The sequence below is a fragment of the Syngnathus scovelli genome, chromosome 1 (assembly GCF_024217435.2).
Source record: "Syngnathus scovelli strain Florida chromosome 1, RoL_Ssco_1.2, whole genome shotgun sequence".
Lineage (NCBI taxonomy): Eukaryota > Metazoa > Chordata > Actinopteri > Syngnathiformes > Syngnathidae > Syngnathus > Syngnathus scovelli.
In genome coordinates, this window is record NC_090847.1 from 21027663 (window position 1) to 21269930 (window position 242268).

At 41.3% G+C, this 242268-nt stretch overlaps 28 protein-coding genes, 2 long non-coding RNA genes and 3 other non-coding genes across 54 annotated transcripts in view; 14 read left to right on the forward strand and 19 right to left on the reverse strand.

Moving 5' to 3' along the window:
- LOC125978854 (LON peptidase N-terminal domain and RING finger protein 3) overlaps window positions 1–4343 on the reverse strand; it is a 9048-nt gene extending 4705 nt beyond the window's left edge. The window contains exons 1-4 of one of the 2 annotated variants that reach the window (XM_049736780.2): window positions 3597–4343; window positions 669–787; window positions 453–575; window positions 65–181 (exon numbers count right to left, since the gene is read on the reverse strand). In XM_049736780.2, coding sequence (XP_049592737.1) covers window positions 65–181; window positions 453–575; window positions 669–787; window positions 3597–4263 — 1026 coding nt within the window. In that variant the 5' untranslated portion in view covers window positions 4264–4343. Of the gene's footprint in view, window positions 1–64; window positions 182–434; window positions 576–668; window positions 788–3596 lie in introns of both variants that reach the window. The other variant, XM_049736705.2, reaches the window with a different exon arrangement.
- Window positions 4344–6245: 1902 nt separating this feature from the next.
- On the reverse strand, window positions 6246–8673 carry commd5 (COMM domain containing 5). The gene is made up of 7 exons (XM_049737033.1): window positions 8524–8673; window positions 8249–8409; window positions 8026–8054; window positions 7901–7951; window positions 7316–7411; window positions 7163–7238; window positions 6246–6830 (listed from the first exon to the last, which is right to left on the reverse strand). The coding sequence occupies exons 1-7, from the start codon at window positions 8642–8644 to the stop codon at window positions 6729–6731; spliced, it is 636 nt and encodes a 211-aa protein (XP_049592990.1). The 5' UTR covers window positions 8645–8673; the 3' UTR covers window positions 6246–6728.
- A 58-nt stretch (window positions 8674–8731) lies between these two features.
- Window positions 8732–13382, forward strand: fam199x (family with sequence similarity 199, X-linked). Its single transcript, XM_049736896.1, has 8 exons — window positions 8732–8854; window positions 9506–9712; window positions 10246–10465; window positions 10656–10814; window positions 10897–11058; window positions 11157–11340; window positions 11525–11628; window positions 11712–13382. The coding sequence occupies exons 2-8, from the start codon at window positions 9519–9521 to the stop codon at window positions 11883–11885; spliced, it is 1197 nt and encodes a 398-aa protein (XP_049592853.1). The 5' UTR covers window positions 8732–8854; window positions 9506–9518; the 3' UTR covers window positions 11886–13382.
- Window positions 13383–15041: 1659 nt separating this feature from the next.
- On the forward strand, window positions 15042–16067 carry smim19 (small integral membrane protein 19). Its single transcript, XM_049722261.2, has 3 exons — window positions 15042–15323; window positions 15441–15565; window positions 15652–16067. Exons 1-3 carry the CDS (start codon window positions 15190–15192, stop codon window positions 15714–15716), a joined length of 324 nt encoding a protein of 107 aa, XP_049578218.1. The 5' UTR covers window positions 15042–15189; the 3' UTR covers window positions 15717–16067.
- pld7 (phospholipase D family, member 7) lies at window positions 15928–21547 on the reverse strand. Of its 4 annotated transcripts, none has more exons than XM_049763211.1 (12): window positions 21404–21547; window positions 20902–20997; window positions 19458–20333; window positions 18856–19034; window positions 18232–18412; window positions 18035–18149; window positions 17849–17976; window positions 17558–17749; window positions 17316–17455; window positions 16904–17069; window positions 16725–16824; window positions 15928–16635 (listed from the first exon to the last, which is right to left on the reverse strand). In XM_049763211.1, exons 1-12 carry the CDS (start codon window positions 21533–21535, stop codon window positions 16433–16435), a joined length of 2508 nt encoding a protein of 835 aa, XP_049619168.1. In that variant the 5' UTR covers window positions 21536–21547; the 3' UTR covers window positions 15928–16432. The 4 variants fall into 4 exon arrangements, with proteins under 4 accessions (XP_049619168.1, XP_049618362.1, XP_049572736.1 ...); XM_049762405.1 differs by having other exon boundaries at window positions 19458–20345; XM_049716779.1 differs by lacking the exon at window positions 21404–21547 and adding an exon at window positions 21126–21275.
- A 236-nt stretch (window positions 21548–21783) lies between these two features.
- gpr137 (G protein-coupled receptor 137) lies at window positions 21784–25307 on the forward strand. The gene is made up of 8 exons (XM_049719396.1): window positions 21784–21862; window positions 22610–23061; window positions 23163–23212; window positions 23374–23608; window positions 23755–23904; window positions 24051–24185; window positions 24401–24519; window positions 24602–25307. The coding sequence occupies exons 2-8, from the start codon at window positions 22681–22683 to the stop codon at window positions 24696–24698; spliced, it is 1167 nt and encodes a 388-aa protein (XP_049575353.1). The 5' UTR covers window positions 21784–21862; window positions 22610–22680; the 3' UTR covers window positions 24699–25307.
- A 285-nt stretch (window positions 25308–25592) lies between these two features.
- Window positions 25593–31956, reverse strand: syvn1 (synovial apoptosis inhibitor 1, synoviolin). The gene is made up of 16 exons (XM_049717481.2): window positions 31770–31956; window positions 30774–30925; window positions 30594–30686; window positions 29991–30143; window positions 29424–29472; window positions 29146–29249; window positions 28926–29052; window positions 28747–28846; window positions 28068–28133; window positions 27827–27943; window positions 27544–27701; window positions 27198–27338; window positions 26969–27115; window positions 26655–26838; window positions 26418–26536; window positions 25593–26344 (listed from the first exon to the last, which is right to left on the reverse strand). The coding sequence occupies exons 2-16, from the start codon at window positions 30903–30905 to the stop codon at window positions 26163–26165; spliced, it is 1872 nt and encodes a 623-aa protein (XP_049573438.1). The 5' UTR covers window positions 30906–30925; window positions 31770–31956; the 3' UTR covers window positions 25593–26162.
- A 484-nt stretch (window positions 31957–32440) lies between these two features.
- Window positions 32441–40517, reverse strand: smad5 (SMAD family member 5). The gene is made up of 7 exons (XM_049718664.2): window positions 40368–40517; window positions 37539–38317; window positions 35940–36230; window positions 35280–35387; window positions 34475–34696; window positions 34140–34396; window positions 32441–33342 (listed from the first exon to the last, which is right to left on the reverse strand). The coding sequence occupies exons 2-7, from the start codon at window positions 37939–37941 to the stop codon at window positions 33199–33201; spliced, it is 1425 nt and encodes a 474-aa protein (XP_049574621.1). The 5' UTR covers window positions 37942–38317; window positions 40368–40517; the 3' UTR covers window positions 32441–33198.
- Window positions 40518–41331: 814 nt separating this feature from the next.
- Window positions 41332–49367, reverse strand: ap1ar (adaptor related protein complex 1 associated regulatory protein). Of its 2 annotated transcripts, XM_049720671.2 has the most exons (10): window positions 49105–49364; window positions 47500–47548; window positions 47394–47420; window positions 47192–47217; window positions 47008–47104; window positions 44700–44798; window positions 44183–44244; window positions 43782–43852; window positions 43545–43667; window positions 41332–42915 (listed from the first exon to the last, which is right to left on the reverse strand). In XM_049720671.2, the coding sequence occupies exons 1-10, from the start codon at window positions 49329–49331 to the stop codon at window positions 42644–42646; spliced, it is 1053 nt and encodes a 350-aa protein (XP_049576628.1). In that variant the 5' UTR covers window positions 49332–49364; the 3' UTR covers window positions 41332–42643. The 2 variants fall into 2 exon arrangements, with proteins under 2 accessions (XP_049576628.1, XP_049577410.1); XM_049721453.2 differs by lacking the exon at window positions 44700–44798 and having other exon boundaries at window positions 49105–49367.
- Window positions 49368–49907: 540 nt separating this feature from the next.
- On the reverse strand, window positions 49908–59693 carry LOC125983568 (cilia- and flagella-associated protein 100). Of its 4 annotated transcripts, none has more exons than XM_049744957.2 (16): window positions 59341–59693; window positions 53401–53507; window positions 53260–53331; window positions 53075–53184; window positions 52782–53004; window positions 52645–52709; window positions 52137–52300; window positions 51962–52042; window positions 51704–51879; window positions 51581–51638; window positions 51441–51480; window positions 51217–51371; window positions 50886–51015; window positions 50592–50794; window positions 50380–50473; window positions 49908–50129 (listed from the first exon to the last, which is right to left on the reverse strand). In XM_049744957.2, exons 2-16 carry the CDS (start codon window positions 53435–53437, stop codon window positions 50004–50006), a joined length of 1734 nt encoding a protein of 577 aa, XP_049600914.1. In that variant the 5' UTR covers window positions 53438–53507; window positions 59341–59693; the 3' UTR covers window positions 49908–50003. The 4 variants fall into 4 exon arrangements, with proteins under 4 accessions (XP_049600914.1, XP_049600906.1, XP_049600891.1 ...); XM_049744949.2 differs by lacking the exon at window positions 59341–59693 and adding an exon at window positions 54035–54103; XM_049744934.2 differs by lacking the exon at window positions 59341–59693 and adding an exon at window positions 53947–54081.
- A 2209-nt stretch (window positions 59694–61902) lies between these two features.
- gabra4 (gamma-aminobutyric acid type A receptor subunit alpha4) lies at window positions 61903–73550 on the forward strand. Of its 3 annotated transcripts, none has more exons than XM_049744984.1 (10): window positions 61903–62436; window positions 62527–62645; window positions 63323–63390; window positions 64315–64535; window positions 65465–65547; window positions 67443–67586; window positions 67837–67989; window positions 70353–70414; window positions 70517–70606; window positions 72207–73550. In XM_049744984.1, exons 1-10 carry the CDS (start codon window positions 62351–62353, stop codon window positions 72750–72752), a joined length of 1572 nt encoding a protein of 523 aa, XP_049600941.1. In that variant the 5' UTR covers window positions 61903–62350; the 3' UTR covers window positions 72753–73550. The 3 variants fall into 3 exon arrangements, with proteins under 3 accessions (XP_049600941.1, XP_049600932.1, XP_049600925.1); XM_049744975.1 differs by having other exon boundaries at window positions 61904–62178; window positions 62299–62436; window positions 70353–70606; XM_049744968.1 differs by having other exon boundaries at window positions 61904–62436; window positions 70353–70606.
- A 7607-nt stretch (window positions 73551–81157) lies between these two features.
- Window positions 81158–99454, forward strand: LOC125982994 (gamma-aminobutyric acid receptor subunit alpha-2). Of its 3 annotated transcripts, none has more exons than XM_049743825.2 (10): window positions 81158–81568; window positions 81953–82025; window positions 83156–83271; window positions 87337–87404; window positions 89289–89509; window positions 90641–90723; window positions 91029–91172; window positions 97063–97215; window positions 98283–98485; window positions 98633–99454. In XM_049743825.2, exons 2-10 carry the CDS (start codon window positions 81958–81960, stop codon window positions 98939–98941), a joined length of 1365 nt encoding a protein of 454 aa, XP_049599782.1. In that variant the 5' UTR covers window positions 81158–81568; window positions 81953–81957; the 3' UTR covers window positions 98942–99454. The 3 variants fall into 3 exon arrangements, with proteins under 3 accessions (XP_049599782.1, XP_049599776.1, XP_049599770.1); XM_049743819.2 differs by having other exon boundaries at window positions 81956–82025; XM_049743813.2 differs by lacking the exon at window positions 81158–81568 and having other exon boundaries at window positions 81852–82025.
- A 1699-nt stretch (window positions 99455–101153) lies between these two features.
- On the forward strand, window positions 101154–106444 carry guf1 (GTP binding elongation factor GUF1). Its single transcript, XM_049743812.1, is given in 18 exon segments — window positions 101154–101464; window positions 101546–101657; window positions 102086–102234; window positions 102468–102490; window positions 102492–102540; window positions 102622–102699; window positions 102970–103053; window positions 103131–103195; window positions 103276–103479; window positions 104168–104307; window positions 104468–104591; window positions 104749–104881; window positions 105012–105155; window positions 105269–105402; window positions 105590–105691; window positions 105845–105964; window positions 106067–106103; window positions 106189–106444. Coding segments are annotated over 18 exon segments (2022 nt in total). The 5' UTR covers window positions 101154–101275; the 3' UTR covers window positions 106324–106444.
- A 449-nt stretch (window positions 106445–106893) lies between these two features.
- pigg (phosphatidylinositol glycan anchor biosynthesis class G (EMM blood group)) lies at window positions 106894–128091 on the forward strand. 4 transcript variants are annotated; one of them, XM_049737845.2, is made up of 13 exons: window positions 106894–107311; window positions 107397–107602; window positions 110932–111138; window positions 111541–111729; window positions 112683–112821; window positions 113125–113337; window positions 114776–114993; window positions 115077–115361; window positions 115653–116038; window positions 116797–116988; window positions 122346–122655; window positions 123745–123908; window positions 126678–128091. In XM_049737845.2, exons 1-13 carry the CDS (start codon window positions 107161–107163, stop codon window positions 126898–126900), a joined length of 2883 nt encoding a protein of 960 aa, XP_049593802.1. In that variant the 5' UTR covers window positions 106894–107160; the 3' UTR covers window positions 126901–128091. The 4 variants fall into 4 exon arrangements, with proteins under 4 accessions (XP_049593802.1, XP_049593812.1, XP_049593821.1 ...); XM_049737855.2 differs by lacking the exon at window positions 115077–115361; XM_049737864.2 differs by lacking the exons at window positions 106894–107311; window positions 107397–107602 and adding an exon at window positions 107743–107952.
- Window positions 128092–133980: 5889 nt separating this feature from the next.
- LOC125979544 (transmembrane protein 271) lies at window positions 133981–135330 on the reverse strand. The gene has a single exon (XM_049737886.1). It carries the CDS (start codon window positions 134988–134990, stop codon window positions 134196–134198), a length of 795 nt encoding a protein of 264 aa, XP_049593843.1. The 5' UTR covers window positions 134991–135330; the 3' UTR covers window positions 133981–134195.
- A 3241-nt stretch (window positions 135331–138571) lies between these two features.
- On the reverse strand, window positions 138572–142178 carry fnta (farnesyltransferase, CAAX box, subunit alpha). The gene is made up of 9 exons (XM_049747900.1): window positions 141998–142178; window positions 141641–141726; window positions 141177–141291; window positions 140982–141086; window positions 140716–140842; window positions 140263–140411; window positions 140003–140065; window positions 139644–139833; window positions 138572–139575 (listed from the first exon to the last, which is right to left on the reverse strand). The coding sequence occupies exons 1-9, from the start codon at window positions 142117–142119 to the stop codon at window positions 139426–139428; spliced, it is 1107 nt and encodes a 368-aa protein (XP_049603857.1). The 5' UTR covers window positions 142120–142178; the 3' UTR covers window positions 138572–139425.
- A 533-nt stretch (window positions 142179–142711) lies between these two features.
- On the reverse strand, window positions 142712–146741 carry aup1 (AUP1 lipid droplet regulating VLDL assembly factor). The gene is made up of 12 exons (XM_049758137.1): window positions 146402–146741; window positions 145917–146054; window positions 145680–145830; window positions 145335–145522; window positions 145068–145140; window positions 144874–144947; window positions 144513–144579; window positions 144269–144371; window positions 144057–144188; window positions 143637–143776; window positions 143389–143477; window positions 142712–143059 (listed from the first exon to the last, which is right to left on the reverse strand). Exons 1-12 carry the CDS (start codon window positions 146440–146442, stop codon window positions 143014–143016), a joined length of 1242 nt encoding a protein of 413 aa, XP_049614094.1. The 5' UTR covers window positions 146443–146741; the 3' UTR covers window positions 142712–143013.
- A 413-nt stretch (window positions 146742–147154) lies between these two features.
- Window positions 147155–152035, forward strand: ctsf (cathepsin F). The gene is made up of 14 exons (XM_049758134.2): window positions 147155–147555; window positions 148206–148316; window positions 148543–148624; window positions 149178–149233; window positions 149373–149445; window positions 149823–149936; window positions 150043–150191; window positions 150318–150414; window positions 150490–150570; window positions 150653–150772; window positions 150946–151010; window positions 151089–151179; window positions 151421–151479; window positions 151588–152035. The coding sequence occupies exons 1-14, from the start codon at window positions 147316–147318 to the stop codon at window positions 151660–151662; spliced, it is 1413 nt and encodes a 470-aa protein (XP_049614091.1). The 5' UTR covers window positions 147155–147315; the 3' UTR covers window positions 151663–152035.
- A 285-nt stretch (window positions 152036–152320) lies between these two features.
- Window positions 152321–154054, forward strand: eif1ad (eukaryotic translation initiation factor 1A domain containing). The gene is made up of 5 exons (XM_049758140.2): window positions 152321–152501; window positions 152926–153037; window positions 153197–153305; window positions 153391–153499; window positions 153592–154054. Exons 2-5 carry the CDS (start codon window positions 152951–152953, stop codon window positions 153803–153805), a joined length of 519 nt encoding a protein of 172 aa, XP_049614097.1. The 5' UTR covers window positions 152321–152501; window positions 152926–152950; the 3' UTR covers window positions 153806–154054.
- si:dkey-160o24.3 (N-acetyllactosaminide beta-1,3-N-acetylglucosaminyltransferase 2) lies at window positions 153820–157494 on the reverse strand. Its single transcript, XM_049758136.2, has 2 exons — window positions 156769–157494; window positions 153820–156637 (listed from the first exon to the last, which is right to left on the reverse strand). The coding sequence occupies exon 2, from the start codon at window positions 156631–156633 to the stop codon at window positions 155278–155280; it is 1356 nt and encodes a 451-aa protein (XP_049614093.1). The 5' UTR covers window positions 156634–156637; window positions 156769–157494; the 3' UTR covers window positions 153820–155277.
- A 140-nt stretch (window positions 157495–157634) lies between these two features.
- On the reverse strand, window positions 157635–160177 carry fgl1 (fibrinogen-like 1). The gene is made up of 7 exons (XM_049758138.2): window positions 160030–160177; window positions 159733–159892; window positions 159497–159665; window positions 159313–159410; window positions 158591–158679; window positions 158284–158471; window positions 157635–158153 (listed from the first exon to the last, which is right to left on the reverse strand). The coding sequence occupies exons 1-7, from the start codon at window positions 160096–160098 to the stop codon at window positions 157961–157963; spliced, it is 966 nt and encodes a 321-aa protein (XP_049614095.1). The 5' UTR covers window positions 160099–160177; the 3' UTR covers window positions 157635–157960.
- Window positions 160178–160323: 146 nt separating this feature from the next.
- Window positions 160324–165448, reverse strand: LOC125990694 (cyclic nucleotide-gated cation channel). 4 transcript variants are annotated; one of them, XM_049758132.2, is made up of 16 exons: window positions 165166–165448; window positions 164787–164876; window positions 164497–164607; window positions 164235–164426; window positions 164054–164161; window positions 163832–163938; window positions 163219–163706; window positions 162854–163132; window positions 162678–162776; window positions 162201–162578; window positions 162031–162120; window positions 161494–161627; window positions 161014–161073; window positions 160754–160873; window positions 160548–160654; window positions 160324–160479 (listed from the first exon to the last, which is right to left on the reverse strand). In XM_049758132.2, exons 2-12 carry the CDS (start codon window positions 164873–164875, stop codon window positions 161598–161600), a joined length of 1971 nt encoding a protein of 656 aa, XP_049614089.1. In that variant the 5' UTR covers window position 164876; window positions 165166–165448; the 3' UTR covers window positions 160324–160479; window positions 160548–160654; window positions 160754–160873; window positions 161014–161073; window positions 161494–161597. The 4 variants fall into 4 exon arrangements, with proteins under 4 accessions (XP_049614089.1, XP_068508789.1, XP_068508788.1 ...); XM_068652688.1 differs by having other exon boundaries at window positions 160754–160870; window positions 161494–161559; window positions 165166–165445; XM_068652687.1 differs by having other exon boundaries at window positions 161494–161559; window positions 165166–165443.
- A 723-nt stretch (window positions 165449–166171) lies between these two features.
- LOC125990818 (uncharacterized) lies at window positions 166172–167665 on the reverse strand. The gene is made up of 2 exons (XR_011087950.1): window positions 166726–167665; window positions 166172–166614 (listed from the first exon to the last, which is right to left on the reverse strand). It is a non-coding gene; the product is annotated as an uncharacterized lncRNA (long non-coding RNA).
- Window positions 167666–167674: 9 nt separating this feature from the next.
- Window positions 167675–170178, reverse strand: LOC125990738 (wee1-like protein kinase). The gene is made up of 9 exons (XM_049758133.2): window positions 169773–170178; window positions 169404–169603; window positions 169277–169325; window positions 169032–169204; window positions 168662–168930; window positions 168516–168584; window positions 168214–168299; window positions 167952–168122; window positions 167675–167795 (listed from the first exon to the last, which is right to left on the reverse strand). Exons 1-9 carry the CDS (start codon window positions 170097–170099, stop codon window positions 167709–167711), a joined length of 1431 nt encoding a protein of 476 aa, XP_049614090.1. The 5' UTR covers window positions 170100–170178; the 3' UTR covers window positions 167675–167708.
- A 1846-nt stretch (window positions 170179–172024) lies between these two features.
- LOC125990867 (plastin-3) lies at window positions 172025–178291 on the reverse strand. 2 transcript variants are annotated; one of them, XM_049758179.1, is made up of 16 exons: window positions 178081–178291; window positions 177251–177319; window positions 176605–176756; window positions 176260–176389; window positions 176049–176181; window positions 175664–175745; window positions 175080–175245; window positions 174794–174933; window positions 174489–174584; window positions 174153–174339; window positions 173707–173785; window positions 173467–173581; window positions 173244–173377; window positions 172994–173117; window positions 172656–172780; window positions 172025–172548 (listed from the first exon to the last, which is right to left on the reverse strand). In XM_049758179.1, exons 1-16 carry the CDS (start codon window positions 178274–178276, stop codon window positions 172416–172418), a joined length of 2061 nt encoding a protein of 686 aa, XP_049614136.1. In that variant the 5' UTR covers window positions 178277–178291; the 3' UTR covers window positions 172025–172415. The 2 variants fall into 2 exon arrangements, with proteins under 2 accessions (XP_049614136.1, XP_049614145.1); XM_049758188.1 differs by having other exon boundaries at window positions 178088–178231.
- Window positions 178292–180955: 2664 nt separating this feature from the next.
- On the reverse strand, window positions 180956–187252 carry ptcd3 (pentatricopeptide repeat domain 3). Its single transcript, XM_049758203.1, has 23 exons — window positions 187110–187252; window positions 186755–186807; window positions 186592–186634; window positions 186168–186213; window positions 185832–185900; window positions 185560–185664; window positions 185317–185440; window positions 184853–184956; window positions 184516–184680; window positions 184265–184325; window positions 183951–184033; window positions 183716–183860; window positions 183581–183631; window positions 183168–183257; window positions 183025–183053; window positions 182746–182852; window positions 182529–182607; window positions 182354–182444; window positions 182121–182203; window positions 181881–182026; window positions 181752–181793; window positions 181354–181512; window positions 180956–181269 (listed from the first exon to the last, which is right to left on the reverse strand). Exons 1-23 carry the CDS (start codon window positions 187235–187237, stop codon window positions 181224–181226), a joined length of 2049 nt encoding a protein of 682 aa, XP_049614160.1. The 5' UTR covers window positions 187238–187252; the 3' UTR covers window positions 180956–181223.
- A 183-nt stretch (window positions 187253–187435) lies between these two features.
- Window positions 187436–200898, forward strand: polr1a (RNA polymerase I subunit A). Its single transcript, XM_049758148.1, has 37 exons — window positions 187436–187632; window positions 187914–188022; window positions 188440–188535; window positions 189287–189436; window positions 189673–189774; window positions 189940–190025; window positions 190301–190389; window positions 190557–190640; window positions 190731–190848; window positions 190924–191065; window positions 191141–191308; window positions 191591–191713; window positions 191820–192047; window positions 192153–192260; window positions 192354–192500; window positions 192749–192940; window positions 193281–193430; window positions 193532–193715; window positions 193799–193881; window positions 194328–194486; window positions 194841–194939; window positions 195058–195210; window positions 195285–195367; window positions 195454–195619; window positions 196562–196685; window positions 196782–196882; window positions 197147–197346; window positions 197492–197659; window positions 197756–197891; window positions 198026–198186; window positions 198266–198395; window positions 198479–198586; window positions 199017–199298; window positions 199477–199677; window positions 199845–199962; window positions 200041–200205; window positions 200479–200898. The coding sequence occupies exons 1-37, from the start codon at window positions 187556–187558 to the stop codon at window positions 200577–200579; spliced, it is 5091 nt and encodes a 1696-aa protein (XP_049614105.1). The 5' UTR covers window positions 187436–187555; the 3' UTR covers window positions 200580–200898.
- LOC125994098 (small nucleolar RNA SNORA5) lies at window positions 193999–194135 on the forward strand. Its single transcript, XR_007490495.1, has one exon. It is a non-coding gene; the product is annotated as a small nucleolar RNA SNORA5 (small nucleolar RNA).
- On the forward strand, window positions 194589–194727 carry LOC125994087 (small nucleolar RNA SNORA5). Its single transcript, XR_007490491.1, has one exon. It is a non-coding gene; the product is annotated as a small nucleolar RNA SNORA5 (small nucleolar RNA).
- LOC125994095 (small nucleolar RNA SNORA5) lies at window positions 195705–195840 on the forward strand. Its single transcript, XR_007490494.1, has one exon. It is a non-coding gene; the product is annotated as a small nucleolar RNA SNORA5 (small nucleolar RNA).
- bbs7 (Bardet-Biedl syndrome 7) lies at window positions 200873–205881 on the reverse strand. 2 transcript variants are annotated; one of them, XM_049758167.2, is made up of 19 exons: window positions 205385–205878; window positions 205223–205288; window positions 205064–205126; window positions 204821–204996; window positions 204466–204652; window positions 204317–204389; window positions 204128–204235; window positions 203916–204046; window positions 203752–203836; window positions 203428–203530; window positions 203164–203356; window positions 202776–202850; window positions 202618–202686; window positions 202328–202467; window positions 202080–202244; window positions 201781–201890; window positions 201585–201688; window positions 201264–201387; window positions 200873–201184 (listed from the first exon to the last, which is right to left on the reverse strand). In XM_049758167.2, exons 1-19 carry the CDS (start codon window positions 205418–205420, stop codon window positions 201051–201053), a joined length of 2142 nt encoding a protein of 713 aa, XP_049614124.1. In that variant the 5' UTR covers window positions 205421–205878; the 3' UTR covers window positions 200873–201050. The 2 variants fall into 2 exon arrangements, with proteins under 2 accessions (XP_049614124.1, XP_049614118.1); XM_049758161.2 differs by having other exon boundaries at window positions 204128–204389; window positions 205385–205881.
- On the forward strand, window positions 205841–206494 carry LOC125990883 (uncharacterized). Its single transcript, XR_007489132.2, has 2 exons — window positions 205841–206245; window positions 206325–206494. It is a non-coding gene; the product is annotated as an uncharacterized lncRNA (long non-coding RNA).
- An 11234-nt stretch (window positions 206495–217728) lies between these two features.
- Window positions 217729–221877, reverse strand: tmem33 (transmembrane protein 33). 2 transcript variants are annotated; one of them, XM_049746185.1, is made up of 8 exons: window positions 221731–221877; window positions 220787–220852; window positions 220311–220405; window positions 220055–220242; window positions 219627–219694; window positions 219273–219406; window positions 218655–218738; window positions 217729–218582 (listed from the first exon to the last, which is right to left on the reverse strand). In XM_049746185.1, exons 2-8 carry the CDS (start codon window positions 220829–220831, stop codon window positions 218453–218455), a joined length of 744 nt encoding a protein of 247 aa, XP_049602142.1. In that variant the 5' UTR covers window positions 220832–220852; window positions 221731–221877; the 3' UTR covers window positions 217729–218452. The 2 variants fall into 2 exon arrangements, with proteins under 2 accessions (XP_049602142.1, XP_049602150.1); XM_049746193.2 differs by lacking the exon at window positions 221731–221877 and adding an exon at window positions 221434–221683.
- Between the last annotated feature and the right edge of the window lie 20391 nt (window positions 221878–242268).

Sequence of the window (242268 nt, forward strand, 5' to 3'; positions counted from 1 at the left end):
CACCAGATTCATGCCAGTCAATAAACAGCAGCTCTCAAACTACACTTGCAAATTGTTCTCTTACCTGAGAGGCTCCGCTGATGCTATTCTTCACGCGCCCTCGAGAGGATAGCATCTTGGGGAAGTCTGAGATGTGTTCAGGCCCCTGATCCGTCACTGGAGCCAAGAGGTCACTAAGAAGCTGAGGGAGCAATGATCACAAAATAAGACTCAAGTATTCAGTTGTAGAGTGCTGAATAATTAGCGTGTCGGGTTAGTTGTGGTCGGGTGGTGACTTCCCGCGAGAAAAAAATTGCGACAAAATGTCTATTTTTGAGATTGTAGTTTACAAATGTGCTGTTTCAAATGACTGAAAGGAACACCTTTGATCTGAGCGTGGTCATAAAATAAATGAAATGAACGACTAACTCTTGTCTAAAACAAAGTGCGAATACCTTGTTAGCTTCGACTACCTTGTTAGCTTCATTCCTGGCCAGTCGACAGTCGGGCTCTATAGAAAGACACAGCAGGTACTCTCTCAGCGCTTCCTCAGTCCTCCCCAGTGACATCAGAGCCTGTGCCTTCCGAACATGTCCCTTGAAGTATAAGGAAGTCATGTAAGGATTTGATCAGGAATTAATTCATAAAAAAAAAAAAAAGATAAAAGCTTCTACTATTTGGTAGTATACCTTTGACCACAAAGGCATGAGTCTGCAAGCCATCTCAGCATCACTCAGAGCCTTTTCGTAGTGTTTAAGACTGGAGTGGATCTGGGAGCGGTTACTGAACAGTATGTGGTCCGTGGGAGCTGAGGAGTACAATAAACAAAAAAAAGTTTTAGTATTCAATAAAAATAAATGAAGTGATATGTTTTAATGGCTTGTCCTGCCTTGCCAAATGTGTGAAAATACAAAAGAATACAAAAATAATCAATTTTCTTAGGTTCAGAACTAAATTCTAATCATTATCAGCTGGACTATTAATTATTGATAAAGTATTCCGATTAGAAATCTGTGATAAAAGCATCTTAATGCATCTTTCGTCTGCCGGCGTTAAAACAAAAAAGCAAACAATTTCAAAATATAACTGCCGAATGTTTAAACTGGAGCTTAAATATGTAATATCAAATTGCATCTCCAAAAAAAGGGTGCTTTGGGGGTATTAGGTTATGTGAAAGAATGCCTATTTCGAATGGATTATGTTGCCGCATTACAAAACGCCTGCCTTACAAAACCATGCAGAACTTCAAGGTCACCCACATTCTGTTTCATAACTACTAAAACTTATGCAAATGTCACATTTTGCCTAAAGATGTGCACAGCCATGGGATACACGTAGCTAAATTTGAACGAAAAACATGAGAAAAGCAAGCGCAAAAAACAGCCTTTGTACAAAATGAAACAATTGTAAATTGTAAAGCACACACTAAGCAGCATTTCACACACAAATTTCCCCAAAACATGCACTGATTCTTTTCGCAAGACATCGAAGTGACTTGCCCGAGGGCTTGCCCCGACTTCACACACAACTGTTAAATGCTTCAGTACAAAATGGATTCCATGTGACCTTAATCTAGATCAAAAACACCTTCCATGCATTGTGATTGTAATGTAACGTTAAGGAGTGTTGGGGCTATTCAAAGCGAGAATTCTGTGAAATGTACTTTGATTTGTGTCATGGTCGTACATCTAGGACAGATTAAAGTCCAAAGTTATTGAAGTTGAGACGAGCATAATCATCGATTAGCCTGACAATTGACTTGTGATAAGTGAAGTATGAAATAGAAAGATGAACTATAGAAAGTGCTCTGTCTTTTCGATTGTAAAGAGGATCACCTCATTTCTAGCATTGAACTAGTATTTGTTGTCCTTTGAGAGACATTTGCCCTTGTACAGTATTTATATTTTTACTGAAAAGACCAGTCAGGAGGAATTCCATACAAATAACTGAGCCTTTAGACAACACAATCAACATGAGTGCAACAGAAAATGATCCTATCTCATTTATTTGGTCTGAAAATGATCTATTTAGCACAAAAATATATCTGTTCAGCTATTTATTAGGGATGTTCGAAACCACTTTTTTTTCCAGATTCATATCAGTATGCGTACTTGAGTACTTCCCAATACCCCGCTACCAAGTATCGATACCAGTATTGATACACAACATCTCAACACAATGATAGATAATTGTGGACAATGATCTTTCTGTCTTTCTGATGCACATGATGATCTAACAATGTGCCAGTGTAGCATCAACTACTGGCATGTAAGACTTTGTCAGATAGTTTCGTTTTAAGTATCGTGGCTGTTTTTTGGCAATCCTCACGAGTACAGCCCGGTACTGATATTTACTATCCACCCATCCCTATTCATGCCAGCGACATAGAGCGACAGGCAAAACAAGTCAATAATATTGCATTTGATGGTCAAAGGCACATAATCACAATTTTTGTTAGGTATAAACAACGGCAAATGCCGTTCCTCAAAGCCAGGTCAATGTCTTTACATTAATCTTGTGGTTGTATCAGTCAGTCTGGATGCCCGTTTTAGAAACTAACTTGGCCTACTGAGCATTCCTAGCGATGGCCTGCAATAATACCCTTGACCTACATTTGTGTCATTCTCCCATTACACAACGATCGAGCCCAGTGGGCGGTGACGCGCTTACGCAATGTTTGGCCCACTGGCCTAGCCAACCGTAAGCTTGTTATCCAACACGTGGAGAAATGGTCGTGTCTGGTCAACACGCGCGCACGCAAAATAGAGTGCTTTTTTACGCACAATGAAGTGTTGCAGCACACACATTAGGACAAGACATGCTTGGCATGTTGCAATGCATTTCTTTGCAATCTGTAAGTATGATCCCAGTCTGCAAGAAGTACATGTTTCATGTATTTATTTATCCCGTGTCTCGATAAGCACATTGCTTAAGAAGTGAAGTCCATTGTTTCATGAAACATGAAAAGTCGAAGGGATAAAGTTACCTATTTTTTTGCACTGTTATTGTAATCTGACTATGATTTACTAACTGTTTATGAAGCACTGGATGGATGTAGAGTTTGAAGTTGTCATAGTGAATATTTTACAGATGGCAACTGACTGTTTTGTTAGTGAGCACGAATTGAAGAAGAAAAAGAAACAGTATGTATAAGAAATCTAGGGTTGCAACCAAGGATTACTTTAATTGTCGATTATTTTGGCAATGAATCGTCAAAATGAAGAACAAACATTTCTAAATTTAAAAAAGCCTTTCTTTAAAAAAAAAAAAAAAAAACGACATTGTTTCGAAGTGACAGTGCAGAAAATGGCCAAACAAATTGATTAAGATTCAGTTACTGGTTTTGTAACATCGTTTGTGAACCCCGCCTACATGACATAAGCGTTTCCGAAAATGAAAGGATGATTTTGATCATCAATTCAGTGATTAATCTATTAACCTAGGAATAAATCCGACGTGGTTTATTATGATGTGTTGCTTGTGTTTGTTCAAAAATAAATGAGAAGTGGACCTTGAAAAAAATGATCACACATGAAATCACAATCGCGATTTGATCATTTGTGGAAATGGCTCTGCCCCAGTGCGCATAAGTTGGTTAAAACCCCCTCAAGACTTACATATCATGATAGCTTGGTTGTATTTCTCCAGAGCCGCTTCCACCTTCTTTCCCGAGTAGAGGCCGTTGCCTTCTCGCCTCAGCTGACCAGCACGGTACACCCTCGGGAACCATTTGGCCAGCAGGTTGCTGAGGACCACGTTGATCCTGTAGTTATGGACTGCAACTCGGGAGCTCAGCTTGCATTCCTTACAAACCACCTCCTTCTCGTTCTTGTCTCCCTTTTCCAGACACTTTTTACAGAAGCAGTGTCCGCACGCCAAAGTGACGGGCTCAAACAGCGAGCTCAGACATATCCGGCACGAGATGTCTTCGCAACCTGTGGCTCCAGCCTCCGCGTCCTCTCCCCGGTCACCCTCTTTGTCCAGCCTAGTGATGGAGGTCAGATAGTCGACAAGGTTGCCCAGGTGCGCGGGTCTTAGTTTGTCCATCTCCGCGGCTTGCCGGTAAGCCACGACAGCCTCGGTGAATTTCCCCCCGAAAGCGAGCGCGTCGGCCCGCCTCACGGTCAGATCCTGTCGGGTCTCTCCGTCCCTCAGAGCCGCAAGCTGGCACTCGTAAATATCCGCGGCCAGATCGAAGTTTTTCGCCCGGAAAGCTTCCGCGGCTAGCTGCAGCATGCTTTCGCTCTCTGTCCCCATGGCGACCAGCTTGTTGGAGGAGCTCATGTGCGTGGAGCATCCCCGCTCACGTAACGTGTGAATGTTCACGAACAAGCAGCGACGAGTGACTCCACGCACCACGCGTCTCATTCAACAGCGCAACAGAAGAGGGAGGGGCGCTTACGTAAAAGTTGTGTCACGTGATAGCAGTCAGACGCTCTCATTGGGCGAGCACGGGAGAAAAAATGGTTACAAAACAATTGACCATGTAACACTTTGGTAACGGGGAGTGACTGTGTGGTGCAGCAGCCGCTCTGACCTGCATTCTACACTCACTAGACGCATCGGGTCAAACATATAACAAGGTCCTCCAACAGCCCAAATGCATTTACATGTCTAATATATGGATTTATCTCTTTGCGTCACAAGCCTCGTAATATTTTACCCCAAAACAAAACAGTACTGGGATGACATTAGTCCAAAACGTAGCTCATTTCAATTGAGGTCAGTTGGAAGTCCATTTACTCAGTGAACCCATGAACTCAAGTTATTCTTATCAAGTTATTCATAGCTGGAGCATCGGGTTTTCAAGTAAACATTTTGCGGTTTTAAATGGATTAAACTAAACAAACCAAGCCAACGAATCTTCATTCGATGCAAATTAAATCAAGTGTTCATGCTAGGTTCTTTCAACCATCCATTCTTGAGTATAGTGCTCTTACTTTTGTTTAGTCTTGAAGTGGTCTGTTAAAATGTCCCATTTATAGATCAAATCCTTCAGAAAATCAGAAAAGGTGCTACAGCAGAGAGGAGGGCTTGCTTATTTTTTTTTTATAATTGATTAATCTGTTACTTAATAGATGAAACAGATTATTATTAGTAGTAGTAGTATTAATAATGAAGTTCAACTCCTAGATTCAAAACTGAACATTCTTTCAAATTGAAAAAGCTCAAATGTTTTGTTTTGGTTTGGTTTGGTTTAACACATTCATTTGAATCCAAGCCAATGCCAGTCCACAGCCTGGACTAAAAAACAATGACTTATCTGTGTCAGGAAAGGCAGCAACATGTTCCAATAACCTTGACTTATGAATTCAGTTTGTTCCATGATCTAGCTCATAACATAATTTTGTTTATCATCTAACCCAGTACTTCTCAATGATTTTCTGTTATGCGCCTTCCAGCAAGACGAAAACATTTCATGTCCTCCCAACTCTCCTCAGTGACCATAAATAGTATCATTTGTCTATGAAATGGTAATAAGTACACCTCTGCACATCCTAATTAACATGTTCCCTGGAGTCACACGCGCCCCTCCTAGCATCGCACCTCACCTCCCCACCATTTGAGAAGCACTACCAAACATGCATGATTTTGAAATGTGGAAATCTTTGCACTTACTGTACATGAGCAAAACAAGTATGACTTAGCATTCTGTCATTCCATGGACGGCGGATGTTTTTGGTAAGAAAGTCAGGTAGTAGTCACTAACATGAACTTTAGTCAGTCATTACGCAAGTAGTACTTGCATAACAAAAACATACATTTGTCTAAAATATTGTTTGTGCAATGCGGTCGACATCATTTGACCGATAGTTATAACTATTTACAATGAAAACATTTTGTAGTGCTATTTAATGTCACCTTAAAAGACTGCAACAAGATTGCGGTGAGGGGATTTTCATCCAAATGCTTGCGAATGCTTCCACCTTATCAGCATCACCTCGTGCCAGCTGGCATTTCCCCAACAAAGTTGTTTGGTAATCTGGAAGCTGTGCGTGATTATGTGTTAGATTGATCGGCGCCCATGTCCATCGTAACGGAGCGCACAATATAGGTCGGCTGGTCTAGCCTGTGAACTCAATCCCTTCCATAGACATTCAGGCAGACATAGACTTGCAGCAGACACAGTTAGACACGAGTACTTCTACAAATGAGGACACAAATGACTCAACTTATTCAAGAACATAGAAGCCAATGCTGAGGGGAGCTTTGATATTTTCAGCATTATGCACCTAATCAGCCCAGTGGTACAAAAGGTAACACGCTTTTCATTAAGAATTTATTTTAGTGCAGAAATGAAGGATAACACGAGACAAACGTTTAAATTGTAGCCTCGACAGAGGTCTTCCACAATAACATGATTTCACAATGTAATGTGTTACGTTGATCGACTGCAAATTATTAATAAAATTAATTTTGTTGTCATTCATCTTACAGTGAATGAAATATGGTTTAATGGGTAGTAATTTTTGTTAACATTTGGCATACAAAATAGTTTGTTGTTTTGAGTCATGATGAAGCAAAATCAGAAAGTCATGCTCCTGTTCAAACTTTGACTCGAGTTTTTGTTTCGGCTTTGGTTATGCAGACTGGGCCATAGGACACCGGTGTGCACCATCATCAATCAATCATGTAAAGGTTGGTTTTTTTTTTTTTCTCCAAAATTGCAAAGGTAAAGACCAAGTGACAAATAAAAAAAGGAGCATTTTTTTCTTATCACTATATTGTCATCGATTGTGGAACGTTTATCAGTCCTGAATCCTGAGGATGCTCTTCTTTTCCAGATCATTCATTTCTTTGAGGATCAGAGCCACATTGTAGCGCAGCTCCTGGAATTTAGCTGGTGGCACCTGCACGGGAAAACAATAACATGTCACGTGAGAAGTCACTTCCTGCTGCTGTTCTGTAATCTGGTTGAATAACACTTTCACAGCGGCAGTCGCCTCCCTCTGGCCTCCTACTCAATTCATTCATCAGCCACCAACCATCGTTGGAGTGCGGCGCCCCCTATTGGCCAAAGTATTTTCCTCACTAACAGAATGCTTGGTCAATTTAAATTGACGATTTGTCTCTCTAAAGCACACAAAGAAATGCCTAACACATTGTTTACTACAAAAGACCTTTTAGCACTGCATTACACTGCTAATGCCCAAATTCCAGCTCAAATTAACACTAATCGTACCTCAAATTGGTGAAAACTTCCATCCGACAGTTTTAGGTGCATCAGGACAGACGGCTGCAGTGCTCTGGCCAACGAGCTGTGTGCATATAAGTGTCAAATTTACTCACCAAAACCCAGAGCAAAAAAAAAAAATTATGCATTTTTTTAGTTTACCTTGTAGAAATGGCAACATCCACTCTCCATTTAAATTCTTCTATTGTAGGCAGATGGGGATCCCTCTGAGAAGTCGCAGCTTCGAGAGCTGCGCGGCTGCAGTTGATCAGATGCGTGGTACCATAAAAAAGGATAATGTTAGATTTATTACACTAACATGTCTGCAGTAAATCGAGGCTTAGGTTGTCACAGAGTTTTCTAATGTGAGAACGACCCACCACAACTGAAAACTGGAGGGGCCCCCCTTAGAGCCCAGACCACAAGGTTACGCATAATCTGTGGACAGAGGCACAATCAAGTCTAGGCATACCTCCCCGCCTTGTGTGGTGTCTCTCAAGGGTCTGCCCTTGGCCCAATTCTATTCATTTTGTACATGCTCCCTGTGAGTCATGTCATTAGCCAGCAAAGATTAGCTCTTCATTAGTAGGCTGATGACACAACGTTTTACAAAGAACCAAAATCTCTCAGCACTCACTCCAACCCCAGCAACATCACTAATATATTTTTTTTATTATTATTGGTAGGTGACAGGCACTACAATATCATATAGGAGAGGCACCAAAAGACTGAATTGTCAATACACACCGATTTCCGAAGACCACGCTGCAGAAATCTGTGATAAAGTCTTCTGATACCCTGGTGTCAAGAAAAAAAATCCATGAAAGCAGAATCAATGCATCAACATGAGGTTATCAATTATTGATACTTGCCTTAGTTCTCGAAGATCTTCTTTAAAGGCCTGCAAAGGAACAAGCATTTTAAGACAATTGCCTTAATGGTGCAATTCACCAATTTGATACACAATACTGCCGACCTCAAATCATCAATTAAAAGAGCAACTTACGGAAACAATATTAGAGTAACACTATTCATAGGTCACGCTATTAACATACAACATCATTGTGGATCTGTTTTTGAAGGTCAACGATTTACCTCCTGTTTAAGTAACGACTGCGGTATGCGAATCGCCTCCGATAACAATCTGTACATTCCAGCTACAATGTGACTGAGCTTATCCGGTGGAAAAGCACTGTTCTCTGCTATTGATTTCATTGTGTCTCTGCAGTCTTTTCCTTCCAAGGCATTCACCACAGCTGAAAATACAGAATGGACGTTTAAAACACATAATTTCACTGCATACCGAATAGAGATGTTAGGAAATTGGTAATACACTTCCTCCAATCGAATTACTACTAACCAGCACATACCCTTCAGTAATTTTCGAAACATCTCTTGCTCCACATCCTTTAGGTTTTTTGACATCGACTCAATTTCAGGTGGTATTCGGCCACCCAGAAAGCTGGTGTCCTTTACTTGTGTCAACGACATTCCTAAATGTTCTCTAAACTGTTATAGAAGTCAGGACAGTCATGTTTTGTTTTAGAGTTGGCGACAACTTCCGGTTTGCGTCACGTGATTTCGTTCTCGCTGTAGTAAATCCCGCGATGATTTCATTCTCGCGTGGACGGCTGAATTCGTTGGTGGGGAGGATTTGCAAATGGAGGTCGCGCAAAGAGCTTAGATTTTGAACAACAAAAGGTTGGTTCTTTTTCTCTCATTATTTACGCATATCGATGTATGTTGTATTGAATGTTTCTAAGGAGGCTTAATTTAGTAAAGTCACTTTAGTGTCTTTTGAATTTTTTTGTCAACGCCCCGTTGGCACTTAGCAATGTGATAAAAGCAAGCTAACCATCATGGCTAGCACTGCCGTACGACATTACGTTATGAGTTACTAATAAAAACAATAACTTGCCGATAATTATACTATCGAAAATATTTTGTCGTTCTATTACATTCCCTGCATTGCAGCAGTTTTGCCCTATGTTTTAATGGACGATAAAATGATGACGTCAAAACAACAAGTAATACATTTAAATTGTAAAAGCGGTCCTATAAAATGTTTAAAGCTACTTAGGGTAGGACAATTAATAGAAGAAAATGTTTACTTTTACCGTATTTTACTGTGATTTGGCCGAATGGGCCATTATGGTGTAGTTTTTCATGTGGTTGTATTGGTATAATCAAGATGGATGCATATTGGACCAAAACTTAATGCAACTTATTCACGTCTACTTTTATAGTATTTAATGACTATCAATTTTGTCTCAGGTACATTTAGACTCATTTATGCTTAATGCAACTCTTACTCTTAGTTGTAGTATTTAATGACTACTAATATTTTCTCAGGTACATTTACACCATGTCAGATTCTCTGTATGAGAAGTTTCTGGCCCCAGAGGAGTATGAGAAGTTTCTGGCCCCAGAAGAGCCTTTCCCCCTCCTCTCCCAAAGAGCCAACCTCAGCGATGTGGGGACCCTGGATGTGAGTGATTTCAGCTGTCAGCTTTCATCATGTCACAGGACAGACCCACTACGCCGCTTCCACGGCAACAGGCGAGTGCAATATTCTCAAAGAAACTTTGTGGAAATAGTTTGCCCCGAAGGAAGTAATTTTAACAATGAACAAAACAGTTTAATTCCTCTGTCTGCATGAATCAGTATGGCCCCCCGACTCCTCTCCCAACAAAGACACCAGCGCAAATCTTTTTAAACTATTTATTGGTTATCAATGGTTATCAAAATTGTCATGTTCTTTGTAAAATGTAGAGTGTAGAAAAATGTCAAATTTAGAATCGATTAAGTATGTTTTTTGTCGTATAAGAATGCCTTTGTTGTCACCGTAACAAGTAACACAAAATTGAAGGTACATTCTCTCGAGTACTGTATAAAAGTAAATCCCACAGCAATAAGAATAAAGGACGGGCATTGTGAATAAATTGCATTTTATATAAATGGATGACCCTCTGTATTCCCATTCGCAGCCTTATAAATGTGCATCTGCATTTTGTTCGTAGTGTACTTTCTTTTGCCAGTCCAGTTCCGAATACTTGACACCTGAATTGATGCCTGGACTTACTGCTCTCCAGGTGGAATCTCACTTCCTGCGGCACAAGCGTGGCCAGCTCGGAGTGCAGCGAGGAGCTCTTCTCATCGGTGTCTGTCGGCGACCAGGACGACTGCTACTCCCTTCTAGACGACCAAGAGCTGGCGTCCCTGGATCTATTTCCCGAGGGCAGTGTTTGCAGTGACGTCTCTTCCTCCATCAGCACCTACTGGGACTGGTCTGATAGCGAGTTTGATTGGCAGGTGGGCTAGTTTGTTCACCCCCACAAACCATTGGTGCTGATTTAGATTAGATTATAAAGACCAATCCACTCAACATGGAAAGTTATTACCACCATCTGCAGTGCCTTTTTATTTTTTAAATGTATAATTCAGTCATTCATTCATTGTTTCTCCTAAGAGGAAGTACTCACATTCTTGACCCGTCTTCCAGCTGCCGGGGAGTGACATCACTAGCAACAGCGATGTCTTGTCCGACATCATCCCGAGTATTCCCAATTCACCTTGCTTGGTTCCCAAGAGGAAGCCGAAGCCCCACCCACACCGGAACCTGGACGAGCTGCCATGGAGCGCCATGACCAATGATGAACAAGTAATGCCAATGAAAGCTGGCAGATAAATGAACGTATCGGGGCAACCGCAAGCAGCACGCTGACACCCGCTTTGTCTTTCAGGTAGAATACATCGAGTACCTGAGTCGTAAGGTCAGCACAGAGATGGGCCTGCGAGAGCAACTGGACATCATCAAGATCATCGACCCCTGTGCTCAAATCTCCCCCACGGACAGCGAGTTCATCATCGAGCTCAACTGTCTGACTGATGAGAAACTCAAGCAGGTGAGCCATCTCCATTAAAAAAAAAAAATCTCTACATTGCTATTAGGGCGTAGAGAATGAGCGAACGATTCTGAGGTGTACGCGTGTGCCGTCCCCAGGTACGTAACTACATCAGAGAGCATGGCCCAAGGCAGAGGGCCAGCAGCACTAGGGAGAGTTGGAAGAGGAGCAGCCACAGCAGCGCCAGCGCAGGCGGCGTCAGCGGCGCCAGCAGCAGTAATGCCAGCATGGTCAGCTCGACCAGCTCTTCCACCAATTCCACCGCCTCCAACTCTGTCGCAGGTACCAAAGCCATTGGGTCACGACTAACTGCAGTTTGTCTCGTGTTTCAGTTTGAGTTTTTAAAACCACTTCAATTTTTCAAAAAAAGAAACACTGGGCTTTGCATGGGAAGTGGAACACACACAACAAAAAACAATTCAGAGGTAGAGGTTCACAATTGGACAATCTCTGTCATGTCTTTCAGGGGGGACCGCTTCAGCATGCAGCGGAAGCAGCGCCACTAACATAAGCCGAGCCCACAGCGACGGCAATCTTTCTAGCGCTGCAGAGCGGATCAGAGACTCTAAAGTAAGACTGCTTTTTCTTTTAATATCCCCGGCCCCTAATGTATTTTGCGCAGCGTCTCAAGTAACCTCCCCGCCTCTCGTTAGAAACGTTCGAAGCAACGAAAGCTCCAGCAGAAGGCCCTGCGCAAGCGGCAACTAAAGGAGCAGCGTCAGGCCCGCAAGGAGCGCCTGAGCGGTCTGTTCCTCAACGAGGAGGTGCTGTCACTGCGGGTGACCGAGGAGGACAACCACGGTGATGACCTGGACATACTCATGTGACACCAGTGAAGGAATCAGTGCTGCCTCTAATGCCCGCTCTTGCCATCGCATGCTTAGTTCAGGCACCACCGTTTGATTTGCTGTTGTGGAGAGCTTCTAGTAGCTAACGTGATCACTTTGACACTTAAGCTTTGACTACTCCTTATTAAAGCACCCACAAAACATTTTGGATATTGGGCTTACCAAAGATTTATCAGGGTGAAACTAAAACCTTCACTTAACGTTACTGAGCAAAATTCACAGCAAGTGTTTGATCCACGTATTGACCGATAAATTGTTTGGAATTTTGCCGTTTAGCCCCTTGCTCCAGTACACCAAATTCTGCAGTGAGGATGTTCCGTATTACCATCTACGCCAACTACTGCCAAGCAGGACTTATTTGGTGTAATATATATTGGTTTGCTTTAAGTATCGGTAGCTAATATCGGTAGCTACGACAAGAACTTGTTTCCCTAAGAAAAAGTGCAGTTGGACAAATTGGATGCTCAAATAAAACTCACTGGTAAATATTAGTTATTTTAGGTTCAGTGTGAAGTTTCACCCCAACAGCTCAACATTACTACATTGTTGTGAGTAATGTACAACATATTTAATATTGACTACTGTGGTAGTCTTAAAGCTTGGACATTATAGAAGCAAACTTTAGCTGCGCTAAACTAGCTTGCTGCTAACTAGGACTTCAGGCAGAAGGACTGAAGCGGACCAAGGTGAACTGCGCTGTCCTTCTCGCTTGCGGTTCCATTACGCTGTCGAGGCTTTAGAGGGAGCACTGAAACACACTGCATGTTAAAGCCGGCACCTCCTCAATATGAGTCAGTAAACTTCAGCTTTGTTCCTTTTCCAACCCAGCCGTTAACCAAATGTACGTGTGCTGTATATAACTGCATAGTTTAGCGCCAGCGGTAAAGGTTTAATTAAATGTTTTCCACCTTTCTTTGTATGTATTTCTGCCACTATCGAAATGTATCAATATTTTAATAACATCTAAACTCGTTTTGTGTTTGTTTGGTTGGTTTAATCCTGTTTTTCCCCTGATAGCACTCAGAATGTAATTTAGCCATGCACAGATGAATGAAAGACTTGACAGTCCAGCTGGAAATCTTACGGTTGATCGTGGTTATGTACTGTACAGTGCCGCCATGGTTTCTGAATTTTAACATCAAACTAATAACACCTTTGAATGATGTTTGATGGCATTTTAAGTGACAACCGGTTTGTGCTCTCCATCTTTACTCTGATGCGTTGAACCACTCGAACCACAGCTTTGAAATTTGATGATGTACTCTAGCTGTGGCGCTCATTTCTCCGGTATTGTTTTTTAATTGCAGCAATTCTTTTCAAAGCAGTTCTATGTATTCTGATGTGTTAAGTAGTCAAATTCTATTTTGGGAAAAAAAAAGATAATTTTGAAAAATAAAAAGGAACAGTGCAATCAAATGAATTTCTGTAAATAATGTTTGCTGATTATAACATTAAAATGATTGAAAACGGAAAAAAGTCTCCATTTGTTTTAGCGAACTTTTTATTTGCTCACGAGACACAATGAGAATGTCTAGCAGTTTGCTTAGGGTACTCTGTAGCTGCAGTTAGTGTTGGTTGTGAGTGAACGAATCGTTTTAAAAGACCGAACCTTTTCAGTGAACGAATCACTTCCTAAACTGATTCGTTCCTTTTTCGGTTCATATGACTTCAACCAGTAGGTGTCGGTAATGCGCATTGAAGCTGGTGCCATCTCGCCGTAAAATAAAACGAAGAAGAAAATGACGCATTTTTCAATCAATTTCACATTAGATTGTTGGTTTGAAATTTATTTTTATTATTATTTTAATAAACATTTATGTTAAACCTTCTCTGGTGTTTTATTCCTTGTTTTAATTTTTTTGGGGCATGAAAACATAAAAATCTGACATTTGGCTTTATATGACAATATGTATATGTGTTTTACCTTGTGTAATATGTGTTGGTGTCCCCCAAAATAAAGAGCAAGTAGTCAGTTACACATTCTTGACACATACAAAAAATGCATAGTTAAGTACACCTGAAAAATTATGGTATACCTAATAGAGTGTCCGAGTGATGTCACAGATGAAACAGCCAATCAGAAAGTGGGGGTGAGGGCGGGTGTGGCACTTTTCACTGAAACCAGGGGTGTCGACCTCCAGTCCTCGAGGGGCCGCGTTCCAATATGTTTTCCAAGTTACCTCGTTAAGTGCAGGTGCGTGAAAACTTTTAGCTCCTTTTGAACGTGAAAGAAGCTAAAACTTTTCACGCACCTGCGCTTAACGAGGGTCACTTGGAAAACATGTTGGAACGCGGCCCCGAGGACTAGAGCTTGAGACCTGTGACCTTTGACCATGATATTTCCCTAATAAAGTGGCCTATTATTAGGTACACTTGAAAATGGCGGTGTACCTAATGGAGTGTCCGTGTGATTCCCTCGTTAAGTGCAGGTGCGTGAAAACTTTTAGCTCCTTTTGAACGTGAAAGAAGCTAAAAGTTTTCACGCACCTGCGCTTAATGAGGGTCACTTGGAAAACATGTTGGAATGCGGCCCCGAGGACTAGAGCTTGACACGTGACCTTTGACCATGATATTTCCCCAATAAAGTGGCCTGTTATTAGGTACACTTGAAAATGGCGGTGTACCTAATGGAGTGTCCGTGTGATTCCCTCGTTAAGTGCAGGTGCGTGAAAACTTTTAGCTCCTTTTGAACGTGAAAGAAGCTAAAACTTTTCACGCACCTGCGCTTAACGAGGGTCACTTGGAAAACATGTTGGAATGCGGCCCCGAGGACTAGAGCTTGACACGTGACCTGTGACCATGATATTTCCCTAATAAAGTGGCCTGTTATTAGGTACACCTGAAAATGGCGGTGTCAGTCACAGAATAAGATGTTTCTTACTGATGCAGCAAAGAACATAGTACATATAAACCTGCCCCAAACTGCAGGCCTGCGAGGTCCTAAAATCCACCACAGTATGGTACATATATTTGGTCAGTGGACATCTTTTTTGTTTATTTTTTTTAATCGCATTTATGATTTTATAATTAAATTGAGAAAACAAATTCGCTATTAATTTCGGTCTTTTTTTTTGTATTACGATCCGTTATTTTGAAAAATAAACCCACCAGAAACAGGAAGTGATTAGAAAAAAAACAGGAAGTAAATAGAAAACGTGACGTCATTGTGTTTACAATGGAAAGTGGCTCTTTCACCGTTTAGCGCAATAAAAGCAAGCTAGTTTAGCGATTGAATGTTTAACAGATATTTATAGTTTATCGTTTGAGCGCTTAGTGTGTTTGCATGGGGGCTCACGGCCTTTTGGGGAACGAGCCCGAGTCCATCGACTACTCTGTCCACGAAGCCTGGAACGAAGCCACCAACGTTTACCTGCTGGTTATTCTGGTTAGCTTTGGCCTGCTCATTTATGCCAGAAAGTGAGCACACTATTTTTACTTCTAAAATGAATCAATTGCACATGAAAACATTCAAGGTGTTCTTAACTTGACATTTGCTTTCGGTCGTGCTGCTAAATTATTTATTTGCTTATGTAGAAATAAGCGGAAGATCATGCGCATCTTCAACCTGCCTCCCAGCGTTGGTGGCAACCCAGAGCCAAACTTCTACGACAGCCTGCAGAAGGTCCGTTTGAGACAACAGCTGGAGATGTACTCTCTAGGTTGGTATCGAGTCTGCTACTTCGGTGGTTAGTTTTGCACTTTAGAAATAAAATGCTTTGCTAAAGTCCTCTGTTGTTTGTTCTAGCTCGGAAATATGATCAGCAACAGCATCAAGGCCAGACAGACAGTGTTCAGCTTTCCATGGAATGAGGGTTCTTCTGGACAAGAAAAGTAAAAATCCTTTCTTCAAGCCAATGATGCATTGAGACAACACAGCCAGATTGGACCTAAGGATCTAGACTGGAGAAATGTTGTCATGCTGGGAGTACATAAAAGTGAAGACTATGTGTTGCACACTGAATTAAGTTTAATGTCTAATTTTTAAAGACTCATTTAGAATGCATAATCTCCCGTGGAAGTGTTTCTCATTGTGATAAATGTACTTTATTCTGTGAAATATCCCAAAACATTTGTACATATCCACATCCCTCATTCTTTTAGTTAACAAAAATGTTCCATGATAAACGTTTGCATTCAAATATAATAAATTGAGAGCTCTAACATATGTTCTCATTTGGTTTTTAAGGCATTCTTAATCACTTAAGAGCTTGCTTTTTTTTGCTGCATTTTTTTTAAAATATTAAGTCTTAGTATTGCATACCCAGAATTTTGAAATTACCTGAGGAAATAACATGCAGAACATATACAAATTGCTCCAGGCAACAAAAAAAAAGGGGAGGGATCTGTACAGCTTGGTAGTTGAACAGCACTGAGCACAAAAACTGTGCAAAAACATGATTGGGAAACCAACCATAAAAAGGGCAATTATATACAGTGGTTTCTCACAGCAGTCCCTTAGCATGCTAAATGGGAAAAAGGAGGGATGAAGTTGGACAGGCAGCAAAAGAGAGATGCTCATCAATAATTTAGTGTGACATACGAGGGCAGACTCTGACGTCGGTGGCCGACAGTGTGCTGGAGTAATGAGACCTCCAGTCTCGGAGGAAGAGCTCCTCTGCTTGGCTCTGCAATGTCCGCTGGCCTTGTCTGACCTTGGAATCTGTCTGGTTCACCACCAAACCCACTCCGGCGGTCTCGGTAAAGTAGGTCTCGGACCAGTTGGATGTGCCTGTCCACACGTTAAAAAAAAACAAACAAACATGTAATTTCTAGAATTTGCAGGACCAGCTGCGTCACGAGTGGGAGTAACAGACTGACCGATATAGAGAACTCTGTCGGTGACCATAAACTTGGCGTGGTTGACTCGAGCAAAGGGGATCTTCATCTGGTCTACGGTCGTGGGCACTGTGAAAATTTTCTGCGTAGAAACAAAATCCTCAGTGTGACAAAATGTCCACCCGGTTAGCACCCAGCCTTCACTTCATTCAATGACGCACCACTTCAATGTCGCATTTCATGGGCGGCCTGTTGAGAACTAGCAACGACTGCAGGAAGGTGAACATGGCGGCAGGCGAGTGCTCCCAGCAGCTGACCAGGAGACGGAGTTTCATACCTCGCGCGCAAGCTGCTGCGCGTAGGGCCGAGTCGATGGCGGGCCAGAACCTGAGAGTGGACCACCATCAACACTTTTTCAAACCGTTACATTGCTGTAGTGTGTCCCACATCTGAAAGTTGTTGTTTTTTTGTACAGCACTACAACGTATTTCAATATGAAAGCAAAAAGTGTGTGTTGAAAGAGCATGTTGTGCATTTTGTTAAGTCTAAATGACACCTGACCAGGCAATTCAGTATCACGTGACCTTGTGATTCAATTTACAATTTAAAGGGACATTGATAGAAGTTGGTAACCTGATTGGCTCGGTGAACTCCGTAAGAGGAAGATAGTCCATGACAGAGATAAAAATAAATTCCTGAGCATCCTCGATGACGGACAAGATGGCGTGGAGATCGTCCTCGCGTCCTCGCGTTGAGATCTGTGGTGGGGAACTCTGCACAAGATACAAGACAAGCAGTGAGCAGGGCGTGCTCAAACGTTTGAGATGAATTAGATTGTGTTTTTATTATAATTCAAGAGTGATAGTGGAACTCACAGACAAGTAGACTTTGGCGGCGACTCCGTTCAAGTTGAGCTTCAGAGGATCCCGGGACCTGGACAGGGCGGTGAAGCGAGCTGGCCAATAGAGTGGCAGGGATCCATTGAGGCTCCAGTACATCTCCAAGATACGAGCGGCGTCTTGCGCCAGGCAGCTGCAGTCCTCTATGACAACACCGACCTCCTTCACCTGGGAGGCACCAAGATCCATATTGACCCGGGCCACACTAGTGGATCACGTTTACGTGACCCGACCCGCATGTGAGCCATTCACTCACGATCCATCCACCTGAGTCAAAGAACGCCAGTCCATGTTGGCACTACCCAAGTAGAAGTGCTTCTGATCAACCAGCAGCAGTTTGGTGTGCACGATACCTCCAGATATAGACTTCAGATCCACCTCCCTGATGTTGACACCTAGGCAAAAATTCTGTGTGAGGTCACGCATGTGGTTAGAAACAAGGTCATCATATACCTGCTGCAGCCAATTCACTCGTGTCCTGAGTGGAGGTCTGTGGGCCATTCACGGCTATACTGAGCTTCACATGTTTGGATGGAAGTTGCTTCAGCTGCTCAAAGACCTCCCTGCCCTGCAAACGTGCAGTAACAACGTCAGAGGTGAGGACGGGCGGGGGCAAGAGTCACGCGTGAGGCCCGCGCCACTCTTCTCGCCTGAATGTCCACGGAGCCGGCAAACTTGGAATCGTTGCTCCGCAGCGTCACGTAGAAAGCGGCGATGCTGACCGAGCTGTTGGCTTGGTCCAGCAGCTTGAGCCAGGTGGCCGCTGTGCTGTGCTGCGGCGACGGACTGGACGGGTACAAACCCACGGGAATGCTCTCCACCAAATGAGCCCTAAACAGGCAAAAATCATTTCATTCATTGAGACGCGGTACGGCCTCCCAAAGTGTTGCTCTTGAGTCCAACGCAAACATGGTGAAGCAGCATTTAGCTGCACATAAAGGGAATAAGATGCTAATAGCCCCAAGTGTAAATACTTCTAAATCCAGATTTAAAAACTGCTTTACCTCTGAATAAGTCTTTTAAAAAACTTTTTTTTCATATCTTGTTCTTGCGTTGTACGTTCTTTTAGCAATTTTAGCAAGCTACTTTTTTTTTTTTTAAACTCTCTTAAACAATTTTGTTTGTAAATGCCTTTAAATTTTGAACTTTTTATTATGTCAAGCACACTGAGCAGCCACCCAACTTGGGAAGTGGTGAACCCTTTTTGATTTCATGTCTTACTTCATTCTGTTGAAAGGAACGTGATGGGAAAGATGTCGCGACAAGTCGCTCACCTACAATCTCTGCTACACTCCTCCGTGATGGGGCCCACGCCCTCCAGCCAGTGCAGCTCCAGATGAGCAGCGAGTTGGCTGACCGACATGGGGAGGCCGAAGCGCCACGCGTGCATACCAAACAGCAGCAGAGTTGCCGACAGCAAGAAGTAGAGGGCCAAGCCTCCGCATCGGGATCCCTGCAAAAAGAGGAAGGCGTTTGAAATGCGACAACAGCTCAGCTCCGAGACTGACAACCATCTTCGGAATGCGTTTGCGTTCCGAAGCTATTTGGAAAGGGTGTGGGTAAACTCCTCTGGCTATACGTCACACTCAGGTCCATCACCATTCTAACAGGCATGTTTCCCACTTGGACTCATCTGTTTTGTTTTTTGCGGCCTGTCCTGCTCAACTGCTTAGTCAGGCAAAATGGTCAACTTGCATGCTTTTGACTGCCAAAACACTTAGAAACAGTTGATATCAGGTCAGCGTTCTTTTTACACATTACAACGTAAGACAACGTTAGTGGCATTTGATTAAATCGCTATATTGGGTGGGGGCGAGGAAATAGCCATTCGATTATGTTTAGAAGTGTTAAGTGGTGCCTAAACACGCCTACTCACTTTTGTTGACTTGGTTGCTGGACCTTTAGCAGGCTGCTTTGCTAGCACAGAAGAGGCCGATTTGGCGTCAATTGCAGCTTCGTCCTTTGCAACCTCCTCGCAAATGCTTGCTTGTGGTTCATTGCGGTCCTCTGTATTGACAGAATCATCTGAGGAGTGATCATCCGATGCCTGATCATTCTCACTATCTATGTCTGATGATCTTGGGTCATTTGACTCAGCTGCGTTTGGATCTTCGACCTCCCATGGTGGTTTTTCGTCCACAATAGCTTGTGTGTGGGGTATGCAGGTGGGCTCTTTGGGTATTGTTAGAGGAATATTGATCTTTTTCTCTAAATAAGGCTTCTGAGGAATTTCTTCCAGACATGCGTTATTGCTTTGGGCGGCCATGAGCGGAAGTCTGCTTGCAGCGCTGTCCATTTCCGTGCGTTGGCTCTCGTTTTCCCCTCGGATGGGATTCTCCTCTGCTCTGAGGGCAGGCCTGGGGCTGAGGATCAGACTGGGTGGTACTGCCTCACACAAGACGTAGTTTTGGGGGGCAGCCCCTGCGGCCATTTGTTCTATGCTGAACGGGGTGGTGCGAGCCTCCAAAATGACTTTAGGGGTGCGGACCAGTGGCTGGAGGTGGGGTTCAAGTATTTTGGTCTTGGATACGTCAACATTTGCAGGTTTGTCAGTAGGCTGAACCAGGTTTGGAGGAGGCTCTTTTTTTGAGACAGGCAGCTCTGCGCTCACAACAGCAGGCCGCTTATGGAAAGTTGGGATGCGGGAGGCAGGCTTGGCGCTTTTGCGGCTCATGTCGTCTCGCTCCTCAGGTTCTCTTCGCGTGGCCTTATCGCCGAGACGGTCCAGCACAACGCTGCAGCGCTTCATTTCCTGAAGATAAAACTGATAAGAGCATTTGACAGTGCAAGCGTTGCATTTTTTTGTAAACACATCATTCCCTTGCCCATGACTGCCCAACCGTCATTGTTGCAACATTTCCTTGCAGCAAGACGTTTTTCTGTCCCCGACTAAAATTTTGCACCAGTTTCCTAGGCTTGATGGCTCCAAGGCGTAATGCAATTTGCACTAATCGCGGCATGTTTCATGCAAATAATCCTGTCCTTGACAAATTATGCAGTGGAGGTGTTTGAACAAAGCCAGAAATCTGTCATATATGATCATTTTTAGCCATATTAAGTACACCTAATGACATACAAGAGTATATATAGTCTTCAGTTGAGCAGATCATTACAAAGTAATTTTAGAGCTGTGCATTTTAATACCTTGGCATGCACAGTATTGTGTTAATTTGTGTTGGAATCACATAAAATAAAAAGAAAAAACATCCTACTTTGTAATTGTAAGGTCACAAAACATGAAACGCTTCAAAGGGTATGAATACTTTTTTTAAGCCACTTAAGATACAAAGACGATAAACATGCATTTAGTGCACCGATACCGTGTCATCGTTTTCCTCCATGGATTCTTCATCATCAGTCTGCACTCTCTCCATCACCTCACCGTGCACAGTTTCAGAGTCCAAGTCCTCGAAGTCCTGGGACACAAAAACACAAGTCGGTATAGACAATCCACCTCTAAAAAATTAATGCGGCGTGGGTTAAGATACAAAGCGATGAGTCATCGGGGCTACGTAACAAACGTGCTCGGAATCAAACGATCTACCATGACGCAGGAGCTTGGCGAGTGTGAACGCACAACGTGTCGCAGTCAAACAATAAAAGCTTGTGACGATTAACGAATTCTACACGCCCAGAGTCGATGTAATGCGCTCGGTCCGCTGCTTGCGGATGCTTCTTATTTTGGTTTTCTTTCAAATTTCCGGCTGAGGCAGCTGGCGATGCTGCTACCGTCGCTGATTGTGAGGAACTACGTGGCTCGCTGCGAACTTTTCTTTGCTCGGTTGAGGAGGAGAAAGAGGCGGAAAAGTTGAGTAATATTACCGCGTCCGTGGGTCTCTGCGCCAGGCGGAAGGACCTCCTCATTGGCATTTTGGTTGTTTCTGCTGTTTCTTCTTGTTCGTCGTCCTCATAATTGCGATTCATTGATTTTCTGGGTCGCAAAACCATATGCATTTTTTGGGACGGTAGGGGGAAATATGAATTGTATACTCAATACAAGTGAAATACCGTCGAGCCAAATCGTTCACTAAATAGCACCCAGCGTCAATTTCCCCCTTAGGGTGTCCAAAAAATGAATATTAAATCTGTTTTTCAAACACCTTTCGAGGTAAGGTTAGTAAACAACAACTGAAAGTAACCGCGATTTCCTGCTATCGCTGATTGGTGGTTGTAATCCAAACTTGAGGTTACGCCTATCACAGGTGACGCACGGGACGTAACACGGAAGTAACGACGTGAACGTCGTCCGCTGAGGATACAGAAGCTTCCTGTGAAAATAAGGTCTGTAATTTGTCATCCTGCAGTCATTCTTTTACGCTATGCTCAACGACTAATGACGGAATGACAGTATGAAATGGATAAAACCTCGCGTTGTTACGCTTTAAAAAGGCAACGTCAACAATGGTTAGCTTAGCTTTTGAAAGTTAGCATTGAGTTGTTGACACAAACATCCGACCTTGTTGACACAGCGTTAATATTATTCAAAGTCGTTATTGTCTTAATGTACCTGTGCCTCTCCAGAATAATGATTCCGAAAACACGCACACACAAAATTCCAAATGTTAACCGGCTTAGTGGCAAGGGTCTGTTTACGACCCAACGTAGAAGGAAGTAAATTTATATGTCCAGACTCAATTTTATCAGGTGACTAAAATGATAACCTGTTTTTTTAAAACTACTTCAGCCTGAGACATACAAAAGCCAGATGAGGGCTTTAATTCTAATTAGGAATTAATGTTAATATTGTACATTAGAGTAGATTTTTTACATGAATGTGTCCAGTAGATAACGTTCCTATTCTGAGCATACAGCAACATTCCACACCTTTTGTTCTGTTTACTGCAAAAGTACTGATTTTATACGTGCATGTTGCATAAAAAGTGATTCATGTAAAGCATATGGTAAAAGTAAAATAAACAGTGCAGCCTTGGGACTATACTAGTAACCGTTGGAAGGATTTGTTGTACTCAATATTGCACAATTCAAATCAAAAATGAGTTAACTAAAAAGTCCCGTGTGTGCCGTCAGGTGTCCTATGTTAACTTCCAATTGAGAGAGAAGGATGGTCAGCATGGAGCTCTAGAAGTGTCAGGACCACCATGGAAGCGCCAGTCACAGCCTCCCCTCCCCCCAACTCCTCCAACCTGCCCGTCCCACTGCCCCTCCATCCCGCCCTGGCCCCTTCAGTCCAGCTCGGCTTCACCATCCTGTATACGGTGCTGTACGGCAGCCTCTTCCTGGCGGTGTACGCCGAGCTCTGGCTTCTCTACCTCTACAGACACAAACGATGGAGCTACCAGAGCATCTTTCTTTTCCTCTGCCTCCTGTGGGCGGCATTGCGCACCACCTTGTTCTCATTTTACTTTCAAAACGCGCTGGAGGCCAACCGCCTACCTGTAATGGTCTACTGGCTACTCTACTGCTTCCCCGTCTGCCTGCAGTTCTTCACTCTGAGCCTTATCAACTTGTATTTCACTCAGGTGAGACCGCGAGGAGTTCCTCATCGAAGATAAATGACAGGTTGAGGTGAGCTTTGCCACAGTTGCCGTGATGAACTTAATTCCCTTTTCTGCTTCCACAGGTTCTGCTCAAAGCGAGGGAGACTTACAACTCAGATGTAGAAAAACAGCTGTGAGTAATGTAGATTGTGCAAAAAAAATTATTCATCCTGGCAAGTGAACTGGAATTATTGGATTAAGTCAACAAATCACCCGAGTCCTACCTGGTCAACATTTTCCAATTCAGTCGGTGCTCTGGAATGAATATACAATCCGGAATCCATTTTGTTTCAGGTGCAGAGCCCGCTGCATGTACGGGGTGCTGAATGCTGTCTTCTTCTGCGTTAACGTGGGCTGCGCAGTTCTCGGAGGCCGCGGTGAAGACACAGGGGAGCGGACTTGGACTCTGGTCCTAGTCCGGGTGCTCGTCAACGACTTACTGTTCATCCTGAATGCGGTGCTGCTCGCTGCCCTGCTGCTGATGCTGACGCGACACTCGCGCTCCACGGGGCCCTACCTGACCAGCAAGGTCTGTCTGTAAAAACACAGAAAATTTTATTTTTGGAGCTTTGCTTGATCTGCTTTTTGTTCGCCACATTCTTTCCCAACACGAGTCAGGTCATTGCGTGCTGAAGAATCATACCCAAATTTGATTTATTATTCGACTCGTTGCAGGGTACCACAGTGTGTCGCACAGCAGCCCTGGGCGCCACAGTCATCTTGCTCTTTGCCAGCCGGGCTTGCTACAACTTGAGCGTCCTGGTTTTGTCTCAGCACTACCACGTCGAGTCTTTTGACTTTGACTGGTACAATGTCTCTGACCAGGTACTTGTCCAATTGTTTCAATGTCCATTTTTGTACACTGCCAAGACTTTGCGATGTTTGCTGCTTCTTCAGGGCTCGTTTATTAATTTGCTGCTCGTAAAACTCAAATGCTTCCACAAAGCCACTGTGCATTGTTTTGTTCCCAGGCTGACTTGCGCAATGAACTAGGCGACAGGGGCTACCTGGCCTTTGGTGCCATCCTCTTTATCTGGGAGCTGCTCCCAACCAGTCTGCTCATCCTCATCTTCAGAGTCCGCAGGCCTGCTCAGGAGGGCAATCAAGTAACTGAAAAATCCGAAAAGACAATTTTTTTATTAGATATACATATACATTGATGCCATTTCTAATAAGTTGTGTATTTTTTTAAGTATTTTTGGATTTCCACTGTTACATTCGAACTTGCATTCCAATTTGTATGACCACAAGGGGGTGCCACTGTATTGTACAAGTGTTTCTATTTTCTGGGAAGTCACAATGTGTTTTGTGACAACAGCAGGTCAGCAACCTGAACGGCAACAACAGGCCCCTACCTCGTCCTTATTTCTTGGATGACCCTCAGGGTAATGAGGAGGAAATAGCACCTCTGTGGACTTCCACCTACCAGCCTCACTCAAGGTTGGCCCCATTGACTCACTGCACCAGTGATGCTGTCACAACACGTGTTCATTTAATCCTTGACGTCTTTCCTGTTTGTCAGTTGGTACGGATCGGAGACCGCTCCTCTTCTGTTTGCCAGCAAACCCCCAGACCGAAGTCACCAGCATCATTCTTTGTACTCCACGCCCCAAAACTGATGCACAGACCAGGTCATCTCAAGAAAAAACAAAAGCCAGCTCGCCAGTCAGTAGATTCTCTGTCTGGTCTGTGTTCGTTTTTTTTGCACTGAAAACCTCAGGAACTGTCACCAATCAATAACTGCACCTTTTAGCGTTTTTACCAGCTACATCAAAACATTTTGTTGTTTCTTAAAGGGAACCAACTCCGAATGCCAAACATTGAGTCGGTACTCTGACAAGGTTGAACTTGAGTTTGGCTGCATTTTTTCACTTTAATAGAGGTCAATCAACTATTAAAGTGATTTAAGCATTGTAATAAGCTCTTAAATGTCCTTGAAAAGCTTCATTAGCATTCCTCTTTAAAAGAATGCAAGAGTGGGCTGACCAGTAATAACAGCTTTTCATCACTGCACTCTTTACTATCCCACTGGTTGTATATTATTTTAAAATATTTTCCAACTTAATTTTTCAATACTTTTCCTTTGTGATTAACCTTTATTTTTGATGAAACCTTTACTGGTAATTTATTGTATTAAGTTTGGCTGACAATTGTAGAAAGACATTTAATGTGGCTTTGACTCGATCACATTTACTGTGTAAAGAATTAAAATGTACTTGTACAGCCTGCATGTGTGAAGTTTGTCTAATCCACATTTGTTTCTTAAGAAAATATACTTCCAAACTTACAAAATAAGAAAATACCCATTCATATTGTTGACCGCAGCATCTCCTTTCAGTTTGAGGGCACTTAACTTATATTCACTCATAATTTCACCACCAAAGTTCTAAACAAAATTCTATAAGTTTAAACTAGCTCATTACACCACTTAAACTACCATTTGGGTAGTGGTGAAAAATCGAACTCCTTCAATCTCATTCATAAACTTCCAAGAATGAACTTTCAACATCGCCTGAAAGAAAATGTTGCCGTTTATTATCTATGTACAGATCACCCTAATAAAACTCTTTATACAATATGTACACATTCAAAGAAATGTGACAGAACCTGCACCAGTGGGAAGAAAAATAAAACTGCGCAGCGCAAGCTGATTTGTAAAGGGAAGAACATGTTTATCAACTTTCCTTTTTAGATCAGAAAAGTTCACTGTGCAGCGTAATAAGTGACAAGCTTTCTACTGAAGCCAGTTTGTTAAAGAAAAAAAGAATTAGGGTGCAGGCACTGAGCCCAATGATAGCCAAACTACCAAATACTAAACCAGTGTTTCACTCACTCAACACAAACACATTGCAAGTTGCTCTCAACTCTTGAAGTGCCTGCAGTCTTCTCATTCCACTATTGTGTTTAGTGAAACAGAAGGAGGGGGGAAAAAAACATGCTATCATTTAGGCGGAGTCAGGAGTGCAAAAGATCCTCTGGTTTAACCCCCGAAGGTTGAGTCCGACTCCAATTGGTGATGATGGTGAGAGGGGCTCAACAGATGAACCACGTAAAGAGCTCCTATTGGTCTGCAGCCATTGGCCTCAATCGTCTGCAGGCGCAAGTGGCGCCGTTACGAGCTTCCGAAGCCTTCGGCGCCTCAGCTCGGCGGCGTTCGGCTCGCCGTCCTCGTCCTCTGATCCTTCATCCTCTTGGTTTCTTCTCTCGCTATCCCAAGTGGCAGAAGTGGAGGCGGATTCGACCGTTTGGATTGGAACTTTGCTCACTTGGACACAAAAAAGTGTGATTAAATTATGATGGAAATTTGAAATTCACACACTTGAAGAGTAGTTACTAACTGCTGGGAGAGGAGATTTTCTCCTGACTCTGATCATCCGTGCTCGCGCCAGCAGCGGGGAAGGAAGCAGGGCCGCTTGTCCCGCTGGCTTCTCCTATGTTGCCGTCAGACCTCGGAGGACTGCGAAGGAAGAGAATATTCTTTAGCCGATATCAGCGCCACCGATTTCTACTGTCTAATTATCAAAGTTATAAAAGAGTAAGTACCCTTAAAAAGTGCGAGTAGGAAGTTTACTTACGTGAGCGTGGCGACGGTGCTGAGGTAATGGTGAATATTAAGCATGGCGGCGTCCAACAGGGTGTGAATGTTTTGGAGACACTGCAGCCTGGCCTCTAGGCCCCGTCGACCCTCGGCCTCCAGCTCCCTCAGCTCCTCCTCGGACAGCTGCGACAGAGACGGAGGAGGAGGCGGCATCGACGACACTGAAGAAGATGGGAGAGGTCCGTTTGCAATGAAAATCTAATCAGCCCTATTTTGAACTATTTCATTTTCCAAACAGTGTGGAGATCTATCAATACTGAAGCACTAAATGTGGAAATACAAACAGCTTACTGAAAGGAGGAGGTGGCGGTGGCATGGGCAGCCACGGTGCAGTCGGGAAGGGAGGAGGGGGAACGGAAAAGGGGAATCCCGGCACAGCGGAGCCCGGAGCGTCACCTGTGGCCTGGTCCGTGCCGGATGAGGTGGACGGGCCTGTGCCTGATGAAAAGCATGGATTCAAACTCGGCAAAACCACTTCACCTTGACCGTCGATTCGGCGGCTTGGCTTCACGTGACCTACCGGCTGCCTGCGCCGCTTCCGTGTTTCCCTGCAGCGCATCGCCAGCACCGGGAGCTGCCGGAGCTGGATGAGGCATTCCGGGAAATGGACCCCAGAAGGGGAAGAGGCCTGGTGGGAAGCCGGCCAACATGCCAGGGGCCACTAAAAAACGAAAGAACGGCAAATTAAACTGTGCCACTACTCCATGCCAAAAAAGAAATAAAATTACAGTTTGCGGACACGTATGACTTTGAGGTCCACGTTTTCTCTGATCAACTTGCTTTGGAAATATAATAGTGGATGGCAGTTTCATGAAACATTGGACAGCAGTGTTGCTGATGGAATTCGTCTTTCTCGGCACTCTCACCGTTAGCTGGCTGTGCAGCAGGAGCGTGCGCAGGGGCTGCTGCAGCAGGGGCCGCAGCCTGGGCAGGCGTAGGAGTCGGATTGTTATGCGATGCCCTCAGGACGTCCATACGACAAGTGGGGCAGGTCTGCTGTCTCTGGAACCAGGAACGCAAGCAACTGCGAGTGGAGAAGCTTTGGTTAGCAATCACGGCTTTGTTTGACTGTAAACAGGATTTCACAAAGACCTGACTAAATTACGATTCATCGTCGGCGCTTGTGAAACTGGAGGGGTTTTAACGTACCTGGAGTGGAAAATGTGATTACAAGGTAACTTCTTTGCTCCGGTGACCATTTCCTCACGACAGATGATACAAACGTTGTCAGAAGCCTGCAGATCTTCCGGTGTGGCGTCAGGGTACCTAACGACCAAACAAAATCAGAAATCGAATTTAGCTTTTATTTTGGCTTGGACTGACAAAATATTCTTTCATGCAGTATTAATATTGCAAATGATGCCAATGCGAAAATATTTGCACTACTCACAGTGTATTCATGTTGCGAATGGCTCTTCGAGACATTACAGCATCAGTTACCGCTTTCTTGAATTGCCTGAGAGGTGAAGGAGCAGACGTTTCAATGCAAAGAATAAAAAATCTGGTAAATAATACAAAGAGTCAAAGGTGGAAATAAACTTTAAAAAAAAATCTGGTATATAATAATAAATAAAAAGTCAGAGGTGGACATAAACCTTAGTCAAGCTATTATGTGTTTTGAATATTTTGGATTTAGCTGAATAAATGGACAACCCTTGGACAAAATATGTAAGTGACTAAGTAATTGAAGTCGTATTTGTCGATTTGGGCAGAGGATAAAGATATATGCCCGTTATATTGTTTGTCTACACATCAATTATTAGCCATTACCCTGTCACAGGCATTTTCCATTATATGTTAGCATTAAGCTAGTGGACATAAAGGCAAAGTTATGTGGTTGTTTTTAATACACACTGTACATTTCTCTTTATTTTCTGTTTAGTTACATCTTACTCATATCTTAAGGCACCATGTTTACTGTCAACTGAACAATATCAAGCAGAGAGAGTGAATTACGTATTATTGATTTAAAGCTATTATTTGTTTTCTTCTGCTACAAATAGATTGGAATTGCAAATGGGGGTAAAAAAACAACAACAGTACGTTCGAATAGCTGCAAGACTCCTTACCTCATAGCCAGATACATGGGCCGGATTGCAAATAGGGGGAAAGTGTGAACCTTCATCATAATGGTCATAAAGGCAATGTACAGGATAACTTTGATGAAACCTGAAACGGACAATCCCCCATTATTATTATTATCATCATTACAATAGACGCAAGTCAAGTATGAAAGAAGCAGAGTTACCAGTGAGGAGCTCTGTGTAGAGCATATACACAGCCTTGTTGTCCCAGGGATTCTCACTTTGCAAATCAACCGTGTGCAGGATGTACTTAATGAACATGGTCAGTAGCATGGTCAGCAGGATGGCGTACTGAAGTGCACAAGAGGAAACATTAAACAATTTAGCAAGCGCCATCATGCTGCAATCTAATTGACTGGTAGTTAATATTGGAAAATGACAAACCTCAAAGCCAAAGACAAGCTGCACAGAGGCACCTCGGGTGATGATGCTTTGACAGGCGTGGTAAACAAACAGGAAGTCCAAAGCTCCCAGCAGACCCATGAGAGCTGGAGAGCATAAAGAACGATAATCCCATTTCCAAGACATCCTCACAGCAGCAGAGGGACAGCGAAACGCATACAGCCTCCGGTACTTGCCAAAAAGTTTTCGTTTGGAAAGAGTGGAAATAAGACAAAGGCAAGAGGCAGAAATTGAAAAAGCAACTTAGCATTTGCACTTACATAAGACTCGAAAGTGGAAAAGACAGGATATGTTTGGACTTCGCTCCATCTGAGATTGAAAAGAGAGAAAATAAAAATATACCTAAATTATAAAACACTGGCAGTCTCACATTGCACAATAATGCATGTCATAGTATTTTACCAATAAATATTAAAAAAGTTCAATACCACTTTTTTCCCCAGACCGATATTAGTAAGAGTACTCAACTCTAGCACTGATAACTGTTGATACATAAAATTACCCCCAAATTATATAATAATTTGTGAAAAAAGACCTTTATATCCCCATGTAGCAATTTTCCTTAAAATTGCAGAAAATCAATGGCAATTTTCTGTTCTTCTAATTTTGAGTTTGTGATGAGAAAACAGCCACAATAGGGTGCTCTGAATAATACCTCAACATGAGTCATGGTGGATATTATCACTTGCATTGTTACAGAAAATGGAAATTAAGAAATTAAGCATTAAATATGCTTCCCAAAAATTGCAGCCTTTGTGACTTGAAAATTGCATTCCACTACACAGCGATTTGCCACAGAATGTTTTTCTTTCTCTGCCATCACTTACAAAGTCCACGCGATCCTCAGCCAACCAGTGAAAGCACTTGAGGAAGACCAGAAGTGTGAAGAGGGCGACAAAGCGTGGCGAAAAGTCATCCCTGAATACAGTGAAGGCCAGGCACGTCTCCGTCACCGCGTACCAGGAACGCTCAATGAGATGCTGTTGTCAGGGAGTGATAAAGAGAAGTCATGGTGGATATAAATAGTCTACACACCCCTGTGCAAATGCCAGGGTTTTCAAATGAGACCAAGATGACTTATTTCAAAACCTTTTTTTTCTAACCATTAACCTGTAGAGTGTCTGAACTTGATAAAAAAAAATTATTTAGTAATATTTGAGAAGGTAAGTAAAAATACAACTGACATAATGCGGTTGGAGTCACTTCACAACTGCCACCACTTCAAATGACCCTCAAATAAAATTCAGATGTTTATTTGCCCTCCAAAAAAACTTTTTTTTTTTCCAAATGAGTTCAACAAGTTATAGGTCAGATTATAAGTGGAAGCTTGGAAATGATTTACTATTTTTTTTTTCTTTAGTAAGCCATTTTATTTTTAATCATAGTTGTCCACAATATCTATTATACATCAACTTTTCCATGCAAACTACCTCCATTTCTGCAGCCCGTAGCTGTCCAAAAAACACTTTCCTCATGAACTTTCCCAAAAGAAACACCAACACAAACGCCTGAATGTACAACACCTACAAAAAAAAAAAAAAAGTCAGTGCTTAATGAATCTGAAAGTCACTCAAAACAACAAAAAATTAACTTGTGTTGTATTTTCTTACCGCCATGCTGGGGCTGCTCTTGGTGAGGTAGACGACAGTTGGGTAAAACTGGTGTTTGAGCAGATACGCGTGCGCCACCACAGCACCGGTCAACACCAGACTGGTGACGGTCACCAAGGTTGCTCGCACCATGTTGAACTCAACTACAGCTCCTGCAGCAAAAAGGGGAATAGTTACTTTTTTTTTTTATTATTTGAAATGTGTATCCAACACAAAGGAGCCACTCTTCTAACAGATAGAATTTTCAGATGTCTACCTTGTCATTTGTATTTATGGAAGCTTTCACTTTGAAGTCACTAGATTTCTAAAATTACCAGTATTTCATGCATAGTTTTCTTTGCTTCTGTCAAATTTGATGTAGATTGTAAAGTTTCATAGATTGGCAAATCCCTTGAGAAGTTATTCTGACCGGCCGAGGTGGCTCATTAATTTCCGTCGCTCCCAACGCTAATTTCATAATCTTTACCAGTTTACTTTTGAAAATGAAGATTGAAAATCGGATTCTACTTTATAAAAAAAAAAAAAAAAAAAAAAAAAAAAAAAACGACAACTAAAATCTAGACCCCAACTGACCTTGCCTGAAGACGTCAGCTACACTTGGTGCATTTCTGATGCTTTATGAAAGTCACAACTTTCTTGAGATTTGTCATATGATACTTGTAAAACTAGAATCATTTTTAAAAGAAAGTTATAAGACATAACGATGGTTTTAATCTATTACATTTGAGTGAAATCTGGGGTTACGATCTTTGCTCTTTCAACTTGACAAGCAACATTTTGGGTCCTCGGAAAAATGAGACAGTCAACAGTTGTAAAATAAGTAAAAAGGATACATGACGGCGAAGAATTAAATGTTCAGTTGCTAAGCAACGTTAATTTATCTCGACTACTCGCACACTAACCGCAGGTAGTTAATCAGATGGTTAGCTTATGTCAGCTAACATGAGCTAGCTTAGCCGGGCAGCATTACAACTGTCAGTCCTCTTCGGAACTCACCAAACCGATGTATGCAGAAGACTGGCTCCTTGTCTGCAAGAAGAGGAAATCCTCGTTTTAGAAGGTCTGCCCTTATCACTTCATTTCGGGAATTGAAATCAGCCTTTCAATTGTATTTCTGGGTCTCGCCCCTCTCGTTCAGGCTACGTGTTTATCTTTGGCTTGCTGTCTGGCAGCCACATCACATCCGGCTTTACGGTAATTCGACGCAACAATAAATTAACTAGCGCAATTGTACCCTAACATTTCGCCTATAAGAGTCTGTAAATAACTGAATTTTACTATTCAACACGTAGAAGACATGTTGGTGTTCTATTTATAAATCTTTAGGTTCTGGCTGTGTTCTGATCGCTGCACGTCAAAGACGTTTTATGAGTATTACGGCACAACTCAACGTGGACCAATAGGAAGTTGCCAGTCTGTCTTTTAAAGTTAACGCATTCCAAATAATTCGTGCATTTTTTTTTAAATCCCAAAATCAAATTTCCATTTGCCCCGTTCATATATCTAAAATAACTGTTTCATGTCTCTATAAAAATAAATTACAAGAATGTAGGGCTTCTTTTGCAAACAGTTTGCCAGATGAGTTGCATATTCTTTCCAGGTTTAATATTAGAAAAATGAATAGATCTAACATGTCACAAGTGTATAAGAAGTAACCAAAGACTTGGTAACCAAATAACCGGTTTATTTAATGAGCTAATGAAGTCATTCAACATAAAGTCTTGTAACCCACGGCAACATTTAATATATGCCTCCACATAATCTTAGTGCACAATATTAAGAGTGAATGTGGACAGTGCAGTCACTCCTAAAATGTCTATTATCAGAATTGATTTTATGCAACTATTTCTACTGCAACACATGTAACATTGACAAGATGTTATCTTATGGCATGATGAACTTGTCCATCTCCCACATCAAAAACTATCAGATTACAAAAGCAGTAGCTCAGTGTTCTTTCTACAATTACATACTAAAAGATTGAAGATTGCAATATCTGAGTCTTAAATTGCGATATCTATTTCTTGACATTGCGTCATTAAAAAAAAAAAAAATCCATAACGTTCTGAATTAATTGTCAATTGCGGCACAATTCAGAACTAAACATACAGAGAAATTTAAAAAAAAAAAAAATACTTGGACCAGATGCAAAAAGATCAAAATTGCATGTATCCAAAATGAAGAATGGGTCAAATGATGCGGGTATGGCAGTCCATGCCAACATTGCTAGTTGGGGATTCTTGTCTTTCTCCAGGTAACATGTCAACAACTGAATCTGGCTGCTGTCATTCCAGTCCAACATCTCTTCCCGAATAAGTGTAAACAGTTCAGTCGTTAAGACCAACTTAAATTAAAAATCACAAGGGGAGGAGTAAGAGTGAGGGGAGGGGAGGAGGGGGAAGAGTCTAATCCAAATGCTCTATTATTAGGACACAGAGGAGATTGGGTTTAGGGGAGAACCCATCTGAGTCAGGACCTTGTCCAGCCACTGCAGCGGCCCATGCAGGTGCACCTCGATCCAGCTGGGTGTACTGGTGACATCCTGTCTGTGGTACTCGGCTCCCCAGCCCTGGACAGATCACAGAAAAACAGACGAATTACAATCATACTATCAAGATATTTATTTACAAGCAGGGGAAATACTTGGTGTGCTTAATCACAATTCGGTAATCTCAGTTTGTGATCTTATTTCGATGGGTTTAGTTGCACTCATCAGCAATGAACTCTGAACCCAAACGAAGTGTAATTGCTGAAGCTACAAATGTTTATCATTTATTAAAAAAAAAAACATTCCACTGATGCAGCTGGGGTCAAAACGATGAGTCTTTTGAAAAACCTGAACTGTGTTCCTATATTATATCATTTATAGTCATTTATAGTCTGTTAAGACTACAATAACAGAAAATGTTGGATTCTTTTTAGAGAAGCGAGACACAATAAGTGTCCGTGAACTCACTAAATATATTTGCTAGGTCGCAAACGTGCTCTTTTGAAAGGGGCCATCCACAACACAACACAGCACACCAACATTGTGGTAACAATAACTGCAATTGGAAATTGTGATATTGTGTGAAAGGTTATCATATCATAGGAAAAGATTGCAGTCAAGGTTTCTAACAAATTTGGGGAATTTAAATAGCGACAGTCCGCCGTCCTCAGTTCCCAAGTACAACTGACAGCTCCAGACCATGACGCTGCCTCCTTACACATCAACCAGAAACCTTTACTTTTTATTAATGTTGCTCAATCCTATGACTGCCATCAAAGCAAATCATTCTTGGGAGGCTTAAAAACTGCAATCTGTAGTTCATGCCACTCAACATTCTATGAAGGTCATTATTACTCATAACGATGTGGCAATCCTACCTTTACAAAGCTCATCCGGATGGTGCACATTTTGGTAAGCTCATAAACTGCCTCAAAGCCGTGGTTGACGGACTGAGCCAGAAGTTGGGCAAACTCCTGGTTGTTGAAGATCTTCAGGCTGCAGCCACTCGGGATCTTGCAGACAGTGGTGGGATGGAAGCCGTGGTGATAGTTGCAGTTACGGCTCTGGACGAAAATGCTGTTGTCGCTGAGGCACTCGGCGTACACCTCGCCGCCAACGTAGTACAGGTGAACACCTGGTGCGAGACACAATTGATTGTTAGTGGTCATCAAAAGTGTTTGCCCCGTCACGTGTCGATCGCCGTTGGTCAAACCTTTGCCAATGTGCCGCCGGACGTTCTCAGTGGTGGAGTTGCGATTGACATTGGACAGCAGCCCGAGGCAGAAGCGGTTCTTGTTGTTTGCCGGATCAGTGAAGCCGTCCACTAGCACGCTGGTTGATGAAGCGTGGTAAGCCTCACCCACGCGGGTGTTGAGTTCATAGTAGACGATAGAGCACCAGTGGCTTGGCTCCTCGTACTCCACAGGCTGCACGTCTGAAACGAAACGGTAGAGTTACACGCACACCGCGGATATCTGCCCACTCTACAGACCTATCTTGCGAAATCCCCCTCGACATTACACAGGGCCTCCATATAGCTATGGCGCTATTAAACGATGACCATTGATCAAAGCTATTTTACTTGACCTTGCAACATAGAGAAGCGGACAAATCAAGAGTTTCAATGCCATTTTAGATAAAAACTGAACGTGCTTAAAAACAACAGCTTCACAATTTTGATACTTCTCTGAGTCCAGATCGATACTCAATATTTTGTTCCCCCTCTGTGTTACTGTCATGGTGGGTGCACTGCTTGTGCTTTTATTTCTTTATGAGCTTTAAACAATGACCTTGTGCACTCCACTTACTAGCTACTGATTTAGCATTACCTTGGTAATCCAGGTGCAGAATTTCTTGTGGTATAATTGTGTTAGGTTTGTATAGATTCTGGTTGACTTAGTATTAAATCCTACCCTGAATCAAATCAATGCAAATCACGTAACTCCTGAATGCACGTCATTAGGGTACTCCCATAGTGCATTCACAAGCCCGGCTGGCCAGGGTGCTGTTCTGCTTACCTCCTCTGGGCATATTCTGTGGCCCTAAACTGCTGCTTGTTTCCATGGACTGGCTCTCCTGGCCCAGCTGCTCATCAGGAGGCATGTATGCTGGAGGTGGGGTGTCAGCTGAGACAAGTGAGGAAGAGCCAAAGAGCGGTCAGTGAGGATGAGCCACTTGCTAACGGTAAATGTTGCGCGCACACACCAGATCTGAACCATCATCACACTATCAGTCCCACACAAAGGTGTCAGATTTCACAAGTCCCGGGACTGCCGAGCAGCCACATGCCAACTATTCCCGACAGAGATGCAATATGAGCCGTTTGAAACTGGGAGACAAACCATCCACTATCCTGAGAAAAATATACCAGTCAATGGGAAAGACTGCAAAATTTGGACACACTGTATATTATGCCCCCCCCCCCCCCCCCCCCCCCCCCCCCCCCCCCGTTTAAGAATTACGAAAATCTTGGTTTGGTTCACAAACTTCAGTCGCTTGTGAACGGTACATATGGGAAGGAAGAGACAAGGATAGATTGCGCTTTCAATTGGGATAAATACTTGGAGGGCAATCAAGACATTTGAAATATAATCCAAGTAGGGATAAAACACCAATAAGTGTTCTCCACAAAACATGTTGGATTGCTCGTGTATAGCATAATACATAAATACACTTACCTGGGAGCTGGAATGGACTGGAAGGCCCCGAGCTGGCAGGAGAGTTGGGATAAGTACCACTGCTGGCAGGGGATGGAGGATACGGAGAGTTGGGCGAGATGGGGAAAGAGCCTCCTCCTCCCCCACCACCAGTTCCGCCACCGCCCCCGCTGTGCGGCTGCTGGAAGGACTCGGGAATGGTGGCGTTCAGGGGCATGTGCAGCTCGTTGTGGGTCAGGTTGCGGAACTGGACGAGCAAGCTGTGCTGTGGGTTGAACTCGCTGTGGCGCGGTACCAAGACAGGGGGGAGCACTGGATGGCAGATTGAACATGGAAGAGTGAGAAAGTTGAGGGTAATGTGACAAGAGACTTCATTTGATGAATTCAAGAAATGAAAACATGAGCGACTTCATTTGATGAATTCAAGAAATCAAACCATGCGAGGAAATTCTTATCCACATCTTATTGGTTTTACAACGACAAAGCCTTAATCTTTATTTGCACACTCATTTATGCTTTATTGTTCAAGTTTTCCTAATTGTTGGTTTAAAAGAATAGGAAGGGAAACATGCCAAATCTTTTGACTTCTCTCTTTGATCACCCTCCAAAATTGCACACCAAGGCAAGTTTTACAATTTTGGATATGCAATACATAGCACTGCTGATTTTGTATCTTTGGGATTCAAAATGAAATTCTGCGATGTAACTGAGTTTTTATGTGGCGATGTCCTTATGACAAGTGCATCTGCTAGCATCTGCTTTATGTTGGGACCCAGTCTCGCCATGGAGGAGAATGGCAGTTTTGTTTCTTTAGGGCTACATTTTTTTTCCAGAGAATCTTGTGTTCATAATTAGCTAGCATAATGTGATTTCCCCCGGCCGTGTAAAAAACAACAAAAAAAAGAATTTTGTAATCTAATTTTCCTTTACAGAGTGGTGTGAACAATCATGGGACTTCCCATCTAAACAAGCAATGTCCCAATTATTATAAGTTTTCCATGTCTGCAGTTCTGAGGGTGAGAATGAGATCAGACACACAGCTATGATGTCATACGTTAACAGCTGTGGGCGCTAATTCGACGAAGATGTGGAAAGATAGACTCTGGAAAATGCTTGTGAAATATGAAATGCGGGTATTGCATTACTGATCTAACCGAGATGCCGTGACTTGTGTCTAGGGCCTGAGGTATTGATTAAAAAACAGAAAAGATGTTCGAGTGTCTAAGATGCTGTGTGTCATTCCAACGGGTGAACAAAGAAGTCCATGCGGCAATTTGTATTATTTCTAAATAAGAACTTCCATACAATGATATATTCCTGATCAATAGCCTGAGCATGATAATGCACTATGCACTTAGTCTGAAATGTTCATACGTTTCCAAACACTTTCTCATGCCACACCCTTGTGGAGTCTCCGAGGCACATCATCTAATAAGAGCTCGTCATATCGATTTTCCGTGCAACAGAGGGAGCGGCCGAGCGGGCCAGATCCCTTCTCGCTCTCTGTGCATTTGCACGTGGAGGGGAATGTGAATGTTTTCAAACATGCTTCACACATGGACACCATATATGAATCTTCAAAGCATTTCTACAATTTCGATGTGATGAAGGTTCGCTTACCGGGACTCTCCACTCGCTTGTAGTGGTACGGGTTGATGCACACCTCTTTCTGTTTGGAGCCAAAGGGATACTCGCACACCTCCAGGGGCTTGAGCTCATGATGGGACTGCAGGTCTGGCCAGCGCCACACCCGACAGTATATGACGTGCGGCAGACCTTTACGGTGCGAAACCTGCAGCCGGCCGTCCAGCGATCTGGGAATGGTAACGCATTTGCTGGGCTGTCCGGGGCAGCTCAGGGCTTTTTCTAGGTCCTCCATTGCCCCTTTCTTCTTCTTCAGCTTTTTCACAAGAGCTTCCACTGCCTTTTCGGCCCACTTCTCCTCCTCATCTCCTTGCTTCCAGCCGAGCAGGCGCTTGACCACTGGACTGGTTAAGGAAAAGAGACTGGACATGGAAGTCATAGTGGAAACGAGGGCAGGTCAACAGGGAGAAAGTCTGCAGGGTTGTTTTCAAGGCCCTCGCTGAGTGCTTCCACAAAGTTATTTGGAGGCTGAGATGGGGGAAGCGAGGAGGCTCTGGCCTTGTCTGACCAAGCACAGGAAGGAGGGGAGGGAGAGGAGTCAGCGAGCAGGACGCAGCTGCTGCTGCTCAGGAAGGGCCCTGCAGCAAGCTGTCCGGAGTCAGGTCACCGCCGCCGATGGAAGGAGGGAAGGGGTGCGGTCAGTCGGAGGGAAGAGCTCGACTGCTGTCCGACAGACGGGCTGAAGCAGCGCTTGGTGCTTTCAGTCAACATCCAGCTCCTTTTCACTTGCCACGCGCTTTTAATCCATCACGCGTCTGGAAAACACACCAGAAAACTTTATTGATAATTTCGAAAGTGGTTTGAGATGACATCATCGTTAGTATTTCTCTACACTCTACGCACACTTTTTGTTTGGTGGTAAATATGTGCCCTGGCACAAATACTGGGAACCGGCACTGCAACAACGCAAGCAATAATGTACAGTACATCTAAAATGCCACTGGGTGACAGTATCGACCTGTAGATGCCTTCCTATTTCCCGTCCAGCATCTTAAAATACTCAGGTATCGTACTTTATTAGAGTTTTATGATATGGGAGCTTACAAAGCTCTGTAGTTGTATAACAATGTTAAAATTAGGTCGGCATGAATTTTAGCGATCGGCAGCTCATGTGTACTATTTGTTTGCTAACTGTTTGTTCGGTAAAGCGATCGAAAAGTGGACCGACGGCTGTCTATACGCTTGACCTTTTGTGAAAGCATAGCATTATGTACCAACTAGCCATGGTAGGCTCATTTAATTAGCGTGTTCAACACATTTTTTTTTCCCCTCAGAACAATACCAATCCAAGAATTCACTCTTAACCAGTGCCAAGACTACGATATCTTAAGATGGGTCCGGAATTGGCATCGATACTTGGTATTGGTACTCACCCACCTGTATTAGTTGCAGTCACTAACCAGTACAGAAAGAGGGAAATTAATCATGCAATTACAACCGTTTCATAGTCCGCCAGCATCACACGTGGGTTTAATTCTATATTCAAGAGACTCTGTATGAGATGTTGATATGTAATGCGGTCCAAGAAACAACAACAAAAAAACAACGTGTAGCCTTCAGCTGCTGTCTGGGGGCTTGTGAAAAGCCATCCTGCTAGAAAAGGATGTAACCACCAAAAGCTGTTTCCTGCCTCAATCCCTCCCTTACAGCACACAGCTGTCCAGCGCTTACTTCCATGGTTCATTGTTCTACATTCACACACACAAATGTTGGAAAAGCGCCAATGGGGGGGGGGGGGGGGGTTATGTAGGCATACACATGACATTACTGGCCCATAAAGTTGATTTTTCCTGACACTCACCCTACTGTTGGAACATTCAGTCAATTGGACTCACGTCAACCCCATCGGTGATTCATAGCTGATTCATACATTGTAGGTGAGCTATGACGCTTTACATGTCGAAATAGGTACATTCTCAAACCTTCTAAAACATCCTGTGTGAGGATCGTTGATGTCTTAAACCCAACTACACGCAGTAATTTGCATCAACTTGACCAACCTTGTAGATAAAGCTCATCATCTGTTAACTGATGAAACTTCTTTGCACTCATGGCTCTTTGTGTCAACACGATCAGAGTACGACTCGTATCTCAATTTCAGAATTTTCTTAGAAAACCTGAGTAGCGTGCTCGTTTCAGCTTCATTAATTTATGCAAGTGTAAGTCAGAGCCTTGCAAAATTCAAGCCTGAAAAATGAATTCATTAGGAAACGATGGCCCGCATGCATTTGTGGCCTCGCTCAATTCTTCCATATTTAAAGATTTGGACAGAGACAATATGGAAGAACGATTTGGTAAGCACCCCCCACCCAGAGGAAGAGCGACTGGATTCAGAGAAACGCAACACGCCTCACGCAAATCCCAAACAGCTGTGATTAGATCGTCCCAAAAGTCAACGCAACGTGAAAAAAAAACTCGTTGGGATTTGCGTTTACACACACAACGATGACATAGTGGCAGAGAGCTATTTGCTAACTTAGCTCTGCTAACATTACAAAACTTGCCAAGAAACTGGTTAAAAACTCTAAATTCCTAATAACACCGTGTCCTTAAGCGATTGCATCGCGGTTTAAAGTGAACGGCAGCAAAGTACAAACGCATAGGAAGCCCCAGGCGAGTGAATCTTTCTTGTCTTCCTAGATTCCGTGAACTTTTTGAACTACACCAGCGGAGTTGAGCTAAGCTAACTGTTAGCCTAGCTAGTCCTCCCAGAGAAAGTGGTGAGCTCGGCGTACCGTGCAACTCCATTTAACTCTCCTTTAACATCATACCCTCAAGGAAGTTAAACCCACTTAGGTGTCATACCTTGACCGAGGTGCGTTTCATCTAGTTTGCAGAGCGCCCATGCGTGACGTCCAACTTTTAAAAGGAAGAATTTTCGGCTGTTCTCCGCCTCCTTATCCGTCTGTCTCGCGTGCCCTCCAGATTCTGAAAGCAAGTTGCTGAAGGAGAGAAGAGGTGGGGTACATATCCCTGCGCTGTGCTGACGAACTAGTCCCTGCATTGACATGACGTCGAAATCAATCAGCAACATATAATAAAAACTCACATAGATTTGATTATTTTAATTATATAAAAGGTGCATATTTTTTTTTCATTTAAAACGCACCAGTTTCCTGAAATCCACATTCTAAAATACATTGTATGAGAATATGCGATGAATTGTGCACTAGTTTAAACCATTCTGTCACGTTTGCGTAGTAAGGTGGAATATTATAAACTTTATAAATCCTAATGGAAAAAAAAAAATCCTGGATAGTTTGGAAGCGTCTCCAAGGTTTCCGCGTTTGAGGTCTGAATTCTTCCGCGGGTCGTGCTGCGGCTCTGGGACGCCTCGTAAGTTGCTGGCTCCACTCTGTCTGGGGCTCTGTGGTTTGTTGTATATTGTTGTCCTTTGTTCCAAGCGCCACTGGCGACCGTGCTGTTAATTGCATTTCAATTAATCAGACCAGTGGCCACTCTTCCTCACGCATGTGGGCCAGCAAAGCGCTTGTCTGGGGCAAGGACACAGCATTTGGAAGTTTGGGTACTCCTGAAATCCTCTACAATCATTTTACAGTTTATGTACATATTGCAGTGGCCATAACCGGCGACATATTAAATAATGGGACGCCTCAGTGGTCTTTATAATATTGCAATTATGCACAAATGAGTTTAATAAACAATGGTGGAATGGTGTTTTTACAGGAGCACGTACATTTTTGTTGTGTCACCCTTCAAAGTGGGTTCATCTGGGGTACTTAAAAGGATGAAGAATCAATCAGGCAACTGTATGTTGGTGTTTTATTTGCAGGTTTACATCCTATGTAAACAAAAAACTTTAATATGTCAATAAAACAAAGCTAGGCATTATGCAGCGAGCCCGTGCATTCTCAGACAGTTCAAAGAGACATTTCTCAGTGTTTGTCATTTTAGGCCCAGTTCGCAAATAACTTCCAGTGACTGTAACTTCAAAATAATTACAAAACATGTTAGTTTCCCTTTAAAAGGGAACAAACAGACATAAAACATGATGAATGTGGAATCTGCATGTCATCATATGTCTCTGCTACATTGTCCGGCAACAGAAGCAAAGAGAACGACTATACTTATAATTGCAAAAAAAACCACTGGTGTCATGCTGCAAAATACATGACTAGAAAACTGAAGGGATGGATGATGGACACATGATATGAAGAGCAGCATTTGATCATCAACACATCTCAGTTTGAGCCATGGTCTTTGGTCCTGTTCAGCCTGAAATATTGCTTTCAGTGTTTACAGTGTACGACAGCCACAGACCAAATTTACAATAAAAACAATCCCAACAAAAACAAAATCTACTTTTTCTGTAAGGAACATGAGATAATTTGTATTTCCTTTCTATTTAAATAGCAATCCTAGCCCAACATGTTCTAAACACAATTTAAAGCTATTCTAGACTAAACATACATGTTACATATTGTGCAGATTGTCAAAAACAGTTTAGTTATCAGCAACTCCTTCCTGTCATGCAATTGGTTACAAGATGGGAGAGTAAACCTGAAAAAGTGTGGGATTTTATGACTTGACATGTTTGTGTTCCTGTGTGTAGCAGCAAAGAGATTCATTTTGCAAAAATGTGATTTTTTTTTTTTTACACATCGTACTTGTACCAAGTGTCTTGTTTACTTTCAATTGTGTGCAGTATTTCCTTTTTCTTTCTTTTTTTCTGGAGTTCTAATCAGCTCTCAGGCATCACTTCAGTATAATGAGCAGCATATTATTTGTTTTGTATTGTTGTAATTGTTTTAAGGGTTTGCTCACATTTAATGTTGAGAACCTTTATGATACCGTCTAAGTAATACATGCTTAGTTGTAACGATCCTAGGAATAGTTTGGCAACAGATTGATTATGTGGGCAGTGTGAACTGGTCATAAGATCTTTCCTTAGACGGTAAATAATTGCAATTGTTTCGCGACGATACAAGAAATGATCAGCAATGAAGGCACTGAAAAAGGAAGTTAGAATTATATTTATTTCATGAGATGGGGCAGGGGGGTGGGGCTGGTGAGCTTGTGTGTATGTGAGAATGTGTTGAAGTCTCATTTTGTGCTGGACACTATCTGTCCTGGCCATCCAACCCAAGACTGTAGTCCGAAGCCTCCTCCGAGGGAGTGTCCATCACAGGATTGACAAAACCCTCAAATTCCGGGTCTGCATTGTCCTCCGGGTGGGTACTCACAAAATCATTCTCCCACTCCAGCGCGTTTGAGTCCTCAGAGGCGGAAGTTGGGCCGCTGTGCGCTTGCTTTCCGCCGGGTCGCAAGGCTGCGCGCAGGATGTCCTCTTCTGTCCGAGATCTCTCCCAGGCTGGAAGCGCTCGGTTGATTCCTGAGAGAAAGATGACTATTTACATTATTTTCACCTCTCTCTGCTATGAGTCACTGTGCCTTTGCCACATGGATGAATGCCTATTCTCTCAGTTTAGATTCTAAAATTTCACAAGTAGTAGAGGTGTCAAAATTAATCGACAACCAATCGATTATCAAATTTATCACCTCGTATTTTAACAATCGTTTAGCGCAATCGTTTTAACTAAAGGTATTTTTGGATTTCCCAATTTCAAAAGATAGATTTCTCTGATTCACAAAAGCAGAATGATTTATTTTTTGTGTTTAATCAAAATAAGACATTTGCAACTGCTTTTACTTTGGAAAAAAATGACATTCAATCCTTTGTGTGATATTGCTTAACTGTTGTTTACTTCTTTTGGATCGCAAAATAATATCAAATTAACTCAAATATTTGTAATACACTTTAGCACAAATAAAATTCTATGACAACTCGAATGCATGGAAGCCACAAGATACAACGTCAGAGTTAGAACAAGACAGGTAACACATTTATGTCCACGTATGTATTTTGCATGACTATCATAACCTTGCAACATGGTTTCAATGTATCATCTGGAAACAAGTCGGCCGAGCTTCCCAAACTAAACAATAGAATTGTACTCTCACCCTCCTCATCCTCCCACTCTAGGTCCAGTGAAGTGGCATCATCATTGGTGGAGCGTGTCTTGGTGGTGAAATCCCAGCTGCACTCTGTGTTAGGCGTCACCACATTTGTGTCGGAGGGAAGTCCTAAAACAGGGGAGATTATAAGCGTGTTTTTTTCTTATGTACGATTAAGGAAATCATAGTTCCTTGTTAGCGTGGATTTAGATTAGATAAGACTGGGAGGTTGAGTTCACTCACGATTGCTTCTGAAAGCCTCAGACTGGGCTTTGACATTCTGCAGGGAGGGGTCGAAACCATCCCCGGTTTGTCTGAAACAGGTCAGGATGACAATTATAAAAACAGTCCCTCACAGCTTTGGAATGAAAACACACAAAAGTGGGGTGCAGACACGAAAGGGTGATAAGTGTATTTTACCGGCTGAATAGGAATTCAACCGAATATTTGACAATCGTGAAGAAAAAAAAAAAAAAACTTTAAAGATATTTAAAGGCAACCTCTGGAAAAATGTTCTGAACTCTTTACATTTATTGTCAAATGGCAAAAATGAAAAAGGACGTCTCTCCAACGAAAAAGGTTTATAAAAACCGCTGACTCGGCTGCAATTTCATCCGGCTGTCCGACGAAGGGACATGACTCACTTTCTCGTCTGAGGATCGCTGCCGCACCCATCTGCTTTCCCCCTCGTCTTCTTGGCCAAGCGCTGCAGAACAAGTCAGATATATTCAAATATCGCAGATAGCATTCTGTCATTCATTCACTCGAGGCACTGTTGCAAGACTACACAAAAAAATGAAGTGTAAACAGAAGAGCAGTGGAATGAGGCATTATTGGTTTTCAGTAGTAGTGATCTTTCATTCACAACTTTACTCCAGTATTTTTTTACATCATAAAATGAGAAGAATTGAGATCTTCTGTACATGAACCAGAAGTTCAATTTTCCCATTTTGTGTCTGTAACGACATATTCTCAGAAATTATGTACTTCCCAAATGTGCAGCACGTACTCAAGGCCACCAGACAAATGAGGACTGGCACAATACAATCCTGACAAATATTCAGAAAGATGGAAAAGTAGCCACAGAGCTTGCATGCCGGTCAGTAAAGAAAAGTGGTCCAGTCAACTGGCAGAAGGGAGGAGCGCCCAATGTCGCCTCACCTCCTTCCCTTTTCGTTCACGTGCCAACCTGGCGGCCTCCCGCTGGGCAGCATTTCTAGCCTCCTCTTCTAGCCTCAAACTCTCCTCTTGTGCCTCTAACTGAGTGACATAACAAAATGAAGCAAAACATAAAGACAACAGAAAATTACCAAACAGAAAGAAAAAACAATGCGGCAAATGATAGGATACCGTATTTTCCGGACTATAAGTCGCTCCGGAGTATAAGTCGCACCAGCCATAAAATGCCCCAAAAAGTGAAAAAAAACATATATAAGTCGCTCCGGAGTATAAGTCGCATTTTGGGGGCAATTTATTCGACAAAATCCCACACCAAAAACAGTCATGAACGAGCAACAACAGGCTAAACGATAGCAACAACAGGCTAAACGATAGGTATGCTAACGTGACAAACACAAACAAAGAGCTGAGAACGGGCCTGACGTAACATATAGAGTGATTAAGGACAACTATTACATGAATAACATGTTTATAAAACCATCAGTGTCACTCCAATTCATTAAATAGCAACAACAGGCTAAACGATAGGTATGCTAACGTGACAAACTCAAAGAAAGAGCTGAGAACGGGCCTGACGTAACATATAGAGTGATTAAGGACAACTATTACATGAATAACATGTTTATAAAACCATCGGTGTCACTCCAATTCATTAAATAGCAACAACAGGCTAAACGATAGGTATGCTAACTTGACAAACACAAACAAAGAGCTGAGAACGGGCCTGACGTAACATATAGAGTGATTAAGGACAACTATTACATGAATAACATGTTTATAAAACCATCGGTGTCACTCCAATTCATTAAATCCATCGATCGATCTTTGTCAACAATGGGTGCGCACGGCTGAGGGCGCTTGCGCTTCAAAATATTCCACAGGCTCATATAACGATAGATAAACTATATTTTAAATAACTATAATACAAGCCAATAATATTATCAAACCATCCGTGCACTTTAATTCCATTAAATCCATCGATCAAATTCCTCGTCCTTTGTCAACATCGCCGAGCGTGCGCCCTGACGTCACCCTCGTCTTTATTCCACAGATCTACTATATAACTATATTGTAGCATTAACAAAGTACAAGGATAGACGTAGGTTTGGTAAACGGCTCTTTATTAAACAAAACAAACTTCCAAGCGTGTGGCGGCGTGGACTTCCAGACAGACCGGGCGTGCGTAATGGCCATGTCCGAGCCCCGCGCACCGTTCGCGGACAACCACTCGGCCGATCGTCGGCCCCCGACTCAGTAGAGACCGGGCGTGCGTAAAAGCCATAATAGTTTTTCAAACCTTCTATGTCACTCCAAATCCTTAATTCCTTCAAACTCTTTGCCCTCCGTGTCACTTAGAAATGATCACCGCTAATGATGCCGGTCGTCCTTGTGTGGGCACGTTTGTATGTAAACAACCGGCGCGCCGCGCTACTGACGTCACTTGAAATAGTAATCCATTGGTACATCACGGTTCTCCAAACTTTCTTTCTGCTGCTCGATTACTGTTTTCAGCTGCATATTTTACAACTTGAAGTTTGTAACCTGCAAAATATGAGTTTCTTTTTGGTGCCATTTTTCTTAAGCCCACCCAGTTGATGAGTCACGGCCAACGGTAAAATTTAGAGCGCCCTCATCCAGTTTCGTCTGAAAATATAATTTTTTTTGGTTGTTTTATCAAAGTCAAAGTCTGCTTTATCGTCGATATATTTTTTTTATATACTAAGACACACAAAGAGATTGAAATTACATTTCCTCTATCCCTCGGTGAGATAGTACACATATGCATACAAGCAACACAAAAAAAACCAAGAAGGCACTAACAATGAATAAATAAGAGTATTGAATAAATGATAAATAAACAAATAATAATAAATAATAATAATAAATATAAGAGGAGCAAAAATGGAGCAAGTGTACATACAGCAGACAGTGGACTTGGATATGGTGCTTTAAAGTGTTAATTGCTTTATTTGATGTTTTCTCTATTTTTTATGTTTTGAATATGTTCAAGATAAAGAAATAAAAGCATGTGAAGTGATCAACTATACTAAAAATAACATGGGAAGTGGTCAACTATACTTGTAAGTGATGTCTTAATGATCAAGTAAAAATTTGTGAAAAAAAACATATATAAGTCGCTCTTGAGTATAAGTCGCCCCCCCATCCAAACTATGAAAAAAACCGCGACTTATAGTCCGGAAATTACGGTAAGCAAAATTAGGTCTCAAACGAGAAACAATAATAAAGGAGGACCCACGGGAAATGAAGAGAATACGAGGAAGAATATTACCTCCGCTTGAAGCTTCTGGTCTATCAGGACCTGCTTTTTGGAGATGTCAGCATATCGATGCTCTCGAAGGTTTGTCAGTTCATCCTCACTGATGGGTCTGAATTAACAGCAAGAAAAAGAAGACAGACAATGCGTCAAGTTTAGATTTTGTGTTTGAAATGTGTAATTTCAACAAATATTCTACCTTGGGCAAGGCTGAGGGCTCTCCTCCTGCCAAAAAAAGACAAACATCATTTCATTGAGAATTCATCACTGCACTGCTGAACTATTTAGGCACATTTCTTGTATTCAAAAGTGAAAGTTTTAATAGTAGTGGGACCTCTGAATTTCAATGTGCTTTACATTGTACAAGCCTGCACAAAACCAAAGAGCACAATTGCACTTACCTCATCACTTTCCACAAGGTTTTCAAACTGCAAAATTAAAACAAATACAACAATTAGATCAAAATGTACAGTAAGGACAAGACGAGCCTCAAAGTGTAAATTGTACCTCGATTGTATAATGCTCCCCGGTGGTACTACTGCGAAAGTATTTGGACCTGTGAAAACACCAAGGTTATTAGCAATTAAAAATGTAATTCAAATGAGCTCAAGTTTGTCTTTGTATCTTTACTGAAGGCGTCGCCGACAACTGTGTCAGGTTCAGCAGATCAAAAAATGACAGAAATGGAGAAGTTACACATTGTTAGAATAATTAGTTTTCTAGAAGCGCTGGCCGGCCTGAACCGGAGGTCTCATACCTTCGCTCAAGGCCAACATATCTGCCAGGCTTTAGGGAGTTCTTATACTCCCTTCCTTGTCTTATCTGTGAGAGGCCCTCACTAGTTATGAACAGAACACCTTTGTTCTTTGTCTAGCTAAAGAGAAGTTCTTTCTCTATTATACCTTGTAGTTTCTATTTATGAATTGTTGTTGACCGGGACAGTTTTTAAGTTATCCCATATTTACTCAATGTTTGGTTGAGTAGACTTCATGCACGTTATCTCACATCTACTTAACGTTTGTTGGAGTGTATGCACGAGAGGTATCTGATGATTTACTCATCATTATTATTGTGTGAAACGTAGCAAGAAAGTCTAGAGCATTGTTTTACAGGGACACGGCATCCAGGTTTGGAGATCGCAGCCGAGAACGAGGCTGCCAACCACCTAAGAACAGACTCTGCATTCCTGGGGTCACGAATCGGCCAAGGCCATGCGGCCTCGCACCACACAACATTGTTAGCTAGTTAATCAGCGTTGCTACAGCCACAATCTCCCCTCCCTTTAGTGTAGCAACGCCTCTTGTAACCAGGGCAACCCAAAATAAAAAGAGGAGATAGCGGAAGAGGAGCTCAGAATTGGTGGAGGACTGTAACCGGGCCTTCTACGTAATTCTCCTCGCGAGCAAAAGGAATACTGGTTGTCTTCTCCTCTTTGTTTCCAGCGTGTGGATTAATGTCTGATGGTGTTTAGACCTGACACACATCACTTCAAGGCAGTGCGAGTTTTGAGCTGGGCTGCGATGAGAATTATTTACTCAAACCCTGTTACCTAAACATTGGGATTCATGACTCCTCAATTTAGCACATTGGATTGGTGTGTTGCGTCATGAGGTGCATTTGCTTTTCTAGTGCCCATCGTTGTTTACTACATTTCAATATGCATTGTCGGTACATGGAGGAGAAATTCCTGGCATCTCGGTGAAGTCAGTCTGCTTGTGACGTCACACAAAGAATACCGTTTGAAAAAACCTTGAGCAAAACGACGGGTAGAATTAACACTTGGCCTCTATTGAGTCATTCAATAACTACACCGATACAAATCCAACACATGCAAGTTATTCCATCGTAGTTATTCAATGTAATCTCAAGAGTAATGGCCACAGGGGTGGGGTTTTGTGCTCTGCTGGTACAGCCACAGCACAGGTTCATACCCCACTGACATGGGGGTCACTTTCAGAATATATGAATTTTAACAATTGAGTCTCAAAAGGCACACAAGAACATCACAAGTCATCCATTTTAAGCTAACCTTATTAGCAGGAAGCAAGTTCCCCATTTTCATGATGCTGTCAAGCTAGTTAGCTCACTTAGCCAAGCACACGTATTACTTACCCGCCCCCTCTTTGGATCCTATTAGCTTCTCTTCTGAAGAGTCCTACGCAAAAGGCCCAACAGTTACCCATGGCATTTTCAAATATTACAAGGATGTCGTTGCTTCGCGTGTACTTGGCACCAAGGCAGGATTTGCATCCCCTATGCGAGACGGCGAGATGAAGCCGCAGCACTTCCTCATCCTTCTTCTTCCTTGGCTTCCTCGGTGACAGCACCGCGAGTATCATTACCGCCCCCTACCGTCTTGTTCGGAGTAAGTGCTTGATTGTCACCTGTCACAATCCATACGCATGGATATGGAATTGTGGAGTTGCAGATCTCATCTGCGCATGCGTGAGTCAAGGCTTCAAACAAACGAGCAGTCATTGAAATTTTGTATGAAAAGAGTGCATAACTTAACTGAACAGTATAGTTTTAAATTCTTGACGACTCATTCACTTTGTGTCACGTTTAACTCCTCGAATTGAGTGTATATAATAACTGACTGTAATTTCTAAACACAAACATCCATATAGTACCTTAAATATCAGTTTTAGCAGTTCTAATAATTTTCAGGATTGTAGACCTGCCCTGCATTACTGACACTGAATAAACTTTCCCACAGATTTGCACTGCAAAAATAAAAACTAGTACAATACTATATTTATTTAATAATCAAAATGTTCATAATTTATTTCGCAATCAATCTAAAAGCTGGCCCAATTACCCATATCAATGTGGACAAACCTGAACACCCTGACTAAAACATAAATTCACACAAACATATACACCCACACACAAAATAATGAGATTTGACACAATAATGCCTTGAATACTCTGCAGCGAGATCAAACTGCATGTATTTTTAATCATGTATATTGCCATTCAAATCAGGCATCGCACGGTTTCATTTTCTGTCTTTAGTCAATATCTAAAGTTGCAAAGAAGTAGTCACTAAAGCCATCATCGGTAGGAGCACTTTCCACTTTTTTGACTTTGACCTTTCGAGCAGTGGGTAAGCATCTGGGCATTAGTTTGCGTCCACTCTGAAAGAGATAAGAATTTCAAATCTGACAGGTTGGAGTCCCAATGCCAATATAATTTAAATCAGAGCAGCCAGAATTTGTGATTCTACTGAAGATATTTTGTCCATATTGTGTTGCCATTCTAACATTCTCAACATTTACTATGTGTAATATTGAATAATTCCACTGGATGCATATGTTAAATATAAAGTACCAGAGAGAGAGAGAGAGAGAGAATGAAAACATTTTGGGAAAACTTGAAATGACTTACCGTTTTCTTGGCAACAGATAGGGATCTCTCCAAGTACCTCTTCATTCTTTCTATCTGTTTCTCTCTTTGCAATCTCATCTTTTCTTCACGTTGCCTCAAAAAATAATTTTTAACGTGTCATGCATTGCAGTCAGTACAATAACAGGTTGACGTAAATTTCTAAGGTAACATCTACCAATGTCAAGGCATGGCTACAGATCACAAAGACATACCTGGTCCTCCTCTCGCTGTCCTTGATCTTTTGCATGGTTTCCAAACTTTCCTTGGGGATGTCTTCGATGGAGTGCAGCAGTGAAGACATCTGCTTCTCGATGCTGGCCAGCTTCTCCAGGGTGCTATGGCTGTTCACCCTGTCATCCACACAGCACCTATACACCTCTGATACTTTCTCGCCGAGCGCCCTCATCATATCATCCTGCGATCGAGATGGCAGATCCATAAAATAAAATATGTTTTCTGTCCTTACATCTGTAAAATGTGGTGAAACCTGCTTTCCATTTCCTCACCTCATCTTGAGTGTTCAGCAAGACGTGGAGCTTCACCTTCATTTTCAACTTTGAAGCTTTTGTTTTCTCTTCCTCAATTCGCTTGTTCATGTCATCTATTTGCTGGGTCAGAAGTTCCTCCTCCTTTTCACTTAAAGGGGACAAAATATAGAAAATTGAGTTTTAAGGGGTCAAGTAAAGTAAGTCAAAGTCGAGTCAAGGGTAAATTAAGTCAAAAATCTTCTTTACACTTATATGATTACGCGGCCACACTCATTTAAACATAGCCAACAAACAGGAGAAATAATAAAACATTTTGTCATCATCATATTTATAAACATGCGCCAATTACGTCCGCTTGCTGATTTCCTCCATGGACTGTTTGAGCTCCTCCAATGTTTCCTCGGCTCTTGTAGAGTTCTTGATCAAGGACAAGTTCTGCTCAGTTAGCTCTGTCATCAGCTCAATAAGTTGCTTAGGATCAGTGAAGTACAACTCTGGGTCATCCTGCATGGATGCAACATTTAATAAGTCAGAAAAGAATACTAAGCTGCAATAGATTTCAACAAAACTGACCTCATACTCTGAAATATCTGGTTCAGACACTTTTGTGGCCCTAAAATGTGAAGACAAATATTTAGGACGGGTGTTTAAAAAAATCGCAAATATTTATTTCATGTAGTAATGGTGTGTAGAATGCTGTGTGTGGTGAACACCTGGCGCGCTCTGCAGATGACTGTCTGGGCCCGGCACCTTCAAGGTTGCTCTCCAGTTCTGTGTGTGCAATAATCCAAAAATCAGAACAGCAAAAAAAGAGTATCTTGTAAAGAACTTCTTACCTGGCTTGAAATCTGCGTCGTCTACGTCCTTGTTCTGTTCATCATCTGTGTTATTTCTAACTTTATTGAGAAGCTTTTCCCTCTGGGCTTCCTGCCACTCCAGAGGAGACAACTTGAAGAGAAGGTCCTTGTATCGTTTGTACTCTTTGAGGATTTCTTCATAATTTGCAACTTCACTAATATGAGAAGACTTGATTTAGATAAGCAATATATTCAGATTACCATAGTCACAGTGAGTTCTTTGCAGAAAAGGGGCACCTTCTTAGCATTGATATTTCAGAAGTCAACTTTTGGATCTCAGCAGTTTTCTCCTGTTTGGATTTCACCTCTTGTTCAAAACTGACAACAGAAACAAAATTAATTAATTAAAATGAATTTTCCTTTTATCCTGCATTTCCAGCTAACCCTATACTTTCCATGAGTAGATTTTTACATTGTTTGGGCCTCCAAAGACTTCTTCTCATTGTCCCTCATGAACACTGCAAAGCTCTGATTGTCCTTCTCAATGGTCTTCTCCAACTCCTTCAGCTCTCTCTCCTTTTTTGCGATGGCCTTGTCCATCTTACAAATCTCCGACTTCTTTGTCATTAGTGATACCTGAGGAAGAGGGGAGGTGGAGAGATGGTGGTTTCTTGGGTTAAAAAAATAGAAACGCTTCTGAAATGTATTGTACGTGTTGAAATAATTGGAAAGTGAAGCCTGACCGTGAACCTCATGTCTTTGCTTCAACAAAGCTTTGTCTAGCTTCAGAGAGTTCCTTTTAACTCCCAATCATACATACCTCCCTTCTTCTCTTATCTTCCTATATACGCCTGCGAGAGGCCCTCACTAGTTATGAGTAGAATGTCTTTCATCTTTTTTTAGTTCTTTTAGTTTTTTTAATTATAGTGAACCTCTTTCATATTCCTCTAGGTTATTAAAATCTGAGTGCAGTTGTTTACCTCCAACACTGCCTTCTGACGCTCCATGGCGATCATGTCATATTTAGATTCTCTCACGATGTTTTCTATGAATAAATAAGACACAATGAATTCAAATGTGAGTTGTGAAGATACGTTTCCGATCGCTTTCCACTTACTTTGTTTCAACAAAGCAATCTTCAGCCCACGTCTTGCGGTTGTTTGTGTTTGGAGTGTTGGCTTACTCTTGGCTTGCTTCATCATTTTTACTTTGTCTTTTTCCTTCTCTTCTTCTTCCTCCTCTTTCAGCTGCTTGAAAAGTGCTTTTCTCTGCTCTGCCATCATTTGAGTAGCATGATTTGTCTTCTTGTGAATTGGGAGGGACAGGAAGTAACGCATCTCCTGAGCAAGGAGAACAAGATATATAGCGACTAATCGAGTAGAAGATTTGCATACACAAACAGATACGCACCATTTGTCGATGATCTTTTTCAACTAAACTTTGTTGAAGAATGCTTTTCCCATCTAGTGAGTTTAATTGACTCTGAGGTGTCTCCCTCTTCATGCTTCTCCTCCTAACATCTACAGACATACAGTGAGGAAAATATGTTTTTTCAATATTTTCTTTTTGTATGTAAGCATGGCACACTGCTTTACCTGGTTTGCTGGATTTGACGTCGCCGTTCTGTTTTGATACAAGACTATCTGAGGAAATTGCCGGACATTCAGCTGTTGATAAAAAAAAAAAAAATGCAGTAACGAGCTTCTGTTCTTTATGCTGTTATATCCAATACTTACTGGAATGTGGCACCATGTCTAATGTGGTTTGATGCATGTAGCCAGTGATATGTTGAACTGACTATTGGTTGGCGGCCAGGCCAGGATGCCTCCAGCTCACCTGAGTTCTGATGAAGACAAGCAGTATAAAAAAAGGATAGTTTGCAAAAGTGTAGAAACTAAATTGCATCAATATTTGGTCACTTGCATATTCTGTAACAAAAAAAAAAAGTTAGCAATCGTGTTATTTTTTCCTATGCAGCTCCTACTAAATTTTTATTCGGAAAAAAATCTATACATAACAGAAAAAATATCATTATTATTATAATTATGAATGTATGAAATGAATGTTTTATAAATGTATTTTAGTTTTACTGATGTATGACAAGGCAAACAATAACTAATCGAGCGACACAATCACTGCCTATCATGCTCAGAAAGTTATCTTAGACGCATTTAGATTACGTTAACTAGTACTTTACGTTAGCATTACATCACACACGCAACGCTCACTCCGTTGAACACGATTGCGCAATATCGCTTCACAATAATTTTAAACCAACCTACTTCACTATGATGATATCCAAGAAATTGATTAAATTTAGCAACAAGACAAAATAACGATAAAATCATGAATAAAGAACAAGCAACGAACGCTTCGAGCCTCTTCTGTGTACTGTTGTCATGGTAACTGGCAGCCGGGATTTATTGCTGAAATACAATCCGCTCGTCTTCACGGGTTAACTACACTGTAGGTAATACTTATAATTTAATTCTGCAGTTATTCTTATCGGACAAAAAAGCATTTGAAATCAAAATCAACTAGATTAATTTTTGTGTGGCAATTAAATAAATTAACCGCTAGATGGCGTTAAGAAGTCATATGAACAGATTCAGCTGGCACAGACGAGAGGAAATACAATTATTTATTTTTATTGTGCAAACAACGCCGACTATTTTTTTTAATAATAATTAATTACATCTGTGAATTGTATTTTAAAAATACGTAATTTTGTTTAGACGAAATAAAAAATATTCCGGATGTGGTCTGGTAGAGTCCTCTGATTAGCAATGTGCATGAGTGGGTATACTTAGAACCGAAGAGCGTCCTGTTACTCCCCCGCATCCACACATGACCCTGCACATCTCAGCTGAATAAAAAAAAAAAAAAAGAAAAAAAAAAAAAAGAAAAGTAGCCCACACACTACACTCCCTTGTAGGAAATCCCAGGTTAAAATAGCGCAAACTCACGGGGGAGTGAGTTGGCCCTCAAAAGGTCACGTTGCGTAAGAAGACAAAAATTGAGACGCTCACATTTGAAGCAAGTCATCTTATATTGAGTTCTTTAAAAAAAAAAAAAATCAAGCATTAGTATTGACATCATTAAGCGGTATAGAAAATGGATGGGTGTAATGAGTAGACACAGCTCATTTTTTTAAATGATCAGTTCTTCCTTCCACTGCCTTTTAATGTACACGAGGTGGTGGTTTCTCTAAAAAACACCGCTTCAAAAGTTTTCCCGATTAACAATTCTATTGGCTGATTTTTTTGGCATAGAAACTAGACCCTAATCACGAGTTTTCTTGATTTTATTTTTTTCTCCCACTTTTAAAATAAGTGTGCTTCTCCCCTTGTTCAGCATTTGAGCATCAAATGTTGACTGGCATTCATTCCATGGCCTGATTGCATTGAGTGCTGTGTGAGGAGGAGGAGGAGGAGGAGGAGGAGGAGGAGGAGGAGGAGGAAGATGATGAAGAAGAAGATGAAGAAGAAGGGGTTGTCGTGCAGTAGACTTAGTTCTTACTTTTTGTTGTTGCAGAGAATATGTTCCAAAATATGTTCCAAACATCACCACCACCATGTTAGCATGTTTTATTTATTTATTTAAGGCCGCATAACTCTGTCAAGCATGCGAATAGTAATTAATCAGCATAATGCTCTGTAAAATGGTATCTGCCAAAGCTTTGAAATGTAATGAGTATGCACAATTGATTATAATTGGTAGCATATACGCATATGCCGTTTAATTGAATTAATTATTGCTCTGTGAATTGAGAATTGGAACACATTCTAAATATAGGGTGCTCACAAGTTAATCCCCAGTAACAATGAATAACAATTTAGTGGGTGCAAATTCAATTGTCAGTTTGACACTAAGCAAAGAAACAAATTGAATCCCATCAACGTTTTTATTGAAGTGTTTGAACAAAAAAGTCTAATCACTTTTATGTAACAACTGCCTATTAAGAGAGGAACAATAATAAGAAGTTTGTAGTTGTTGGCGGCAGCGAATTACAGGATGTAGCTGCAAAAAGAAAATGTTGTGGTAGTGATTCTTTTACAATGAACAGACAATATGAATGATCTGATCTTGTGTGACATCCATGTAATTGATTAAGTACTTTCATATCATCAGTAAAATTTTAATAAAGTGACAGATTGCTCTAAAACCAATTCCCGACAGGGGCAGAAACAAAACAAAAAAAAGATCACGTGAGAATGGGAAGTAGAAGAAATAGAGGTGACTCGTGTTGTGGTGTGGCACATTATCTTTGACATTATTTCTCAACATCATTTTTGAGGATGATCAGCCCCACATTTAAAAGTGGCCGTCAATCACAGTTAAACCACAGATTCCTCATCAGTTCCATATCACAACACACAATGAACGACTCCCTACTGCAAACCCAGAGCACTAAAGTAATGAGACGGAAAGATGGAAAAATACTAACAAGGCCCAAGAAGATAGAGCAGCAAACCAAGTCGTCATGAGTGTACCGAATGCAATAAAGTATACACAATGTATTTGTGTGCAATGACCAGAAACCACTTAAGTCGAGACGTATTTGCACAATGACAATGATTTTGCCTTGATATATCACCTCACTAGATTAGAAATAAAAGAACATTAGCGTTGTTGTTTTGACTGCACAATGATTGATTCATTTTCTCTGGACCCGATAAGACTGCCTCACTATGTTGTGCCATGCATTTGTGTACAATCCACTGAGATGTAAAAGTCTTATCAATCAGCCTCGGTGCTTTCTTTACTCATGTAGTAGTAGTATCGTGCTATATGTTAGCATTTGATCAATTATAAAATAAAATGGATCTGGATCTTACCCAGGTTGCTATCTTGCAATATGGTACCTATAAGGGAAGAAGTAAATTTAGTATCCATCTGCCTTGGTGTTTTTGATATTCAAGGTGCTATCATGCTATTGTATGTTAGCAATCAATCAATTCTAATGTAATTAACCTGTGAGCGTGTTAGCATTTTGTCAATTTGTATTATTTGCACTATTTCTTCAAAAACTGGTTACTGTCGCAATCAAAACTCACAATGATTTTTATTTGAAGTTTTCTATATTATTGACCCAAAAAGTCTTCCCAAAAACCTTTCCACTTATTTCTCCATTTGAAATGTGAACAATGTGCCTTTCAGTCCGTGGACATACTGCTGCATGTTATGAGGGTTCTGTCTGTGCCTGACGGCTTTCATCTGAACAATAATAATCCTCACATAATTGAAATTATTTTTAACAGACAGATGCTTGCTTGTCTCGATGGGAGAAAATGTTGGGCAAGTGAAAGAGAAATGTTTAACTGGAGAAATAAGGATGGAAAATATAAATAGCATTTCAATAGCATTTCATTATTATTATTATTATTATTATTATTATTATTATTATTATTATTATTATTATTATTATTTTACTATTTAGCTTGTTTAGGGTCTCGGGTGAGTTGGAATCTCTCTTTGGGCGAGGTGGGCTGCCATGAATTGGTTACTCGTCCGCGAGATTTATACAGTACTATGTGGATTCATGTTTTTATCAGTATACTTCAAAAATGTTTAATTGAAGAGTTGACTTCCCCACCTCAGCTATGTTAATTGCCATTGAGACTGCAAGAACGAGGGATCCACACATCTTACACTAAACCTCTAATGATGAAGGATAATGAGTTCTTTCACCTTGGCCTACAAATTTCCCTCATTTAAACCCACTAATCAGCCTAAATCCAGATCCATTAACTCTGAAAGCTTCTAGTTGTTTTGAAAACTCTTTGATTTTTGTTTATCAATATAAAAAGATAGTTTGATGCTGACAATGTGCCATTAAATCGGGGGACCTCTGAGGGTACGATCATCTAGGACAATTTACTGTCTTATGATTTCAAAATCCATATTACCATGGCAACCTATTTTCCTTGAAATAATGACATGTTTTGGAGGAAACTTTTTTTTACGTATCAAACAATTTCATCTGTTCAATTGAATACCTTTTTTGATTCACAAGCGTCTTGTGCTCAAAGTACACGATTTGAAAGAGGACTTTGACTGCCTCAAGATGTAAAAATAGATTAGCTTTTAATCAGATGACAATTGCAAGCAAGTCCTTCTTGCTTGAAGTGCTTCACCACTCAAGGGACCAAAAAAAAAAGGCGATTTGGGTTAGATTCTTTTCTGCTGCCGCTTTATTCCACTGAGAGTTGTCTCATTTTCTTTTGCAGCTATATGACAACTGCAAAAGCAGCCCATGCAACCTGGTGGTGCAACAGTGACTTAAGTCACTGAGAAAAATCCCACAATATTGTTTATTCAGCACTCATATGCTTGCATCGAAAATCAAAAATACTGGCGCATACATTTTTACATTCTGGTTCTGTTTGGCTTTAGTTGCCCATTAATAATAATTTGACTTTTTGTTGTCCATGCATTTTTCCATTTTACTTGCCAAACTGATCTTTAGATAAGAGAAATCATATGATGAAGCGATTACTGTATATAATAAGACATTTATTTCATTTTACCTTCACATTTGTGCTTTTGAGGCTTCCTGTAATGTGGAATGTGAAATAGAAACACCACTTGGAAATAAATTTAAGACGGGCAAACAACTAACTGGTTTAGTGGCTAATGCCCCAAGGTCATATTGACATTATTGTCATGACGTATCCAGATAGAGATCATATTAACCATCAGGGGTTGTGCACAAACAGGATCCCGAGAATATCGTGAAAATTTTCCAACACCATCCAACAATTTTAGATTAGCGTTTGACCTGACAATTGACGATTTTCTCACAGATACGGAAGGAAGTGCAGTCACGATTCATTAGCACCTTGAAAACACAAATGTCTTTGGGGAAAACATCTCTGCTCGTGAATAACATAATTGGGACAGCTCAAGAACTCGGGGATGGGAAGAAGCTCACACACAACCTAACAAAGCTGTCACTTGCACACACACGTGCACACAGAGCAAATTAATGAGGCACGGATGTAATAAAGAAAAGATGTTTTGTCTGCAGGAGGGAAATTCTTACCAAAAAAAGTTTCATTTCAAGAGATATTACAGTAATAAAATGACACACTAGTTCAAAAGTGAAGGGATTCCACATAAGAGCCCAGTAACAGTCTGGCCTATATGTCATTGTTGGAAATTTGGCCATTGGTCCTCTCTTGAGAAGTTCCGCTGAGAGATCAACACTATTTTAAGTCTGCCTATTTATACAGCACCGCCTCAATGGAGAGGTGAAACAAAGCGAGAACATCCCAGCAATCAGGCCAGGAAACTGAGAGCGTACATAGATCCAAATTAAATTTTCATGATGAGAAAACGTAAACTGATCCCAACATACATATATATTAAAAAATATATATGTATTAATATATATATTATGTATATTATAGATAACATATATTATTATATATATTATAATTTTTACAGGAATATTACTACAGAAACAATCGTTAGCCTGATTCTCTGAGTTAGATGCATGTTTTTTTTCTTTTTTTTTTATCCCCCCCTGCTTGGTGGACTCCTTTATGGTGAGTTAAAGCCTGCCCTCCAGGCAACTGCTGCTATATTGCTGCAAGCTACTCGGGCCTTGTTTTTTGTTTCTATTCACACATCTGCTAAGGTGAAAATGGCATTCAAAAGGAAACTTTCATCACCATGTTTCTGTCGCAACTGTCATGGCTCAGCAAAAGAGATCAGTGAAGTCTTGAGGCTGCATCTGCTGCTGCTGGAGGGGGTCTACGCTGGCCTGCTGTGGAGAAGAATGAGGAAGTTGAGCACAAGCAAAAGAGCAAAAACCAAGAGTCCTCATAATAAAGCATGAGTGCTTTTTGAGTAATAAATACACGTTAAAAGTGACGTAATTATAATTCATACATTTGATGGTGTGGATTTAACACCGTTTGATGGTGAGGAAATAGTTTCATCCGATGCATGCTTCTTCTTGCCTCTACTGCCGACCATGTTCCCTACGGGTTCTGCTGATAATTGTCACACGAATTAACATCGAAATGTGGGAATGCTTCTTTTATGTCTGAGTTGATGGGATAAAAACGCTACCGCCTACAACAGACGTGCTCTTCTTCAGGCAAAAATGATCTTCAATCACTTCAATCACCTTTTTGTTAAATTAAGAATTCATCACTGGAACAAAACGGAGTAAATTAAGTATGAAAAGATGCTGATTTTTGTAAAGTCTTAATTTCAAATCTAATTGATAAACAGTTACAGCAATACGTATGATTTCCTTAATCTTGATTTTCACCTTCCACTTATTTCTCTCAGTCCAGTGACGTCAAATTGCTAACCAAACGATCCTTTTAAATGAGGCCAAGTTCTAAACTTGGATGTCGGGACAGCAGCACTCCAGGGCTGTTGCACTTCAGGGCAATTGAGAGGACACATTTATTATATTGCAGAATGAAGCCATTCATATCTATTTCGATGACACCTTTGTCAACCGTTTGAATCCTTTTCATTTCTTTTGGAGCGACAAGAGCTTGACTTAGAAGGAAATTACTTCTGTCATGCAGGATAAGAGTCAAATGGGATTTACTGTTGTTTCCATAAACACATGGCCATTTTAACCAATTTTTAAAATGTGAAAGACCCAAGTTTAATATTATAGTGTTTTTTTCCTGCATCACGCAACAAATCGTATCCAACTTCGGCAGTTTAATTGTATGAAAGCAAGTCACAGGTCTCATTTAACTGTTTCCGCCACGTGCCGAGAGCTTCCGATGTGTTACACTGCAATTGCTGCCGAGTAGCAGTACTAGTAAGACTGTGTGGAAGAAAAGAAGGGGGGAAACACACACAAATACACACACAGACAAAAACTAGGTTATAGCAGTTGTTTCTGCAAAGCAGGAAGAGAGAATTTCAAGGAATCTATCTACCTACATAGTACCTAGTAGCTAACCAACACATTCATCTGTCTATCCATCCAAGCTCACAACACAAAAGACTTTCTTTATTGTATTCGTTTTGGACATTTAAAAACATCCTGCTCTTTCACGTTAATCCGAATGATTTTCCAATCAGTTGCAGTAACCAAACGTACAAAAATAAATAAAAGGAAAAAAAAAGAAGAAGAAATAAACAGACTTGGATGAAAGCCTGCTCCCACAAAGCACATGCGTATTACTCATCCCCCACAGTGCCGCCTTGTTCTCGTGTGTTGTGGGTGGACTGGGGTGGGTGGCTGTGCAGGGAATTGGGAAATGTGTGTTTTTTGCATGTAAGAAATCGACAAGATGCTTCCTCGACTTACCGTGATTGCGCAATTTTTTTTTGAGGCAAGTTATCACACATGTGAACTAAAAAGTATTTTTATTCTGCAGAATTTACCTTAGCTAGAGAACCACACACATGCACTACAGTATTTATCTGACACACACGCACACAAACACACACACACACACACACACACTGAATGTCTTGTACTTGTCCCAGGTGCAGTGAAATCTGTGAAGCAGCATGTGGCTTGTCCCACTTCCCCTACCTGTGTCCCTGCCTGTGTGTGTATTGCGACAAGACTGACCCATTTGAATCTCAAAAATGCAGTACAGATGAGTACAGTCCAAACTATGCAAGTCCACACCATTTGAAACATAATGGCGTTAAATGCCACTGAGTGGCAAAGCAAGGGGGAAGCACAAGAACAATCAGGGTCAGTCACCAAGCGGAGATGTGCTTCCATCATCTGTCAGACTTTAGGAAACCGCATTTAAAGAGAATGAAAAGAGACATGATTGATTGGCCATGAATGAAAACAACTGTGACCACTCCCACAGCAGCGCAGCCTTCCCTTTCGCAGATCAGCTCATCAAAATGATCAACAAAGGTTTTAAACCTCTCTGCACAGATTTACCTGTCACAAGATAATCTTCTTTAGGAAGCATATGCAGCATGGTGGATCATGACAAGCTGAGTCCAATCAAGTATTTCACTTATCTCTTTTTCCACTGGATCTTGAAATATTCCTGAAAGCCGTTGTCTGTTCAGTTAACCAGGGTCGCAACCGTGCTCACCACTTTTGCATGCCTGTATTTTCCAAACATCTTGAAATTACAGGAAATACTAACAGGAGATGTAGCTTCTTTCCCTAGATGCCCTTTACACCAGGGTAAAGTTGTGCAAAGAAACTCCGAGGGGAGGACGCCTTATGTGTAATATGCAAAGCAGCAGGGGAGGTCACAGCCACACTGTCAGGAAACACCAAATGCTGAGAGGACGAGGCCATACTGTCCTTATGTGAACCGCCTCTTTTCTTTACGAATGTCGGGATCATGCAAAGAATTGTTTTACGAAAGCATATTGGAGGGGGAAAAAAACCCAGCAAAGGCAAGCTGTAAGGATGGGAGGGTAAGACGCACGTAGAAGCAAAGGGAGTGAAGGAGAAGGCGGATTTGCTTCTTTCTGTGGATGCAAGTGCAAAGAAAATGAGCAGCAGCTAAAATCCAGGCTGGAGGGAGGTGTGACCGGGCTGGAAGGTGCGTGCGTGCGTGCGTATTTGGCGCGTCTGCAGCGGAGGAGAGACTGCATGCGGCCGGGAGAACTTGCTCCGTCTGTGCGCCGCTCCATCTGACCTCTCCTCCTTCTCCTCCCTGAAGAGGCACTTGGAAGTGAGGAGATGTGAAGAAGCTTGAAGTATGGCATGCGAAGATGCTTTCTGCCAATACAAAGGCGCTGGCGACGACGATGCACCCCGTTTTTATGACTCTCTTATACTTTTTCTCTTTGGCGACTTGGTGAGTCCCAAATTTGGGTTACTGAAACTTCCTCTTTTCCCCCCCTTTGTCTTTTTTTTAACCTCTAAATTCTTCGACCTTCTTGTCTAGTGTTAAGAACACCACAGGACAGACAAAGAAGGATGAAAGGATCTATCCGGGGAATTTTACGCGGATTTTAGACCGACTTCTAGACGGTTACGATAACAGACTGAGACCTGGATTCGGAGGTACGTGTTTTAAATTTGGTCATGATTTTATTCGAAGTAAAAAACGCCCTTTGGGCAAAAAATAACGAGCTGTTTAATTCTACGCAATAGCCTCTGAAGTCAATATTAACTTACTTTTAATGAAGCATAATGTGTGCATAAATAACCTTACATAACTCGTATCGATTAAATAAATGACGCAGTGATCATTTTGGAACTTTGTGACGACATTTTCCCCCTCCGTGGGTTAAGACGACCAACAAACGGGACATCACGGCCCACGCAATGTCATACGGTATATCATATACTTTTAAAATCGCACGCAGTGTGCTTATATAATCACATTATGGGACAAACGCTTAATGTACAGTTCAAGTGCTCAAAGTGCAGATTTGTTTCTCAAGCATGTCTGAAAGCAGTGTGCGTGTATTGCATTATTGCACATCCACATTGGAGCTTATCCTCGCCGCAAAGGCTTCAGTCAAGTCCACATTTTTTTTTTCACTAGAGGGCAAAAAATCAAACAGGATTATGTTTTAAACATCCATTAAGCAAGATGCGTCAGAGTGAAAGCCTTTTGACTTCATCCTGACAAATTGAAGAGGGTGTTTACACCAAACATTAAGTGTGACTAAGACTAATGGATTGTGACTTGAAGGGGCATTTAAAGTTGAATGCGTGATTTAATGTCTCATCAGGTCCCGTGACCGAGGTCAAGACAGACATTTATGTGACAAGTTTTGGTCCTGTCTCAGATGTTGAAATGGTATGCACTCCGTTTCTTACAAATTCAGATTCTACTGCTCAAAAAACGGTTCATCAAAGCCAATCGGATTTCTGGGATATCCTCACTCATTTAAGCCGGGTAGAAGTATATAAAAAATCCCGTTAACCAATTTTTAACATATGAGTGACGCGTAATAAAACAATACAATAATAGAAAGTGTGTGTTACAACAAGAACAACCTAAAAGATAGCAAATTCTCCAAGTACCACCACGATGACCAACATTAAAATACTGTACAGTAGCATAGGAGGTGTATGTTTTCATAAAAATATGAGTATTGCAAGTCACTGTAACATCATGCACAACTTACTGTGCTAAATATAGGAAAATTGTACTAAAAAGTGAAATACAACTGAGCTGTACCTGGCCAGTATTTTTTTTTTTTCATACCACTAGAGTGAGCCCAGGTACCAATAGATAATAAGATGTTTTTTTTCTAACTATGTAAATCCAGGCAAGTAGATTGGTGGCTTGATTCAAGTCTTTATTCCACCGTGAGATTTTGCCTGACTGTGCATCTTCCTACCAATCTGCACACTTGTACACTTAACCAGTTGAAACCAGTTAAGACCACTGAGTCACATATTGTCACATGGGTTATCGTTTCGGACAGATTAGACTTTCTGCAGTTGGCAGAAAATGGCTCCACAGTCTTAATCTTTCTGGCATCTATTAAATAGTTCAACCGAGCGTTAAAGATAAAAGAACCAGTAAAAGCTTGCTCAGAACCTTTCAATTGGTGCCGTGACTTGGATCAGATCCATTACTAGAGTATTTTGTTCATGGAGATTAGATGTTTTGGATTGAGGTTCCCTTTTTTGAGCAGTGTACAAATAGTTTCAGTCCACAAAGTAATTAAAAATGTAATCAGATGTTTGCTTTGTTTGTCCATTCTTACGTTAGGAATACACAATGGACGTGTTCTTTCGTCAGACGTGGGTGGACCGCAGGTTGATGTATGAGGGTCCGATTGAGATTTTAAGGCTGAATAACTTGATGGTGACCAAAGTTTGGACGCCAGACACGTTCTTCAGGAACGGCAAGAAGTCAGTGGCCCACAACATGACGGCGCCCAACAAATTGTTCCGGATCATGAAGAACGGGACCATTCTCTACACCATGAGGTCCTGGGAGATGAACTTTCATAATTCATTGCTTGCCAAACTAACTTCCTGCAAGAGCCATCCCTGATGTCCAAATAGTAGTGAGCTTTAAAACTTTAAATTTGTAGGGCTCTATTTTTGTAGATAATGGTGCCAAAGACAGCAGCTCCTTATCCAGGCTCTCTGCAAATATTTGACAATTTTGGCAGACTGGGCTCTCTAGCAATCTGAGCGGGCTGGTGCAGCAGAAGGAATGTCTTGAGGACGCATCTGGTGGAGTGACAATTTGGTGGCAGAAAGTCAATTTAGACCCAGACTACATCTAAGACTGGTGCATGGTGGAGGGCTGGTTTAATAGGACACATTTCCTTCCTAACTTTGCAAATGGGGCTGCGTCCATCTGAATTATCATATTAGAGTTTTAAAATGATCATCCCGCTGGGCGAGAACAGCAATTTGGGGGGTGGGGTTGTCATAATAATAATAATAATAATAATAATAATAATAATAATAATAATAATAATAATAATAATAATAATAATAATAATAATATTTTTATAACGCACCTTTCAAGGCACTCAAGTTCACGGATCAAACATAAAATAGCATAAAAAAATTTGAAAAAAAAAACATGATCAAGGTCCTCCCTAGTGTGCAACTAGGCCACCACATTTATAGGGATTGAAAGAAGCAGTTTTGGATGGTCATGATTGAATGCAGCTGTGATCACTCCCACAGTGGCGCAGCCCTACCTTTAACCCGCCTCCGCATAGTGTTACGTGAAATACTGACAAAAACAAAGCCCTGTATTGAGTTGGTGCTGCTCCTATGGTCGAGGTGTTCACTGTTTATTGATTCAATTTTTAACACTTTAAATATTGTAGCAAAATGGAAATGCTTCCTGTCAGTCTTTCACTTTGTTTCCCTTTCTTCTGTCTTATGGCCAACAGATTGACAATCAGTGCAGAATGTCCCATGAAGCTTGTGGACTTCCCTATGGACGGACATGCGTGCCCCCTCAAGTTTGGAAGCTGTAAGTTTTGTGTGAGTGTGTGCTGCTCAATCACATGACTGTTCCCATTTTGGCACTGAAATGGATTATTTGCTGCAAAGCACAAAATCACAGTCGACTAATACTGAATAATGACGTAGTGTATTTCATTGTTGCACTTAGCAGTGAACAATGAAAGCTCAACTCAGCACCATTGTTTGGGGGGGGGGTCTACCGGTCAGCAAAAATCTCAATTAAAGTGCTACTCAAATACAGCAGCTCATTCTTATCAGTCAGAAGCAGCCAGATAGAGATTTTATCTGCAAAAAAGAAACAAGGAATGGAAATCACATTTGCCTTTGTTCTTGGCCAATCTCCGTCAATTACACAGCGTGATGATGACATTGTAGAGGACAAATTCCCAGTTTTCGGTTATTGTCACCTCCCGTCCCCCTCCTCCTTCTCCTGATGCTCACCTCCAGTCATGAGGAAACGACCCTGGATGTGATTTGGCCTGAAGCAAAGGAAAGGTCAGAATTCCTTCCTGTGCCCCAGGATAGCAAAGACCTATGCATATATTTTCCATATATGCCAGCATGTGTGTGTGTGTGTGTGTGCTCATTTCCCCTTCTTTCTCCTCTGCCTTCATTCCCCCGCGCTCTTTTTTTTTTGCTTCTCCATCTGGACTTGTGTGCGCACTCCATGACACACCAGAGTCATTTCATTTTGGCAGCACAGTTAGTATCCTGCTGGTGTGGAGTCCCATAGGGAGTGGAAGGCAAAGACAGCTGTCATTTTGTTGTGCATTTTATTGAGTGGCCAAAGCACTCTGAAGGAAACATTGAGACATAAAATGCCATCTTGATATGGAATAAGTCAGCCACACAACAGGACTAATGGATTTTTTTTGCAGAGTTGTCAGCAGAGTTGGAAAAAGTATTCAAGTACAGATACTTGTGTAAAAAAAAGACTGGTAAAAGCTGGTGGCACTGATCCTATGCCTCTATTTAGGTCAAAGTAAAGAACAGACTAAGGAACAGAAAAAAAAATCTTGATAATAAGACATTAAACAAACAAACAAACAAACATAAATAAATAAAATCTGTTAGCTGTCTTCCAAATTTGTGTTTTCATAATACTGGAATAGATTAACAGAACTCAAAACATTATTTACGTAATCACACTACTTTATGTTAAAATTAAATGGAAAATTAAACAAATTAAGGTAAATAAAATGTTATGAAATATATTTTTCAGAGATTGATTGTAATCATGAAAATTAAAAAAAAAATCGTTGATTCTATAGCCACTTAAATTTGCATGTTGTCTTTTATTCCAATAGTGAAAAATATAAAGTATAAGTGTATATAAAGTATAAATAAGTGTTCTCATTTAAAGAACTTAAATTTTGAATTTATTTTAAAATTCCGACAATTATAAATCTCTATTTGAGATGTAAAAAAAAATGTCACAGCATTCAAAAATTATTTACATCAATTGAAAACTTTCAGGTCAGAGTGATCATTTGGAATGATTAATGAAGCCAATTCAATTTAGAACGATTTGAAATCTTTGTTTTTCTTCACATTAAGAAATTAGTTGTCATGAAGTATTAAATGAATCATTTGAATCAAAGCTAAAATACGAGGTGAGACAGATTACTTCAATTTTCACCTCATCCAATATTTCATTTTTTGTGTAGATCGATATTTACCACCAAAATTCTAACTGTAACCTTTGAAGTAGCCTTCGAAATGCATGCCCCAGCAGAATTTGCGATGAGTCAGTCCAAAAGTAAGCCTTAAGTATTAACCTTCAAGTTTCAAATGTGTTTAAACCCAAGCAAGGCAAGTCAGTACTTAAGTGCTGTCATTTTTCTCAGCCTGAGCATGAGTCACTCTTTACTCAGTCATGTCTTTTTTTTTTTCTGTGCACAGATGCCTATCCCAAAACAGAGATGATCTATACTTGGACCAAAGGGCCCGAGCACTCCGTGGAGGTCCCTCCCGAGTCGTCAAGCTTGGTTCAGTACGATCTCATCGGCCAGACGGTCTCCAGTGAAACCATTAAATCCATCACAGGTGAGATTCTCTCCATTTCCACCTTGTCGGACATTTGTCGTGCTCTCTTCGGCTCAAGGGATATTCGTCCCTTTTTACGTCAACGCCACATGCAAAATTAAACCAACATTTCATCAGCGTCAAGGTTGATCTTGATGTTTTTTGAATTTTCAGATGACAAAATAAAACATGAGCTGCCCAAAGCTTTCATGAGTGAAATCTATCAGACTGTTTTGCTCATCACGCTAATTCGTCTGTGTTGATCCCACAGGTGAATATGTGGTGATGACGGTCTTCTTCCACTTGAAACGGAAAATGGGCTACTTCATGATTCAGACGTATATCCCTTGCATAATGACAGTAATCCTCTCCCAAGTGTCCTTCTGGATAAATAAAGAGTCGGTCCCGGCGCGCACAGTTTTCGGTACGTGGACCTCACTCATTGTGTTCAACCTTTTGGCTGGCTGTTAATTTGCTTGGAGTGCCTCCTCTCTGTGTGTAATTACGGCGGGTTATCAAGAGCTGCTGTACTGATACACATTTGTCTTTGAAAGCTAAGATTAGACATGAACAAAAGTCCTTTGCTGCACCTTTTAAGTACAGTGGAGCCAACTACAATGAGAAGATGGGTACCTAAAAAAACAAAAGTGATTTCAACTTTTCTTTCATGCTTTAAACAGTTCAAGAAACACAAATAGAGAAAAACATGGTCCTTTGAGTTGTAATTTATATTTAAATGTGTTTGCTCTTGATCTTGGGTGTATGTACATTTAAGAATTTGACCAAAGACTATTTGGATTTGAAGAAGAGGATACAAATAAATCGGTGAGGGTACAGATTTGAAGTTACAGGGGAGCAAGAACTTCCCAGCCGACAAAAATACGACACTTTTGCTCCCATTTTCTAATGAGCTGAAGTTAAAGATTGAAGACATTTTCAGTGCATCAAAAGGCCAATTTCTGTCAAAAAAAAAATTAATAACAATGCTGCAATAATTAAACTTGCCATGCCACATGTCATGATCTGCATTTTAACTTTAAATTGGCTGCTCGGAAGTGGGCGCCCCTGAGATATCCTACTAGTGAAACATAAAAATAATAAAACGAAGGAAATTCTCCCAGAAGCTTTTGCGATGTGTCAAATATGCATTTGAGTAAATTCCAAGCTATTTCAGTGACCATTTTTTTCATGGAAGGCTACCAAATAATTTTGCTGATACGTCATTATCCTCAGCTTGCGCCCAGAAGCTACAAACCACCTAGCATTCTCATTTGGTTGCCTATGATTGACATGCAATTATATAGCGGTCACCTCCGGTTGCGAGTGGATGCATTTATGTTCAGGAAGGACTCTGTGGCACGCTAACGGTTCTGGTCTGTCAATGTAAAGGAGATTTTCCTCTAAATTCAATTATGGTTATTGGTTAAAGACACAGAGGACGAGTGGTGCACTGTTAGCATATAGAGCATCTTTCTATTTTTGTAGGAGCCGCGCATGACCTTGTATACACTCTGGTATATGCATTCATCTCGTCTAATTTTTTTCATGGCAGCGTGACAGCGACAATGTGACATTCCATCAGAATCATTACATTGTGTCCTTTAGCGCTGTCATGCACACCTTTTCACTTGAGTTGATCTGTGCCTATGGCTTAGAGTAAATTTGGGCAATAAATAATGTAAATTTGTAGTTTTCAACTGCTGTCGCTCTGGGAATTATATTTTCTTACTGTCATTAGGTCGCGACCCACTTCAAGAATTAAGAAAGAAAATATATTGTTGAATTTTTTTTTATAAATTTGAAACATACACGTTACAGTAGTATTTACAGTAAATACAATAATGGTGTAAAAAATGTGCTTGTAAAATATTTAATTGTCATGTTGGTAATACATAAATCCCCTTATATGTTTTTCTCATAACGATCCACCCACTTTTGGGTCTTGACCCACCTGCTTGAAATGCCCCCAAAAAATGACATTAAAAATACATTGAATTAATTCATTAAAAAAAACAACAGAACAAACACAAAAGACTTTTTTCACACTGCACAGACAGAGTTGCGAGTTTACTGTGCAATAAATATTCAGCTTAATGCTCAAGAAGAAGAAAACATATTTGCCATCTGTAGACACAAACAAACTATTATACTTTGCATTTCATTTACACTACCACAGTCAAAACATTTCTGATTGTATACAGGAATGCAGATAGAAAAAATGTTTTTGCATGGTGACATTTATGTTGCTCATTCGGAATTTTAACAAAGGTTTCCAAATAAACCAAACTGGGTTACTGCCGTACTGGGTCCGACTCCAAAAGGGACCAAGCCATTGCTGAGTTATTTAAACCCAGCATGTGAATAATTAATACATTAATAGTATATTTTTAGTGAGTGATACTAGCACACGATTGCACAATATAATGTTCCCTTGTAATTAATTACATAACACAAAGATAATATTTTTTTAATGGCTTGCCTTGTTATTCTTCTCTCTCACCCTAAATCAGTTTACGATTGATCCTCATGGGGATACGTGGCATAGAAAATAGTTTATTACTCATTTGTCAAAACACGTTCTTGAGCTTGAAACACTGCTCATAAATGTGTACAAGCACCTTTGATGCAGTTTCTATTTTAGACATACATTACTGTTGTGCTTGCTTTAATGTGTCAGCGAGGCTCGCTGAGTTCACTTCCTTTAATCCCAAAACGAAGTGAATTCAACATCCGACATCACTTTTTTTGTGTCATTTACTTACAAACTCTCTTTTTGAACCCCTGAAGGCATCACCACGGTGCTGACCATGACGACTCTCAGCATCAGCGCTCGCCACTCCCTCCCCAAGGTGTCGTACGCCACGGCCATGGATTGGTTTATTGCGGTCTGCTTCGCCTTCGTTTTCTCTGCCCTCATCGAGTTTGCTGCTGTCAACTACTTCAACGCGCAGCTCGAGCGGGCTAAAAAGAAACCGGCCAAATGCCCGCCTGTACCTCAAACCACGCCAGTCAAGGTCAAGGACACGGAGGAGGTGCTGCAGGTAAATGTCGTGTCCTTCAAATATAAGCATGGCTGATAATCTGAGTGCAGTTTGAGCACTCAGCACACCTCTCACAAAATGTGCTTAGCAGACATTTAACCGACCTGAAGTGGCCATGACAGAAAAAGAGAAGGATGAGATTTTTGCTCCAATAAATGATTAACCTGGTGTGAAAATGGATGGACGGACAGATGGAATGAGTGGATGGATGAATGGCTTCAAATTACTTTTAGAAATAGGGAAACAAACTCATTCTATGATTATGCCTCCCACAACGGCGCAGCCCTACCACACGCAGATCCACCGGTCTTCACTCGTCAATGTCAGGTCTTACTGTCTCTGTGCAGGCCTTGAGCCTCACAGGATTTTTGTCCATTACAAAAATAGAACTCTGTGTTCACATGCGTGTACTATTATAACGGTAGTGCTAAAAAACACTTTATGATATATAACCATACTTCCTTTTTCAGACATAGACCTAAAGTAACAGCACAATATTAAGTGATAGGTGTAAAATTTCCCTTATTTATTTTGGATTATTTTTTTCATTTTAGTAAATATTTGAATTCCATATTATTAAATGATGACTTTTTTTTCCCCACTGACATCTTTAAGTTGCCTCCTCCAGTCCAAATCCCACTATGGTGTAATCACGCCTGAATGCAGTCGGGTGACACCCGCACTTCGGTGGATTAAGTAGGTTGCCACGGCAACACAGCCTAGTTTCATCTGTATAGGTTTCCTAGAGACCCCGCTGCTGGCGGGTGGAAATGCTGTTTTACGCAAAAGCCGATCCTGTTGACCCTAGAAAAGATTGGACGTAAGGGTCACTGCGTGATGGGTCCACTTTGATAGCACCTGCCGTGATGACAAGCAAACACACACAACTCGGTTATCCACATTGGACATTGAATATTTTCAGTTTCAGAGGTTGGGTGGGGGTGGATTATTTCTGCAAATGCTTTAGTGCCAGGCAGCTTCACACTCTTGCCTGTTGGAAAACATCAACTCCCAAAGGATAAGCTTCTTTGACTCTCTACTGCATTACTACTGTGATGCAGTGCTACCTACTTTCTGTCTTAAGCTTGTGTGAAATGAGTGAAATCCTTGATACGTGACATCTGCATTGCCGTCCGATTCGCCATGAAGGCCATCTGTGTGAGGGCCTCTGTAATCAGATCAATATGACAAGGTTTACACTCCGCCAACACACTTTTGCGATATAGGAGGATGAATGCAAGGAAAAAAAATCAAACATAAACACGTAGACATGCACATTTCTGAATAATTGTGCTTACAGAGAGGATTTTTTTCATTTATTATTAATACTTTTGTCATATTCAAGTTATTTCTGTGACCACTGTGGGTGTTTCTTTTCCACAACTTGTCCATGTGCGTTGCATTATTACTTAGAATTAAACCGTTGTTTTTTTTCTTCAATTATCTCACTCCAAATATTTAAAAACAGAGGAAGAAAAAATGCAGGTTATTGCTAAGACTACTAAAATAAATACACCGTTCAACTCCTTGTTCCAAGTTGTGCAAAACTCGGTTTGTGCATGCCCTTCCAATGCAACTGACATCTTACTTGCTTTCACAGCAAAACCCAGACACCAACGGTAACCTGAGGAAGCGCATGAATTACATTTGCCACCAAGACTTGCGCAATCACCAGCGAGCCCAGTCCACGAGCAACATTTCAGGAGTGGGGCGAGCCCGACCGCCGAGACCTTTAAACAGCGGCGTCAACAGCAGCTCGCCCACCCTCTCCCGCTCCAGCCCCAAATCCGAGAGCGTGCTCAGCGTGGCTTCGTCGTCGGAAGTCAAACAGCTTGTGAAAAACACGCCCCTGGCAGCGTCATCCACGCCAGACGTGACGGTAGGGACGCCGTGCAAGACGCAAAACGCCGCCGCCGCTTCCTTGCAGCATCTGCTGGGGCCCAAACTGGAGCGCCTCCAGATGATGGGGAACAAAGCGGAGCTCAAACAAACTCCGTGCTCCCAGCCCAGCGCTGCCGGGATGGGCGGAACCAGCAAAATTGACAAGTATGCACGGATCCTCTTTCCAGTGTCCTTTGGAGCATTTAACATGGTTTACTGGGTGGTTTACTTATCCAAGGACACCATGGTGGCCAAAGGAGGCTAGACTCTGGCAACAAGCATGGAGCACCATTTTGGTTCACAGATGGGAAGCGAATAAGGAATAAAAGCTGCCAAAACCAGAACAGACGTACCTTCATATCCCGAGAGAACACACGTTTTTATTAACAGCGAGCATGGGAACAAATCAACCAAATTATGAAATATTTCATTCGCTGTAAGGATGAAAACTAGCCCACTGGACAATGCTTTTCTCCTCTTTTCATCTTGCTCAATGTGTATTTAAAGGTCTTCACTGCAGTCAAGATAACGCATGATATTTTTCTATCCTGCATCTGTGTGGATGTGTGCACCGCCATTCTAAAACTGTAAATAGGTTTATTTGTACGAACTGATTTGATTAATTAGTGTACTGACAATTGAATATTAAGACCTTAAGACCAAGTCTTTATAATGGAAGAAAGAGTTCAGGGTTTCTGGTTTCGTGACCAGCGTAAATTCGCGTGAATGCCGATTAGACCTAAAGTTGCTACATTTTTAAAGGGGCACGGGGTGTTAATAGAGCCTAGGATGTTAAGAGCGAGCATTAATCTAATATTAGACGGATGATCTCAATCTATAGTCAATCACTGGAAAACAAGAATTAGGAGATCTGGCAGACACAAACTTGTAAGGTCTCATTGTTAATTAATATTCCAATAAGCTTCTTTCCGAATAGCAATGGCAATTGACTGCGTAGTCAAGAATTGTGCAAGGGTTTAACTCACGTCACGTGATTTAACAGAACAGACAAACAGCTTGTGGCTAGTCCGTCACTGCAACAATAAAGTTTTTAGCTGAGTGACTGTTTTGTATTAATTTGGAAATTCTATCATTCATACATCTAAATGCAATGGTGCCTTGAGATACAAGCTTAACTTGTTCAGATCATATCTTAAATCATCTTTTCCCATTGACGTTAATGTAAATGTCATTAATTTGCTCTAGCCTCCTAAAAAACATGTTTTTAAACAAGAAAAAATATACATATATATATATATATATAATTACAGAATGTAAGGAATGAAACCGTTTTTACCACAATTTTTGCTTCAGGTTAGCGGACATTTTGCTGCTCCTTCTGCTGTGCGCGCTTTGACCACCTGAGGGCTGTAGTATAGAAATACTTTTTATAATCAGCAGTAGAAAAAAAAAGGTAGCTTGCTAAGATGGACCCACTTGCCAGCTGTCCCGGTGCACTTCATTTCATCCATGCAGTATATTTTCTGCTCAAACTCTGGAGTGAGTTTACTTTGAGCATTCACCTGCAGACACACACGTCACACATAGATGCAGTGTGTGTGTGTGTGTGTGTGTGTGTGTGTGTGTGTGTGTGTGTGTGTGTGTGTGTGTGTGTGTGTGTGTGTGTGTGTGTGTGTGTGTGTGTGTGTGTGTGGTGGGCGCCTTGTCTCTTCATCCATGTAGTTGCCATCGTTGGCTCTTGTTGATCTGTTAGTCTAACACGAGGGATGATGCTGTCGCGCCAGTGAGAGACACGCGGGCTGATAGACAGATCAAGATGCCCGCTGCCACTCATCTCTCCCGCACGCAGTCATGTGCGAAATTGATTTTGCCGTTATTGCCCCGCTGTCGCTCTCTCCCTCGCTCACTCTCTGTCTGTATTCCGCGAGCAGGCGGACGTAGAATAGAGCTCAACGGAAAAACAGAGACCAGGCGTGTCCTAATGAGGAGCTTGTCAACAACAGATTGATGTTTGCTGTTTATGTGCTCTAAATAAGTGTGCACATGATTGATGGAGCTGCCAAAGCTGCATTGTGCCGATTTTTTTTCTGTTTCCTATTTTTCTTTCTATCAGGCCTGTCGCTCCCGATGCCAGAAAGATGCCGACTCCTCTTACTTTTAATGCCTCCAAAGCTGCTACCGAGAAGCTTTGAGGTTTTATTTATCATAATGTCAGCTTCCCATCATTTTTTTTTTAGTTCACTGTTGCTGTAGTTCTTTTTTGTGCTCTTCATTCGGTAAAATGAGACATTTGTGGGGTGAATTAGAAAGTAAATCGTTTTTGGCCTAACACTCATCAGGGGATTTTTCTAATAAGCTGATGCGATAATAAATTTGGTGTCCATAACCAATTAGCAGTTTTAAAATTGGATCGAGCTAATTTGTTTAAACAATTCACTGTGACGTCAACTCCCTCTATTTGTGGAAGATTGGATCGTCCACGAATGTCCAAAATTTGCGTGAAATTGAGACCCACTAAAATGCACTTGGCAAAACATTTAACACTGAAAATTCTCCCCAAAACACTGATTCAATACATGGAAAATAGGTTTGGTTTCCTCCTACATTTCAAAAACATGCATGGTAGGCCAATTGAACACTCCAAATTGCCCGTAGGTGAGGTTGTGAGTGTGGATGGTCGTTTGTGCCCTGTGATTGCGAAACCTGTTGCTCATTGCAGTTGTGTCAATAAAGATGTGCTGGTAGGATGAATAAATGCACAGCAGCACAACTGTTGTGACTGCCTGGTTTCCATATAAGAAAAGTCAGTGGGAGGGGAGACAAATATAGATTGGATGATTTATTTGCTGGATAAACATACCAGGGTTGAGAGTAGGATGACACACTTACAGATGAACTTTTTAGTAGTTTTCCAGACCCATGCAAGCTGGTGCAACGTGATGCATTTTTGAAAGTCTGTTTGTGTTGTTGTGGGAGTGACAACATCTGACTGGATGATGTATAAAGTTGGCTACGAAGATGAAATATTGGCCAATTAGAGGCGGCCTTCGACCCCAATCATACGTGTGCTGTTGAGAGATAATGGAGTGACTATTTATTTTGATGGATTCGAATATAATCAAGCCCAAAAATGTCCAATGTCTTTCCCCATTCCATCATATCGGAAAGAGAACACCATGTTGTGTGCGTGCATGTGTGTGTTTGCGTGTGTGTCACGGAAACATAACCTTCACAGTCCAACAGAGCGACTGGTGGTGACATTAACTCGAAAAATCAGCATGCCATGAACTCCTGCTAGCTTTACCATCTGCCTCCTGTCAGGCATTTAATCATCACGTGCTGTGAAGCATTACATGTCCACTTCCCATCACTTCATCAGTTCTTGACACAATCAAACAGATCCTGATTTTTTTTCCTCAATAATCACAAGGTACAATTATCGCACTGGAACATAAGGGTATTCATTGTCCAGTTGCTTTTAGTTATAGGCTACAAACTGTAGGCACACATATAAACTGTAATAGTCCGTTTACTTCACTGATGTGGATTTGCATAATGAGATGCTCATGCACCTGTTTTAAGATTTATACAGTTGTACTTTTTTCCTTTTTTTTTTTCTTGAAAAGAAAGCAGAAAGAAGAGAAGAGAACCAACCTCAGAGCTCACTGCTCACAAATTTGACTTTTCTCTGCCATCTGGTGGCTGTTTGTAGCAGAGGAATCTCAGCACCATTAATTAAATAAATAAATAAATAAATAAATAAATAAATAAATAAATAAATAAATAAATAATCTGCATGGCCAATTAGAATTACCTACATTTGTAAAATGTACATTGATAACTTGCCTAATGTCTTAAAATGATGCTAGTATTATTATCAACAATAATGAGATAACCATTCGTACCGTTTTTATTTACTATTTTCACCTCTTATTTATTCTAATATATATTTCAATAATAATTGTTTCCTCCTTCACGCCTTGAAAATTCAGTTGTTTTCTTTTGCAGCAATATTGATGAAATTGTGTTAGGCAACAACATGACATGCTTCTGTAATCAATCACAGCAGATTGTGAATGATTATGTACCACCATTATGTACATCCAATCAATGCAGTACTGTGGCCGTGAGTGAGTGAGTGAGTGAGTGAGTGAGTGAGTGAGTGAGTGAGTGAGTGAGTGAGTGAGTGAGTGAGTGAGTGAGTGAGTGAGTGAGTGAGTGAGTGAGTGAGTGAGTGAGTGAGTGAGTCATAGACACAGAGAGTGAGACCGTGATTGTAATGTCACTGTTTCAAAGATACAACTCAATTTACCCACAGGCAGCACATCGGAAATTTGTGTTATTTCCTCCGTAACGTGCTTCCATTTCCTTAGTAACGACTCCCTTCAGTTATGACGTGATCTTGCTATGACGCTTCCCAGCATGACAACAGCGAGCTGTGGAAGATGAAAATGTGGGATCCCACGGTTTAGCTCCGCAGTTAATTTTAGCCATGGATAAAAATATAGCGGTTGTTCAAACTTATTGTCAACAGACGGCAATTGCGACATGACTACCGAAAACACAGATGAAGGGTGCTCTGTGTAGTTTCCCTGGTAACCTGAGGCAAGCGAGTGAGTGAGTGCAACAAACTGCCACATTACCAGCTTCACTAAGGTCAAGGAACAGACCTTTTTGTTCTCATCAGCAGTACGTGGTTGTGATTCATTTATTGCGTTATATAAGATGCATGCAGCTATGTAGACATAAGCAGAATATTTTCTGATGATGACATTCCATGGCAGAATATGAACTTTGCATGAACTTGTGTTTACGTGTGTTGCTCCAGGCTAAAAAATGAGCGGCTACTGCTCTACACAAGTTGTTTAGACTTTTAAAAACTAACTGAGGTTGGGATCTGCATTTGATCATGTCGACTCATTTGGAATTTGGTAACCAATCAGGTTTTCAGTCACTCGTGTGTTTTCGCTTGTATTCAGTTCCTTGGTTTCTGTCGGTTCATTGTTGTCGCAAGTCACGTTTCTCCGGTCATGTCATGGTGAGTCTATTCCCGTTTTTGTGCGTGACTTTGAATTGGCACCTCCACTTTGGTCGGTATATTTTGTCAAGAGAAGCAAGGCAAGGTCTGTACTAAAAAATAAATTGGAAAAACAAAAAGGAAACAAGGCACATGGAATATCCACCAAAATACTTAATCAACAAAGTGCCTCAAAAACAAGAAACAGATACAAAAACAGCTGGACATTGGTTGACATGAGGAACATGGCTGATGAGATGAGTTGCTGACAAAACCAAGAAATAAACATGGGACACAAGAAAATAAGACATAACATGAAACAAAAACAATCTGTTTGAAAAAAAAGTCCACAAGCTCGGCTCATGACAGCTGATGTATGTAGTTTTCTTTAGTCCATTAAAAGGCACAGTAGTCGACGTCCTGCTTGAAAATAATCATTTGCACTCAACAACATATAGATTTGAGCTTTTATGGAAATGTTTCCCTCTATCAAAAAACTAAACAATCTGTGCCACTAGGTGGCTGTAATTACCTTTACTATCACATCTGCTATGTGTTACAATATAATTTATAAGGATGTCACATACCACCTGCATATGGCACCTGTAAAGCTGAAATTTAAATGAAAAGTTGTTCTGTCTCATGGCCCATAGGAGAAAAATATAAAATGCAAATCAACAATGCATTTGATTTGTAACAATAAGAATAGTTCGGTTTGAGAGTAACGATGGATGACAGGTTCTTAATCACGTTGTAACTCTGACTGCATAATGACTTGACACAGTTCTTTTCAGGGTGGCATCACTTTAGGATGGCCCATTGTTGGGCTTCTCGTTTTTCCAGCCTCACGCAGCATCAATCTTCCTCCATTCATCGCTTGTTGCCGAGGAAACAGGTCAGAGAATTGCACAGCATTTCCGGCTTTGCTAGACATGCATATGACAGCAACAGACACTAGCCTCACGCGACCATGTCCCCAAAATGTCACCGTGCTTTGTTGCAACCTGGTCAAATCAAAGATGACATTGCAGATATCGTGTTTAGCATCAGGCTTGGTGTACATTCATCCAATCATTTTATGAACCGCTTTTCCTCATGAGGGATCCCAGCAGTCTTTGGGCGGTAGGCAGGGAACACCCTGAACTGGTCGCTAGCCAATCGCAGGGCACACATAGACAAACAAACATTCACGCTCACAATAACACCTACGGACAATTTAGAGTGCTCAATCGACCTACCATGCATGTTTTTGGAATGTGGGAGGAAACTGGAGCACCGAGAGAAATCCAACGCAGGCACGGGGAGAACATGCAAACACCACACAGGTAGGTCTGAACTCTGAGGTGGACGTGCTAACCAATGTGCCACCACTGTGCTGCCCTAGCTGCATTTAGTCTTTGTTACAAACTTGAAAACAAGCAATTTTTTGGACTGAATCGATTTTTAATTTTTTTTTTACATGGATGCATATTTTACGAAGTTTAAATCGATTTAAATTTTTTTTGTGATGATTACATGGATATATGTGGATAAAAAACATATAAATATATGGTTTATATCTGCATATATCTATATACAATATACCTATTACATTACAACAAGCTGTAGAAGAACAGAACTGAAAAGAAAAATCATGCATTACACATCTATTAAGAATCGATGCCACTGTGCAAGTCGACCGTAAAAACAGCAGTAGGGCAAGATGTGTGGAGGATGATCCGTCAGCACATTCCCTGGCTTAAGAGGCAGCAAAGCAGCCCACAACAAGCACTCAGTCACGCACAGATCAAAACAGACTGATGGACCTCGGGGGTCAGACCATTATCAAACACAATTGCCGCCTCCCATGCACTTCACTTCAGACGGCGCACTCTTGTTCCATTGATCTGTGCTCTAATCTATACCTCTGACAGGTGATCAATGAGTGGGTCATCTCAATAAACGTGACCCCTGGGCTTGTTATCAAGTCCAACGGTGAAGGTGGGGCGAAGAGGAGCTTGGCCAAAAGAAACAAAAGCCTTTTATTTTCCTTCAAGCGATGCTATATTTTTCACACAAAACATGTTTTTGACTTCATGGATTGCGTTACATTCTATTACAGTGCATCATTTATTGCAAGGCATTGCATCACTCTTACTCATGTCATGAATGTGTCCCAGTTGGCACAATGACTGACAATGAATATGGATAAAGTTAGTGCAGGAATTTCAGCACTCGGTTGGGGCCATTAGGGCTTTCTCTGTTGGTCAAAACACTATCAGAAGCTCTGAACCAACTTTTGTTCCGAGAATTTGTCGTATTTTACACCTAGCATGCAGTCTATTGTCTTTGGATTGTAACATATCTCTCGGCTGCATTGTTTCCAGGAGGACTGGACTGGCCCGACTCTTGAACCCTGGCCACGTAGCTCTGCCACTTTGGTTTGCTGTCTATATTGTCAATGCCCCCTCTAAATTGTGGTTTGATCTCTTGGGATAAAATGGTAGAAAATAATTTAATGGCGTTGTATTAGCCCCAAAAAACGTCATCTGCCCTGTATGCCAAATGGCCAGTCCAGCCCTGTTTTTTCAGGACATATCTAATCTATGCAGTGTCTTAAAAATCAGTTGTGATAGCAATAATTTAGTCTTTTAGCAATGGGACTGTTTATTTAGCCAATCAGATATGAAACATCACCATCATTTTTGCATCCTCTGATTGGTTAATTAGAGTAAGCCAAGTCAGTTATTAGTATGATGATGCTGAGTATTACAAGTATGCCTGAACTGCTTGTAACAGAGGCTGGTCTATTAGCCCACAATATTCTCCAATAGTTTGTACAAAGCAAGATGACCAAAGGGGGCGATGCATGTGCACCAGCTTTGTGGGTTTTGACTCTGTGTCTATTGATCCAATCAAAAATATTGTGTTTCAGCAGAGAGGGCCAACATATTACAAACCATTATAACACGGTGCCCCTAGACACCGTTGCAAACTACATCCATCATAGTAAACAATGAAAATAAATATAGTCAGCACAGTGTAGTCACTGGCACGCCTGAGAACTTGGGAACTTCTAAATATAATGCTTGCTCCTATATTCCAAAAGTGAGCAATTTTGGTTAAATGAAGACTAATGGGGCAAAAGTAGCCAACATTGGGTGAAATAAATAAATAAATAAATAAATAAATAAATAAATAAATAAATAAATAAATAAATAAATTTCTGTTGACTGCAATAACCAAGCTTGATCAAATCTCTGTAAAGGCAAATTTAGAATCTCATGGTGCGCCTAATATTATGATCTCTTTGCGTATACGCTTTAATGTCAGTATCACCAAAACACCAAAGAAGTTGTTTTGTCTTATATTCTGTGCACACGCATACTGACTGTCCTCTGCTGGACAAAGACAGTAACTCACCGTATAACAACAGTTTTCTCTCCATGTTTTTTTCCCCCCACTATGGTTGATTTTCTGGTTCAGCAACCGTAAGCAGTCCAAACGTCACCGCATTTCCGCTCAAACTAAAGCCAGAAAATCCCATTTGGAAACATTGCTTTCCTCCAAGCAAAGTTCAGAAAAAGACCAAATTTGCATAATCAATATGTTATCATATTGACTGCAGGCAGCTGGGGCGGAAACTACATCAATTAACATGCGCGCATTCCAATAAAGGCTCTTGGAGCTGGAACTACCTCTAGGACCCAGTAAGTGTCCTCCTTAGCCTTTTGGAGTGTGTGTATGCGTGTGGTGGGGGGGCTCAATGTGCTTCTTGCTAATCACGAATCACATCGAGACCACAAGATGAAAATGCACAAGACCCTTTGAAAGCAAGAGCTTCTCACTGCTTGCTTTGATTTATTTTTATTTTATTTTATTTTAGTCGCTTCCATTTTTTTTTTGTACCCAACGCATTTCTATCATCTAATTGCTTCATTTAAGCCACGATGGAAGCCGGTGCATTCCAGCTGACTGGGATTGAGATGTGATTCTCGTGACACATTTCCATCCATTCATCGCTTCCATCCATTCAAAGCTGTGAATTGGCTTTAACTTTTTCCTTTTTTTTTTTTTTCCACCGTCGACGATTGCAGCTGCCGTGGGTACTTTGTGCACTTGAGGTGAGCGCGCTTTGACACAAAAGAATCACGTACAACCATTGTCACGGCAAAGGCGCGGGGGAAAGGGTGATGCTTTCTTTTTCTGCTCTGTTTCCATCACGGGTATTCTATTTGAAAATTGATCATCATTGTTATCTATTTGGTGGCACCGCATAAAATCGTGGAGCTGGTATTTTGTGGCAATAGCAGTGCGTGGGTGCGTGGGACGTGTCACTGAATACCAATTACCGCCAATCACCCCCCCCCCCCCCCCCCGCCCGGATCGTCTCTTTATTTTTCCCACTCGTGGGGTTTTATTATTTCCTCGATGCAATGCTGTGATGTTATGTTTTCTATTCACTGGTTGTCGTTGCGGTGGGCGTCCTCCTTGTGTCGGTGTTGAAGCAGCAATGTGGAGCGGCAAGAGCGCGCCTCTGCTCCTCTCCTGCCTGCCGCTCATGGCTTTGTGGATAACCAGGTGAGTCTTTCTTTCTTTCTTTTCTTCATTTTTTTAAGCTTTTGTGAAAGGGAGACACCTAGAAGATGTCTGAGGGACCTTCTGCCTTTCAGTAATCCTTAGACGCACATATTGCGCACCAAGGAGACAATTTACGCCAGGGGTCACCAACTATATTTGTCAGAGGGCCATAATTTCACCGGACAGCATGGATATTGAATGATGTTTATTGCTTTATCCATTTCTGTCGGAAATTTAGCCTCAGTCTCAATTGTTTTCATCTGCTTTAGTGTGATATTTTCTCTTTGAAATCAAAATTATGAAATTCAGTCGTGAATTGGACAGTTCGGAGGGTTCAGCCCGCGGGCCACCATTTGATAATAACTGGTTTACGCCTTCTGTGCTCTCAGTCTGGCTATAACCTGGAGGCATGGTGCTGATAAAACAGATGGGTTGGATTATTGACTTGTTGGAAATGAACAATTCATCATAGCTTACATTATTTGTATTACATTATTTTCATGTTGCATTTATTGTGTGGATGCTGGACGTGTTCACAGTTTCCTCACAATTCCACATTCACTCCAAAATATCTCCATTCATTCCCAGTGGCACGTTCAATATCATTCGATATGATTTCATATCATTCCACACTTTTCATATTGCAAGTTCTTCACCAATATCATTCCACATCATTGAGTATCTTTTAACATCATTATATATATACATATATGTATATGTTGACATTTTCATTCAGCATTCTCACAATATATAATAGATTTGAGGGAAAAATAGTCAAATAAATTATTTAGATATTCAAATAAATGTTCCATATTCTTTTCTGTCCTTATGAGAGAAATATTACTGACCCGAGGCTGCTTTTTCCTGAGCTGACAAAGTTGTTGATTATGTTCAGCTATAATGTACTAAAGTACCTTTGGTGACTTCATTCACAATGACTGAATGAAATTTGTATTAGACGGCTAATAAATGTTTTCTGCCTTGTAATGAGAAAGGAACAAGCACATTTTGTTTCCTGAATCAACTCTTTGGGGGGGGGGGATTGGGAGTTGCAGCTACTCTTCAAAACCAATCATGTTCATGAAAGCTCCTCTAGCGTGTCATGTTGTTGTCATGTGTCTGTTGACCAGATCGGTAAAGGCAGACACCACTTCTGATGCCTTCAAAACCAACATCACCCTATTCACACGCATCCTTGACAGCCTGCTCGATGGCTATGATAACCGTCTTCGCCCTGGTCTAGGAGGTAAGAAAATAGTACATTTGATTTCAATTTGCTACCTTTGCCAATATTCCATTGCATATTTCCCTTTACTAAATATTCACAAAGCTAGTGAACGGCTTCATTTGAACACACTTGGTTTAACATTAGCATTTGTTGCACAGATAACCTTTGACGTTAACCCCTCCCGCCCATAGTGAGTTAAACACACAGTAACATAACATTGAGATTATATAACACATTGTTTCCTAGAAAAAAAGACCCATTTGACGATCAAACGTAGAAAAAAAGTTTTTTTTAACTGTATAATGAGTCTTTTTATGTACAAGTACGCATCTTACTAAATTATGTATTTTTAGAGGAGCAGTTTGAGCAAAATGGTGCATTTTAAATGGAATGATTCTTCTAGTCATATTTTCAAAAAGGCAACATTTATGACACCAAATATTTCCCCCGTGGTGACGGCTTAAAATGTAATTTTGCAGAGGAAGCAAACGGCTGTAAATTTGAATAAATGAGGAAAAACGGTACTTCCCGGGCGTGCCTCTCCGTCCTCGCCTCTTCCATCACCTTGTATGATTGGCGTCTCATTTCCGACTGGCCCCTCACCCCAAAGCCGAGGACCTCCCTCAGGATTTAGGTCCATTTGAAATTCAAATTCCTGAGGCCATCAACCCGGAGAAGCCATATGGGGAGCAGATCTTCGTTGGTCTGGCAGTGTTGTGCACTGCTGCTCCTCAGTCACAAGTGCTGTTAGTGTGTTTTTTTTTTTTTTAAATTGTAAATATATATAGTAGTGCCCCAAATGTTGATGCACCATTTTACGTACAAAATAACCGTACGTGTGTATCTGTGAATATCTACATGTGATATATGTTTCTATCTCATCTGTGGGTTGACAATTACGCTTCACGAAACAACGTATATGAGTCAAACCGTTCCACACTTGGACTTAATCATAAAGGTAGAAGAGCGAAATCTAGGGCAGAGGTTTTCAAGACCAACTCATGTTTGCCCCTTGAGGCAACTGGGAAGTTTCAAGGGAGAGGAAATTTTTTTTCCTGTTTCATAAGTCAAGTGTGAGTGTAACTGCACACATGGCTCTTCATTTCACTCCAAGCCAATAAAGTATCAACACATCAGGTTGAAAGCAAAAACTGTTGTTAAAGTGCAAATCATAAAAATATTTCCCACTTGTCTGTTGCGTTCAAATGTGCATGACACCTTTGAGACGTAGCGTCTGGTTCCTGTGGCTGCAGAACGCATGAAATAACACTGCACATTATTTGCGATGAGACTGTGAGCTGAACTCGGTTTATAGTCACGCTGTTTTGTTCTCTGTGAGCCCAAATCAAACCTACACAAAAAAAGTTCACAGTGCAAAATATGGTAAAGAAATTAGTACTGACGTCCTAAATGGGCCTTTTAAGTGGTGTCTTTGCTGCACGCCCACATTACATGTCTCTTCCAGGAATGGGAAGTATCTTCATGCAATTTAATGCTAATATGACTTGACCTTGTCTTCCATGCTTAACCATCCTGCGGGTATGGGCTTTACATTTCCATGAAACCCCCCACACTGACTACTATAGATAATCATATGAGTCCACAGGAGTGAATGTTTAAATTATATTTATTCAGTATCAGCCATAGAAGCGGCTAGCAAACAGAATTGTCTTAGAACTTTGTTATTGGAAAACTAACAAAAGCAGCATTCAGTCTATCTGTCTTGAAGTGAGCAAAGGGCAAATCAAAGGGAAGACAAAAATTGTGTGCCCCCAGTAACCCGCCTCTGGTGCTGATAATCCTAAATCATAAAAATATTCCAAATCAATATGAGACTTACGCTTGTCACTGAGGTGCTATGCAGTTCGCCCACATAAGGTGTGAATTACAATTGAATTTCACACAGCTATTCTTAATCTTGTGACCTGTATAAATAAGCAATGTGGAAATTGTGAAAGGTGTTACTTTCTGCATTTTATTTGGATGAATACAAATAATGTGTAAGATGGATTCTCCGACATTTGGAAAGCGCCAGGACTGAGGCGCGTTTCATCCGACCAATTAAACACGGTTCAGCAAACCAGTCTGTAACAAGGGACGAGGATTTTACGGCAAGCGTGTTTGGCTTTCCTCGCCAAAGAAATGAACTTTAGGTATTGTCCTCGTGTTCATATAAATAACCTCACTGTCATCCTCAGGCATTAAATGCACTCTGGGTAAAACATTTCACTCCAGGGAGCCTGTGCTGTCCCAAGTTTGCTGCAACAAGAAGGCACTGTTGGTTTTGTGTCGTCTCTCTACGTGTTTGTTGTGCACAGAAATGTAGACTTCAATTCAACAAAATACGCAAGGATGATGTCTTTTCATCCAGAAGGACCAAAGGGAGCATAATAGCAGCTCCACTGCACAACCCCCTCAATCTAGTCAGCTTCTCTCTACCTCACTTCAACTAGCCTAATTTATAACAATGGCTCGATGAAGAACAATCGATTATGCAGTATTTTATTTTAAATACGATCAAATTCATTGAGTCTGGAGGCTTGGTGTGATCTAATTTCCGATGGTTATTTTCAAAGCTGAAAATTCTGTGCTTTGAACTGCAACAAATTTTGAAACAAGCGATACAAACCAAAGGTGTGCTCCCTTTACAGTCTCTGTCATGATCATTAAACTAAATCATTGTTTTCCTCAGTGATATATTTTATACAGTTCCATCCTAAAATTTACTTAGTTCTCCAATTACCGCCATCATGACCTACAGAAGAAAATGACTACAAAGGTTTCATTCCTTTGAAATATACTGTATTTAATATGATCACTGACATTATGCATGATTGGAACATTAACACTTTGCTTAATTCAAAGATATTGCATAAAAAGCTACGTAAAAATGGTTCCTAAATAAAAAGTCAGTTGGGATTAGCTTCAGGTCATCCACTACCCTAAAGAGGGCAAGTTGTGTGTGTGTGTGTATGGGGGGGGGAGTAATTGATGAAACTTCACATTCAGTCTGAAATACAGACCATCAAAAAAAATAAAAAATAAATCAGCGGACAACCTTTTGATGCCTATGATATTTCCTAAGTAACACTAATGGAGGGCCCATGTGGTGGGTCCTCAAAATATGACATCTTTTATATGAACTCGATTCATAACACAGAAGTCTACATACATAAATGTAACTTGCATTTTGTCAAAGTAAACTCGATGCACTTGATGGCCTGCTGTTCCTTTTGATTCGCATACTTTTTAAATGAGAAAGCCAGCCCGTAATATTTCTTAATGGAGCAATGGGGGTGAGTGCCAGCCTTACAATGCATCGGAGCACTTTAGCTTGGACTAATGATGTCTTTAGATTATGAGTGTTTGGGTAAAAGGGAAAGGAAAGCTTTTTAAATTGACCGAGCCCGTGAGCTCCAGCTTCAGTAATTATTGAAAGAGACAGCGTGTGGAAGTCGCAAATGGACTTGATGTTGCAGAACTGATGCAGGAGAGCAACATTGGGAGGTTGATGTCCAGGGGTTAATATAGCCACCTTCTGTTATGCTGAATGTCACTTTCAGATTCCATCAACAAAACATAAGACAAAGAAAATGATGTTCAAGCATTACAGAAATAATCGGGGGGAAAAAAATCTGTTGATTGAATCTGTTGATTCCCGCCCCCCCAACTATGAGCAACTATGATGTCATTTTCAGTCGACAGCAAGTGGCAAAATGGCCGCCCCCGGAAATGAAGAAAATGAGTGGATTCTGATGAGTAATTCATATACCACAAATGCAATATTAATTAGACTACCATTAAGACTATTGGGGCCGTGTAGAACATATTATTGTAAATATTTTTTTTACTTGACCCTTTGAATGGTTTATCAGAGAGAGGAGACGGAAAAGAAATTTGGCAGATTTACAATTTCCATACGAGTAGAATTAAGCATGTTTACATTTTGGGGATGCTCTTGTGTTGTATCTTTAAAAGTTCTGGGTTAAAAATAACATTTGTTTAAAAGAAAATTGCTCAGTGTAGTTTAAATTGTGCTTCTTTGCTGCTTTATTGAACATCAAACTATGCTGTGCCTTCCAGACAGGGTCACTGAGGTGAAGACGGACATCTTCGTCACCAGTTTTGGACCTGTTTCAGACACAGACATGGTGAGGGCAGATATACGTATTTTTTAATATTTAATCCTCCTTGTTTAAGCCTCCTTTAATACATCATTATTTTGGCGGTGCACACACCATTCGCTACAGAACTAAAGCGGGACTTGTGTTCCTCTCTAAGCACGACGTCTATTCATGTGACAGTAATCATCTTATGAATTATTGAAACTCCTCTTGTTATTCCCCCCAGTCCTTTGTTTATCCGGGGTTTCCCCGCTTATCATTCTGAGACATGCGACCCACTCCACCTCATATCGTATATGTCCCCTGCCTTTGTTGAGGACCCATTTTCCAAGTGATTGATCCGTTGATTGAACGGCAAAAATGCGGCTGTTCAGTTCTCTCCTCTCTGAATGAAATGGAAATGAGAACTCACTCTCGCGCGCACACAAACAGGCAAAGTCGTGACTAGCAGGTCTCACATAAGGAATCAATCATGTTGAGGAGAAATGATAAAAATCCTCTTAATAAAAATAAACATAACATTTTGATTACCACCAACATCTGACTGGCTTAATCTGTCCATGAATTTAGGAATTGTTTTTCCATTACAAAAAAAACAACAACAATTGTCTGGACACTCATTATTAATTCATTCAACTTCCTGTTTTTTTAAAATTAGATTTTTTGTCTATTTGTGCCCTGTGATTGGCTGGTGACCAGTTCAGGGTGTCCCCCGCCTACCGCCCGCACACTGCTGCACACCCGCGATTCTCGTGAGGATAAAGCGGTTCAAATAATGGATGGATGGATGGATAATAGTCTCAAAATGAGTTTGATGTTAAGGACAATAGTGTTTGGCGCCAACGTGATGCATGAGGCTTTCAAAAACCAAAAGGCACTGTTTAATTTAAAAAGGGTGATTAATCTTGCGAAAGATTTGTTTCCAGCCTAAATGATTGAGTCATTTTTCTTCTGTTGCTGCCCCTCACAACAATTACACTTTTTATTACACTCTTACCTGACCTATACTGAGCCATTAGGAGAAGCACGTTGCTTCACACACACAAAAAAAGGACTCAAATATTTGTGTTTTGTATTTATAGTGACACAATGATGATCTTGATCACACGGGGGGGGGGGGGGGGGGGTCTCTATTTGTGTCGACAGCGCATCTGCGCCTGATTTGCGTGTCAGCACAAGACTTATACTCACTCAATTTGACAGACCTGTTTCCGCCAAGTCTGATGGATACTCGTGTTAATTGTACTTTCTGCCATCTAGCGAAAAAAAATCTGCCTGTCTCTACAGGTCACTGGCATTGACTGATGAGCACATTTTTGGGGAGTGAAAATTGATCATTTTCTCTAATGTGCTGTGGTACATTGGTTGGAAATTACTGTACATTGACCTGGACCACCATCATGATCATTTCAAATCCTGGGATTCAATATTTCCATATGTATGTTTCATTGGAGGATTTCACCAATCTGGTGTGACTTTCAGTAAAAAAAAAAAAAAAAAACTCAATAGGGGTTTGTCGTTTTTTTCCACTGGCTATGTGTGAATCAGGTAAACACACACTTTAACACACAATTCATCGTGCAGGGCTTTCTGCGCTGGTATGTGTGGCTTCTTTTGACAACAGAGAATTATGGGTCAAGGGGTTCTTCCCTGCCTCAAAGCCATCTTGGGAAAAACGCCCAGGCTGGGAGTTGTGAGGAACACAAGCGCAGGCTTCACCTCTCAAATACCGTCGAATCGGAAAAGTCACCCGGTTCTCAGGTTTAATGTGTCAGGTGGAGAGCGATAAGAAACGACAGCAGAGTGCAATGTGTTTTAGTTCACATTTTTCAACCAAGCTCGGGAGTCTGTTGTGTTCGCTATACACACAAACAGTAACAGTTGGACTGATGACATTTTCTCTTCCCTCAGGAATACACCATCGATGTTTTCTTCAGGCAAGCCTGGAAGGATGAGAGATTAAAATTTCATGGACCAATGAATATATTGCCTCTCAACAACCTGATGGCGAGTAAAATCTGGACCCCCGACACTTTCTTCCACAATGGGAAGAAGTCTGTGGCTCATAACATGACCATGCCCAATAAATTGCTGAGGATCAAAGATGACGGGACGTTGTTGTACACAATGAGGTAATTTACGTCAAACAAACTCATCTGACTGCGATACAGTTTGAATCAATATGCTGTGATTAATCATCTTAGGAAAGATTTGCTCTCACCGTGGTGGGAGTTTTATGTTGTAGTCAATAATTCTAAAAGCCCTTTTTTTTTTTTCGACGCGTAGACTGCATTTGAATACAGATTGAGTTCAGCAGATTTTCACGAGGACGCGGAAACATTTTAAAGGACACAGTTTTAGTCAAGCATATACTGTTTTGCCACAGTCATTCTAGTTTTTTTTTTTTTTTTTTTTTTTTTTGCATATGCCCATCTCAGATCTTTCCCTAGACTGTATTGCGGGATTTTGTAGTGATTATTTTTCCACATGGACTGTTATTGGAGAAAAGGCAGAATGTCCAAAGTTTGGAATAATTTGACTCCCAATAAAAAATGCTCAAGTGCAATTTGAATGCTGCAAAATTACAACCGGTTTAGGTTATACAACTCCTTGTTGTTGACATTGTTAGCTAATTTAATTCAGCCTATTGGTAGTTAGTACAAAATTGGAATTCCTTACCTCGTGGTCCAGGGTAACTTTATTTAACAAAGGTAACAAAGTAATATATACAAGCAGATATTCAAACGCGCACTTCACTCAACACAAAGGGCCGTATGTTTATGCCCAGTGCAAGACCAGCACAAAGTTTAACTGTGCACGTGGGTGGAAATTTCTTTTTGTGGTATTTTGTAGACTGGCAATTCAAAGGGTCATTTGCGCCATTGTGAGAGTGAACACAGTTGACTTACTTTTTGTCCATTAAAAGCAGGTCACTCATTTCAAAATCAGTTTTGACATTACGGAAGAAGAAATAGACTCACTGGAGTCCATTTAGAAAATCAAAGCACGCAAAGTATGTTCATCAGGAACTGCAAGCAGATCTCTACTTGCGGATAGTGTAAAGTTGGCCAGGGTCATAGATCACCACTGTGAAGCAGGTACTTGAATACTTAGCTCGTTTGTGTCTGTAAGGCCCAGAATGTTTGTGAGCTATAATAATGCTGATAATATTTGTCATTCAATGAATTAATTTCTTCAATGGGTTTGAAAGGTGATATTTCGAATGCATTTTTCAAGTGTATTTTTCTGTGAATCTAATGCAGGTTAACCGTGCATGCAGAGTGCCCGATGCATCTGGAGGATTTCCCAATGGACTTTCACTCCTGTCCGCTTAAATTTGGCAGCTGTGAGTAATGCTAATAATAATTTTGGTGTTGTTGCTGAGTTTTTGCTGTCTTCCGTCCTTCTTAAGGTATTTTTGTTGTCCACAGTTATATGGAACTAAGCAGCCATTGCAAATTGATCACTGATAACCATGGCAAAGAATAATAGCTATGAAATTCCTGACACATAACACATACAATTTCATGAAATGATAATGAATATATTGAAGGAGCACGACAAAGATTGAAGGTTTTATTGTGCTTTGCTTATTTTGGTTCAATTGTATGCATCCTTTCAAACAGAGGTGTGTGTTGTGTTTTTCTTTAGACGCCTACACAATCTCGGAAGTGACTTACGCTTGGACTCTAAATGCCTCTGATTCCGTAGTAGTGGAAGGAGAAAGCTCGCGTCTGAATCAGTATGACTTACTTGGACAAACGGCGGGCCAGGAAACTATTAAATCAAGTACAGGTAAGCTCAAACTCAGACGAGGCAGTTTACTGTTTGGACTTCTTCATTTCACACTATTCTTCACGTTCGAGTAAATAGTCCTTCACCACTGTGGTTAAACATCAATGTGGGCGCTTATTTATTGGGTCTTCATTCGCCTGAACTGCAAGGGCCGCAGGAACAAAACATCATACCCCACCTCCAAACAGTTTCATTGGGAATAACAAACTGTGGCTTTGTGCTTGTCTTGTTGAACTCTATGTTGCCTTTGGCAGGTATAGCTTGTGACCAAAGTCTTTTGCCGTTACTGTTTGTACTTGGAAAAAAGTAAGATCGATATTTTTTATTAAATTGATTGGAATTCAATCATTCGACGAACGCAAACTTGTCATACAAGACCTGTATGGTGTCAATAAACCCAATTTAACTCACTTTACAATAGCCAGTAGTTTTGCATCTAATGAACATTTCCTTAAAAAAATAGTTGCTTCCACCTGTTTAATACCAGTCTTAATTCAAATTTACCGTCAAACTAACCTTCAAATACATTTCAATCAAACGATCAAACGGCCCTTCCTAGCTTAATGCTATAATGGAAAATACCACTGACTTGCTAACAGTTAGCATCTGTAGTAGTTGTAGTTCTTTAAGCAAAACCTATTTGAACACAGACAATTGAACAACCCAAATTATATAGCAATACTAACAGGCATATATTCTTTATCCTCTATGAAAAATTACTGAGTAGAAGTAGTAGCAGAAGTAAATTTACATTTGTGTCTACATTTTGTGTCGTCATTTGCTCAGTACCACCTACTGGTATGCTCAAATACTTTACATTATAATCATTTTTATTAAGTATTTTGCGTGTGTGTGTGTGTGTGTGTGTGTGGGGGGGGGGTTAATGGCATTTCTAACCATTTCAGTAGAAAAGATGATTTCAGATATTATACAAACATGGTCTTAGAAAGAAATGAACTCATATCCGGAGGCACCACTGTAGCATTAATTTGCATTTAGCGAGGACCGGAAACCCAAAAGCAGCATGACAGGTGTGCTACAGCTCCTACAAGCCTTTCCACTTTAACAAAGCTCCCCATGGAGAATGAAAATGGGCAGACTATTTACTGTGTCTTTCTGCGCGTGTTTGGTGTGCTCAAGGGAGTTGGAGGAAATAAATAAATGCTATAGCCATAAAAACAGATGAATGATGTTGCTGCAGCTCTGGACAAAAACATAGGAAATATATTTGCCTGTTGCAATAGAAAGGGATGCTCGCGGAACCGTAAATGATGGCTGCTGTGCCTATCAATGATTTTATTGTCCAATTCTAGCTGCGAAAATTCCTAATGAGAGGTAAAACAACTTGGCGTGCACATAAACTGAGGTTTGAATCAAGCGACATTGACAGAAAGTTAATATTGTGGTTCAATTGTGGTACTATCAAACAAGCTGCATGTGTAGATGCCTGAATTGCACATGAATGACTCCACAGTGATAAAATGTTTGAACCATAGCCTACTGGAAAAAAAAAGAAGAGAAAACTCAATTGATTTAAATTAATTTCATTTCTGTACGTGATCAATTTATTCTCAGCTGTTTGTTTTCGTAAAGAAGGCTCTGGAACAGATGAGAGATCTGAAAAGTGTGTGTGACTCTCAAGACAGCATTGATCTAATTTTAGCAGTATTATTTGGTTGCGCAAACAGCATGACACCAAGGGAGAGTCATCAGTGCTGGGAGATCACTGCTGCTTTCATCTTTTCAACCAGTTGTCAGCCTGCAAATGTGAATCAAGGCTCAGATGTGTGTGTCTCATTCATTTATTTGGAGTTTCTCCTCATAGGCTTTGTCTTGCGTCACTGTCTGCGGAGTAGGCTTCTCAGTTTTTATTCATGGAAATGATCTTGATGTTCAAGGAAGGGTTGGTGAATGCGTTTATCACATGCAATGATAATAACTGCAGATTTATCATTAAACACACAACTAGACACTGTAGTTAGTACCTGTAAAATATGACTAATTTGATTAGCAACAGTGGATTCTTACGTTCAATTTATTTCAACTGTAGTTGGAGCTAAGATTTTGGCTCACAACACAAAATATTCAAGCAATGGCACATAACACTCAAGGTACTTGTTTTGAGAAAAGTCTATGCATTCATTTTGCAAATGAATTGCTGCTCTGCATTAACTTATAAAGGTGCAATGATTCATTGATAACTAATCAATTGTCAAATTAATTCCATAACTATTTTTGATCAAGTGATTTATAGACCATAATTTGTTTAAATTTGTCCAACTCTTCCAAATTTCAGGCCATCAATTGTAAATGTTCTTCAATTAATGTAGTGCCTCATAAAACCAAACCTACGTTATGTGTTTTGAATCTAAAATAAACTTTTACAAACATCAACATTTAATTTGGAAAACAATAATCAACATTTTTTGCCTGTTTTCTGATTGAACCAATGATCGAATTATATTTGTCACAATTGGAATGGTCTCCTACTGTAGTTTTGAATTTAGGGAGGAAAATGGAAAACTTTTTCTTTTTTTTAATAAAAGTCAGATTAATTGTTGAAAAAAAATCTTACAAATAGGTTGTTGATTATGACAAAGAAAAGAATGCCATCTGGTCGTCCAGTCTTTTCGACTTACTGTCCGCACAGGTCACGGAATGACTACAAGTTGTTTTCACGATTTGAAATTAAATCCTGTCCGTCTCCTCCCTTTCTTAACGGTTTCAATTCTTATTCCCCCAGTGACTTCCTTTCAGTATCAAGGGAATTCCAGCATCCATTTCGCTCTCCACGACTCTCCTTTCATGAACTAAACGCTTCTATCAAGGATAAGTGGTGTATGATGTCTTCATAGGAGGAAAATGCCCGACTGCGAGTGTTTCTTTGGTTGAACTAGTCGCTCCACATTATCTGATTGGCTGACTTTAAATGAATCATTCATTAGTGGTGTGTCAGGGCTTAATGTAGCGTATTTGCAAAGTAGGTCATTTGGTACGAGCAAATGTGCTCTCGGGCGTCACTGGGATGGACATCTTGCACAAACATGTGAACACAGCCTCACACGTTTGCAAAATTTGTACAATTTCACAACTCATTCATGTTCTACTTGTTACTTTAAAGCACTTGTATGTTGTACACTTGGGTGCAGCTGCATGCTTTACATACACAACACACGTCTGAAGCGAGCTGGAAGGAATCTTGTCATTTAATCCGCACTGTTTTGTGCAGCTAACAGGGACCTTGGCATTTCAGGGTGTGAATAATAGAAAGAAGGATGTGAGTTGTGTAAGTTTCTTGGTCTTATTGATGTTTATTCATGATTTTCTGACACTTGAAAAGAGAAGAGCAAATGAATATAAATATTACAATTTAAGGGGGGAAAAAATAATAATTTCGTAAACTGCAGACATGTTAAATTGAATTACCGTATTTTCTGCACTATAAGGCGCACCTAAAAACCTCAAATTTTCTCAAAAGCCGGCAGTGCGCCTTATAATCAGGTGCGCCTTGTATGGACCAATGCTGAGCCAGTACAGCAGGCGTGTCCAAAGTCCGGCCAGCGGACCAAATGTATATATCTTATATATGGACAAAGTTTTAAAATAGGCCATTCATTGAAGGTGCGCCTTATAATCCGGTGCGCCTTATATATGGACAAAGTTTTAAAATGGGCCATTCATTGAAGGTGCGCCTTATAATCCGGTGCGGAAAATACGGTACTACTAAATGGGAAAATAAATTCTAAGAAGAGCATATTTCTGTTTGTTTGTGCCCAATAATAAACTTTGGGTTGGAGAAGTTTTCCAGACCCGCTGAGATATCCCCCAGGCAAAATAAATCCTAGCTCCGCCAGTGACCAGTTACTTACAACAAGAAGGCAGTAACTAATTCATTTACTGCCAATGATGGCTATAGGTGTCAAAGATCAATTTTCAACTGGGCTGTCAGTGAATGAGTTAATTGGCTTTGGACGCCACAAATATCAGAGATCACAGTCCTGCTCGAACCTCTAATGATTCTGAGCTGGTCTAAATGATTCCACGAAGACTCGGTGTGAGAATAACTGTCGATTATTTCACTTGTCTGTTAGTAACATTCTGGCAGACATAAATGAAAAATTCCAAGACAACTGAGACTAAATAGCTTGTGAAGATGAAAGCCATGCTCTCTTTGTTAATGGTTGTGGCAATTGTCGATAATAAAGGCTTGTCCAAATGAAATTGCTTTTATGGAGTTATATTACGTGCAAGGAGAGAGCACAGACACGCTTTGACTAACAATAGCGAAACACTTCCCCCACGAACGGGGAAACCGTGTTTTCTCCTGGTGGGAGTGGTTGGTGTGGATGATCTAGGGCAGTGTTTTCCAACCTTTAGTGGGCCAAGGCACATATATTCTATCCAAACAATCTCACGGCACCAAACAAAACAAATTTATAGTATTTCAAGTGAACCAATCAGTGGTTTAGACCTTGGAAGGCAGAACGAGGGCACAGATTCAGGTTAGCACTTGTGGTCATAGCACAACCACCAAACATTTGCTCAGATGACAGAGGCTGTCATTGCTGTGAGAAGCTTGTTGCCAAAAGTGTTGCCAGGGGAGTTAGCAATTGTGTATGTGGGTTTATACCGCGTTGATGCGAAGGTACCCACATTCCTTCTGAGGCTCGGTTGCCATGGTAACACTCATTGCAAATGGAAATGGCGTAGGGCTCAAGATGGATCTTTGGGGAAAAGCTCTGGTTGTTTTAGTTTAGGTTACTTGTTCTTTCCGTCGCTTCGTTTCTCAAGATTGGCTTTCTGGTGTAACCCATGGGGAATGACTGCAAATCTGTGGCATCAAGGTAAAGAATGAGGTCAGGGAAGCTGTTCTGTTGACAAGTGGTCTTTTTCTGTCAGATGAGTCACAGTGGCACCAAAGATGGTATTTGTGTATCTCTAAAAAAACAGATGGGCAAAAAGGGGCCGTTCTCCTACTTGGGTCAATTTGACCAAACCTTCAGGGTTTGTATGTCCAAAATGACTCACTTATTTTGAGAGAATTGGGTCGAATTGACCCAAATAGTGGATCAGGTCACTCACCGCATCCGAATTTGTTTTTTTTTTTGACCCAACTGTTCACAAGGACATCATTCGGCACCGTGAAGGCCATCGTGAGAAAATCCACTTAAAGCAAAAAACATCTTTAACATGAACCGTAATAGTGTGCTCAGAATGGGCGGTGCGCACCTCTGTGTCCTGTATTAATGAGATGTGAACACGAGATGGTGTCTCCAACATTTGTGAGATCCTCTAATTATTGTATTCCCTCTCAACAAGCGATCACAGGCTTCTCCTGAAAAAATCCAACACATCCTCTTGATTCTTTCCACACACACACACACACATGCCTGATTGCCCCCCCGATCCAGTACACAGGCATTGATGCCGGCATGCAAATTAAATCACACAAGATAGTATGTAGCTCCATGGGATACTGCAAGTGCACTCAACATCTAGTTGTAGTAATAATAAAAAGACATAACAATAAAAATCTTTAGGAATTAACTGCTGGAATTGACACCAGCTCCCCATTCCCACCTCTTTCTTCTCGTCTCATGTAACCAGGCCATCATTTCCGATGGCAATAAATGAGCTATGTTTCTCTTTTCTGTTGCCATGGGTAACACATCTCCTTCTCATGTCTAATCGTGGCTTCGCTTTGAGATAGAGCCTCGATGCACAAGGCCTGCCTCACACTTTGCACTTGCACAGTGATTCTCGATATGTTTTGCATATATAGAATATATATACAAACCATTTATTATTCGTCATATTATTGAGACATTTTTCCTATTCCCATCCGAGTTGCAAATTGCAATGTTTTAAATTGACCTCCTCTTTTGCTCAGGTGAATACACCGTGATGACCGCTCATTTCCATTTGAAGAGGAAGATTGGCTATTTTGTCATCCAGACCTACCTCCCATGCATCATGACCGTCATCCTCTCCCAAGTGTCTTTTTGGCTGAATAGAGAATCAGTGCCGGCAAGAACTGTATTTGGTAAGTGTGTGCATCACTTTTTGACTATATTCTTCTAATGCTCATTCTTTTATCGTTATCGGATCATCATTTCAGCAGGTTATTACAATACATCTGTGATCTTAATTTTGGAAAACTATTTGTAAGCGCAAGGCTGAAGGAAAATGTTTGGAAGCAACGGAGAATGGGGACTTGAAAAGAGGAGATGTGCTTTAAATGCTTGGCTGCTTTTTCTATATAGCTGAACTTGTTTGTAATCCAAGTGGAAGTAATAAGAGTGACCGAAGACTGGTTGACTCAGGGAAGAAACCACATGGGAAATAAGGATCTCCTTTCAGATAACAAATTGGCCTCCCGGGTCAATGAGAAGTGAATATTCATGATTATCTGGGCTTTTGTGCTTAGTCTGTTGACCAGAAAGAAAAGTAGAAGCTGACTTGTTTTTTAATAGTTCGTAACAGCAGGCAGATCAATGCAAATATGAGAAATGTTGGCATTAATTGATACAAGTGTAATGATTGATGTTTCAATTTCTCGAGCTCATCAAACATAGACAAATGCTTCTTTGAACTCATTGTAATAATCAAGTGGATTGCAGATAAAAGCATGGATGAGATTCTTCTGCTTGGATCATGAAACCCTTTAGCCTGAATATGTTTTTCAGCTAGCTATTTTGCTGCAACTGCTGAAAGTTAGGTCCAAGTCGATCAGCATCCCAAGATGCTTTTTAGAAAACAGTGACGCCAAGTGTTTACTAACAACAACCCTCTTTTCTGTATTGCCGAAAACAATTCTCAGGTTTGTCTTGGTTCAGCTGAAGGAATTTTTGTTTCATCCACTTGTTAATTTGCTTTAGTGACGCAACATGGTAATTGAACTGCTGTCATTTGGAGACTCTAATAAATATTATAGGTGGGTGTTATCTGCATAGTGATAGTTGCCGTTGTGAAACATTTGACCCAGACTGAACAAAAGGGGTCCAAGAACTGACCCTTGAGAGACCCTCTAGACCTGTGCACTCCATATAATACCAAATCTGACTATAGTTTTGTCAGGGTTGTAACTTAACTTTGTCTTTGTGTTTTCAGGGGTAACCACGGTGCTCACGATGACAACGCTGAGTATAAGTGCTCGCAACTCCCTTCCCAAGGTTGCATACGCCACCGCCATGGACTGGTTCATCGCTGTTTGCTATGCTTTTGTCTTCTCTGCTTTGATTGAGTTTGCCACAGTCAATTACTTCACCAAGCGTGGCTGGGCCTGGGATGGAAAGAGTGTTGTGACCGACAAGGTGATGAGACGAAAAAAGTTTTGACAATGATGTCTCCATGTTCATGCTATCGCGACACCCCGCACTGATTCATTCACGATTCAAGAATTGAAATATTGGCGCGCTTATTTCCGACACATTTCAATTGGTTCTTTTTTCTCTCAACAGAAAAAAGAGAGGACATCTGTGATCAAGAAGAACAACGCCTATGCTGTAGCAGTGGCTAATTATGCACCTAACATTACCAAGGATTCAAGCACGCTTCCAACCATTGCTAAAGGAGGTGCTTTAGAATCCAACAAGGTCAGAGGAGATGGCAAGATCCCCGACAGCAAGAAGACTTTCAATAGCGTTAGCAAAATTGACAGGATGTCAAGGATTTTGTTTCCCGTTCTCTTTGGTTCCTTCAACCTGGTTTACTGGGCCACCTACTTAAACCGAGAACCCGTCATCAAGGACATGGTGCCCTCCACTTAGACGCCAGCTTCAATAAGTTTTGGTCAGGAGGCCTCAGAACCAAATACCTCCAGCAACTGTGTGTACGTACTTTTGCAGAGTGATGTCCTGGATTGCAGTGTGATCCTCTAGCTCCGCCTATTTTCTACACTGTCTGCAGCACTTTTGACAACTCTTGTCTTTTGTAAATGTCTGTCTATTTATATTCCCTTTTCATTGTGTGATGACTTCTATTAGAATGTGTATCTCCTGTTTCCAGTTTATGTATGTGACCACTGTACATACAATATCAATGTGAACACGAACATATATGATGGTTTAAAGTCACTTCTAAATTCGGATGTAATCAACACCATTTTCTTGATATTTTCTTATGTCATTTTTTTTTTCCGAGTGAAAGAGATTTTCTGATTATGTTTTTGTTACGTTTGACTGTCTTCTGTTTTCAAAAGTGGCCTGACTTGTTTTGTCCAAGCCAATGCAAAAACACAGTTGTATAGTGTTGTTTCAGAATAAATGTTTTATTACCCGTGACCATCAGCATGGAGCTCTAATCAATATTTAAAAACGATAATAATGTTTTAAAAAAGCATACAAGTAAACATATTCATTGTGTTCCTGGCTAAAATTTACACATTTTATAATAATGACTGACAAAAATGTAAAGTTTAAAAATTACAATTTATACAAAGCTGAGATATGTGTTCACGAAACAAGCCTTAAGATGCATTTCCATATATGACCACTAAGAGAAGTAATGGTGCAAGGAAATCAGACAGAACAGAATTTACAGCTGTCACATGTAGCCTATAAGAAATAAAAGGATGTGGGGTGGACATTTTTTGATAGAAAGTCAACAAGGTTACCTTAACCAGACTATCACCAGTTAACTTTTATTTTTTAGACAGTTTTTCAATCAAGCGTTTGATTTTTTTGGGGAAATACAATTTCACAATGGTTGTGTAGCAAGGTGAGAAACAAAACCAAAACAGTTCATTTGTAATATTCTTGTTGTCGTATATAGTATAAAACTTTTATTATGTGTTTACTTACATTGAGTTTTATTTATATTTTAATTCCTGCATTAGTTTGAAAGTAAAAAAAAAAAAATTCTGATGAATTTTAAAAAAAAATGACAGTCTTTCTAGTGTTGTAATGTGAGAGGATATGGCAGTGCTATTGTGGTTTGTGTTACATTTTTTTCTGACACTCAGAGAGGATAGAATGTTTTGTGAAGAGAAATACCTTCCGCCCCTCATCAGTAGCCAGATATTGTGCTTTCCCTTTTTTTACCCACTCAACAACAGTCTATTTTTTATTGGATTTTTGGATCAAATGTTGCATGGCATAACACTCTGGCTTGCTTTCTTATCCCTCTCAACATTCCTTCGTTTCAGACTTATTGTTTGCCGTCCTATTGAAATTCTTATACATTTTAGATAAGAATGATTGTTTACAAGGTCGTTGCGCCCAGTTTTTAATAAAACATATCACCGTAAAATGATATATTTACTTGTTATTTTTGGATTTTTAGCAAGAGACTTTGGAGGCAATACTAATGTTGGTTGATGTTTTGATGTTGAAAAAAAAAGGTCCTATACAACATTTACTGAGCAAAGGCACATATTTCACATTTCAAAATATGACTGAAAGTAGATACACAGGTTCATTGCATTTACAATTAAAAATCATTGAAAGGCAAATATAGATGAACAAGGATTCTATTGTGAAGATAAATAAGTGGCCATTGATTAGTCATTACATCAAAATGCAACAATAAATCTTAGTCAAAACACATTACACACACATTGAAATCTGTCAAAGTATTCGTAAAAGAAAAAAGCTATGATAGATGAACATTGAAATGTCTCAAAGTATAAGTAAAAAAAAAAAAAAAGAGCTATGCCAAATGAACGATTGTTACCATAGCAACTGGCGTCGGTTTTTATTCATCGGCAGGCTGTGGACGGGATTTCCGGATGTTCGACAAGAACGTGCTTATTATAAAATAAAATGTTCAACATTTTTTGGGGGTTTAATTAAAATAAATTTGTTGGGCTGTATTATTTGCATTTAGCATGCTGTAGATAGGATATCGTGTTTTTCTACGTATAGTGCAAACAACAAAGGTAGATGCATCTATAAACTACATTTCCCAGAATCCTTTGCGACAACCAAAAATGTCAGCGCCCTTGACTTTCGTGATCGGCACTGTTTTAGGACTATGCGCATATAAAATCTCGGGATTTCTACAATACTAACCTCTGTCCATTAATGCTAAGCAATGAGGCGGTATTAGCATTAATTGCATTGTTTTATTCTACCCTGTCAGTCGTGTATAGTTAAATTTCACGCATGTTAATCATGCTTCTGTCGTCCACGCTACCGTTTCGATGTGTTTTACTGTTGAAAATGTGCAGAGGGAAAATGCCAAACCATAGTATGAGTTATTCGGTGCTAAGACATTGCTGGCTGAAGAAACTATCCATTCCTTCTAAAAATTTGACGCTGCAGCTTTCTAACCTCTGCACTCAATATGACAAAGTAAGACTAGTTGTGAAAGTAAACATAAACCTTTTCTATTTAGAAGCATTGACCAAATTTTTGTTTTATTATGTTGTGTAGGAAGTCATTGACCTATCCAAGTTTCCTGTGGATAGAATCAGGAATTTTTGCATCATTGCACATATCGACCATGGAAAGAGCACACTGGCTGACAGACTATTGGAAATGACAGGTATGTTTGTAAAAACAGCTGGATAATGTACCAACAATCAATAGATTTGATTTATTGTATATTTTTTGTATATATATTAAATTTGAAATGTGTAAACTTTTTTTTTTGCTATGATGAAAACAAACTCATCTAATTACATTCTTCTACTCTTAGGAATACCTTTGTAAATAAGATTTCAGTTTGATGCAGACAACTAAACCATTTACACACATGCACACAAAAAAAAATCCTATTTAAAAAGACACTGCAGTACCTTGTTATAAGTCCCAATCAAACAATATAAATAACCTATTTTTATCTCGGGTACTAGAGCTCTTTATGTAGTTTAGCTGGACCTAGAAATGTCCAATGAGTTTCCATAAATCATTCATCTCGGTTTGACCTAAAATGATTTGAGGTGAGTTGTAAATAATGGCTGTCATTACCAGGGGCCATAGCAAAAACAGACAAAAACAAACAAGTGCTGGATAAACTCCAGGTGGAGCGAGAGAGGGGCATAACCGTGAAGGCCCAAACTGCCTCTTTGTTTTACACACATCATGGCAAGCAGTACCTCCTAAACCTCATCGACACGCCAGTAAGTGGGCTATTATTTGACTACTGTTTTGTTATAATTCCTTGGAAAAAAAAAAGAAAAATCTTTCAAGCTGTTAGCCATTGTAACACTATTATTAAATGTCCAATTTTAGGAGTTTATTTTTTCTAGTTGCTGATGAGACAAATTCACCCACTTTTTAGTATATTTACTATTTACTAGTTTTTATGTATTTATTTTGCTAGTGATGAGTAATTTCACATGCATCTCCACAGGGTCACGTTGACTTCAGCTATGAAGTCCATATCGGCCTGTCAGGGCGTCCTCCTGATTGTCGACGCCAATCAGGTTACAAGAGCCGGCCGGCCGCGGTGTGGTTGTTTCTGAAAATGCTGATGCATTCTATTGACGATGTATGTGGTGTTCAAGGGCATTCAAGCGCAGACAGTGGCCAACTTCTACCTGGCTTTTGAAGCTCAGCTCTCAATCATCCCTGTTATTAACAAGGTAATTAAGTTGTTTTTTTTATTTGAGTGGAACATCCTTCAAGTCCCAATTCAGTCAAAGTGCATTGCATTTGTGCCTGACTGAGATTTATATTTTTAGAGTGTTTTGTCACATTTCAAATGTTCAAGTAGTTTTTGGCATGTGTGAGTAATCCAGAGTGCCTGGAGAAAGCCCAGTTATTTTCATTATTTAATGATTTTTACATGATGATGATATTTACACCATATTTTATACATGCTATGATATGCTATGCTAACTACTATCTTTCAGATTGATTTGAAAAACGCGGATCCAGAGAGAGTGGAGTCACAGATTGAAAAAGTGTTTGATATTCCTCGTGAGGACTGCATCCGGGTAGGTTGAGGAATGCTTTTCAGCTTCATCATGAATGAAAATGTTTTTTTTTTTTTAATGAATTCCTCTTGTTTCAGATTTCAGCTAAACTGGGTACAAATGTTGAAGAGGTTCTCCAAGCGGTTGTAGAGAGAATTCCACCGTAAGAATAATCTGTCGTTCAAGACATGAGTCAAAGTTGACACATACTCACTGAATATTTTTCCCCCCATGTTCTCTCAGGCCTTCGGCAATTGTTCATGACCCATTCAAAGCTCTTGTCTTTGATTCAAATTTTGACCACTACAGAGGAGTCGTGGCTAACATCGCTGTGTTTGCGGGTCACGTCAAAAAAGGGGACAAGATCGTGTCAGCGCATCTTGGCAAAGCCTACGAGGTCAACGAGCTCGGACTTCTTCGCCCAGAGGAGCACCCAACTCAGAAACTGTAAGATGCATTCTGACTTGACTCATGACACTTTTTTTTTTCCTCCAGGATCATACTAATCAAAGAAATGTGACCAGCAAATAGTGTGATGTGCTTTTGAATTGTCATACCGAGAAGTAATCCAACACAGACAGTGTATTATAGAGATCTCAGAATGGGTTGTAGGATATCCAAAAAGGGAAAGGTTACCTAATCTTCATAACATTATTTACTTTTTTCTGTTATTCTTCACCCCTGAATAACAAACGCCCATATGGAATGTTTTTTTAAATCAAATTGAACATATAACTATATAATCCAGATTTAATGTTTGTGATAATGAAAACGAGGTTATGTTTAGGGCTATTGAATATTTTTAGAATTGATCATTCTATCAATTAATTGGATACAGTTTTATTTCCATTAAAGTATATATAAACATTTGTAAACTTTTTTTCCCCAATTACTGTTTATGAACCAATTACTTTTGTTTATTTGGTATTGTTTACGGATTAAAAAATCAGCTAAACAACATCACACTAAAAGGATTGATGGTCGTTGATTTACAAAATAAAAGCAGATGTCTGCAAAGGTCTTATTTTGATTAAACACAAAAGATAAATCAGTGTGTTTCATGAAAGACTAGATAAATCAGAGAATTGTTACTTTTGAGAGCTTTGTTTGAAGATTGGGGTCGTTTGTGTCTCAGATTTGCCGGACAGGTAGGCTACCTCGTAGCCGGGATGAAGGAGGTAAAAGAGGCGCAGATTGGGGACACCCTCTACCACCAGGGCCAGCCCGTAGAAGCTCTACCCGGTTTTAAGCCAGCCAAAGCAATGGTGTTTGCTGGTAAGAAATATCCTCATGTGGTATTGTCACCAATTGTACTAAGAAAACCCCCCAAAACAATCCAAGTTATATATAACAATTAAGAAAACGGGTTGTGATGTTTAACCAACACCAACAAAACCAGCTGTCTGAATGTAGCTGTGGATCACTTTTTCTCTAGGTATGTATCCAGTGGACCAATCAGAATACCCGGGCCTTCGTAGCGCCATCGACAGACTGACATTAAACGACTCCAGTGTCACAGTGCAGAGAGACAGCAGTATGGCCCTGGGAGCTGGTTGGAGGTCAGTACCAAACTGGTCATGCAATCCCTAACTAAAGAGTTGGTCACTGCACTGAATTCTGTATCATGTCAATTCAGACATGTCTTAGTGTTAATGGGTGAATAATTCAGTGTCTCGTATAATGAATGTTATGTATAACACTAGTGGGAATCCGCAGGCTGGGCTTCCTGGGACTTCTTCATATGGAGGTGTTTAATCAGAGGCTGGAGCAGGAATACAATGCTTCTGTCATCATAACAGCGCCAACGGTGCCTTATATGGCCGTGCTGTCGTCACCTAAACTCATCAAGGTAAGACTTGGTTCCAGATCGAATTTCCAACCCTTACTTTTAAATTGTACTTCTTGGGTATGATGGAATCAAAAGAAACTGGAACTGAAGATAATGAGCTGTTCAACTCGCACGTGTAAACTTGTTACAGGAACATGGCAAGGAAGAGATCACAGTGGTGAACCCAGCTCAGTTTCCAGATAGATCGGTCGTGTCGGAGTATTTGGAACCAATGGTGCTGGGGACCATTTTAGCACCTGACACATACACTGGCAAGATTATGACTCTATGCTTGGTAAGATTTCTTTCTGTCCTACTTTAGATGTCTTCTGCTTATTAGACATGTGACTGAATATTGTTTCTGCCCTTTCTAATGAAAAAAAAATGGTGTTGTTTGTACTCATGTAGAATCGCAGAGGCATCCAGAATAATATGGTGTACGTCGATGACCATCGCGTGATGATGAAGTATCTTTTCCCTTTAAATGAAATTGTTGTGGATTTCTACGATCTCCTCAAGTCTCTGTCTTCTGGATATGCCAGGTAAAATAATGCAAGTTTGCCAAACTTACTTTGCCTTCTAGTATGTGGTTAAAGGATGGGCATTGTAATCGCTGAATTAATTAAACAATCATTAAAGAAAAACATATCAGTGTGCACTTGATTGTTGATTGTGTTATTATAATCTCCACGTTATTGAACACATTATTTTGATTTTTGTCCTTCATAGCTTTGATTATGAAAATGCAGGCTACCAGGTGGCTGACCTGATCAAGATGGACATTCTATTGAATGGGCGCCCAGTGGAAGAGCTCACTGTAATTGTGCACAGGTAGGTTTTTTACAGAAGAGCTTAGCTCTGTGAGTCACACCTCAAGTTGCATCTCATTACATAAAAATATTTTAAAATATATATATTTATGTGTATATAAAATAAAATTATATATATATATATATATATATTTTTTTTCTTTTTTCTTTCCAGAGCACGTGCATACAGCACAGGAAAAGCCATATGTGAGCGACTCAAGGATTCCATACCAAGGCAAATGTTTGAAATTGCTGTACAAGCAGCTATTGGAAGTAAAATTATTGCAAGAGAGACGTAAGTGAAAGGCTTTTTATTTACTATACACCATGAATCATTGAAAATATAAGCGAAAAAATGCCTTTAGAAAATTAACATCTCAATGTGTGGCTTTTTTAGAATAAAGGCGTACAGAAAAAATGTCATCGCAAAATGTGTAAGTATTATTTGATTTTTCTATTCATGCTGTGTCATTTGTGATGATGTTTGCACTAATTAAATGATTAATTCTTTGTTGCAAGTATGGTGGGGACATAACACGCAAGATGAAGCTCCTGAAGAAACAAGCAGAAGGCAAAAAGAAGATGAGGCGTATTGGCAATGTGGAAGTACCCAAAGATGTTTTTATCAATGTTCTGAAGAGGACAGACAAATAGAGTTACTGTAAATATACTGTACTATATATATTATATGAAAGATTGTAGTATATATCCATAGAGGTAGTATGTTATTGAAATACTGCATTGTTCACTTCAAAATAAAATAGTACTGAAATAATTGTGTTAAATTTGGCTTTCTACGCAAAGTTGAATAAAATAAGCTTAAGCATAAGAACATTTCACAGTTTGGATACTGTCTACAAAAAAGGTCATTCATTTACATAAACAACAGAGATGTACAAAATATAAGATTAGATTAGTTATCTAATACTTCTCATATTATTTCTCACGTCACTGCACATATAAAAGCAACCTGATAGAAATAATTGAAATGTTTAATGTTATCCCTCACCCACCAAAATTAAAAAAAAATATCACGTCATCTCCTTCTCTTGTTTCCACTTTATTAAATGTCCAGATGAAGCACATAGGGAACGTTTGCAACTTGCATTATTTTTAAAATTGTGCCCTGTAATGGATACCGTTTCTTACCCATATTTAAATATTTGCATTTAATTCTGCGCATATTTTCTCTGTTTTGGAGGTAATCACTTATTTGACCATATGCGCTTCCCGTAGTTCAACAAAAAACGCGGAAGTATTATGAATGGCAACATCGAGATGTGTTGTTATTGTTTGTGGTCTAATTGCTCGGTAAATACTGCTTCTATTCTTACGGTCTACTATGCAATGTAGTACTCATCAACTGCAATTAAATGTGTAGCTGTAATGTTATGTAAAAAGTATGCGGTGACGCGTTATGGTGGTTGCTAGCTAACTCACCGAGGGAACTTATTTCAACTACCCAAAGTGTCCCATTATCAAGTACAAAAAATGAAAGTCCGTTCGTCTACATTTGCCTCATTAATTTTAATATTGGAAGTTTTGGGGGTTGCACTTTTCCTAAGGGGATTTTTCCCTGTGCCTGTCAAGTCTTCTCTGTCGTCTAAGAGCAGGCAAAACCTGCCTGCGGAGCCGCTGTCAGGTAAGATCAGCCGGGCTTGTTCTCACTCAATCACTCACCATCAAAAAACTGCAGCCACCCATTAAGTATGTCTTTTAAATTTCAGTGGGCTCGCCCAATTCGTCTCACATCCCTCAGCCCTTATTCAAAAGGGTTGTCATCATGTTAGTCGATGCACTGCGGGAGGACTTTGTATTTGGAGCCAATGGTCGCACGTACATGCCCTACACGAGACACCTGGTGGAAAGAGGCTCGACACTTAGCTATGTGGCTAAAGCTAGAATTCCAACTGTCACCATGCCCAGAATCAAAGTAAGTGAGAAAATTGTCTGGTAATTTATCCTATTCATGTGCCCCCACAGGCTGTACAGAAATGAGAAATGTTTTTTTGTCCTGCCCGTGCATGCAGCTTGTGATGACAGTGAGGTAGGCCCTAGTCAGTCAAGAGAGGATGTGCCTGTGGTCAGCCACACTTGAGAAAGACTGCAGGAGGAAGGAGAGACAGAATGCAGACAGAACAGAGGCAGGAGGCCACACAGAGGGTGAAGTTGACATGAGAATGAAATACACAAAGCCAAATCAGCCTGTCCCTAAGGTTGTGGTGAGTGATTGACCTTCCACACAAAGAACAGTCTCATCATTGTAGGACTAGTGATGATCAGGTAGGAACTTTTATTAACAAATGATAATTGTTTTTCAATGAACTCAAATAAGAAGCCAATTTTTGGTTCTTTAGCTCCACTTTCAAGGAACGTTTTTGATTTCCATCCCTAGTAGAAAGCTTTAACTTCACTCTACCTCCATTTTTAAACAGCAAAATTGTCCATGTACCACGTATAATATACTGCAAAGGCAAAAAGATGGTGAGTTTTCATATTTAGATGGTGAGTCAATATGGGAACAGAGCCAGCAAGGCTTGTTTTTGCTATGTGTGACAGTTGGTGGGCAGGCTGGGAAAGCCTGTATTGCTGCATTGGAGGTATTTTCGTGGAATGCTATGAAAATGGGGAATCAAAACAAAACAAGCTGTCGGGTAAAGCGGAACAGTAGTTGAGCGTCCTGATTTTCATGTCATGTAATTTTTCATGTTTAATGCCGAACTTATTGGTCATTAGAAGTCCTTGATCAACTGCCCCAGCAGTGTTTTAAGTGGTCAAGTTTAGAAAAGTACAAAATACTGGCAACTGGGAACAAACTATGAAATTAATTATGTCTTATTGTGCAACATTAGAGGCATATTGAGCCCCTAAGAATGTTGTTGAGTCCAAATTTTGACCAAAGTGACGTTCAGTTTGTTAAGATTCAGGGTTGTTCTGTTAAGGGGGTCACGAAGGCTCTAGAGGAGGGATGAGCTGGGAGGGATTGAGGTGGCCTTTAGGAGTGAGACAGATGTTCCGCCATAATCCGTGAATTACACATTTACTGATGGCAAGAGCACAAGGCAAGGCATCACTACTGTTGGAGAAGTGCGCTAAATGTCATTTTGGGGGTCTGGCAGCAGGAAGTCATTTATTTATGAGATGTTCAGATGTCAATCGTGCTGCTTTGTCTTGCTCTTGGATGCCAATGGACCTTTCTTTATGCACTGGAACACAGGCAGAATAAAATCCCCAAACTATTGCTACATACTTAGAAAATAATCATTAGCATCAGGATGTCGTATTTTTATTTATTTTGTCTTTGGGGTTCTTTTTTTTTTTTTTTTTTAGTTGAGTACAGCATTTAAACCGAATTTGTTCCCAACCAGTAGGTGGCAGAACACACCTACTATTAGCATATCCTACGTTTGACTCATACCAATAACTCATCACAGCGCCGTGACACTACCATTAATTTGACCTTTGTTTGTATTTCTGCAAACATGTTTGTTATTTCTAGAAGGTTACATCATTTCTTGACATGAAGCTGGCAAGGAATTGACATTTCCCCCCCCTCCATTCAGTCATTCACATACGTCCAGCTGAGTCTCACTGTCTCTGACCGGCACAGCTGTCAGTGCATATTTCCGATGCACTCAATTTTGACAGTAAATTCAGCTAATGAGTGAAAATTCAGCAGCAATGACAGCAACTCTGCGGGGGGATGTCTAAAAGTTGAGTATATGCCCCAGGAGTTAGGTGTATGGATGTAGAGGACTACTTTCAGGTGACCCAAATGATCTAATGGAAAAAAAAAATCTGGTGTAAGAGCTGCAAATGGTAATATTAATATATATATATATTTTTAAACATTGATTAAAGATTATTTATTCACAACTTTATGCACTTTATGCACATGACCACGGCAATGATATTCTCATGTTGGTATTGCCTTTGAGTAGTCAGCAGACATCAAAATGTTGATGTTTGGCTCCTGTGCGACTCCCCTACGCCCAACACACACACACACACACACACACACACACACACACACACACACACACACACACACACACACACACACACACACACACACACCACCGCTCTGTGCCAGCAGTCGAGCGTGTGCCCCACTGATATTGTATTTGACATTCAAGCAGTGACACATGGTGAGCAGAGACATACTGTAGGACTGTTGATGATCTGACCAGTCCAGTTCTTTCAGCCAGCATCACAATGTATTTGGCAGCTGGATCTTAAAATATAGTTTTTGTTTTGAGCTGACATTTTGTTTTTTTTTTAGCTCATCCTACATTTGGTCTTGTAGTTTGATTTTTTTTTTTTCTTCAAATTTGACAACAGCCTTTATTTTATTTGTTCTGAGTCTTTGAATAGTCTTTGAACCTCACTGAGATTGCATTTGAAGAAATGGAGGGGGAGTTATCCATCTCTTCCAAAGAGATCGCGTCGGCACTGGCAGCGGAAAGATTGTTGCAATGACAAGCTGTAGTAAATAACCGAGCCAGGAGATAAGCAAAAGCAACATCTCTGCTTCAGTTTATTTGCAGCAATTAACTGTCATGTCAATTTGTTTATCAGGTTGTCACTGTTTAGAGGAAGATAAAACCTTCATCTAAAGCTAGAGCTGATGTTTTTTGTCCAAGAGTTAAACAGTCACAAGACTTCCTGAACTGTGCAAGCGGTGTTTTAAATCCATCCATTCATTTTTCGGACACCTTATCTTCACCAGGCTCGTGGGTGAGCTGGATCCTTTTGCATTTTTGATACTTGGTACATAACATGATGTTGGGTAATGAAAACATGACTGCTGAGATATTTGGAAGGGGGGGCAAGCTGAATGTGCTTTTTAAAAGCAGTGACCTGACAAGGTTCGCCCATAAGACAATAAAACCTCCATATTGCAGCTTGGATTTTTTAACACCTCTGAGAATTGCCAAATGAGCTACAGGCAAGTCATAGGGTCCATCGTATAGCAGAGTTCCTTCAAACTCTCTAACTTTAGGCCTTTATACTGCCCCCATGATAGTTTATTGGTCACTTTTTATCTTTTTATCTCTTCATTTGTGGCAAAAAAAAAAGAAGAATGTTTGGTATTGTGGGAATCAATGTGTGATGCAAAATAAATGATGCATCTTTTCTCCACCATTAATATGAATTTCCAATTAATGGTATTTAGTTTCATTAACATGATGTAATTGTATGTTTCTACTACATCGTGAAATGCTTTTTTTTTTTTGTTGACAACAACATGTGCCTCTCCAGGCTCTTACCACTGGCAGTATTCCGGGTTTTATTGATGTGGTGATGAATCTAAATTCCCCATCCTTACTGGAAGACAATCTTATTTGGCAAGCCAAAACAGCGGGGAAAAAAATGATCTTCTATGGAGATGAGACATGGGTGCGCCTCTTCCCCAAACACTTCATGGAGTACGATGGCACAACGTCCTTTGTGTCTGACTACATTGAGGTAAGATCGTCATTTATGATGAGTACTTAGATGACTGCAAAATGAGCCATTGGGACTTCATTGTAATTTTCTCAAGCTTACGCTGTGCTAATTTGCTGAAGTGAAATGTCAGAGCAGAGCAAAATATATTGACATATGTGTAATCTGTAACATATGCAAATGGTGCTAATCTAATCAGCGCTCATTTTCGCAGATTTACAGTCAAAGAAAAGAGGGAAAATGACTAAAAATGGAAGATGCCTGTCATTTTGTAACTTGAAAATTAATATAGGCCAGACTGTTTTATTTCATTTAAACACCATGAACTATTTTTATATTACAGAGGACATACACATAGACTTTTTTAAAAACTATTTATTTATAGCATTCCCTTTTTGAGTCTTTTTATCTGGTATCATGCAGGTTGACAACAATGTGACCCGCCATTTGGATAGCACGCTCAAGAGAGACGACTGGGACATTCTGATCCTCCACTACCTTGGACTTGACCACATTGGTCATATCAGTGGACCCCACAGTTCGATGATTCAGCCCAAACTTTTGGAGATGGACGATATTCTTAAGAAGATCCACGCTGCCCTCATTTCAAAGGTACACGTGAGAATTGAAGTTCGCGATCATAAAACTAAGCAAGCTCTATGACCAAATTAGAGATCAAGTAATGAATCGCTACAATTAATGACATTTTACGTTAAACGTAAAAGAGGTTGTGATGACTGCACTGCAGCGTCCGCCCTTTCTCTCAAAATCTGTATTGTCTTTTGTGAGTGGAAACACACACTCACACACACTTAAATTAATTGTGTAAATGTGTTTGAACCCCCGACACAAAATACCAAGCACCTCATAAAACTGCTGGCATTGTTATGGCCACCATAAATCGCTGAATGTGATTATTGTTTCTCTGGAAGTTGGGGATGTTAGAATCTTTAAATAGAGGTCTTTCTAAAGAAGTAAAAGAAAAATGCTGGAATTGTTTTAGTGGGAACAATTTGTCAGTATTGTGGACTCAACATACGTGTCAAATTATTTTGCAGTTTGATTGTCATGGTAAAATAGCAAATTTACCTTTTTTGCCATCAAGAATGAAGTATTTTTACAATATTTTGGTTGAACACTCTGAAGGCATTGGAACTTTTAGAATCCACTGTAAATCAATTATTCATCACACGACTGTGTCAATAATTTGGGGGATAGCTTCTCAAGGGCACCTCGACAGGGCACGAAGCAAACTTCCCTCTCCCTGCAACCGTAGTATTGTATTGCATAATTTTCTGTGTGACTTCATCCGATGATTTACCAATCCAAAAACATGAAGTGGTATATAATCCTAGTTTTGTTTCTCCCGGTGATTCTCATGTTCATCCTACTGCTCGCCAAATTAATATTTATATTTCCCAGCCCTCTAGCTCCATGGCCACAAGTGCACATGAGCAAATTAATTCTTTATGTAGTGTAATAAATGTAACACATGATTTCTGTCAACATGTTTGTTTTAATGTTGTGGCTGTGTCCATGCAATTCTGTGCTTTTCGTGATTGTAGGAGGTAGAGGGATCATTGCCCTATCTGCTTGTTCTGTGTGCGGACCACGGGATGTCAGAAACCGGTAGCCACGGAGGCTCCTCGGAACCAGAAGTCAATACGCCCCTGGTGCTCATAAGCCCCGCTTTCAAGAGGAAAGGTAAACACATTTGTCTTGGTTTTTCTTCAAAGTGCTGATCATGATTTTCCTCGAACAGCCTTCACGAATTGTGTTGCAAAACAAGTTTTGTCATAAGCACACAGTTGATATTTTGAGGAGGAACAAAGGTTGAATTGTTCAGAAAGAAGATGTCTTAATGCTATTAATCTCTGATTAGAAAACAAACATACTTGAAGATAAAGGCTGGTACAGTCAAATTCATTTTTCTTGATCGTAATCACTTTTTTGGCTCTGTTGCTGAATAAATAGATATGTTTGTCTTTTTTTTTTTGCCTTTGTCAGTGGAAATGGAGAAGCCTGATGAAATTGAGCAGGTGGATCTGACTCCAACCTTGGCCCTGGCCCTGGGCCTGCCCATATCTCAAAACAGCGTGGGCCGTGTCATTGCGAGTGTTTTGGAGGAAAGCTCACTTCGTGACCAGCTGCGCTTTCTGCATCTCAATGGCCACCAGCTGAGCTGCCTGCTCAAAGACAGCATTCCAGACTATGAGAAAGGTAAATGAAAAATCCAGTGGTTTAATTCGGATGGGCAACACACACACTTTTACTTTAACTTATTTTACATTCATTATAGTGACATATATTTATTGCTTGCTAGAAGTCCCTTGATTTGAAAAAATGCTCTGAAACAAAATTATGAATAAGTACTTATTTAAATAACCCTGAGAATTATAATGTCGTCATCTGCCTGCCCTCTTGTGCCGAGCCCTTACAAAACATGGCCATAATATAGCGCCTCAGTGCTTTTTTTTTTTCGTCAATTATCTAATTTTGTTGTGCTGTGGACCCCTGTGTGTGACAAAGTAAACACAGTGTACATGTGTCCCTATAGGTCACCTTAACCTGTTAAACTAGCCAGAATACAAGACCCATTTAGATGTTACAGCGTCACATCATTTATATTATTTGTATTCTTCTCTTGTGTGCACAAAAGGGGAACTGAGTAGGAGAGCGTAAAACAAAAGTAGACATGATGTTCTTCAAGGACAAATCAGTCAATCAACTTGTACCACTCGCCACAGATGTAAGGATGTGACAGGATGGTTGCGGCAGGCGAACTATGATGGCAACCTGGTAACCATATCTGACGATTGCTACCAGAATATAAAAAAAGAGGAGAAACATTTTGCTGTCTTACCCTTTCTGTTTGGAGTTTGCACGTTGTACTTATTAGACAGACAGGCAGAGACAGACTGACATTTTTACTTCCTATTTTTGTCTAAGGTTTCCATGGCGATCAGATGAGATGGAAATTATTTCAGTAGAGCTACTTGTTGATGTGTTGATTCATTTTTTATTTTTTTCCTCTTCCCCACACAGATAATATTGAATCGCGAGTTGTCCCTGCACCTGAGATGTTTATTAAGTAGCTTGTTAGGGTCAGCATGGACTGACTGGGGTGAAAAACAACTTTAAATAAGTAAAGGTGAACTGGGTGTTGTTGTTTTTTTCCCAATGAAAGCGGAAAAAAAAACAATGTTTTCATTTGTCCAGATAGCCCATTAGATGAATTATTAAGAGTAGCAAAGTAAAAAGTAATAACAATATGTTCAGCTTTCTTGTTTTGTTTTTCTTGCACCTCTATTCAAAGCCGTCTTTGAAGGGCCATCAACTCTTTTGCTCTACTTTCTGATGAAACATGAGGCGGGCCCATCGATATTGTATGATTCATGCCTGTGGCTTAAGGATCTCATATTTCTAGCATCCCCTCTGTCTCTGTCAAAGTCACCATCTATGTATAACCAGCTTTGCTGCTGTCTTTCACTGTTAAATATTTTTAGGAGGACATGAGTACTCATGAATGTATCAATCAACTTCCATAATGTTGTTCTTCATCATCCAACTAACCCTAACCCTAACCCTGATTTTTGGTTTACATCATTGGATGTTGTAATGAATAGTATAAAACAGCTTTGGCTTTTTCCTGATCCAGAAGCAGGATTTGAACAGTACCGTGTGGCAGAGAAGGCACACGGGAGCTGGGTGAAGCGCTACCTGGAGGGAAACGTGTCCGAGGTCTTGACCAACATGGGCAAGAAAGTCCTGAAGCAGTACTTGGAGGCGCTGTCCGCCATGAGCTCAGCCCTCAGCAAACAGCTGGGCAAGTACGACTTGTACTCCATGATTGCTGGAATGGTCTTTGTATTCCAGGTAAACCCCAAGAAATAATATACTAATAATAATAATAAACTAATATAAGCTTCTTTTTTTTCTTTGACTTTGTTCCCTCCAAGCTGCTGTTGCTCTTACTACTGGCAATGCCTGAAGCCCTGAGCAACTCAGCAGCTGTGGACCTTCCAGTCATGTCGGCCCTGCTCTCTTTACCTTTTTACCTCTTGTGCCTGCTGCTTGCGTCAGTGCATGTTCTGGTGTGTACATCTGCCGAGAGCTCCTGCTACTTCTGCAGCCTCTCCTGGGCTCTCGTGTTTGCCGCTATCGCCTTCACTTCAGCCATGTCTTGTTTGCTGCTCGCTATGATGACGAGACGATCCCCCCTGGGACTTAAGTTACACGGAAAGGTGAGTTGCGCATTTCAGATGTGTGGGTGGTATCGTTATTTTGAAGGCTATAACTTTAAGTCTCTTCTTTCAATTGGTCTGATAAATCTTCCATTGCTGCATCTCTCTTCTCATTATGGTATATCTTTAAAGGTCACGTCTCAATTCCTTTCTGCGAACTTGCAAAGATACTGATACAGCAAAAAAGTCTAATGAAAATCCAGCGGAAAAAACTTTACAGTGGTGCATATCAAATACTGATATGTGGACTTGATGGTTTGGTTTACCTATCACACATCTTCCTTTTTACAGTCCCCGTTGAAGATCAGTAGCACTGAGTGGTCCCTGTCAGAGTTGGACGTTTTGCTGCTAGCGGGCACAGCCGGTCACACTCTTAGTCTGGCGGCCAGCAGCTTCGTAGAGGAGGAGCATCAGACCTGGTACTTCCTGCTCAGCACCCTCTGCCTTGTAGTCTTCCAGGACGTGTGTCGCAAGTACTTCAGAGAGAAGAGGGGACCGGGAGGTGAAGAAGAAGTCCTTCCTTACAAAGACAACCCAAAGGAAGAGCTCTACTCTGAGAAGTGGCTAGCTTTAGCCACGCCCCCTTTTGTTCTGCTCTGCTGTCGACTGCTGCGCTCCCTCAACCAGACAGGTGTGCAATGGGCTCACCTTCCTGATCTAGGCCATTGGCTGAACAGGTGGGACTGACCAATATTGAAATGTGATATGCAATATGACTCTCTGGGTCTTAAAAAAAAAAAAAAACAAAGAAAAATATTAACAATAATGTTGTATGCAGCTCCATAGAACTTATTGTATAGGGCATCATTTAGTCATTTATGTGTTTGTACTTATCGATCTCCCTTATCAAAACATACGAAAATCTTGGATTCCTGTTAGTAAAAAAACTCTTGTTTCGCAGTATCTTTTAGTCAACCACCGATGAATATTCATTCAAGAGCTCAGTGCATTGTGACTGCTTCTTTAACATGCATGTCAGTGTAGAATGAAGATATGGAGTCTGACCTTTTCCCCATCTGTCCTTTCTCTTAATTGCACTGCTTGTTGCTCAGATAATGAGACGTACGCCTTCATTTTGACTCGCACTGCTTAAGGCCTCTGCTGTCCCAACTACAAAACAAGGCTTCTTTTTTTATGCCTTATTTCTAGATTTCAAAGTAGACTGTTATTTAAACCTCCTTAAATGAAGTGACGCATTCATGATGAGTTTACTCTTAGAAATAACGTGGGCCATTTCATCCTTCAAGCTCAATAGTTTATTCATCATTCAACCTTGAAGACAAAATAGAATATTGTAACTTAATTAAATTAAATCAAATTGGGAGTTTTATTTCTTTCTATGTAGTGGCTGTGTTTTTTGTATGTTTTTGAAAAGAAAAAGAATCATAATTTGGAAATAGCAAAATTCCATGTTTTTATCTTTTTGTCTTCCTAGCTCCGAACACAAACTGGTCCTGTCCCTGCTATCTGCTCTCTGTTTGGTTTTCATCTACTTCCTGATTCAAAGACGATGCTCGTTGGTGTCTAAGGTTGCCCTTGCACTTGGACTTTTGGGGGTCTACAGTTACCGGTCAGCTGTCGGCAATGTCTTGTTTCCTTGGCAACACTCCGGTCGGAACATGTCCAAGTAAGTTTTTATGACCCATTTAACCATGACCATTGCTTATGACTGTGGAAAAAAAAATATTGCCATTCTTTGTCCGTGAAAGGATTTCAGTCCACGCTGTCACACTCGAGTGTACACACTCCATGTTTTCTGATTTTATGTTTCTTAATGCTATCATAAAATCCAATTTAAATTATGCTCTTTTCATGTGAAAAAAAATGTTGCACAAGTTTTTTTTTTTTTTTTTACTGTGATGAAAGTCAAATTAATCGTCACTAGTCATTATTGGCTCAAATCTACCAAATTTTAAAATTGTCATATAATTTAAATTTTACATTTTTCTCCAGATGTTGCTGCATTTTCTTGTTACCATTCCCCTTTTTAGAGTAACTTGAACAACATGAATGGATGGGTGAATAGATAGCTGGACGGATGGAAGGAATAGACGGATGGATGGATTTCCTTTTTTTTTTTTTTTTTTACCCCCAATAATGAGTGCAGTTCCTCTGTGTAGTCAACAAAGGCTGGCTCTAGCTATTACCATGCAGTCGCCTGACCTCTCATAACCTTTCTTGTCCTCCTTGGCAGCCTTTTCTACTTGCTCACCTAATTAAATGCACAACCTGTCATTCCCATCCATATAAGGATCACCTGAATAAGGAGGCCGAGACCCTTTTAACAAACTGTATGATTGACATGTTGACAGCTGATGCGTCCTCTAGCTTTTTTTTGTTAGACCTCAACCGGCATTAGTAGCTTTTCTCAGTATTGTACATTTTATTTGTTTTCCTATGTTCAATCTCCTACACTTGTGGTCATCTGTTTCAGCAAATATTTCTTTTAAAAAGCAGCTGCCTGTAAAGTCATCAGTGTAGTTAGTGCAATATTAACCTCCTTTTTAATATTTATCCATTTAACAAGGTTTCATGTAAAATATCCAGGTCAATTCCTTACAAAGTTAGCATTTCCCACCTAAGCATTGCTTGTAAAAAAATTAAAATTTACTTGGTTTTGAATGATCGGTCCATAGAAGTAATTTACCAGCAGATTTCATTATAAATGTGATCAAGATACAAGATTATGGAATAGATTTCTGTTAGACCAGTGGTCCTTGTGTAGCCTACAACTTCTGTAAATGGGTAGTGTTCAAATTTAGATCAATGTTTGAAAGGTCAAAATTGTCTAATTTTAAAATTGGCCAATAATCAATCGGTCCAGCCCTACTCGAAATGTATCTTTGATACATTTGCATTATGATGTTTATTGCTAAACAAAAAACAAAAAAAGAACAGGAAAATCAATTATAAAAGAAAAGATAAAAAAAAAAAAAAATCTCCAACGTGAAGTATCTCACCATCAAAGCAGCGGTTTGCGGATCATCGCTATCTGTTCCATTTGAGCTTCAAAAACTGAAACCTTTTCAGTGTTTGCTTTTCATCTCTGTACTGTACGTGTGTTTGTACTTCACACCTGCACAGCACATGAACCCATTTCATCTTGTACAAGACTGTTGCGCTTGTTTCCAGTTCAGATGTATTCATGCATACAGATCACGCTTAAAAATGGAAATATATTCAAACCCATCTTGAGACACCTGTGAACCTCGTACATCCATAGAAACACACACTCACACTTGCTGACCCGCCTCGGCTCTGTCATTGTACTTTTCCGGTAATATTTCTATTTATTATCCACTCGAATAATTCTTTAATGACGCCCTGAATTCTGGTATTACAGCAGCACACAGTATATTGCTTGAAGAATAATAAAAATAAATGCATTGAATTTAAATGACAGACTAAAAGAAAAATGCCAAGACTTTGCGATACATATGATGAGTCGATTGATATCGGTAGAGAAGAAACTATAGTGACGAGTTGTGGCCCACACTGCTGTTGTGCAACGTGATGGCAGTGGGCACAAAGGAGCGCCTGAAGCGCACAGTTCTGCTCCTGTGTGGAATGATGCGCTGACTAAACGAGCTTCCCATCTGTCACAGCTCATCGTGAGAGGAGTTGGCCAATATGGCTCTGATTTTGTCCTTCATCCTCACCATCTTTTTACCCTTGATCAATAAAATATGCTCTCCCACATAACCAAACAAGACCAAATAAATCTATTTTCTGTCCAAGATATCCATTGTATAATCCTGTGTAAACCGTCTTGAACTTTTATCTGTCAGAAGTAATATTCCACATTCAGCCAACACTTATTAAACTTGAGACTAATTTTGCAGGATCGTGACATGTTTTGCAAGATAACTTCATGAATAGGGCAGTTGTCAGGTGTGCCGCTGCGATCCAAAAGAAAATCTGAAAAGATTTGCTAAATTTCCAAACACTAAAAACTACATATTACATGGCACAAGAAGCAAGATGTGCCTGTTTTGGCACTTAGCTAGCGCCTACAAAATAAAGCCTGAAAAAACAAATGAGCCAGTCAAAATTCAAATATAGGAGAAAAAAGCAAAAAATACAAAAGAAACGATTTTTGTGGAATTCGATGAGTGCAAAAAAAAAAAAAAAAAAAGTTTTGACCTTTGGGGGGGAAAAAGTCTCAAAATATTGTCAGTCAATTCTTTTTTTCTTTTTTATAATGGATTGCAAATGCTGTGAATGCACTGTTTTCCTTCAGCCGTGAATTGGATGTCGGGCTGATTTACTGAACGTGCTAGTTTCATGCAGGAGATTTATGAAGAGGGCATTTAAAACATGAGGGGATTGGGCACAGTCTTAGCTTTCTTAACCACACCAGGGCTTGTTTCCAAGGTAACGTAAAATTCCGACAGCCTCTCTGCTCCCTTACCTTAAGATACTTTTCTCAGTCCTGTGTTGCTCCTATTAACACCATACAAAGTCAGATTGATTCCCCTTGTCGTGACGAGGTATCTTTATTAACCATTTAAATATCTGACATTTGAAATGTTCCGGGTTAAGAATCCGCTTTTCAATCAGTGCTCAAACCTCCTCATAGTGATTTCATCTTGAGTTTGATATGTGTTGTGGTGTATTCTCCCCGTGAGATGTTAGAACTTCCCCACTTTCTAAATGGCACGAGAGCACACTAAAATTGTGACGGATGTGGTCAGGGCAACATACAAGGGAAAAGGAAAAGATTGATATCCCCCTGGGAAATCATAATTTTCCAAGCAAGCCCTGCATGTGACAACCATAGTGAGAAAACTGCAGATTATATAAGAGATCCATCAATCATGCAACGTGATTTGGGATGTGTGTTTTAAGACTCTTTGAACACACTGATCAAATGTTTTCGCCACGATAAATCTTTAAAATCTTGTTCCCCTTGCTCATGCTTTCTTGCAAAGTCCTAAAAACTAACCAGCGATTTGTACACTGTTCACAAAGAAAATTAGGGGCTAACATTTAAATAACACAAACAAGATACAGTACAACCAAGATGCAAAATAATTATTTGATTTGATCTATAGGGCCATTTTGCTAGCAGCAAATGATGGCTCGAATTGAGTGCTAGCATGCAACACGGTCACATTAGCCATACTAATCGAAAAATACTATGAGCCATAACAAGTTCAAAATACTATTTCCTCACATTGTCTCAAAGAAATCAGCTTCAAAATGAATCATGGGAAAAGACAATGGCATTCAAGGTTCTTTCTCCTAATCATCTTCTTGCGGCTTCTCTCATTGCCTTTAACGGGAATGCTGTGACCACCGGAAACAATTATTTTGATAGACCAGCCTGGATACCTCTGAGATGAAAAGTAGTGCCTATTCTCCTTATTGCCTCGCGACCCCTAGCTTGTCAACAAATGCGCATTTACTGCTGGTAAAGATTTTTCACCACAGTGCCTTGAAAATAAATTACACTTCATAAGTGTAGAGACTGCAATTTGTGGACCGCCATTTCAGGGCATACCTTGCCTCACTTCCAAAGTCAGCCGGAATAGGCTTCAGTACGTATATAGAAATTGGATGGATGGAACAGAGTAATCAAGAGATGAGTCAGGTGAATTTTTGCTATTGATATTTCGATACTTGTCATTATTATATTAAGATGGCTACTTGCAAAATCACAACTTTTGCTCTCCATTAATTAGTGATAAGTGCAATATCTGCCATATTGTTGCGAGAGTTATGAATAATGAAGAGAGACGTGTATGAAGTGTATTGCTCTACCCCTTTTCTCTGTACCAGGTTCCATAAAACACAGATTAATAATACATTTCCATTGCTTGCTCAGCTCCTTTAGGGTCTGCCATTATGCTTTAGTACTTTGCAGGTTTAATGGCACCCTGTTGGAAATGAAACGTTGCTTATAGTTACAAAGCCTTTGAATGGAAGCAGACATTTGAAAATAACCGGCTTGCTTGTTCTTTTTCTACATACTCTTTATAGAATTGTTATGTTAATTATTTTTTTAACCACAAGTGAAGTGTGTCTTGCCAATCGCTGAGATTTTTCTCATTTATTTTACACAGGATTTAAGCTTTCAACATAGATGACAAATCTTTAATTTAGACAAATTACATTTTCAGTATTGGGTTTAATGATAGAGGGCAAGCTAAGGGATTAGCTTCCTCTCCAACTGCAACAAAACAATTTTACTTTCAATATTACTGTGTAAGGATTGATAAAAATGCATATTATATAAATATTGAACTTTTTAATTGGAATACATGATCTTGAGAAGTGTTATACATGCAAACAAGTTCGATAAAGTGTGTTAACAAAGTTATATTACTAGAACAAATGAATATTGCAAAGGTATAAGAACTGGAAAAAAAAACATATCCGTTGAAACTTTTTTTTAATGCAGGGGGAATAAATGAAATCCCCCCAATGAGTGCAGTACAGTGATAGACGGTCTGATTCCTTCAGGCGGTTTATTCTGTCTTCCAGTCTCGTACATTAAATTATTGATATTACCTTGGCTGTGTGTACTGACCGAGAGGATGGAGCAGAAACACAATGTAGTCTGAATAATAAGTGACTGTAATGTGATACATTGTAAAATAGTGATGAAAATTCACTTTTACATCATAAGCATTTTATAACCGTCAATGTTATATTACGATGCAGCAACTAGCAAGCACAATTGTGTCATCCACCATTCAGACATATTTGAGATGTAGTGAGAAGTTCAGCAGGTTAATCTTCATGTGCTACAGGAGTATAATATCGTTCAAGTATAACAAACTCGATCATTGGTCCATGTATAAGGCGCACCTGATTATAAGGCGCACTGTTGGCTTTTGAGAAAATTTGAGGTTTTTAGGCGCACCTTATAGTGCGGAAAATACGGTATGTACTTGAATGCTGAAGTCAGCCTGGATTACCCAGAATTCAATTGGGTGCATGCCTTTTATCAGTAACCCTGTCTGTCACTGTCTTTTCCAGGGGCATCGTGGAAGCACGCTTCGTATACGTGTTTGTTTTGGGTATCCTCTTCACTGGTACTAAGGACCTGCTGCGGTCCCAGATCATCACAGCTGATGCCAAACTGAAGAACAGAGGGCTATGGGAGATTTACAGTGGCCTGGTCTTGTTGATTTCACTGTTGTTTCGTCCCCACAACCTGCCGGTGTTGTGCTCCTGTCTGCTCGTCCAAACACTTATGGCCCAGTTCATCTGGAAGAAGCTCCACTATGATGCAGCCCAGACCACCATCATGCACTACTGGTTTGGTCAGGCCTTCTTTTACTTCCAGGTAAGTAATGAGAAACTTATCACCGATGCAAAGTTTCTTTCGGGGTCGTTCCATCTTAACTTGTTCAGATTTATCCGTCCATGTTAACTGCCGACCTTTGAAATTGGCAAACCGCTAACTGATATTGTAATTTTTTGACCAAAAGGGTGATGCACAGTTTCTGACAAATATTGGCCCCAGGTGAGTTTTAACTCACGGTCAGAACTCGTTTTTGTGTTTAAGGGGCATTCAAGGCTCGCACCGTAACATATGTCAAATTTGTCCAGTTGGCCTTCACGCTGGTAGAAGTGAATGATGATATCTCCTCTGCCTTGAGCTGTGCCAGTTCCATTGCCATCCATTCTATCTTTGCTAAACACTCTCCTTAAAAAAAATAAAAATAAAAACTACAGTCTTTACAATAGTTACATATATAAGGACCCCATTTCACTTCACGTTTTTAATTTTGAGGAAAGCCTTAGTTTTAGAGGTTTATTTCCAAAGGTTATGTCTAATGCAAAATCCAATCTGGACATTACCAAAACAACACCAAACCTTGGCAATGAACCTAGAGCAGTATGAGCCAGTTTGTACAAATGTTGAGTAGAGATCTATGGGGATGAATTCCGCTGCAACTGAGCAACAGTCTGTAGGAAAATATGAATCACCGCAGTGATGTGAAAAGTGGCCAAACTTGATTCTTGTACAGCAGTGACTCATAATGAAATCTCAAGTCACGATTTTTTTGGGTGCTTGTAACAAACACAATTCAGCCTGAAGTATTTTTCTCGGGGCCATGAAGAGTGTCATGAGTGGAGCCTGTTGCGAAAAGAATAGTTTACGACATGAGTCTTCATTTCTTACTAATAATGTCATCACACAGAAACCTTTTTTTTTTTTTGGGCAAGATCACGGAGGCTTCTTCTCATGTAAACAAGTACAAAGTTGATTGGTTTTTGACTCATTTGACGTTGATGGCTCATGAATGAAAAATGGACTAACTTAAACCTTCAAATTCTCAGACATGGATTTTTATTTTTATTTGTTTTGTTTTTTATTTGGCAAATGTTGCTTTGAATGCTTAAATAAAACACTCTCATGCACTTGCAGGGTAATTCCAACAGCATTTCAACTGTGGACATCTCAGTCTGGTTTGTCGGTTTAGACAACTACATAGAAGCTCCTGCCATCTTCTTAACAGCGCTCAGTACATATGCTGGGCCACTGCTTTGGGCTTGCCACCTTGTCTGTTACCTCAGTTCAGAGAGAAACAGGTGAGTGCTTTCTTACTCTATAAACTGTCCAGCAGCTCTGTTGGGATTGTGTTGTGTAGGATCATAAAAAAAGTATCTGGTGGTGCTTTCTGTCCAAAACCTAACAAGCTCTGCGATGTAGTACATGTTGTGTGTTATTTTATATTTCTTGCACCTAAGGGAGAACCTGGATGGTGATTTAATCAGAAGTCAATAGATGGTTTCATTTCATCAGACCTTTTTATTGGAATCTGATTGTTTGCACTCGACCATCAATCAGCTTTTGGGTGCACTGACCAATTGGAGAATGCCAAACACTGTAGTTGTTGACAATCTTGAATTAGTTGTTTAACATTGTACAGCATTTGGATGATCGTCTGAATTCATTCCATCCTCCCATCGGGTGAAATCTATTCGCAAAAAAATTACGTTGAAAATTATGGAGGGATTGAAAGAAATGGGATTACAGAAACTTTTTTTTTTTTTATCAGGCAGTATGTTATACGGTCGACATGGCAAAAGAATTGCTACATTTTGGTCTCGAGGGAAACCAGTTGAGGGCGGTGTATTGGGACATACTTTCAGAACATTTATTTGTTCTGGAATAGTGATTCTCAGCGTGGTTTGTGTGCAGCTAGTAGTCTGCGGTCTCCCTCTAGTGGAATGCAAAATAATAATGTTAAAGCTGTGCATGTTACAATGTATAAAATTTCTTTAAATCCAGTCGACTACATCTGTTAAGTACAATTCAGTTGTACTTACTATTTTAGTACAGTACATCTTCAATCTGTAAAAGTTTTTTTTTTAAATTTAATTGTACATTTGAACTGAAGTATTAGTTAAGTAAAATATTTCATTTTCCTCCAAATGCAGTCATGTTCACACTGCATAACACTACAGTGGCTTTTACTATTATTAAATATACTTTTAAAGAAAAGAAATGCTGCCTCATTTCTAATGAACACATAGGTCCACTATGCTACTGTATTTTAACATTGGCCATTATTGTGGATCTTGGAGAGCTAAATATTTTATTCTGAGCAAAAAGCTTAAGAACCACTGCCCTAAAATATGTTCACTGCTATTTAAAATGAATGAATACAAATTCTCACTTTTGTTAGGTTATCTGTAATGCTCTGAAAACGGTCGCCATGATGGCATGACCCTGACCACGTATCTGTTGCCAGAAACCAAAATGTCAAATCATGCCGGGATTAAAGTAATTTGCGTACCCTTGCTTTTCCTAATTAATTTGGGGAAGCACAAGAGAATCTCACAAGGCATGATTAAATAATTTCAAACACAGCGCTCACACATTGATCTGTTTCACTGGGTGTCTGTACCAACCAGGCAAGCCGAGCCTAAATTACATTTAGTCTAACAGCACAATTGATTTGCCAAGCGGCTGTGTAAAAGCGTCCTCGCCACACGCTTCGTGGCTCTCCCTCGCTAGTCGTTAGGATGTTGTTTGGTCGGCCCATCGCTTTCATGTTGGGGCCTCTAATGAATGCTGCGCCCGCTGCCCGTTTCACGCTGCTGCTCGCAACTACATACGACTTTCAATGTAGCTCGTTAACTGTTCTCAATACAGGACATAATCCATCCTTGTTAGATTGTCAAGACAGATAAATGTCCAGATTTCTTTCTACAGAAAATCACATCACTTCGTCAACTGTGGCGCGTTAGTAAAAATGATCAGTGCAAAAAACAAAAATCGACCCTCTCTGGCATCATCTTGTTCTTCTAATATGATTTTTAAGAAATCATGCCTGTGGGGAAAAAAAAAAATCACTGCTCAGGTCCTATTGCGAAATACTCAATACTCTGCTATCATGCGCAGCTTGTAGCTTGCATGGGTAAACACTATGTGTTCTTTTAAGTCACGAATAATCACCTCCTTGGCGGTGAATAAACCACATTTCTAGAACTTACTAACATTATCACGAAAGGGGAAAATGGAGACGCCGTGCTAAGCTATCGTGAAACATGGGAATATAAGTACTTGAGTGAGACACTTCACAAAAGTCTGGAACTGCTTTAGCTTCACATAGAGGACAAGCCTTGAAAATAAAAAACTCTTGAATGCTTTGAATTTATGCGAGTGAACGAGATCAGAAATCCTCATGGCAGTTAGCATAGATATAACCAAAACACATTCTTACTGGTATTTTGTTTAAATGTCTCCTTCCAAACTGGACTCCTTCCCGCGTCTCCTACTCCATCTGCATTTCTTCTCTCCCCCTCTTTGGAATGTGCTCGAAGTTCCCTCCTCCTCACCTGGGACTTTTGCCTGGTCAAATCTGCTCGTTTACACACCACTGCACGTTTTCTCAAGCAAGAAGGTTGATTAATCATCTTTATTGTCACCCTTTTCTCTATTTTCTTCCTTCTGCCTTGCAGGTTGATAAACCTTCTGGCTCCAAGATCTTTTTTTGTGAAAATATAGTTTGCTGTTGGGAACTAAGAAGTCACAAAATTGGTCAAACAAAATTATAGGCCAAATGTAACAATTTGGTTCTATTTGTGGGCTGCAACACAACACAATTTAAAACAGTGTTTGAATTTCCCCTTGAGGGATCATGATGAGAGTAATAAATTCAGTTAAAAATTCAAGTCTGTCCTTGGAACATAGCTTAACACTAACCTTGGGCAATGGGCCACATGCTGTGTCACCAAATATTTGGAGACAAATGGTACATTTCCAGAACAGTAACTTTTGGTTATGTTGCCATTTTCTTCTTGTTGACTTCAGTGTTCACTTTTGTCTGATGATGCATTTCCCTTCCGCAGGAGTCCTGCCGCAATGGGCCACGGTTGTTACTGCTTGGCTCTGCTCAGGTCGGTGCCCGCGGCAGCCTACATTGTTCTGGTGACTGTCCTGCGCTACCATCTCTTCATATGGAGCGTCTTCTCTCCTAAATTACTGTACGAGGCCATGCACCTGCTTCTCACAGCCGGCGTCTGTCTCATCTTCAACACGGTGGAACAAAGCCACACCTCTGCCGCAGCTTAAAACAGCTTCTTGCCAAGTAAGAGAGTTTGCTCTGACTTTTGAAGGGAAGAGAATTGAAAGTCCAATTAAGTGAAAATGGTTTTTGAGGATTGTAAGATCTCAGGGACTCCCGAAAAGAGGGCTGCTTAACTATACAGGGCAGCATTTGATGGTTTGCTCTGTCAGACCCAAAGGAAACGCAATAGAAATTTGCCCAGTGATCACTAAATTCAGATTTACTGTGAAAATGATTCGATTGCTTTTGTAGTTTGCATCATATTAAAATGGGATGTTTATATCATGTCATGTTCAGAGTGAGTGAGCGAGATAGACAGATTAATACAGGACAGCAAAAGAAAACAATACTGATGACAAAGTTCTAGAATCCTGACAAATTAAAGTTTCAAACGCATGAAAATATGACCTTGAATCATAATCGTAATCATTCCGCCAAAATGACCAGGGAGCTTCTGTTATCAAACCTGTCAGTTCGATTCATTATTTTGGTTTGTTTTCGTAAGAGCACCAAGGGTCACAAACATTAGGTTGAAATTTGGAAACATGGGACCATGATACCTGATTCTACTCACTGACAAAATGGGGTGAACGATTTGGTTGGCTAAAGCGACCAAAGTGCTACTTGACACCTCTGGGGACAAAGATGTGCTGCCTCCAAACTTGTCACTCAGATAGATGAATTTGGCCGCCTTGCAAGACTTTCCAACCTGAGGCCAAGATTACCGACATCTCCCAAGTCACCACTTGCGCTAGAAAAAAAATCCTACACATGGAGCCAGGGCTGCTTGTAAATTCACTTTTTCTTCTCCCCCTCTGAAAATCGAATTTTGCTGATCTGGAAAAGTGAGAGGGAATTATTTAAAAATGTATGTATATTATTGTCATATTGGTTATAGTTTTTGTTGTGATATTTTTACACTGAGTAATAATTATATTTGTACGACCATACAGCTCTTGTTTTGGTCTTGTGGCTTGTTAATGTATTTTGGAGTAACTATGCAACCTTCTGTGTTTGTGTCTGTTAACGCCATTGATCCTATTTTAATTTGAATTATTTATATATCTTGTCATTTCTGTAAAGTTCCGAATCAAATGTGTAATGAAAAGTGGCAGGTGATTATGGATTTTTTTTATTTTTTAAGCATTGTTGCATTATGTATGTTCTTGATCTTAGAATAAATGACCTTCCACATATTAAGGTTATGTTGAGCTTTAACATAATTTACTTCCATCTTCCTTTTCAGTGATTAGCCTAGGAAATAATTTTTACTGCAGTTCAAAATAGCTCACAACCATTCTTCCAGACTAATCAACTATTTTAAGCAGGAGGCTGACAAACTGATTTTTAAGAATCGATTTTTAAAACGTGCTGGGATTTTTAAAATGTGAGGGGACCCAACGCATGGCAATCAAAATCAGGAGAACTAACTAGAACAAAAAAAGTCCCAAAAAAATCTACGGTAGTTGTATTGCGTATTTTATGAGTAAGGCTGAGGCAATAAGTGTAGTTACTGAACACTGTTAAGAATTCATATTTGTAAATATTGTCATCATTGATCTTGTGGGTCATAGTTCTTATAACTGATTTCAGCTACACAAATGATCAATATGTGCACTGCCAGTAACACGACACCAGTATTCCTTGTTGTCGTTCTCCTTGAATTTTTTCTGCCTTGTCCAAATCTGCTTCCCAGTTGCTGTATTTTAATTTCCTTAAATACATGCCCCTGCATGCTCTTGCTCAAACTAACACCAAATGTTTTTTTATTTCTGGTGGATGCGATTTGTCATCATGAAGCAAAAATATAAAACTGAACTTAATTCATACATCTGATTAAAATGTAATATAATCTGAGCAAGAATAGAGGAAATGTTATTCGACTAGGAAATGAATGGAACATCTTATACTGTATATCACAATATTTATGACATTCACATTGTCATGTTTCTATCATACTCAGATGTCAAAACTGTTTTAGGAAAACAAAATGGAATACCTCTTTGACCCAGGCTGTCTGCGGATCTGTTGGCCTGCCAAAAGATAATCAAGTTTAATGACCTCACAAAGACCGGAATAATCACTCAGCCTCTCGGAGGAGCTTCCGAGGTGGCACCTTTGCTTCTAACAGATGCTCAAACCCTCAACTTCTTTATTGCCACAAGGTGAAATCAAACCTGCTAAATAATCACTGCATATGAACCAAGCCGCTTTAACATTGTAAACGGGCGGTGCCACAAACACCATTTCCATAAAAATAATCATGCTTTCATACAAGCAATGCTGCATGAAAACCGTTCTGTCACACAGCAGTGTTTCCCAATCTTTATTGGATTTACACAGGAAAGGTGCCACCAAAAAAAAGTATTGAATACTGAAATATTGATGATCTTGTCTCAAGTCACTCAATCATAAATTTACTTGATGTGAAATGTAGACTAGTTGTCTGAAAGTGAAGTTGTGCGTTTGAGTTGGAGTTTTCTTGTGAGAACGACCTTACCTCAGCCGCACTCTGATGCTCCAGGAGTTGTCTGCTAAATGGTGGATGGCGGCAAGCCAAAGAGGTTATTACAAGTTTCCAGCTGGCTCCGCTGCACACGCTGCTGCTGATGAACGCCCAATTCACTGGTGGGCCTGCAGACTGTGCCAGTGCTTCCTTCTCTTCTCCCTCCCCGTACTGCATCTCTGGCTCACTCTTCATTCCAAGAAAGTAGTGATCGTTTGTTTCCAAACTTGATGCTTGCATACATTTACTAGAATATGATAATTTACAATGTGACGATGACTCCAGATTGTTTTCTAGACAGGCTCAGAAAAAGTTTTTTTACCTTGATCAGTTTCAAGTTGTAATTACACTGTTGACACCTAGATGGCAGTCTTTGCGTACTGTTTATCTCCATGAGAGAAGAAGAACATAGATTATGCTATCAGACATGATTAATTTTATAGAGACTCTTTCAACATGCAGATTGTCAACTAACCAGGATGTTAACGTTTCTCAGAAATCTCGGTTTCATGTCAACAACATGTTGCCGTCACTGTTCTAGAGCTCCGCTTTGTTTAAACTGCTTTTTGGCCTCTTTCCAAAGGCATTTATTATGGCCTAAAACTTGTTTGTACCCTTAATTTTGTATTACTTATTTGTACTTTGTACCTTGTGATTCAACTGTGAAGCCTTTCGGGTACATCACAAAAAGAGAACAAACATGGGCACCTGTTGTAGCCTTTGTTTCTGACAGTGTACTCTATCCCAGACATATGGTTTAAATCCTCCGCAGGTAAACAGGGCAACACTCATCAATAATCTGGAGGCTGCAAGGCCAGCCTTATATGCCCATAGGACAGATGGACTCACAGCAATAGAAGTGATATACGATTGTGTGTGTCGGGTATACCACAAACGCACACATAAACAAACTCTCATTACCTTGTAGCAAAGGTAAGAAAGGACATGAAAAGTGAAAACATGCCAGTTTGCCCTGTCGGATTGTGCTGGGAAAATGGAAATAACAAAAGACACCAGAGATGTTTAGCATTTACATAGTGAAAATGATATTTGTTGAATGAATGTGTCTGTGTCCTTCTTGTACAAAAAATAACATATTATCGAATCACTGCCCAAATAATGTTGGAAGAACCACAAATGATTTGCTTTACTGCTGTATTTTCATCGCCTTGTATTGTGTAATTATGGTGTCTGAAGCTGACACGATTTAATCTTGTTTTTATATTTTGGTCTAATTCTTGTTTCTATTGGCTGTGATTCCACTATTGACCACTAGATGGCACCACACTAGTTTGAGACAATGTAAATTTGAAAAAAAGAATGAAACAGGACGTAATTCAGTACAGTCTAATTTTCATTGAAAATAATTTTAAAGAGTTTGTTGAAAATTATCAAATGTCATTTGTTGCAATCCTGCTTTTTACATCTAGAAAAAGTACTACTGGAAATTCATTGGGCATTATCATTGTCAAATATGGCAAAATGTTGCCCAGATATCAACGTTTGTGTGCAACACATAGCCTTACGCCAAAATGTTTTTGAAACCAACAGTGTTGCTCTTTTGCGATACGGTAAACAGCTCCTCACTCAAAGGAACTTCTAAATCCAAAACGTCAGCATCTCTGCCAATAAATGCTCGCTAATAAAAATTTGCAGGTTGAAGCAACAAAACCCATTTTGGTCAGCAAGGGCTCATTGTTTGGCTTTTAAAAACCACTGAAGCTTTCTTCATGTTGCAGCAGGATGGAACACAGACAAATGGATGCATGTCTGATAAAAGGCTTTTAGGGATATTGATTTTGTTTCCGCAAGTATAGACAGCAGTTTTTCCCCCCCCTGCTAGACACTCAAAATATGTTTCTACGTTCTCTCCTAAGATCCATTACAAGTGCGATGCAAAAAAAAAAAAAAAGATGTTGCCCTCGAGATATGTTCACTCAATTTTGAGCGTACCTGTTTTTGTCAGCACTTCTCAGGATCACGCAGAGCAAATTTCTCCTCAGTAATAATCATTAAATTAAATTTACATATACCTCTGAAAGAGAACCTGATGCCTGAGCAGTGCTAGCCCATTCCAGCGTTCAGTGACAACGTGATAACACACACGCTGATTTACAAGGTGTCTCTGGGATCGCCAGGGACTTTTGATGTCACTTCCTCAGCCCTCTTTGCAACATCTCAACATTCATCATTCTTCCAAATTTCTGCAGCGCCATCACTTGTGCAGATCTGCGCTCCTCAGACGCCTCTGAGTGAGGACGTTGAGAGTTGCAAATCAGCGATTTGCTACCTTTTGTGACCACAGCGAGAAGCTCATTACACTAATGCAGCTACACAATCCAACTAAAGATCCCTCAGGCGGAGAATAGCCTCTTGGGCCCAAAGAACACTGATTTTATGATAATACACTGCGAGTGTGTGTGTGCACGCACGTGTGTAAACCTTTACAACGAAATTAGCAACAAAATCTCAGCATTTACTCAGCTAAGTAATGACAAATTCGCTTTATCAATTTGTGCCCAGAGGGTGTGCACCTTCGCTCAACTCGTACTTTAATTCTGTGATTCAACTTTGTGAAAACGAATTTGACTTTACAATAAAGTATGCTCACTCTCGGAGCTGTAAATAATAAAGCGGTTGATCGAGCACACTCAATATTCTCGTCCGGGCTCGAAGGCCTCCAATGAAATCACATTGGCACTGGCTGGCAGTTAATCTATAGAGCACAGTTGTCATAATTACGCACTGGAAATTCAAATAAATGAATGCAGTATACTGTGTTTTGGCAGCCCAATTGGATCACATGAATATTTTAACGCAAATAGACAGGCCGTTGTGTTGAAGCTAAAGCGAAACAGCGGTAAACATTGTTGCAGTCGCTGATAAATCCTAGAAAGTAGAAGAACAGGACTTTGCTTGTACATCAAGTAGTTACACAATTTAAAAGATGGAGCTAGTCATGATACTTTTTGTGGTCGGGATTGGAAGTGAATTTGTTTTTAAAGCCTATTTTGAAAATCGGTATTTTCCTTATTCGTGGCATGGAAAAAAAAATGACAATCAAAATGCCTGAAGAAAACTAAGCCTAAATAAAATCGGGAGCGAATCCATTGCATGTAAATGAAAAACCTTAAAAAAAAATTATTTGGATCAACTGATGGCAAGTGATCACAGCCTAGCTGTCACGTCTCGTCCCCAACTGCTTTCTGTTTGTGTGCTTGCCCCTCCCCTCCTGTGTGCCCATCATCAGTGTGATTATTCCCACCTGCCTCTCGTTACCTGTCGTGTATATAAGTCCTGTCTGCCCCTCCTCACTCCCGGGCGGGTCATTGGTTGTGGTTGTTCGGTGTTGGCGTTATGTTGTGTGTTCATGTCATGATGTCTTTTTGGTTCTTGTTCCTGTCATTGGTAATGTCACCCTGTCGTTTTGTTTCACGTCTTTTTGGTCAGTCTCGTTGTTAGGTTTTGTTAAGTCATGTCAGTTGCCGAGTCTGTTAGTTTGCCTTTTTTGAGTTCACCAATAAACCCTGGTCCAAGCTGCACTTGGTCGTCCTGCTCCATACTCCACCGTGACACTAGCAACTTTTTATAGATTATTTCTAAATCATAGATTTCACTTTTTGCACGTAGTCAAAATGGTGAGAGGATTACTGTGTATCATTTTGCCATCGTTATGAATTCCATCTTTTCCGTCCGTCTCTTTGACTTTTTCTTCCGGGTAGCTTCCGAGACAGCAAGGATCAACCCATTGAAAATCTTTTGAGATTTCTTTACGCAACTCTCCCATCATCAATAATGGATTAATATCCACAAAAAGTGAACACAGGCATCCCAAGTGGAAAGTTCTTGCTGACAGCTGCTCATTTGTGAGTACTTTGTTTCGAAAGGGCCTAAACTCACTGTTTTTTCAACCTTATCAGCGTCTTCCGCCATGTTTCCCCTGGTTTATCTCCCCAAGGAACCTTTCACCATCTGATGAGTTGTAAGGCAATTCCTGAGGTGGAGCTCGATTTTCTTCTTTAATATTGAGATAGAGATTTTTCTTTCATTTATCTGTCAGACAGATTGCCGTATAGTGAGCATAAAAGGATGAGCGTTATAACTTGGAGACAACTAAATACTTTTTTAATACTTGTCAGAGCAACAAAACAATCTGAGGCCTTTTGAAAGCATAGCTCTTTTAGACTGGTTTATAAGAAGTCTACATACCCCTGTTCAAATCACTTCTTTCTTTCTTTCTTAAACAATAGATAAATTCAGATGTTCTAGTAGACTTCTCCTGATTTTTCTGTTGTAATGCTATCGGGTAATTGAAAATGTTCAGAATTCCAATTTGACAAAGGCCTCAGTTCCAGCTGATGAATAACATCATAATTGATTTTTGTGTATAAAATTAGCAAAAAATATACATATATTTTGATTTTGTAAAGGAGTACTTTTTCCATTATTTAAAGTTGTCCATCCCTACTACATTCCTGCAGAACAAAAAAAGCAGCTGATTTGGCCACAGTGCTGCATGTTAAAAACTCAAATTAAAAATGTCAATAATGTGTTTTGGGAAAGTTCAGTGTGCACGATATGAGGTTAAATATACTTTTTATTCACGAATATAAATCTGAACAGCAAATATTCCAACACAAACTGAAGTGCAAGCTGCTGGCCTTAATGTGCCTGCATTGCCTTATTTTAGCCTGTTGCTCGTCAATAGTGTGACGGCGATGTTAATGCAAAGTGTAGCAGACAACTGGAAGAAAATGTCCCCTCCGGTGGTTGTTCCACAGCGGCTCGGCTCGGCTATGTGTTGCGTGCCTCTGCGGGGAAGATGTCCTCATAAGCCGGCGGCATTTCACTGGGCAGCGGGTAGGAGAAGGGGAAGCTGTGGTTGAGCTCCGGGTCTGCAGGAGAGTATCCCGGCAGCTCGATGGAAGGGTGCCCTCCGCGCTGGGCTTCCACGCCGCCGCTCTCGTCCAACACGCTCAAAACGGCTAAATTGATATAAGACACAGGCTGAAAGTCCGCTGAGGAGCAGTCCCGCTCCTCGCTGAAGATGATGGGCCCGGAGCTGTGCCTCTGAACTTGCCTGTTCCTGGAGAACTGAGCCGCTTTGTACCTTTGGATGAGCACCAGGTTGGCGAGACCCAGGAGGCACTCGAGCGTGCTGAGCACCGAGGAGATGACCAAACTTCTCTGGTACTCCCTCAGCTCCTCGCAGGCGCGGCTCACCTGGCCCGAATGGACACAGTAGTGGGAATACTTCCTCTCTACCAGGGAAGCGGTGTCCCCGTCCACCACGGCTCCGGAGAAGGCTGTGAGGACCCCCAGAAGGAAGATCACAACCCCGAGGAGGACCAAATTCCGGCCGCGCGGCTTCCCCGTGCAACAGAGCAGCGCGGTGCCCAGGAGGACCTGGCCGCTGCCGAGGAGCAGCCCGGAGTAAAAGGCTCCGGCCGGAGCGCCGAGGTGGAAGTGTTCCCTGACGCTGGAGCCCAGCGAGACGCATCTTAATCCGAGCACAAGTTCGCAGAGGGCGCACGCGAAGAGGAGGGTGCTGGACAGGACGGCGCAGAGTCCTTTCCCACTCAACTTCATTATATTCCACCTCTGCTGCCGCTCTCAATCCCTCTCCGCTGGCAGCCGTCCTCATCCTCCGTCTGGTCCGGGAGCACCCCGGTCGCCGTCGGCCATCGTCAGCCGGTCCTTCTCATCGGCCGGTTCGGCGGCGGCGGCGGTTCGCGCCGCTGTGGCGACTCTCTGCATTCCCGACGCTTTTACGGGAACGGTTGAAATGTTAATTCATGCCAGGAAGGCATGGCCCGCTTTGCACTTACCGCCCCGTCGATAATCCATTCGCGAGCATTGATCAACGCTTATCCCCGCAAAGTTCGGACCCTTTGCTTCCTCATCAAAGAGTGGGCTGGCTGCGGGGGTGCGCCGTGTGTGCGCGCGTGCGAGCGCGTGCGTGCGTGTGTGTCAATTTTCTAAACCCTATGCCACAGGTGCTGTGGACTCCCAAGTTATTTGCATAATGTTTAAAATGTCTCTATTGTGAAGTCTGCTTTGTGCGGATGTAAATAAAAGACAAAGATTGCAGGCGCCTTTGAGACCCCTTTGTTTTATTTTCAAAATGTATTACGTCTTTTCATAATTCACATATTTGAAGTGTTATTTTTTGCATCTATAACAGTTGGTCAGCAGTAAGCCCCTATGTCTGATGAATATTTAGTCAAGGTTTTTATTATGAATGATAACACTGGTCAAAATCACATTTGAATGTACTTTGATGTTAATTTTAAAAAGTGTCTTCACTTTGTTCTAGCACATCAGGTTTTTGAAACAGTTTAATTTTTTGGTTTGTTAAGTTGCACCTATAAAAACTTACGGATTTTATCATGCACTGATGTCTCGGGGGAAAAAAATCCACCTGTTGCCTAACCTACCCCTTATTTCATTAATATCACTGAGTATAATATTATATTACATATACAATTCAAAATATTTGGCAGTTCCTCGACTGACATATGAATGAGCCAGTTTACAAGTTTTTAAAGATACAAGCTCTCATGAACTCAACTCAGTTCACGAAAGCAGAGCGTGGCATACTGGACATATCTTCAAAAAGAGGCTTCAATATGTTTTATGGTACTGCTGCTTTCCTGGAGACAAAGACTATAAGACATGAATTGTGATTTGTCAATTGTTTCTGCACTTGCACATCATACAACCATAATGCTGGAAGTCTGATGGATTCTCTGAGCTCAAAAGTGCTGTCCGTGGTGCTGGAATGCAATGCCTGAATCAAAACTTGGCCAGCTCGACTTCTTTCCATCCAAATGATCCATCATTGGCTGTATTAAAACCATTTGTGTGTGTAGGAGAAAGCATTCCTCTGTGGAACAGATATAAGTGAGGAGGATTCTCGTGTTATTACGAGGTCGATTATTGGCAGGAGGAGTTCTACTTAGTCCAGATCAATGCAGAAAGATGTGTGCATAAATCATCACATTGCTGCGAGAAAGAGATGATGATGCAGCCTCAATATGTATGTCAGTACAAAAACAGTGGCTGGGCTCTCCACTGGACCTAACAGATGAAAGTATAAAAAAAAATCAATACAGCCTATCCCACTTAGAGACTGGGAACTCCCTGTCTAGACAGACTGCACACCTGCTAATGTCTTAAAGGAGACACTATGAAAAAGTGAATCTATAAATGCTTCCAAATTAAACAACAGTATGAGGGCCTTCTCGCCCATCAAGAGATACATTTAACATTTCTTTGCTATCTGGCCTAGTTGTGATCAAACAATGTGTACCTCCACTCCACTAATATAAACATACAGTAACAGGTAGTAAGTAACTTCCTTAGTTGAATTGGCTAGCAGTAGCTTGACCTAAGTGCTTACTTGTAGTTGTGAATAAAAGCTCTTCAAATAAACTTGGAACTGACAAGGCTTTGAAAATAGCTTCAGTAAAAGAACAGTCACCGGCGGCCTGGAGCAACGACTTAAATTCTGTGAAAATGGAAGTATTCAATCATGTGATAAATTGGACCAGCGTGGCATACCGTACCTCTTCTATACTATGTCAGTATGAGGCCCGTTCATACTCGAAAGACGGATGATTGTCAGGCGCGGTTCACTAAGCAGCAACAGGCCATGGCGAAGAAAGTCACATGAGCAGGCCTCACCGCCGTGAATCCGTTGGATGAACTCAAATCTTCCTTTGAAAGTCATTCGAAGCTCATCAAGATGCTCACACAGTCGCCTGGTTAGGGTTAGCCGAACCCAGTCCATGCCGAGTTGTGGTAACCACAAGTCAACATCAATACCCGCTAATACATCTTACCAGTTGGCCCTCATGAGTGTCAAAAGGTAAAAAGAAATAAAGTAAAATAGAGGTCGACATTCTTTTCCTTATTCAAGGAGACTTGAATGAAAAAGATTTCAGGCTTGAGCAGTGTTGGGTCACTTGACATCACTATCGTTTCATTCAATTATGCTGAGAAATATTGAAGCCAATTATAAGTCAACTGCAAGGCACTGACAGACCGGTCTGAGGAAGCAGACGATGCAGAAACAAGATTAATATCCAAAGTGCATTTCTCCCCATCCAGTGCCATCACTGCAATTGTTCAGCTACGCCTTTAAGAGGATGAATAGATGTCATTGCTTAATGGTTTTAAAGTTTCCACTGTGCATTTCAGGGGAACTCTATACGTAGACAATGATGATGGTGGTAATTTGACAGTTAGGCCAATGATCATCAGAGTTTTGGAGCGTCTCATTAGTAACATGAGAGCAGATATGCAAGTGATGATTCAGTGCAGGAGTTGAAAACCCCGTCAATTTAATCAGAAGGAACACCAGACAAGAATCGGAGATCAAGTTCATTATAATCATAAGTAACCATTATGACTTTATTGGGGAGAATTTACTACACACTCACATTACATACTCTCAGACAATGGAAGGAAATGAGCGAGGACAGCACAACTGTGACCATTTGTGGAGGGCTTTCATGCTTTGCTCAGGAGTACCATGTAGCTAGGTAAAAAGTCGACACAAGAAAATCAAAGCTTAGTTTAAAACTCTAACCCTAGTTTGAAACATTAACCCTAATTTGAAACCCTAGTTGTAAATCCAAACCCTAGGGTGAAACCCTAACCTGAGTTTTAAACCCAAGGTTGAAACCCTAGCCAAAGGTTTAAGGCACTTTCCACTTTCAGTTAAGCTTTGACCATGATTTTCCCCTAATGAAGTGGCCTGTGATTAGGTACACCTAAAAATGGCGGTGTACCTAATAGAGTGTCCAAGTGACGTCACAGATCAAACAGCCAATCAGGAGGTGGGGGTGAGGGCGGGTGTGGCACTTTTCACCAAGCTTTTTCCCTAATGAAGTGGCCTGTGATTAGGTACACCTCATGGACACTTCAATAGGTACACTACACGAGGTAAAAAAAAAAAGAATAAGAAAGTGTAGCGAACGATTCTTTTGAACAAATCTTTTGAGTGAATCAATTCTAAAGATTCAGTTTACTTAAAAGAACTGGAATGCACATCAGTATTGTTGGCCCCCTTGAGGTATCATAGCTTCCCCCCACTCCCCTGGGGAAAAAAAATAATACGTACAGAATATCTTCTATTTTGATACATTCATCTCACAAACAAAAGGTAAAGTCTCACTTCGGTTTATTTTGTACAGCGTTTCAATTATACAGCAAGCCTTTAACATTCAACCAGCAGAGAGCGCTGTCAGCACTCACGTTGATGCTTCATGTCCCCACATAAAGATGAAGTTGATCCGGCTGCTTTATTTGACACCAAATACTTTTAAGTGAACAGTTACTCCCTGGTTTGTCGTACAAAAGCGATTTTTCACAGGTCAGCACACCATCTGGTAATTCTATGTAAATGCTGACGATGTGTACACATGAGCCAAGAAGCAAGGAGTGCTGTTGTAGCAAGCACCCAGTCTGCTGTATTCAGTTCAAAACCAGAGGGGGAGCCCACGTTGAAATGAAGCAAACAGCTGGATGAAGTCAAGTCAATCGATTTACGCTCTCCCAGCGTTTGGGGCATGTTGCTGAGTACTAATGTGTTTGTGAGGGCTACTTTTGCCGCAGGAGCACGACTCCGAGGAGCAAGCAGAACAAATAGTGTTCAGATATAGCTGCCTTACCTTCTTTTTACTGAACCAGCAAAGAATGGAAAGAAGTGAGACATTGGATTTAAGTGACATGTCACTTGAATGGAATTTAATTTGTTTTAAAAAAAAGTGCACCAACAACAACCAAATGAAAAAAAGAACTACATGAATGAAGCTTGACTGTGCAGATTTGAACGGATTAGAATTTTGAAGGAAGGACTTTACACATATCTGTTTTGTATCTCATCCATAGTTCTCATTCCTTTCCCTCCTTGACCAACTGTAACACTTGTTGGGGGGGGGGGGAAGCGGCAATACACACAACAAGTACAGTACAAAGTACAGTGAAAATGAATGGGAGTGGAGTGGGACTTGGGCATCTAGTGCATCTCCTGCTGGTCAGCCGCCAGGGACGGAAGTTCAGCGTCAACTTGCTCACTCGATCCGTATTTGTTCTTTAAAGACCGTCCCAAAAACAGCCAATACTCCTTGCGGATGGTGTCCTTCTCCTCGGCTAAAAGTTCACAAATCTTGGAAGAGAAAAACAAATACACAGGTCTCAGACTGCAAAGTAACAGTAGACAGTCAAATGACTTACTTCCAGAGCGCTTTTTAAAGTGTCCACTCGGTCTTCCTCCGATTGTCCTTTCTGACTGCCGTTCTCCAAAGCATCCTCGTAACAATCAAAGAGAAATGCGAGAAGGTAAGATGAAGAACGCGTCTCCTTTAGCACCAGGACTTTCTCAAGCAGCCCGGGCTGAGATGATAAACCTCTGTCTTGAAGCATCCTGAAGGAGAAACAAAAACCACTAATTTATGTATCCACCTCCTTAAGACACACTCAGACAAATTGTGAATCAATCATATGGAGTCAAATCTTGATTCACAAAGCAGTCCTGAGTTTTTTTTTATTTTTTATATACTATATGTATGAACTTTTGTTGGCAAATGCCTTACCCTTTCAAATAGTTCCACGCACTTTCATTGTGGGGGGCCTTTTTGATCTGGGTCAGACAGTATCTTACATGAAAATACAAATAAAAGAAACATTAAGTCAGTTAGGAAGCAATCGTTTCCGAAACATAACACAAGACTTGAGATTTATCCCTTTTGTTTTTCATGGTTTTCTGTTTTCTGTCATACACATGCAATGACTGTTGACAGTTTCTGAGAAAGATGTGATCTGAAGAAGCTTTCTGCAAAAGTGCCACACTTACTCAATCTCTCTCTCGAGAATGACTTGATCTGAGAACCCTGTCGTGTGTGTGATGACAAAATGCCTCTGGTTCCAAGCAGAATTATTCCTCACATCTTCATCCAAGAGATTTTCCACAAACTCCAGCTCGTTGTCCCACAGTTTATACTCCTGAAAGTTTGATGAGGGGTAGAAATAAATAAATAAAACTAAAACGTTAGAGCACAGAGTACGTTGGTACATTTCGACTTTTCCAAATGTGCGTGATAATCTGTATCCCTTCATCTGACAGCTTTCCATAACAAAAAGTGAGACATAGACAAATATTGGATAAAAACTTATCCCAACATTAACTCATACACAACTGTCACCATTTAAAATGTCTCTGATTGACCCCAAATAAAGTTCAGCTGTTCTTTCAGTGTAGGGTTTTGTTTTGTCATCAGATTTTCAGAACACAAGTAGCACAACTAACCTGGATGACCCACTGTCTGTGCTGCCAGGCATGGTAGTTCTTTGCATCTTGGCTGAGGATGTCTGCAATGAACTCCAGCTCCTCTGAGGGATCATTCAACCACTCGACCACTATACGTCTGTGATGCCTGGAAATGAGAACAACTTGCTTGCGGTCCATAAAAATACAACAAAACTGCACAATCTGAATTAAAAACGGATTAAATTATTTAGCACAAATGTTCCGTTAAAGCATTAATTGATCTGCCACTTCTTACATACACTCACCAAACTTGATAGTTTTTAGGTTGATCTTCAATGATGGCTGTAATGTACCTCATTTCCTCCCTCAGGTCCTTTGACAACGCTTGTAATAGTACCCGCCTGTAGTGCCTGCACGTTTCCACACAACGATCACAGTGTGCTATTTAAAAATGGAGGCTACGGTAATTACAAAAAAATTAATTCAAACTGTGATCTCACCACACTGTGTAATTTGCAGCGTTCAGCTCAATCGCATCTGCTGTCAAGGCAAAAGCTCGTTCACTCTTTTCGTCATTCTTCAGCAGGGCACGGAAATAGTCAAAAACATCTGAGACTGTTGAAAAACACAAACAGCTTGAAATATTAGATTCATTAATAGACAAAGTGGTGCGGGGTGATATCTTGGAATCGTTTTCCATTCAATAAATAAAGGTTATTTAGAAATTAATTTTTTGATTTGTGGGGGTTTTCTGCCAGATATTAAAACTGCCAATTGGCTTCATTAGCGTTAACATTTAAGTGAGACAAAATATACTTGCTAACAGACAAGCAAAGAGGAAACATGCTTTTTAACTGTACTGTAAATCTTTGGGAACTTGACAGAGCCATGTTGCAGACAGCATTTTAAAAAAGTGTCCGTCTATGTCAGCCACCAAAAAAGCCAAATATTTGACCAAACTTACACTTTTCGGAATAAGCAATCTTGACAACAGGGTTTGGTCCATCATCTTGAGGAACAGGTTCCAAGTCAGCCCATTCTTTCCTGTCTCTGAAACACACAACACGAACTTTGGCAGTTGACACATTTAAAATTAATAAGAAAAATCATGTTTAAGATTAGACTTAAACACGATTACAGCAGTCAAAAAGTAAAAACACTTGTAAATAATGCACTTAAAGCCGTTCAGTGACTTGTGTACTAAATAAATGCAAAATACAAATTGCTGCTTGACCCCCAAATATTTCCATCCACATTCAGAAGTGGACGCTGCATTTGGTTGAACTACATGAGGAGGTACGTTTGTGTAACGAAATAATACCTGTAAAAAGTATATCGATGATTATCAAAGTCATCGTCAACGTGGTCTCCCGCCTCTACATTAAACTCGTTATCATCCTTAAATGTCACAGAATCGTTGGAATAATCCTCAACCCCCGACATTGCTAACTTGTTAGCTTGTCAATCACAATGCTTGGGGAAGGACCAGCTACTACGCAATTTCCGGGTTGAGTTAAGTTGCATTTACGGCCAATCGGAAATTTTGCTACAATGGAAAAACTGTTTTAATTCAACTTTCTCACGTTGCAGTTGTCTATGCATGAATTTAACACTCCACTGAAAGTAATTTCCTTTACAACGTTAAGCCATTAATTTATACATACGGAATATGAACACCCCACTATGCTGCTCTATCTCAATATGAAACATGTTATGTTAAAGTATTGGATCGATTTAATTATTTGTATACAGTAATTAAAAACGCTGGCAATGTAATTTTGTCTTGGTACAAAATTAATTTTGCTATTAACACTTATGTCAGGTTGAGATGGTCCACATTTAAGACAAAAATAATAGAAACTATAATTAACAATGCTGTATACGTATATAATCTTATTTTATAGTAAACATTTGCGGAGTACAAAATATTGAAACTTAAAATATCACATTCAATTGCCTCACTTTCAGATGATCTGCATTGGACCATCCAGATAGTTCGGTTGCTGGTTCGTGATATAAATAATTCCACCAAAGGCAAGGTCAAACTGAACTTTATTTGTAGTTGATGACTCTGCACATTATAAAAATAAATAGATGATTCACAGTCAGTGGATCATAATACAAAGTGTTATCAAAATGATGCATCAGCAAGAATGAAGAATTGAACACATGCATTATTCACCTTTCCACCAACTTAAACTGTATTTGGTGAGAACATTCCTTGAACTGTCTAGCAAGTCTGTTTTCCCAACACCGCCACCAGTTGATTGAATATAAAAATCATCTTTTGCACTAGACAGACTGATTATTTTTTTCTTGTTGACCTCACCAAAGTGTTCAGTGACTGTCTTCTTGATCCGATCCATGTTTTTCAATATAACGTCTGGAAAGAAAATGGGGAAGGGGGAGGGTTACATACCTTAATATGGGTTAACACGGTTACTAGCATACTTATATTCAGCTTCTTCAAGTGACATAATAATGTAGAGGTTCTGCTGGAGGTAATTATTAGTGCATGTATTTTTCAATTAGTGCTACTTTATAGTTACAAATTTGTCCTCTGATAAACAGCTAGATCCTGCTTAAACCAAGATTTAGGAACTAATCCGTATCATTTTGTAATGAAAATGGCAGCCTCTTTCTCTTTTGTGCTAATAGCAGATGGTGTAATATGTTTATGACACAACAGTAATGAGGACAAGAAATTCAAACCTTCTTGCAAAATTGTACAGCGCTTCTTTCCGCTCTTGAAGGGACAAATGCCTGTCAACAGGTGATTTCCCAAAAGATTTTGCAGCAGGCTGTGGAGAAGACAAAAAGAAATTAAAATTGCATCAAGATCAATTGATTTAAAAAAATATGTATGTATTTATTTATGACAACTCAGGTATTTTTTTATTGAAATTCCCAACACAAACTGTTTTGGAAATGTCCACATTTAAAAGAAAATTCAAAATTACCTTTAAGGTCTGAGCACAAGTGGAAGGAAAAGTGTTGTTCGCTGAAGCCTCAAATGGCGACTCCTCCGAATCTTCCGCTGAAGATCCCTCCTTATATTCCAACAGGTTTGTTATGGTGACGTTAACACAATTGGTTTTGGCTGCAAGATCACCAAAAGACAACTTTCAGATTCGGGTGAGGAAACACAGGTCATACTTAACATTTCATCTTCACGGGTCAACTTGACTGCCACGGTCCCTGTTAACTGGCCACTTTATTGATTGCTTAGCACTTTCTAAACGTCACAATTAAAGTCAACTCCTCGTTTGGCGTATGATGTTGAAGCAGCTCAATGCAATTACTTTTCAAACAAGATTACATTTTGCTGAGGACAGCACAAGTTGGATGTTGGGAGTAAGAGTGTGCTGACTGCATCATACCCAAGTCCTTTGTGATGACACTCAGGGGGACGTGGGGGAGCACATCCTTCACCTGCTGGCCCATTTGAGCTATCCGAGGCTCATCAGTTCCCTGCGCCGTGAAACCGAGGCCGATCGAGCCAGGTCGTAAGCCTAACGGGAGAAATACATCCATCAAAGTACGACCGCGGCGCGGTGAAGTTTGTTGGCATCCCGTTGATTTATTCGCTTACTCGTAGACGTTTGTGGGAGGGCGTGTCGTTTCCTTTTGATGTGCTCAGCTTTGTCGGCTTTAGTGATCTTGGTTGTGACCAAGCCAAGTTCGCAGGCGAGTAGCTGCAAGGACAAAATCACGCAGTAATCGCAGTTTAATTGGAACGGAAGTGAGCACTTACAAACGGTAGGTAGCCAGCCAAAGCACAGCAAAAACATGACAATGCAGATTAGCAAATTGCTACTCAAGTGGCTTTATTTTACCTCCTGGACTTTGTTGGCAAACTCCTGTGAGGACTCACCATCCTCTCGTGAAACTGATGGCAACCAACTGTCGGCAGAAGGGGAAAAGTTAGGATATTTGGACAACTATTAAGCACACACACAAACAAAAAGTCTCATCTGATTGGAATTAAATAGAGGTGGTACGTGAGACTTTTTTCTCTTTGGAAGCTTCGAATTAACCGCTTGAGCAATTTACGGAAAACAAAGTTGCTTTGGTGCCAGATGAGTTGTGACTTTTCTATCATGACAAGATATTGTACTGAGTACTGTAGTACATACTGTACATATGTTGACAGTTTAACCAAGATGAAAGAGATAATGATACAAAGATATTTAGTACCTTACATGATACACTGTAACTGGAGAAAAAAATGTCCATAACAGCTCTGTCAACCAACTGCTCTCTGGTGTGCTCTGCAGACAAAAATAGACAAATATAAATCAATACTTATAAAATAGTTTTGCAATAGCTTCCTAACAAACAATGGAAATCTAATTGCTAGCTCAAATAACAGCTTAAGTCAATTATATTACCAAAGCAATCAGAGGTCTTGCAACCCTCAAGGCCACAGGCTGAATGGAGTCTGTCAGAGAGAAGGGCCAAGAACTGAGAAAGAAGAATACAGATAGATTGGTTAGAACGTGCACAAATAAACATGATCAAAAATAATTATGAACAAATTTGTCTTAATGGGAACAGGCAAGCTCACATGTTGGAGATATTTTATTATATCTTTTCATGGGAAAATACAGGGGAAATCAGATCTGAAGACACAGGGGCTTTCAAGTGGGTGCACTGACCTGAACTTTAGCAGGCCGGCGCGTCCATTCGTGGTGTCCTCTTCAGGGAGAAGCAGCAATGGTGAGGCACCTTCGGTGGAGCAGTACCTCTGAAGCGACTCGCCTATTGCTCCCCTGCCAAGCGCAGAGTGCACTTCCATGAAGCCTCTGGCCCAACATACGAAACCTGTGGAGCCCTCAAACTGGGGCTGATGAGAACACAGATTGCTCAGTTAACACATTCGTCCGTTCAGTATTCATACAGTACATTTACAGCAGTGAGCATCAAAGGATGGGCTTTGATTGACTCAATTTCAGCCAAAAATGCAAATCAATTGCACAAAACTTGTTCCACGTTGGACTCACAGTGCAGCAAGGGGTCAGGAGGTTGATTATGTTGTGATCGAACTCTGTCACGTGATTGCATATGTAAAGTTTGGTATTTTTGTCTCTGGATCGAGGATTTTGCTGCCTCACGTGCATTCCCAAGACTGAACACATAATCCTCACAATAAATCTGTTACGACAGAAAGAGAAAAAATAAGTATTTGCATGAACAGTGTGAGTGGTGAAAACGTTTACATTCGGTGTACATTAACATACCGTCTTAGAAAACTTTCAGGTAGTGCACAGCTGACCAAGAATACATGGACACCAATAAAAATCCTTAATAACATCAAACAAATGCCAACTGGAAAGTAAATCACCAACAGCAGGAAGACCAGCGTGTCTTTGGGTAACCTGTGCAAATCAAATGGGAATAATGAGGCAGATAACATAGAAAATTATAGCAAATGTTCAAAAAAGATCATTTTGGAAATTCTTGGAATCGATTTAATTTATTGGTATGCGTGCAGAACGAAATTAGTTGACCTGTCACTTCAACCAGCTTTTACTTTTGACACGTAGCAATAATGTCTCGCACATGTGTTTAACAAGTTGTATAAGAACCATTTGGATCGAACATTGAAATGAGGTGTTGTTTATAGATTTGCAGTCTATATCGCTGCAAAGGTAATTTAATTACCAATACTCTGGCCAATTGCGAATATGTGGCAGCTAGCGTTACATAACCTCCAATGACTTACCGGCAAAAGTCGATCATATCCTCAATAACCGGAGTCTCCATGTCTGTCCCGTCAAATCTTAACGCAAGAGGACACTGTTATAAAAGCAACAACCAAATGCTTCTACCTAAAAATAAATCGCTCATCACGTTTAGAGTAACAACCGTGTCATTCTAGGGACACGCAGCCAGCAGACCTCTGTTTGTTTATTTATTTAATTATTGTTTACTCGAGGATATGACGAAATTTGAATTGAAACCTTTTTACAAAACCACAAGTGCAAGTTTACGAGTTAGCTGAAAATTCGGTTCTGTTAGCAAGGCTGAGTATTCGTTCCGATAACCTTAGCTGGATCACTTCCGGGGCAGATTCATCAAAGTAAAACGAACAAAACAGGGAAAGAGAAAGGAAAAAACGATAATAAAATTATGTTACGATCGTTGATAACATACTATAATAGTAGATCATCAGCAAAATCATAAAATATTGCAACAGTTTGTTCCGGATGGTTCACATGTCTTACATAGTGAAAATACATCAGCTATTTCAGAAGGTAGTTTAGTGCGGTACAGAACCTTTCAAAATAAAAGAACCTTCCACACTTATGTAATCCTCATGTGGGCATGTACTATACTTTATCACACGTACTGTAAATTAATTTCTGTTAAAGGTAATTTTACTAGTTGAGTAATTACTGGTTACTTTACGTTACAAAACGAGTATGCATTAAAAATTGTCAGCAACAGAAGTTTTTGAACGCACCTTCTGATACCATTGGCTCCTCCCACAGGGCCGTTCCAGGATTTGTTTGGCAACAACAGCTTCTCTTGCGCACACAAAAAAAAATAAAAATCGTTTGTTTTGGCAGGAAGACAACTTGCCAGCATTTTAACTGAACGATCTGCACACTCGGCCTCATTTTTCATTAGAACGACATGGCGTTCGGGTGTCAGGCCTTTGTCTGTGTGGCCTTGGCCGCCGTATTCGGCGCCACGCTCGGGCTTGGTAAGGACATGGACCGGCCTCTATTGAGTCCTCCGGGTTCCCCGATCCAAGTGACGGAGAGCGACCCGGATTTGAAGAAGGTGCTGCGATTCGCTCAGGAGCGCTACAACTTGGGCTCCAACGCGATGCACCTCCGCAAAGTCAGCCGACTCATCTCTGCAACCAAACAGGTCGGAATAGGATGATATAAAATGTAATAGTTTAATGTTTTGATATTGTTCAAATATAAGTACCTGTTGTCAATATCTGTTTCTTGCTATTTAAAAGTGCGTCAGGCTTGTAGTCGGCTTAATTTAAAGTCATTTGATGCACAGTCGTGTCTTTTTAAAATGACAGTACAAATAGAAAGCATTGGTTTGCACGCGCTAACTTGATGGAATCGCATGAAGAAAATATTTATTTATAAAATTAATTCTAACGCCATCGGATTATTGACATCTCAATCGTTTCTTGTTTACCTAACATTGCGCGTGTTGACAGTTTCCAAATGATTGCCTTTTGTCACGCTGGGATTGTGACAGATCAATTTCATCAATAGAAAGAAACCTCCAGCTGCAAGGGCAGCAATTCAACAAGAATATTACACGCCAAAGCGTGAAAGAAATTTGGGCCAACCTGAAACAAAGGAAAATGTACACGAGATTAAAATATACATTTTTTGAGAATAAATTTGCATTTTGGGGGGGATAAATATAGTCAGTTTTTGAGAAAAAAACCAAAAATATTAATCTACTTTCATACCAATCAGGACAATGTATAAATAACTGAATGATAGATGTTTTTTTAAAATCATAATATACATATTTTTTATATTTTCCAGCTGGTCAAGGGTATACGCTACACTATAACAGTGGAGATGAGTAACACTCAATGCAAGAAATCCACCATGCTCCGAACATGTGACTTCTATCCCGAGTTACAACAGCTCAAGGTAGGCAGGCTGTCTTTTTTTGTTCCAATTCAGCTGTGTTGTTTCTTGTCATGTGACCTCGATACTACAGACATGCACACTCAGTTCTTTTATTATCAGTCGTTGATTGTTTTCACAGTTCCACGAGGTGAAAATAGCTCAATGTAAATGTAGACATTGCACCAGTCAGAATCAATTTAAAAGGATTCTTGTTAAACTTGTTTTTTGTTGTTGTTTTTCCTGTTAGACTGAGGTTTGTGTGTTTGAAATCTGGGACATACCCTGGCAGAAAAAGTCGAATTTGCTGAAACAGAAATGTCAACCAAAGGGTAAGCAGATGTCCCAAAATGAAGTATGACTTTCTATAACCCATGGTTACATAATGTCAGCGTTTACAAAGCCCCTGTCATACACTTATGCCAAGGCCGTATAGAGTTGAGCTTTACCCCGGCAAGGCACGTCAGTGGGGTGTTTATACCTACATTTTGTTTTATTCCTGATTATTTAGAAACAGATCTCTGGTTTTTGAAACGCTAAACCTATTTTGAAAACCTACTGTGAAACCCAAACCCTAATTTAAAACCCTAACCCTATTTAAATCCCTACTTTGAAACACTAACCCTAGTTTGAAACCCATATTTTGAAACAAATAAAAAGTCAAATAAAAAAAGCCTAACTATACATGGTGATTTTGATGCCAATTTTCAAAATAAAAGCCTGACTATACATGGTCATTTTAAATGCTTTCATATCAGTCTTTCCACAGCTGGCTCAACGTGATGGTAACACATTATCTCAGTTTTACAATACTAAGTTCTATACATGATAGTCATAGTAATTTATTCCAATTTAGAATAAATATTCCAATTTCTTTCTCACCAGCTATACCAGATGAAACAACCACAGTTGAGGACGCTTCACCTGACCAGCCTCTGGAGGTAAAAAAAGAAAAAGAAAAAAAAAGTCATGCAAACATTAAATGTCTGTGTGGTTGAGTAAATATATTTCCAATCAAGTTGAACCTCCGGATAAGATTTGCCTTGTTAAGCGTGTGTTAACCTTTTTTTTTTTTACCAGGAATCTGTGGAGTTGCTGGGACTTTTCAAAGACTTCATGATTAAATACAATAAAGTCTATAACACCCAAGAGGGTGAGTATGTATACAGTACACTGCACATTCCACAAATTCAGATGAATATCAGGAATGTGGTGGCGAGAACAAAAACACCCAGGCCTCTGCGTAAAATGCTGCTTTGAATATGTCTTTCCCGAATGTTTATAAATTGTCATGAGAGCTGCTAGTGGACATGACAATGCAGACAATCAACAAACACAATTGAATTGAAACATTTTTCTATACAGTATCTTGTGATGTTTTGTTTTTTTAATTTATACTGCACAAGCAAAACAAAAATGTAAACTTCATTTCCTCTACTTATTAGCTTTTCATGTTACTAATTCAGTTTTATGCACTACACAACTTGTGGTTATCATATTTGTATTTTTTATTTTATTTTTACTCTGCAGAGGCTGAGCGCCGCTTGCAGATCTTTCATGAAAATGTTAAGACCGCGGCAAAAATCCAGGCTATAGATAAAGGATCTGCAGAGTACGGCATCACCAAGTTCAGTGACCTAACTGGTGCGTAACCCACCACACTGTTTCCAAACACAAAATAATCTTTGGTTTTGTTTTTCAATCTACAGTTGCTTTCAAAAGATAGTCATCAGTTTCTCTTTGCTTGCAGAGGAAGAATTTCGCTCGATTTACCTGAACCCGCTGCTGAGCCAGTGGACTCTTCAGCGACCAATGAAATTGGCCCCCTCTGCTCGAAGCCCCGCCCCTGCCAGCTGGGATTGGAGGGATCACGGTGCTGTTAGTCCTGTTAAGAACCAGGTACCACCTCAGTAGAAAGAGTTACACTAAATAGCATGTCAAATAAAATATCCACAATATAACTATCAAAAGTCACATTCCCTGCTTTCTCTTGATGTGCTTTTATTCTCTGTTTGTGTCTTGTAGGGTATGTGTGGATCTTGCTGGGCATTTTCAGTCATAGGTAACATCGAAGGGCAATGGTTTCTGAAAAACGGAACTCTGGAGAAATTGTCGGAACAAGGTAATGTTCAGCCACGGAAATGTGTTTAGTTTTGCATGAGTTGATGTGTGTGTTTCTTTTACTTGTGGATTTTAGAGCTGGTTGACTGTGACGGGCTGGACCAGGCGTGCAGCGGCGGCTTGCCATCGAATGCTTATGAAGCCATTGAGAATCTCGGTAAATGCCATTGTTCCGAGCGGTACTTAAAAAACCTTTAAGCTTTGTGCTGATTGTGGTCCCCGTGCATTGCGTGCCCAAGGCGGTCTGGAGTTGGAGAGTGACTATTCCTACACTGGCCATAAGCAGAAGTGCAACTTTACCAGCAGGAAGGTGGCCGCCTACATCAACAGCTCTGTGGAGCTGTCCAAAGATGAGAATGGTGAGAGCACAAAGATGACAAAAAAAATTTGAAGTGACATTTTAATGTGAAGATGTAACACACAAAGCCAATTTGCTGTAGAAACAAAGGTTTCGCCCTGACCATGTAAAGGCAGCATTACAGTTGTTACTATGTGTGTTGGATTCATTTCAGTTTGGGTTTTTTTCTCTCAGAAATTGCAGCTTGGTTGGCTGAGAATGGCCCCGTCTCTGTAGCTCTGAATGCTTTTGCAATGCAGGTAAAATAAAACATCAGCGTTTACTTCACTGAGAAGTGATTAGGATGTCTAATTCCTTTTATTTTACTTTTTGTGCAGTTTTACAGGAAGGGTGTGTCTCACCCGTTTAAGATCTTCTGTAACCCTTGGATGATTGACCATGCAGTACTTCTGGTGGGCTATGGAGACCGTAAGTTAGTTTTGATGAATTTCTTGAATTCTATTATTGGTCATTAGGAGTTTAGTGGTTCAAATAACAGACTACGTACGACTTTAGCAGGGTGATAGAAAGTAGTCTCAGAGTTTATTAGGGAATCATCAACATAAAGAATAATAATGTACAAATTATAGACATGTTAAGTTTGAATGTTTTGTGTTAAAATAGCAATATAAAATAGACCTTTCCTGATCATTATGTTGTGTCTTTTCAGGTAAGGGAATTCCATTCTGGGCCATCAAAAACAGCTGGGGAGAAGATTATGGAGAGGAGGTAATAAATCCAAGGCAAAGGTTTTTCAGTCTTTGTGGGTGCCAAAATGACAACTGAGCACATTAAAACATTATCTGTTGTTTGATGATGCTTTTCTCTCTCACACAGGGTTACTACTACCTATACAGGGGCTCCAGTGCATGTGGCATCAACAGGATGGCTTCATCTGCTGTTATCAGCTAAAAAAAAAAAAAAAAAAGTTGCACTTTCTTGCTTTCATCTGCATACAGACAATACCATAATGTGCACAACATTCCCACACCCGCACGACCTCCTATAATGTTACTGTTAAACCAAGCTAGTCATCCTTAAAATGCATGCCAGCGCTACTACTAAATTTAAAATGATTGATTGAAGTTGGAAATTATTTTACAGTAGATTTTATGTTGATTTTATGTCGAGCATTGGTTTTGAATCATTTTGTCATAGTTAGGCCACTGTGCTGTGAATTTTAATCTCCATTTTGTTAACATTGGCACACTAAACTTTAACTTTGAACTGGGTGGTTTGCTTTATTTGTTGGAAGCTGTGAGAAATAAATGAAAGTGGATTTAAACTGAAAGGCTCCACCTTTTTTAAGCTCTCTCTTTACTTGCATAAACAAGTTGTTAATGTAGTGTCACCTGCAGAGGTTGACATAAGTTAGGAGGCTATTTTGACAAAAGAGTATCAATGACACGCATTTGTTTTCCAATGCAGGGAGTGAAAGTAAAATGTAGACCAAAAATTATTCATTTATTTAAAATAAATAAATAAATAAAAGTGATTGCTGTCTAAACTCCCAGGCGGTGGGTGGCAGTAATGCACTTGATCATCATATCAAAGAAGAAGAAGAAGAATATGCCACCAACGAAGAAGAAAGTCCCGAACCTTGTTCCGGAAGTGAGATAGAGCAGTAACAATAACGCGTGGTTCAGTTTGACTGTCGATAAATCAGAATTTAGATTATTTTAAAGTTATTTTAGGATCCTGGCAAGATTTACAGACACATTCGCAACTGTAAAGACTGACTTTATTCCAAGGTACTTTTTTAACTTTATCGCTAACTCGGCCAATCTTCGCGATGATGCAAACGTCAGCATGATGATTACTGGCATTTTAATTTAATTTATCGAGACTACTCTTTCAGCGACCTTATAATTTCTACATCTCGAAATGTTTACTTAGTTTTGCGAGGCATAATGTGATCTCTGTAGCCATTCCAATATGGGTTTAATTACATTAAAATATGTCATTACTGAGTTTGTTGTTGTCTTGTTTCAATTTCCGTCATTTCTTTTGTGGTCCATAGTATTGAGCAATGTGAAAATGATTTAAAAGGAGCATTGATGTTTTTATTTATTCGCAATGGGCAAGAAAAGCGAGAAATGTTTTTGAAATTTACTTAAGGTCTCACTGCTTCATTATTGTTTCTTACCATTTATGAAATGTTTTATTGATCCTTAGCTGGCTTGAAAAGTGAACACTGATCATGTCACAGGCCACAAAACGCAAGCACGTCGTCAAGGAAGTTCTTGGAGACTTTGTCGTGCCAACGGAGAACCAGCAGATTGTGAAGGTTGTGTCAGAATGATTTATGTTGTTGATAACAACATGAGTTAATTTCTGCTCTGACAAAGCAGAGAAGTAGTGACTAGTTTTCTGAGAATAAATATTTTCTTTTTGTGTTGCTTTTGCTCATTTTCTCTCTTTATTACCCCCGGGGACACTCTTGTAGGTGACTGGTAGCCGTGGTAACAACCTCCATGAAGCTGTCACAGCTCAGGGCGAGATGTTCTTGGTGAGCATGCCCACAAAATTCCGCAAGAATATTTGGATCAAGAGAGGTGAGTTGGCAGACTTGTGGTGTTTGTGACCCATTCCAAATGGTAAACAAAGCGCAATCATTTATATTTGTTTCTTCACATCAAGGTGACTATGTGATCGTGGATCCGATTGAAGAGGGGGAGAAGGTGAAGGCGGAAATCAGCACCATTCTGTACAAAGATCACATCATGTACCTGCAAGAAAATCATCTGTGGTGTGTAGCAAGTCAACTGAGACACACACACTCACCGGTGTTTCTTTACCTCAGCATTGCTTAGTGTTCTTGTGCTGTTTGTCTTTGTCCAGGCCCGTAGGCTTCGTGATCGAAAACAAGGTCATCGAACAGAAAGACAAAGTAAATAACAAAGAGCGGAAAGACCAAGAGGAATCCAGCAATAGCAACTCTGATGACAATGAGGATGATTTGTTTGTCAACACCAACCGCTGTACTTACCAGTACAGTGAGAGTGAAGATGATGAGGACAGTGATGCTCAAGAAGATGATGACACAAAGCGATAGCGGGAGCATGAGACTCATGTTGGGACAATTCCATTTTTTTTTGTCATCCTTCAACCTATTCCTTCGCATTGCAGCTGCTGGACACTTTAACAGCTGACCTTATTCTAGCATGTAATCAGCGGTGCAGGGGCACCCACTTTTGTATCTCGTGAAAGTAAAAAAAAAAAAAATAATCACATTTTTTTTCAAATGACAATTTCAATTTGATTGTATATTGTTTGTATGCTCATAAACTATACCTTGACATTACGTTGTATCAATTTAATTTCAAATTCTATCTTACAATATCTAGTTTGCAGCAGAATATATACCAAATAATTAATTGTGAAGCATTTTGTTAAACCTATGGAAAGTATTTGTATTATTTGCTATCGACTTACCTCGTGGAAGCAAGGATGAACTTTTATCAGCATTGAAACTTCTGAAGGGACAGATGGGACTCAAACCCATTGTCAGGTTTGCAAAGAGCAATTTCTCACAGGTACGGTTTGTGTAAAATATTTGTGTTGTCTGAGTAATTTTAATGTAGGAAAACCTATGTCACATTTCGTCCCCGGTTGTTTTATTATGTGCATATTGTCATAGTTTCTGTCAGCGTCTGTGTGCTCGCCCCTCCCTTCCTGTGTCTACTCTCAATCTACGGACTAATCACAGTCACCTGCCTCTCGTTACCTGTCGCGTATATAAAGCCTGTCTGCGGGGTCACATCCTTTCTTGTTTCTTGATTGTTTCTTGTCTCATGTTCTGTTGTCGCTAGTTTCTTGTGTCTTCTTGTCACCTCCCTCTTGTTGCCTGTCGCGTATATAAATCCTGTCTGCGGGGTCACACACTTTCTTGTTTCGTGATTGTTTCTTGTCTCATGTTTTGTTGTCGCTAGTTTCTTGTGTCTTCTTGTCCCACGTCTCGGTTAGTTCGATTTTTGTTTGCTGTTAGTCAGTCCCGTTGACTTTGCCGGTTCTGTTGGCTTGTTCCCTTTATCCTCCCTTCCAACTACCTGTTCCCTTCAACAAACCCTGGTCCAAGCTGCATTTGGTCGCTCTGCTCCATTCCGATCCGTGACAACCTATGGACTAGCCTGCTAGCTAGCATTAGCTCAACATGGCGCTATCCATTTTCCCATCGAAAGTGTGTCGATACTCCGAGCTAGAGAAAAATTATTCAGTCACTATATCTGAATTCTATTTTTTAGAAATGTAACAGTTGAAATGTAAATTCTAGCCAAGCAATTTACTTCACCTTCTTTTTGACTTACACCTCAATTAATATAACGGCATTTGAGACATCTAAATTTTCGATTCAAGACCCATTTACCAAAGAATACCTTAGTCAAGGGTTTGTTGAGCAGGTCTTGTGGCACCAAGAGAGCTAATTACCACCCGGACATACATGGCATTGTAGAAATGTCAGATGTTAACCGATTCAAATACAACTGTAGTGGAAGCAATTTATTTGTAGAACATCAGCACTTTTTGTTAGTTTATTCTTGTGTTTTTCCTCTTGTTAGAAACCCTCAGTGACACAAACCGACACTGATTCTTTGACTTAGACAATTTGTCCCACAGTTCAATTAGCTGCTTCGGGCTTCGTTTATGGACTAATAAGATTGTGTGATACGCACACGGCTCCTTGTCTTCATTGTATGGGAAGTCAAATGTGAGGAAGCCCGAGTGGTGGATGGGATGTGCGTTAAGCCGTGCCATGCACATGCCAACAAATACGTCGATAGGGAAGAGGTGAACTCTTCCAGAGATGTTGTGAAGACGTTTGGCCAGCTGGCCTGAGTACACCACGCCTCCACCACCTGCGTAGGTGGGATAGAGTCCCTTGTAGAAGCTGTCCGGCACAAAGTACTTGGACTGGTGAACTCGATTAGGAAAAGCCGCGCTGATGACATCACCGACCATGAATTCATTCATGATGTGTTCTGCGTTTGGCTTCTCTAGCTGGTTGTGGAGGTAGGTGATCATGTTCACCGTGTTGACAAAAACGTCGTCGTCACCTTTGAATACGAAGCGTGTCTTACTGCACTGGCGGGAGAACCAGTTCCAGAAGAGCACGTCCTTCAGGGTGAGGTTGAAAAAAGTGTCGTTGAAGTCCCACTGTAGAATATCGCCATATTGTTCGCCCTCTTCCTGTAGCAACTCGGATATGTCCCATTCAGAGTCTCTGGGGTATTCTTTGCCTAGCAGGAACACCCGGCGGATATATCCCCCAACTTTCTGTCTTGGCCTGCCGTCCATTCCACGCGTGGCCACCCAGCCCGCTTGGCCCCAGGTCTGTCGGATAGCCTGGCGGTTCTCAAAGTTCAGCGCGGTGGATTTAATGGCGAGGAGGAGCAGCGGTGGTTCCTTCTCATCAACTGCTCCTGCGCCACAGGTCATGTCAGCGGGCTGGATGAGGACCGGGTAACTTCTCCGTTTCATGTGGCTCACAAAATCTTGCATCTGCAGAGGTAGCTGCTCCATTTTCCTCCTCACGGGATCCAAGTCAGTCACCTCCGAGAAGCTTCGACTCATAAGGGAAACATAAAAGGCATGACTCCTAAACCTCATGTAGGCATTTTGGGGATTCAGAATTGGATTGAATTGGCGATCAAGGGTCAACTGAAGTTGGTTCCAAAAAGCCTCTTCGTGGAGCTTCCAGAAAGTTTTTGGCATGGACGCAAAGTTTTTATTTTTAAAACTTCCCGAGGCCACAAAATGAATACTTCTGGTGGTCTTATTCATGTTTGAACACACCATGATGCCGAGGAATAGGAAGAGCACGAGCAGGAAGATGCATGGGCTGCATACGCAGATCAACGCTCGACGATAGTGGCACCGTGCCATTTAACTGCAAAGCCACACATGATAGCTTAGTTTCAATAATGGACCCTTGGCAGTAGTGCTGAGTTGGCATTTGAGATGTACGCATGTTTTTTTTTTTAAATGGGTAAATTCAAAATTCAATTTTTTTCTGCTTACCTGATTTGGCCCAAGACTTATTCTGTTCTTCTGACAAGCAAATAGAATTAATTTCCCATGCTACAATGATGACTCCAATTGTTCCTCACACACTTAAATATGATTTCAATAATTTGGTCTGTTGACCAATGACATCCTTCTAATCTCAGAGGAGAGATAAACTGCAACTGCTTCTTCAGAGGAGCCGATTTAACGGCTGCTGGTATGTGCATAAGAAGTCCGCCCACTTGTTGCCTCATCAGGTACAACTGAAGGGAAGACGCTCATAAAACAATTCACACAATGGTGAAGGGGAACCACTGAAATTAAACCACTGCACACATCCATTGTATCTGACGATGGGAAAACTGATCTTATCTGTAAAGACTGTTTTTCCAGCTCCAATCCTTCCCCACACCCAAAATTTTAAGCTGACTAAAATTTGCATTAACATTGGTCACATTCTTCTTAAACACCCCCACCGGAAAGTTCCCCCACCCTGAAGAACCAGTCTAGCACCTGATTGAATGTTGCAAATCTTTCTGTGAAAGTCTCCTGAAGACATGAATGCATATTGTTGGTTAAATCACTTCCTAGCCCCCGTCAGGTTTGACCGGAATTGTGATTTCAACGCCGGTGATGCTTTTATGGTACATTTGGAATTGAGTCAGAGAGGAGCCCTGATGAAGTAGAATTGGTAGCAGGCCAAGATTTTGCCTCTAGGGGGGGCTTGAGTGATACAAAGGAGGGTGGGGAAATCATTTATAAATATATTTTAGAAAATCAAATCAAATGCAAGAGTGTCTTAACTGGGCTTACACAGATTCCTGACGGGCCTGTAGCACACCCTAGCCATCCCCAGTTGATACATTAAAACAATTCAAATATTATTTTTTAGTTTGTTGCTTTATGTAAATTGCTACAAAGTCAAAGAAATATGCATTTTTAAGCTAAGAGCCGCCGTTCAGTGGATTCTTTGTTGCTGAAATTTTGAGATCCAAGCATGTGGACTCGTCACTTCGTAAAAAGCAGCAATTCAGCAGATAGTGAGCAATTCTCGAAAAAGAAGCTTCATGCATAAATTCTTTATCCTCTGCAAAAGGCAACTAATATGTCTGCAATTTATCAACGAGTTGTGAGCGCCTAGATTGAACAGATGAATGGCCGTTGCATTAAACTCATTAAACATTTCAAGGCACCATCCAAGTTGAACTTAAGGATCACCACGGACAACATTAGGGTCATCCAAAGGGTCCATTTTGAAGTTGTCAGGTCGTAGTTTCATGATGCTGCGTTTCAGGGAATACCACCATCCTCTCCAGGTGTACCAAACCACACCATCATCTGTCAGTCCACTATAGTACCCATCGGGGTAGTACCTGCCATTGAGATGGGCAGAGTGGCACCTAGGGAGAAACCGAATCAAATGAAAAGGGCAAAGCATCAGGATGCAGGTATTTGAAAGCAACAAGGTACCAAAAATGTCCATTTCAGACAGCTTCAAAGTGTTCACTTGCAACCTGAAAGATGGCCTACTTGTTGAACCACCAGCCTCCTTTATCTTCCCGTGCACAACTGCCTTGATAGTTGTCGTTGTCCTTGTCATAGGTGCTGAACTGGACCCCCTGGTGAGCGGCCCAGTCTGACACACCGACCTGGTAGTTACCAGACAGAGCGTCTCCAGCCGTGCCCGTGTAGGCGCCGAAGGTGAGTCTGTAGTGATCCTGCAAAGATAAATGGAAGATGTGGTCAAGAGGAAATTAATTTGAAATCAGTGCAACACAATGAGTGATGGGGAAAGTATGAGATAGAAGATTTGAATAATCGTGCTATATGATAAAACCTTTTCATCCGCAACATTGAAGTTTCTGTAGTCGGCATAGCGCTGGTTGCCCTCAAAGTCTTCCAGATGAATTCTCAGTGTGTAGTTGCCTAAAACAAAAAGAAAAACTTCCATTGGACAAATTATTGACCAATTTGAGTTAAAAATAGCTTGTTCTCTTCAAACCATACTACGTATAGAGATGCAATATATAGCTCATTCAAATGAGCTCTTTTTGAGAAAATGAAATAATTTAAAAATACAAATAAAATCTCTGAGAAATTACTTATAAACCACTCCTCTCACTCAAGCTGTCTGAGTTCTGCTTTTGTTACCGTGACAACAATTTCCAGCACTTGTTCTCAAGCAACTCAGATTGTGAAGAGAAAATTGAATGACGAACAAATAAAATATTATTGGTATTTCACTTACGGGAGCAGCCCTTCCACATTGTTACCTATGTTAATTGTTAGTTTGAATATTCAAACACATGAGATGCTGTGCCAAATAAAATTGCCTTGCCTTGCAACACAATGCTATTTTTCTTCAACAAAGAATGGGCTTATGGAATTTGAATTCATTTCAGCAAAGGAACGTTGATATAACGTAACTAAATGGTAGCGTCGGGATCTTTTGCTAGCGTTCACAACTAAAATGCAAAAAAAAAAAACAATCCTAACAAATGTATTTATAGCACTTGGTGAAAAATGAATGTACAAAAGCTACGATCAACAAATACTGACCTTGTGCAGTGATAGAATGCAAGTTGTCATTCCCAAGCCAAAACTCATCAAGGTCTGCAATCATGTTTCCAAAGCCATCCTTGTATTCCACCCAGGATCTGGACGGACAGACAGACGTTTCGACCTTCCTCGCTATTCCGTCTGATTTATATTCATTTCATTACTGAGGCTACAACAGAAGCACCTGTTAAAATTTTCTGCTCCGTCGATCCTTTTTTGTATCACAGTCCAACCACCTCCTTCACTCATGTCACAGAAGACTCTGACCGAAGCATTGGAGCCATGCGGTCGGATATTGTAGTAACCGCTGGCTTTAGAGCCAGCGCTGTAGATGTTGGAGCAGTCTTCCAACTCTGTGAAATCAAATAAAATGAAAATAAACTCGCAGGAAAAGGGTGGCTGACCTTTTCACATCCTGACCTCCGTGCTTGGTTTGGTTGACCCTGGTATTTGCTTCATCGTCAGCTTGGTTAAACAGCCGTAGCCTGCGTAGGAGGAGATCTTGTTCTTGAAGCTGTCTTTTCAGATGATTCTCCTGTTCTTGCAGCCTCTTCAGTTCCTTGTCACATTGGTCTGATGCCTGCACGGGCGTACAAGAACAGCCAAAATCAGTCACTGGTAATTACGCACGTTCGCCATACAGTCAATAAAAGAATAATTCATAGAATTTGGGAAAGCTGCTTTTCGGGCTACAGCTTTATATGCGGTGAGACTTACGCAGAAAGAATGAAAACAAATTATGAAGACGCTTAGACGGATGCCAATCAGATGCAGTTGTGCAGCCATCCTCTTCTGAGTCAGTTCGAAATTAATCCCAAGTGAACAAACCTCTCTTTGGATTCAGTGTTTTTTTCTTTTTATAGCTCTTCCCGACATAACAACACCAGGGCCAAGACATTGACGAAATGCCTGATTAGCTGCAGTGATAAAACTTTCAAAGTATGTAGGAAATATTAAAAACAGATGGACACACATATTGTTATGGGTAACTGAGTAGATTTGAACGAAAGAAATGTTCCACATTTTTATTTGCTGATTTTTTGTTGCATTTTGGCGAGGATGGGGGGGGGGTCAAGAACAGCATAGTAGTGGAGCTGTCGAATCTTATTCAGTTCCTCTGCTGACAGCGTGTGTCTTTTCTCCTTGCCAATGTTCTGTCAGTTTTGCCTACCACAAAAGAAGAGCACATTATTCTGCGTGCATTGTTCAGAGTGAACCACTTGAAGTAGAATTACCTGTGCTATGCATGGATTGATTGCTTCCTTTCCGAGCTCTTGGGGTCATCCGGTTGTACGTCATCAGACTTTTTATAGTAATATTGTTGATCAGGGGGGCCAAACCTCTAAATTCAAACAGGTATAAAGTTAGTCGTCTAAAGTTTAGACTATTCAAACGAGCTGATTTTGAGAGAGAGAGAGAGAAAACATCTGGCTGAAAGCACCATGTCAGGCCACATCAAGCTGATGAAAAGAATAACGGGAAGTCCAACGGTGAAAACGTAGACGGCCCAGAGCCAGGGCCGCTCATCCGTGGCCAAAAGAAGATCTTCGATGAGGCTCTGCTGCAATAAATGTAACAATTCAAGCTGATTTGATTCCACTCTTGGGGCTCTAGTTTTGGAGACAGCTCAAAGAATGCTGAGCTCCTCAGCTCTTCTGGTGAGCAAGATTAAAATTATAATTATTTTGAAGCAGGTTTTACCGGTTCTGCTGCAGACACTGGCACCACACTGGCTGCTATCAACGCAATGCAAAGTGCCATCTGTGAAGAAGCACACTCAGCGCAAACATACGCCACAACACTTGACACTTACAGAAACATTTAAACAATTACGCTTGGGAAATTCTTGAGCTGTTGATTAGGGTTCCTCAGAATTAATTATGTCTGATAAGAACTCATTAAGCATTGTTTATAATCGTGTCTACATAAGCACACAAAGTGTGAGCATAAAAAGAGACGAAAAGTGTACAGTGCACACGCGCACGTGAAAAATAAATAATCAGCGTGCGATAAAGAGTCAATAAAAGAGTTTGATTTTCTGTTTTACTCTTGATCGGTCATTGCACTGCAAAAAGGAGGTTTAGGTTGTAGCTCTTAGAAGATTGACATAAATTGATGAAAAGAGTCACAATTGCCCGTTTAAAGAAGAAAAAACACAAGTAAGAATAGATAGACAATTACCTTTTTCCCACAAATACAGTGTTCTCACTCTTTTCACAGGACACTCCCACAGTCACTTCCTGGAGTCTTGCAGAAAAGTTATGTTGAACTTTGGTCGTTAATAGTCATTGGCTGACACAGTTGCAGAGCATGCACTTTCCATATCCCGAAAAAGAAATTTGATGTGGTTTTATGATCTTTACTTTAACATTTGCATCAATGACACTGCGAGTTCATCATGTATGTACATATTTAAAATAATTGCAGAAATATTTATTTAATTAATATCAAACTATTAAAATTGAAATTTATTGTACTGTAATGTCGATACCATCAGGGTTACAAGGAAAAAAAAAGACAAAAAATAAATAAATAAATAAATATATATATATATATATATATATATATATATATATATATATATATATAAAAAATATGATAGTCAGTGCGTCGTAGGAGGACTTAAAGCCGAATATTTATTTGGCTTCGCACCCCGCCGCCACCAGATACGCTGTCGTTGCCATCTGTGTCTGACAGAAAACCGCTGCCTGTGGTTACCGTGGTGATGTTGTGCTCGAGGGCTGTCATTCGCTGCTTCATTCGAAGCTGAGCGGAGTTGAACTCACTCTGCAGACGCGCCAAATTTGTCTGGAAATTAGACCATGAGAGAAACCAACACGCATTATAAAAGGCAGTGGTGCCTTGCAACTGGTAAGGTGTCAACTGACCTGCAGTCGATCCACACTGGTTTCCAACCTCTCCACTTTCTCCTCCAGTTCCTCCCCAGCAGACACATTAACTTCTTCCAGGAGCCCCTCCTTCCGCAAGATATCCCGACCCCTCTGTTCCAGTTGAGCCCTGGCGTCAGGGAACTCCTGCAGCGCGTCCATCAGGTCTTGTTTGGAAAGGCAGAAAAGGTCCGAGTATCCCAGACTGCGGATATTAGCCGTGCGGCGGTTTCCCATCTTGCTGCCACTGATGTTCAGGACGCTGATCTCTCCGAAGCAGCTACCGGCTGTGAGGACAGCTAACTGCGTGGCTCCATCCTCCCCCACCACGGCAAGGCGGCCATCTTTAATGATATACATCTCCTTGCCCACATCTCCCTTGGAAAAAGAATCAACAATACAATTTTAATCAATCTTAAATTTTGCAGTGTACTTCATGTGTGTTCTGTTGAAGCTGGCTCTCTATTTCAAACGGACCTTTCTGCAGATATAGTCTCCTGGACTGAAAACCTGTGGTTGAAGTTTGAGCACCAGCTCCACCAAAAGGCCTGCCTCGCAGTCCTGGAAAATACGCACCTAGATATGCACAATCACAAATATTTCCTTGTTGCAGGAGGAGCTGGAATGTGCACACTCTACAACAAGATCAATACCTTCTTCAGTGTGTCCAGGTGAACATTGATTGCAATCTCTGCTCTTAATTTACTGGGTAAGCTCCTCAGAACTTCCTGTTCATCGATGGTCTTCTTATTGGTCCAGAGGTAGTCAAACCACCTAATGACGCGTTGTTCTAACACCTTGTTGACATGCCTGAAGTGCATGTAATGCTTCAGAGAATCCACACGAGCCTGAAATCCTGCTCTCGTAGCATTCATATTTGAGATCATGGCTCCAACATTTCCCACAATGGACGCAAAAATCAGAACGCCGACCTGGAACAACAACAAAAAACTGCTCAGTTAGCAACTGTGGGACATCAACGGCTGTGTTAGATGAACAAATTTACTGAATGACCTACCAGAAAGTCAAATATTAGGAAGAGATACTCCTCATCTCTCACAGGAGGCGGAGTCTCTCCAATGGTAGTCAGCGTCAAAGTGGACCAGTACAGGCAGTATATGTAACTTCGGGCCAGGGAGGCATACTCTGGATCCGAGGCATTGGGATAAACCCAGGAGTCGGAACCCAGTCCCAGGACTTTGGAGAAACTGTAGTAGCCGCAGGCATTCCAGTGGATGATCACCAGGATGTAGACAACAAGTTTACAGATGCGGAAGGAATTTGGGTAGCCCGTTCTTGTTTCCGTACGTTCAAAGAACTCAAAGAGCCGCGGCAGGCGCAGCAGACGATTGAATCGGAGGAGAGGCGTGTGACTGACTCCAAAAGTCAAATATAACAGATCAGTTGGAAGGATGGAGCAGATGTCCAGCTTGCATTGTAAAGTTCGAATATAGGTTTCCCTCAAACGGTGGCCATCTTTCACCATCAGGCCCTGCTCCAGGAAACCTTGGGAAATACGCGTAAATGGAAAGCAATATCAAATAAGTTACTAAAATTGTTCCACAGTACAGTCTGGGATGTCATCACACGTGGCTCATCAATCTTGAATTTTCCGAGCAAATGCTAAGTACCCGTGTGGAGACGAACGGCGATGTCCAGGATGTAGACTCCGTCGCAGATGTAGTCCATGACCAGCCACACCAAAATATTTCTCGTCTGCAGCTCGTCAAAACAGGCCCTACAAAACCACATGCAACGGGTAACAATGAGTGACGAATCGAAGACCTGTGATTGAAGAAGAATCTGAGATATTTGATCTTAAGCAATTAGAGGAAAAACAAACTCTTTCCAACCTGACAACTAACAAGGTCCAGTTATAAAAAACAGCAGGACCAATCACCATCAGCCAGTGGTAATACGCATCATCCGATGGCGAAAGGATAACATTGTTACATTTCCTCCTAAAATAGAGAATACGGTAATAAAGAGTGAAGCAACTTTTATTTCATTCTCTGAAATTGTTCTTTTCCTTACTTTCTTTTTGAGCATCTCATTTCACCATCTGTATCCGAGCCATTGTGGCTGTGACTAAATCGGCTGGGTGGGGCATGTATGTCCAAGTGGGCGGGGCCTCGGAAACGCTCCAAAAAAGAGTCAGGCCGCTGTGTCTCCTCAGCTACGCTCTTCTGTGCCCATTCTCTCAGAGTCATCACCATGTTCACTATCCTAAAAAAATCAAAAACATAAAATAACTCGGCGACACCAAAACCGCTCATCTTATCAATCAATCTCATACCTGGTGAGAGCACCTCGGCCATGATGGGAATTCTGTGAATTGGCATCTCTCCTGTCAATGGCCGCCATTCTTTGTAGTTCTGAGGAAGTGTCATCGCACATCGACTGCCCTCTACAAAACACAAATGCGATGATAAATCAGCCGGGCTACTAAGCAGTAAAGATGAAACAACAATCATTAGCGAAAGATTTTCAGTATCCTAATATCAAATTGTCTGGATTCTCCTGTCTCCAATTTTGAACCTTAGTTTTATATAATTGTCAAGAGGCCAAAGGAGTGTGTGTGTGTACCTGCTAAGTGGGCTGTCGGCATGGTCACTCTCCTCCTCTTCCCATGTTTTCACAGACAACCTTTGAGAATCGTGCACTGGATGTGGCATACTGCACACAAATGCTCATTGTTACGTTGAGTCAAGAGACATTATTTAACATTCAGCTTGTATGTAAGCGATGACGTCATACTGTACACATATTATGGCAAGAAAGATGAAATATTGTGAGATTGAAGGACATTCACGTCAGTAAACATTAAAAAACACATCCATTGGCAGAACCATAATACTCAGTCATTTAGTAGCATGCATCACCATGGAAACCAAATGTCATGCCAATAAGATGGAAAATTGTTTCACATTATTAAAGAAAGATGAAAGAAAGATGTTCAACACACCTGGTAAATTTCCTGACGTGATGTTCAGCTCATGAAGAAATCTTCGTGTATGTGGATTCAGGCCGTACCAATTGTGAAGACTAATATTGTGAGGACTGAACACATCTCCTACATGATCACATGACACGCAAGCGTTGACAAAAGAATACTTTAAAATGCAAATTGTGTGTATGTGCATGTGTTGCTTTTTACTCATCTGAATTCAAGAGCGTCGTTTGAAGTGGCCTCACAACCACAAGTGTCTCCTGATTACAAAGATGTGGGACTCAGCACACAGAGACCTAGCCTTTGGTTTCAAGTCCTTATCTATTTTTTCATACTAAAACAAGGAAGGATCGTGATTATTTATGATATGAAATCATGCACAGATAAATGACGTGAGGGAAATGCGCATTACAACAAACTTAAGAATGTGTTGATTCTATTTTGACGTGTGGGTTAGATGTTGCTTCACGAAGATTGTGAAGGTTAATGTTACTAATTGTAAATAGGGAGAGCCCAGACACCCTGTGGACGTTATTCATTTTGGTCTCTTATTTCTGGGATATTATATTAACTATATTTCAACCCACAGCTTGTGACCAAAGATGAAGGTAGAAACATCCTGTAAATTAAGAGCTTTGCCTTTCGACTCAGCTCCTTCACCACGACACCACCGATTAGTCTATCCTTGCAACCCTCGTGAGAATGTCAAAGGTTTCTAAAATCCTCCAATAGAGTTTTTAGGACCGGGGTCGGCATTTGAATTATCACAGTAATTTTGACCCGGTCATTGCCGTCTCTGAATTTTTGCCCGAATGAGCAGTCGTTGGATATTTTTAGTTCTCCCTGGGTAGAAGACAAAATGAAAGGTTCAAAGAGAACGCTGAGAAATGATGACCTTATACTGTTTTAGTCATTTGAAAGTGTTTTTTGACCAGATTTTTCTGATATCACACAAAACTATTCTTTTTGTAGGTGCGTTGTACGTAAGCTATTTCAATCACTGAGCAATTTGAAACTGTCATTTTTAGGAAACACCATTTTATACTTCAAGGAGGCAACATATTGAAGGTCCTAATAATAATTCGAACAAAGTAACAAGACAGGACACTTCAACGACTTCAACTGTGCATACAACAAAATTAATGCCAATTAGGCTAGTACACAAAGTTACAACAGCTTCGAGGTCGGCTTTTTGTTTTAGCCGCTCAGGCGTTCGTAGAAAAAGAGGACACCGCTACTGTGAAGTTCTTGCGGTCGTCCCTCGATGAGTGACACTTGGCAGTTGTCTGCTTTGATGGTGCCGTGCGGCAACAGAAGGTAGGTCCAAAGGTGACCCGCGTAAGTGCCGTGACCCCTGTGAGCCAAGACGGATGTCAGCGTGTATGTCAGCTTCTGGTGGGGCTCCACATGTATGTCTATCTCTTCGCTGGAGCCAACGTGCGCACTTGCGTCTCCTCGTGGGAGCTGAACAGTCAGGATGTCAGGAAATGTCCAGAAATATTCAGTCTTTGTCACGTGCGTGCATGCAGCACACACTTGCTCACAAACGATAGCATGGCGAAACAGAGAGGAAACACTTTCTTTTGTGGCGGGTCCTGGCAGGACAAAGAGGTTGCCCAGGTCCAAGGTTTTGGATGTTGTTTTTTTGCAGTGTTGGCACGTCCTGACCGCCTTTACGGAAATAGTGGTCCGAAGACCACATTGTTGGAACCAAAACAACAAGGGCTGCACGAGATCCAGTGAGTCGTTCTGCCATAACAAAACAAGCTCCTGGCAAAGTCCAAACATTTCCTTGTCAGTGAATGTCCGTCCAGGATCTCGGAGAGCGCTGCAGAATACCTCAGCCAACTTTGTCATGGATGACACTTCAGCCAAAAGGCGGCAGCGTTTGGGTCCAAAATCCTTTTGCACCGCTTTCAGATGGAGCACCGCTTGTAGAGTTGCACTGATCCAGGTGCTGTGGAATGTGTTGGGAAACCTGCAGACGCTCCTGCATGGACTCTGGAGGTCATAGCTGGGCGTTAGGTCACGTGACTTGGATGAACCACAATCCATCGAACCGGCGCCACGCCCTCTTCTTTTAACCCCACGTCCACGTAGAACCCAGGACAGCAGGACTGACAACAATTGGTAGACCAGGCTAAAACCCAGTGAGACAACTAGCATCAATCTATTCAAAAGCATAATTTACCAGTTGAATTTACTTACGCTAAACAAGTACAAAATGTTCCATTCACATGTATGCCAAATACTGTTGACTCTTATTTGTCACGGACGTGGCCACACCTTCCCAAAAGCAAAACCTTCAAAGATATCTGAGGCCTTGATGTCTTAATGTCACATGATGATAGTCACATAAAAGTTGAAGATACTGCATATCCTATTTGTTTGTATGTGTACTCTTTGTATGAGAAATGTTAAAAATACTTCATGGCAAACTTACAGTAGAGAAAAAAACAGGATTTGTGGTAATGAGGTGGTGACTTTTTGAGGCAAATGTGTAAGAATCTGAAAATGTGACTCATACTTTACACAAGAGTTTTATTGGTATTTTTTCTTTACAATCTGTGTGTTGTCTGGATTGCTGAATTTCTGATGATGTCATGGGTCGAAGGCCGTCTTGTTGGGTCAGGGTGTATCATCATCTGAAAAGCAAAATAGGTACAGGATATATTAATGAAAATGTTTTTCAATTTCATGATGCATTTTTTGACCGATCCTTTTATCCATGTTAGTGGTTTCAAATGTACGTAATTGTCAACATGTACATTAGATGGCAGTATAAAACACTTTGCAGTCACCTCCAGAAGACTGAAAAACTCTGGCTCAAGCACACATGGCATGGTGGGAAGATCACCCTGTCGGATTTTGTGCCACTTGTGCCCGTTGGAGGGCAGAGCCTCCGCCCCCGAGGCGCTAACAACAGTAAGAGCAAGGGCAAAAATGTCGGCCTTTGTCAAGTTACTGTAGTCCTACAAAAGTAACAAAGGGATGAGGTTAGAATGTGTGAATTTCTCAAATGTACAATTTTTTCTCCCCATTTTCCCTCTATTGATGACAAACCTCTTGTAGAACTTCATTGGCCAGATATCTGCTGTCACCTTCTTCCACTTGAGGATTGTTTACCTGGGTCACATGACCAAGATCACCTGGAAGAAGGCACATATTTAATATCCAATGTCAATCGAGTGAAGGGGGGGGGGGGGGGGGGGGGGGGGGGGGGGTTGGCTTCATTAACAACAGAGGTATTTATTTTTATGCTGTGCACACCATTCGTAACCTGGAAACGTAAACCAAGGACACCCAACATAATGACGTAAGAGTTAAACGAGCAACAGAACAGAAGGAAAAAAAAAAGGTCATACCGATTTTGTAGGTTGGCTTGTCATCCTCATCACAGCTGCATCCGGGCTTCTTGGCTATAAAGATGTTGCCTTGGAATCCAAAACAAGACTCGGTCAGTTTTCCCATTTGCACTGCATCTATTTGTAGCACAACCACTAAAACTCACTCGGTTTGATGTCCATGTGCACCAGCGACATTGAGTGGATGCACTCCAGGCCTCGCGCAACTTGTAGCAGTAGATCTTTGAGGTCCGCTTCCGACATGGAGGCTAACCGCTTCGAGTTGCGTTCAATGGCGTCAGCTAGCGTGCCGCCGTCGCAGTACTCGTTCTGAATGAGCAAGTGGTCGTCCTCGACCCAAGACGAGTAGTAACGCACCACGTTGGGATACTGGGCCAGTACGGCGTGGGCAAACACTTCCCGCATGACGCAATGTCTGTATGGGAAGAACAAAGACATTTCAATGTTTTCACTATGTATGAAAACCCTTGACTTTTCACAATATCCATTTTTTGCCATATGAAACGCTCCACTTACTTATCTACCGATCCCATAAGTGGTGTCTTTGACCGCTTGATAGCGTAGATGCAGCCATCCAGCCTTTTCACACATTTGAAAACCGCGCCGAATTGTCCGCTTCCAATCGTCTCCAGCTCGAGGAACTCTGAGGTATACCGGGACGTCACATCGTTTCTTAGCGCAGTTAACCTCTAAAAGTAGCAAACATGGGGGTTACCACAGTTTCCCGTGACTTATACATCACTTCCAGAGAAAATGTTTACCTTAGAGTCTCCTTTAGCATTACTTGCATTCTTGTCTTCTCCATGAGACCTGGACAACAAAAACAGTCAGTGGAGAAAGCATGTGAACATGGGCACTGATCTCCAATGATCAGAAAAATGTACATACATGTGTGCTCTCTTGAACTGGTTCTTCTGCGGTGGAGGAGACTGGATGAGGAGCGAGAGGGGACTGAAAGGATTTGAGTTGACCTGAGGTCTGATGCTGCTGCCCTCTGTACTGGACCTTGCGGAACGTTTCCCATTCTTGAATAGAGATCGCTTGCAGGGAAAGGTGATGCTGGAGTTCTTTGCTGGGGATAACACACTCTGCGCAAACATACAAAGTGATACTCATCAATACAGGTAATTTTTCAACGGTCACTTTTGAAGCTCCGATTTAAAATTCGACCGTTAAATAACAGACGCAACACGCTAAGAAAAATAACAACGGTACAATAGTTGGAATACTCAGAGAACGTTATCGTCTAATACAAACCGTTGCATCAAGCGGCGTGTCCAAAAGTCTTCGTCTCCTGACGTTTTTGCACCGAGTGTTCGTAGATGTGGTTTGCGGTGAGGTTCGTTCCGGTGAGTCCTCGTAGAATCGTGAAGGCTTTTTGGTAGGCGTGGAGCATGTGGCCAAGACAACAGTGCTGGGTGATCCGCAGCTTTTCAGGCCCCACAGCGTGACTTCGTCACCCCCGCATGAACGAATCCTCACGGGGCTACTGTGGAATTTTAGCCGCTTGACAGCGGTGCTTCGTCGCTCGCGCATTGGAACGCTCTTTTCGATGTCCCCACTCGGCTTCGGTGTCGTCTCCATGGCTTCGTTTGTCTTCTCCCGTACGCTTTCAAAGCACCGCCAGGCAGTTGGTTACGTCATGGGATGGAGCCAATCAGCGGTTCGTTGTGCTACTTCATCGTTTGGTTGGTTGGCAGCTGGCAACCATAAAAGTGCCGCTGTCGCCATCTACCGAGATTTTGTAGTATAACCATCCTCGCATCATTTGATTGGTTCGAAATGTATAGAAATGGTACGAATAGAATTCTGGAGAGTACTTTTCTTTATGTTTGATAAATATATGGAAATCCGTTTTTAAATTACTAAATAAATAATACTGTATTCTGTTCTTTGAAATGCAACATAATGTAGGTGGAATGTCTATACTCTAAGCCAGGGGTCTCAAATTCATGGCCCGCGTGCCAATTGCGGCCCTCGGGACAATATTTTGCGGCCCCCTGCGTGACATCTAAGCTGTGTGTTAGTGCGGCCCGCGAATTTCTTTTCGCAAATGCATCTGGCCGTTTTATTTTTTTTGACACGTATGGGCTCCCGTAGCTCAGGCTCGTGACAACTGGGCCAATTAGGCTAATTGGCGAATTAGCACTTTGACATGTTTGAATGAGCGAGTGGAGGGAAATATCTTGTCACTGTCACCTAGTGCTGTACATTGTTTGTCAGCCCCCGTCATGTCTGTTTCAAAACCTGCCGTGAAGAGAAAAGTTGCGGATGAGCACAGGCAATTTCAGGAGAAGTGGGAGGCGGAATATTTTTTTGTTGAGCACAGGAACGTCGCAACCTGTCTAATATGCATGGGTAAAGTTGCTGTTAACAAAGACGTCAGACGTCATTACTCAACTAAACATGCTGAGGAGTATGCAAAATACCTGGGAGATGAGCGAGAGGATCGGGTCGCCAAACTTAAATAATCTCTACTGAGGCAACAAGTTTTTTTCAAAAAAAAAAAAAACAAGCAAAGAGAACGAAGCGGCTGTGAAAGCTAGCTATGTTGTGAGTAAAATGATAGCAAAAGCTGGAAATGGATTCAGGCACAGCATTCAGTGGTGAGAAGTATGCTGATACCATTGGGAAGCTACAAGAAGAATTTGATCACAGGTTTGCAGACTTCAAGACACACAGAGCCACTTTTAACATTTTTTGCTGACCCCTTCTCCTTTGATGTTGAGGATGCCCCCCCTGTTCTGCAGATGGAGCTAATTGACCTGCAGTGCAATACTGAACTCAAAGCCAAGTTCAGGGAAGTGAGTGGAAGAACAGTGGAGCTTGGACAATTTTTGAGAGAACTGCCCCCCAGCTTCCCTGAGCTTTCCAGGATGTTCAAGCGGACCATGTGCCTTTTTGGCAGCACCTATCTGTGTGAAAAGCTCTTCTCCACAATGAACTGTTCCTGTTCTTCATGTTCTGCATGTTCTGACTGTTAATTTGTTCAAATTGAGAAGATTGGATTAGGACCTGTTTTATGGATTACTTTTGTGGATTACGATTTGTTGCAGCCCAGCCTCACCCAGACTCTACCTCCAGCGGCCCCCAGGTAAATTGAGTTTGAGACCCCTGCTCTAAGCAAAAACATACATCATGCATTTCTGCGGGGGCCACGTTTTCCTGAGATAATGTTCAGCATCATTTTTTTTTTTTAACACGCTCTAAATATTCAGGTAGGCAGGATATTGTCGTCTATCAATATGGGCAACAAATAATGCTTCAGTTTGAAGTTTTGCTTTCAATAAAATAGGCTGCATTAATAGTCCATACCACCACTAATGATAATAATAATCATGACCATCATCATCATCATCCCTCACATGATGCAGAGCAGTATTGAACTTTCTTTGAAACAGTTCTTCTCTGTTAAAATCTAATTAACCACTGGAATAATAGTGCGAAATACCATAAATGCAGCTTCGTTAAATTATGGTAAATGAATCACAGATTGTGAAAGATGAAAGGACTGTTTTACATTGTTTTATTAAAACACGGTATATGCTGGTTAAAATAACAACTTGCATACAGTCTTAAAATGAGTCCCCATGTAAAATAGTACAGAATGTATGTAAAAAAAAAAAAAACAAGGCTTTTGATTTCTGGATTTCTATTTTTTAACCGGCTTCGCCCTATTCACAGTGAGGTTGCAGAATTCCCCAGCATGCACCGGACAAAGCTGTAGGCTGATATACCGCAGATTTGAGATCCCAAAAACAACTCAGCCACTATGTTGCCCCCCAAATAAAAAATTATATATGAAGAAACACCAAGCTGCTAAATTGACCCCTTGTACCCATTTGGCTACCCGAGGACCAGTGTGGCAGTCCAACCAGCAAAATGAATATCAACATCCCTTTATACCCTTTTCATGCCTCTTCCCATCAGGCAGGCGAAGATGGTCATCACCATTTTGGGATTGACCTCTACCAAGTCCTCCGGCAGGGCGTACACTTTAGCGCCAATCTTTCTTGCCATAGAAATAGCATACCTAGTGCAGAATAAAGTCATGATTACAGCCATAAGATGTATCAGGAATGGATGGTACAATATGTATGATTTTATAAAATGATCAGTCAGAGAACAAGTGGGTCTTACTTGGCATTCTTGAGTTTGTCCTCATCTGTGAGATTTTCTTTTAGAACCAGCTCAAAGTTCACACTCCCCGGTTGGATGGCATCGATTAGGTCCAAAACTGGAAGGCTAGTATTGAGTGACCTGTCCTGGACAGCAAAACAGATCAAATTTTTACCATATGAGCCTCACCCTTTGTTGGGACACAACTGTGAGATTTAAAGATTAAAACATACAAAGTGAGCTTTAAAAATATCACCATAACACCATTCAACATGTTTTTTTTTTTTTTCAACTAGCCCAAGAACCAATTTCAGAACATATTGACAAACCAGGCTCACCCTTACAAATATTGTTATTACCTTGAAGCTTTTGATAGAGGACGTCTTGTCAGCTTCAGACAAAGTTTTGTTCACCCATGTGATTATTAAATCCTCTCCAGCCACATCTCCATCCCCGAGGTCTTCGAGCAGATTAAACGTGTACCTAGATTAGGATCAAAAATCATATTTATCAGACAATAAAAGACGTGGGTCCTGTTTGGAATCTGATTTATTGAGTCCAGTACATTCAGTCCTGCTCTCATGGGGGATATTATGAACAATAAATCACCTTCTCATCAGCTGCCACACTAGCGCAAGGGTGAGAGTGGAATTTCCATCATGGAGATCCTGTCCTGCGATTCCCACTAGCGAGAAACCAGCTCCTTTCTTTCCCAGATGCACAGCGTAGTTACAGTTTTCGATCTGCCACAGAGATACACACACAAATGCATTTCTCCCCCAAATTTTGGGAACCAGTTACCAATGTGTAAGGCGGCACACTTTAAATTGACCTTTTTCAAATGGCCTGACCCGGCCTTGAATGGAGGCTTGTTGACTCTGTTCCAGTCCACTGGAACCTTACATTTTTCATATAGTTGGAGAATAACCAAGGCATCGTGCAGATCACTGCATGAAACCACATCCACACTAAAGTTAGGTGTCCGAGTATCAATACAGCAACAGGGAGACAGAGCGACTGCTCCAACATGTGGCTTTTGACAGGAAGTCACTGGATGAGTGGAGAAACTGACCCATAGATGTGGTGAACATATGGGGTGACCCCTTGGGAATTCATCCAGTTCCTGAATGTCCTCTCCTCTCTGGTCTCACCTTGGAGGTAGAAGAAGAGGAGAGACAAACATTTCAGGGTTAGATGTATGTACTACATGATACTTATATAAGACATTCTAAGTAGACAAATGTTCAAACTGCAATTCATATCCCTACTGTTGTTAAGGGACCAAAAACAAATTATATTCATGATATATCTTTATTAAATTGGCCAATTATTAGATTATCAAAATTGTATTCTGCCAAACATTGGAATTGGCTGAAAATGAATCCATATCTGTCTGGCCCTAGTTTTGTGCTCCTTTATTTCCTATTTGGGAATTTAATATTCTTTACATCGGAAATTTAAACATGCCTGACTTTGAGACAGTAGACTGCGAAGCAATGTTAACTGAATGAGCCTTACTCTCAAGATTCCAGTCTTGGTTCTCTGGTTTCGTCAGAGCCGGGTGTTTGTTGAAGAGCGTGGCCACAAAGGCCATGTTGAGCCTGGAGTTTCCGGACACGACATCGGTAGCTGTCACAAACTGTCGACAGCCAAGAAGGTCGGCTTGCTGCAACATAAGCTCTGCTCTCTTTGTGAGATCTTTCTCCTGAGGACACACGTAGATAGAGATAGAGACAATGAGCTCTACAACCCTATACAGATGAATATTTTATAGCATATGTTTTTCAGTGACCTGATACTGTAGTCCGTAAGAAAAAATTATATGTACATATAGGTTTTGCTTTGGTATCTTACATAAAGTCCAGTCATATCAATTTCAACTCGCTCAACGTCCTCTTTGCTGCCATCTGGCGCGATCTGCTCCAGTAGGTGGAAATACGCCTTGGAGTCCTACGTACACAGTAAGAGAGAAAAGTTCAATTAAAGCCCTGAAAGCCCCCAAAAGACCATGAAATTCTACTGCATGACTCATGTTGTCAAAATTAAAAACTATGGCTTGTGTGCCTCCCATGAGTTTCCTTGAATGCAATCATGGAATTCATGCACAATCACAAAACAAGTGCAGTACAAAATCTTGCATTACAGTCATGTTAGCGAACCTTAATATCCCCTGAAAAGTTTGACAGGGTCATGCCAACATTCTTCAGGTGGAAATTGGCCCAGCGTAGCAACAACTCCTCTGGGCTGAGTTTCATCAACTCCTCCAAAGTCTCCCCCTCTAGCAGCAGTGCCGCAATGGCTGCACATAAGAAGCAGGACAATGATGAAATCAACATTTTTATCTCCTAGTATTACTATTATAAACGGGCTGTAGGTTTTGTGATGTTTACAATTCCCCATCCACCACCAATCTTACCGTGTAAAAGTACGTTATTGTGTCCGTACCTTCATTACGGCTCAGCTCGATATCTGCAAAGAGTCCGATCTTTATAATTTGCCAGAGGAGCCCGAGGGCCAGATGAGGTTTTCCCTCTTTCAGATCTTGAGCCCCAATGTTGACAACTTGGCAGCCGATTGCCGAGGCTGAGTTCAGAGCCAAATTGAGATTCTCCTATTTTTGACAAACACAATTAAAGGCAAACAATTCCCAAGAGTGAGAATATATTTTGGATTTCTCAAGGAAAATGTTATTATCAGTGTCATGCTTTTGCAGCACATCATCATACATGTTTTTAGGAACACAGTATATAATTCCATGTACATATCACGGTACTTCTTGTAACCGTTAGTGTAGGAAAATTCACACGAGCTAGCTGCTATAAAGCTATTTATGTATGAAACAAATCATGTAAAATGATTACGTTAGTTACGTAAGTTATCAATACATGGATTGCATGGCTACACCTGCTCTGCAGTCTGCTTTGTCAATTTCATGATACATTTGTAAGAGAAAAAAAAAAGGTTACTGACGCAATGCTAATTGTGCATTAATGCTATGCTAAACAACAGAATACAAACAGGCACCCCACCTGCGTAGTGAATGCAGTGAGTTTCTTTGTATTGATGGTTCGCTCATCAATGGTCTCGGGAACAGATTGGTTGATGAGTTTGCTGCGCAAACAAATCAGAGGTTCGGTAGGATAAACTACATTGTTTGAGTTAAGTCAATAAAACAATGCTAAGCTAGTACATATTGAAATAAAAAAAACATCCGTAGATGTATAGTATAGACCTGAGGGAACTATAGCTGGCAGGGTAGATGAAAATATATCCAAGCATTCATTTATTAGTAGCATTAAAAAAAATCCAAAGTGAATTTACTTCTTGTGTCAAACCAAAGACCATGAAATATTAATGTGATTACTGATCCTATATTGCATAAACATGCTGCTAGGCAGTCCATTAGAAATGTACCAAAGGAGGATGCCATCAGCCAGCGCTTTGAATAGAGCTCCGGTGTTTGGGTTGATGGGCAGCACGTGTTGGCAGTCGAGATCCTTCTCCAAAGTAGAGTTGATGTAATTTGCAAAGGCATAGCGCTCTTGTTCTGGAGGACATGACTAGTTTGTAAACTTTAAACGTTTACTTAGAAATTCTGGTATGAACATGAAGAAGAATTTCTTACCAGAAATTGAATGTTGTGTTCCTTCACTTGAAATTTCACTGGTGCCCCCAATGGCAACAATGCCTTCTTTCCTGTTGAGAGCATTTCTGAACCCTTGGGCAATGCGGTCGTTCTTTAATTCCTTGAATAGCTGAAGGAGTCCACAAAAACACACCATTTTAAAATCTAAACTTGATTCTTTTCTTTATATTATATGAGCGATTTTAAAGCAGCATTGCTCAACTACAATTATTGGAATACTGTAGTTGGAAGGCAGCTTTACCATATATGTAAAAATATTTGACAAGAGTTAGTTAGTTAGTTGGTTAGTTGGTTAGTTAGTTGGTTAGTTTGTGTGTTACCTACAGAGGTGAATTCTTCAAGGTTGATGTGGCCGTCTTTGTCTCGGTCAAGTTTTTGGATGATCTCCCGGAGCTGGAAGCCAGGTACAGAAAACCCAACCTCACGAAAGAGATTACCAAGTTCCTTGATGCAGATGTATCCATTGCTGTCCACGTCTATAGGCATTGGATGTGGTAGAAAGTGAGAAGAGAAAGCATAAGTGAAAAAACACTTTTGTTCTTGACAATTTCTTTTAGGATGGGGGTGATATCTGTCTCTTTATTTTTCAAAATGTGTTTTTCTTTAGGTTCAGGGTTTCAATCTTAAATTGGGGCTTTGTCGGTGATACTGCATCCTCTCCTGGACAGCAATCTATTTCATCAATATTCCATAACATATACTGTGTCACAACAAAATGATGTCATATGAGATCTTGTTTGCAACTGACAATATGACATGACAATAATAACACGTAGTGAAAGCCAAATTGAGCAAATTGGCTATTTCAGAAGTGTGTGTCAAACTGGTAGCCCTTTGCCTTAATCAGTACCCAGGAAGTAGCTCTCGGTTTAAGAAAGGTTGGTGACCCCTGCTGTGGGTATTTGTTATTATTTCACCTAAAACTCAATCTGACTGTGAAAACAACACACAATATCAATGTTTTACTCACCTACTTTCTGGAAGGCCTCTCTAATCTCCTCCATTTCCTCGGCATTTATCTCCTGCGACATTGTGACGCCTGACAGAGGCCATAGGAGAACAAGAAGAGGCTACATTTAGGTATTGTGGCTGGGATGTAATTACGACGTGTCTTTTGAAGAGAGTAATGTAAAATAGTTTAAATCGCCATAATATTCTATCCCACAGCCACTTGTCCTTACTTCCACCAGATGGCACTGCTTCAGAAGGAACACGTTTTCCGTTTTTCCCCCCTCTGAATTCTATTATTTTTTTTCCTTCTTAAATGCGGTATATTGTATGTCTAAAGTATATCAATGTCATAAAATAAAATTACTTTAATATTTTTAGTAAGCTTGACCCCCCCTCTCCCTCAGTTGCTGAAACGTCATAAAATCATATTGGCACAATAACCACAATCATCTCAGGTATCACATTCTTATATTGTCCATTACACAATGCGTGTAGGGTAACTTCAATTTCATCCGCATTCTCACGGTCACACACGTTGACAATGACGAGGGAGTTTGTTAAGGTATTATTCATTGAAAAAATACCCTTACATTACACTCTACCCTAGACTACTACAGGTTCAACTCTTAGGATTTATTTCTTCTAATTTACACCATACGACTATTAGAATGACAATACATACAATAATGCCAAGAAGACGATATGTATAAAATGGATGAATTGAATAGCAAGCAAATGTACAGTATAATGATACTACTGCACTGCTTTTGCATCTTTCTAGACTGGAGTGTAATATGACAGGTGTAACGTTATATGGGAAGCATGGATGAGTGGAAGAGAAAGATTCACCTCTTACCTGAAGTCCGACAAGTGACTGAGTAAAATTAAATCCCCCTGGGAGAGAAGTCCTTGCTGTGTCAGCTTGAGGAAGCGACCGGTTTTCTTCAGCCGACACCGCCCGGCGGCGAGAAAAGTAGCTCCACCCATCCGTGCTATCTTTTCTTTTAAATCGAACCTCGCACTCCCTCCTCCTTGTTTCTCCCATCAGCAGCAGTCAGACGAGTGACCTCCTAAGAAAAGCATCATTTTCATTATGCGTTTGGAAGAAAAGTTTCCATTCAAAATCAGAGGCGTAAAATTTTGCCAAATAATTCATTTGCAGTGGTGGAAAGAAACGGAGTCAATCAGAAAATGAATTTTTTTTTTTTTTTTAAACTCCCAACATTTGTTAACAGACGCTGCATGTCTTTTAGTAACTAAACTATTTTATTGAATACGGTTTGTCAGAATTAACCATAGATACTTTTGTAAATCTGGAAAGAAGAGCCTCAGTCAAGTTTGAAATAAAATATGGCTTCTTGTGCAAGAATGCTGAGTGCATCATAGCTCAAGTATGTCTACATCAAATTTGAAATGACACACAGTTTGAAAGTCCTGTTCTTACAATGTTACATTGGGAAAATCTGCTTTGATTGTAACATGGGCTCCAAAGGTTTCACTGCTGCTTCTACCAGTCTCTACATGCATGAATTCCACATCCCTACTCCACTCATACCTTTGCAAGTGAGCCCTCTCCTTTTCCCGAGTCTATCCCCTCCCATCCCACCTCCCAGTGATGTGCTGAATCTTGTCGGAGTAAATTCCTCTCGTGTAGCCGATTCCCACCAAACACTTTTGAGAAGGCCTTATTTTGTCAACTTTATTTTAGTACGTTGTTGAGTTTCAGTCCATAGTTGAAAACTTGTTTCTTGCACAAACATGTTCACTTATGTCGTTTTTAAAATATCCCAGTGCTCAGAAAGTTAGCACTATAGCGAATCAACAAAAAACATTAATTAAGCCCCTTTCATAGTTCAAACTCTATATCTGTCTATGATAGCATTCAAATTCTATCTAGATGCTATTATTTTAATAAAAGAAAACATTTAATTGTGGCATAGTTCTGTCTGATGAAAATAAAATCAAAGTATTACGATATGTGTTCGGTCATTCAAGCAGCACTACAGCAGTTATTAGCATGTCATTATTGCCATAGTCATGAAAAAACACAAATTCAACAAAAAGCACACTTGTTTCAATTCAAATTTTGTAGATTTTGTGGATGACCGAGAATCTACATAAAGAAAAACATTTTTAGCAAGTTTTCTTGTATTTTATTGATATGAAGCCAGTATGTTAGAAATGGTTTAGGTAATTAGGGTAATCGGCACCGTCTCACCTCAGACAGAAAAGGAATGGATTGCATTCAAGGACAAAGGCTGTTTCATTTCATCCGCCTGTCTTCTTACACTGATGTGCCTGTAAATCTGCTTTCACATGACCTTTCTCCAGAGTGCAAACGTTACGCTCCAGAGCAGCACTTGTTCCCGTTACATTAACTTTACTGATAGGATTTTTCTTAAGGCGGCAGAGTTGCTTGGTGCCAGTTTTTACATTTCTTGTTGCATGGCATGGTAATTCTCTTATTTACAGATATAACTTAAATTGCCTAACCCAGCCCGACACTGAGGTTCTCCACCAAAGAGGAAGAATGGTTGCTGGCAAGAAACCGTGCAAGGCCAAATTACCTCAAGAAATGGTGTGTTGCAAGATAAACATGAAGCAGATATTCACAGTCATGCCAATAATGCCAATCTCAAAACACATCATTTTTTAAAGCACATTTATTCATTTTGGGTCCTCCCATCCCTGCTCTTGCAAGAAAACAAAAACACACATTAGGTCTTCTTTGACATAACATTGATCACATTTGTTTTTTTCTATTCGATGCAAAAAAAAAAACCTACTATCAAATTTCTCACGGCCTTCTCTCTTTGTGTGTTTCCTCAAACTCCCCTTTGTCCTCCTCCAGTTTTGGGAAGTGACTATTAGGGTTAATAGCAAATCTTGTTCCCTTTTTTACTCTTCAATGCCGCCAACACAAAGAGTTTATCAACACGTGGGAGAGGTATTAAAAGCGCAGGAGGATGTGCTATCACATCCTGTGTTTGTATGGCCCTCCAAATGCCGAACACTGCAGTCATGGTGCACAAGGCAGTAGAGAACAAATACATGCTGGTCAAACGAGCCACTTTTGCAAGCTTGCAAACACAGTCATATGATTTCCTGTCTTACTTCACTGCCTGTATGTGCCAAAAATGTGTCGTTTGACACACTGTAGAGTGCAATACCACACCCATCTAAAAAGTGCCAGTTCCCCCTCGGTGTAGTGCATGCCCTTATTTGGTTGTGCTGTCAGCTCGGCTTGTTATTGGTGGAGGAAATGAGGCGCTCAGCTTTGAGATGCACGTACCTGCAAGAAACCGCAAACACACGCCCCAAGCCGAACTGCTGACAATTTAGCGCGCTGATGGACAAATGGACACGTTATGTCCTCGTGCTCTTTTAGTGCATGAAATTTATAAGAAAATAAGGATTTCAGAATTTAGACACCAACATTTTGTTTTTTCATACAGTGTGTACGTATGTTGTTCATCGAGTGGGGAGGCTAAAAAAATTAAAAAAGTCATCCGACTCTGGAATTACTCTAGTTTGTCACCTCACTACTTGATTTCAAGGCGTCAGAAAACAAACAAACACACCAACATGTATTCCGACATTCTGCAGGAAATAGCTAACCTCAAATTTCAGGAAGTTGGTCTTATCGTCAGGAGAAAATTCGGCTTGTGTAAATGCTGTTGTCAAATTGCAAATGTAAAGCGTAGAGACATCATAGCTCATGCAATTGGAGGACTATTTTTGTGATAATTTATTTTAATTTTACTTTACAGCATCAACATCATAAAGTAATCATTTGTGGAGAAACAGCGGCCTCTGGTGGACATAACACAATTTAAACACATTTCTGTCCACAAATGGGGCACAGATTGTCTACATATGCCCCATATATTTTTTTGACATAGATCCACACGTGGGTACACTTTTGTTTAAAACTCTCACCGGAAATTCGACAGTAATTGTCAGTTTTTCGTTATGAATGCTGACTCCTTTCTTCAGTCTGTGGGCTCCGCGACATTCTCCAGCTCCGACACCACATCTCTGGATGTGAAAAAGAAAAAAAAAATCATTTTCGAAAAGAAACTCCTACAATGTGTTCAGATGTTGTTTGGCACCCTTCCACACCTTTGGTCCTCGCTCAGATCAAACTCAGCTAGCACCAGCTTGGCCAGTTTCGGTGTCACCTGCAGACAGAAGGCGGCCGACAGCTGAACGAGCTCCACGGCTCTTTGGGCAGAGCCCTCGCTCCGGCACACGGACAGGAAGAGCTCCAGCAGTTTATCGCTGAGGGATTACATTAGAATATATCAAAATTTTTAGAACACCAATGGTACATAACCTTTTATCTGAGAGGTCAGGAAAAGGCCCATTCGTACTTAATTTTGATGTTCACTGATCATCTGCCTACTTTGTTATTGCACTTGTTTTTTACCCGAGCCAGACTTTAGTTATTTTGTTTTTTGGCCACAATGAAGAAATGCAGTTGAATGCAAGAGGTTTTTATTTGCCACTAAGTCACTTACGATGGAACTCTGTTCTTTTCTTTGAAAAGCTGTAGCATCTTCCTGCAGAGAATAGAAAAATTAAACGTGTTTAAAAAGGGATTATTACTAGTATAATACATAAGATAAATATAAATACGGGTCTCTCACCAAGCCTCTTGGATCTTGTTGGCCCGCAGCAGCAGGGAAGTAACATGTGAGAGGGCGGTGTTGCTCCACTCCAGATTGGCCCTACTTCTGCTGCCATCAAATGCGCTTTTTATATCCAGCGCACATACAGCAAATGACTCTTGGACCTTAAACACAATGCGCAAAATTGAGATTATTTACAAATTTTAATAGTTGTCATGTTTAATGGAAAAAATCTTCATGAATATGATCTTGACTGACCTCAGGACTGTGTTTCTCTCTGGCCATCAAGGTGAGCAGCTCTTCAATCAATTCTAGTTTATCGTGACCCATAGACCGGATATCTAGAAAGACAGAACATCCAATCTGATCACATACATACAGTTAGTTTTAATCATAATCCACAATTTAAAGTTTCTGTTTGTAATCGATGTTTCCCAGGCCAGACACATTCAGTGACCGACGTGATGTAACTTATATAATCTTTTAGCAACCTTTCCATATAGTAGGCAGCATGTCCAAGCGACTGTCTGTGTCCAGAGCCTGCAGGAGTTCTCTCAGTCCCTGTGGGTTTAGGTAGTACAACTAGAATGATAAAAACATAAAAGGCAAAAATTGTCAGTGCCACATGAACACATTCCAGGCCAACAGATATTGAGATGCACTCACCGATGGAACGAGCTCTTTATACCATTTCAGCACCACATCAATGTGCTCCATCATGCACAAAAGGTTGAAGAAGCGACCACTGAAGAAGAAAGAGGTGATGTGCACCAAATAATTTTTGCTGGATAAACAGCTGTGCTAGGAATACAATTTCTGTGCACGCAAAAGTTGATCCAGTATCACAAGTAGCTTACTATCGAATGCTGTATACATATCTTACTAGTAAATATTCCGTTGGAATGAATCCCCCAGAAGCCTCCAGTTTTCCCCCACCTCCACCAGACTTTGGATTTTATAACCCAGCTCCAGTTCTTTATAATCCATACACTGCAATGATACATGTGGGGAAAATAACACATACAAAAAAAATAGCAATTCTATAAAGGGTCATTTAAACAGAATTGACGAACAGATTTGCAATTCACACAAACATAAACTCTAAGTGACAAAAACTCATGCTCAAGAAATGTGTAAAAAAAAAAAAAAAAAAGGGACTTACAATTCTCATGGCACTAGAGAAAAATAGAACTGGTGAGAAAAAGACAGAAAAAAAATGACTTTTTAATTAATCAAGTCTCCACGATGCAAATTAGATCTATACAACACAAAACAGTTGTGTCGGATAACTTTTAGATTACTAACCATCCCCAGGGTCCTGGCAGGTGAAGCTTTTCCCTGCCAACTCTGACATCACTTCCTGTAACATGTCGGTGTTGCCCTGGCCAGATGATGCTGAACGACAACGCATTGTCATATGACTTACACATTTTCAAGTGGGCACAAGAGAGATAGATGGAGAAAGGTCTCCAACTGATTTGGAACATTTCAAGCACTAATTCATTTTTGATCTGCTAAACACCACTTAACAACCTCGTATCATAATTTATTCTAAGAGAGAAACCTTTCAAAACAACAGCAAGATCTGGAGTCATTTTCATTACGGAGTTCTTGAGCTGGACTGATTTGACCAACTCCTAGCCAAACATCTAGGATGTTTTAAATTTTGGAAGAAAAAAAAAAAAGGCATTTGACTGTAATATAATCCTTGTGCTCACCTGCTTTGTAAAATATAGCCAAGACATGGTCAAAGGTGGCCAGACTGGGCGCTACACAAACAAACAAATACAAATTACATTACATTACAAGCTAGAGAAAGGCTAAGTAAAAAAGCAGTGTTTATTTTTAATTACCTATCCGCAGAGCCCTCATCTCACTCAGAGTCTGCAGTGCCAACGATCTGGCCAAAGAGCCACAGCGTCTCAAGACTCTGAGAACACTGTTAAAGGTCAGCAAGTTGGGCTGGACTTTCTGTTGACTCATCTGCTTTAAAATTTCCTACAAGCAAACAAAAGCAAGGTGAGAAAGAGTCGCACGACAATGAAGATGGACACAACGAGATGTAATATTGTCTGTCTGAAGCCTTACAGTGACGAGGTTCCATCTGTCGATGTAATTTTCTCTGACTTCTGGAACGGCCAAGATCAGGGCGTTGAAAATGTGGACGTCGGCTGAAAAGAGAGCCTAATGTTGGCGGCTTCTCGGATTTGTTTAACTACAGTAAGCATCGTATTCCTTAAGTGGAAATGTGTTAACAGGTTCTTAATAATATTTATCTCTTTGGGACAAGCTTTCTCTAGACTGAAACCTACAACCAAATCAACATTCTTCTTCCATGTTGGCTTCCTGAAGTAATTTTTTTTTGGCCATTCTGTTTGATTTAGTTACTTTAATCGGCTTACCTGTCAGTCTGTTGTTGAGTAGGTCTGTGTACATGCTGAAAGCCTTCGCATAGGCGCCATGCTAAAGACACACACATATTGGCAGAATCCTTTATACAGTCTAGCGTCACAAATTACACCAATTAATAATATAAGCACATGCACAATATCATGATAGTCAATCCCGTTGCAGATCTATCACATACTCTAACAGGAAGGTATTGAATTGACAATGAGAGACGTGCGAACAAGTGTGTGTGTTCTTAACCTACCTTCACCATGCCTCTGATGAGAGCGGAATAACATTGAGTATCTTTCTCTGGCAGCAGGTTAAATATTCTTTCAGCATTGTTATTTTCTCTCCAGGTTAACTTCAGCAAGTCGGATGCTCGACGAAATTTCCCTCTCTGCCTCTTCACATCACCCCTTGATTCCTCCTAAAACAGTAACCGTATAATGAACGGCCTGAGCTAAGATTTCAACCTGGGTGTTTTTAATTGTTCTTTACTATATTTTCTGATTAAAATCTCTTTTCAACATTTTTTTAATTTAGAATTTAGGGAACATATAATAAGTCTTCCATTTCTTGTCCCAATGTCAGGGACTCACCATGTCCTCAGTCTGTGGCCCATCCTCTTGGTCAGGGTCTCTGTCACAAAAGAGACAAATCAAGTCTAACAGTTCGTGGGTTGTCTCCATGGATACAGATTTGCCTGGAAGACAAGAGTTGAGGAAAGAAAGTTACACCAACAAATATTACTGTACACATAATCCATTTTTTTTTTACAAATGTCTTCGAAATCCCCGATGCATTTGCAAAAATAGCATTTCTTTCTTCGATCATGTCTTATGGGTCCTTATGGATTTCAAAGTAAGACATTCGCAAACACTTATTTTGGGAAAACAATGACCATCGATCCTTCTTGTGTGATATTGCTCAATTGTTTAGTTGTTTTTTTTAATCCCTAAATAAAAATAAATAAACTAAACTAATTGGTTGCTAAACAGTAATTGTGGAGAATTTTTTAAATAAGCCCTAACAGTGCTATTCATGGTATCCAAATTGCACTTACCACTTTGCAGCAGTTGATCGTACATATCGACCGCAGCCTTGACTTTTCTCAAGCTCACCCTTTCCTTCAGTGCCTCTTCGCTCACTTCTTCAATGCACAGTGAAATTGTATCTGGCATCAGACACTATTGCATAAACATCAAGCAAAAACATTCATTCCATTTACACTGACAATACAATATATATATATACATACACACACACACACACGTTACGACAGAGTCCATATATGTGTGCCTCTTACGGGTATATGTGGCTCAGCAAAATCTTTGGTAAAGAACTTTGGATGATTGTTGACAAAGTATTTAGCTGCAGATCTTCCAGACTCCTGAGAGAGAGAGAACAGCTTCTGCAAGTAAAGGAGAGATGGAGAGATTATGCATATACTAAATTGGTCCTCTGAATAGATAGACATTTAAAATTGACACAAGTACAGTAAGAGACAAAGATTTATTAATGATGAATTTAACAAGCCAAAACAGTTAAGGGCTGTGTAAGAAAGTGTAAGATTCGTACAAACTCAGCAGCAGTTCTCGGTGAAAGGTAAGGATCATCCTGGAATTGGTAGGGAAATGCTGTAGGATCCTGGTGGGAAAAATATTTGTATCAAAATTTCGAACGTGAAATATAGAAGTACTATCATCTTTGTTGTGATGAATCATACCCTTAGTAGATATTCATACAATTTGTGCACTGCATTCAACACGTTACAGTAGTGAATGCAGGGGTTACTTGTATTTCAAAAGAGCATTTTTTTAATGATTGCAGGCCATGTTTTAAACCACTCTGCCAGAGCTGTACATGGGCAAATATGAATGAATAGATACAGAAAGAAACAATAAGGGAACTTACCCTCTTCACTGTCATAGCCAAGGCCTCCAATACTGACTCTTTGCGCCTTTTCAGTTAAAAAAAACAATAATACATCCAGTCATTATTTTAAATGGTGTAAAAAAGTGGTCATTACAGTTGCAAGAAAAAGTACTGTAAGTAAAGTACCAAACAGTAACAATACCATTAATAAACACTTTATCATCTTAATCTAATACAAACAAATAGAAACATGGAATGATTTAAACATTCCTCATGCTTGCAGCTGTATAATTATGGAAGTACATCTGTGCCATCAGGCTGAATTGGAATTGGAATCATTAGTTGAATTTCTATACGCGCCACAAAACTGTGATTTTTTAAAATCAAAAACGGTACAATATTCAGCTTAAAAATGTTTCACAGGTATATGTCTTCCATAGAAAATAAATGTACAAACACATACCATACTTTCTTTCTGGGGATGGTGATGGGCTCTGAAGAGTCCGCTACACCAAATACACAAATGTGTTGTGGGTTTAGTTGGGCAATTAAAAACTTTAAAATTTAAGCAAGGACCGACATATACACTATATTGAAATATGATCAAATATCTCATTTCAACTTGCCTTTATTGGCCTCTACAGCTTGTTGGCGTATAGTTGAGATCCCAACAAAATTCCTTGAAAAGAAAAGGGGAAAATGCATTTAGTCGTTTAAATCCATGCAATATACAGCCAGAAATTGGTAAACATTTTAAGAGGTCGCCTATTGATTATTTGATAACTCTCCACTATCCGAATGAAGGTTAAAAATATATTTTATGACTGAATAAATTGTTATTCTGGCAGGATGGAGTTGGTTGCATTGGCAATGATGACCTCTCGCAATGGATGCTGGTCACAAATGAAAGAACAAAAGATAATTCAAGAAGCTTGTATAGGTAAGGGTCTTGTATAAATAGAAACGTTAAATTTTCCTTACCTGTGAAATAACAGCAAGTCGAGGTTGCTCATAAAAATTCGATTGTTTTTGTATATGTACTTTCCTACTTGTCTCCCGGACGCCGCCATGTTGCTTACGCGCAAAGGCGTCTGGGAGGACGAAACCATGGCGGCTTCATCGAGGGAATTTTAAAAATGAGTGTTCTTTTTTTTCCGCATTTAACGCCACTGTTTGGAATTTGGCTTCAAGTGTAGTATGTGTTATTCTTCATTGTATGCTTTTTTATGATTTTTCAATTACACGTATTTAATTTTAATCATGCATGTAACACCCCCCTCCCTCCCTCCCTACTTTTTTTTTTTTAGTTCTGTGGGCCCTCAAAGCACGTGGGAGAAAATCGTGCACGGTTTTATGTTACATGTGGTCAGAAAACTTAGCAATGATTTCAGCTAAGTAAACGTACTAAATCTGGATAATCATCCGATATGCTGTTTAGAAAAGACGTGCCATGGCGGCGATTGGAGGGCATGTCGTTTGGCATGTACTCTGCCGAAGAGATACGGTGAGTTTGTTAGCTTCAGCTTCGTGCTAAAGTTGACGTTCAAAACTTGATGTAAACAAGACATTTTTGATGTTTCGCCCTTTCAATATGTCACTAATCCATTTTAAAGTTTGATTGCCACGACTTTATTGTTATTATTTTTTTGTAGGAAGGAACTTTCGTGTGTCCTTCGACCTTCACGTTTAAACTGCGCAATTAAATTGATCTAGCCAAATCAGTAAATACACCAGCAGCCAGGCATATGTTTGTTGAGTAAATTGGTCATTTTTGGTCTCGTCTAGGAAGTTGAGTGTAAAAACGATCACCAACACGAGGTTGCTTGATGGAGTCGGGAATGTGCTCCCAAATGGCCTCTATGACTTGGCCCTGGGACCATCAGACAACAAGGAGGTAAAATATGTTTGAGGCTCTCTTTCACTATTTACACCAAAGAAGCAATGTCTTCCTGTTAATGTTTAAGTCAGACAATGTTGTGGGTATGACCAACAACAATGAGAATTGCATTTGAAATATTGTGACTACTTTACTTGCACTCCTCCTCCTGTACTTTTGCGCTCTTATACTGATTGTCTGCTGTATGCACAATTGCACCATTTCCACCAAGTTGCTGTTATTTATTCATTGCTCTTATCTATTCAATGTATGTGCCTTCTTATTTTTACTTTTTGTATTGTTTACTTGAATGTGTAATATGTCTTGTCACCGTGGAATATTAGAAAACGCAATTTCGATCTCTTTGTATGTCTTGACATGTGAAGAAATTGACAATAAAGCAGACTTTGAGATTGTGTTGTTTTGTTCCATCAGGTATGCTCAACTTGCCACCAGGACTTCAACAACTGTCCAGGACACCTGGGACACGTAGAGCTACCACTTCCTGTGTACAACCCTTTATTTTTCGATGTAAGAATCATGCACACAACTCGCCAAATGCACCTTTACTTTATACTGGATTAACACTGTCACTGCAGGGAATTGTCCTATAAGGTCTCAATAAAATGTATCCTTCTCAAGGCTTGCAAAATGACTAGCCAGACATACCGGGACTACATCTAAAAATGTGTCTTTCAGCAAATCGTGGTAGCAAACTAGACATCCTATACAAAGGTCATACAAAGAAAGTTAATGCTGACACTAAGTCCATCAACAGCCATTTGTGAGAGAGGATTTTCCTGCATGAACCGTGTGAAAACGGTATACTGCACAAGTCTCCAGGCTGAAACACAGAATGACCTTATGCACATCTCCATAAATGTGGAATCAGTCGTATCAGTTTGCCCTGAGACAGAAATTTGTTTCTGGATGTTGAGCACAAAGGCCACAAGACATATTGTACACAAACTAGGAAAAACTGAGCAGAGAAGAGACTGGCACAAGAGGAAATGTCTGAAGAAGATGAGACAGCTGCCATTTTCTAATTTGCCAGAATCGTATTTTTTTTGTTCTGTGTTAATAAAAGTTCCAGTATTAATTGGGTTAAATGTGTTAGCACTAAAACATTAAAAAACCCCAAATGGGCCAGTTCGTTTCATTTCGGCCTACCAAAACTTGAAGCGTGCCCGTCCGAAGGGCTACTAGGGATTCTGAAATTTTCCGAGCCCTGCTTCTTTCTATTTTCCACCTATTTTTTTGCTGTGGTTTTGCTTATTTTCAGAAACTCTACCTGTTGATCCGTGGTTCATGTTTGACGTGCCAAATGTTAACATGTCCACGGGCAGCCATCCACCTGCTATTGAACCAACTCAAGTTACTGGACCATGGAGCCATACAGCAAGTTTACCAGATAGAGGAATTTCTCAACCAGGTGAGCTTTAAGCTGAATATTTGTAACATACAGCAACATATTTAATTTTACCCTCATGAATCACAATCAATTACATTCATTCTACACATACTGTATATTTCGGGTAAACATCTAACAGACAAAACTAAACAACATAATTGAAATATTTTTTGAATATGAATGTGACTTCAACATTTTTAGGCTATTCTTCAAAAAATTGGTTGTTTAGAGTGTTTTTGTTATTCTGGTTATGCTAGTTTATAGAGAAGAACGGCAAAGTCACTGGTGACGATATTGCAGCAGCGTTGAAAGAGTTCACCGATTCAGTCGTAACTGAAAGCTCAGGAAACATCAACCAGGTCAGTAAACACGTTCACTCTATGGACATAATATATTTCAATATTATTTTGGATGGGTGGATGAACATTTAAACTATATTGTGATAAATGTATATTCACATGAATAACAACTCTGTAACCAATTTGGCAGTTTCAGTTTTTTATATATGACATTTTCTTCCCTAGATAAAACACATTGTTGGAAGAAAAGACACTTTGATAAATGATTTCTGGAGAAATCACATGAAATCTCGGAATTGTCCCCACTGCAGGTAATATTATACCAAAGATTTACCTTAACTTAACTAACTTCAGTATTGGACAACTATAATAAGAGCATCAGTTCCATCATTCCCATTTGATCATTTTTATATTAATCATGTGACTTTTCTGTTAAGCAGTGAATGGAGATGTTTATCCTACCAATTAAAAAGAATGATTCTTTTCATGGGTCACTATGTAGGGATTTGTTTTGCATTACTTTCGTAATCTAATTGTCGTTTACGTAACTTAATGACTAAAACGAAAGACAATTGTGTGCAAACAGGAGCAAGCGCTTCCCCCTCCGAAGGGAGCACAACAGCAAGCTGATCGTCACATTGCCCGCTGGCACGCAAAGCATTCTCAAATGTGATGGTGAGTTTTTTTCCCCCTCATTTTCTTGTAATTCTTAGGTTGCTTTCAAACTAGTTCCTACGTTCTAAGCCATACTTGGTTTGCTTTTCATGGCTGCTTCTCACCCCAAATCAGTTGATATTTGATGACATGAACATAGATAGCAATATTTTGATTGGACCTTTCAGTAGTGGACATTACGGCTGGAGACAAAGCCTACATGACTGCCAGCACAGCTAGAGAACACGTCAACATGCTGTGGAAGAAAGAAGGTAAGGCAACAGAATGTGGGGGCGAATTATAAATTCATTGTGAGATGTGAGATTGACTTGTTTCACCAAACTATTCTCATTTCTTTCCAGGTTTCTTCCTGAAGTGTCTGTTTTATGGGGTTGAGAACAACTCTGCGTCAAACGGAGCGGAAGAAGGTTTCTCTCCAGATCTCTTCTTCCTGGAGTTGATGGTGGTCCCGCCATGCAGGTACAACACAGCCCCTTTGATGACAAGATGAGCGTGGTTTTGCTTAAAGATGTGGGTCTTTCCTACTCCTTCGAGGTACCGTCCAACTAATCGACTGGGTGACCAGATGTTTACCAACGGTCAGACGGTCAACATGCAAGCAGTGATGAAGGACTGTGCAATTGTAAGAAAACTGCTTTCTCTCATGGCTGTTGAGAAAGGTACTCAGGAGGCTGAGGTAAGTAAGATGTTGTCTTTGCGTTGAAATAATCCAATTCTTTTGAAAGAAATGTTCTTTCTCTTATTTGATCAGTCTCAGGATACTGAAGAGAAAGACAGGTCTTTTCTCTCAGAGATTCCTGGAAAGACATTAACAGATAAACTCTACAACATATGGATTCACCTTCAGACACACATCAACATTGTCTTTGACAGTGACATGGACAAAATGATGTCTCAAAAGTACCCAGGAATCAAACAGGTACATCCTGCAAAGGATTGGCAACTACCAAGTCTTAATACGAACTGTCTAAAATCTCTCACTTACAATAAATGTCCAAAGCTGCAATTTGAGGAGTAGTAACATTTAAAAAGTCTAAATAATAATATTTTTGATTTAGCTGTTTTACAGTATTTTTTTTGTTTGTTTATTTTGCAATCTTTTCCCATAACCCTAACAGAAGATTGGGGTGACTGCATCCTCGTTTCATTTTTTTTCCACTTCACCTTCCAGATGATTCACAGTCCTGGTTTTTCTTTGTAGATTCTGGAGAAAAAGGAGGGATTGTTCCGTAAACACATGATGGGCAAAAGAGTTGATTTTGCAGCTCGATCTGTCATCTGTCCAGACATGTACATTGGAACCAATGAGATAGGACTTCCCATGGTATGATTGAGTCGATATTTGCAAATCCAAGTCTTTGGTGGAAATTAGTCAAAAGTGAATAGTTGTCCTCATTTCTCCACAATTATAATTTGTCCTGTTTGTGCAGGTGTTTGCCACAAAACTAACCTACCCGCAGCCTGTCACGCCTTGGAATGTGAAGGAGCTTCGCCAGGCCGTCCTGAATGGCCCAAACGTCCATCCCGGTGCGACGATGGTGATGAGTGAGGACGGCAGGAGAACCCTCTTGTCACCGAGCAGCTTTACACAAAGAGAAGCGGTTGCCAAGCAGCTGTTGACGCCCTGTCCGGGTCCACACAAGATGCCAATGAAAATTGTGAGTCAATACGAAGGAATTGCAACGGTTGCGCTTGTTGTTGTTGGACAATCCGCCACGTGAATATGACTTGACCCTAAAATGAATCATCTGTCTTGTCTCAAGGTGAACCGCCATATTAAGAACGGAGATGTTCTGTTGTTGAACCGACAGCCTACCTTGCACCGACCGTCAATACAGGCTCACCGTGCACGCATTTTGCCTGGAGAGAAGGTCTGGACGTCTATTGAACAGTTTCAATCACTCGTAGCCTTAGGATTCAAATTCATTGTCCTATAAGATCGCTTCGCTTGTTCTGTACGACAGGTTCTGAGGCTCCACTACGCCAACTGCAAAGCTTACAATGCAGATTTTGATGGAGATGAGATGAATGCTCACTTCCCACAGACTGAGCTCGGTCGAGCTGAGGCCTACACGTTAGTCAGCACCGACCAACAGTATCTTTTGCCAAAGGTAGATTCAACATGCATACAGCACACCAAAGTAAAAACAAACAAAGCAAACCATTTTGCTCTAATGTAATTGCTTTGTGTGGAAAAATGTAGATCCCTTTTTTTCCCCCATATTCATCACACTTGAATGTTTCGGATGGTTAACCTTGTAACGCTTCAAAACATTTAAGTGTCATAAATAGTAAAAGAAGGGGAAGGGCGCCAAATAGGTTTTTATACTTCTCACTAGTTTGTTTTTTGTTTCATCAGGATGGGACACCTTTGGCTGGTCTGATTCAGGATCACATGGTTTCAGGTGCACGCATGACAATTCGAGGCAGTTTCTTCACCAGAGATCAGTACACCGAACTTGTGTACAGAGGACTGACTGACAAACAAGGGCGAGTTAAACTTCTCCGACCCGCAATACTCAAGCCACAGAAACTCTGGACAGGAAAGCAGGTATGTAGTGTCATACCTGTGATGGTTGACTTTGTATTATGGATTTCATCAAGATTACAAGCATCCTGAAATTAAATGATTAAAAAACTGGTTGTCTTTAATTTTACGGCGAGTATCAAAGCTGCAGGCATAATCAATCTGCCTTGGGGAATTTTTTTTCCAGATATACCTGTGGTATTTTTTGGGGCAAATGCTGACTGTAGTTGTAAACAGTACTTTTTATTTCCTGAGTTCATTTGCTAGGAAATGGGCTCATATTCTTAAACTTGTAGTTCAGAGTTTGTTTAATAATGGCTATGAAGTGGCCACAGATTTAACTAATTACTTCTCCCCTTCATAGGTGGTGTCCACACTCCTCCTCAATGTTATTCCAAAAAAGGCCGTACCGTTAAATCTGGTTGGAAAATCAAAAATCCCCAGCAAAACATGGATCCAAATTCCCCCACGAGCGACTCCTGGATATGACCCTGACACCATGTGTGACTCACAGGTGCACAGACACACATACACATTTTTGTTGGTCTCAGGAATGTAAACATGGTATCAAGTTGTTAAATGAGATTTGACAATTTACTGTTCTATATTTTATAGGTGCTGATCCGTCAGGGTGAGTTGTTAGTGGGGGTTCTGGACAAAGCTCACTACGGCTCCTCTGCATACGGTCTGGTCCATTGTTGCTACGAACTTTACGGAGGGGAGACCAGCGGCAATCTGCTCAGCTGTCTGGCCAGACTCTTTACTGCTTACCTGCAGTTATATAGAGGATTCACTCTAGGTAAATAAGATTGTTTCCTCTTCCCACAGGCAAACCAGCATATTTGAACATACGTATTTACTTCCAATGTGTTTTTCTATTAGGTGTTGAGGACATTCTGGTGAAACCAGGTGCCAATAAAAAGAGGAAAAGGATTATCAAAGAATCACTGAAAATTGGCACAAGAGTGAGTTCAAGCAGCCACACCTTGTCGTTTGCTTTGTATCTACGTATTGTCATCAGGGTTAGGGTTAGTCATCAACTGTCCTCAAACTGCAAACCGAGAATGCGTGTTGTAAAATAACGCAGCCTTGTCAAATTCAGTGTATCCTCCTCGGTGGATGCTACTGGCCAAAATGGCTGCAACAGTGAAGGTGTAGTTTGTCGGCCCCATTGTGCTTCACACTGGCCTCTGGGCATAATCATGTACTACACACAAAGAATAAATTTGCCAACTGGAACCTTATCGTGGCCGAAGCTGATGTGTTTTCAAGGGTGGTAACAACAACGGTCTTTCTCATAGAGGGGCTTTAATTTTGACTTTGGTAACATTTTCTTTTTTTTTTTTCCTCAGGCCCTCCAGGCAGCATTCAACTTTGACAGTGGTAAAATTTTGTTTTCTCCATTCCTCAGGCCCTCCAGACAGCATTCAACCTTCCCCCCGACGTGGACGAAGCAGAGGCTAAGAGCCGTTGGCAGGATGCTCATCTCAATCCGGACCAGCGAGATTTTAGCATGGCTGACCACAAATTCAAAGAAGTGGCCAACCAAGTCAACAATGACATTAACAAGGTGGTGTTTAAAGTTTTGCGTTTGCAATCACTGTGTAACACAGTTAGTGTTGTCACACTGACTTTGTTAGCATCGCCACGGTTACAGGTATGCAACAACTATTGCAGCTGTGTCAAATTCAGTAGCACCCTCGTCTGTGAGTGCCACTGGCCAAAATGGCTGCAACATTGTAAGTGTAGCTCGTGGGCCCTATTGTGCTCCAACCATGGCCTGTGGGGATAAATACGTGCTACACACACGCATGCACACAAAATGACTTGTGACGTCGACACAAAATGACTTGTGACATCGCAAATACCATCTTCAGGGTCAGGGTCCCATGATTCCATTGAGTCTATCTTGTCTCTTTTGTAGGTGTGTATGCCAATTGGCCTTCACACCTCCTTCCCAGACAACAACCTCCAACTGATGGTCCAGTCAGGTGCCAAGGGTTCCACCGTCAACACCATGCAGGTAAATTTCCCCACTCTCCGCCTTTCATTGAAATTGTCATTTATAGACTTCCACTGTCTTAACATTCATCTTAATTTGGTTGACTCTGCAAGCTTCATTCTTTGTGCGCATGTTTCAGATCTCGTGTCTACTAGGTCAGATTGAATTAGAGGGTCGTAGGCCTCCACTGATGCCCTCTGGGAAATCGCTGCCTTGTTTCCAACCATATGACCCAGCGCCCGTTGCTGGAGGTTTTGTTACTGGGAGGTTCCTCACAGGCATCAGACCACAGGTTTGTCTTCAAGCTCCTATTTTTACGAAAGATTGGTCAAGGCTTAATTTTATTGTGAACTTTTCTACCATCAGGAATTTTTCTTCCATTGCATGGCAGGCAGAGAAGGACTGGTGGATACTGCTGTAAAAACATCTAGATCAGGATACTTGCAGAGGTAAATCAATCATTGAGTGGCAGCAATGGTGGAAAAAGATTCTACCCACTTCTTATTTGATCTCATCTTCCTTTTTTCTTCCGTAGGTGTATTATAAAGCATCTGGAGGGTTTGGTGGTGCAGTATGATCTGACAGTGAGGGACAGTGATGGATCTGTAGTCCAGTTCTTGTATGGTGAAGATGGGCTTGATATCCCTAAGACGAAGTTCCTGCAGCCGAGGCAGTTTCCCTTCATTGAGGACAACTTTGAGGTAAACCTTGTGAAATTTTGTTGCAAGTATCCCATAGTCAAAGAAAACGTTTCTGGGAGAACTGGGTGAGCATTAAACAAAAAATGGCAGCCTTGTCAAATTCAGTGCATCCTCCTCAGTGTATGTCACTGGCCAAAATGGCTGCCACAGTAAAAGTGTAGTAGATTGGCCCCACTGTGTTCTGATATGGCCATTGGGGATAAATTACACTACACACAGTCTTTGTAGCTAGAAATAAATGCTCATGCCAGTTTTTGAGGGGTTTCTAATGTTTGAAAGCTTTTGCATAAATCCCAAATGTGGACGCTTGATGTGTTTGTACATTATGTAAATTAGCTTCCCATTTGCTAAGTATAAAGCAAGCTAGATGTTATTTTTCTTATTTAAAGGGGCAGTCAACCCCCAAATTTTTTTTGTAATATGTTCTGTGTAGCTCCACTCGTCAAACAGTGTTCTGATTAATATTTTGTTTGTTAAATATGAATTAAACAGGCCAAATCCACTTGTTTTATCCATCTCAGGGGGTGGCCATTTTGCCACTTGCTGTTGATTGAAAATGACATCACATTTGCCAGGTCTCTGGGCGCAACCAATCACGGCTCACCGGTTTTCTGAAGCTAAGCCGTGATTGGTTGTGACCTGAGACTTGCCGACTGGGATGTAATTTCCCAGCGTCGGCAAGCTGCAAAATGGCTGCCCCCTGAAATGGATGAAAATTGCTCAATTTTGCTGCTTAACTTTTATTCCCAAACCAGGGAATTCATCAGAATGACATGTTTAGACTAGTGGGGACGCATACAACGTATTATTGTAGGGAAAATTTTGGGGTTGAATTTTCTGATTTTTTTTTTTCCTCACTATGCTGAATAACGTCGTTTGGATTAAGCCATTACTTTGAAACTCTTGTATAATTTAAACATAACCATTTTGTTGTCGCTGTAGGTAATAAGAAAGTCGCAGGGCTTGGACAAGGTGTTGGCACGAGTGGACCCTCAAGGTGCCAATAAACATTTTTCAGCCATACAACGCTGGAAATCAAAAAGAGGGTTGGCTTGTCCTCGCAAAGGTACATAATTTATGCCACATTTCAAATGTTACTTGTTGTGCTTAGTCACCACCACTATTGACCACAGTCATCTAATTTTCTTGTCATCTGTTGTAGGAGCATTTCTATTGTTTTCCCAAAAGAAGCTGGCTCAACTGAAGCAGACCGAACAAGATGCCGGACGAAATGTGTGCGGGAGGGATGCGGCTGTTCTAAAAGTATTGCTGGCATGCCCTTGTGTGTGTGTGTGTGTGTGTGTGTGTGTGTGTCCTGTCCATGTTAAGGTCGTAAATGTACAGTGATCCCTCGCTATTTTGCGCTTAATCTATTGGCCTCGGGCTTGCGGCTATGCCCACCCCACGGACCAACGTCGGCCAGCACGGCGAGAGCAGAGGACATCTTGGAACCAATTATCAGCAATAAACGAGGGATCACTGTAATCATATTAACACCTTTTCATTGGCACTGTTTTCTTTCTCCAGCTGATAGAACAGTGGCGTGCTCTAGGTGAAGATGGGCAATCAAAATACAAAAAGAAGTCCTCCCGCTGCCCTGACCCCAGCCTGGCTATGTTTAGGCCTGATATAAGCTTTGGATCTGTTTCTGAAAGCTTTCACGGCATCACCGAGAAATACTTGCAAAATCGAGACACGATGAGTCCACAGGGCTTGGATGCTGACAGGTAATTAATAGTGAGCAGTCTTTTGATATTTGTATGCTAAAATTATCTGTGTAGTTAATTCATATTCCATTTTTAGGCTTTTGCAGAGGTCTCTTGTCTTGGTCTCAGTGCCCTTTTTTATTTTTATATTTTAATTTGTTTCCAGACTTCGACCACTGTTGCATTACAAGTGGCAACGGTCACTATGTGATCCAGGGGAAGCGGTGGGTCTGCTGGCAGCTCAGTCCATTGGCGAACCCTCCACCCAAATGACCCTCAACACCTTCCACTTTGCTGGCAGAGGAGAGATGAATGTCACACTGGGAATACCTCGGTAATATCAAATGTTATGACCTGCAATTACAGTCAATGTCTGCGCTTGAGGAAATGTTGGTAATGGTTGTTTTTGTGTGGTGCGTGTGTGTGACAGACTGAGAGAGATCCTGATGGTGGCCAGCTCCAACATCAAGACTCCTATGATGAGTGTTCCGGTGTTGAACAGCAAGAAGGCCTTAAAAAGAGCTCAGAAACTCCGCAGACAACTTACAAGGGTCTGCTTGGCCGAGGTAGGAATGGATGATCTTGTTTGGTTGTTGGAGACCTGAAATCCTTCTTTTTACTTTTCCCTAATCGATCATGTTACTGGCTTCTCCTGTCCCCCTTTGTTCTCATTTCTTTGGTTGGCTGTGTGTGAGAGCAGGTACTGCAGAAAATCGATGTGGTCGAGACACTACGTATGGAGAGCCTCCCTCGGTCGAGGATGCAGACTTATAAAATCACTTTCAACTTTCTTCATCCTGAGCATTATGCTGAAGACAAACAGCTCTCACCCCACAAGATCCTCCACTACATGGAAACTAGGTGAACCATTAACATCCTCCCATTTAAGACATTGCTGATTCAAACCGCCTAACTCTGTTGTTACTGACACTTTCCTCAGATTTTTTCACCTCTTGCTTCAAGCCATTGACAAACGTGTTGCCAAGCTGACTTCCATTGCTGTGGGGACCCAGAAGGCCACCCTCAGAGACAAAGACATTGATGGTGATGAATTGGCTGAGCCACCAGGGGTACAGATATATTGCTCATATTTTTCTCTTTTTTTTTTTTTTACTTCTTGTTGTTCTCCATCTTACCATATTTCTGTTGTCAGGGGGATGATGGGGAGGACGTGGCGGAGAGAGAAGTAGTTGATGACCAAGCGAATGAAGGTGACGCTGACGCATCAGATGCCAAGAGGAGAGACAAGCAAGAAGAGGAAGTAAGAGGATGAATGCACACGTACTGTATATTAAAGTATTTTAAAATATTTCTGTGGTGAAATGAAAACTTTTGAAAGCCCCTTCATCAATCTTTGACTCTATGATGTCTAATCTTTTTAAAAGGATAAAGTTCCTTCCATATATCCCCAACACTTTCTTTACAATTATATGTTGTATATGCCCCCACTACTCTAAATATGGCATTCTGAAAAATATTGCAAAATACGTAATAAACACTATTTGCTTCCCTATTTGTCAATCCAAACTTAGCATTGTCTTTGTAAAATCTGCATTTTAGTACAACTTGGTGTCGTATTGTGTTCTAATCGAATTGAATTCCTCAATAGTCATGTAAAAACTGTCAAGAGATCATTTGCCACTTAAAACCTGCACTGAACCTGCAATCAGCCCTACTCTCTTCCTCTTTAGGTCGATTATGACAGCGCGGAGGAAAATGAGGATAAGGATGATGTGGAGGAGGAAGAGGAGGCGCAGGAGGAAGAGGAAGAGGAGACGCAAAAGGAAGCACAAGAGGAAGCGGAGGGTGGTGCCAAACAATCCAAAATGGAGTCGACAGACGCGAAAAAGAATCAAGCGAAAAGTGGAGGAGTAGAAGAGTCTCCCGATCAGATGAGGGTGAAATTTGTCCTGAATTCCAACCCAGCAATAGAGGGCTATCGCTATGACCTCAAGCACGAACTGTGGTGTGAAGTAAGTTTTCATCAAGTGAAGATAGTCTTTTCTGCACGCTCGAAACTGATGTTGGAGGCTCTTCCATTCATAACTGGAGGCCTATTTTCAAATATGAGTGCATCAAAGTTGCAGTAGTACTAATGAACCCATCATGTCATTAGATCTTACAATGTTCCATATCACCATTTGTTGACAGTTGGAAGTGGCTTTCCCAGTGAGCAAAGTGTACCTTGACATGACGTCAGTCGTGTCAAAACTAGCCCAAAACGCCATCATCGTGGAAACCAAGGGCCTGACCCGATGCTTGCTGAATGAGACCACAACCAAGACTGGAGAAAAACTGATGGTTCTTAACACTGAGGGCATCAACATGCACAAAATCTTCGAGCACAGCGATGTATGTGGACAGTGGGCTCTTTTTCAAGCTTTGATTTTAGAGATGAATTCCGAGAGAGAAAACCAGATAATTCTATTCTGCAGTCATCCTTGTGAAGAGGAATTCAAATTGCTAAGATCTCATTGCCTTCTTATGGTGACAATCTTTGTGACTGTATCGTCCTCCAGATCCTGGATGTCAACAGGCTCTATTCCAACGAGGTCCATGCCATGGCACAAACCTACGGGATCGAAGTAGCTTTCAAAGTCATAGAGAAAGAAATCAAAGATGTCTTTGCAGTTTATGGTATGCGTATGCACTCACTGGAAGACCCCCTCGAAGTTCACAACCGCTCAGCTCACTATTATTTCTATCTTCCTCCAGGTATCCAGGTGGACCCCAGACATTTGTCACTCGTGGCAGACTACATGTGTTTTGAGGGGGTCTATAAACCACTGAACCGCCATGCCTTCAAGTCCAATCCCTCCCCACTGCAGCAGATGACTTTTGAGACCAGCTTCAAATTCCTCAAACAGGCTACCATGCTGGGTGAGAGGACATGCCGTGCATGCTCAGGACATAGTTTGGGTGCCTTCACGTTAGCAAAAATGTACATTGTATGATTCCAAATATACTCTTGACACAGTTCAGCTGTGGTTGGGAGGTGTTCCAGCGCAATAGAAAAACGCAGAAATTCAACACCGCAAAATTCTCTGCCAGCCATACATGTTCACAATTCATGCTTTGCATATCGATGCACATTACCAAGAAAGAACAGCAACACGCCGAATGTGTTTTTTTTTTTTTTCTTTTCACCCCCAGGCGCAAGTGATCAACTGGTATCGCCATCAGCCTGCCTGGTGGTGGGGAAGGTTGTCAAAGGAGGAACAGGACTTTTTGAGCTCAAACAACCGCTGCAGTAGAGGGGACTGATTTAGAACCTTATTGTAGGCATTTTGGAGTCATGACTTTCATTGGACAGTGACAATAATCTCGCACAGCTACCATGGAGTGGACGAGACATGGGTATCATCACTGTCTTTGAATGAAAGTAAATGGATTTGGATAAATATATTTATAAAAATGTTTTATCATTAGCCCAAATTACTAGATGAGTTTGTACAGCATTGTTTCTACTCAAGATTGTGTTCTGAAAGATAGTGTTTTGTCTGAAATATATGCCACTTATTTGAAATGTTGAAACTGCAACATGAAATGAATACAGCAGCTTGTACATTTTTATTCATTGCTGATGTATTTTCGACACCTGCTAGTGGGGGGAAGGGGGGGTGTCTAAATTGGGAAAGTTGGCAAGGATATAAAAATATAAATTAGAATTGTTTAAACATAGACAAAAGTGCCCCTAAAAATTCCCACATGGATTGACTGCACGACTAAGCCTCGTTAAAAAAGTCCAACAATGAATTTAAATCGTAACTATCCAGGATCTCCAAGAGCGACGACACTTTTGCTTTCACATTCTGTCCTTTGAATTTGAACTTATCAATGAAGAGGTCCGTGATCATGCCTACAGGGAGAAAGGAAAAACATCAGTGCTCAAGAATGAAGAGTAACAATAATGTTGACTGTGAATGCGAAAGTATCACCGTAAAGCCTTTCCAGGTGCGCCGGCTGCCTCTTGTACTCCTCCAGCAGAATGTCCGACTGGTCCAGGATGCTGCGGTATTCTGAGATCAGGAAGTCGGCGTTGCCCTCGTGAAGCTGCAGCTCCTGAACCATCAAACCGGGGTAAAAATACAATTTAGCATTATTTATTTATCTCCGATACTGACTTCTGATTGAGGCCCAAGTGGGCAAACTTTGGAGAGTCATGTTCGGGACCTTCTAAATCCATACATTTTTCCTAGAAGAAATACACTTGCAAAAAACGGGTTTTTGTTCCAACCATGGACTTTGGTCGGACATACTTTCAGTGCATCAATGAGCTGAACTTTTCTTGCCAACACCAGCTGGTACTCCAGTTTAGGGTGAATCATCTTGAGCGTGTGGCTCACAGAATCGTCGTTGATATCTGTGGAAGTAAACCAGCGGTTCCAATCTTTTACAAGTGCTTAACCATGCAGTACCTGACTGCAGAAGAATAATTCTCCCGCAGCAGCCCACCGTAGGAAATGTTCAAGTTGATTTTGCGTTTGGTGGCCTCTTTGGAGAGGACATCGCTCAGGATGGAGATGGTAGAGATGTTATCTGACTTGAAGTGACCCTCTCCTTTGCTGGGGAGGGGAACACCAGTGCAATGCTAACATGTTACCTTGCAAACAAGTTGTGATGACAATTGGAATCGAGAAAAAAAAAAGCTCAAAATGCCAGTTGCTTTTTATGAGTGGCCATTAATAATCCATGAGTGCATTTGAAGTCATGCATTTCAAAATATCTCTTTGTGTTAGTGCACTGTTGCTGACCTGTAGGTGGCGTGCAACTGCGTGCCAAGGAAGGTGTTAAGAAAGTAGAAGGTGACGCTCTCTCCCGCCGGTGTCTTCTCTGGTACCTCCGGTAGACAGAAGACCACCCAGGAGTGGATTTCTGCAAAACTGAACTGCCCCACCAGACTCAGCCTGTTCATTGGCCTGAGCCCCAACGCAGAATAAATTGGATCACAAGGTTAGGTCATATCAAATTAATATTAAAAAGGTGTAGGGTGGAAAGTCACCTGTCCTGGTCGATGCTGTGTGTGCGCTGGTGAAGCGAAAGAGGTTTGATGCGATATTGGCGAACCTGACACGTCTTGGGCTGCAGTCTGTGGGTGACGTAAGCCTGCAAGGTGCCGTATTGCCCTTCGATGGACCTCACCTACAACACAAATAAATGTGACGTGGGCTGGAGGCAGGGCAGGGGGCGGGGGGTGTGTAATGGATGGTTTGCCCAGAGCGCAAAAGTAGCCAGGACCGCCTCTGGCTATATGTTTCTGTGAACAATGAACCACAATAATACGCTAATTACCTTGAGCTCCAACCTGGTGGTGTTGGCTTGACATCGGTAAGTGGCCAGCAGGAAGTTGCCATTAGGTTGCTGGAAAGAGAGAGAGAGGATTTCAAAATAAGAGTCACTAGTCAGTCAACAAGAAAACCATTTTTTCATGCGTAAGGTTCGTGGTTCACCTCAGAGTCACACTCGCTGAAGCTGACCACCGCTGAGTTGTTGTCCACATCCAGCAGGTCGATGGGGACATCGCTCTACAAGAGACGGAGACAAGTCGGATTGCCAGATATTTTGAATGGTATTTTATGCTAGATGATTTATTTGTATCCATCAATTGTCCTGCTAAAAAAAAAAAAGTTTTATGCACAAATGGAGAAGAGATAATAGAAAATGAACATTAATTTTGTGGAATTTGAAGGAAAAATAGCATTTTAAAATATACAGTCCATATCACATTCTTCCCATATTACATTGTACTATACAAAAACATACTGCAATTAAGTCAAAGTACCATTGTAATAGTTTTCAGAACATGTCCCCTTAAAGCTTTACCAAGTCAGCAAGTACCTGGAGCAGCAGGTTGTCAATGGCTGTCTGGACCTCCAGCGTGAGGCTGTAGCTGGCATCGTCCTGGCACAGCGTAAACTTGTCATTGATGCTGAAAGTGGGCACCACAGAGACAGCTGTTTTGGACAATGACGTCTGTTGGTACTGCTCGCGGCCCACTTGAACTTTGACCTGGAGCTGCTCCAGCTCCGCCCTACGGTGAAAGAATGGCTCGCGTTTCCACGTGTTGCTCTGGAGACCAAAGTTGTCAGCGGCGGCGGTTACCTGAGGGCTTCCACTTTGGCCTGAACCTCTTTACTTATCCTGACCTCGTCTCCCGCACCCAATTCAGCCTTTTGAGGCTCCGTGGTCAAACCTGTCACCCAACCTGGAAAAACGCAAGACAGCCCCAAAAGGCATTAAGATTCGTCTGCTTGGATGCACTTGATGATTGATAGGCTAGAAGGGAAAACGTTAAAAGCATGATTAAAAAATAATGCTTTGATGAAAATAATGCCTTCCTCAGTTACGTTTTGAGTATTTTAAGAGTTTGTGAAGGGCAGGGATCGTGCAAACTCAATGTTAAATGGAGTGCGTAAGCAATGTCACCTGTATAGGTGGCAGTTAGGATCTCATCATATGACTCCTTTCCCACACAGCCTCCCTGAATGGAGGTCACGCTTTCTGACAAAGCCTGTACCAGGCAAAGGAGGAAAATTACAAGTCGGTTTCATGAGACTCACTGATCAAGTCTACATTTAAAGACCGCTCACATGTTCAAAGCGTTGCGTGGGCTCGTTGGTGCTGTCAAAGCCGTAGACGGCAACCATCCCGTCATCACGTCCCACCAGGAGGTCCCTCACGCCGTCACCAGTGATGTCGTAGGTGTCGAGGCAGAGAATTCCTGGACGGCGCGGTATCGCAGGGCATTTTATTGGGTACAACCGCACATGCCACCTGTTGCATAAACAGCACAGAACGGTACCTCCTTTCTTTTTGTCGTTGTCAATCTCCCATTTGGTTGTCGCTGAACCCTCGCCGATGTGAACTGAGCCAATTTTGCCATCCGTTGTCCCATAGAGAATGGCATCTCCTGAGAGCGGAATGAAATTCATGCGATTCACATGACATATCATAAGGATCTTGTAATCAAAACAAAAGGGGATTGAGTTGCCTCCATCTTTGTTGTAGCATTCTAGCACAGATGGCTGTCCGGGCACTTCCACCTCGTAGGCCAGCTCAGATCCCTGATGCATTTGAAGAAACAAGGCAAATTGACCTAATTCCTGTTGGACAATCAGGAGTAGAAATAACCTTATCTACCTGCAGCACCCTGAGAACACGATCTTGACACGCCAGCACAGGGATGGTATGAGCCAGGTCCTCTGAAGACAAACAGATGATGTCGTTGATCTTGTCTCCAGACAGGAAGTAGTCCTGGTCCTTGCAGTCACAGTAATGGTTGTAGATGTAGCTGGCGCACACAAAAAGGTCAGCACCAGACACCTGCCTGCGTTGGACAAAGGACAAGGTGGGTGGACCAGGTATTTGATAAGCGAAATTAAGGGGTAAAAAGGATGGCTGGAGAGTTAATCCATGGTGGGACCGATCAAATGTTCTCATATGCGTGTCCCATGAGTCAGCCGTATTCTAGAAACTTGATGGAGTTGCTGCCTACATGGCATTGATGCTCTCAGTAAGATTGGCGTCAAAAGTGAGGAACTGTTTCCCCTTCTTGGTGAATCCTCGCACTTGAGAGCCTGAGCAGACAAAGATCTTCTCCTGCGGGGTTCCCACCGCTCCGCCAAGGTCGATTCGGCATATTTTCTGCCCCGGGAGTGTTTTGAAGACAGGCTGTGAAACATGGGTGCTTAAATTAGCCACACAATATGGACAAAATACACCAGCAAAGTTGACTCACCACTGCGTCGCATTTCTTCATCCCAAAACATGTCAGTACGCCGTCATGGTCAGCAACAGCCACCTGCAACAATGACATGAAAAAACACATCAGTTTAAAGCTTATTGCATTGAGATTCACACAAATTGCTCGGTATGGATAGGTATCAATTGAGGAAACCTTCTGAGTGGCTTTTTTTCCAAGTGCTGGCAGCAGCCTCATGGTTTTTTGGGATGTTACGCCAACCTGCAAATTGTAGGAACCAACCAGTGTCACATAGAATAGTTTAACGTTCTTAAATATCAACATAATACCAATAAAGCAGATAGAAAGACGATTTACCTGGATATAGTCAACTCGATTTAAATTAATTTCCATCTTTATTTGGAAAAGGTCTTGACTCCGGAGGATAATAACGACGCAAGCCTTCAAACTAGATGCTTATCCGGCCACAAAAGTGGCAACCCGTCGTTCCATTCGCCAGTCACTTGTAGCAGCTAACCGATGAGGTCAGAAGAGATGAGGATTATCCACTCAGGAGGATAAACTCGACATGTTTACGTTGGCTAGCAAGCTAGTTTAGCATCTGCAATCTGTTCACACGAGAAGACAACGAGTAGTATTTAAAGTAAAATGAGGACGATACTAAGTTGTGAATGGAAACACGAACGGCATTCAAGTCGAAACCGAGATAAATTCAAGACGAGCTAGAGGCATTACGATTAAACCAGCTACCATGGCAACGTCGCCACCCGCAATAACCTGTACAATCATTGGCCGCTAGTGTTGGCTCGTGAGTGGACGATTCGTTCAAACAAACGAATCTTTTCAGTGAACGAGAGTGAACGAATCACTTCCTAAAGTGATTCGTTCTTTTTCTGTTCATATGACTTCAACCAGTAGGGGTCGGTAATGCACATTAAAGCTGGTGCCACCTCGCCGTAAAACAAAACAAAGAAGAAAAAGACGTCACTTCCCGTTCACGATCGAGTCGTGAATTGCATTTCCCGTTCGACAACTGAATGGATCTGTGAGTGAACGCATCTGTGAGTGAGTGATTCGCATTTCCAGTTCATCGCGAGAGGGAACGAATCCGACTTTCCCGTTCGCGAACGAGTCAACGAGTGAACTGCCTTCCTTCCCCCAGTGCATCAACGGATCATTTCAGTGAAGGTGTTGCGTCTCCCTCCTGGTGTGAACTATGTAAGCCAGAATGTAGATTTACGATTTGCCAAGGAAAGAAAATGAAGTGTAATTTGGAATTCCCTCTCTATTCCTGTAGGTGGCCTTAGAATGTCCACCTGGCGTCAGTGATACGATTCTATTCTATATTTGCTGGTCAGGGAGAATTCAGTTTCAGCAATGTGTGCAATCCTATAATAAGGTGGCTGTTGTTAACTTTTTGGAAAAACTTCACTCTAACATCGGTTGAATAAAATCTTTTCCCAATCAGCCGTGGGTCTCTGAAGTGCTCATTCGTCGGGAAATAGCCACCGATCACCGAGTGTTTTTTGGAGACCAGCGAAGCAGCAAAACACATATACCACAAAAGAACCACTCCACTACTTTCATGCACGTTTTCTCCAAGCTAGCGGCTAACTTTATTGCATGAAGGAATGCGCCGTTATGCTAAAACGGGGAGATTATGCTTCTCTTTGGGTAATCTTGATTTTATAAATTAAAAGATAGTGAGCGGCATGGGAGCCCCATTTCAACCCCTTACACTGAGTGCCAAGCAGGGAAGAAATGGGTACCATTGTTATAGTCACTGGTATGACTCGGCAGGGGTTTGAACCCACAACCTCCCAATCTCAGGGCGGGCACTCTCCTCTTAGGCCACTGAGCTGGTAAACACTCGTATCGTAGTATAACACTTATAGTCGTTTTTAAATAACGTATACGCCTAAATATTGTTATCCAAAACATCTACTGCAATTTCACATTAGATTGCTGGTTTGAAATTTACTTTTAATATTATTATTTTTAATAAACATTTATGTTAAAATTTGTCTGGTCTGATGCCTTGTTTTTATATTCGCCAATTAAAACATAAAAATCAGACATTTGGTTAACTGCTTTATATAACAATATGTGTTTGTATATCTACTGCAATTTCACATTAGATTGCTGGTTTGAATTTTTTTTTTTAAATTATTATTATTATTTTAATAAACATTAAAAACCTGTCTGGTGTTTTATTCCTTGTTTTTGTTCTTTTGGGGGGAAATGCAATTCATGACTCGTTCGTGACGTCATTTTCTTCTTCGTTTTGTTTTACGGCGAGATGGCACCAGCTTCAATGGGCATTACCGACACTCACTGGTTGAAGTCATGAACTTTTTAGAACAGCGAACTGCGCATGCGCCGCGGCCGTGGCGTTTACGGACAATCGCAAGAGCCGCAGTGGTAGTGAACAGCTGCAGCGCAAAGGACCAACTCGCTATTTTTTTGGGGTTAGAAATAACATTAACGGCGTTAGGTTACGGATTTTAGTTATTGATCTGACTCCAAATTGCAATCAACACTTAACACATAAATTGCTATGTCCTAATCCACACACTGGCGCACCTAACAATTTTGGTCCCTCACACTAAAACTCGTGCGTTTCTGTGACCACCAAAAGACGACACATTCTTCCGGGTTGCCCAGTTTCAACACAATATGAATATTAAAGCATGCAAAATATTGTGAGATGATTGGTCGATGGCCATCTCCTCCCCGTGTCGCTGAGGTCAGGCGGTTGGATTTTTCCGCGAAGCCCAACCACATAGACGTGCTGTCGCTTGTGAGCTACTCCATAAAACCATAATTATAGCCCCCCCCCCCCCCCCCATATGACCTCCCTACAGTTTATGGGTAGGTTTAGATGTTAGCGTTTGTGTTAGGGTTAGAGCTAAGGTTTGAACTAGGGTTAGAGCGGGGGTTAGAGCGGGGGTTAGGGTCAGGGTTAGAGCTAGGGTTAGGGCTAGGTTTAGAGCTAGGGTTAGAGTCAGTGCTAGGGTTAGAGCTAGGGTTAGAGCTAGGGATAGGGTTAGGGTTAGAGCTAGGGTTAGCGTGAGGGTTAGAACTAGAGTTAGGGTTAGAGCTCGGGTTAGAGCTAGGGTTAGAGCTAAGGTTAGGGTTAGAGCTAGGGTTAGGGTGAGAGCTAGGGTTAGGGCTAGGGTGAGAGCTAGGGATAGGGTTAGAGCTAGGGTTAGAGATAGGGCTAGGGTTAGGGCTAGGGTTAGAGCTCGGGTTAGAGATAGGGTTAGAGCTAAGGTTAGGGTTAGAGCTAGGGTTAGGGTGAGAGCTAGGGTTAGAGCTAGGGTTAGAGTTGGGTTAGAGCTAGGGTTAGTGCCAGGGTTAGAGCTAGGGTTAGAGCTAGGGATAGGGTTAGAGCTAGGGTGACTGTTAGAGCTAGAGATAGGGTTAGGTTAGGGTTAAGGCTAGGGTTAGAGCTAGGGTTAGGGCTAGGGTTAGAGCTAAGGTTAGGTTTAGAGCTAGTGTTAGAGCTAAGGTTAGGGTTGGGTTAGGGTTAGGGTTAGTTTAGGCCTAGGGTTAGAGCTCGGGTTAGAGGTAGGGTTAGAGCTAAGGTTAGGGTTAGAGCTAGGGTTAGGGTGAGAGCTAGGGTTAGAGCTAGGGTTAGGGTTTGGTTAGAGCTAGGGTTAGTGCTAGGGTTAGAGCCAGGGTTAGAGCTAGGGATAGGGTTAGAGCTAGGGTTAGGGTGAGGGTTGGAGTTACAACTTGGGTTAGAGCTAGGGTTAGAGCTGAGGTTAGGGTTAGAGCTAGGGTTAGGGTGAGAGCTAGGGTTAGAGCTAGGGTTAGAGTTGGGTTAGAGCTAGGGTTAGTGCTAGGATTAGAGCTAGGGTTAGAACTAGGGATAGGGTTAGAGCTAGGGTTAGGGTGAGGCTTAGAGCTAGAGATAGGGTTAGGGTAGGGCTAGGGTTAGAGCTAGGGTTAGAGCTAGGGTTAGAGCTAGGGTTAGGGTGAGAGCTAGGGTTAGGCTTAGAGCTAGGGTTAGAGCTAGGGTTAGGGTTGGGTTAGAGCTAGGGTTAGGGTTAGTGCTAGAGCTAGGGTTAGGGTTAGAGCTAGGGTTATGTTTGGAGCTAGGGTTAGGGTTAGAGCTAAGGTTAGGGATAGAGCGGGGGTTAGGGTGAGAGTTAGGGTTAGGTTTAGGGTTAGAGCTAGGGTTAGGGTTGGGTTAGGGTTAGAGCTAGGGTTAGGGTTAGAGCTAGGGTTAGGCTTAGGGTTAGAGCTAGGGTTAGGGCTAGGGTTAGGTTTGGGTTAGGGTTAGAGCTAGGGTTAGAGCTAGGGTTAGTGCTAGGGTTAGCGCTAGGGTTAGAGTTAGAGTGGGAGCTAGGTTTAGGGTTAGGCTTAGAGCTAGGGTTAGGGTTAGAGATAGGGTTACAGCTAGGGTTGGGGTAGGGTTAGAGCTAGGGTTAGAGTTAGGGTTAGAGCTAGGATTAGAGCTAAGGTTAGGGTTAGAGCTAGGGTTAGGGTGAGAGCTAGGATTAGGCTTAGAGCTAGGGTTAGAGCTAGGGTTAGGTTTGGGTTAGGGTTAGAGCTAGGGTTAGAGCTAGGGTTAGAGTTAGAGCTAGGGTTAGGGTTAGAGGTAGGGTTAGTGCTAGGGTTAGGGTTAGGGTTAGAGCTAGGGATAGGGTCAGGGTTAGGGTTAGAGCTAGGGTTAGGGAGAGGGTTAGAGCTAGAGTTAGAGATAGAGATAGGGTTAGGTTAGGGCTAGGGTTAGAGCTAAGGTTAGGTTTAGAGCTAGTGTTAGAGCTAAGGTTAGGGTTGGGTTAGGGTTAGGGTTAGTTTAGGCCTAGGGTTAGAGCTCGGGTTAGAGGTAGGGTTAGAGCTAAGGTTAGGGTTAGAGCTAGGGTTAGGGTGAGAGCTAGGGTTAGAGCTAGGGTTAGGGTTTGGTTAGAGCTAGGGTTAGTGCTAGGGTTAGAGCCAGGGTTAGAGCTAGGGATAGGGTTAGAGCTAGGGTTAGGGTGAGGGTTGGAGTTACAACTTGGGTTAGAGCTAGGGTTAGAGCTGAGGTTAGGGTTAGAGCTAGGGTTAGGGTGAGAGCTAGGGTTAGAGCTAGGGTTAGAGTTGGGTTAGAGCTAGGGTTAGTGCTAGGATTAGAGCTAGGGTTAGAACTAGGGATAGGGTTAGAGCTAGGGTTAGGGTGAGGCTTAGAGCTAGAGATAGGGTTAGGGTAGGGCTAGGGTTAGAGCTAGGGTTAGAGCTAGGGTTAGAGCTAGGGTTAGGGTGAGAGCTAGGGTTAGGCTTAGAGCTAGGGTTAGAGCTAGGGTTAGGGTTGGGTTAGAGCTAGGGTTAGGGTTAGTGCTAGAGCTAGGGTTAGGGTTAGAGCTAGGGTTATGTTTGGAGCTAGGGTTAGGGTTAGAGCTAAGGTTAGGGATAGAGCGGGGGTTAGGGTGAGAGTTAGGGTTAGGTTTAGGGTTAGAGCTAGGGTTAGGGTTGGGTTAGGGTTAGAGCTAGGGTTAGGGTTAGAGCTAGGGTTAGGCTTAGGGTTAGAGCTAGGGTTAGGGCTAGGGTTAGGTTTGGGTTAGGGTTAGAGCTAGGGTTAGAGCTAGGGTTAGTGCTAGGGTTAGCGCTAGGGTTAGAGTTAGAGTGGGAGCTAGGTTTAGGGTTAGGCTTAGAGCTAGGGTTAGGGTTAGAGATAGGGTTACAGCTAGGGTTGGGGTAGGGTTAGAGCTAGGGTTAGAGTTAGGGTTAGAGCTAGGATTAGAGCTAAGGTTAGGGTTAGAGCTAGGGTTAGGGTGAGAGCTAGGATTAGGCTTAGAGCTAGGGTTAGAGCTAGGGTTAGGTTTGGGTTAGGGTTAGAGCTAGGGTTAGAGCTAGGGTTAGAGTTAGAGCTAGGGTTAGGGTTAGAGGTAGGGTTAGTGCTAGGGTTAGGGTTAGGGTTAGAGCTAGGGATAGGGTCAGGGTTAGGGTTAGAGCTAGGGTTAGGGAGAGGGTTAGAGCTAGAGTTAGAGATAGAGATAGGGTTAGGTTAGGGCTAGGGTTAGAGCTAGGGTTAGAGCTAGGGTTAGAGTGAGATCTAGGGTTATGGTTAGGCTTAGAGCTATGGTTAGAGCTAGGGTTAGGGTTGGGTTAGAGCTAGGGTTAGGGTTATGTTTGGAGCTATGGTTACAGCTAGGGTTAGAGCTAGGGATAGGGTCAGCGTTAGAGCTAAGGTTAGGGTTAGAGCTAGGGTTAGGGTGAGAGCTAGGGTTAGGCTTAGAGCTAGGGTTAGGTTAGGGTTAGAGCTAGGGTTAGAGTGAGAGCTAGGGTTAGGCTTAGAGCTAGGGTTAGAGCTAGGGTTAGGTTTGGGTTAGGGTTAGAGCTAGGGTTAGAGTTAGAGCTAGGGTTAGTGCTAGGGTTAGAGCTAGGGTTAGAGCTAGGAATAGGGCTAGAGCTAGGGTTAGGGTGAGGGTTAGAGCTAGAGTTAGGGTTAGAGATACGGTTAGAGCTGGGGTTAGGGTTAGAGCTAGGGTTAGGGTTAGAGTTAGCGTTAGGGTTATGTTTGGAGCTAGGGTTAGGTTTAGAGCTAGGGTTAGGGTGAGAGCCAGGGTTAGGGTTAGAGCTAGGGTTAGAGCTAGGGTTAGGTTTGGGTTAGGGTGAGAGCTAGGGTTAGGTTTAGGGTTAGAGCTAGGGTTAGAACTAGGGTTAGGTTTGGGTTAGGGTTTGGTTAGGGTTAGAGCTAGGGTTAGAGCTAGGGTTAGAGTTAGAGCTAGGGTTAGGGTTAGAGGTAGGGTTAGTGCTAGGGTTAGGGTTAGGGTTAGAGCTAGGGATAGGGTCAGGGTTAGGGTTAGAGCTAGGGTTAGGGAGAGGGTTAGAGCTAGAGTTAGAGATAGAGATAGGGTTAGGTTAGGGCTAGGGTTAGAGCTAGGGTTAGAGCTAGGGTTAGAGTGAGATCTAGGGTTATGGTTAGGCTTAGAGCTATGGTTAGAGCTAGGGTTAGGGTTGGGTTAGAGCTAGGGTTAGGGTTATGTTTGGAGCTATGGTTACAGCTAGGGTTAGAGCTAGGGATAGGGTCAGCGTTAGAGCTAAGGTTAGGGTTAGAGCTAGGGTTAGGGTGAGAGCTAGGGTTAGGCTTAGAGCTAGGGTTAGGGTTAGAGCTAGGGTTAGAGTGAGAGCTAGGGTTAGGCTTAGAGCTAGGGTTAGAGCTAGGGTTAGGTTTGGGTTAGGGTTAGAGCTAGGGTTAGAGTTAGAGCTAGGGTTAGTGCTAGGGTTAGAGCTAGGGTTAGAGCTAGGAATAGGGCTAGAGCTAGGGTTAGGGTGAGGGTTAGAGCTAGAGTTAGGGTTAGAGATACGGTTAGAGCTGGGGTTAGGGTTAGAGTTAGAGCTAGGGTTAGGGTTAGAGTTAGCGTTAGGGTTATGTTTGGAGCTAGGGTTAGGTTTAGAGCTAGGGTTAGGGTGAGAGCCAGGGTTAGAGCTAGGGTTAGAGCTAGGGTTAGGTTTGGGTTAGGGTGAGAGCTAGGGTTAGGTTTAGGGTTAGAGCTAGGGTTAGAACTAGGGTTAGGTTTGGGTTAGGGTTTGGTTAGGGTTAGAGCTAGGGTTAGTGCTAGGGTTAGAGCTAGGGTTTGGGATAGGGTTAGAGCTAGGGTTAGAGCTAGGCTTAGAGCCAAGGTTAGAGCTAAGGTTAGGGTTAGAGCTAGGGTTAGGCTGAGAGCTAGGGTTAGGCTTAGAGCTAGGGTTAGGTTAGGGTTAGGGTTAGAGCTAGGGTTAAAGCTAGGGTTAGAGCTAGGGTTAGGGTTAGAGCTAGGGTCAGGATGAGAGCTAGGGTTAGGCTTAGCGTTAGAGCTACGGTTAGAGCTAGGGTTATGTTTGGGTTAGGGTTAGAGCTAGGGTTAGGGTTAGAGCTAGGGTTAGTGCTAGGGTTAGCGCTAGGGTTAGAGTTAGAGTGGGAGCTAGGGTTAGGCTTAGAGCTAGGGTTAAGGTTAGAGATAGGGTTAGAGCTAGGGTTAGAGCTAGGGTTAGAGTTAGAGCTAGGGTTAGAGCTAGGGTTAGAGCTAGGGATAGGGTTAGAGCTAAAGTTAGGGTTAGAGGTAGGGTTAGGGTTAGAGTTAAAGCTAGGGTTAGAGCTAGGGTTAGGGTTATGTTTGGAGCTAGGGTTAGGGTTAGAGCTAGGATTAGGGTGAGGGTTAGGTTTAGGGTTAGAGCTAGGGTTAGGTTTGGGTTAGGGTTAGAGCTAGGGTTAGGGTTAGGGCTAAGGTTAGTGCTAGGGTTAGGGTTAGAGCTAGGCTTAGAGCTAGAGTTACGGTTAGAGATAGGGTTAGGGCTAGGGTTAGTGCTAGGGTTAGGGCTAGGGTTAGGGCTCTACCGAACTCTAACTCTAACCCTCACCCTACCCCTAGCTCTAACCCTAACCCTCTCCCTAGCTCTAACCATAGCTCTAACCCTAGTTTTAACCCTAACCCTAGCTCTAACCCTAGCTCTAACCCTAACCCTATCCCTAGCTCTAAGCCTAGCACTAACCCTAACCCTAGCTCTAACCCTAACCCTAGCTCTAACTCTAACCCTAACCCTAGCTTTAACCCTAACCGTAACCCTAGCTCTAACTCTAATCGTAACCCGAGCTCTAACCCTAACCCGAGCTCTAACCCTAGCTCTAACCCTCACCCTAGCTCTAACACTAACCCTATCCCTATCTCTAACCCTAACTCCAACCGTAGCTCTAACCCTAAGCTTAACCCTAGCTCTCACCCTAACCCTAGCTCTAACCCTAACACTAACCCTAGCTCCAACCCTAACCCCAACCCTAGCTCTAACCTTAACCCTAGCTCTAACCCTAACCTTAGCTCTAACCCTAGCTCTAACCCTAGCTCTAACCCTAGCCCAAACCCTAGCTCTAACCCTAGCTCTAACCCTAGCCCTAACCCTAGCTCTAACCCTAGCCCTAACCTAACCCTATCTCTAACCCTAACCCTAACTCTAGCTCTAACCCTCACCCTAACCCTAGCTCTAACCCTAGCTCTAACCCTAACCCTAGCACTAACCCTACGTAGCTCTAACCCTAACCAAACCCTAACCCTAGCTCTAACCCTAACCCTAGCTCTAACTCTAACCCTAACCCTAGCTCTAACCCTAACCGTAACCCTAGCTGTAACTCTAATCGTCACCCTAGCTCTAACCCTAACCCGAGCTCTAATCCTAGCTCTAACCCTAGCTCTAACCCTAGCTCTAACCCTCACCCTAACCCTAGCTCTAACCCTAACCCTATCCCTAGCTCTAACCCTAGCTCTAACCCTAGCCCTAACCCTAGCTCTAACCCTAACCCTAGCTCTAACTCTAACCCTAACCCTAGCTCTAACCCCAACCCTTACCCTAACCCCAACCCGAACCCTAGCTCTAACCATAGCCCTAACCCTAGCTCTAACCGTAACCCTAGCTCTAACCCTCACCCTAATCCTAGCTCTAACCCTACCTCTAACCCTAACCCTAGCTCTAACTCTAACCCTAACCCTAACTCCTACCCTAGCTCTAACCCTAAGCTTAACCCTAGCTCTCACCCTAACCCTAGCTCTAACCCTAACACTAACCCTAGCTCCAACCCTAACCCCAACCCTAGCTCTAACCCTAACCCTAGCTCTAACCCTAGCTCTAACCCTAACCTTAGCTCTAACCCTAGCTCTAACCCTAGCTCTAACCCTAGCCCAAACCCTAGCTCTAACCCTAGCTCTAACCCTAGCCCTAACCCTAGCTCTAACCCTAGCCCTAACCTAACCCTATCTCTAACCCTAACCCTAACTCTAGCTCTAACCCTCACCCTAACCCTAGCTCTAACCCTAGCTCTAACCCTAACCAAACCCTAACCCTAGCTCTAACCCTAGCTCTAACTCTAACCCTAACCCTAGCTCTAACCCTAACCGTAACCCTAGCTGTAACTCTAATCGTCACCCTAGCTCTAACCCTAACCCGAGCTCTAACCCTAGCTCTAACCCTAGCTCTAACCCTAGCTCTAACCCTCACCCTAACCCTAGCTCTAACCCTAACCCTATCCCTAGCTCTAACCCTAGCTCTAACCCTAGCCCTAACCCTAGCTCTAACCCTAACCCTAGCTCTAACTCTAACCCTAACCCTAGCTCTAACCCCAACCCTTACCCTAACCCCAACCCGAACCCTAGCTCTAACCATAGCCCTAACCCTAGCTCTAACCGTAACCCTAGCTCTAACCCTCACCCTAATCCTAGCTCTAACCCTACCTCTAACCCTAACCCTAGCTCCCTAACCCTAACTCCTACCCTAGCTCTAACCCTAAGCTTAACCCTAGCTCTCACCCTAACCCTAGCTCTAACCCCTACCTTTACCCTAACCTAACCCCAACCCTTACCCTAGCTCTAACCCTAGCCCTAACCGTAACCCTAGCTTTATTCCCCAACTAACCCTAACTCTAACCCTCACCCTAATCCTAGCTCTAACCCTACCTCTAACCCTAACTCTAGCTCTAGCTCTAACCCTAACCCTAGCTCTAACCCTAGCCCTAACCCTAACCCAAACCTAACCCTAGCTCTAACCCTAAGCCTAACCCTACCTCTCACCCTAACCCTAGCCCTAACCTTAGCTCTAACCCTAGCTCTAACCCTAGCCCTAACCCTAGCTCTAACCCTAGCCCTAACCTAACCCTATTTCTAACCCTAACTCTAGCTCTAACCCTCACCCTAACCCTAGCTCTAACCCTATCCCTAGCTCTAACCCTAACCAAACCCTAACCCTAGCTCTAACCCTAACCCTAACCCAAACCTAACCCTAGCTCTGACCCTAACCCTAAACCTAGCTCTCACCCTAACCCTAGCTCTAACCCTAACCCTAGCTCCAAACATAACCCTAACCCTAGCTCTAACCCTAACCCTAGCTCTAACTCTAACCCTAACCCTAGCTCTAACCCTAGCACTAACCCTATCTCTAACCCTAACCCTAGCTCTAACCCTAACCCTAGCTCTAACCCTAACTCTAACCCTAGCTCTACCCATCACCCTAACCGTAGTTCTAACCCTGACCCTAGCTCTAACCCTAGCTCTAACCCTAGCTCTAACTCTCGCTCTAACCCTAACACAAACGCTAACCTAACCCTAACTCTAACCCTAACTCTAATTCCAACCCTAACCCTAGCTACCTAGCTATAACCCTAGCTCTAGCCCCAGATGTAACACTATACATCATATATATGATTATATCCATCCATTTTCTGAACCGCTTAGTCCCCACGGGGGTCGCGGGCGTGCTGGAGCCTATCCCAGCAGTCATCGGGCAGTAGGCGGGGGACACCCTGAACTGGTTGCCAGCCAATCGCAGGGCACACAGAGACAGACAACCAATCGCACTCGCACTCACACCTAGGGACAATTTGGAGTCTTCAATCGGCCTACCAAGCATGTTTTTGGAATGTGGGAGGAAACCGGAGTGCCCGGAGAAAACCCACGCGGGCCCGGGGAGAACATGCAAACTCCACACAGGGAGGGCCGGAGGTGGAATCGAACCCGCACCCTCCTAACTGTGAGGCGGACGTGCTACCCAGTGCGCCACCGAGCCGCCTATATGATTATATATATGATTATATATGTAGCTGGTATTGACAATTGTTAATTGTTGGTGAGTACAGCGCCTCATCAAAATCTTACATATATAAGATATATATATCTTACCTACTATACTACTAATAAACTAGCTACTGTAAATATATATATATATATATTATATATATATATATATATAAATAAATATATTATATATATAATTATATATTATATATATATATATATATATATATATATATATATATAATATATATATATATATATAACGGAATCCCCCGCTGTCTCCCTCCCATCTAATTTCTGCAGAGCGTCAATTTCCGTCGGGTGTAAATATGTGCTGCATTTTCTTTGGTAGTTGTTTTGCTTTTTATATAATCATATATATGATTATATATGTAGCTGTTCACTACCACGGCCGCGGTGCATGCGCAGTTCGCTGTTCTAAAAAGTTCATATGACTTCAACCAGTAGGTGTCGGTAATGCCCATTGAAGCTGGTGCCACCTCGCCGTAAAACAAAACGAAGAAGAAAATGACGTCACTTCCTGTTCACGAACGAGTCGTGAATTGCATCCCCCCCCAAAATAAAAACAAGGAATAAAACACCAGACAAGTTTTAACAGGTTTTTAATGTTTATTAAAATAATAATAATAAAAGTAAATTTCAAACCAGCAATCCAATGTGAAATTGCAGTAGATGTTTTGGATAACAATATTTAGGCGGGTATATGCATACGTTATTTAAAAACTACTACAAGTGTTATACTACTATACCACAATGACTACCAGCTCAGTGGCCTAAGAGGAGAGTGCCCGCCCTGAGATTGGGAGGTCGTGGGTTCAAACCCTGGCCGGGTCATACCGGAGACTATAAAAATGGTACCCATTTCTTCCCTGCTTGGCACTCAGTGTAAGGGGTTGAAATGGGGTCTTAGATTATCAAATGATTCCCCGAGCGCAGCACTGCTTTCGTTTAAACTAACATTTTGAGTTATCTGATTCTAAAGATTCAGTTCACTTAAAAGAACTGGAATGCACATCACTATTGGCCACCCTTTGCATAACATATTCAAGACGTTTACTGATTGAATAATTTGCTCACACAGTCGGCGAAGGAGGCATTCACGGGTTTCATCACGAAATGCAGTTTGCACATTAGTTCAGCACAAAATAAATATGACGATTCGGTTAATATTTTATTTCATAATCGTTAAGAGCTCATCACGCGATAAAAATGTGTTTCATCTGTAGGCAGACGGAGACATGGGAGAAGAAAAGTTAGGGCACATGTATCAGTACAAGTGTGCTAAATGCATTGGGAAAAAAGGTTGAATTATAATGCATTGGAAATCAGTGCAGCTTCCCACTTAACATGCATCATGGATTTCACTTCAAGAATTCCATCAGCATAAAGGAACGACCCATTATTTATGCATTCTGGAAAAAGCAGAAATGACATTTGTACAGCGAGGAATGAATTGAGGACTTTAAAGAGTATATACAAAAAAGAAAGTATAAACTGCATACATTGCCTCCTAGTTCTGACAATATTTAAATTTGTAATCATATTAGAAGCTCAGTTTGTGACTAATCTCAAGTGAATAAATAAAGTTGTAGGATCACATTAAGATGTCTCATGTGCTCTGGCATAAAAGAGCAGCAGGCCCACCATTTTGATGAGGTCACATTAGGAAAGGAGAAGAGGACATAAAACAACTTCAATGCTTTTCAGGCTGGTCTTGAATTGCAGTACACTGTCAAGTTGTCATTGCAACAATAAAAACAAAATGTCCTCCATTGATGGCGCCACATTGTGCGTCCTCATCCAAAATGGAAGTCACGTCCTTGGCGGTGGCCAAACGCAAAAAAAAAAAAAAGGAGTGTGGGAGGGGGGGATGTCAAGGCCTTCAGATGCCGGTGGGGGCCAAGCGGCTGACGAAGGCAATGCTGCTGAGGCACATCCTCCGGAAGAAGGCAGGGCACGCAGGCTTCATGATGTAGTGCTCCAGGAGGATTCGCAGCTCAGCAAATAGAGTACTGTCAAAAAAAGAAAACAAGGCAACCATCAGTAGAAGCAAGTATAGAACAATGTGTATTTGCAGCTCTTACCGGCAATATGGATTTCTTCTGGAGGTGTAGCGTAGACTGAGGAAGCGATAGTAAATGAAAGGCAGCAGCAAACTTCCCTGGCCGCTGTTGACAAACCATGAAAACGACATTTTCAAGGAGAGATATTTGATGGCTCACACACAAATAGTTGCGTTCACAGAGTACCAGCCCACCTACCGAGGTTGAAATTCAACCTTCTGCTGAAAGTGTCCCCTGTAAGATTTGCCCAATTGTAAACTAAAAAAAAAATCGGATCCAATGAAGATCCTTGACCCAGGTTCTGCTGTAGGTGTATAGCTCCAATACTATCAGTCACAGCTGAATGTTGGAAAACTGACTTTTGGTAAAACAATGAAACGTCAAAGTGACACAGGCTAGGCGGAATGAAAACGTCCTAATAACAAAAAAAAAGCACTCGACAGAACCAACCACACATCAAGAGTCTACCCGAAGACTAATCAATACTGAAGACAGCAATCCCACACCAAAGTCATCTTTAAAGTCAATTCAACACATGCGGCACGTTTGAGATCATCTGTATTTTCGACCCATGGTAAGAGCAACTGCTTGAATTAGCACGTGATTAAAAAAGATGTGTTAGGTTTATATGTGCACAACCTGAAGAGCATGAAGACAGTGGCTGGCATCAAAAAGATCTCATTACAGGCGATGAACTTGAGGATGTTCTGCTGATTGGCAGACATCTTGTCCAGGAGATTCCTGATGAACATCAACGTGCTGGGGCCCACTGACTGTGCGGACAATGACAACATGTTGAAATTCATCAATTCTGTTCATGTTTTTCAAGCAAACTGCTCCATTACATTTTTAGCAACAAAATGTTGGAGTACAAATTCCATTGGCATATTGAACAACCTCATTTGTTTCTTTCAGCAAAAACTCTCCCCAGCACCCCCCCGACAAGAAAGCAATCAAAGTCACAGCCAGAGATAGTGGCTGTGTCATACTCACATCGAGGACCTTTTTGGTGAAGGTGGTTGCGTGGAGCAAGGAGAAGAGGAAAACTGGGAAAATACTCACTGGAATCAATGAATTAAAGAACTACAAGAAAATACACGATGATTGTGATTTTATCACATGTGGAATATGACAAAGTGGCAGCCGAATAAAGACATTCATCAAAATCCTACTAAAGTGCCTAAAGACAACAAACTGTTATTGTTCCACTTTCCTGAAAAGACAACATTCAAGATGTTAATGCTTCATTTTAAATGTCCTCGCAGAGTTTCTGGTTTATCAAAACAAAAAAATAAAGATAAGCCTTGACTGACTCGCAGTTATACATTTATATGATTCTCCATTAGGACACCTCTGCCTAAAACAATTTTTAACCCACCCACAGTTCATAGAGCAGGCAAGCGCCTTGAAGTCAAGGATACTTGTGATGGGGTAGGAGTTGACCAGGATGAGTGAGTACAGCAGATAGTGGCAGCTGTCCTCCTGCAGCGCCTGTGCTACAAACGCTCGGCTCAGCTGGAACCTGGGGAGCCTCTGGTGCAGGCGCAGGGTACTGGTGAGCGCGTTGGAAAGCAGCGCTCGCTGGTAGAAGTTTGACGCCGCGTGGGGTCTAAAACAAAAATGGTCCACACAATAAGATTTGGTTACACCAACAAAAAACTGTTTGTGCCTACTCACCCCAAGATTGGAAGTATGAACATGACGGAGCAGTAGACGGTGAAGAGGCGTGACAGCCACATGACCGTTTCAAGCTTGTTGCTCATTAAAAATTGCTACACAAAGGGGGAAAATAAGCGCTGTTAAGTATACGCACAAAAACAATCAGTTACAGAAACTAAACTACAAAGTGAGGATGTGACCTCTCATGCACATTATTATGTTTATTCATGGAAAGTTTAATTTTACTTGATTTATTAATGGGGTAACCGCTGGAAATTCTATAAATATTTCACAGCTCCAGGCATATGATCCAAATTATCGTGCAACCTTGCAAGTATGCTCTGTATTTGTTCCTAAATTTTGAGTAATTGAGTAAACTTACTGCCAAAGGAATGATTGCCGACTGAAAAGTTAAGACGGAATTTGGGGAAATTTTGCGTGTTGGGCACATTCAACAGGAAAACCCTGAAACAATCATTAAGCAACTGGCTTACCACAGGCCCCAGTCTCGGAGGGTTTTGATGGCTGGTGTCTGCCATTTTCAATGCTTATGTATGTCACTGTTGAGGGAAACAACAAAATATAATGCACAAACTAAACAAATCGTGGACTACATTGTTAGTTTGCCATAAACACTTTATAGGCGTTTGTATTTTGCAGAGGGCCTCCATAACCATTTTTAACAAACATATAAATAAGACATCAGTATGAGTAATTTTTTTTTTTTATTGATAGAGCTTTGGTATTAAATTGTGTAGGTGAAGGACTAAAAAAGAAAGGAAGGAAAGAAGGGGAAAGGAAAATAGTGTAGAGAACAGAGAGAAGAAAGCCCAGAGGGAAGGAAATCAGGAAGCAGGGAAAGAAGGACGGTGAGGAAGTACAGATGTCGATGTAAAATGAAAAAGCACTACATTAAAATGTATATGAACGTTTGGCCAACTCTGTGTGACAAAATAAATATCACAGGAGCCATTTAACGACATTAATACATTGTATGCATTGGATTATCAGATACTTGGGAGACCATTCAACGCACATGTTTCCGTTACTCGTCTGAATTGCACCACAATAGCTTAGCGTACCTGTCATAAAAGCTACTCGAGAAGAAAGCTAATGAAACGACTTTAAACAGCGACCTTACATTTAATAGTCTGGGGGGGAAACTCCTGCGAAGGACACCGCCTTGGGGTTCTCTTCAAGGCGACCGAGGGCGCGTTGAGATTCGATTAGGACTCTTTTTGACGCCTCATCAAAGGCGTCTAAAGGCAGGTGAATCTAGAACGTTCTCTTTGAGCTAGCATGGGAGATTGCTAGGCTAACGGCGTCATCTCCCCAACGCCCTGTTTATGACAAATAACCCAGCACGCGTATCCGCCTAAGAGGGAGAGTTTTTGATTGCCTGCCAGTGTTTAAAGTTTTAAAACAAGACAGAACTTACCGGTGTCGTAGCGTGTGCTGTGACAGTCACGTCACTGTATCTGAGTCGAAATACACACGCGCTTGTAGTGAATGATCACCTGACCTTCTTGGTTGGTGACAGTAATCTCGCAATCTCTCGCGAGGACAGGAAAGGAGCGCTTTCGTAAAAGACGATTTCTCTAAGAGCAAGTGCTTCCAGTCGGCTCTAGGGAGCGTGGGTGAGAGTGCAGTCACGACAGAAAAATGATCCATTTCAAATTTTCATTTCATTCTTCCGTACCGCTCGTCCCCACGGAGCCTATCCCAGCAGTAGGCGGGGGACACCCTGAACTGGTTGCCAGCCAATCGTAGGGCACACGGAGACCGACGGGCCATTTAGAGTGCTCAATCGGCTTACCATGCATGTTTTGGGGATGTGGGAGGAAACCCATCCAGGCAAGGGTGTTTTATTCTCTATAAGTGTCAAATGTCTGAACATGAATTTATGTATTTTCTGTGCTTACTATGTATATTATCTTTTTCTTGTGAATTTTAAACAAACACGGATTAAAATAATATGAAGTAATAAAAAAATACAAGTCAGCCGCCTGACCAGTATGAGCGACAAAACTGCGCGCTCTTTGCCGGTTCAGGCAGCAGACGTCGTTTTTTAAACACTCACTAAATTTTGGTTATAGTGTTCAAAATATAGTTTTATGTGGGATTGTTGGGAGAATTGTTTATTTCGTGCCATTACATGTCATTTTAAACTGTTTTACGCCTGCTCAACACTAGGTGGCGCGCTCGGACAGAAAACTGAGCCCAAGTGAGTGAGTCGCAAAAACAGCAGACTTTTAAGTATTCCTTATTCTGTCCCTACATGTTTTTTAACGTTACACTTTACTCTTTTCCTCAACTGTGTGTGTTCCGTTCACTGCAAACAATGCTGCCTTTCTCTCGCAGACGCCATTTGAAAATATAGGCAGCGTGTGTAAGCACTGGAGAATCTAATTATTTCTTTGCAAAACCTAATTAGGCATTAAAAAAGGTTAACGCCAGCGCCTGAAACGTTTTTGTTTAATAATCCCATTACAGGGGCTCATCATGTATAAAATGGTGCGCAGGAGGACACAAAGTTTGCACTTGCTAAAGGGAATCATGTGGCTGCTTTATTTTTGTCCACATAGTAGGCATGTGATACCACGGAGGACCTGCACACACACACGTTGCATTAAATAGGTAAGAACTGGAGCCTCCGACATTGCATGCGTTATCCCATTTAAAACGTTTTCCATGTGTGTTTAAGCATGTCAAAAAAAAAAAAAAAAAAAAAATGGAACACAGAGCATGTATTTTAATTAATCACCAGAGAGATTAGCTGTGACAGACAACATGCGGTGCATTAGAGAAAAAGAGCTATGTTGCTCCCACTGTAAGGCTTTTGAATTTCAAATCATGGTGTAGTGTTTGGTTTCTTGTTGGGAATATTTTTTTTTAAATGAAAAAATTACCTTCATGCTCTTTTGCAGTCGCGAAAATATTCATTTTAATTCATTATTCTCGTATGAGTGTAGTGTGATGTAAATAAGTAATGTAAGTAATGAGGCAATCAGAGAAACATAACATAAACATAACGATATTCTACCAGCGTTATTAATGATGAAAACGAGAACATTTTAATCAGTAATTTTACAAGAGTGAGCGTAGTTTTAAATCAGACAATATCTTTTTCCGTAATTCAGATAAATGTTGGCCTAATAAATTGTCATTATCGTATTGTTTATATTCCAAAAATATTTTCATATACATTTCAAGGTCTTGAAATATGTTTTGCCTCAGAAATACCTATTACCCATATCTAATAAAAGGAACGATTATTTTCTTCATATTGCTGCTATGCTGTTTTTTTTTTTGCAATAGTTGTAAATAAAAAGTAATCTTCGCCGTCATTATTATTATTGTTTTTCGAAAGGAAAATCAAATTAGATTTTCAAAGCATATGTATTTTTTTAAAATTATAAATGTATTGTTGCGTTTCCGTGTTTTTACGAATAAAGAATCGATATCGAAACGATCTTTTTAAGTGGAAAGGGTCATTTTAGGAACTACGTGACAACAAGAGTTTGCACGCGCAGCATCCATCGTAACAGTTATACGTTTATATTTTCTTTTGTTTTAAACAACACAAAGTACTCAAAATACTTTATTTTTTCGGATGTCGGGGTCGTTAATAGTTGAAAAAAAAATTCCTAAAATTGAAACGAGAAAACGCGATCAGGAACAAATCTCCATTATTTTTATTCGCAACTGTTTTCTCACTAATTTAAATAATAGAAAGTGTCACATTTTAAGCAACATTTTGCAGAATAAAATGAACCTGTGTGTGTGTGTGTGTATGTCAATCAAAAAGTGAGTTCATAAAATTATCTGTGCACGAGAACTTTTCTTGGGGTACCTCACGAAGACAAAATGTTCCTGACAAAGGCTCTTCAATTTACGATGTGGTTCCGCTCTTACGGCGTATGATTTTGATTGACTTCGGAAAGCACCTAAAATTATGGAACAATTCAAGTGACTATACAAAAACACTTGGACTCTCTAAATGGAAAAAATTCAATTGTACGGCGCTAATTGGGCCGGGCGACGTATGTGCATCCTTCCTAACCTGGATATGTCGCAGGTATAGAGCCGATTCCCAAACCCTAGTTACATGGTGGAGTGAGCACGAATACTACTATTGACAATGAAAGGACTGAAAAGTTGCCTTTTCTCAGTTGTGCGTGCGAGATGAATTCGGGAGAACGCACACAGTGACGGGCATGAGGAGGATTGTCAGCACAAACGGGGAGGCGCGCCATTATTATGTGTCCTTTGGTCACGCAGTCTTCCTGCCCTGGCCATTCACCACAAATTTTGAGAGGGATTGGGATCAGGATTAGGATCGCAGGCAAATTCCGAGCACTTGGAGTCGCTGTAATCATGAAACCCCCGCGGAGAAATCCCTTTCTGTATAGCACTTGACTCCCATCAACCAAAAATGCTGAATTTGCACCATTTTGTTAAATGAAATGTTTAAGACGTTTTTGTAGAATTGTTTTTGAAAAGCAAGTTTCTCTAAAATGTGTCTTTAAATAAAATGACAAATCGTAAAATGTGGACATATACATGTTTTCCTTTGGACCGTAACAAAATTGCGTCCTACATTTCAAAAATGAATTGCATATTATTGCAAGAGTTCTTCACCGCACAGCAAGGTTGCTGCTGGTGACATCTTGAATAAGACGTCATTCATAATTTGCATCATTAGTATGGAAATGTCCAGGTCCCATCTGGGAAGCAAAACAAAAGACCTCGACGGGCGTGAAACAAAATGACGCATGCAAACATATTTGTGCGGCAGTAAAGCGGTCAAAAGTGCTGCAAAGTCAAGCGGCTTTTATTGCTTCCTCAAACGCAATCAAAAGGCAAATTAATCACACACACACACACGCGCGCACACACACGCGCGCGCACACACACACACTCACGCACATTGTTTGCGTGTTATGAATGTGCTGTGAAATGTGCCGTTATTATTTGCCGTCCTTCCCTGAGAAACAAATTGAACATTTATTGCATATATATTAAAAATTATCTGTGGTGCTTGATGTCTCTGTTATTGAGGCGCACTAAGAGGTGAGGTCCCAGCAGATCAATTTCGCTTGTTGGTGGATGTTTGGGGAAAATGCCTGCACGGCTAAATTGATTCAGAAACAAATTCATAACTTGGGGGGTTTAAACTAACCCCCCCCCCCACCACCCTTTGCATTCCAATTGCCGACTACCGTTGGGCGATTCATTCAAGTTTATTCATCAGGATATTATTTTTTAAAAAAAAATAGATTCTTATCTCAATTCGGTATCAGTATCGGCTAATCTCACTCATGGTCATGGATGATCCATATTGGAATCGACAGCATAAAACTGTATCATATCCATCAACTGTATCTGTACTGACAACATGACAACAGAAAAAAGCCAGTGGCAGTTTGTCATGATAGACATTCCTACCAAGAAAAGATAAAATAATAATTTTTTAACCAGAGATTGAATTTTTAATTTCTTTTTTATTGACCGACTGCAGCCTATTTTTTGTCGCGAGCCAAGATACATAGGTTTGATACACTGGGTTTTGGGTGGCTCGGCAAACATAGTCATTAAGCACTCACAATGCTTTTTTTGTGCACTCCATGTGGAAACGGAGGCCCGTCCCCGACTGTCGCACCCACGACAAACTGGGGCGAGAGCAGGCTCCGTTCTTTGTGTGCCCGCCACCAGATGAATGGCCCGTGTCAACCGCGTGATTAGTTTGCGCTATTAAATTGTCAAAAAGGAAGATTTTTTTTCCCAAAAGAATTATGGAATTCAGACTTGTCTGCGACTGGCGACGAGGGGTAGGGGGATACTGGGGGGTCGGGTTGAAGGTCATGCAGAGTTCTCAGCGCTTCGCGAGGATGCTCTCCGGACACTACATTAGGTACATCTCCAGAATCTATCAGAGATACTACCTTCAGAAATTATGCTTAATTGTTACACATGTTCACAGTTGAAGTCAATTGAGGAGCTCTAATTAGATAAAAGTAGTTCTTTACTGATATCTGGTGGCATCTACATGTAATCCTTTTATAGAGGCATCAGTTATTGAAGGATTCATAATTTTGCTGGCTCTCTGTGTGGAAGTGTCTGCATTTTATTGGTTTGCGGGATCTCTGGAAAAACATATTTGAAATAGTTTTGTAGGAACTGATGTTGCAGTATCGCTGTGTAGAATAGACTCGATTATCTTGGTGTGATGGGTTCGATTTGATAATTTTGCAGGGTCTGTGGGTTACTTCCAATCTGTGGGATCTTTGTGTGAAAAATGGCACATTTTATAATGTTGCAGGGTATCGGCATTAAACAGTGACTGTGTGAAAGCTTCTACTATGAAGGATCTTTGTGCAAAAGTGTTACATTTAATGATTATGCAGACCTTTGTGTGAAAAAGGTTCATTTGTAATCTTTCAAGATATCAGCATTAAAGTTACTATATTGACCAATTTTGCAGGATCTCTGTGTGACAAAGGCTGGATTTTACAATTGAGCACAATCAAACAATGAAACAATGTGAAAGGCTATTTTTTTGTACTTTTTTCACAGTATCTCTGTAATTGCTGGATTTACTCTGTACAAAAGAAGCTGCAGCTCAGCACTTTACAGGATCTCGGTGTGAAAATGGCTACATTGGATAATGAGATTCTATTTTGCCATTTTGCACACTCTCTTTGTGTAAGACCTAACTTTATATTTTTGCAGCATCTGTATAAAAGTAGCTACATTTGATAGTTTTGCGGATTGATTCTATTATATTGAATAGTTTTTCAGGATGTCTGTGTGCTAGTCTTTATTTTTCAGGGTTGGAGGCTTTATATCTGGATCTTTACATTAAAGTAGCAATATTTGCTAGTTTTTCAGGATCTGTGTGTGAAACAGGTAGGCGTAAACAAAAGGCATTACAAGAATGATTTGGTCAGTGTTACAATTCAAAGGCGTGCGTTGCTCGCCTGTTTAACGCCAGCATGTCATGCCCACCCCGCCCACTCCATCTTGGAACCCCCTTCTCTTTCTTCCTTTTCAGCTCTTTCTCGTCGCACCAACGTTTTGTGTTAAATGTTAACAAGTCAACGCAGTGCTTTTAATGGCCCACAACAAATGTGTGTTGACTCCAACACTCGCCTCCATTGTGACCATTGTGCGCCTGCCCCGGCCGGTTAGATTTATCTATTTTTGATATCAAATTCCTTCTGTCATCAAGACTGCTCTCCTGTTGACTTTTCTTGACCCCCTTTGCCCCCGTTGTTTCAACATTCCCATATTTAACGCAAGACCTTAAACGCCCCACCCCACCCTGGCCACCTCAACAAAAACTTCAATGCTGTGGGCGTCCTTTTGTCGGCATGTGCTGTTTGCTCTGTTCTTGAACTTCAGTGTCCCGCTACTTTGAACCCTGAGCAGCAATTCCTGAACGCATAACTACTTTCTTCTGCTTGTCGTGTCTTTGATAGTTTCTAACATAAAAAAGCACCTGTGGATAAATTATGAATCTGCTTATATTGCTCTGCTAATTTTGTATTTCTATATTATTTTGGAGTTCAGAATTTTAAAAGAGGTGAATATATCTTGCTATGTAAAAGGCCTTCTGCTACAGACTGGATACCGCCGATAACCAAGTTACTGGGTTTTGTGTACAAAGCAAGTTATATAAAGTTAATTGAGCTAAGGCGTGTATTTCACATAAGAAAAATATTCCTGTGACACCCCACCCCCCAAAAGTCACAAAAATAAGTGTACTGAAATGATCTAATCTCAATTTCCTCACAAATGCACTTACTAAGTGTGAATTCTGTTAATTGAACACAAATCCTTCAATCTCTTGTGTAAAAGCTACAAATGTATTTTACGTTCGGCAATCGAGTGGAAGCATCGTTTGTCATTACACGCCACAACTATAGACAGATGGCCAAGGATACATTTACAAAAACTATGGAAGCAATCATGAGAATTCCAAGCTCCCTTGAATGGATTTCGACATTTTATCCCTTGGACTGGGAATGCGTCATAATTCAATGGATCCCAGGCCAACATAGCATCCTTTGCTTTCACGAAAGGATGTCTGTATCTTCCTGCATGATGTCCATGTCGTCCATACAAGCCTCCCTGGGCCTTCCCAGCTTGCTAATTAGTTAAACAAACGCTCCAACTAATGATCCCACTGGCATGGTGAGCTTTTGGGGCTTTTTGTTCGCCTTTTTCCTTGCTGGAAACTTGGCCCTCGCTGACCCGAGCTATCATGGGCGCTGTGGCGATGGCCGGACCGCCCTGTCCGGAGACCGGCCAACCCCCTCTCACCCCTCGCAAGGGTCAAAGGGCGGCGTCCAAGGGCCGGGGAATGCCACCACCAGCTGCTAGCGGTGACACGGCATACAAAAGGGGCTTGGTGAGCGATCTGTCTGCGGGCTGTCATAGTTGTGACAGCGCTGGAGACATTTCTTGACTTATTCACTCGCAGGGTCCAAAATAGTCTCGGATAAAATTGATGGGTGCATGTAGATGCTAAAATGAGCCATAAAATATCACAATTTTCAGGGATGTGTGCTTGAGACCTTTTTGCGGTCCACTCATAATAGACATAACAAATTACATGTTGAAATTGACTCTAACATTGTATGGCTGAGTTTCATGTTTCAATGGCAAGTAATCAAACTTTGGCAAAATTCAAATTATGGCATATTGTCATCACCTAGATTTTTGCGGTTCAAGGGTTCAAATTTAGTCGCAATCAGACAAAATCTCAAGAAGGAATTTGTCTTTGAAGGATTCCTGTGAATCCCCATAAAATAGTTGCTTCAAACCAGAATGACAGACTTTATGTTCAGGCATGTCTACTTGAGATGTCACGATGGACAGTCAACTATCAAATTATACATATGCTGCCAAGTATTTCAAAACACGTCGTCAGTGATGTAACCTGGGGTTCTCCGGTGTTTCGGGTCTTTCAATATCAGACACCCTTGCTGAGGCGACAGTTGCGGTTGATCGGGCCGGGCACGACTTGACAATCACTTGTCCTCAAGGTTCTCAGCCCAAATGACCCTAAAAAGGCCACTTGAACCAAAATGGCAGACATCCTGCAACTCATCGGATATGGGTTCTCGAGACTGTTTTGTTGCCCTACTCATGAGTCATGACAGACCCAAATGGCCAACAAGCGACAGCAGCAGCAAAAGCCCTGTGTGCATGTTTGCGGGTGCCCACCATTAGCTGCGGACTGCACCGCGGAGGTCCCGGCCAGGGCTGACACGGTTCCTAATTGCGGGCCCCGACACGGAGTGCCTGCAGGCAGCTGAAGGAGCAGCTTGTCAGCCTCTAATTGACAAGGCCTTGTCTGTGGCGGCGGCAGCTGCTCCTAAGCACCGCGCCACGCACAATCAGCGCCGTGACACGGTCCCGATGTCGCCCCGAGGACACTTTTTGCGAGGGGTGGGCGGGAAAAAAAACACAGTGGTTAAAGGGAGATTTATTGAAGCTCCCTTTGGGCCATGTGGTATTAAGTAGGCAATATAAGGGCCTTATTGGGTGCAAAGGGGAGGCACGCTGCTGGTATTAATAAAAGAGGCCAATTAGAGCGGACAGGTGATATGAATCACTGCACAAACAAGACAAGCAAATAAAAGCAACCTACATCATCACTTTGTCACATGCGAGAGGAAAAACAAAAAAAAACGTGTCCCATAAATGTGCACTGAGCCTATAATTTCAGCTGCTGCCTAATGTGACACATTTTTACAGGTGAGGTAAGGGAGCAAACAACAACACTGCATCCACACATGAATGCGTTCATTTTCAAATTCAAGACGCTATGGCAATCTTCAACGGCAAAACCAAAAATTGGTGTTTGCTTTGGCACTGGTTTGTCACATGCTTCGAATTTGGTAGTGTGTGAACAAAGTCGATAGGACAAGTCCACTATTAAAAAAAAAAAAACATTAGAAAATGATCAAAATGATCCAAAAATGGCCACTTTCAACCAAAAGAATGGACTTTTTTTTTTAGCATGGATTTTGAGACATTTGAGTTGGTCAAATTATGAGAGACGTAATTGTTAGATTTCATGAGATCATCTTTAAGGGGATGTCGGGAAATGTTCAAAATGGCCCTGAAAAAGCCACTTTGAACCCAAAAGGTATGCTTTCGGTGTATTTTTAAGCATGGCTTCTTGAGTTTATTCATGAATATACTCTTGATAAACTTTGCTATTAATTTTCGCAAAGTTGAACTCACGACAAGTTTGTCCTTAAACAACCAAAATGACCACAAATTAGCTACTGCAAACCAAAATGGTGGGCCTCCTGAGTTTTCACTGGGATTTGTTCTAGAGATTTTTTAGTGAGTCTACTCATGGTAGGTATTGCTATTCAATTTCATTTTGCTAAAGAAAACATATCTGCATACCGCAGCATAACAGCATATTTGTTCAAAATCATATTTTTGCAATTTCGGCCTGACGACAGCAATAGCTGAACTAATTTTTAGCTCTATGCAGGTTTAACTGGGAAATTAATGGCAAACGCCGCCTATATATGCATCTTTACAAGGATCTGCACCAACAATCAATTCATTATTCAGTGGTTGTTCTATGAACCCAATCCTTGTCTCTTAAGCTGAATGCACCAAGAACAAGTACATTGTTTCCGTTGATAGAAGAGGAAAAAGTTTTCCTGCACTTTCCCACTGCCTGTAAAAGAAAACTTTTGCCTTTTTTTTAAAGACCCCTTTGAGTCTAAAATGGTGATTTCTTCCCTCCCGGGACATCGCTCCTCTTTTCTTTGCGCTGGACAATGGCAACAGTGCAGCACCCTGCCGATGCGCCACAGTTGGGGATCCCCCGGATTGCTTTGGACATCATTGGATTTCATCAATCAAAATGACTGCGGTTTTCCATAAAAATGCGGAATTTGGTGGATGGAAGCGAGCGGCGCAAGGTAGCGACATAAGAAAGCTGTCCGGGCGTCATGATAAATGGGCATGCTTTGATTTAGGGGGGAAAAGCTAAAGAAATAAACACACAACTCAACACAACATAAAATGCAACATTGTTGTAGTCAGACACATGATTAGGTACACCTGCACCATGTAATCACAGCCAATACAGGCCGTGCCGCCAACTATTGAGCATTTACAATGACAATAATGCTTAGTTTTTAGGTTTTGATTGGACAAAACGTGGATTGTTGCGGTTGTAGCCACAGTGGGAAAATACCTTTGGAATCAGACGGCTCTAAAGATGTTCTCCGTTATCCCGCAGTGACATTTTGTCCCGCCTCGGGTCATAGGGGTGAACGCTTGGTGATGAATGGCACCTGAAGGAAGAGGCACACATTCAGTTGAATAATTGTTTAATTGTGCTAACACCATGCTAATGTCCTGTGTGATATTAGCCTCACCACAGTGGAAACTTGAAGACTGTGATTCCCAACCACAGAGATCATTTCACTTTAATACTCCGAAAATGATCAAATATTAAAGTGTCAGAAAAGTCTAAGAAAAAGCAAAACACTGAACTTAAAGGAGTTTGGAAAACACGCACGCACACACACACACTTCTTCTTCTTAATTCACTCTTTTAGGTTTTATTATTTCAGCAAATAATTTTCCTGTAGACATTCCAATGGCTTCTTTTAACACTCCCATCGAGTAAATACAGCAGCAGTGCAATGGCGAGGTTTTCTTGTCGGGCTTGAAGAATTGTTTAATTTTGATGCGGGTGGCGGCGGCCTTTCCTGAGGTGCGGTCTGCACATGTAATTGCCCCGCTCCCATTTCTGTGCTCTCCTCCTTTATTGCGCCACCGCCTGCGCCTGCTGTAAAAAATCTCTGTAATCACATTCGACCTCTGCCTCTTTTTCTTCTTGCAGCACTTGAACAGTGCTGCTAGGAGTAGTGGGAGCTTAGAAATTGTCGTTAAACAAAAAAATAATTAAGAAGAAAATGGTCTTTCACTGTATAACTTCCAAGTGCAGTGAAACCATGGGAGTGCCAGGAAAGGTCTTCCACTGTACTGTGGGAACTAAAACCATTTCTAATGACTACAAATGAGGTATTGATGATCATCTATCTGTGCCAGCTACGTATAATGACAGGTAGAATAACTTAAATGCTCTTTCACTATAAGGCACAAGGAACCGGCTCTTAATGAGATAACCTTGGCTGTCACACACCAATCGCTGCTTTGATTGGTGGCAAATAAAGTTGACTTTGTTCACGCCCCACTTTTTAACTGTCCCTACTTGTGCACGTCTGTGAGATTACCCGCGCTCTGTCCAACCCGCCTCCGCATCCATTATACAGCGCGTCGTGCCGGATTTGCACAGGCCACGAAAGTAGAGTCCAGTGGGCTCGACTAAACACTCCCGTGTTTCACACAGCAAAAGTAAATGCATATAAATTGAGACAAGAACGTCACTATGTCAAAAGATGCTGCCTCGAGAGAGGAGTGGCCCGATTGGTTTGTTTTTCCAAGATACAAGATGTCGTTTGAATAATTGTTTGCTTTGCCTTGTGAGCAAAAATGGGAGATTTGAATTTAATGCTAATACAAAATGGAGAATGCTGTAGGGTTATTCTTTCACGGGGTTTCCCGCCTGTCACTTCCAGCCAGGGTCCCAAACTTCGATCTAGCTTGGCTGTCAGTCAAACGCGTGACAGGCCGCAACATCAACACACTAATGTTCTATTTGTCTCCTTTAGAGCTTCCTGGAGGGCCGTGATTGGCCGAGGTGTCCGGACGGCGGGATGATTGATGACGGCGAGGGCAAGGCCGAGCACTGGCAGCATAAAGCCCCATAGACGCCTCAATAAAGAGCCCCGGATAGTGGAGAGGCGGGCCCTCCTCATCACCCGCTCAATAGAACAGCCCCCCCCCCCCCTCTCTCTCTCTCGACCCCCGCCCAACATCCAACCTCTGAGGAGGATGTTGCCGGGTAATCACTTTATCCCGTCTGCAGCAGGATGAGAGCAACGGTGACAGTGGATGTGTTGGGGGGTGAAAATGGCTTCTACTTGAGAGTTGCTGGTGGTGCTGGGGTTCCAGATTGGGCAGTCAAAGTGAGAACTGGATAATTCCAACTCTCAAAAAAAGTGATTAATGCCGATGATGACATCAGCAACTCTGGTGGCCGCCGTGCTGCCAACAACAAGAAAGCTGACCTCGTCAATGAGAGCACGAGAGCTGAGATTCCTGTGGTAAACCCCCCCAAACAACCTCAACTAAACCCCCCCAGGACCCTCACCCCTCCGTCGGTGCACAGCAGTATTGAAAAGCACAATTAGGTGGCATTCTGCTCCGAGCGCCGGACTACATGACGTCCTGCAGATTGACAGGAAGTCCCGATGACTGCCATAGTTTACTCTGCGGGGTTTGTCACTGTGTTCCGAATCATTCACTCCAAAGACGTCCATAATCGAAAGTGTCTGAAATTGGATTGGTTCAATGCATACGAAGTTGAAACATACATCACAAGTTAACATGATGAAACCGCACATTAGTTTTGGTTATTATTATAATCAGTAGATGACAAACTGACTTATGTTTACAACACCATTTTTTGGATTTTTTTTTAAAGTTGTCATGGTGAATGCTTGAAAGCCTAAAAGTATTAAGTTGACAACTCATTGAAGTCAATAAAATGTCTTCTACATGAATTTCTAGTTCACTTGCATTTCTTTTAATAGTAATCGTAACCGACAGGACTGAAACATTTATAAATTGAAACATTAATTTATTCCTATTGTTTGTAGTAATTGTGTCAAAATTGTGTAGTAAATCGCAATCACAATATTGAAATCTTTTGCTGTCTGAATTTTCACAATTTCAAATTAGTGTTCTCTCCGTTAATATACAGAAACACCGATTTTATATATATAGCTTACAGATTTGTACGTCGTAGCATTTACTCAATACATTTCCGTTTCATTGACATGAAATGGAAATTCGGATGGGCTGTTGGCTATCAACATTTAAATTTACATCAAACACTTCATTTAATGCAATTACTGCGCTGCGGTGTCGCTGTTGTTGTACGCGGCTGGAGGGTCAACACAAGGCCGAGATGTGCACTGAGGGAAATTATTGGCAAGCGGAGAATCATCACAGCCTAATCTGATTTCCCAGCTCCGATAATGGATGCTCGGATAAATACGAAAAAAAAATCTCCAGGAAGACGTGCAAATGAAAAAGGATTCCTCCTGACATAATGGACGCCTGTAATGAGCAATAATCTGTCTAAGAGCTTCTCACACTCTTCTCACACACACACACACGCACACACTCAAACACACTCACATGCAAAGATGACAGACAAACAGACAGACACACAGACAGACAGACGGCTGGACTGATGGACGGATGGACATCAAGCAAAGTTGCCTTGTGCAAACCAGTGTGAAACAACAGCAGGGAGAAAGTGTTTGCGGGATAGATCATTCACACAAGAGGCAACCATGAAAACAAACTCTTCATCTTCCTCCCCCCCTCCACAACCATACCCACCCCACCACCCTTTGCCTCCAGCAGCATCCTGACACCATCCATAAATTATAGCAGATTTTCATATTTCAAATTTCATCTGCATTCATGCAGTCCTGGCAGAGGCAAGAAGCACCCCCCCCCCCCCACCCCCATAGCAGCTCCCCATCCTCGTCCTCCCCAGTAGTGGCAACGACTGCTGCCTGGCTGGCTGCTTGGCCCCAGAGACCCTCCGCCCTAATTGAATTGCATCCTGTGATTAGATTATCCTTGCAGCAGCTTGCTGCCAATCTGAAGTATGGCCGCCTTCTATCCTACTTAACCCCTCGGCCCCCCGCCCCACCGCTCCAGCCACACACACATAAACGCACACAAACGCATACGCACACTCAAGGCAGAGTGCCCGATATATTCAGCGGCCATCAGAGTTGGCCCGATTGGTTATTTTTCTTTGGCCGCGTCTGGCCTCGTAAAGACGGCCATCTTTCACCGGCTGGCAGGCCTCGCCTACCTGCATCTAGTTCGGCCATGTTGAGCTTCAAATTCGCCAAAGAGTGGGGATAAAATGAGTAATAATTATAGTACTGTATTGCCAGTTGCTCTTTGACAGGAACAAAGAGTTAACACACCAATAAAAAATGAACACACATGCAAGAAGCATGGAACAGACATCATTATTTTTCAAAATGCACAAGTGAAAAATAATAAATCTTGAGGTTCAGTGTCCATTTTGTTTGAACGATCATATAGATCCATTTCAGCTTGTGGAGTCGATTGTCCAAACAAACAAAGCGACGTAAAGCATCTAAAAGCGGAATGGTCTCATCTCAAGCTAGATGTGATTGTGTTTTACCGGAGTACAGAAGAATAAACAATAGAGGAAGAAATCACGTGATGTAATTACAGACCGTAATCACATCATAACACGACTTCTGTTGCATATGCAAGCACGTGCGCACGCACAAACATTGCGGTTTTTGCATCAGGTTGCGCATGAAATGAAAAGTCACCCGAGGTAACGTTTGCAGTTATCACGTAGGGAGGGGCCTTGTTCTGTCTCCATCCATCGATTGATTCACCTTTTTATCTACCATCCATTTATCCTTCCATTCATTCATCCGTCAATCCATCCATCCATCCATCCGTCCAGCCAGCCAGCTAGCCAGCCAGCCAGCCGACTATACCAAGCTAACTTTGAGGGGGAGTCTTTTCATCCACCCATCCATCCATCCATCCATCCATCCATCCATCCATCCATCCATCCATCCATCCATCCATCCATCCATCCATCCATCCATCCATCCATCCATCCATCCATCCATCCATCCATCCATCCATCCATCCATCCATCCATCCATCCATCCATCCATCCATCCATCCATCCATCCATCCATGGGTTCCTTGTGTGTGCCCATGTGTCTCCGTGAACTCCACTTTTCCTAATTATTGAATTAGCGGCATTAAGTGAGACGTTCTCTTCTTAGCCACCTGCTCCCCCCAGCCCCCAACCACCCCTTCACCCTATGCTCCTCTCTTCTTATTTTCCACCATCCATCTTTGGCCGTTAGCGTAGCCTCTAAAAGCTTTCTGACTGCTCCATAATGGGGGACAGCGCGGGGTCAGGGGGGCTGCTGGACTGTGTGCTCAACGTCTCCGCAGTGGACTATACCGGTGTTGGTGGGGCTGCAGTAGGGGTCACGCGTTTGTGCTTTACATTTCCCAGAATATATTGCAGAAGTTTCTACATACTATAAAGTCGATAGAAAACCACAGTGCACTGTCCAATTGATTTGCATTTCAAAAACCATAATAAGAAATATTACTGTTGATGTGAGTAATGTATATCTAAACAAAAAATTATTTCAATTGAGAACAAAGATATTTCTGTCTATATTCTGTTTTTTTAACATTTTAAATATTGAAAATAAAAATTGAGATTAATTTACAAAATGTATAAAACAATAAAGAAACATTTAAATGTATTCCAAAAATGTGCCTAAGATTTGATAACATGCCCATACCCAAACAAGAAATTGGTTGTTACCCTGAGGCACTTGTGATGTCAGTTTCAGTCATCAGCAAGTGGCAAAATGGCCACCCCACAACGTTGGATAAGAACGGTTGGATTTGCTGCTTAATTCATTTTCTACAAACACAATATTGATCAGAAAACAATGTTTAGACAAGCAGAACAGCATAGAACATAATATTGTAAAGAGAACGTTTGATGCTTTATTAAGAATTTAGGATAAATATCCCACATCATTTTTATTCTAATTTTTGAACAGTAATGGATAAAGAGCTGTCACAAATAAAATTCCATACTTCTTTATATTTTAGTCTAAATTTCTATTTTTGCTGATGATTTTTTTATGATAAAAAATGTAAAGTTAGTCTGTGTTTTCCATTCATCCATACATTTTCATGACCTCTTATCCTGTCGAGGGCTGCTGGTTTGGTTTACTTAATTAATTCATGGTCATTTAACATGAATATTATAGAAATAAGTAACAAGATTGCAAATATTTTGATGTCTATTCATGAACAGTAACATTTATGAACCAATCTCCGTTATTAGCTATTTATTTTTATTTTTAATTTCTCCTTTTTCGAGTGGGGGGGGGCTACTAGAGGGTGGCGTTTATTGGCCAACAGTGTCTGCTTGGAGATGAAGGCTGCATGCATGTGTGCTTCCCTACCTTGCAGCACAGTGCTCATTTACCTAATGCTCGCATGGGCAATGCCCATTTTTCATCAGTGACACACACACACACACACATACACACCAGTCACGGACCACCTTAATAACAACTTTTACCCGTCCCCCACATCACCCCCTCTTTCCATCTTGTCTCTGCTGCTGGCTGTTTAAACTCACATCCCCCCTTTAACGTCTCACTAATGTAATTAGAGGCTGGCTAATGGCTCTCCTTCTGCTCTGCCCACACACACACACACACGCACGCACGCATGCACGCACGCACGGACACACAAAGGCAACATCTACAAAGTAAGAAGGAGGGAAAAGATCAGAGTGGAAGATGAGAACTCTGTGTTGATGTGCATGTAAGTGAGGGTTTTTGAAGGAGGGGGGGTCGGGGGGAGTTGGCTGCTGATCCACTGACCCCTCCTTCTAATTCCCCCTCTCCCCGCTGGGGAGTTAATCTATACGGGGCGGGTTGGGGGGTAGGCGAGGCAGAGACAGGTGCATTTCTGGGCAAATTGAGTTAGCCGAGACATGCCACATCCAATTGGGCCAAATTGATGTGAGAGTTTGCGATGTCTGCCGCGGCCATTACAGCAAAGGTCAGCGTGACGAGACAATGACATCAATCCCGTCCACGTGGACCGACGGGTCCCGGTCCCGCCGAAAGCCGCTTCTGATTCTCATGCAAACCTACGGGGAGGAGGAAGCAGAGGGCGGGTGGAACGATGGCTTTTAAAATAAAAGACACAAGAATAAAAGACGAACAAGAGCCCATCTGGGCCCTTCCGTCATGTTGTTGCTCTTACATAACTGAAGCTACTTGGCTCATCTTAAGGTTTATTGATGAGTGTGACATGAAAAATGCAACGCTCAAACTCAAACTATTAAATAAAATGTATCCTATTAATTGAACTTGATTCCAGACCTTACCCTCTACCCCAATCAAAGTTAAAATTAAGTGTACAAAACGGTCACAAATATATGTCATTTTTTTAGGAAATACAATACACAAAATAATCCTCCAATTAACGTTGACATTTTTTTAAAAAATATGTCATTGGGGGGAAAAAATTGTCCCTACTGAAGACATATTTTTGACAAGTTTGTACAATGAGTAATAAAAATGCGACCTTGTGATCACAGCTAAATTGTTGACAATTACGTAAAATGGTATGTGCAAAAATAATGGAAAATAAGCCACATGCTGCTTCACTGGGACTATTATTATTATTACTATGACAACTGTGCAACATTTAAATAAGAACCTACTGGTATTTAAATCTTAAAATAGGAATACTGCTGCTATGTAAGAGTACCGCTAACAATAAATTTTAATGATGATATTTTTCACCTCCTATCCAATTGCGATATTAGAAATCAAATGAGAGGTGCTTTTTAGTTGGAATGAACACAGTGTCAGTATTGGCACAATAAAGTTCTCATATGACGCATCCATTGAGGCTTTTTCAGCTTTTTTTTCAGCACTCGCGTTGCAATCTGGTGCATCACTGCCAGTGTAATTGTTCTTATGAACACATATTGCCTATCAATTTCATCTCCGGCGTGCCGGCGTGGCCGCTTTGGGGTTCTTCGACGCCCCGGCTCTCCTCTTGGCAAATCCAATAGAAACTTCATCATACTGTCACCTCGTGGGTTTTGGGAGCGCGCCTTCCATTTTGAGAGCCGTCTCCGATGATCACATTAAGCTTTATTGCTCCTCTTACGCTTTCCACCGAGTCCATATCATCCCTGGGGCCGGCGGGCTTTCATTCCGAGGATTCGGCCTGCACTTGGGACCGGGCCCGGACGACCTTTGACCCCCACCTGATTTCCACCGTAGCAAACACGTGGACTGAAAAAGACCACAGCATCCATTTTGAAAGCGCCGCACGCGAAACAGCGATGCATAAACATGAATCCTAATGCGACGATTCATCATTAGGCGACCGGGGGCCTTTGGGGTCCCCTCGGTGGGTTCTGATCAAATTTGCAGCCGGCGATGATGAGGAGGCCTGCATTCGCTCGCAAAGTGCACACGCGGCGATTTGTCACGTCAAGATGAAACAGCGGGAAGGAAGGAGGAGGGAGCATGGGTGGTGTACAATGTCAATGGAGTGAGCAGTCAAACGTGCAAAAGGGGACAAAATCAATGGTTTTGCTACATGAAGGTGTCCCAATACCAATATCTTGAGATGAACTGAAAGGGCGAAGGCTAACATTATACACAAAAAGTCCTATTACTCTACATCTAAATCTGTGTGCGTGAAAACTTCTTTGCTGAAATAGTCCACCAACCACCAGGATTTGGCATATCGAGATGTTGATTACACAGCATGACTATTGTACTGATGTGCCTTAAGCTGGATGAAAGTCAAGGCCACTAAAAGATGTCACATAATGTCACTGACGCACTGACGATCACAGGTAACAATCAGTCAGGTGCCATTCGTTTCATTAAACTGGAGTTCCTCAAGGCATTGTTTGAGGTCCCATCACTTTTGTTAAAGCCTACTAAAATACTCCATATATGTGTCCCAATTCTAAGTCCTTATACTGCATCATGTATGCCGCCATTTTGGAGCAGAGCTCCCCGAGGAAATTTTTGCAGTCACACCGTTTTCCCTACTACATGCACCCACCTCCTTATTAGTGATGTGCCTGGTTCATGTCTTAATGGGCCTTAAGCAAATGAGCAGCGTGACGCCTTGTTGATGCAGGTGGAGGCCGCAGGCCAAATCAAGTGGTCATATCCAAATATGAAAGTAATGCTGCTGGGGGTCACGCAGGTGCTTGCATATGATAATGCATCGGGCACGGAGGGAGGGCGTTCATACAAACATCACAAAGCGCCGAATAACGCCCGACAACCTTGACATTTTATGATGGATGGCAAAAAACGAGGGGCTACTGTAATTGTGGCCCGCCCGGCTGCGCTTCCTCTTGGCGAGACCCCCCGCCTGCCCGCCCGCACAGCTCCATTAAAAAGCGCTCCATCATTCTCTGCGCCGCCTTGTCGCCTGCCGCTCAGATGACCATTAATCGCCTCATTCCAGTAAAGCCGGTCGCACGCACAAAAGGCCGCTGTCTGTCGCTTAATGCATGTGTGATTAAGCTTTTAGGCATTATTAGCCAGCAGGTCCTTGTATAGAGGGGCCACATGCCTTCAGGGGGCCCGCGGATAGGGTAGGAGGGAGGGGTGGGGTGCACGGCATGGAGAGGGAGGGAGCCAGTTAATGACACTGACCCTCACTTCCCCAACAGCTATTGAATTCAACAATAATAACGGGTCACGCGGCTGATTTATGAGGCCGCCGAGGCCTAATCGCTGTCGATTGCTCATGCGGAGGCGGGAGGGCGGTGCGCAACGGACGATAAAATATGCCTTGACCTCCCAGCGTAAAACTGATGATGCTTCAAGACGCTTTCAAAAACATTTGGGAGGGAATGTGTGGCAACAAGAAGGCAAACAGAACCCGCTGCCCTTCCCCATACATCAGCCCATATGCGCACCCCCTTCAGCATCCCCATGCAATGTCGTCAGCGTCCCAACCAATTCATTTTAATGGGGCTTTCAAAATTAAATGTATTATGTATTATTGTTATTGCTCACTTTATATCGTTATTACTACAATTAGTGCACCCCAGTCACTTAGGAAGATATTTTAAACTGCGCACCACCTTTGACATCTTAAGGCAGTCGTTCAAAAACAGCAAAACAACAGTCTTTTAAAATCCTGACAGATGGTGCATGCACACTGCTTATTAAAAAAAATAAAAATCATTAAATTTGTACTCTTGTGCACCCCCTGAAGAACATTCATGCAGCCTTGTTGTGCTCGCACCACTTTGGGAATCACTAACAAAGGGTTCAGCCTTCAATACCCCAGCTAAAACATTTCACACACCCCCAAAGAGCCACACTAACAGAACCGAGATTTTATGTACAACAAATACGTATGAGTTTAATCTTCTCAATTTGTGTATAAAAATCACAAGGTGTGCACCCACCATGTCTGAGCCTCCCTGCACAGTACGACTATGCAGCAAACAAGGCACGGTCGTGGTGGAGCAGCCAGGATTAAATTACAAGTTTATTTACAAGCCGAAATCTTATGAAGGCCATCGAGCAGTCGCGTTAAGCAGCTGCCCGACCAAAACGATGACAAGCGCTCCCGATAAGAATTTAATCCCGACGATTTTATGAATCAAATTCCTGAACGCCGGGCAAAGAGATTTAATGATCACGTCTTTTTTTCCTCCGTCCAAATCGGATTTGGACGTCGGGTCGATGGGTATTTGCCTGCGTTAATGTCCACGTGGAGGTTGGAGTCATTTAGGGATTGATCCCCTCGGCCGTGCCAAGGCCACGTCGGAGGCTCGTACATTTCCTGATCTCATCCCTGGAATGAGATTTTTATGCTAATGCAGCAACCACGGGTCTTCTGCCTGGTCACTTAAAGGCTGATGGAGGGACAGATGCGCTTAGGAGGCTCCTGCTTCTTGGCCCTTGCGCCCTCACCGCCTTTTTTATGGCCAAACCTCCATATGGTCAAACCACTTCGATGAACCAAACCAAAATAGTCGACTTCCTTTTTAATTTTGTTTGTCGGTGCTTGAGACTTTTTCATGCATGCTGTTATGACAGCTATGGCCAGCCAATTTAGTGTTGATGGAGAAAACTGGTGGCTTTTTTTTTAACATACAAAGTGTCGCAATTTGCCTGTAGAAAATGATGGCTTCAATACTAAATAGCTGACTTCTTTGTCTTGT

Bases quoted from the DNA above. Each gene is read 5' to 3' on its own strand.
- LOC125983568 (XM_049744957.2), bottom strand. From the start codon at position 53,437: ATGCATCAAACCACATTAGACATGGTGCCACATTCCA. The intron at 53,005-53,074 runs GTGCGTATCTGT...CTCCTTGCTCAG, and splicing joins AAAAAGATCATCGACAAATG to GAGATGCGTTACTTCCTGTC. The intron at 50,130-50,379 runs GTAAGTCATTTC...TATCTCTTTCAG, and splicing joins TATCTGTTGCCAAGAAAACG to AGTGGACGCAAACTAATGCC.
- pld7 (XM_049762405.1), bottom strand. From the start codon at position 21,535: ATGCATATGGTTTTGCGACCCAGAAAATCAATGAATCGCAATTATGAG. The intron at 17,750-17,848 runs GTGGATGGATCG...GGTGCCTCCCAG, and splicing joins ACTGGCGTTCTTTGACTCAG to GTGAAGGAGGTCGGTGTTGT. The intron at 17,070-17,315 runs GTTACCAACTTC...GTCCACTCTCAG, and splicing joins GAGTTCACCGAGCCAATCAG to GTTCTGGCCCGCCATCGACT.
- pigg (XM_049737845.2), top strand. From the start codon at position 107,161: ATGAAAGTCCGTTCGTCTACATTTGCCTCATTAATTTTAATATTGGAA. The intron at 107,312-107,396 runs GTAAGATCAGCC...TTTAAATTTCAG, and splicing joins GCCTGCGGAGCCGCTGTCAG to TGGGCTCGCCCAATTCGTCT. The intron at 107,603-110,931 runs GTAAGTGAGAAA...GTGCCTCTCCAG, and splicing joins TCACCATGCCCAGAATCAAA to GCTCTTACCACTGGCAGTAT.
- ptcd3 (XM_049758203.1), bottom strand. From the start codon at position 187,237: ATGGTTTCGTCCTCCCAGACGCCTTTGCGCGTAAGCAACATGGCGGCG. The intron at 183,258-183,580 runs GTGAGCACAAGG...GTTGTCGTTCAG, and splicing joins GGCTATATTTTACAAAGCAG to CATCATCTGGCCAGGGCAAC. The intron at 182,445-182,528 runs GTGAGTGCATCT...TTATCATTCTAG, and splicing joins ATAAAGAGCTCGTTCCATCG to TTGTACTACCTAAACCCACA.
- si:dkey-160o24.3 (XM_049758136.2), bottom strand. From the start codon at position 156,633: ATGGCACGGTGCCACTATCGTCGAGCGTTGATCTGCGTATGCAGCCCA.
- LOC125990867 (XM_049758179.1), bottom strand. From the start codon at position 178,276: ATGGGAGAAACAAGGAGGAGGGAGTGCGAGGTTCGATTTAAAAGAAAA. The intron at 176,757-177,250 runs GTGAGTAAAACA...CAATGCCTATAG, and splicing joins AGAGGCCTTCCAGAAAGTAG to ACGTGGACAGCAATGGATAC. The intron at 174,934-175,079 runs GTACGGACACAA...TCTTATGTGCAG, and splicing joins CGAGCTGAGCCGTAATGAAG to CCATTGCGGCACTGCTGCTA.
- tmem33 (XM_049746185.1), bottom strand. From the start codon at position 220,831: ATGGCAGACACCAGCCATCAAAACCCTCCGAGACTGGGGCCTGTG. The intron at 219,695-220,054 runs GTATCCTTGACT...CATTGATTCCAG, and splicing joins CAACTCCTACCCCATCACAA to TGAGTATTTTCCCAGTTTTC. The intron at 218,739-219,272 runs GTTGTGCACATA...GTTTGTCAACAG, and splicing joins ACTGTCTTCATGCTCTTCAG to CGGCCAGGGAAGTTTGCTGC.
- LOC125982994 (XM_049743813.2), top strand. From the start codon at position 81,889: ATGTTATGTTTTCTATTCACTGGTTGTCGTTGCGGTGGGCGTCCTCCT. The intron at 83,272-87,336 runs GTAAGAAAATAG...TGTGCCTTCCAG, and splicing joins TCTTCGCCCTGGTCTAGGAG to ACAGGGTCACTGAGGTGAAG. The intron at 89,510-90,640 runs GTAATTTACGTC...AATCTAATGCAG, and splicing joins ACGTTGTTGTACACAATGAG to GTTAACCGTGCATGCAGAGT.
- smad5 (XM_049718664.2), bottom strand. From the start codon at position 37,941: ATGACTTCCATGTCCAGTCTCTTTTCCTTAACCAGTCCAGTGGTCAAG. The intron at 36,231-37,538 runs GTAAGCGAACCT...TCTGCCATCCAG, and splicing joins CAAGCGAGTGGAGAGTCCCG to TGCTCCCCCCTGTCTTGGTA. The intron at 34,697-35,279 runs GTAAGCAGAACA...GTTTCGTTTCAG, and splicing joins ACAGAATATGCCCAGAGGAG to ACGTGCAGCCTGTGGAGTAC.
- LOC125990694 (XM_049758129.2), bottom strand. From the start codon at position 164,875: ATGCCACATCCAGTGCACGATTCTCAAAGGTTGTCTGTGAAAACATGG. The intron at 163,133-163,218 runs GTAGGTCATTCA...TTGTTGTTCCAG, and splicing joins TCCTAATATTTGACTTTCTG to GTCGGCGTTCTGATTTTTGC. The intron at 162,777-162,853 runs GTATTGATCTTG...GTGCATATCTAG, and splicing joins ACCTGGACACACTGAAGAAG to GTGCGTATTTTCCAGGACTG.
- commd5 (XM_049737033.1), bottom strand. From the start codon at position 8,644: ATGTCGTTGACACAAGTAAAGGACACCAGCTTTCTGGGTGGCCGAATA. The intron at 7,952-8,025 runs GCAAGTATCAAT...TCTTGACACCAG, and splicing joins GAAGATCTTCGAGAACTAAG to GGTATCAGAAGACTTTATCA. The intron at 6,831-7,162 runs GTACGATTAGTG...TTTCCCGTGCAG, and splicing joins GAAGTTTTCACCAATTTGAG to GTGCCACCAGCTAAATTCCA.
- ctsf (XM_049758134.2), top strand. From the start codon at position 147,316: ATGGCGTTCGGGTGTCAGGCCTTTGTCTGTGTGGCCTTGGCCGCCGTA. The intron at 147,556-148,205 runs GTCGGAATAGGA...TATATTTTCCAG, and splicing joins TCATCTCTGCAACCAAACAG to CTGGTCAAGGGTATACGCTA. The intron at 150,192-150,317 runs GTACCACCTCAG...TGTGTCTTGTAG, and splicing joins TTAGTCCTGTTAAGAACCAG to GGTATGTGTGGATCTTGCTG.
- eif1ad (XM_049758140.2), top strand. From the start codon at position 152,951: ATGTCACAGGCCACAAAACGCAAGCACGTCGTCAAGGAAGTTCTTGGA. The intron at 153,038-153,196 runs GTTGTGTCAGAA...ACACTCTTGTAG, and splicing joins AGAACCAGCAGATTGTGAAG to GTGACTGGTAGCCGTGGTAA. The intron at 153,500-153,591 runs GTGTGTAGCAAG...GTCTTTGTCCAG, and splicing joins CTGCAAGAAAATCATCTGTG to GCCCGTAGGCTTCGTGATCG.
- fnta (XM_049747900.1), bottom strand. From the start codon at position 142,119: ATGTCGGGGGTTGAGGATTATTCCAACGATTCTGTGACATTTAAGGAT. The intron at 139,834-140,002 runs GTAAGGCATTTG...TTTCTCCTTCAG, and splicing joins GCGTGGAACTATTTGAAAGG to GATGCTTCAAGACAGAGGTT. The intron at 139,576-139,643 runs GTAAGTCATTTG...TTCTCTTCCAAG, and splicing joins CTTTAAAAAGCGCTCTGGAA to ATTTGTGAACTTTTAGCCGA.
- ap1ar (XM_049720671.2), bottom strand. From the start codon at position 49,331: ATGATACTCGCGGTGCTGTCACCGAGGAAGCCAAGGAAGAAGAAGGAT. The intron at 47,421-47,499 runs GTACAATTTACA...TTAATTTTGCAG, and splicing joins GGGAGCATTATACAATCGAG to TTTGAAAACCTTGTGGAAAG. The intron at 42,916-43,544 runs GTGAGAGTACAA...TCTTTCTCTCAG, and splicing joins AGAGTGGGAGGATGAGGAGG to GAATCAACCGAGCGCTTCCA.
- bbs7 (XM_049758161.2), bottom strand. From the start codon at position 205,420: ATGGAAATTAATTTAAATCGAGTTGACTATATCCAG. The intron at 204,997-205,063 runs GTGAGTCAACTT...CATGTTTCACAG, and splicing joins TGAAGAAATGCGACGCAGTG to CCTGTCTTCAAAACACTCCC. The intron at 202,687-202,775 runs GTGAACCACGAA...CTCTCTTTCCAG, and splicing joins TCAGCGAGTGTGACTCTGAG to CAACCTAATGGCAACTTCCT.
- polr1a (XM_049758148.1), top strand. From the start codon at position 187,556: ATGCTGTTTAGAAAAGACGTGCCATGGCGGCGATTGGAGGGCATGTCG. The intron at 187,633-187,913 runs GTGAGTTTGTTA...GGTCTCGTCTAG, and splicing joins TACTCTGCCGAAGAGATACG to GAAGTTGAGTGTAAAAACGA. The intron at 196,686-196,781 runs GTACATAATTTA...CATCTGTTGTAG, and splicing joins GTTGGCTTGTCCTCGCAAAG to GAGCATTTCTATTGTTTTCC.
- fgl1 (XM_049758138.2), bottom strand. From the start codon at position 160,098: ATGGCTGCACAACTGCATCTGATTGGCATCCGTCTAAGCGTCTTCATA. The intron at 158,472-158,590 runs GTTTTATCATAT...TTATCTTTGCAG, and splicing joins TCAATGTTGCGGATGAAAAG to GATCACTACAGACTCACCTT. The intron at 158,154-158,283 runs GTAGGCCATCTT...GTTTCTCCCTAG, and splicing joins GGAGGCTGGTGGTTCAACAA to GTGCCACTCTGCCCATCTCA.
- gabra4 (XM_049744968.1), top strand. From the start codon at position 62,351: ATGCTTTCTGCCAATACAAAGGCGCTGGCGACGACGATGCACCCCGTT. The intron at 62,646-63,322 runs GTACGTGTTTTA...ATGTCTCATCAG, and splicing joins ACTGAGACCTGGATTCGGAG to GTCCCGTGACCGAGGTCAAG. The intron at 67,990-70,352 runs GTACGTGGACCT...GAACCCCTGAAG, and splicing joins CCCGGCGCGCACAGTTTTCG to GCATCACCACGGTGCTGACC.
- fam199x (XM_049736896.1), top strand. From the start codon at position 9,519: ATGTCAGATTCTCTGTATGAGAAGTTTCTGGCCCCAGAGGAGTATGAG. The intron at 11,059-11,156 runs GTGAGCCATCTC...TGCCGTCCCCAG, and splicing joins CTGATGAGAAACTCAAGCAG to GTACGTAACTACATCAGAGA. The intron at 11,341-11,524 runs GTACCAAAGCCA...CATGTCTTTCAG, and splicing joins CGCCTCCAACTCTGTCGCAG to GGGGGACCGCTTCAGCATGC.
- gpr137 (XM_049719396.1), top strand. From the start codon at position 22,681: ATGGAAGCGCCAGTCACAGCCTCCCCTCCCCCCAACTCCTCCAACCTG. The intron at 23,213-23,373 runs GTGAGTAATGTA...ATTTTGTTTCAG, and splicing joins TCAGATGTAGAAAAACAGCT to GTGCAGAGCCCGCTGCATGT. The intron at 24,520-24,601 runs GTTGGCCCCATT...CCTGTTTGTCAG, and splicing joins ACCTACCAGCCTCACTCAAG to TTGGTACGGATCGGAGACCG.
- LOC125990738 (XM_049758133.2), bottom strand. From the start codon at position 170,099: ATGGAGACGACACCGAAGCCGAGTGGGGACATCGAAAAGAGCGTTCCA. The intron at 169,604-169,772 runs GTTTGTATTAGA...ATGTTTGCGCAG, and splicing joins ACACGCCGCTTGATGCAACG to AGTGTGTTATCCCCAGCAAA. The intron at 168,300-168,515 runs GTATGACCTTTT...GCCTTCTTCCAG, and splicing joins CAAGCCAACCTACAAAATCG to GTGATCTTGGTCATGTGACC.
- syvn1 (XM_049717481.2), bottom strand. From the start codon at position 30,905: ATGGTGCGAGCAACCTTGGTGACCGTCACCAGTCTGGTGTTGACCGGT. The intron at 30,687-30,773 runs GTAAGAAAATAC...TTTTTTTTGTAG, and splicing joins AGAGCAGCCCCAGCATGGCG to GTGTTGTACATTCAGGCGTT. The intron at 27,702-27,826 runs GTACGTTAAAAC...CTCCACTCGCAG, and splicing joins AATCACATTTTCCACTCCAG to TTGCTTGCGTTCCTGGTTCC.
- aup1 (XM_049758137.1), bottom strand. From the start codon at position 146,442: ATGGAGACTCCGGTTATTGAGGATATGATCGACTTTTGCCG. The intron at 144,580-144,873 runs GTACTAAATATC...TTCTGCCGACAG, and splicing joins GTTACAGTGTATCATGTAAG to TTGGTTGCCATCAGTTTCAC. The intron at 143,060-143,388 runs GTTTGAATTTCT...TTTTCTTTCCAG, and splicing joins CTGTACAATTTTGCAAGAAG to ACGTTATATTGAAAAACATG.
- smim19 (XM_049722261.2), top strand. From the start codon at position 15,190: ATGGGGGCTCACGGCCTTTTGGGGAACGAGCCCGAGTCCATCGACTAC. The intron at 15,324-15,440 runs GTGAGCACACTA...TTGCTTATGTAG, and splicing joins CTGCTCATTTATGCCAGAAA to AAATAAGCGGAAGATCATGC. The intron at 15,566-15,651 runs GTTGGTATCGAG...TGTTTGTTCTAG, and splicing joins GCTGGAGATGTACTCTCTAG to CTCGGAAATATGATCAGCAA.
- LOC125979544 (XM_049737886.1), bottom strand. From the start codon at position 134,990: ATGAAGTTGAGTGGGAAAGGACTCTGCGCCGTCCTGTCCAGCACCCTC.